Source organism: Mesoplodon mirus (assembly GCF_964341445.2).
Source record: "Mesoplodon mirus genome assembly, chromosome: 1".
Taxonomy (NCBI): domain Eukaryota; kingdom Metazoa; phylum Chordata; class Mammalia; order Artiodactyla; family Ziphiidae; genus Mesoplodon; species Mesoplodon mirus.
The window spans coordinates 211,383,740-211,672,097 of record NC_138976.1 but is presented as its reverse complement, the minus strand read 5'-3'; the positions used below and the strand labels follow the sequence as shown (position 1 = coordinate 211,672,097).

General features: G+C 39.9%; 2 protein-coding genes across 4 annotated transcripts; both read right to left on the bottom strand.

Annotated features, from left to right (window-relative positions):
* Window positions 1-56,242: 56,242 nt before the first annotated feature.
* AUH (AU RNA binding methylglutaconyl-CoA hydratase) lies at window positions 56,243-221,426 on the bottom strand. Of its 2 annotated transcripts, XM_082620280.1 has the most exons (10): window positions 221,097-221,424; window positions 201,539-201,606; window positions 201,336-201,423; window positions 163,928-164,014; window positions 134,859-134,951; window positions 133,124-133,180; window positions 66,151-66,338; window positions 63,038-63,088; window positions 61,437-61,484; window positions 56,246-57,622 (listed from the first exon to the last, which is right to left on the bottom strand). In XM_082620280.1, exons 1-10 carry the CDS (start codon window positions 221,356-221,358, stop codon window positions 57,545-57,547), a joined length of 1,020 nt encoding a protein of 339 aa, XP_082476406.1. In that variant the 5' UTR covers window positions 221,359-221,424; the 3' UTR covers window positions 56,246-57,544. The 2 variants fall into 2 exon arrangements, with proteins under 2 accessions (XP_082476407.1, XP_082476406.1); XM_082620281.1 differs by lacking the exons at window positions 201,336-201,423; window positions 201,539-201,606 and having other exon boundaries at window positions 56,243-57,622; window positions 221,097-221,426.
* Window positions 221,427-272,426: 51,000 nt separating this feature from the next.
* NFIL3 (nuclear factor, interleukin 3 regulated) lies at window positions 272,427-286,510 on the bottom strand. 2 transcript variants are annotated; one of them, XM_082634556.1, is made up of 2 exons: window positions 286,233-286,510; window positions 272,427-274,283 (listed from the first exon to the last, which is right to left on the bottom strand). In XM_082634556.1, the coding sequence occupies exon 2, from the start codon at window positions 274,106-274,108 to the stop codon at window positions 272,720-272,722; it is 1,389 nt and encodes a 462-aa protein (XP_082490682.1). In that variant the 5' UTR covers window positions 274,109-274,283; window positions 286,233-286,510; the 3' UTR covers window positions 272,427-272,719. The 2 variants fall into 2 exon arrangements, with proteins under 2 accessions (XP_082490682.1, XP_082490681.1); XM_082634555.1 differs by lacking the exon at window positions 286,233-286,510 and adding an exon at window positions 285,562-285,808.
* Window positions 286,511-288,358: the final 1,848 nt, after the last annotated feature.

Genomic DNA, 288,358 nt, shown 5'->3' with positions numbered 1-288,358 from the left:
CAGTTTTATTGAGATATAATTGACATACATCACTGTAGAAGTTTAAGATGTACAACATAACGTTTTGGTTTACATATATTGTGAAATGATTAGTATAATAAGTTTATTTAGTATCCATCACCTCATAAAGGTACAAGAAAAAGAAAAAAGAAACAGAAAAAAATATTTTTTCCTTGTGATAGAAACTCTCAGGATCTACTGTCTTAACTACTTTCCTACATATCACATAGCAGTGTCAGCTCTATTCATTATGTTGTGCATTACATCCCTAGTGCTTATCTTTTTTTTATTTTATTTTTTTATTTTTAGTTTTTTGCTTTATAACAAATTTAATCAGTTATACATATACATATGTTCCCATATCCCCTCCCTTTTGCGTCTCCCTCCCACCCTCCCTATCCCACCCCTCCAGGCGGTCCTAGTGCTTATCTTATAAGTAGAAGTTTGTACCTTTTCACCACCTTTCTTCAGTTCTCTCTCCCCCTACCCTCTGCTTCTGGTAACCACAGATCTGATTTCTTTTTCTGAGTTTGGTGTTTTGGGGCTTTTTACTTTTAGATTTCACATATAAGTGAGATCATACAATATTTGTCTTTCTCTGTCTGACTTATTTCACTTAGCATAATGCTTTCAAGGTCCATCCATGTTGTTGCATATGGCAAGGTTTCTTTTTTATGGCTGATTAATATTCCATTGTATATATATATATATATATACCACAACTTCTCTATCCATTCATCCACCGATGGACATTTAGGTTGTTTCCGTGTCTTGGCTATTGTAAATACTGCTGCTGTGAACATGGGGGTGAAGATATCTTCTTAAGTTAGTGTTTTTGTTTCCTTTGGATATATTCCCAGAAGTGGAATTGCTGGATCATATAGTAGTTCTATTTTTAATGTTCTGAGGTGCCTCCATACTCTTTTCCACAGTGGCTGCACCGATTTACAATCCCACCAAGAGTGCACAAGGGTTCCCTTTTCTCCACATCCTCACCAGCATCTATTATATCTTGTCTTGCTAATCATGGCCATTCTAACAAACAAGAGGTGTTATCTCATTGTGGTTTTGATTTGCATTTCTGTAATGACTAGTGAAAATGTCTATTCAGTTCATTGCCCATTTTTTTTAAGTCAATCACAGTCCACAAGTTAATTTCATGACCCATTCGTGGATCCTGTTCCACATTTTGAAAAGCACCACTGTGATAAGTCCCCAGACCATCAGGAAACTTTGTCTCCCTCCTGAAGCTCTCCCATGAACACCACCCTCCCACTTGGGTAAATCTGAAGAAACAGGTGAGTCCTCTGGCTGGGTCAGGTGGGCACAGGGAGGAAAGATGCAGAAAATGAGAGACAGTAAGAGGGTGTGCGCACAGCGGTGGGAGTGCGATCCAGGAAAGGGGATGTGTCCAGGCTGACCCCTAGGTCTCGGGACTCCTTCGTGTTGTTGTTTCACCTGAGATCACCAGTCATCCTATGTCACATTCACCAGCATTCCCCAAGCATGGCAAGCCCCTTCTCCCAGTCACCCTGAGAGCCTGTTCTCACTCCAAGTCCTAGACAGCAGGGACCCTCCCGTCCACTAGAGCTCGACTCCCTTCTCTACCTCCACCTGGCTCAGCCATCTGCCCAAACCTCCTTATATAAAAAGCAAAACAGGAGTTCATGTACTCCCTAACCCTGGGCAAATGGGCCTTCTTACCATACTTTTTAGCTACAAGGAAAGTATAATGGCTCCTTTGCAGGACAAAGGTGATCCTTCTGCCTTTCTGGTTGGTTGGTTGGTTGGTTTTTAAAAAGGCTTGCTGTTGATCTGTAAGAAAGTTTTGGGGAAATTAAGAGCAACATGGAATTTAGATGCTGGCCTGATCTTTAATGCATCACACACACACACACACACACACACACACACACACACTACATGGAAATGACAGCCAGCAACTTGGGAACCACTTCAGAAACACTTCTGTGAGGCACAGAGTGCTCACCAGGCAAGAGATGAATCATTAAGCATCAGAAATGATCACTTAGGATTTTCATTTATACTTTCTTGCATTCCGTGAAGGTAAATGTGTTCTACTAAGTTCATGTGTGAATGTACTCATGGGGCATCCAGGATATGTTTCAGTAAAATACCTAGGATCTGCTTTTCCTTTTTTTCCCTTCTCTTTCTCTCTCTCTCTCTCTTTCTCCTTTGTGCTAGTGTTCTTTCAGGAGGGAGCATTTGATCCAACTAGGAGAACTAGGAAGGACTTCCTGGAGGAAGGGGCATTTAGGTTGGGATTTGGAGAATCACCTGCAAATGTGGGAAGTGACTGGAGGCTTGGACTAAACTTGAGAAAGCAGAAGGGTTCAGTCTCCTTGGGGAATACTGAAGAGTCCAGGGCAGCATCAGCATGCACTGGAAGGGTGGGAAGGCAAGTAAAGTGGGGATACAGAGGGCCTGGAGCACCAACCTCAGACGGAGCCTATGTTCAGGTGGTGAGGAACAGTTAGGGATTTATCCAATAGGGAGCGGCATGATCCAGTATGTTATAAAACCAAGCACATAGATGGCACTGCAGTGGTGGGGGGGGGACAGCTGGAGGCTAGTCAGGTGAGGCTTGTGAAACAGTGCAGGCAAGAGTCAGGGGACTTCCCCACGAGACTAGGGACGCTTAGCCCTCTAACAGCTGCTCCTTGGACACCGGATTATCCACACGCTAGCCTGGGACACTGAGTAACAGAGGTGGAGCAGGAGGAGGCAGAACACAGGCGAGGTCCATCTGGACCCCAACAAAATACGATTGTCAGGGCAGCCCAGACGGCTGCAATCTCTGAGCGTAACTGTCACCTAGGGTTTCTATTTCCCGTATCCAAGTACAAAAGTAATCAGCTAGAGGAAGGGGCAGAGATGACAGCATTCTCACCATGAAACTGGGTGATCTAAGGTTCTTTCACTTGATAGTGCAGCGCTTAACAGTCATCAAGCCCTGGAGTTTTCATTCCAGTAACTCACAGTAAGCAATACACACCACAGGCTTAGAGAATGCTCATTCAACAGGTGAATTCTGTTCCTTGGTTTAAATATGAGGACTGCACATACCAATGTTTCTTTACAATCAGTCACCAAGGGGCACCCTTGCATCTCCCTGCCCCTGGGGAAGTGTGCCCCCAGGGATGCCCAGGGACCCTGCCCCCGGAAGTACCCCCCCCATGAAGGCGGGCTGTGCCAGAGCCCAGCCCAGGCCAAAGAAGGCTCATCAGTGTCTTCTTTCATGTTCTCAGGAGTCCTGGGTGACCATGTAAGAGAGGAGGCAGCAAACTACGGCCCCCGCTAAAACTGCCCCCCCACCTGTTTTTGTAAATAAAGTTTTATTGTAACAAAGTCATGCCCATGCATTTATGCATTGTCTGTAGCTGCTTCTGCTACAGAGTACTGATGACAGAGGCCACGTGGCCACAAGACCTAAACTATTTACTATCTGGCCCTCTACAGAAAATTTGCCAAACGTTGATTTAAGAAGTCCACCTGGGACTTCCCTGGTGGCGCAGTGGTTAAGAATCTGCCTGCCAATGCAGGGGACACAGGTTCAATCCCTGGTCCAGGAAGATCCCACATTCCACGGAGCAACTAAGCCCGTGGACCACAACTACTGAAGTCCACACGCCTAGAGCCCATGTTCCGCAACAAGAGAAGCCACCGCAATAAGAAGCCCATGCGCCGCAACGAAGAGTAGCCCCCGCTCGCTGCAACTAGAGAAAGCCCATGTGCAGCAATGAAGACCCTATACAGCCAAAAATAAATTTAAAAAAAAAGTCCACTTACCCACTGGAGAGACCCCACAGAGGGGCCCTGAGGCCACAAGGAGAAAGAGAGGCCCAGCTGTCACATGTCCCTGTCATGTGATTTGCCAGGTGATTTGGCCAGGACCTGCCAGCACGGAGGTCCCAAGGGAGGTGGCAGGAGGACCTTGTGGCTGGCCCCGGCCAACTCTCAGGGCTAGTTTAATAGAATGGTGGAGTTAAGACATCAAGTTTGGGGTGATTTGTTACACAGCAATAGATAACTGAGATCTGCTCTCCTCCTTTCTCCAAAAATTGTTGTGCTGTGACCATGACGATGGAACAAAAAAACAAGAGTACCACCAAGATCAGACACGAAACCACAGCTGAATTAGTTCCTGAAGCTGCCCAATAGCAAAATGGAACTGACTGCAGAGCTTTTCTGGAGAAATAACATCACTCATCATGAAAACAGCTACCAAACCACAGACTTCTGTTTCCTTCACCTCGGACGTCACCTCTACTTTCGGCAACAGTTTGACCACATTTGAGTTTGTGGGGTTTTGCCTTTTAAATGAATCTTATCCTTACGAAGGCAATGAGCGCTGGAATGGTCCCCCAGGACAGGAACTTCTCATCCCTCTAATGCACCCTGTCCACACATGTGTTCTTTTAGACACAGAGGCTCCTTGTGCTGACTTCTAGTGTCTTTTTAAAGAGGGAAGCCTCTCATTTCAAAATAGCTCGAGCTTTAAAGAGATGAGGCACGCTCTGAATCCAGCCATGATTTTCATGATTTGCTCATCAAAAATCCATCCGTTATATTTGTTTTTCAGGGAAAGTGAACATCAAAACTCATTCTGTTGGTCCCATTTCCTCAACTGCATCTTGAGAGAAGGCTCAGTGCCCTCTTCCCCCTTCTACTGGATTAACTGCAGGGTCGTGGTGGATGGTGCAGGAAGCTCCCCTGTAGAGGCCATAGTCAGTGTGGCTGCCTCCCAGACAAGCAGATGGAGGAGAGAGAGGCAGAAGACCCCCAAAGCTGTCTGCAAATGAGTGAAAAGGACCCTGTAGAGGTGAGCATGGTTATAGGCTTTAAGAAGGATTAGATCAGATAAGAGATTGTCCTGGGTTAGCCAAGCAGGCCCAGTCTAATCACATGCACCCTTAAAAGCAGATAATTCTCTCTGGCTGGAGGCAAGAAGAGACGTGGCTGAAGGTGGCTTCAGAGAGATGGGAAGCATGGAAGGACTTGGTTTGAAGATGCAGGTGACAACATGAAGAAGCAGGCGACCGGCCTTCAGGCACTGAGATAGGTTCCAGCCTGCAGTGGACAAGGAAGACCTGGGCTGGGCTGGGGGCTCCCAGGAGTACTTTCCCCCAAGCAAGGCTCAGTCAGCTTTACTTTGGGGAAGTGAAGTCTCACTACCTCTTCATCAGGCTGAAGAAAACCTTCACTGTTGGAACATCCTCCTCTCCTTCCAAGGAAATCCAACCTATTCCTGTGACTGCAAGCACCATTGCTTCTGGTTCTCATGAACTGGCCTCGAAGGAATGAGTTAGTTCTTTTAAGAAAAAAAAAAAAAGTGCCAAACTTCCCTCTTGCTGCTGCACACCCACCCACTGAAGCCTTTGCTGCCCAGGTTCACCTGCTCACCAAGGTGTTCCCTCTTCTAGAAGTTTCCATCCTACACTGTGTATACATGTCTCAGCTTTCAGTCAGCAGGTGGTGGCCACGCCATCACTTGAGGGAATCAGCCCTTTTCTGTGGCCCAGGGGTGCCGTTACCAGGACAACCAAGAAGGACTCCAGAATGACTCAGGTCCCACCTGTGCTTCTCCAACCACACGGGGGGCATCCAGATCCCTCTACACTTCTCAACCTGTTGCCTTTGTCCTCTTCCACTCTCTGGCTGCCCGCACACCCAGCTGTCCCTACTGGCCCCTTCCAGCCCTGCGCCAGGGCCTCTATCCTTATGATGCCTCTCCATCCCTCCCTCCTCCCCACCGTAGCCCCAGGAACCGAGCAGAGCAGACAGGATTTGGAGTGAAGGCAGCAAGTGGTCCAGGGAGGCAGGCTCGGTGTTTCACCTATCACAGGGGAATCTCCTCTACGATGCTGAGTGCTCTCCCCCCTAACCAGCAGGCACAAAGCTTCCCTAACAGCTGTTCCCCAGTCTTGTGTCTGCAAACATTTACTCAGGCCTCGCCCAGTCCTGAACTGAGCTCCAAGTTGTAGGTGCATTATTTCTAATCTTTACAGTGGCCAAGTAAGGGGTTCCTGAGTCCCCTAGTAGGAAACTGAGGCAGGAGGGGACGAGAGGGATGGAGGAAACAGAGTTCGTTATTTGCTGGAGCCACACAGCTGATGGATGCAGTTAACACTGGGTTTTACTGTGGTAAAAAAATGCTCTTATTTTACTTAAAAGTATGTGCTCATTAAAAAAAAAGTTAATTCCTGTAATAAAGTACTGATGAGAAAGAACAATTCACCACCTAAAATTGTAGTACCTCAAAATGCATCCAGTCCAAGAAGGTCTCTTGGGCAGAGCCCTGCAGGGCTGTGTGCCAGCCAGTGAACTTTGGCTCCGTACCACCCCTGATGCCAGGGCACCTGGCAGACCTGGCTCCGATCCTCCCAGATGCCCCGCTCTTCCCACTGCAGGAGAGCTGGGCAAGGACCACCTGATGCTGCAGCAGCCCAGGGTCCCGGCAGGGAGGGGCCCCGTAGGAACCAGGGGAGGAGGGAAGCCTGGACATCAGAAGGGCCTCCAACCTCCCTGGGTGGCAAGTGTTGTCTGTATGAGAGCTGGGAGAGAACAGAGCCTGGGGTCTGCCCTGTCTTGGGGGTCTCAGCCAGACAAGCCTTGAAAGATGCCAGTTATGTGGAGGCACCCATGTCTGGCTGCAGCATCGCTGCACGCCCAGCAAGGCCCGTCTTCAGGCTGCAGTCATCAAGTTTGCAAGGGCACAAGTGGCCCCAGCCCTGGGACTTGCCCCTCATGGTTATCCACAGACTAAAGGGGACAGAGAGGTCCTCCTGGTACAAGCCCCACAGTCTGAAGCCGAGGGAAGAGAGCAGAGATGTCGTGACCGGCCCCGACAGCTGGAGCCGGGGCCTCCCCTGCCCCACGTCGGGCAGGTCAGCCACATTCCACAGTGCACCTTCCAGAAGTTTCACCAAAAGTGTGGAGAACCCAGAGAGGAGTGGACCTCATACCTCTGGTGGGAGGGGAACCTTGTTGGTTGGGTGAGGAAACCAACAGTGGGCTTCAAGCAGCGTGAGTCTTGAGTCAAGAGCAAATTCCTTGATGACTCCACCTAGGCCATATAGCATGAGTTCTCTTAGCTGTGAAATTCAGAGTGAGAAGGGTCAGTGTAGGCTGGCGTCTTCATCCTCCATTGCACATTCACCCCACACGGGGACCCTAAAATTCTCCATGCCCAGCCCTGGCCCCAGACCATGATGTCAGAAGCTCTGCAGCAGGGACCAGTTTCATAATTTTAAAACGTCTCCTGGTGATTTTAAGATGCGCTGAAGCTGAAGAACAACTTAAGAGTGATGAGTTTCAAATGCTACATGCCTATGCCTCCCTCAGGATCTTGTTAAATGAAGATTCTGAACCCGGGGCCTAGGGGTCACTGAGCTTCTGCATTTCTAATCAGCACCCCAGGCATAGCTGCTGCTGCTGGTCTGTGGACCAGACTTTAAGTAGCAGGAAAACAGAACCATAATTCTCAGTCTCGTCTTGTCTTTTTTTTTTTTTTTTTTTTTTGCGGTACGCGGGCCTCTCACTGTTGTGGCCTCTCCCGTTGCGGAGCACAGGCTCCGGACGTGCAGGCTCAGTGGCCATGGCTCACGAGTCCAGCCGCTCCATGGCATGTGGGATCTTCCCGGACCAGGGCACGAACCCGTGTCCCCTGCATCGGCAGGCAGACTCTCAACCACTGCGCCACCAGGGAAGCCCTAGTCTTCTTTTTTCTTTTTTTTTTCACTCCATGCCTCCCACTGATTAACATAAAAATCTCATGTCTTCCTTTAATAAGATTTAAAACTGGCACAGGATATAAGTGTTACACCCAAACCAAGTCTCAGTACGTGAGGATAAAGCCCTGCTATGTTTGCACATCACACCTCTGTGGCCCGCCAGGGGAGGTCCCCCCACACCCAGGATCTGGGGAAACAGCCTGGTGCAAAAACAACACAGAAGCTCCAGCAGCTGGGTGGCCCAAAGCCCACGTACCCTTGTGGGGCCTTGGTCCACCCTCACCAAACAAGAGAGCAGCCAGGTGACCTTGAAGGGCCTTTCCAACATGACTGGGACTTTTGATCTTAAATCATCTTTTAATATTTTCCATCGATGGTCAAAGGATCTTTGGCCTCCTCTGTGACTTCCAGGAAAGAGGCAGGCCTCCAGGGGTACTTTGTACCAGGGGCACCATGTCAGGGGACTTTCCTGACAAGAACAGGATCAGGTACAGTGGCATCGGGGACCATGCCATAAAGACCAGAAGTATCAATGGCCCAGACCAGGGTCGGAAACTCTACTGTTAAACGCCAGATGGTAAATATTTCAGGCTTTGCCAGCCTTAAGCTTTTCGTGAAAGAGGCAAGGGGGGCTTCCCTGGTGGCGCAGTGGTGAAGAATCTGCCTGCCAATGCAGGAGACGTGGGTTTGAGCCCTGGTCCGGGAAAATCCCACATGCCACGGAGCAACTGAGCCCGTGGGCCACAACTACTGAGCCTGTGCTCTAGAGCCCAAGAGCCACAGCTACTGAGCCCACGTGCCACAACTACTGAAGCCCGTGCGCCTAGAGCCTGTGCTCCGCAACAAGAGAAGCCACCGCAACAAAGAGTAGCCCAGGCTCCCAGGCTCGCCACTAGAGAAAAGCTCACACGCAGAAACGAAGACCCAATGCAGCCAAAAATAGGTAAATTTATTTAAAAAAAAAAAAAGAAAGAAAGAAGCACAGGAAGAGCCATAGACAATGTGTAACAAATGGGTCTGGCCTTGTCCTAATAAAGCTTTATTCAAAAAACTAGCAGTGGGCAGGATTTGGCCCCCAAGCTGTAGTTTGCCAACCCCTGGCCCAGAGCAGTGCTTCTCAAACTTTCATGGCTACAGATCACCCAGGGAGCTTGCTAAAATGAAGATTCTGAGCGTGTAGTGCTGTCCAGTAGAAATACCGTGTGAGTCACATGTGTAATTTAAATTTTCCTGGTGACAATATTTTTTTAAGTCAAAAGAAAAAGGTGAAATTCATATTAACAGGATATTTTATTTACCCTAACATGCCCCAAGTATTATTTTTCCCTTGTGTGGCATGAGCCACATTTCAAGTGCCCACTAGCCAAGTGTGGCTGGCAGCTGGGGTCACGCATGGCAGAGTTCAGTGCAAGGCCTGAGAATCTGCATTTACGACAAGCTCCCAGGTAATGCTTTTGTTGGTTCCTAAGAGCACCATCTTCTACCTGGGCAGCCCTGACACAATTTTCTGCAGAAGATGTGGCAGACTGTGTACCTATTCTAAAATGCTTGAAGTCATATCTTAAGGAATATCCAGCCCCACGTTTATTGATACTATCATTGTATGTTATTATCAAGTAGTGTTTCTCAAATGCTCTCACCTGTTGGTTTTACATAAAGGCCAGTTAAACAGAGGCCCTGGCTCCTCCGCATCCTACAGAGGAGAAGCTGAGTGTTGATAGAGAATGCAGAAAACAAAGATTATGGTCATCTGTGTGGCAGACCCTATACCAGGCCCTTTATATCATGTATTTGTCAGGATTCTCCAGAGAAACAGAACCCACAGGAGACAGGTAGATAGATAGATAGATGATAGATCGATCGATAGATAGATACATAGATAGATAGAGGTAGGCTATGAAGGCTGAGAAGTCCCCCATTCTGCTGTCTGCATTCTGGAGACCCAGGAAAGCCGGTGGTGTTCTTCTGAGAACCCGAGGGCCAGTGTTGTAAGCTCCAGGGTGAAGGCAGGAGACTGATGTCACAGCTCAAGCAGGCAGGCAGAGAGAGGGACAAATTCTCCCTTTCTCCACTTTTTGTTCTAGCCAGGCCTTCAACTGATTAGATGAGGCCCACCACACTGGGGAAGGCAATCGGCTTTACTCCGTCTACCAATTCAAATGCTAATCGCATCTGGAAACCCCCCACAGACACACACAGAATCATATTTACCAAATATCTGGGCACCTGGTGACCCAGTGAAGTTGACACATAAAATTAGCCACCACTCATGGTTATCTCAGTGAGGTTCACAGCTCCGTGAGGGAACGCTATGCATATCATGGAGGAGAAAACTGATGTTCAAGTTTAAGAAGCTGCAGCTCACAACAGGCAAAGCTATGCCTGAGATCTGTTTCCGTTCCGGGGTCATACCCAAGGGGTGGGGTTCACACGCAATTTTTATGTGTGAACACACAGAGGTTGTTATTTCAGCAATTTTAATAATATATCTCCAGCTTGGCTATCTCCATCATATCAAACTTCAGATCTCTCACAGATAGCATAGGAAAAGCTGAGGTTTATTTCAAGAGTTTGTTTAAAAGTTATTTTTCAAAAAAAGGTTAAGTGATGTAACCCTGTGGCAAAGTGTGTAAAAATGACACTCAGAAAAAAGACAGGGAGAGCCAATAGAGGCTGGTGTCTCCAAACAACCAGTGAATGTTCCTTGGTCATTTCAGCCTTTTAGAGCCTTGCTCTAAAGACCGTAGTCAGTCCCCCCAGATTCACATGTCACTGTCTGCCCAGAACCCTCCCTGATTTTCACTCTGGCATTTCAAATGTGCCCATCCCAGAGGAAATGCTAGGAGCCTCTGTTCTCCCGTCTCGAGGAACGATCGCCCACACCCTAACCCTAACCCAGTTTCTCAAACCAGAAGCCAGTGGCCTTCCCGGACCTCACCTTCCTCCCTGCACCCCCGCCTCCAAGTGTCTTCCTCCTGCCTCCGAAAGGAGCCCCCTCCACGGGCCCTCCTCACCCCAGCCACCCTGCCACTCCTGTCCTCATCCAGGTTCTCAGAGAATTCCTTAGGGGAGGAGCTAACTCATATACTGCCTGCCCATCACACCGGCGGGTCAGGGTGTGTCCTGCGTCCTGCCTTCCTCCCTGATGGCACCTAGTCCCACCCCCACTGGGGTCACCTGACTTCCAGGTCACTCCCTGGCATCGCCCTTGCACATTGGTCACCTGTGTGTTTGCCAGTGAACCCCAATTAATGTGCTGTCTTGCCTCCCTCAGGGAGGCTCCCCCACCCCCAGCTGAGCTCGGCACCACCCCTTCCCCCCCATCACTGTTTTCCTGCTGCCCTTTAACCCCTCTCAGAGTCTGTAATCACCCTAATTACAGACTTAATTATTAACGTATGTCCTCTCTTTGTGTCTCCCACCAGAATGTTAGTGTCAGGGGTACAGACCACACTGCATCTCAGTGTCGGCCCAGCCCAGCCTGGGGAGGGGTGAGTGCTCAATGAATATTTGGGGACAAATTCAGGCATCCAGAGTAGGAGTGAACAAACAGAGACCCAAAGCCTGAAGCAACAGTGAAGGGTGGATCCATCCCATCCCAACCCACTCATAAAGGCAGTTATCCTGCTTTGAAAAGCTAGAAAACCATTTGGCAAGGTTTTATCCATAGGGATTTTGACACAAAGAAAAATATCTGACAGTCTCTGGCAGTAGCCAGAGTTCTGCTCGAGGCAAGAGGCCTGAGAAATAGTGAGTATTTCTATCCTGCCCACCCAGTGAATAACCTGTGACATCCCAGGTTCCCTGTGCCTCGGATCTAGAACACCCCTGTCCCCAGCACACACCTTCCTGAGGAGGCCTGTCCCCCAGCGCCTGGCCATGCTCGGCCCATTCTCCTCTCACCGGATTCCTCCCAAACTCAGCCGAGGCCTTACACTACACTGTGTCTGCAGGACCCCAGGGCACATCCTCACACATGAGCCTTTTGCATCCTGCCCTCCCTGGACATGCCCTCTCTGCCCGCTTAAAGCCACTGTTCAGGGCCCTGCTAGGTCTCCCTACAAGGTCAGGAGCAGGGCTGCCCCAGGCTCCCCAGGTTCCTCAGCAGGTCCTGAGATGAGGGTGCATGTAAGAGATTGATGAAGCAGGGCTCCCAGGAGAGACTATGACGGGAAGGCAGAGCATAGCATAGACAAAGAACCAAGCTGGGGGAAATTGGGCCAGTCCCCAGGGAATGGGGGAGTTTTCAGCCTGGCCCTTGGAGACCCAGAGTAGAAGTGGCACCCCACAAGCCAAGGGCATGGGCCAGGGAGGGGTAGAGATGGAGACCACAACTCCTGGGCCCTTCCAACAAAACATCTCCAGCAGCCCAAGGACAATTCAAGAACAGCTCAAGGACAACCTCCCCCAGGAAGTGCTAGCCAGGAAAGCAAAAGCACACAGAAGCCCAGAGCAAGGAGCAGAAACAGTAATGCAGCCCAAGGGACCGTGACTGGAGCATCCACGGTCAAGAATTTCCCAGGACTCTCAGCACAGCAGTAACTCCATCATTTGGGGACCAGAGGAGTCTGGTCATGGCCTCTGCACTCTGACCCACACTCAGATCCCAGGAGCTGGAGGCTCATCCACCTCCATGAATATCTCTCTGTGAGGACCAACAACTAAGCCTGCACCATGCCCCTCATTGCATCACCCCTCTGATGTCGATGTCACGCTCCAGAGAACTCAGTTTCTCATCATCAAATATCTTTATCTCAGCAGAGGAATCAAAACCTCTCCTCCTGGCAAAACGCTCCATAGAAAATATCAGAGTCTTATACTGATGTCACCCAGGGAGATGACCACGTGAGATGTGGTCAGTGCTCGTGGCTGGGCTGCCCCTGCCTGGCTGTCCTTCTGGACAGGGGCGGAAAGGAAAGCCGCCCTCTCCCAGGGTTTGGGGGACCCAGATGCCCCCCAAAACCGGAGGGTGCTGCACTGGGCTGAACCTCCCCATGCCCTCCGCTCTGCCAGGCAGCCTCTCTGTCCCTCCCGTCACTGTTTAACATTGTTCATCTTCTTCTCTGCCCTTGGGGTCTCTTCCTTCCTTATCTGCAGCTGGACTGTGGGTCTCAGGTTGCCAAGGGGAGGCCAGGGCAGGAGGACTGCAGGAGTAGCCGGCAGGGGGACAGGCATGGGCCTCCCACCCGCCTCCCAACAACAGCACACCAACAACTCTGCAATCTGTGAACCCCAGAGTTTCGGGCCCAGACATCTGGGGGCCCCGGTTCTCAGGGCCTGCAATCATTTGGTATTTAAAAAAAAACAAAGGAGACGCTCCAAGCCCTGGGATGGATGTCACACTGTGGTTTCAGGGGAGGAGGTGATGGCAGGCACGTGGGGCCAGGTTCCCACCCTGCAGAGGCACCCAGTGGGCTCCCTGCAGCCTAAGGAGCCTGACGAGGGGTGCGTGCTGGGGACACCGTAACCCTTGAGGGTTGACTGAGGGAATGAACAAGTTTATAAGTGAGAAAAGTGGAGGAAAGGGGACAAAAGGATGGCTCCCTCTGAACGTGACTCGATGATCTGGAAGCCTTTGCCTGTCCCCCACCAACCCAGGATTAGTGGGACCCATGGAGAATGTCACCAGGCACTGGGCTGGTCATCGGGGGCTGCAATGTCCTGCCTGGACAGACTCCTCAAGCTCGGGTGGCTGCCTGAGAGCAAGGCCTACCCCACACACCTCCTCTGTCAGCAGGAATTGGGAAGACACACCCCACCAAAAACCCTTGTTTAAAAGTTGGGTTTCTTGCCATCCTTAATTGTGCTGGTAAACGGCTCTCTGAGAAAGGAAGGGGGGAAGAAACGATTTGATTCCTGGTGTTTGCTGATTTCCTTGGGGGTAAATATTGACACCTTGGCTCATCTGGAGCTCCCCGGTCCCCGGAGCATGAGAACCACAGCTCTGTGCATTAGGAAAGATCTCTATCGTGGGCGTTGCTGATTCATCCTCACCTCACTCAGGACAACTCAAGTTTCACAAACATTTACTGGATGTCACTCTGTTATAAAGCAGAAACTAACACACCATTGTAAAGCAATTATACTCCAATAAAGATGTAAAAAAAAAAAAAAAAAGAATGCTTTGTGGTTGATTTCCTCAAATACAGGAAGCTGACTTTTCTCAGCAGCGAACTTCACTCACCAGCCTGCCAGGGAAATCATCTTGGCAAATGAGAAGTTAATGTCACCCATCACTCTGCACAGCCGGCGGCTTATTCTCTACTCAGGCAAAAAGAAGGTTTCCTTTACTCTCTCTCCCAGTTCCTAATTCTCCATAGACGGTCACTTGGCATCCAAGCTGTGGAGGATTCGGATCAAAGACAACTCCGTGTCTTCGAAACAGTATGGCTCTGGGAAGGACACTGGCGTAGTGCTTACTGACTCTTGGCTGAGAACAGAGATTGCCCTGGGTTTCTTGTCTCTTTGTTCCATCAGAAGGATAGCACATGTACCACCTCTACCTGCTAGAGTCCCTGTGAGATTTTAAACAGCCTAACCTGAGAGAAAGTTAACGTGTTAGCCACGAGCCTCTACACCTCGTACCTACTGATTTTCTACTGTCAGGTGGAAATAGAGGGAAATTCAGAGCTATATGTTGATGCTGTTGGTGACAAAAATCAAAGAATAAAAAATACAAACTGCTATTAATTGAGCAGTTGCCCTATGTCGGGCACCATGCTATGGGCTTTATATATAACATTACACTTTTAACCTGCATAAACCCCTGCAGACCCCCATTTACAGACGTGACCACAGAGGCTCTGTGAGGTGACATGTATTAGCTTGGCTTTTGCCTGTGAGGTCCCACAGCCCTCGTTGACAGAGCAGAGGGGCCAGGAGAGCGTTCTTCTCATTTGAGTCCAGTATTCCGTCTGCTCTAGTGTCTATCCCACCTTCTCCCCTCCCCCACTCCAAATCCCCTTTCCTTCGGGATTCCTGGAGGTTATCCCTGGGGCTGCCCCAGCTCACCAGCAGACCCGGGAGCTGATTTTTTTTTTTTTAAACATCTTTATTGGAGTATAATTGCTTTACAATGGTGTGTTAGTTCCTGCTGTCTAACAAAGTGAATCAGCTATACATATATATATGTTCCCATATCTCTTCCCTCTTGCGTCTCCCTCCCACCCCTCTAGGTGGTCACAAAGCACCGAGTTGATCTCCCTGTGCTATGCGGCTGCTTCCCAGTAACTACCTATTTTACATTTGATAGTGTGTTTATGTCCATGCCACTCTCTCACTTTGTCCCAGATTACCCTTCCCCCTCCCCATATCCTCAAGTCCATTCTCTAGTAGGTCTGTGTCTTTATTCCTGTCTTGCCCCTAGGTTCTTCACGACCTTTTTTTTTTTTTTTAGATTCCATATATGTGTGTGTTAACATATGGTATTTGTTTTTCTCTTTCTGACTTACTTCACTCTGTATGACAGACTCCAGGTCCATCCACCTCACTACAAATAACTCAATTTCATTTCTTTTTATGGCTGAATAATATTCCATTGTATATATGTGCCACATCTTCTTTATCCATTCATCTGTCAATGGACCTAAGTGTCCATCGACCAGGAGCTGACTCTTGTTTCTTCAGCCTTTCCTCCCCTCCCGCCTTCCTACTGCTTAAGGAGAAATAAATGTGTGATCTGTTTCCCTTTCTCTCATGCCCCTCTTACTCTTCTGCCCGGCCCTGTGTTTTTCTTTACAACAGTGATGACAGGGGCCTCACCGGCCACTTCCTGGAGCTCAGGCTCGCCGTCCAGAGCAGCCTGTGGCCTCGGACCTCTGTTTCTGGAAGCTGTGGTGTTTCCAGGGTGGGATTTTCCCTTCTGACTGAATCACCTCCAAGTCCTCCCTTCCGTCGCAGACATCTGGCAGTGCAGATATCTTGGGTGACCCCCAAAACCATCTCAGCCTATAAAAAGGGGAAGAGACTCAGCAAAAGGGCCATGCCTGGCAGTGGGCACCAGACTTCCCGCAAGTCCTCCTCCCCACAGCCAGGTCCCCCAAGAGAGGTCCGTCACACAAAGGCCCATCTCCAGCAGCCCTTGTGTTGTGAGAGGCCTGTGCTGGAGGACAGTCCAGGCTGAGTTCCCACTCACCTCCCATCATGTGTGGGCACCACAGAAGAGAGAACCGGACACAGCCTGCCAGCATTCGGAAGGGAAGGCAGAACCCACGCTCTCAAACCACAGCCCTGTTCTAGGAGCCAGCGGTATATTTAGCAAAGCAGGATGTTTGTGGGTAAATCAACATTTTGCTGTAAATAAAATTCTGCAAACTAGGGAGTTTAAGCTGAGGATGGCAGAAACGTATTTTACCACATTCTCCTAAAACAAGCTCAATGTGACCCTTGTTTCAGAGATGTCCTTCACGCTGAGGGCTTGGGTGAATTTTGGGTACTGTCAGGGGCTTGAACCAGAGCTTGGAGACCTTGGAGAAGCTTCTCCCTGGGTAGACCAGCAGGCCAACACGGTTCCTCCTCGAGTCCGTGTGGGGTGCCCCCACTGGCCCACCTGGACTCCAGTATCCTGGATGAAGTCTTTTTGTGACAGGCTGCCACTCCAGGACCGCCATTAATGGAGTTCACAGGTCCTTGGAATCAAGAGCTCCTATAGATGGCTGACCCCATGCTTTGGAGCTGACCAGTGAGTGACTCTGCATTTACTTCAAGCCTTGTTCCATACACAATAAATTCACATCACATGTAAGGTTCTTCTGTGTGTCTCCCACCGTGCCTTTCCGCCGATTTTGCTAAACTGTATTCTGACTCATTCCATCAGCCAACAAATATGTGTGAGCAGGTGCCGGGCACTGTGTTTGGAGACAGCCCTGAGAGAGATGGCCCACAAGCCAGAGGGGATCCTCAGTGGAGAGACGATTGTGATGACCAGGGCATGTGGTTCCATGTGCGAGAGGAAATGTGGCTGCACGTTCTTTGCTGCTCTCACCACTGAGAGGTGGGGTCCAAGTACCCTCCCGTTGAATCTGGACGGCCTTGTATAACTCGTTTGACTAATAGAAATGAGATACATGTAACCTATGGACATTCTAGACGAGGCAAGACAAAGCTTTGAGGCTTCTGCCTGTGTCTCTCAGAATACTTGTCTCAAGATACCCGCTCCTAGAATCCAAGCACCATGTGTGAGGAAGCTCCAGCCATGGAGAGAGGCCAGCTGTGGGTTCTCCAGTCAAACCCTGGCCTGAATTTCCAGCTGCCAGCCATTAATGTGAGGGTACCCTCGTGGGTGGCTGGCTCGGTTGATTCTTTAGGTGGTTGTAGTCCCAGATGACATCTGCTACATCTCCATGGGAGAAGCCAAGTGAAAGCACCCAGGCCAGCCCTTCCCAAAGTCCTGACCCAAGGAATTGGGAGCAAAATAAAATGGTTGTTTTAAGCCACCCAATTAAGAGTGCTTTTGTGCTGCAACAGATGACCAAAGTACCATGGAAGCAAATATCAGGGGCAACTCACTGGGAGGCTGGGAGGGGAAATTCCAGGAGGGCTTCCTGGAAGAAGTAGTATCTCAGGTGGTGAGATGGGTGGGGTTTCTCAGGAAGAGAAAACAGCGCCAGTGAAGGGTCAGATGTGAAAGGGGGTTCCATTTCCCTAGGGATGTGTAGTCTACGGGAGGAGAGAGGAGAGAAGTTGAAGATATTAGCAGAGATGAGCTTATACCAGAGATGCTCTGACTCACAGCCCTTGGAATTCCCCACTGGGCTGACCACAGCACACATGTGAAAGAGCCACCCGTGCCATCCCCGTGCCCTCTATGAGGACCACTGAAAAAAATATGTGAAGGCCTGGGAGCTGTCACAGTGGGACTGCTTGTCTCTGGCTAGCAGAGACCACAGCTATCAGCAGCAGCAGCTGGTGACATGTCCCACATGCTTTTCTGAGGTGCTCCTCAGATACACACAACTGGGGCTGGGGGACATTGAATTCCCCTGAGAAGGAATTCTCACAGGAGCTGGAACACACAGGTCCCACTCCAGTGGACAGGACACAGCACACAAGGTACAGGTGCTGCTCGGGTGTCATGATTGAGACTTAGATCCTAAAGAAGGTTCAGAAGCCAAGAGGAAAACTAACTAGAATGAAAAGTCTCTTGTATAAGAGCCCAGGGATTCAGACCCAGGTGCCAGAGTAGCACCACCATTGGTGGGGTGTCTAGGTTCCAGACTTGGCCAACAAAGGTGATACTTGGGGGTTTAGAATCCATAAGAGGGCTTCCCTGGTGGCGCAGTGGTTGAGAGTCCACCTGCCGATGCAGGGGACACGGGTTCGTGCCCCGGTCCAGGAAGATCCCACATGCCGCGGAGCAGCTGGGCCCGTGAGCCATGGCCTCTGAGCCTGCGCATCCGGAGCCTGTGTTCCGCAACGGGAGAGGCCACAACAGTGAGAGACCCGCATACTGCAAAAAAAAAAAAAAAAAGAATCCATAAGAGCTACACTCTGCAACTTCAGGGCAACTGCTTCTCAAATTTTAATAAGCACCACCTCACCTAGGGATCCAACTGAAGTGTAGATCCTGCATCCGGAGGCCTGAGATGCAGCCCTGGATTCTGAGCTCCTAACAAGTTCTCAGGTGATGTCTGTCCTGCTGCTGGTCCAGGAGCCACACTTTGAGCAGCAATAATTTAGAAGCACTCTCCCAAGAAGATAGACCATAATTTACCAGCACGCTAGCAACAGCTTAGAAAGTGGACCTTATCCACAACCCCCCCCCAAAAAAATAGAATCACTTTCATTATTCCATGAAACAGCAGTAAAACTGGGAACAAATGTATTTATCAAATGGTTTATTACTGGGATTGGGTTATCATTGCTGTGTATTCAGGTTCTATTACTGCATAACAACTAACCATGAACTTAGCAGCTTCAGACCGCACCCATTTATTATCTCTCAGCTCTGTGGGTCAGAAGTCCAGGTGGGCTGGTGAGCATCTCTGTTATTGCCTCTTGAGGGCAAGGGTGCAGTCAAGGCTCTTACCTGGGGGTGCTGGGAGGAATCACTGCCAGGCTCATTCATTCCTTGCAGCTGCAGGACTGAACACCCTGCTTTCTTGCCGGGTGTCAGCAGAACTGCTCTCAGCAGCTAGAACCCATGCCCAGGTCCTTGTCTCCTGTTGTGTCATCTCAAAGCCCCCAACAGGGAAACTCCCTCGCGTCAAATGTCTTCAACTGCCCCCCCCTCCCCAGTGACCAGCCAGAGAAAACTCTCTGCTCTTAAAGGCTCTCAGGTTAGTTGAGTCCCACCCAGATAATCCATTCTCAGGTAAACAGATGAGTAACTTTAACTATATCTGCAAATTCCCTTTTTCTATGTAAAGGACCATAACCCCAGGAATGACATCAGGAGGCTCAAGTCCTAGAACCGTCCTAGAATTCTGCAGCACAAACTGGAAATGGTGGCTCCAGCAAAAACTACCCGACAGTAATGCAAAAACAAAGGAAAGTGGGCAATGTTTCATCACCTGATCAGAAAAGACCCAGAGACTAATTTCCCACTCAACAAAGAGAAGCCAACAAAAGGTAGGTCCTCTTACTTTAGCGATGCAAACCAAAAGCCCAAGGTCAATTTGCATGATCCTTAGAATGCACTGGCAACTTTCCCTGAGATGCCAACTGAACACTTAAAGAGATGCAGCTTTCATATCCTTTCCTGATTAATTGGTTTGTACCATTCTGAGCAAATCCAAAGGAGGAAACCTAATTCAAAAGAAAATATGTTTTCTTTACAGAAAAAAATAAATCTCTGTTGAAAACTTGTAGGAATTATCCTTGACCTAAAACACTACTCAGTGTAGTTCATTTCTGACAGTTAACAAGGACTTTTTCTTTTTTTATCAAGGTATGAAATTTACATATTAAAGTGAGTGAAATACACTGGTCTCAGGTTCCACCCCTGTGGATCCGTGTATACATAACCATGCCGCCACCACCCAGCTTTTCCAGGGTTCTTGTTCTACGTTCCAGTACTTGGTCACCCCCCAACCTGAGGCGGGGCTGCTTTTTCAAAACTTGATTGAGGGTATGATTTATATCCAATAAACTGCACCCATTTCAAGCTTACAGTCTGAGGAATTTTGACACATACCGTCTCAGAACCATAGCTGCCTTCGGCTACAGGACATTCTCAGCATCCCCAGAGAGTCCTCAGGCTTCTCTGAAGCCCCTCCCTTCACACTTGGCTTCAGGCCACCACTGATCTGAGTTGTGTCACTACAGATTAATTTGCAGATTAAAATCTGTATATCAAAGGAATCATAAAGTATGTACGATCTGGCTTTTCCCACTCAGCAGTAATGAGTTTGAGATTCACCCATGTTGCATCAATAGTTCATTCCTTTCTTTTTTTTTTTTTAACATCTTTATTAGAGTATAATTGCTTTACAATGGTGTGACAGTTTCTGCTTTATAACAAAGTGAATCAGTTATACATATGCATATGTCCCCATATCTCTTCCCTCTTGCATCTCCCTCCCTCCTACCCTCCCTATCCCACCCCTCTAGGTGGTCACAAAGCACTGAGCTGATCTCCCTGTGCTGTGCGGCTGCTTCCCACTAGCTATCTATTTTACGTTTGGTAGTGTATATATGTCCATGCCTCTCTCTCACTTTTTCCCAGCTTACCCTTCCCCCTCCTCATATCTTCAAGTCCATTCTCTAGTAGGTCTGCATCTTTATTCCCGTCTTGCCCCAGGTTCTTCTGACCATTTTCTTTTTTGTTGTTTTAGATTCCATATATATGTGTTAGCATACGGTATTTGTTTTCCTCTTTCTGACTTACTTCACTCTGTATGACAGTCTCTAGGTCCATCCACCTCACTACAAATAACTTAGTTTCGTTCCTTTTTATGGCTGAGTAATATTCCATTGTATATATGTGCCACATCTTCTTTATCCATTCATCTGTTGATGGACAATTAGGTTGCTTCCATGTCCTGGCAATTGTAAACAGAGCCGCAATGAACATTTTGGTACATGACTCTTCCTTTCTATCGCTGAGTAGTTTCCCATTAGATGCATATACACGTGTACCTTGTTGTACAACTCTTCACTTGATTGCACTTCTCAGACGTGTTTCTTACAAATTGAAGATTTGTGGCAACCCTGCATCCAGCAAATCGATCTGCACCGTTTACCCAAAAGTATTTGCTCTCTTCGTGTGTCTCTGCATCACATTTCGATAATTCTCATAATATTTCAAACTTTTTCATTATTACTGTATTTGTTATGGTAACTGTGATCAGTGACCTTTGATGTTACTATTATAACTTTTTTGTTTTATATTTTTTAATTAAGGTATGTACATTGTTTTTTGAGACATAATTCTATTGCATGCTTAATAGACTTCAGTATAGTGTAAACATAACTTTTATATGCACTGGGAAACCAACAAATTCACATGACTCCCTTTATGGTGATAATTGCTTTATCAATCTGGAATCAAACCCACAGTATCTCTGAGGTGGGTCTGTAATACAGAGTGATGATCCGTTCAGCTGTGGATAGGCTATTGTGAATGAAGCTGCTAGGAACATTCACATACAGGTCTTTGTGAGGACAGATGTTTTCATTTACATTGGGCAAATATCTAGAAGTGGAAAAACTGGGTCATCTGACAGGTATATTAAGAAACTGTTAGCAATGTTGGCACCACTTTACATTCCTACTAAGACTGTCTTAATTTTAGCCATCTTAGTGGGAGTGTAGTGGTATCTCACTGTAGTTTTGTTTGCATTTCCCAGACACTTGATGTTGAACATCTTTTCGTGTGTTTATCAGCCTTTTATATGTCATCTTTGAAGAAGTGTCTGCTCAAATCCTTTTCCTACTTATAATTGTATTGTTTTCCCTTTTAGTATTGAGGTTTATATTCTATTTGTAAAATATGTTTACAAGTCATGTATCAGATATAGGCCTTGCTAATATTTTCTCCTATTCTGGGACTAGCATCTTCGTTTTCTTACTGGTGTCTTTCAAAGACCAAAAGTTTTAAATTTTGATAAATCCTGTTTATGATTTTTTTAATGGTTTATGATTTTTTTGTGTTCTATGTAAAATTATTTGCTTACACAAGGTCTCAAAGATTTTCTCCCAGGAGTTTTATGTCTATGATCATTTCAAGTTCATTTCATGTATGGAACAAGGGTAGATGTGGGGTTCTTCCCCCAAAGATATCCAGTTGTTAAAAAAACTGTCTTTTCCCTATTTAATTGAGTGGGCATCTTTGTTAAAAATCAACTGACCCTCTGTGTGTGGGTCCCTGTTATGTCCAGTTTATGGACCAGTCCATCCTGGCTGCAACACTGCACCACTTGCTTATAGCAGCTTTGTAGGAAGTTGAAACTCAGGTACTACCTATCTTCCAACTTTTAAAAAATTGCTTTGACCATTCTAGGTCCTCTGTATTTTCAAGCAAATTTTAGAATTAACTTCTCAATTTCTACACAAAACCCTGTTGCAATGTTGATTGGAATCACATTGAAGCTATAGATCAACTTGAGAAGAACTGATGTCTTGGCACTACTGAGACTTGCAATCCATGAACATGGTACATCTCTCCATGAATTCAGGTCTTTTTAAAAGTCCCTCTCAGCAATGTTCTGTAGCTTTCTGTGAACAGGACCTGTGCATCTTTTGTTAAATGCATTTTAAGTATTCTATTTGGTATTATAAATGGAATTTTTAAACAAATATAATTTCCAGTTGCTCGCTGCTAATATATACATAGGCAATTAATTTTTTATATTAACCTGTATCCTGCAACTAATGTGAGTGGTTTTGTAGATTCCTTGAGACTTTCTATGTAAACAGTCATGCCATGTTCAAATAGAGAGCTTTATTTCTTCCCCACCAATTTATGTCTTTCACATCTTCTTGTTTTACTGCCATAGCTAGGTTCTCAGTGCAACATTGACCACAAGTGATGAGAGAGAACGTACTTCCTTATCTTGTTCCTGATCTTAGAAATTATTCAGTATCTCGACAGTATAGACAGTATTAACTCTAGGTTAACTCTAGGCTTTTCAGAGATTCCCTTTATCAGATGAAAGAAGTCCCTTTCTCTGCTTAGTTTGCTGGAGAAAGAAACAATCATAGTAAGAGATTTTATCATTCCTTTCTCAGCAATTTATTAATCAATTAGAAAAAAACATCAGTAGATACAGAGAGGAGCTGAACATCATCATTTGCCTTAACTTAATTTCTATTTATATATCATTAGATAGTCTTTTCAAGTGACATAGAAAATTACACATAGTGCAAATCTCAAAAAATTTAAAAGACCTGAAAATTTATGGCACAGTTTCTCTGACTGCAAAGAAATTAAATTAGAAATCAATAACTATAAGATAAACAAGGAAAACCCCAATATTTAGAAAGTAAACTACCCACTTCTTAATCATGCATGTTTCAGAAAAAGAAATCAGAAATAATTTAGAAAATGTTTCAAACTGAGTGAGAGTGAAAATACAACATATCAAAATGTCTGGCATACAGTTCAAGCAGTGGTTAGAGGAAAATTTACAGCTTTAAATACTTACCTTAGAGAAGAGGAAATGTCCACCTCAAGAGGCTAATAAAAGAAGAGCAAAGTAAACCCAAAGTAAGTGGAAGGAAAGAAGTAATAAAGAGCAGAAATCAACAAAACAGAAAACAAACAATGCCAAGAAATTGTAAAGCTAAATCCTGGTATTTTAAAAACAACAAAATAGATAAACCCTTAACTAGACCAATTAAAAAATCATAACAGGACATGAATCATTAATATCAAGAATGAAAGACTGGTTATCACTTTAGATATTATAATAGATATTCGAAAGATAAGAAGTCAATTTTGTGAACAACTCTGTGCTAATCACTTTGGCAACTGAATGAAATGGGCAAATTCCTTGAAAAGTACAACTTACCAAAATTTACACAAGATAAAGGAGAAAATGGGAATAGCCCTATATTTACTCATGAAATTGAGTTTCATCATAAACCTTCCCACCAAGGAAACTCCAGACCCACAGTTTCATAAGTGAAGCCAGTCAAATATTCAAAGAATTAACAACATCAATTGTGCACAAACTCTTTCAGGAAATAGAGGGGGAGGGAACACATCCTGACATGTTTTCTGAGACAAGCATGACATCAGCACCAAAACATAACAAAATATTACCCCCCCAAAAAGACCACTTTTTAAAGCACTAAAGTTAATAAGCTAACACTCTCATGAGATCTCAAAGTCGAATCAGCTCCACTGCAGTAGAAATGACTAATTCAAGCCAATGAGAACCAACTTCAACTCCCATCATATATTAAACTACATTCCATGATGTCTTTCAAGAGCTTGCCCTATTTGGTAATAAAACATTGTTTTAAAAGAAAAGAAAAATGAACTCTGGTCAAAGAAACACAGAAAAGCAAATTACTGGTTTAGCAGAAACCCCAGTATAGTAACTAGAACGCTGGAAAAACTATGTGTGTTGGGAAGGGATTTGTAGAAGAATGATATAGAAAAATCCAGGAGGAAAATGGGCTTATGCTCCTTGTTACTGGCGTGTGCTGGAGAACTTTATAAACGTGTAAACGTGAATTCTTTGAAGAAAGCATTGTAGTTTCTATTTTGACAGATGTTCTTGTGGTTTCCACTATGTAGCTAAGTGACCTTCCTGCTCAGAAGATCTGTGATCATGAGAATGAGAACTTCTTTAACTAGTTATTAAGAGCCAGCGTGCTACCTAGAGGATAAAACTCAGTTCAACAAGTGACTGACCAACTGAATATCCTCAGGGACCACAAGATACCCAGGAGTCAACATGGCCAAGCGTCCCTCCACAGAATAATTTCATTAAGAGTCCCCAGAGAGGGAGACACACAACAGCTATAGGAAATCAATGGTATAACCACATTTCCCGATTGAAAATTCAGGGTCTAGGGTCTGACAAAAGACTTTGTGGCTGGCAGCTTGACAGCACCAGTGGTTTATAAGAACAATAGAAAGCTTGTTCACGAACACGCACAGAGAATCTGGGGTGTGGGGCTGCCAGCGCCACCCCAGTGTGGTCTGTGGCCCGAGGTCCATTTGCAAACTGCCCATCCTGCTCGATGACTAGATCCCTGAAAGCAGAGAGTGAGGGTTTAGAACCTTTACAGCAATTTGACACTGCGGCATCATCCAATGTGTGCCCATGTTTTAGTAATTCATGCTCATTGCCTCTTACAAAAGTACTAGTCCAAGAGAGATTGGGGAACAACCAAAAAGATACGGTCCTTCACCCAAGATGGCGTGTGATGCACTGTCCTAGAAGAGCAGCCAGGAAGTGTGATTTTAGCGCCATCAGTTCTGGAGGGAGTTGCAGGTAATTAGCTACCGATGAAGGTAGTTCTGCTGACACTCCAAGTGCCGTACTTCCCAGCTGATGTTTCAAATAGGCATGAATGGGGAATTCCCTGGTAGTCCAGTGGTTAGGACTGGCGTGCATTCACTGCTGAGGGCGTGGGTTCAATCCCTGATCAGGGAGCTAAGATCCAGGGGGCCACACGGTGCAGCCAAGATAAATAAATAAATTTAAAAATAAACTAGACACGAATGAATGCAAGATTGTCTCTCTGCTGATCTGTTCACACCCTTCACCTTCCCCTGTGTTTCCTGAGAGAAAAGTGGGACTGGCGTCTCAGTCTCTGTGCCCAGAAGTGCCAGGTCTGGAACGTGCCTGGCAGCTTGACCTGAGTGTGAGATCATTCCTGGAGTGATGACAAAGTGGGAGAAGGATCCTGGCCCAAGATGAGGAACAGGGGCACTCCCACAATTCCAGGGCTGGGGAATTGTTTGTTTCAGAGCAGAAGCCCTGCTAACCGTTCCTGAGCGTTTGCTGGGCTGGCAGCAGTGTCCTCAGTGGGATGCTGAGAGCACAGAGGCTTGGCTGGCCTCAAATCTTACAAGAGTGCTTGAAACTCCTGTTTTTCTGAGTCAGTCCCAAGCTTCGCTTCCAGAAGCAAACTGGAAATAACGTGGCCCTTTCTTCTTTTGCAACCTCCATGGTGAATGTGTATGAGCCCCGTGTCCTAGAATCCTATCCCCACTGGTGATTCATTTAATTTTCCATGTCCCAGAGGTTTTATGTTACAAAGTTAACAGTCTGCAACCTGCTTACACTGCTCTGAAACATGCCGGCCCCAGTTGCCTTCACATTTTCAAGGACAATGAAAAACCCCAGTGAACTTCAGTGTAATACTTGATTTCATGATAAACCCATCTTCGGGCTCGTCAAGTTTGCCTGCAGAAGGTGTGTTTGCCAGGAAACAAGCCAAGTATTGTTTCTGTGGTTTGGCAGGGGAAATTTCTGAGCTGGGTGAATTTGGGAAACGGGGGAACAGAGTTCAGGCCATGAGTGGGTCCAGCTGCATAAGAAAGGGTGCTGAGCAGAGGTCTGGGGCTCAGAGAGGCAATGCAGCAGCCAGCAGAGGTGTGGGTAGCTGCTGAGCCCTGGCCAGAGACTCTGGACACTACACACATGCTCCTCAGGAAGGCCCTGGCCGCATGGCTCTGGGCCCCATTCCCATCAGCCCTGGGCTAAACACCCCCAGAGGAAGGGAAAGCTGAGCTCTTCAGGGTGTGAAGTGGGCAGAGGGGTAGAGGCGGCCAGCTAACACTGGCCTGTGTCCCTGGGGACGCACACCTGCCTCATGCGCCACCTGACACTTGGGATTTGCTGGTTACCCCTCCCTCACCCCGCTGGGCGTCTCGGGCCTGTCAGGGTTCTCAGGGTGGTGCACGGCCACACCATGGGGCCGTTTCGGCAAAGGCAGCAAGTTCCTCCTGCTTCCCTTGGCAGAAGGCCAGAGGTCAAGTCAGTCCATAGGCGACCTTGTTTGTGACAAACTGGGAGCTACTGGGCGTGGCCCAAGGCTTACCGTTGTCTAACAGCAATCAGGGATTGGACCAGAGCTGCTCAAAATCAACATTATTTGTGTAAAGTTCTGCAGACAAAATGAGCTGCCGTGTGGAGGATGGGCTGTCACTTGCAGTCTCTGGGGGGTCTTGGACCCCCTCACCACTATGCCATCTGAGACCAACTGTGCATTCCCCTGCACAGGGGTGACTCTGTCCCTCGCCGTGACCCCTGGCAGCTGGCCCGCTCACCACGCACCTGGTAAGACTTCAGCAGTGCGGGTGCAGGTCAGGAGGGGGCACTGAGGGAGTGACAGAGACATGGGTTTGTTTAGACGTGGTCCTCAAGGAGTTTAGAAGGGGAAATCCATCACTACCAGTGGTCACAGGATGGGGGGTGGCGTAAGAAGCCTCAAACTAGCGGGTGGGCCTCATGGGCTGTGCCCCGATGGCTTGCCGAGGACCACGTGGGCCAGATTCCCAAGGATCCAGGGTCAGGCTGGTGAGTTTTACCCTCCCAATGTTTATCCCATTTGGTCCCTCTTCCAGTCATACCGCCGCCCCCAAGTTCACTGTCACCTGTTAGGCGTTCCTCCTCCAGTCTCTCTGGCCCTGGACTCCCCACGCCCCACCCCACCCCCGCCATGCTTGCCCACTCTGCACGATCAGGTGGGCACAGTCAAGGTCTACACGTCCCACCACTCTGCGCTGCAGCCAGCCCTGTGTCCCTCACTCCGGCCACCCTGGCTGGTATATAGCTCCCCACAAGGACCCACACCCTCTGCAGAGTGGCCAACAGTGCAGAACTAACCAGTGCAGATCTGGCCAGGTCAGCAGTGGGTCAGCTTGACTCTCAGCAAGGAGTGGGCCGTGGGTGGTGTGTGCTGCCCTCTTGGCCTGGAAGCCCCCTCCCACCGTCCCTGCCCAGAGAATCAGTACATGTCCTTCCAAGGGGTTCCCACCTATGGTCAGCTGAATAGCCCCCAAAGATATCCATGTCCTAAGCCTGGGACCTGTGAATGTCACCTCATATGGCAAAAGGGACTTTGCTGATGTGTTAGGGATGTTGGGGTGGACCCAGTGTAATCACAGGAGTTCTTACCCGGGGGATACTGATGGCAGAAAAGAAGATGGTGTGATGATGGGACCAGAGACTGGAGTGATGTGTTTTGAAAATGGAGGAAGAAGCCAAGAGCCAAGGAACACAGGCAGCTTCTAGAAGCTGAAAAAAAACAAGGAAATCATTCTTCCCCAGAGCCACCAGAAGGAACCAGCCTTACAGATACCTTGGCTTCAGCCCAGTGAAACTGATATCAGACTTCTGGCCTCTAGAGCAGTAAGACGATAAAACTGTGGTGTTTTAAGCACCAAATTAGTAACTATCAGTAACAGTGGCCCCGGAAACTATACACTGCCCATCCCCATCCTCAGAAGGCCTGCCGGCTCCTACAAGCTGGGCATTTCCCCCAGGACCTCCTGGCACCTGTGTGGAGCACGTGTGTGAACCCCCTTCCAGCACAGGCTCTGTGAGAGGAGGGTGAGGCCTTCTGTTACCCACATGTCAGCAGCCCCATGGCTCCCCACAGGCCACAGTGACCACTGCAGTACTGGACTTTGCAGACCCCTGTGACCTGGTTCCCTGTTCAGGGGGAGACCCTGAAGATGTGGAGGATTAAACCTCAACCACACGGTTCAGCGACAGCTGCCACCTGGAAGCACGGACCCACCAGCGACCCACCGGCTGGCTGGGTGACAATTGCCACCCGTTTGGCCATGGCTGCTCTGGTCAGAGGGAAAGGCCTCGGCCAAGGACAAGCCATTGAAGTCCCTTCCTGGGGTATTTCAACTGGGAGCTGTGGGCGCAGAGCAAGCCCTCACAGATACGTGCAGGAGACGGGCCAGGGGCCCGGCCCAGACCCAGGGCTGGTCCCTGCAGGCCTCCAGGTGCCCCTGCAGCCTGGCTTGCCCTCGCCAGACTCAGCAAGTCCCAAGACGCTGGCTTTGTGTGTACAGATTCAAAGCAGCACGCCTGATGAGTAGGTGCAGATCACACACTTCCTCCTTGGAGCTTCTCTCAGAGAAAGGCAGGAGAGGCGGGCCTGCACCCAGGGGCTGGGCTTTGTTCTCTCACCCGGATAAAGAAGGGCTCTGGTGCCTTGAGGAGCCATTGGCCCATCATGTCTTATGGCCTCCAGGGCATCCGGAGGGGAGGCCCATCTGCCCACCAGCCCACCTGCCCTCCCTCACAGCCCAGGGGTGGAGGTCGGGGGCATGAAGCAAGTTGGGGACCCCAACCCAAGGCATCATGGGCTGCAGCCTAGAGCAGCCACCTCCTGCCTTGGGGCCCTGATCTCAGTTCCCACTTGGTCTAGGATCTACTATAAATTACACACAACAGGGTTTTAAAAAAAGTTGTTTACTGATGTAATCTAAAAGCCCCAATACATCATGACCTTCACACAGTTAGGGGCTCAGTAATCAGTTTTTGAATGAATGACTTAATGCATAATGATTTGGTCTGTAGGATGAGCACTTTAAAAGTAGTACAATTGGAAACAATGTTAAGGTTCCAAATTTAGAACTCTTCTTTACCAAAATGTGCTAATTTGGCAAATAACAGGCTTGAGTAAGTTGTGGATTGTCTGTACGTGTTTCTTTTTGTTTCTTTGTAGAAAAAGAGATCAGCTATAAAACAAACTGTGAAGGCCAAAGAATCTATTGACATTGTTCAGAATGGTGTTTTCACATTGCACAAGACAAATGAGAGGCCATCACACAAATAATAATCACAGAAATGCAAATTCAAACAAGGACAGTGCATTTCTCAACGACTGGGCTGGCAGAGTGCAGGGCCGTGTCCACTCCCATCGGGAGGTGGAGAGAGAGGCCCAGAGCCCCCAGCTGTCAGTGGGAATGCAAACTGACACAAATCTTGGTGAGCAGCAGTTAAAATTGTATATCCCCGGGCTTCCCTGGTGGCGCAGTGGTTGAGAGTCCACCTGCCGATGCAGAGGACACAGGTTCGTGCCCCGGTCCGGGAAGATCCCACATGCCACAGAGCGGCTGGGCCCGTGAGCCATGGCCACTGGGCCTGCGTGTCCGGAGCCTGTGCTCCGCAACGGGAGAGGCCACAACAGTGAGAGGCCTGCGTACCTCAAAAATAAAAAATAAAAAAAATTGTATATCCCCAACCCAGGCCAAGCCTTGCAGCAGTACGTGTGTGGCAACAAAACCTCCGAACAACCGCATGTCCACCAGGAGAGGAGTGGCAGCCCCAGAGGAAAGCAGATGTTGCCGACTGGGAAAAATGTTCATGATTATTGTGAGGTGAAAAACAGAGCAAGCTGCAGGCTGGCACAGAGATTATGATGCTATTATTTGTGGGAAAAAGTGTGTGTGTGTGTGTGTGTGTGTGTCCACAGGTATGTATGTGTGTGTCCATGTATGTATGTGTGAGTGTGCATGTGTGTGTGTAATTGTGCACGTGTGTTTGTCACACATGTGTGTGCATGTGTCTGCTTTTTAATCATAGGGTGCAGTCAGGAATAATCATGATGATGATCATAGTTAGCTGAATTCCACCCTGTGCCAGGCACTGTTCTGAACACTTTACACATATTCATGCATTTAATCCTCTAAACAATCCTACAAGGGGGTTACAACTGTTACCTCCACTTTACAGATCAGGAAACTGAGGCAAGGGAATAGCCACATGACCTACCTAAGGTCCCACGGCTCAAAGGTGGCAAATCTGAACCCAGGTGACCCGGTTCCAAAACCCAGACCAGAATCCCTTTGTTCTGCTTCCAAGCCCAAAATATGAAAGGCAGGGCAGATTATCGAACATTTTAAGTAGTGGGATGTTTTTCACTTGTCTTTTTTGTATTTTTAAAGTATTTTAGATATAAAGTTATTCCTTTAAAAAAGGAAAGGAGTGACAAATTTGCCTTCAGGGTAAAACAGTGCTGTGGGATTTCTCCTCCTCTGCCTGAGATGATGTAAGTGAGCTTGATGAAGAAACACAGGTAATATCATGCAGTTATGCAATCAGGTGTACATTTCACATGAATTACAACGCACCTGGAGACACTGATGAAATCCAGGATGCCTAGAGCTGTCAAATGAGTTTTTTTAAAAAAAGGAATACACCAGCCCACACCCTGACTTCACAACCTATAATTAATTAGGGAAAGAAAGAGAGATCTGTCTGGTTTCGTGACTTCAACTTTCCATCTCAAATATAAAGTTCTAAGAATATCATTTGACTTTGCTCCTTGCTGCCTTTTCTTCTCACTCTCTCTAACTTTTTGCTTTCTATTTTCAGTGCTGCTACCAAAATGAGAATGCAAATATATTCTGCATAATTCATAAGCTATACTATGAATGTTCAAGCGCTTGTGTCACAGCCACAAACGTAAGCACAAGTGCGTCCAGACAGCTGGTCTGTCTCTCGTTCCCAAGCCAGCCAATAGTGCCTGGAGTTAAACCCAGAACGTTTGTCTGCAATTCTGGTCTCAAATTCGACGTTTACTTAATTAGCTAGAGAAGGCTAAGCTGTTCATCTCATGTGCTGAAAAATTGTGAAACACTTTTCTAGGGAGCCTGGCTCCTTTGCTGGTGGAAAACACAGGAATTCTCTCACTACGCTGGTACCCGTATCCTGTACCCCTTCCCATTCTCAGTATCAGTACCTTTTTGTCTGCAGTTAGGTTTTTTAAAAATACTCATTGATTGAAATCCCAGCACATGTTCATTCACTAAATCAATGACTGTTATTTGTGGCTGGACCAGGACAACAACTCGCATCCTACCACCAGAGACCCTTGTCTAAGCAGCTTGGGTGGGCTCAGGCATGTGGATTTTAAAAACCTCCCAGGAGACTGCTGTATGCAGTAAGGGTTGAGAGCTTCCACACAAAGGGCTCCGTGAACAAACCCTGTCCTCAGAACCTGGCCTCTGCAAGGCTGTTTCCTCTGCCCTGAGCTCTGGCCTTTCCTCCAGGCAGCCACCGGCCTCTCTGGACTGGGTGGGAGCGCTGGGATGCCCTCCCATAGCATTTGGTCCAGGGGAACAGCTTCTCGTGTTACCAGCAGGCACCCAAGACCCTCAGGGAGGACCTGCCTCTATTCAGGGAAGCCCCTAGATGTACCCAGAGAAAAAGAGGGCACTGCTGGGGAAGGGGTGATGGATAATGCACCTTTAGGCAATAAACAGGCCAAACTACCCTGCCCAGAAAATGAGGAGCCCGTGGGAGGGAGAGTAAAAAGGACAAAGACTCAGTTCCACAGAGACAGAGAGCCCTGGTGGCTGTGTGGTCTCACAACCTTTAAGGACCAGGATGTCCATAGGTCCCTGGTTCTATGACATCAACTGCCACTCCAGATGCTCTGGGGCTGTTGTGCTCTCTGGGTGGCACCCTCGAGTCCAGGAGGATGAGGGATACAGTGTGGGTGGTGCCCCCTGCAGCTGTGCAGAGAGGCAGCCCTGCTACAGCTTCAAGGCACACACCTGAGCAAGGTCACTGTGCACATCTGCGGGGCTGGGGGTGGGCAGGTGTCCTGCTAGGATGTGTGTCCGAAAAGACTGAAACATTTCAGGGGAATCAGGGTCCAGAACGATTTCAGGGATTTGCATAACCTGGGGGGCCAGGATCTGGCCTTCGTCACAGTGTGGGGTGTGGGCTGCGTTGTTTCTCAGTTTCAAGGGAACGAGAGGTACCACGGATGTGTGGCCGTGCCCACCAAGCACACACTGCACGCACCCCACACGCAAGCTCCCTAGGACAGGGTGGACACAGGGGACCACCTTGAATACCAGCTGAGGACCAAAGCGGGTCACGGCAATGAAAATGGCTGCTGTGTAGGGAATACTGACCAATACTGGCACGTGCTGCTCTTTGTCCAAACGTGACCTCATTGCATCCCTGCTCTGGCCCACAGGCCTAGAGCCACTTCCTCTCCCCTTGAAACTGGACCAGCCTGGCTATTGCTTTGATCACAGGCTACAGTAGAAGTGACCTTCTGAGATTTTGCATCCAGTCCTTGAGAGGGTTTGAGCATCTACTTTCTCCCAAGTAGAGACGGGGCACTGTGTTGCCAGGAGGTGCAGACTGGACACATGATTGACCAGAGGCCCCCGAGGAGAGGCTCTGGAGATGGGACACCTTCCAGGACATTCCAGCCGGTGGAGTTCCCAGCTGAACGTAGCCCCACAGGCACCACCCCAGCCGATGCCACCGGAGAAGAGCTGCCCCGCTGAGCCCTGTCCAAACCCTGATCCACAGAATTGCAAGAAATAAAAGTTTGTGCTGTGCTGAGCACCAGATTTGGGGATGGCTTGTTTCCCGGCAATAATTTAACCACACTCAGGCACCTCTGTACTACAGGGGCTCTGCTGACCCCGAGTGTCCAGAACACAGACACACATGTCCCTTGAAGAGGCTTGCAGTGTGGAGGTGTCCTGGGTGACATTCTCGAGAGCCTGGCAGGTGAGAGAGATGGCAGCACAGGGGTGACCTTCAGAGGGAATGTCTGTCTCACCTTCAAGATTAAATGACAGAAAACAGATTTTGACTCTTAATAGGACTGGTTGAAGCTTGAAAAAAAATAAAAATACTGCTAAAGTCCTTTAACTCTGGGGTGGAAAGAGAAAAATCCCAAGTGCTTTATTTTAGATATACTCTTTTTAAAATCCCACAGCAAAAAGCAAGCCCCCAAAAGGGATTCATAAAACCACTTAAAATATGGAATTAGCTGCTCTCCTAAATGTACACAGCAGCCTGGTTTCTAGGAAGCCAGCCTGGGCCACAGCAAAGGGCCTCATCCTGTGACCTCGGGGTTGTTCACCACCTGCCAGGACACAGAGCTCACGTTTCTGTCTTCCAGGCATCCTGGACATTCTCGAAGCCGCTGTCTCAGCACAGTCACCTGGAAGGGCTGAAGGTTTTGGCACCGAGGCTGTCAATGGCTTTGGGCAGGAGGCTACCTTGGGCCACATCACAGGTGGGCTTCTCCACTGACAGAAGGAAGTGGCCTTGTGCTCAGCAAGCCAGGTGGAGGGGTTCCCTGCCCCTTTGCTTCAAGCCTCTGTCTGGTCCAGCAACTATTTTTTTTTTTTTTTTTAAACAGCAAACTTTTTTTTTTTTTTAAAGAAGATGTTGGGGGTAGGAGTTTATTAATTAATTTATTTATTTTGGCTGTGTTGGGTCTTCGTTTCTGTGCGAGAGCCTTCTCTCATTGTGGTAAGCGGGGGACACTCTTCATCGCAGTGCGCGGGCCTCTCACTATTGCGGCCTCTCTTGTTGTGGAGCACAGGCTCCAGACGCGCAGGCTCAGTAGTTGTGGCTCACAGGCCTAGTTGCTCTGCGGCATGTGGGATCCTCCCAGACCAGGGCTCGAACCCGTGTCCCCTGCATTAGCAGGCAGATTCTCAACCACTGCGCCACCAGGGAAGCCCTGGCCCAGCAACTTTATATACATGTATTGAATGTCCGCAAAGCCTGAGTGTCTCCAAAGAAAAGCCATTTCTTCCCTTCAGAGGCAGGGCTTTCTGTTAGTAAGAGTTTGAAATGAATTTAGGAGCAGGCTTGTACCCCCTCCAACAGAGAAATCATACTTAAGGACTAGAGTTCCATCGATGAAGTGAGAAATGAGCAAACACAGCTTCTCTGGTCGAGAAGATGACCCGGGGTCATGGTCAGTGTCCCATCTCGGAAGTGCTAGGTCGAGCCAGATGCTGGGATTTTATTCACGGAATGATCTCCAGCAGCCTGAGGTGATGTGTCCTCCCCCCACCAAGGTGAAGAGCCATTAGGGACCAGGCAGGTATGCCCTGGTCTGGATGTGCACCTGTTCTCTGATTACCTGGACCCCAGACCCATTTTCTGTCCTGCTTTGTGTCCCCAGAGGCTGTCCCATGGGAGTCTTGTGCTTTTGTGCCCCCCGGCAGGGTGCATCAGTAAGTGGCATGTGCAGGAGATTGGAGGGCCAAACACGGCATTCTAAGGGGCCCTTTGACCACAGAAGAGTCACAGCTCTGCTAAACCCTCAGCATCCTCTGCCCTTTCCTCCTCGGGCTAGGAGCTAGGAACCATAGGATTTATGGTTATAGAAACGAAATGAATCTTTAAAACTGGGAGGAAAACTAATACAAAGTGCCCAGAGCCTCCTGCTTTTCTGGGCTCTTCTTGGCTAATTACAGTAAAATACACTTTACTGTGTACTTCTTTTTTTTTTGATACTTTTTATTTTTTTATTTCTATTTTTTTGATGTTGTAAAATCAAAGTAGTACTTTATTAAATGAGTTACTTTATACAATATGAACATCAATATAATTACAATTGTAAAAAAATTTTTTATAACAAGGATGGACTGATTTTTAGATTTCCAAATCAGAGTCAACTGTACATTTACACAGAATTGTCTTTGCATGAAGCCCAAAAGGGAACAGCATAAAAATGAATGTTTCTGTAGCCCCTTTATTTTTGCTGATCAACAGTTTGTTAGAAAAGCAGCTGCAGGTCTGTTACCTAAGGTCTGAGACAGGAGAAGAGTCAAAGGTGTCATGAATTCGCCTGTAAACAACTTTATGCCTGAACATCAGCTAATTCTGGAGGAAGTGGAATCTTCCTCCAGAAATGAATCTTTAAAACTGGGAGGAAAACTAATACAAAGTGCCCAGAGCCTCCTGCTTTTCTGGGCTCTTCTTGGCTAATTACAGTAAAGTACACGTGTTGTGGTGAGCAGAATACCGGCTCACCCGGTATCTGTTCTAATCTCGGGAAGATGTCTGTGCCCTAATCTATGGAACCTGTAAATACATTAGGTTACATGGTAAAGCGGGTAGGGTAGCAGATGAAATGAAGGAAATTAAGATGAAGGATGCTAATCAGCTGACCTTAAAATAGGGAGATTTTCTGGACAGCCTGAGTGTGTCCAACTTGGTCCCAGGTCCCAGCTGTGGGTGAGGAGGACAGGAGAGACCACAGGTGCAGGAAAAGAACTTGACCTGCTGTTGCTACTCTGCAGAGGTGGGTGAGGATCCGAGCCCAGGCGGGCAGGCGGCCGCCAGCAGCTCGAAAGTCATCGAAGACATCCTCCCCTGGAGCCTCCAGACAGAACAGCCATACGGACACCATGATCTCAGCTCCGGGAGACCCATGTCAGCCTTTGGAACCACCGAACTGTAAGATAACAAATGTGTGTTGTCTGAAGCCACCAAGTTTGTGATGATTTGTTACAGCAGCAATAGAAAACTAATACAACTGTAAAAAAATTGGAAAACGTATATGTATCGTTACGTGAAAACTGGATTATACTGTGCCAACTGAATGGTAACTGTTTTTTTCAACGTAACAGCACACAGTAAACATTTTTCCGTGACAATTATATACATACTTCTACAACACGATCTTCAGTACAGGGGGTGCAACTGCTAGAATGTATTTCCCCATCTTCCTATTGTTGAGGGTTGTTTCAGAGGTTAACATTCTATGCGCACATCCTTGATTAGTTTCTCAGGACGAATCCCCAGGACTTCAATTGCTTTGCCAGAGCACAGGAACTTCTTTTCTAAACTGTGGCTTTAGATATCTCACATCATTGCTATGCAACCACTCCCTCAGCCCTGAATCCTCGCTGACATGACCATATACTTACATGACATCTTAGGGGACTCAGCGAGATGCTCTCTTCTGAGAGGTCCTCCTCCCATGCCTCCTCGCTTCATGGCCAGATACTTTCTCTTGGGGATCCCATTGCTGGGGGCACAGCTGGGTGAGCTGGGGTGCAGAGCTCTCTGGACCCCAGGAAGCAGCCCAAGGGTAAGACAGACAGTCATTCTTCCAAGGTTTAAAGGCCATTAAGTTTCATCCGTCTGTTCCACTTAATTTTTGAAGTACTGCATCCTTTCTATTCCCTTTGAAACGTCATTCCCTTTCCAGACAATGCATCTGGGCCCTAGACTTGTCACTAGCACCCTTTCAAATTATTTTGAAATAGTCAAAACCTTTGATTCTCCAATGTGCTTTTGGCCAGAAGAAAGTGCTGTAAGAATTATCATGCAGGGTCAGAAACACACACACAAGTTCACCATGGTCTTTCTTAGAGTCCCCTGCTAAAAGCCGGGGAGTGCACCCTTTAGTGTCCTCGGGAATCTGGAGCCTCTGGTTGGCAAATGGACTGATGCTCCCTTTGAAAAAGTGTGCACACAGTGGAGAGGCGGGGCAGGCGAGAGGGCTTCCGTCCCAGCTCAGCCTTCGGGGAAAGTGCTAGTGGGAGTCTAGCCTCCCCGCTTAGCACACACAGGCTACATTAATTCATGGGCTATTGAGATCGTTTCATCAAACAGAAACAGGCCAGGAAGTTTCCCAGAGCCTCCAACAGTGTCCTGGCCTGACCATCCCCTGCACCCTCTCTGACAGCCTGATGGAGCCGGGCTGGAGGTTCTTAGAGCCCCGGCAGTCCTCTGGCACTGGTCTGCCCAGCCCCTCTCTCTCCATGCCCCCCCGCCCCTGGGGAATCTCGCTCGTCTTCCTTTTGCTCCTCTGATACGTCACCATCCCCATCCCAAGAGAAAGCACTCTTCTCCTCACCACAGTGTGTGTGTGCGTGCGTGTGTGTGTATATGTAGAGCGTGTGTTTGTGGTGCGTGAGTGTTTGGTTTGTGTATGTGTGGTGTTCGTGTATGGGGGGTATGTGTGTGTTTGTGGTGTGTGTGGGGGGGGATTGTGTACCCACGTGTGTACCTGTGTGTCGGGCACGTGTGAGGTGAGAACTGGGAGATGTTTCCCTTATTTCGAGAAAGCATGTGCAGGTTAAAATACAGAGAAGACTGAGCAGAGAATGTTTCAAACAGCAGAATCCCAAATCCTATGGGTGGGTCATCTGGATTTGGGGGGAAACCGTTTAAAAAACTGCTTGGCATTGGGAAGTGTGTGCTCAGTGAGCAGAGGCCGAGAGGGCTTCCTGGAGGAGGTGTCCATTCCCTCCCTGCGCTGGCAGAGCCTGCTCCCCGGCTGGGTACCACTCCCTGGGGACCATGGCGAGTGCTCAGCAGGGATGCACAGCCCCAAGAGCCTGCCCTTGCTTGGGCCTAGACCGAGTCTGGGGACCACCAGCACAATTCTCCACCAGGAGAAGTGCCATTTCCAGCTTCATTTTCTTTCTCAGATTCAAGCCAATCCCTCCCAGGATGAGCAAGGGCTCCATCCACCCCCTGACTTCTCTAGGTTTTACATCACCCTGTTAGCATGGGAGTCATTTTACAGACAGCAATGCTGCACAGGGGCGTGGAGAGCCTCTACAAGCCTGACGCACATCGCCCACCAGGCAAGACGGCACCAGGTACTTTGTGAGGGAGGTTGAGTGCTTGGCCCATCCCCTCAAAGTCCAGGGCTCTGGCTGTTTCTCCCTAAGTCACGACAGGCATCAGGCCTCCCCAGCCGGGACGTCATCGCCACCTCATCTCCAAGCCCAGTGTCTTCACCGAGGGGGCGACTGCTCCCGGCATCAGGCTTCAAGGGTTCTGGCTGACCTCGAGATCCTGCAACCAGCCCCTCCAGGGGCGCAGCACTGGTCCCCATCCTCAGGCCCCATTTCTCAGAGGGGCAAACCCCTGCCCCCAGCTTCAAGTGAGGAGCAGGTCTCATCAGCTTGAAAGTCTCCAGAACAACAGATGGTAATGTGTTGACACTGAGAGATTTAAGGGGACTCAATTGCAGTCCTACTGAAAAAGCTTTCTCTAAAATAAGAAAGCACACAGATTCCTCAATGCACAGAAATTGCTGACAGCTTTGTTTTCAACCCAGCAGGAGTAAAAAGAAGCTGACAACTTATTTTTGCAGGTTATACTCATTCAAGTCTATTTTTAGATCTTTTTCCTAAGTAAGTGCACCAGAATAGCATTCAGTTTGAAAAATCACCATCTGTTCCGAGCAGTAAGCCCCGTCTCGTGGGGTCTGGGGTGGGCATGCCTGGCTGATCAGGGCCGTCCCCGCGGACAAGAACAAAGGGTATTTTTTGTCCCGAGAGCGGTGCGGAGAGAGTGCCCTGTCAAGAGTCACTGGCAGTCGGCATCGTAAATGTCCATCAAACAACCCCTAATCTATTTTATTTATAAATTGAGCACCACAAAAAATGCCCTCGGCTTTTAAAAAGAAGTTCAAATAATCCTTTGTATTTAAATAGATTTCTTATGAAAAGACCAGCCAACCTTATCTTGGTTGTTAAGATAAAAATTAACCTATGGAAAAAGAGCCAACCCTTGATGCTATAAAAGGCCCCTTCCCCGCCTAATTTTCCGGTTTATGAGAGCTGTTCCCTGCCTCTCTAGCCGAGTTCTTTCTCGAAGTCCCACTTGGGAGTGACTCACGCTTTTCTGTGAAAATGCAGCTGGTGAATGCAGTAACATCACGACAGTGGGAATCTGACATATGAGTAACGGGCTCTGGAACCAGTATTGGCATGTGGCGCGTCCAGGGAGGGCCAGGGTGATAGCAGGCAGTCCCCAGGCCCACAGGCCTGACCAGGCCGGCTGGTCTCTGGCTATTTTTAGCCTCCACTGGACTTAGCTCACTCCACCCTCTGGAATAACCTAGATCTAAATGCCATTTTTCTCCTACAAGCCAGAAGACATCTGCAAGAAAGGCTGTAGATGTAGGTGGTCAGTACAGGCGTGGAAGGTGTGACAACAAAGATGATAAACCCATCCCAGCGAGCCCACCCCATGGGTTCGGGGACCCCGTGGTCACCATGCAGTGGCTCTTGCGGTTCCTCAGCAGGACTGCCCATGTGCCCAGCACCGAGGGTGCTGTCTGTCTGCACAGAGACCCCGAGACCTGCACAGAGCACAGCGAGGAAGCCCCCTTGCTGGTCATTATTTTTGGTCTCTCTGAACGTTTTCCAAAATAAATACTGAAAGGAAGTCGTGCTTGCTCACATACACTCCCTTTCTCTCTCTCTCTCTCTCTCCAGATACAGAGTCCTTCTTGGGGAAACCAGTACTCAAAATCCTAAGTGCAGCAGTTATGACATAGGATTTCCTAACCCACAGTGGAGTTCAACTGACACTTAAGGACAAGTTGCCTCTTATCAGCACCTTGTTCCAGGAAGCAGCTCTGTCCTTCTCAGCGACCTCTCCAGAGCCGCCGGGCACGTAGGCAGCATCAGGCAGCCCGGGGACCTGCTTCTTGCACCTTTGCACTGGCTCCGGGATGATTCCTAAGTCAATGTTTACCCACCCTCTTGGCTTTCGATGAAGCCACAGTGTGGGAAGTCGCATGGACTGGAACCTCTCTGAAGCTCGATGGGTGGACAAATGCGTCCCCTTAGCAATGAAGCTAAAACTAGAACATGCCAGGCTCCCCAGCTGAAGTGGAAAGAAAGGGCCATGAGAGTAGGGCTGTAGCCTGAATTTCACACAGCTCGGGTTCCGTCTGCATAAGGACACTTGCCTGCCACCGCCGTCCCGTGAAGCCAAGAGAACAAGGTTATTGTACCATCTGCTCTTCACAGAGAAGGGAATCAGGGCTTTGGAGGAGAGTGTATGGACAGTGGGGAGGCTGCTAGATTCCTGCTTCACCTCCTTTTCCCTTGTCTCATTTTTTCTCATAGGAACAAGTGGCTGCACTGTAGGCTAACGAATCTTACATCCCTTCTAAGTGTCTCATCAAACATGCAGGCACTGTGTAAATTGTTCAGGAGAAAGAAAACCAAGCATTCTCTTCTTTAGAAGTTTTATTTACAGAACAGGACATGTGATTTATTTATTTCTCTCCCTCTCCCTCCCTCTCTCTCTCTCTCTCTCTTTTTAAATTGAAGTATAGTTGATTTACAATGTTGTATTAGTTTCAGGTGAACAGCAAAGTGATTCAGTTATACATTTATATATATCTGTTCTTTTTCAGATTCTTTTCCCTTATAGATTATTACCAGATATTGAGTATAATTCCCTGTGCTATACATTAGGTCCTTGTTGGTTATCTATTTTATATATAGTAGTATGTGTATGTTAGGACGTGTTATTTAGAAAAAGTCCACTGGTGTTGCCTAGTCATCTTGCAGCAGAAAATTGTAGAATTGCTCTAAGTGCAATAAAAAACCAGGGCTCCTTTGTTTCTGAGTGTGGACATCATATTTTGAGGAGCCCTACATGAAAGTAACTGGACATTGATCATCCTCTTAGAAAACAAATAAAATGACGAATAACAAATGTGGATTAAGTGGTGACTGAAGATGAACCAACTTAAGATGAACCAGCACTTTGTTAAACACAACAACTCTTGAAACACTGGGGAAGCATTGGCATATCTGTGCCAAGCATATTTACCCAGTTGGTGGCAACATGGATTTGTAGACCCTTGTAATAACCAAGTGGTTTCCTGGGTGTTTGACCACAGTGCAAGTGCAGAGGTGAACAAAACAAAAATGCATTAATAATTGGAGACATAGTCACAGGGACCTGCCCAATGATACTCCACACGGCCGTCTGCTGTCATTAAAACCAAGTGTGGTGGGGGTCTCCTGCATTGTCTCCCCGACTCCAAGCATGGAGTCCTAATGAGGGCTGTCAATTATAGCACCTCACCCCCGCCCCAGGGCCCAAGTCCTTACCAAAATATCTTCCCAAAATATGGAGGTAAGATCACCCTCCACTTTGGTAGAAAGGCTGGGAAGATGCAAGCTGGGGACCACCAGGGACACGGCCTCTCCTGCATGGAGAACCAGTTGGTATGAGAGAGGGAGAGACCAGAAAAGACTGAGACTACAGATCTAGTTGTCGCAGAAGCTGCCTGGTCAGCAGATTCTCTTTTCCTGTCTAGTTTAGTTCAAGTTGTGTTTGTGTTTCTTGCCACCAAAAGAGTTCTGACACAGACCTGGGTGTCCTATCCCAACTGAGCCCCCTCTGTTACCTGACCCCTTTCCCTGCCAGTGGATTGTGTTCTTTACCTACCTGGCTAATTTAGGCCCTTGCTGACAGGGCCACACGCTGGAGCTCGTTAGTAACCATCACCCTCTCCCAAGCCTTTGATATGCTGTTGGTCTAAAGCAGATGTCGTTAAGCTGAGGTCTAGAGAGAGCAGAATCCCCAAGCACACAGCTTAGGAGGCAAAGTCCTTAGATTCCACCCAGTCCAGGTCCCAAACTAGTCATTTAACCAGGATCATGTTATCAGTTATTGAATAATGGACTGCCTCCCCTGCATTCAATCTATGAAAAGCTAGATGCAGTCTTCAGGGGTCTATCCCCAGCCTATGACAACCTCCAGGACCCTCTACAACAGCACTGGCAAAAGTGAATCAGTGAGGGATAAAGACCCCCACGAAGTTCTCTCCAATCATCCTTCAGGAGAAAAGCCTATCAGCAGGAACCTGGTGGGAAGATTGCCTAAGGGGCTTAATCTACTGTCAGGGAAGGGGGTCAGAAAACGGATGTCTGAGACCTGCCAGCCCTGTTATGTCCCCCCTGTGACATAGATATTGTGGGGATAGAGAGCTCAGTGTGCTTTGTACTCATTTGTAAAAGGGTTCCCTCCCTCACTGGGTACAGTGTGCTGAGGTGGCTGAACAGTATGGAGGCCACAGGCTACCTGGTTCTGTGGAGCCAAACCTGACCTCGAGAGCAATGGACGTGACCTAGTGGTATGAGGTTAGAGCTGGGCGCAGCTGCTGGGCAGAACCTGGGGTTGCTCTTAGCAAGACACCTGCGTTTGTGGACATACAAGGAGGAATGCTTTAATATAAGTTGTAGATGTAAAGGAGAAAATGCTTTAAGGCAAGTTGTGGATTGACAAGGAGGAAATGCTTTAAGGTGATTTGGGGGCATCATGGTGAACGGATGACCAGTTGGATCAAGGTTGGCCCTCGGTGGCTGCTGTGATTTTTGGGGCCAGACAGCAGCCCTCCCTTCTGCTGGAGAGGTCCCCCTCCCCCACTCATAATGCCCACTTCTGTGGCCATAGAGAGGACATGTGATCTGTGAGGCCCAGCAGAGGCCACTCCTGGGAGATTTTGAGTTGGAACTGAGCAAAGAGGGTTTCCCTTCCTCCCTGGTGGTAAGATCAGCAGCCTGGAGCTGAAGTCAGGCCCAGAGGATGAAGCTACATGCCCGAGGACACTTGATGAGAAATGGAGAGTGTCCCTGCAGCTCTGAGACCCTGGCTCCCCTGTCCTGTCCACGCTGAGAGCCATGAAGCTCCCTTGTGCCTAAGCAACTTCGGTTGATTTCCTGCCACTCACATCAAAGAGTCGTAATACACCAAGCATGTCATACTGTACTCAACCGAGATTCGAAAATCTTTAACAAAATGCAAAATTTTAATTTACCATTTTAGTCATATGAAATCAATAACAACCATCACAGTAACACTCCATCATGCATGGGGATATAAGAGGCATAGCTTTGTGGCCCAAAAATGTTGAATAAAAGCAACTGTATATTCATACTACTATATGTAAAATAGATAATCAACAAGGACCTACTGTATAGCACAGGGAACTCTACTCAGTACTCTGTAATAACCTCTATGGGAAAATAATCTGAAAAAGAATAAATATGTGTATATGTATAACTGAATCACTTTGCTGTGCACCTGAAACTAACACAACATTGTAAATCAAATACACTCCAATATAAAAAATAAAGAAAAATAAAAGTAACCTTATGTTCAATATTGAGCTCACAAGATGGAGTACTATAAAATAGATCTTTTTCCACAGCAAACTAGAATACATAAAGTTAAAATTAAAATATGGTAGAAGAGTATTCACACAGGAACCAATCTCATGAAACCCCCAATCCAAACAAAAATCCCAAATAGGTTTCTCTGTTTTACTCAGTGGCTTTAAAGCAGTTGTTAATCACGGACCCATTAAGGAGCCAAAACACATTTGGTTATTTCTGAAGCACATGATCTTGAAGCTCTGTTAGAATCTTCCATAGTTGTATGATGAGAGTTATGTCACAAAGTTAATCATTCCCAGGATGCTTGCATTCGGGGTAATGAAAAACTTCTTGTGCAAGCGACCATGAATCAGTGAGCATCACATTGCATAATGGGCTCTGAATCATGTGTCAGGGGATCCGAGCCCACGGCTGCACAACGCAGGCCAGGGTTTGTGCCTCTTATTGACATTTTCTGAAGCAGAACTGGAACCACGTGATGCAGGCTTCCTGCCAACCGTCACTTATTGCCAATAATTAAGTTGGATGATATGGAGAAATAGCGCTTCAGTTCCTTCAGAGTTCTAAAAAGAAGACTCTTTGAAGCCCCTGGTTTCTAGCACAGTGTTGTGGCTGGCTGGGATGTGTTACACTTGATCATTGTAAAAACTACCCCATAAAATGAAAATCAAATATTTTGCTCAAATAGTTCCTGGCATTTGTGTTAGACACAATAGACATAGCCCCACCATAAAATTATTTTATACATAAGAAAAGTAAAAGGTCGAAGATGCCAGGAGCCAAAGACATACCCGTAATACATCAAATCTCAATCCAACATGCCTGATGTTCTTGAGCAATACTGTTAGCGAGAAACTATTACTTAATCTTGCCAGTATTATCCGAAGAGAACACTTGCGAAATACTCAAGACAAATAAGCTGTAATTACTACATGAATAAAGAGTCTGTGTAGCCTAAACTGTTTTTGTAACATCAACGCAGACTCTAGTGGAGCACACCAGTAATTAGCCACAGTAACAAAATTGGCCACTGTGTTTGAGGAGCTCTGAGAGTTAACAGTGCCAGTGGAGGTGTGAGAACTCCGCAAAACGACCTGTTGTTCTCAAAAACACCATAACTGAAAAATTCTTCTGAAACTTAACCGAGGGCCAATTATGCATTCTAGGAACCAACTAGAATATATTTGGCTCCCTAGCCTATATTAGAAATAGTCAATCATCAAATTTAATCTTGATTATTTTCATTTTTCTTTTTAAGAAAAGAACTCTTGGATTCCATCACTAGCAAACTCTTACTGTGTTTGAAATCCTGCCCAAGATCACTGACAAGTTCAAATTAATAAACTGTTTTGTCATCATAGTCTTCATGTCCAGCAATGGAACATGAACTTAACAGCATGGAAGAAAAGTTTATACTTCTCCTAAAATATAAAACACTTATAAATGCTAGGACTACAATAATTAACTTCTGATTTTCACTCCTTCAATTCTGCATTTATGGATTGATTTGCTTTGATCTATGGCTTTCAGTTTAGCCACTGGTGGTTGAATGAACACAAATCCTCCACAGACCAAGCCAACCTTATGACTAGGCCTCAGCTGGAGCAGCAAATTTCTGTTTCCTGGGTCCATCCTCAGAGAACACATTTAAAAGACAACACAGCAGTAAAGCCTATTCTTTTTGGACTAAAAATAAACTTCACATTTTGACTGAAAATATTTGGGGCTGTAATAATAATAAATTTTATATTAATAATAATTATTAATATATTATTTATATTAACAATTAATGATCTACATATATATTTTTGGCTACACTGTGAAGCTTGTGGGATCTCAGTTCCCCAACCAGGGACTGAACCCAGGCCACAGCAGTGAAAGCTCAGAATCCTAATCACTAGGCCACCAGGGAACTCCCTGGTGGAATAATAATAATAAATATTATATTAATAATAATGATTAATATATTATTAATATTAATAATTAATGATCAATATATTATCATTGTTCTATTATTACTGTTATTCAACAAACATCAGTTTATTCAATAGACATCAATTCTGATGTACCAGAAGTCAGAAAGCTACTCTGAATACCTTATTTATCAATAACATCCCATGATACACATGGTTGCATTAGAATCAGCTGGGTGTGTGTCATCAGTGGGAATGGTGGAAGGAGAATCTCCAAAAATCTGCTTCTCTATGTAAGCAATAATTATCAAAATCAACTTTTACAGAACACTGGAATTCAACCAAAAGCCTGCAACAATCTAAGGAGCATTTATTCAAGAAAAATGACTGAATCTCAATAAGAACATCAAGCTCTGTGGTTTTTTAAATTGCTGTATATCCAGCCTCCTTTCCAAACTCCTTGTACAGCTTGAAATCCAACAGCCTCAAAGTCAGTGTAGCCATGACCAGACTACCACCATGACAGAGCTCCCCACAGCTCTATTCCTAGGAATTTGTCATTATCTGACCTGTCTGGCAGCTCCTTGGAGAATCAACTAGTGGGAAAACCCCATTCAAATCAAAGGTCTTGCCTTTATCTGACCTGACTCAGAGCTCCCTCACTGTGAACAGACTTGTCTGTAGAGTATTTGTGGAAAACAACAATTGACAATTGTTTAGCATCCAAATTGTCTGAGGCAGTGATTACAGTTGGCATAACCAAGAAGCTGACCAAAACACTGAAAAGGAGAAAATGGGGAATGAGATGCCCACAGGGGCTATGAAAAGCTCTAACATATTCCTAGGAATCTAGAAGGCAATATGCATGTGCAGGGCTGTAGGTACACTCAGGAGAGACCTGAGAAGGCCGTAGCTCTTACCTCTGGTTGACCTTGAGGCTCTGAACAAATAGGAAGTGAAGACTAAACCAGGGTTGCCAATTCCCTGACAAAGCATTGATGACATGCCCCAACATGCACACAGAGCCCTTCTGCAAGAGCTGGAGACTTATTGGTTCAAGGAATTTAAAGGAATATCAGTCCAGCTAATAGCTGACCACTGAACTAACCAAGCAGAGATTTCAGTGACCACACATAACAAAGAATACATTATTATTTCAGGCAAATCTATAAATAAACAAATAACAACAATAATGGACAGCAACTATAAATGTGGGAAGGGGATGCAAGGATCTGATTTTCAGCGTTGGACATTATATTATTTTAAATGTCCATAATTCAACAAGATATTATGACATGCAAAGAAATAAGGAAGTGTGACCAATACAAGGAAAATACAAGCAACAAATAGGAACTGTCCCTGAAAAGGCTAAGGCTCTGAACTTACTAGAAAAGATTTTAAATCAGCTCTTTTAAATATGTTCAAAGAACGAAAGTATGAGAACAATGTCTCACCAAACAAGGACACTTAATAAAGAGATATTGTAAAAAGGGAACTAAAGAGCCATTCTAAAGTCAAAAATATAAACTGAAACAAAAAATTCCCTACACAGTCTCAAGAGCAGTTTTGACACAGAAGAGGAATCAGTAAGCTTGAAAACATATCAATAGAAATCATCAAATTTGAAAAGTAGAGAGAAAAAGATCAAAGAAAAATGAACAGACTCTCAAAGACCTGTGGGATATCATCAAATGTACTAATATATATACAATGGGAGTTCCAGAAGGAGAGGACAGAAAGGGATAGAAAGAATATTTAAAGAGATAATGACCAAAAACTTCTCAAATTTGACAAAAGACATGAACTACACATCCAAAAAGCTCAATGAAATCCAGTCAGGATCAACTCAAAGAGATCCACACCAAAACACATTATAATGTGTGCCAAAGCCAGAGTATCCTGAAAGTAGCAAGAGACAAGGAACTTGTCATTTACAAGGGGTTCTCAATAAGATTAACAGCTAATTTCTCATCAGAAATCATAAAGGCCAAAAGGCAGTGGCATGACATATTCAAAGTGCTGAAAAAAAACAGACTGTCAACCAATAACCCTATATCTAACAAAATTACACTTGAAAAATGAAGGAAAAATCAAGATATTCCAAGACAAACAAAAACATAGAGAATTTGTCACTAGCAGAACTTTCTTATAATAAATATTATAAAGGGAGGCCTTCAGGTTGAAATGAAAGGACACTAGAGAGTAATTCAAATCCACATGAAAAAAAATGAGGTATATTGATAAAGTTAATTACATACATAAAAGACAGTAGAAATGTATTTTTCATTTGTAACTTTTTCCCTCCAATTGGAATTCAAAGACAACTGCATAAATTAATCATTATAAAGCTATTCTCACAGAGTTATAATGCATAAAGATTTAATTTCTAAGATAATAATAGCACAGAGGGAGGGAAGGGTACAAAGCTACATTAGAGCAAAGTTTTTATGTACTATTGGAATTAAGCTGGTATCAATCCAAAATAGATTTATAAGTTAAGATGGTAATTGTACTTCCCCAAAAAACCATTAAGAAAACAAGTCCAAAGATATATACAGCAAATGAAATGACCAGGGAATTAAAATGGTACACTAGAAAATATCTGTTAAACACAAAGAAGTAAGAGAGAAAAAAGAGACGTGACATGTAGAAAACAAATAGCAAAATGGCAGATGTAAATACTATCTTATCAATAATTACATTAAATGTAAATGGTTAAACTCCATCAAAAGGCAGAAGGAGCAGAATGAATTAAAATCATATAATCCAACTTTGTGCTGTCTATAAGAGACACGCTTTAGATTCAAAGATATAAGTAGGTTGAAAGCAAAATTATAGGAAAAATATGCCATGCAAAGAACAACCAAAAGAAAGTTGGAGTGTCTACATTAGTATCAGACAAACCAGATTTTAAGATAAAGACAGTTACTATAGATAAAGAAGCACATCTTATTATGATAAAAGTGTTAATCCATCAAGAAGACATAATAATTATAAATATATACGTATAACAGCAGAGTCCAAAATAAATGAAGCAAAACTAACAGAATTGAAGGGAGAAATACACAATTCAACAATAATAGTTGCAGATGTGAATACCTCAGGGGAGCTATTGACATCTGACAGGAGGGGGAGGAAGAGAGGAGGAAGAAGGAAACACTTCCACACTTTCTAAATCATTCTATGAAGCCAGTATTATGCTGACATCCAAAGCAGTCAAAGTCAAAGACATCACAAGAAAAGAAAACTACACAATAATATTCCTTATTAACATAGACCCCAAAATCCTGAACAAAATACTAGCAAGCCACATCCAGCAACATTAAAAAAAAAAAAAAAAAAAAAGGAGTATACACCATGACCAAGCAATTTATCCCAGAAATGCACGGTTGGTTTAACATCTGAAAATAAGTCAATGTAATAACCATATCAATAGAATAAAAAACAGCAACCACATGATCAAATGAATAGATGATGGCATAAGGAGAGACAATGAAATAGAATTGAAAGTTTAGAAATAAACCCTTACATTATGTTTAACTTACTTTTGGCAAGGTTACCAAGATAGTACAATGGAGGAAAGAACAGTCTTTTCAACAAGAGTGTTGGGACAACTGGATATCAATATACAAAAAAGGAAGTTGGGTCTTACATGGTATACAAAAATTAACCAATGTGGATCAAAAACCTAAATGTAAAAGCTAAAACTAAAAAAGTCTTAGACAAAAACTCAGATCGTCACCACCTTGTCTTGGCAATGGTTTCTTAGATATGGATCCACAGGCACAGACAAAAGGAAACATTGATAAACCAAACTTCATCAAAATTTAAAACTTTGAAAGGGTCAAAGGACACCATCAAGAAAGTGAAAAGGCAACCCACAGAAGAAAGACTTACTTACAAATCACATATCCAATAAGGGACTGATATCCAGAATATATAAAGAACACTTACAACTCAATAATAAAATGACTCATAACCCAATTAAATATGGGTAAAGGGTTTGAATGGACTTTTCTCCAAAGATATATAAATGGCCAACAAACACATGAAAAGATGTTCAATATCATTAGTCCCTAGGGAAATGCAAATCAAGAGCACAATGAGATACTACTTCACACCCACTAGGATGGCTATAAACAAAATGGCTGATAACAAGTGTTGGTGGAATGTAGAGAAATTAGAACCCTCATATATGCTGGTAGGATTGTAAAATCGTGCAGCCACTCTGGAAACCAGTTTTGTAGTTCCTCAAAAAGTTAAACATAAAGTTTTTTGGGTTTTTTTTTGCGGTACGCGGGCCTCTCACCACTGTGGCCTCTCCCGTTGCGGAGCACAGGCTCCGGACGCGCAGGCCCAGCGGCCATGGCTCACGTGCCCAGCCCCTCCGTGGCACGTGGGATCCCCCTGGACTGGGACACGAACCCGTGTCCCCTGTATTGGCAGGCGGACTCTCAACCACTGCGCCACCAGGGAAGCCCCATAAAGTTGTTTTATGCCCTAGTTAAACATGAGGTTGTAAACAAAAAGTTAAGCATAGGGGCTTCCCTAGTGGTGCAGTGGTTGGGAGTCCGCCTGCCGATGCAGGGGATGGGGGTTCGTGCCCCGGTCCTGGAGGATCCCACGTGCCACGGAGCGGCTGGGCCCGTGAGCCATGGCCGCTGGGCCTGTGCGTCCGGAGCCTGTGCTCCATGGCGGGAGAGGCCACAGCGGTGAGAGGCCCGCGTACCGCAAAAAAAAGAAAAAAAAGTTAAACATAAAGTTGTTTTATTCCACTTCTAGGTATATAGCCAAGAGAAGTGATAATATATATCCCTACAAATAGTTGTACAGATAGGCTCATAACAGCATTATTTATAATAGCCCAAAAGTGGAAGCAACCCAAATGTTCACCAATTGATGAATGGATAAAAAAAATGTGGTATATACATAGAGTGGAATATTTTCAGCCATAAGGAGAAATGAAGTACTGATACATGTTACACCATGGATATGCCTTGAAAATATTATGCTGAGTGAAGAAAGCAAGACATAAAAGGCTATATCTCGTATAATTCTATTTATACGAAGTATTTAAAGTAGGCAAATCCAGAGACAAAGTAGACTAGTGATTGCTAGGGGCTGGGGGGAGGGGCCATCAGGGTTGACTGGTAATGGGTACAGAGCTTCTTTTGGGCGTGATGAAAATATCTACAATTAGATAGTTGTCATGGTTGTATAACTCTGTGAATATACTAAAACCACTGACTTGTACACTAGAAAGGGCGACTTTTATTGTATGTGAATTATAGCTCAAAAAAAAAAAAATTACTAAGGTGGCTTTTATCTCAATAGCAAGTTTAGGGCTCCAAACACAGAATCAATTCAAAAGTTATGGAATGGAGTCCCAAAATATATCTTGAGTACTTTTTCCAGGTGCCAGCAGCTTTGAGAATCCCTGCCCTCAGGTTAATGAATAGACAAGATGAGGTCTTTTTTTTTCTTATAGATGTGGCCTCCCTCCATTCTGCATCTGCTGACGGTCACAGCCAGGTAGGACTGATCCAGGCCAGGACTTGGCTGACTCCTTTCCCTGGTTCTCTTAAACACCACACTCCTCCTCACATTCACTTTCTAAGACTAGCTTATCCTGGGGTAGATTAAAAATGTCAGGTCTGTCGAGTTTTTCAGGAAATTCAACATATAGTTTCAGATCTACACAGGTGAACTTTTTTGTTTTAATACGCACATAGCGAATGAGAGCTCATGCATTCTACCTGAACTCAGGAGTACCAGGCCTGCGGATGGTCAGCCTTTTTAGAAGAGTGGTTGGACAATCACAAGTCACATACACATTCCCACAAAGACCAGAGCAAAAGAAAGTACCTTTCTTGTTACGTGCAGACCTCTGTTCGTGTTCTGCAAACATCTCATAGTCACTGACAGGTAATACGAATAAATATACCAATCACACCTTTCCAATAATTACAATTTCTTTCCACCAAGTCAGATGTGGGCTGTCATTTCCTGTGTTTTGTGGCACATCACACATTTCTTGTATTTTTAAAGCACTCAAATTAGAGCCACTCATGAGCAAGTTCTAGGCTTCGTAAAACGTCTGTCTGTTTCAGAACAGTGTTAATAGACAACTCAAAAGAAATGTTACTCAGTGTAGGAGAGGCTGAGGAGTTGGAACTTTTCTCGGTTGCCAAACCGCTCTTCACTTTCTGTAAACTGCACAAAGGATTCATTTAACACGCTTCGGAGGCTGAAAGTGAAAGTGACTCAGACTATTTTCAGAAAGGTCAAGAAACACTTGCCCATCTTCCAATTCCTCCGAAACCTTGGTCTGTGAACATCACAAATAAAAGAACACAGTTCCCTCCTGAGCTGTCACTAAGTGCCACGGTGATTTTATTATTTCTCTCAGAACAGTTCAGGCCCCACTCTGTGAAATGGGTTCACGAGAGACTGTGTTTGGAAAACACTGGACAGGCAGTCTTTGGAAATGTATTAGGACCGAAACTTGGCAGTGAGATGTGGGGAGCGGATGGTGCAGGAAGCCCACCTTGTTCCTGGCCTGGTCACGGCTCACCCGCCACAGGGGCTGCATCCTCCAGCATCTCCTCTGTGACAGGGAGGCCACCAGGCAGCCATGTGAAAGCCAGCAGGGTGATGAGAAAATGGGCAATCCTTCCTTCCCAGCCCTCAAAATTGGTACTATAAACATGGCGTTCAGGCCTAAGGATAAGTTTTCTTAAAATATTAAAAGAACTACTGCTTAAACTATGGATTATCCCAAGGACCAGAGTTGTTATTAACCACAGCCCCACTTAAGCAGATTACTGCTTTCTGTGCTTCTTTATGACCCAGCCCAACAAGTGAGCTGCCTCTGCAGCCATGTATTTCCCATCTATTCAGCCCGTGTGGGAGCTGAAGGGGTGCCATCTGGATGACTTCAGGGACAGAGATGAGTTAGAAGAACTGTCCTCTGTCCCACCCCCTTGCCCATTTTCTGCTTCAACCTCAGTGTCAGGGAGCTGCTCCTGGTCCTGGGAGAGTGGAAGCAGCTTCCCCTACTGACCATAGCCCTCATCTCTGTTTGTGGACAGACACAGAGCAGAAGAGGGGTTTTGGGGGTGGGGGGCCTGTGTGGCTTCTTCTGGACCCTGGCAGCCTCGAAGGTTCCAGTTTCACACTGTGGTTCTAAAAAAGACAGCCACCAGGTTTCCCCTGACCTCATCTCCTGAGTGAACGCCCAGGTTCCTGAACATGGCCCCGAACTGGACGTGGTTTTGAGACCCACCTCCCTGTCCCAACAGTTCTCTTCTGAAACATGAAACAAGTAAAACATCACCACCACTTCTGTAGAAGGTGACCTTACTGATTCCAAAGCCCTTTTGCCTGGACACATCCAGTCTGTCTTTGCAGTTATCACAAAGGACTACGATCCCTTTACAGATGAAGAAACAGGCTCAGAGGGAGGAGATGCTTTACCTGGTCTCATCACTGGTTTCGGAAGAGTTGAAACTTGGGCAAAGAATGCCTGTGTGACTGGAGAGAAGCCTGAGCGCTTCAACTAGAGAGAAACCCAAACAGACCCCCAGCTGACCTCGCACTCTAACAAAAAAGGATCCCGCATGCTTCAACAAAGATCCTGCGTGCCGCAATGAAGACCCAACGCAGCCAAAAAATATAACGAAAAAAAAAAAAGAACTCCTGTGTGCTTTCCAGAAAAGCACAGAGGGAATCTACAGCCACCTGAACCTGTGACATTGAGAAGTGAATACAAGACTCTCCGTGAGCCTGACCAGTGTAGAATAGAGCAAGATGCACATTATGTTTCCCCAAAAGAAGCGTGGGGTGCTCTTCACCCACACATGCTTCCTTTCCGATCCCTATCAAACATGAGTCCTCAGACTCACTGCTCATAGCTGCCAAGATTGGCTCTGTATTCTCCAGGTGTCGTGATGAACGTTGGGGCTCTGAATTCAGAATGCCTGACACAAATCCAACTCTGGCCTCAGCTTCCTAAGCTAGAAAATGACAAACCCATTTCCTAAGTTTTCTGAGTACTGGATGTGAACATGCAGGCAAAGGGCTCGGTTTAAAGGAGACGCTAAGCAGGCACCGCTGTAACTGTCACACTGCCTGCCCATCATCAGATCATTCGATACGCACACTATCTCTTGCCAAGTCATGAGAAAACTAGAACCAATCTGGGCAAAGGTTGACATACACATGTATCGGTAGCCTTTGGCTGTGTTGTTCAGCTGTTTCCAGGCTTAAGAGTAATGACAGGTCAACAGCTCCAGGTTCAATTCCTGACTCCACCACCCACCTGTAATCCTGCTCTAGATTCCAGGAATAACCAGTGCCTCTTCTTTCCTGGATGCTATGAAGAGTAAATACAATGGCGCATGGAAACACCTGGAAGTATTCAAGACTTCATAAATGGTAGTCATTATCATCATAACAATACGTGACCCTAATTCTCTCATCGTATTCACATTAGTATCTTCAATGATATTGTCAAAATGTTCCCGTGATTAAAACATATAATACTGTGTTTTCTATACTTTTAAGATGGGATTGACATGCTGGTGGCTATGAGCTCACTTTGCTGGTCCCAGGGAATTGTCAGCTCACTGAGGAAGGGCTATATTCCTACCTTGCCTCCTTTAAGCTGGCGTGTGGACGACTGTCATGAGGGCTGGCCCTGACCACTCGAGAGGTGCATGTCTTGGTCTGTCCTTGGGGTCCTTTATTCTCCCTGTCAGGTGCCCAGCTGGCTCACATTGCCCTGAGGATTGGTTTGAGAAATATGGCACACCAAATTGTTTGAGGATTAGGAGTTATCCCTCTGAGGGGTAACTGAATTTTGGGAGGTTCCCAAAGTCATTTGAAACCGTGAGTTTTTAGGGCTTGAGACCCACAAATATTTTGAGCAGTGTTTGATCCCCCTATCTGCCAAAATACCCCCAACCACAATCTGTAGCGTCTCATCTATGCAGAAGAGTGGCTCTCATTTTACCAAAATATTACCAAGTAACTTTAAACTGCTCTATTTTTTCTTCTGTGACACATGTACACATTCTTTTTAAATGTAAGAAAATTTCTACTGTCTTTTGATAAAGCCCAATAAATGCTGACATACACTATTTAACTAGGTAAGTAGACAAATAATGATGACAGGATTAAACATTTAAGAAGTCTGCCTGCCTGCCAGGAATTTTGGACCCCAAATCAGAGCAAATGTAGGGCCTCACTTAACCAGAAGAGGGAGTTAAGATTAAGTGAGGAAAAGGGTCAATGGGTAGCCAGCTATGAGTCCATAGGAAAATTAAGCATTTTCTGTAAGTATGGTATACACGAAATGACACCCCACTACTCTAGTCTATGTCCAGAGTGCTAAGTATTGTCAGAAAAGTAACACTGTGTGACAAGCCAAATTTCTTGACAGCCAGAGGGGGGGAAAAAAAACAGGAAAACCATGTCTATTTTTTATTGAAAACAACACAAACTTGAAATGATCCTTTAAATCACAGAAAATGAACCACAGGAAATCTGAGTCTTCTTTTGGCTGATTACAAGTCCTCTCGACTCAGAATCTCTGTCACTTGGAGATCTCTTTTTCTGTCAGAGGTAAGTTATAAATTAACCAGCACCACATTACCTCAAGACTAGCAGGTCTCCTGCTCTGAGATAACATGAACTGTTTTCCCCCTGAACTGTGTGTCCGGTTAATCATCCTCCCTCTTGGTCACCTTTAACTCATCTGAACATATGGATACATCCACTGTGTTACCAGCTTGCAGCATGTGGTTTCAGTGTAAGGACTCGAAAACACTCCAAGCCCTGGAGGAAAACAAAAGGAGCTGCTGGCCCACGTGCTGGTGCAGGCACTCCCTCAGGGACGAGCACCGCCCCCGCCCCCCGCCCCCGGCCAGCACCCAGCCACTGGGCTTCGACCCATGGGGAGTGTTAGGTCCACCCCCAGCAAGACTGCCCTGCTGAAGAGAAAACCAAGGGAAAGGCAAACATCTATACAGACAGCTGGGCAGACACGTTGAAGTGACTACAGGATGAGGTCTTTGCTTTCAGATACACTCCATTGACTTAATCACTCCAGGGACTTAATCAGAACTTGTTAGGAAATTAAATGGCGTTCAATCAGCAGCAGACTATGAATCCAAGTTAGGAGAGACAAGTCACTCAGCACACTCGATATTTTTCCCCATGAACATAATTATTTCCTACTCAGAATGGAAGTGGCATTTGCACATGTCACGGACAGAGCCAAGGGGTCCTGAAACGTCTGAAGGATCATGAAAACAAGGACCAGCACTGTATTTGCAAATCATCCTGCAGGAAATGAATGGTACAAGTTTATCAGCAAAGTGTACACACCACCAGATACAATCACCACAGAGCTGAATGTACATTTTAATAAGCTCCTTTCATATGATGGCGATCAGCTGAGCAAACATCATGGTCTGCACAGTGTCAGCAGCAAAGGTGACAAAGAGCACAGCACCTGCTGGAGTCCAAGGACGCGCACAGTACGCAGGCCTGGCCCCTGGCAGGGTGCCCATCAGCTGAGGTTAAGTCCACGCTTACCTCTTTCAAGGATTTTAGAATTGAGACCGAGAGTTCAATTGCTCAAATTCAAAAACAAAAGTTTCGGTGATTTAAAAATTCCAAGTCTATATGCTTTAAAAGAGCAAGGAGGCTGGGGTGTGGAGCATGGGAATGCATGAAACAGGCAGTCACCCATGTGTCGAACTTGACTTCACTGCAATGAAGCGCAGCTGCAGTGTTCGGGGACAGTGGGGGACCCCTGGAGCCGGCAAATGACAGGCGCGGGTCCTGGAAAAGGGGGGGCTTCTCCAGCACTGCCGGACTCAGCCCTGGATGCAGCCTCAAAAGGCAGTGTGGTTTGATCAAATGAACACAAAATAAAGCTAGCCCAAATTCGTTCAGGGAGCTGTACTGTTCGGCTCCCTTTTGCACACTGAATTCTACAGCTATTTCCCACACACTTCCTATCTGTCCCGCAGGCAAAGCTATATAAACTCACACACCCCTGGAGCTCCTCCATTTCTAGTTGCTTACCTGGCCAGGGGTAGAAAAGCATGACGTTTGTTAGAACAGGGAGAGAGGGGTGATGTGTTCACCTCCTTTCCTTACTGAAATCAGCTGCAAATAGCTGGGGAGAAGGAAGCAGAAAACAGGCTTCACTTCACCCTTAATCCAGGATGAAGCCACTTCTAATAGGGGCCAACCTTGGCTGCACCTTTTTTTTTTTTTTTAGCGGTACGCGGGCCTCTCCCGTTGCAGAGCACAGGCTCCGGACGCGCAGGCTCGGCGGCCATGGCTCACGGGCCCAGCCGCTCCGCGGCAATGTGGGGTCCTCCTAGACCGGGGCACGAACCCGCGCCCCCTGCATCGGCAGGCGGACTCCCAACCGCTGCGCCACCAGGGAAGCCCAGCTGCACCATTTTATTTCTGGGTTAGGCCAGGGGGCCAAGCCACTTGCTAGGAGGGCTTAGAGGTACAACAGTTCCGGGCCTCCAGCTGGCCTCCACAAAGCCTTTGGTCCCAGTCTCTGATTGGATTAATTCTTCACCATCCATACTGTATTCTAAGACTGACTACGTAAAGAGGTCACCTGACAGAATCAGCAATGGAAAGGTGGTTTCTTCTAAAATCCAACATGCAATGATTTATTCAATACAAAAAGAATGGGGTAAGAGCAAAATTTCCATGTTTTCTTTTCACTAATTTTACTTATATTTGGTAATTTTCACTCAGGATTCTATCAGCTCCTTTTTCAGTATGAGATGTACATGTGTGGGTGCATGTGTACAATCCCTTGGAAACTTTATTTGGTATAACTTCACGTTTTTGGTACATGGAAATAATTTTATTTTCATACTGTAGCACAGGAGACATACAATCAATATTTTTTCCTAGCATGTGCAATATATAAATTATTCACATTAAAAAAATTAAGAACAGAAAGCCTCATATGCAGGAGGTATTTAAAAATGTATACCTAATTTTGAATTGGCGTTTTTGACAGTATACACTATTAGCTTTATAAATCTGAATGAAAATGATGATGCACATTTGAACAAGTACACATAGGGGTCCACTCCAGATACTTAATTCAGTATATGGATAACTCGCTCTTCACTTTGGTCGCTGGGATTCCAGATGCTGAGGCATACGTGAATCTGAAAGATACTTCCAGAAGTATATTTATTACACTGGCATTTTAAAGATTTCTCTTTCTTCTACTCTCCTTTATAACGAGGGGTCCTTTTCTCTTTAAAAGCAAGAAGACCTTCAAGTCTGTCTTTCGTTGGAATAGTCTAAGAGAAGCAAAACATTGTTATCTATGCCAAAAAATAAAGACAATTGTAAAAGTTTAATAAGCTTTAACTAAGGAAACTAATTAGAAGACAATCTAAAATTTTGAAATCATTTGAACAATTTAAATTATGTGACCAAATTTATCATTCTAACTCTAAGATGCTTTTTTTCCCATTTCAAATATACTTCAATAAAATTGACTTTACTTGTTTTAGACAATTTTAGGTCTACCAAAAAACTGAGCAGAAAGTTCAGAGTTCCCATATACTCCCTCAAGCCCCCCCACTGTCTCCCCTATTATTAACATCCTGCATTAATGTGATACATTTGTTACAACTAATGAGCCAATATTAACACAATATTATGAACTAGTCCATAGTTTACATTAGGGATATTCCATGGGTTTTGACAAATGCATAAGGTCATGTATCCACAATTACAGTATCACAGAGAGTAGTTTCACTACCCTCAACGTCCCTAATGTGCCGCCTAGTCATCCCTTATCCCCCACCCCAGTGTCTTTTCCAGAATGGTATATAGTTGGAATCATATAGTATGCAGGCTTTTAAGACTGAAATCCTTCATTTAGTAATATGTATTTAAGGTTCCTTCCTGTCTCTTCCTGGTAGGATAGCTCATTTCCTTTCATTGTTGAATAACACCCCACTTATACATGTACTACAGTTTATCCACTCACCTACTGAAGGACATCGTGGTTGTTTCCAAGTTTTGCAATTAGGAATAAAGCTGCTATAAACACTGGTGTATAGGCTTTTGCGTGGACATAAGTTTTCAACTCATTTGGGTAAATATGTAACAAAATGATTGCTAGATCATGTAGTAAGACTATGTAAGAAATGGCCAAACTGCGGTATCTTGTTTTTATTTGCATTTCTTAATGACAGATGATGTGGAGCATATTTTTCTATGCTTATTTGCCATCTGTACATCTACTTTGGTGAGGTATCTCTTCAGACCTTATACCCAGTTTTTAATGGATTATTTTCTTACTGTTGAGTTTTAAAAACTCTTTGTATGTCTTGGACACATGTCCTTTATCAGATATATGTTTTGCAAACATATTTTTCCCAGTCTGTGGCTTGTCTTTTCTTTCTCTTCACAGTGTCTCTTGCAGAGTAGAAGTTAATCTTAATAAAGTCAAACATCAATTTTTTCTTTCATGAATTACACTTTTGGTGTTATATCTAAAAAGCCATTGCCAAACTCAAGGTCACCTAGAATTTCTACTATATTATCTTCAAGAAGTTTTATAGTTTTTCATTTTATATGTAGGTCTATGGCCCATTTTGAGTTAATTTTTGTGAAGGGTGTAAGGTCAGTGTCTAGATTCTTTTTTTTTTTTTTCTTGTAGTTGAATGTCCAGATGCTTCAGTACTATTCTTTTTTAAGACTATTTTTTCTTCATTGAATTGCCTTTCCTCTTTTGTCAAAGATCAGTTGATTATATTTGTATGAATCTACTTCTGGGCTCCCTATTCTGTTCTATTGATCTATGTGTCTTTTCTTTTGCTAGTACCACACTATTTTGATTATTGTAGCTTTACTGTAAGTCTTGAAGTCAAGTAGTGTCATTCCTCCAACCTTGTTCTTTAGTAGTGTGTTGGCTAATCTGGGTCTTTGGACTTTCCATATAAACTTTAGAACTGGTTTGCCAATATTAAGAAAATAACTTTCTGGAATTTTTATTGGGATTGCATTGAATCTATGATCAAGTTGGGAAGAAGTGACATCTTAATAATATTGAGTCTTACTATCCATGAATATGGGATATCTATTTGTTTAAATTGTGATTTCTTTCACCAGAGTTCCCTCTTTAGCCTGTTGATGTGATGAATTATATTAACTGATTTTTGAGTGTTGAACAAGCCTTGCATATCTGGGAAAAAATCTCACTTGGTTGTGGCATATAATTCCTTTTATATATTGTTGGAGTCAGCTTGCTAATATTTTGTTGAGGATTTCTATATCTATGTTCATGAGGGATAATGGTTTATAGTTTTCCTTTCTTGTAATGTCTTTAGTTTTGTTATCAGGCTAATACCATCCTCATGGAATGAGTTAAGAAGTATTCCTTCTACTTCTATTTTCTGGAAAAGATTGTAGATAATTGGTGTAATTTCTTCCTTAAATGTTTGGTAGAATACACCAGTGAAACCATCTGCGCCTGGTGCTTCCTATTTCTGAAGTTTGTTAATTATTGATTTAATCTCTACAACAAACATAGGACTATTCACATTATCTGTTTCTCCTTGGATGAATTTTGTTATATTTTGTCTTTCAAGGAATTGGTCCATTTCATCTAGGTTATCAGATTTGTGGGCATATATAGTTCACAGTATTCCTTTATCCTTTCAATGTCCATAGAATCAGTAGTAATAACCTTTCTTGCATTTCTGATATAATTTTTATCTTCCTTTTTCATTGATTATCCTGACTAGAAGTCTGACAATTTTATAGATCTTTACAAAGAACCAACTTTTGGTTTTGTGTTTGGTTTTGTTTGGTTTTTGGTTTTGTTTTGGTTTGGTTTTTTTTTTGTTGTTTTTGGTTTTGTTTCCCCTTTTTCAATTTCACTGATTTCTGCTCTAAAGTATTATTTGTATTATTCTGATTTGGGATTTAATTTTATCTTCTTTTTCCACTTTTGAAAAGTGGAAAGTTATTATTGATTTTAGATCTTTCTTCTTTTCTAATATACATATTTAATGCTATAAATTTCTCTCTAAACATTGTTTTTCATATATTCCCACAAATTTTGATAAGTTGTATTTTCATTTTGATTTAGTTCAAAATACATTTTAATTCCTCCTGAGACTTTCTCTTTGACAAATGTTATTTAGAAGTACACTGCTTAACCTTATTAAAAAGATTACATCTCACCATTAATAGGTGGGGTTCCATCTATCTTTGTTATTGACTTCTCGTTTAATTCCATTGTGGTCTGATGGAATACTTTGTATGGTTCCTGTTACATTTGATAAGATGTGGCCAAATATGGTTTTAAAATTTTTCTTCAGACTCTGAGGTTGTCCATTTGAAAGAGGTTTGTAATTTAGTTCATTCATGGTATGTGCTCATCAATGACAGGTGGTAATTTATATATACAGACCAGGTGCAGAGTAACACTCTAGCTGTTGCTCCTAGTTCATGGTACTTCCATGCTTAACCGGGAGCTGACACAGTTTCCAATTCTCAGAAAAGGTAGAACAAAACTCTTTTGCTACTTTAGATGCCTTAAAACAAGCACCTAAAGTATCTTTCATTTAAAAAAGGATGGAAGAAAGGGAGGAAGGAAGATTTGTTCCTCTATAAAAAGCCCTATTAATTTGTGTACAAAAAAGAAAACTGTATATGTAATCCAACTAGTGAACTTTCAGTGGGTAGGAGGAAAGGCTCAGAACATCAGGAAAAGCCAATGAGTCTCAAATACTGATGTTTCCTGGAGGCATGTGCTCACAGCTGCCTTCCTCACACCTCTCTACCCTGGAGTGAGGGTTCAAGACCACACCCAGAAAACACAACATGAGCCAGAGAGACGACAGCTACAGCACAAATGGTACTAACTTAACTATTCTAAGCATTTTCTAAATTACATAGACAGGAGTCATTAGTATGTGGAACAGAATCAGTCGTAAGAGCTGGTAACAGTCAAACAGCAGAAACAAATAATTTCAACCCATCTGTATGATTTTGTAATAGTGTATATATATCATGGTTCAGTGATATATAATTTAGTTGACTTATACAGAAGGTAAGGGGTATCTGCATTGAATTTTTGTTTGTATTACATACCTGAGCGTAACAAGCTTCTTCTATGGCTAATCCTGTTACTAAATCAACCTGAGGATAAAAATATAATTCATTTCAGCAAGAATTACTTTTTAAAATATGGTATACTCAATATAAATATAAATTCAAATTTAATAACCTTATTCCAAAAGAACAGAATTCTTTGATGCAATACAGTAAATCAGAAGAATGACCAGCCCGAGAAACTCTGGAACCAGGTTGCCTGGGTTCAAATTCTGACTCTACCATGTGGGAGCTGTGTAACCTTGGTTACCCAGGTTATTTAACCTCTCTTGCCTCAGAGAGATGTATCTGAACAAGGAGTTAATTACAGTATCTACCAAATGGGGTTATTGTGAGGATCAAATGAGTTAATCTAGGTGAAGTCTTTATAAAGTACATAAGTTATATATTGGGTTGGCACGTAGTTAGGGTCATATAAGGTTTTTGCTATTAGCATTGTTACTATTTTCTTTTTTAGAGAATTTTTTTAAATTAATTCATTTTATTTATTTTATTTTTGGCTGTGTTGAGTCTTTGTTGCTGTACGTGGGCTTTCTCTAGCTGCGGTGAGCAGGGGCTACTCTTCGTTGTGGTGCACGGGCTTCTCATTGCGATGGCTTCTCTTGTTGCGGAGCACGGGCTCTAGGCGCGTAGGCTTCAGTAGTTGTGGCACGCAGGCTTAGTTGTTGTGGCTCGCGGGCTCTAGAGTGCAGGCTCAGTAGTTGTGGCACACAGGCTTAGTTGCTCCACGGCATGTGGGATCTTCCCGGACCAGGGCTCGAACCCGTGTTCCCTGCACTGGCAGGCGGATTCCTAACCTCTGCACCACCAGGGAAGTCCCAGCATTGTTATTATTATGTAAGAATTTTAAAAAACCAACTACTTTGTAAATTTTAAAAAATGTATTTATTACTAATATATTTAACCTCTTTTTACTGCTGTGAAGGCCAGGAAAATATAGTGGCCTCTGGGTCTGCAAGGAAGAAATATCTTTCTTCAAAATTCCTGTAATTAATTTCTCCAAAATACAACTGCTGTAATGAAAAGCCCAATGTAAATGGGTACCTGCATTGCTCCCTTGCCCTGCTTACTTCTCCCCTGTCCTAGGGCCTCCACTCCTTTGGAGCTATCTCTCCAGAGTAACCCCAGGGCCCCCTGCAGGGTTTATGTGTGTCTCACTGCAGAAAGCACATTAAGAAGTTCAAGATGGTCTCCGTCTTTAGGAGGAGCTTGGAGCCAGGAAGTTCTCCTTAGAACATTTTTTTATAATATGACACTGGTGCTGAGAATACACAGAATGCCCTTTTCTTTTGGTTTTCTATGAACTACTAGCCAATAAATCTATTAACTCAATGGCATAAATAATAAGCATGTCATATGCTTCAGGGCATCAGTGAAATTACTGAATTCTGTGATTATGATGCTGAAGCAACAACAGATATAAGCAGAATGCAATCACTGATGTAGCTAAAAAGAACCTCAGTAGCTTTCGGTAATCATAGCAGTGAAACAGCTATATTTTAGAATATTAAAAAATAATGGTTCATTGAATAAATCTCCACTACCTATTCCAACAGGAAACTCAAACTTAAGGCACTCACCTCCATCCCTTGATTAATTGCTAATTTTGCCACTCTCATTGCAACAGGTCCCTAAAATTCAAATTAAAGAAACATATTTTAATTATTTATGCAAATCATGTTGTACATCTCAGTCAAATTCAGAAATTTCCTTTGCTGGATCCACGGCATAGAGGCAACAATGGCTGTAAGATAGTTGATGGAACATTTATTTTAGGAGCCTTCCAAGGCCTTAATTAAACAGCAATTGTAATAATCTATTGCACCAGCATGTTATGCAGATTTCACAGCATGCTGTGGCACAGCAAACTATATGCTTGGAGGTCAGCAGGTGGTATGTGTCCAGTAGAGGGCTTTTCATTGTTCAGCAAATTTCCCTACAAGTTAAGTAGGAAAGAGAAAAGGAGATAAAGTGTTTGGCACAATAACACACCCATTAGTGGTTCAACAGAACCCTGGGCTTGAAATGAGGCTGACACTATTGATTAACATGGGATTCAGATATCATCTGTTTCAGGCAGTGGAGCTGTAATCTTTCTTCCCTGAGCATCAGGAACTAACCACGATGATGATGTATTAGTAAAGATGCGTCCTCCAGGCAGTGCTCCCACATCACACAAAAGCTCCAAGTCCAAATAAGTCCTTCAGGATCTGTGAGGGTCACAGAGGAAAGAATTGGGAGTCCTCTGCGAGAAGGGACACATAACTTTGTCTTAGAAACCATAATCCTCCAGATGGGATTTGATTATTTGATCACATTTTAAATTCCTGAAAACTGTTTACTGGGTGATGAATTAGAATTCAATGGCATGTTTTAAAGCATCTTTTGAATTAAAATGCAAGAGGCTCTAAATAACAGGCACAACAATGGACTCCAATAAGTGAATGGATAAATGTATGATGGCATGAAAAATGCCATTTTTCGGTTATCTACTTTAACCTATCTAAATTCTCTTCCTAAATCACATGCTGAAAAATCCTTTTCAGAGACTGCAATTTTCCGAGGCTTAGGCGAGTATCTTAGAATCCTTCCAGATGTGATGTGTATGTATGTTACACATACTAGTTTTTTTTTTCTTTCAAGGTCATCAATTCATTTTTTTTTTAACAGGGTGCTCCTCTCAACAAGAAACTTATCCATTCACTTTTATTACCAGTTGACCCAGACAAGTGCTAGTCAAACTTCTATATGCATACAACTCCCCAAGCCCCTGGTTAAAATGGAGATGCAGATTCAGGGGTCTGGCATGGGCCGGGGATTCTGCAAGTCTAACATGTTCCCAGCGGACGCCTGGACCGCTAGTCCACAGACCACACTTTGGGCAGCAAGGTTTAGAAAACTGGAGAAACAGGAAAATGAAAATGCTATTAGGTATAACGCTTAATTCGTTTCTCTTTTAAAATAAAAAAACTAGTGCCTCTGTTTTATATACAAACTTTTTTTCTAAGATAGAAAAATGGAAGTAACATATAATACAGAAATCACCTAGAAATACTAAGTTTACAGAAGCTTTCTAATTATTTAGAAGACTAATCGTTTAGTAACAAGGTCTGTAAAAATGAAGATTATTCCACCTCAAATTCTGTTTTGTAACTTTTGTATACAGTTTCACAGTTATACATTTTCCAAAGTCATTTGACATCTCCCTTCACCTGGGGAAAAATTAATTTCAGCAAGTAATGTTCTCAGAGGCATGTCCTTCAGATGAAAGAGACGATGAGTTCTGCCTGGTTTACCACGTGGTAGGGGGCAGCCAGATGTCAGGTTGGAGGTGGGGAGAAGGGGGCTCTCGGGTGGGGTGAGCTGTGGGCAGTGATGGCATTAACAGCACCGCAGTCACAGGAGAAAGAGCCAGTTCCCAGGAGTGACATAAGGAACCTGAACCACAGAGGTGCCAAGGGGCTAATGAGCCACCTGGGCAGAGCTCTGGAACAGGGAGCTGAATGCTCCCATCCAAGGATCCGGAGAGGCTGTGAATCTCAGAACTCGGGAGCTGTTTTGTTTTCTTAAACTAGTAAAAATCTTTTCTACTTGCTCTCTCTCCATCAATTCAGAGTATAAGACTCTGTGTTATCTCATATGGGGAATAAACTATATAAGGGCCCTGCCCTGAAAGAGCTTATAGCTCGTAACTTAACTGAGAAGGACTGAAGTAGCGTCAACAGCAGGCAGTGTGGTTTCAGAAACCAACTCAAATGAGAGGACCCGTCTGACAGCTCTCAGGGGACAGGTACATCACAGCAGACCTGGGCCCTGTCTTACAACAAAGAACTCCAAGGATGCCTCCCGAAACTGGATGCGAAACTCCAGACAAATGTGGAGGGTGCGTGCATTTTTCTAGAGAGAGATTTCATGAGATTTCCCAAAAGGACCCATGGCCTTTGGTTACAAATACTGAGAGGTAACAAATACTGTTTGAGTTAGAGAGGAAGTAATTTTGACTCCAGAAGTTATGAAACTTTACACGCCATTAGGAATAAAGACAAGTCACTAATGGTTTACATAGCAAAAATCCTTTAATCCATGATTTCAGAAGAAAGGAATATTTGAAAAATACTCCTAAAAGAGTGAGAGAACAAAGAAACCCTCAATACAGGTCCCTTGATGTGCTGTTATTAATATCACTCATGAGGATTACGGTCTGTGAGGAAACGTGCAGTGAGTCCCGGATTTGAAGTGTAATTGTGAGGAAGCAGGCTGTGCACAAAGGAGTTAAAACAATGCCTACATCACCATAAAAACAAACACAGTAAGACACACAACTGGTGCTGTTCAAGCAGGTTATCTCAGGCTATAGGACCTCAATGAAAGCTCACTTGGCATAATCGACTCTGGGCTCCTTACTTGTGTTTCAGTTTGGGGGCGATCCAGTGTGACAGCCCATCCGTCACCGTTTCTCTTCATGAGTACAGTTCAGGTCAGAAGGGCTAGCTGGCGAACAACTTAAATTGCTGGGAAGTTCTGTCCCACGTGATAAACATGCATGTGATACATTATCAACGTGTGGCTACAATAGGGGCCTCAGATTATCTTCAAATCTTAATTTTAATTCTGAAGGCTCTTAATATTAATCTAGTCAATTTGTTATAAAGTTATCTAAAAAGAGTAAAAGAAGGAAATGCAATTAAAATACCTGAGGTAAAAACTCTCTTGCTAGGTCCAAGGCCTTTCTATAGGCAGCGTCCCCCTCCTGGTTCTGTTCCAGAACATGGCTGATCAAGCCCACTGCTTTGGCTTCTTGGCCATCGAGCACACGTGCAGAGAAGATGAGCTCTTTGGCCAGGGACATCCCAATGGCACGTGGCAGTCGCTGCGTGCCCCCTGCACAGGGGATGAGACAGAAAATGCAGGCAATGATTTGACACCCTTTCCTTTTAACATTTCAATGTTTCATTTCTTCTTTTATAAAAACAAACCAGGGCCAGAAGTTTATATGTCAAAATTAGTAACTGGAAAACTACTTCAAGACAGAACCTAATTTCTTAATTAGTTTATAAAATTATTAATACCCCAAAAGCACTTAAGAACCTTATATCATTAAGTGATCCTGACACTGACCATTACTTGCACCATGGCTGGTGTGTTCCTGAATCCAATCCACAATCATTACCAAGTCAGGAACCATAGGGTGCACCGCAGTTGTGGGGGTCAGGGGCTGGTTGGGGAAGGAGTTTTCTCTCCCTCAGCCGGTTCACCAGAGGAATGACAGGTCCATCAAGCTTGGCATTTCCCTTTCAGTTTAGATAAAACATCAAATTCTGAGCAATTCAACTCATGTGCTTTTGAAGACTCATTTACAGTAAATGAACCGTAAACTAATTTTAATTTAATGAAAATAAAAACAGATAATTACTCATGAAAATAGGCTTCGTCCTGGGGTTTTATTTTTCAGTGTAAGTACTAATCATCCCCTGATGCATTAATCCATTAGATCCATCTATCTGCTCACCCCAATATCTTTGAGTGAAGAGACTGAGATCTCATTAAATAGAAAGCTGGACAAAAGCAGGTAATATTCTGACTCGGAGCTTCAATTTCTACCAATAAGAATATGAAAACAGCTGCAAATCCTAAATCTTATCTTATAAGTCTTATCCTTAAAGTGGCAGCTGGACTGCCCAGGAGGCCAAGGAAAGGCTGACTGTGAAGGTTCAGAGGACAAAAAGCAAACTGATGGCCAAACATCTGAACAAGCTCACTGTGTTTCTCTGGCCCATAAAGTTTAAACTTTTTTGTCTGCACTAGTTACCAACATTTATAAACTGGGTGGGTAACTGCATATAAAAGCTAACTTGTACCTGGAAGTTAACTGAGGCTGCACCTTTTAGATGCAATGCACTCGAGTCTGCCACGGCCTCCACCACTTCCTGCTACTCCAGTACTACAGACGGAGAAGTTTTGATTTTCTTTAAGCAACATTAAAAGGCAGGCAAAATATACTCTTATTCGCATCTCAACCAAAAGTGGGGGGGAGACAAGTTTCAAGAAAGCATGTTTCCCTTCAATAATTAAGTACATTCCTACACGTTTAACAAACAAAGCACGCCAGCATTGGAAGAACGTAGCTTATGATGCTATTATTAAGCAACCATGTTGAGAACGATGACCATGTTTTGAAAATATAGGTGATTAAAAGAAAAAAGAAACAAAAATAAACCTCAAAAGGATTTTCAGTAGGCGTTGTTTTTGAACATTAAATGAGTACTGCTTCTGTAAACTGCAGTTACTTACTGCTCACACAGCCCAAGCAGTTATAGATGGTAAGTTTAAAGGTATTTTACACAACGTGGCAATAAACGTGTGTGAAAAAATGAAGCACTGACAAATTTAAATCTAACTGTAAACAATGATGTTGCTCAGTGTAGTAAAGATAGGTCTGAAAACTTACGGAACAAGCTATATGGAACAGACAAGTTATTTACAGTGTTTCCAATGGCAGCTGATTAGAACAGAGATATAAATAATACAACCCAGATAGCTATATTTACTCATGGAGCTGATGAGGATTTTCATGAGACTAAAGTACTTACGGATATAGTATTCATGATAAGTACACGTTAGGAAATGACTCTCTGTTGTGTTCTGTGGAAAGTTTAATGTAGATTTTGGTCAAAATTAACAAATGTGACCCTCCACAGTCATTGTTAGTGCTGCACTTTTTATTCAAGGGAAACTCAATATTTTGCAAGTCCACGTAAGCCCATTCATCATATTATTTTGTGTATGGCATGATTCTCCAGGAATAAAGATTTTATAAATATTTAACAAAGGAACAGTCATGAAACTAACACCATGAAACAGAGCTGAATGGCACTGAACTCTAAGCTTTGATGGATGAAACGGATGCAAACCTAACTGGTTGCTGCAGGGCATGATGTGAGTGTGAGAGGCCTGGTGCTGAAGAGACCTTTCTGTTCTGTTGAAAACACTGCATCATAGGATCCAAGGAAAAATCCTCAACTTGGCTCACCAACTAACACTGCATCCACGATTTGGCTTTTTTGGTTGACATCACAAGCTATCTACTCTAGGAACCTCATGTAAGTGCAATCATACAGTATTTGTCCTTCTGTATGATGGACAGAAGGTATGTGTCAGAACTCCATTCCTTTGTAAGGCTGAATAATACTCCGTTATATGAATATGTTTTGTTTATTCTTTCATTTATTGAGGAACACTTGGGCTGCTTCCATCTTTGGCTATGAGGAATAATACTGCTATGAATACGTGTACACAAATATCTCTTCAAGACCCTGCTTTCAATTCTTTTGAGTAGATACCCAGAAGTGGAATTGCTGGAACATACAGTAAATGCATGTTTAATTTTTTTGAGAAAGAGCCACACTGTTTTCCACAGCAGCTTCACCATTTTATATTCCCACCAATAGGGCACAAGTGTTCTAACTTCTCCATATTCTTACCAACACTTGTTACTTTGTGTTTGTTTTTTGACGGTAGCCATCCTAATGGGTGTGAAGTGGAATCTCATTGTGGTTTTTGATTTGCATTTCCCTAACAACTAGTGATGCTGAGCTTCTTTTCATGTGCTTATTGGCCATTTGTATATCTTCTTTTTAATTGGGTTGTTCTGCTGTGGTTGAGCTGAAGGAGTTCTTTATATATTCTGGATATCAATTCTTTATCAGATACGTGACTTGCAAATATTTTCTCCCAATTCATGGGTTGCTTTTTCACTGTTGACAGTATCCTTTGAGGCATGCAAGTTTTTAATTTTGATGAAATCCAATTTGTCTATTTTTTCTTTTGCTGCCTTTGCTTTTGGTGTCATGGCCAAGAAATAATTGCCAAATCCAACGTCATAAGTTTTTCCACTGTCTTCTTCTAAGTTTTGTACTTTCAACTCTTACATTAAGGTATTTGATCCATTTCGAGGTAATTTTTGTATATAGTATAAGGTAAGGGTCCAACTTCACTCTTTTGAGGGCAGAAATCCAGTTTCCCTAACACTACTTGTCAAAAGAGACATTCTTAAATAGTTACACAAATGTGTGATTTAATTTGCTCATTCTTACCAAAACTTTATCTTTAGGAAACCTGTTTGGTAAGAAATTATCTGGCCCATTTTCATATGCTGCATTCAGTTTGCAGAAATCAAAGACTGATAGTTTGAACTATATTTTTACTTTATGGAATTAAAGGTAACTGACCCTTCACTAGCTCCAGGTATATAATTTCAACCTTTGTAAGAATGATATGACCTGTTCAGTTTGCCTTTGTCAATTAATACTGATAGTGTGAGCAGCGAGCCGTACAAGCGTAAGTTACTGAACTGCAGTGCAATGTGACACAAAACACTAAATATGATTGACGTGGAATCTCAGACTTCTACAACCATCTCAGGAGTAGTTACTCCAAACAGAAAATCTTTTTATGCCAACATTCTAGTCCAGTTTGGAAGTACTTCTGTTTATAAACAGCTATTTTCTATTATGAAATAAAGCAATTAGCTCATTAGGGAAGCAAGGTTCACTATAGCATTGCATCTTGCAACCCGAGAGACAAGATGTGCCACTGAGACCTGGTGTGGAAGAAAAGGCAACAGATATTTTAAGTTCCAAATACAAAAAGAAGTACTAGAGAGAATTTATTTCAATTCATCTTTTATTAATTCTGAATACTAAATTCCAATATTAGCTTAGAGTTAGGTAGAAGTGAAGACAGTGTGTTGTATTTCTTTTGGTTGATTTTCTTACACCAGGCTTGCTTCTATAGATCACACAACCTGCTTAGTTCCAACAGGGATTTGAGTTCAGGATCACTAAAGTGCCATCTCTAGATACAGTCTTGATGACTGGAGAAATTAAACAGTAGAACTAAAAACAGGGTTGTCCCCAGTGGAATTAAAATCATTCCACTCTGAGAGCCACCCTAATGTATTCAAAATCACACAGGTCTGAGACTCTATTCAAACTTACACTACTGTCCATCCCAAGAGCTTCCAGCATGGAGCCCTGACTCCTAGGTGGGCCCTGCTCTGAGACTCACAGAGTTTTAGTAACTTGCCCAAAGTCACGAAGTTAGGTTATAGAAATAGGACCCAAACCTACCTCTGCCTGATTCTTATCTACTATGTGGTAAGACAGTAAAGAGCAACTTATGAACTAAGTTTGTAAGCTGCTTGATAAAAGGTATGGTATATATAAGTAGGTGCATAATATAAGTAGGCATATACATATATCAAATGTATCTAGAAAGCTGTCTCTGTGGGATCAGCTGATAGATAATGATCATTTGTTATTCATTTTGCCTGGTTGTATTTCAAAACTGTTCTGCAACAGTAATATGACACTGTAATAGGAATAAAAGTGCTACACTGTTTTTGAAGAGCACAGTACAAGGAGACAAAGAGCCAACCACTGGGTAAAAGCCTCTCAAGCCACTTCCTGCCTGTGTTCCCAGGAAGTTCTCCAGGATCTGGGAAGCCTCAGCTCTCCTGGGTTGCAATGTTAACACTAAGGGACCATGGTATCAGGAGGTCATACACTCCCATGACACTCCTGCAAGTACCCCACGGTACTACCAAATACGAGAAGTATGAACGGAAGCTGAATCAGCTGTATTTCTGTCAGTTTCCACAATAACTCACAAGGCTCCTGCTAAAATACAAGTAATTTAACCCTTTCCAGGGGCAGTAAATTCAGAGCATGTTTTGCTTCCACAAAAAACAACTACTGTTGAGTCACTTCATCATCTACCAGAAGAAGGTATTCTGTGGTGTCCCATGAATCCTCATGAAGATCCATCAGAGTAGTAAGCAGAAACGGCATGCCAAAGCCACATTGCTATGTTATGAAGAGGAAGCATCTTGGACACTGACCCTTCCCTTTCTAATGTGGGAACGCTCAGAAAATGCCAGTTGTTTTCTAAGGCTTTTTGCTTTGGCTCTGTCATCAAGGAGATTCTGATCCCGTGGGCTCTGCTGACCCACTGCTATAAAACATGAGGTGGGAGATGATTCATTTTTAATGAGGCAACAGAATTTACATAACCAAGTGAATATGCACCATTTCAGAACAGTCACCCCAAATGCTGTGTACTTGTTATTCAGGACCATTTTGGAATTCCTCTTTTGGAACTCATTTCCAAAATGACACATTTATTCACTCATTCAAGTAGTTATTGCAGCTTCCTGTTCTGGGCAGATGGATACAGCTGTGAACTAAACAAACCCCGGCTCCCAGGAACTGACATTCCTGTGGGGAAGCCCACAATAAGCAAATAAATACATACTGTTAGTTGGAGAGTAGAGTGTATCAGGGTGTGGGGTGTACACAGTTTAGACAGGATGGCCAAGGAGGGGCTCGGAGGAGGTGACACTAGAGCCAAGAACAAAAGGAACCAAGGAGTGGATACTGCACAGGTCTTGTGGGGACCATGTCTGACTCACAGAGCAGCACTGGGAGACGAGAATGGCTGGAGCAGGCCCAGATCCCATCGGTTCCCTGGGCCTGGAAGGACCTACGGACTACTGTGAGGATGACAGAAAGTCACAGGGCATCTGAGAGCATCTTCTGAAAACAGTGGTGTAGGAACATCCATCACTAGTGAAGATTTGGGTTTGAGGACAAGCTATGGTCATTATGAGCCAAGAAGATGGAGGAGGTAGGTAGATGTTCATTCTACTTGTGGCAGGGCTCCAACAGGGTCAAAGAGAAATTTCAGAAGAACTACCCACATGCTTTCGATATCTGTCACGTTTCGGCTGCCCAACACCCACTGCCCCCATTAAAATCCTGGTCTTGCTTTTGGAGAACACTCCCCCACATACACCCTGCTGTACTCAACCTGGGACAGTAAAGAATCCCTCCAGTGGAGACCAAGATCCTCCTTCTCTCTGCCCTGGAACAGCAGGGCAGGCACCCAAGTCACGTTTGGTCCACTGGATGTTACTTCTCAGGACTAGGAGTCCTGAATGGGTGACCTTGTAACATGGAGCTTACAGGCAATGCAGGGGCAGCGATGTGCCAACCTGATGATTCTTGTATTGTGTTCTTGCAATGGTGCAGACTGTGTGTTTTCAGGGCTCCTAAGGTCTAGTTTGGGCTCTAAACCTTATTCTCTAGCCAGCTATTGATTCTGGGACCCTTGTAATAAATTTCCTCTTCATGTAGGGTAGCCAAAGTCAATTTCTACTGTGTGCTTTCCAATATCATGAAAGATACAGTGACATACTAGGAGTTTTGTTTTTCTCTCTCTTTCAAAAATAGTTAGATGAAGCTGGATGGGAGTTTATTTGTTCTACTTTTCTCAGAGAAAATCCATTCGTTCAATCTCTTAATTTATTGGTCAGGTGACCTAGTATGTGCCAGACGCTGTCTCAGGTGCTGAACAAACAGCAGTGAACCAGATAGGCCGTCCTCGATCTTACAAAGCTTACATCTTACATAAAGAAAGGGAAGAACAAGAGCAATAAACAAGCACACGGACAAGAGAGAACTGAGGTTGTGGTGAGTGTTATGAAGAGAATCTAAGGCAGGGAAAAAGGTTCTGAGATAAACATAAGATGACTAATTTAGGTTGGGTGGTTGGGGAGGCCCACGTCTGAATGCTAACAGGGCAGAGACATGAAGGTCACACAGAATGCCCAGTGATGAGATCAGCCATGCAAGGGCCCTAAGGGGAAGCCAAGCTTAGCACTGAGGAAGGGGAGGAGGCCACTGCTGCTCTGGGGAGAAGGCTGTGAGGGAAGTGGCAGAAGTGAAGTTGGACAGGCAGGGTTCAGATCACACAGACGCAGTGTAGGTTTACATCTTACTCTATGTGTTATGTAAAAACACCGGAGGGTTTTGAGTGGAGAGTGACATAATTCGATTTGTGTTTTAAAAGATCCTTTGTAAGGCTGGCAGGGAACAGATTGTAGGGGCGAGATCAAAGTGGGGTGCCCAGCTGGAGACTACTGCTGTCCTCCGAGTGAGGTATGATAGCAGCTTGGCCTGAACTAGGACAGCACAGGCAGGGAGAGGGGGAGGGATGTGGGGTGAGTGTCCAAAACCGCCAGTAAAATGGATTTCGGGAGAAAAGGAAATCAATCTAATGCCTACATTTCTGGTTAGAGTGTCATTAGTAAGCAGTGCTGTTTACTGACGCTGGGAAAAAGGAGGCGGCGGGGGTGCACTCTGGCCATGTTCAGTGTGGGGTGCCTTTTACATACCTAAATGGAGCAGTCGAGCATGTGACTGGATAGGCAGTCTAATGTTCATTAATAATCACTATCACACAGACGGCATTCAAAGCCAGGGGCCTGGATGTGGTCACCTAGGGAGACTATTTAAGACAGAAAGGAGCAGAGAAGGAGTCAGCAAGATGCTGAGAAGTGCCCACTGAAGTGAGTGAGGTGGCAGAAATGCAGGAGGAAGGTGGTGCTCAGCTGGACACCTACCCCCACCACTACTCCCCCCCAGCCTTCTTCCAGTGAAGTCAAGTCTGTAGGGCTCTTCTAGGAAAGACTTTCCTCACTGAAATAAAGACTCCCAGGAATGAACAGGCCTTCTCCCAGGATGCTTCCATGTCTACATGTGACACTTGGAGCAGTGACAGCCACCTTGTGACCACAATGGAAGCCAGCAAGGGCAGAATCGTCAAACTAAAGATGGCACAGCAGAAAGACGTCACTAAGCTGCTGAACTTACCAATCCGGAGACTGCCCTATGCTGTGACTTCTTGTGATATTACGCTGTATTTTCATATTGTTTAGGCTTCCTGAAATACGGTTTCCTGTTATCTGTACCAAAAATGTCTGCAAGTGTAGATGGATTAAGGAAAGAGATCTGAACACACATTTTGGAGAGTAGAAAGCAAACACACTAGAGAAGTAATGGCAAGACTGCTGGGCAAAACCAATTACACATTGGAGATTTGTGGCCATGAGATGATTAGCATGGTTTTTTCTAGAAACCCCTAGCCATCTGGGGGCATGCACAGAGCAGGTACGTAAGCTGGAGCTTCACGAGACAAGTACAGGAAAGGACGAGGAGCTAGGCAATAGCAATAGTTGACATGTACTGTGCAGACACTATGGAATAATACCAGGTCAACTGTCCTAAGCACTTCATAGGTATCTAATTAGCTCATTTAGTCCTTATAATTCCCCTATGAGGTGGGTGCAAAGGTAGTTAAGGTCATTTGTAAGTAAGTCATGCCACAAAAGACCATGAAATCTAAACTGGATGAAGAGAGGAAGGACTTGGCTGAGAGTGAAAATGTCCATGGACGTGATGATTCGACGAGATCCAAAAAGAACTGGAAAGTTAAGATGTTGCAGAGTGACATGCAGGGAGCTAGATTCAGAATGGAGCCATTACTGATGACGCTGAAATCTAGGGTACAACCATGAGGGTACTGGGCTAATAAGACAGATGGTAGGAGGTGAGTTAAGAGATAAGTTGGGTCGTGACCGGAGGAATAGCGAGAGTCACTGCTGCCACCTGATGAGCGTGGAAGTCAACAACAGCGTGCTGATGACGAGCAAGCAGACCTGCAAATGCCTGGGGTTTGTTCACATGCAAATCTAATTCTCTTTTTGGCACTCAGATTTGGGAAGCAGGTAGCTCTGAACCACTGTCTGAAGCCACAGACAAACTAACAGGATGAAAACACTCAAAATGGTGTCTGTCATATCTTTTGCATGTGATCTATCAATAATACAAAAATGAGTTTGTAACTACAGTTTTTAAATAGTTGATTCTTTCCCTTTATTTATTAATTTTCAAGATCAAAAGGCGGTTCCCCAGCATCCTCCAAAGGTGACCAAGAAATTTTTAATCTTTGAAACCACCACAAAACTGACAACTCTTAACATAGTTGAAGTATTAGACTCCACTGCAGTTTTTATCTTTATTGATGCTCAAACTACCCCATCTTTGGTCAGTGGGAACTTACTTAGATTGGCTCTAGGGTCCTACTGACATGACCTTAATAGTCTTTGATAACTTGTTACCTGGTATCACAAAAATGTTCTAAGCTCAACTTGAACATCTCCTCCCCAGACCTTGAATCAGTCACTTTCCCAGAGCCCTGATTCCTTTCGGTGGAGCTGCATTTAAAAATTTAACACTTCTACTCGTATCGTGACCAAGCTTACCTAAAATAGCCATGATTTCATATGCATGTTCTGTATATTCTTTTAATGATTTTGCATTGAGTTTCGAGATTCTGCTTCTTCAAACAAATGAGCATCAAGGATGAGCATTAACGAACACGGGAGTGAGTTCTTTGGTAGTCAGGAATTCGCTATGTAATGCTAACAGATCTTTAACATTTTCACTGCCCACTTTACTAAAGCCAGCCTCTTTAAAAAGAGCTTTAATTTTATTACTTTGACCTAACCACTTCCTTGATACCATTAGAAGTCAACCACAAAACCTGGGGGCCAGTTTTCTCAAGGCTGCACTTCTTGCGGAGTGTTTGCCATCGCATAGGGAATAAAACTGGGGCTCTATTATAATGGAAAAATGAAAATGGGTGCTAACTCAAGTGGTAAAATTGTTTTAATCATGTAACAGTGTTTTCAGCTCTAGGTATTATTTAGACAGAATGAAAATATATTTGAAATATTCCTTTTAAAAAAATTTCCATCATTTTAATCTATCATTTTGAGAAGGCATCAAGAACCATCGCTCCCCCCACCCCACCCCGCCCCAGGCAAGGTAATCCTCTCCTGGGATGATAGCACTTTTATTAAAATAAGCTTAAAGTAGCAACCTCTATATCAGCAGTGGCTTAAACACAGAAAGCCTGTCTTTGCAGAGAAGACAAGAAAGGAAAACTATCTGGTCTCCTCCCACCCCTCTGTATTCCCTGCTGGCAACAATCTGCCACCCTTCTCCTCCCAGACCAAAGTCCTAACCTGATTAAGCCAAGTACAGATGCTACTTTCCTTCTGCATATTTACATGTATTTAAATAATTTAAAGCAAGCTTTGATGTTTCACAATCAATTATAATACAGTATGTAAATAACTGAACATAATTTACAGTTTTGGATTATAAATTATGTTTTAGTAATATGTACAAGGTAGAAAATTCCAAGTTTTTTTGGTTTTGTTTCTGGGTTTCCTTTTAGCCTTTTATTTCCCTCCTCTTATGACTCCATGGAGAAAGAAGCCATGCTAATAAAGGGGGATGCTTACAACAAATACTTTAAGTTGAAAAGTTATATAGATACTGCATTCAGGGCATTTTGTTGATACAATTAGAAGTGATCTCTGACTCTTACTTCTTAAGTAAATATCGCTTTTGATTATTTCTAAATCCCCTCTCGTAAACAGGAAGTTCCACTTAAGGTTATATTTTCCTTGAATTGTGGAGGAAACATTACAGTAAAATGTTAACTTTGGATTAAAATGCCTGTTTCAACTGATTACTGTGGAACTCTGTCAGAGGGCTTTAGGCAAGAGCTTTCTTGACAGATCTGGGCTAGATGCTTACAAAACTGACTTCCTCTCACTTTTACAAAGAAAGAGAAGTGTGCTATGTGAACAAACCTGGCATGATTACTGGTCTCATAATAGATCATGTCACAATCATAAAAAAGCATAAAAATATCTATTCTTCAATTTGTGACCAATGCTTAAAGTGTTGTAATACTTTGTTTCCTGAGGCTTTTTACTTTTTACCATGTTGCAAAACAATGAGAGCACACACACACACACACACACACACACACACACACATACTCACACACAGAAACAAACAAGACAGGAATAAATGAGAAGGAAAACCTGACTGGCTAAACCCCAGCAGAACCTACCTAAAATACATCGGTTTGAGCTCTGCTTGGCTTATGCTAAAGGAGCACTTAGCAAAATCTTAAAAACTTTTTAAGAACTGGGGCACAGAAAGAAATATTGTACATCAAACATTTTTTTTTCCAGAGCAAATTAAGCTGACTAGCAACAAATTAAAGCCTTTGTGATATAGCTTTCATTAATATTTATTCTAGAAAGTTTTCTTGACTATTATCCCATTCACTGTTAGAGAGACAGATTAAGAACAAAACTTTACTTTTAAATGCTTACATACACTGTTTTTTTGTGGGGTTTTTTTTTTTGGCGGTACGTGGGCCTCCCACTGCTGTGGCCTCTCCCGTCGCAGAGCACAGGCTCTGGACGCTCAGGCTCAGTGGCCATGGCTCACGGGCCCAGCCGCTCCGCGGCATGTGGGATCTTCCCGGACCGGGGCACGAACCCGTGTCTCCTGCATCGGCAGGCGGACTCTCAACCACTGCGCCACCAGGGAAGCCCTACATATACTTTTTACATCAAGTATCTGGAGGATTATTATCTATTTTTTAACTTCCAAAGAATATATTATACACTGCATGAAACAAAGTACCTTACTTGTTTAGATGACTTGTCCATTTGGGGCCACCCAATGTCCACCAACAGTGCTGCATGCTCCTCTGCCACTCTCTGCAGCTGCGGAGGTTCTGAACTCAGGTCCCCCGGTGGCTCCAAGGGGGTTGCCGGAGGCTTCCTTTACAGGAACCTCTCTCCCACCCCGGCATAGACAAGGGGTAGGCAAATGACTTAAGTCAGGCCAATCAAACTATCTCTTGCAATTTGGATCACAAATGGAGCAATGGAAGAATGGAGGAAATGGTTGGGTACATCAACTCAAGCAAAGGCTTCCAGGCAAGCTTATCTAAAGTTGTGCTGCCAGATATAACTTTCTGTGATGATTCTGGGCTGTCCAACATGGGAGTCACTAGCCACAGGTGGCTACTGAGCACCTGAAACGTGACTAGCTTCAATTTTAAGTTTTAATTTTAGTTCATTTTAATCAATTGAAATTTAAATAGCACGTGTGGTCAGCAGCCATAGTACTGGATAGCCCAAGTATAGAGTTTCCTGCCCTTCAGCTTCTCCTGAGCTCATTTTTGGTTGCAATATTTGTTTCTGTTGCAAAACCAAAGAAACTTTGATACAATGTACGGTTCATTGCAACATGTACAGAGTCTTCGTGAGGCAGCTGAGGTGCAAGGTCTGCAGACTTCCCCACAGCTCACCTTTCCCGCAGGAAGAGAAGAGACAGCATATGGCTAGTGAAAGACGTGTATTCTACAGTCTAGGTAACCTCTGTCATGCCCAAATGAGCCAGAAACCAAATGATTCATCTGTTCTTACAATACTGCTGAGCCATATGCAAGAAAAGTGGGTATCACAAATGAGATTGAAACAGAGATACTGCTAACAGCCTTCAACATAAACCTATCCTAGGCTTGATTAAAGTTAAATATAGTAATTGCTCAGAGAAAATAAAACTAAAAGAAAGAAGGGATCCAATGGACTCTTCCGTATTTTGATTTCCATCTCGTGGCATACATTTATTAGACAACTTACTGTTGCCACAGTAACAGAAATTTCCTAACTGCAGTAAAAATTTTGTGCCATAATATGCCACTTATGCATGACTGTTCTATATGTAATATATTTTCTATTTTATCCCTAGTTATTTATATAAGTATGCTTTATATATTATATATGATACATATATTATATTTGGTTTAGCCCTAATAGTTATTTACAAGTATATCACAAGGATTATGACTAGGCTGGATAGCTCCTCCCTCTTGAGATTACTTAGAAATACATGTATATAATCGTGGTGTCAAATGAATATAAATACATATACATATATGTATATGTATATATGTGACAGCCTTAAAGAAAATTCTTGATTAACTTTCTTTAATACAGTGATATTTACTAAAAATACATTTCACGTTTACCTCAGTGGATGAATCATGTAATATAAATTAAATCAAGTATAAACAAAATCAAATTTAACAGCTTGATATCTCTCAAAAACTGAAAACAAACCAATTACGCAGTAACGTTCCCTAACCCCAATGGATGGTGACTATGGTAAAGCATAAACCAGGTAGTCTGCGTTTAAGAAAGAGTTTCATCATCTCTAATGATTAAATATGGACTGTATTAGTTATTTCATGTGCATTTCAAGTCACCTCAAAACTCAGTGGCTTAAAACAAACATTTACTCTCTCTATGGGCCAGGACTGGCTCTGGGTCCCTCGTGAGGCCGCAGTCCTCTGTTTCCAGGCTCATTCATGTGGTTGTTGGCAGATTCCCTTGGTTCCCTCTACATGAGCTACTCCACATGGCTACCTTTTGACAAGGCAGGTGGCTCCGCCCAAAGTGAGTAATTCAAGAGAGAGAATGCACAAGATAGAAGCCACAGACTTCTAATAACCTACCTGAGAGGTGATTTCCACCTCTTCTGCCATATTCTATTAGACAGAAGTGAGTCGAAATGCCCAGCCTTCGCGAGGAGAGGACTCACACACGGCGTGAACATTTAGAAGCTGCTTACCACAGGGTCTAAGATTGATTAAGCAACACACACTGTCAAAGGGTCATCTTTTCTTCTGCCCATCTTTCCTTTACCAAAAAGCAGTTTTTTTCCCAAAGCACATTCAGACTATTTCCCAAAACTTTAAAATCATCTTTCATTATTTCAAAATCAAGGAGATGAACAGAACATGTTAACCATTATCTTGAAAAAATAATGGGCGGGGGGGGGAATAAGGAGAGTATAAAATGGAAAATGTTCCTTCTGTAAAGCTCACTCCATTAAAAATACAGTCTCTGCCAACAACGATCAGCAAAGAAAGTGACACCTACATATCAAAGGTATTTCTAGACTTTCTAAAATGAACTGATTTAACTGATCAGCAAAAAGAGTGGACACTCTGTCCTTCATAAAAATTGGACCCTGACATTTTCATTAAATGGGGGGGAATCTAATAAATGGCTTAAGATCTTCAATATCCAGATGTTTTCTCTCTGGATAACAGAAAACTTCTGGACAAGTAAAGAAAAGTAGAAACTTATTGATAAAAGAAACAATATGTATAAATATTTGATTAAATGACTAAACAATGGAGTGAACATGAAGATCTGAATACTTTTGATTTTTCTTATCAAAAGTAGGTCACATGGGGCTTCCCTAGTGGCGCAGTGGTTGGGAGTCCGCCTGCCGATGCAGGGGACGTGGGTTTGTGCCCCGGTCCGGGAGGATCCCACGTGCTGCAGAGCGGCTGGGCCCGTGAGCCATGGCCACTGAGCCTGAGCGTCCAGAGCCTGTGCTCCGCAGCAGGAGAGGCCACAGCAGTGAGAAGTCTGCGTACCGCAAAAAAAAAAAAAAGAAAAAGCAGGTCACATGATAAAAATTTGAAGATTCTGGTATAGCAGCACCATTATTTACTGAGAATTTACTATGTACTATGTAATTTAACAAATTATTTCTTATAATTTTTGCAAGAATCCTATGAGGCCACTACTATTACTATTCTTATTTGATACATCAGGAAATCAGGGGATCAGAGAGGTAAAGTAACCAGCTCATGCCCACTAGTAAACCAGTGGGTGTGAGTGAACTAGGTATGTCTGATTCTGCAGCCCACCTGCTTTTCCTAATGGCAAGCTACCTCCCCCTAGAAGAGACCAGATACACAGCTCCTCAAATAGTCATCCTTTGGTAACGCAAGGCCTTGATGGGAGTTAGTCAGCATAACAATATAACTGGATAACTGGAACAAAAGGAAAAATTAACCCACTGGGTCTGGTATCAGAGGCAATGTACAATGGCAGAAAGTTTCAAATCAAAAGCACCGCACAGTGGTCAATTCCCAGTGGGAAAATGTTGCTGAAGAGAAACCAATTACAACACAAGGCCCACAGGAGGGAAGGCACACACATTTCTGCCATCCTTCCATTTGGGTGGCAGATCTTCCTCCCCCTCACTCTCTGCTCTCTGATACTGGCCTCTCTCTACTTTATCCTATGTTTTTTAGGGCTAGTGTTACATAGGAAAAGGCCAGAGGCATAAAAGATGTGGAACTAACCACAAGGCACAAACCCTGAGATGAAGGTGCCTCAGCCAGTGTGGCCGTGCCTCCACCCTGGCCCTTTCTGAGGTCTCCTGTAGGGAACAGCCCACTTTTTTTTTTTTTTTTTTTTTTTGTTAAACTGAACAGAAAAACAGCATAATGAGCAAAATAAATTAAAAAAAAAAGATATTTCACAGTGGCTAAAACTATAAAGATGAACTAACTAGCATTATTCCTCACTGGGAGAACCACGAAACATTTTGTGAAATGACAGTATAAGATTTTATTATTTAGAGAACTAGTCAACTGTTTCATATTAAGAAAGTGGGATGAACCATTCTTCAGAGCATATCCAAGCAAGATGAAGCAACTCTAACTTACTGGAAACAAATTACTTTTACAAAATATTCCAACATCTAGTCAGTTTTTCATAATTCTAAGTCATGTCACAAGAAAAACAGAAAACCTGTAAGAAAATAAATAACCTCCCCACACCTGAAACAAAACAAAACAAACATATGCTATAAAACAACTAAAATCCCTCCCTAAATGAGGGACAGAAACTACCCACAACATTTTGTAATAACAGATATGTATTCACTCACATCTATTGCTTTTTCATGCCCAGTAGGCTAATTTACAATTATCTGATATGTACTTTTTAAATGGTCACTATATAGGATCAATAGAACATCAATTAAAGTAACAAATCTGTCATAATAAAATACTGGGGAAACCCCCAAACATTGGCCACCTGTAGACTTCTTGGTTACCCATCTTGCTCGTAGTTACTCAGCTTTTTCATAAATGAACAAAAACCTCAGCTGCGGTTTTAATGAACATGTTCTTTACATATTAAAAACGTTAAGTTTCATATTTCAAACTACACTAAGGCACCGCTGGGTGTAAAATATATGTGAAATTAACTTGTCTAAAGGCTGACACTCCTTTCCTTCTTACCTGCATCTCACAACTAGCTTCTTATGTGCACTGTTGAGTATGTGGGCAAATGACCTGGATGAGACAGGTTGGCCACTGCCCTTTACTCCCTCTGGCATGTCCTGAATACACGCCCACACATGGGAGGCTCCAGAGGTAACCTGTCCTCTCCCTGTTCCAGGAGAACATTTGAAGGGAACTTTCAGACAAAACAGGTGTAACTGTTGCCATCCCAGCAAGAACAATAAAAGTTCTGTCACAACCACCCTACAATATGTGGCTTATGTCAACAATGGATTGACAAAGGTGTTGTTCTGAAAAACTAAGTTTGAGATACAAATATTAAAATTAAGCCATGCGGTCAGTATTTTAAAAGAAAAACTCTATACTCACTGGAGACATAATATGCACTGATTACAAATTAATATACATTGCAGATTTTTCTAGGGTAGATATTTGGCTAGCTCAGAGCTAATTCCTCAACTGTCTTTAAAAAGCAACAAAAATGGTTGAAAACCAGTGAGGGAGGGAATGAGAAGTGGGAACGGAAAAACCAATGAGAGAGAGGAAGTGGCACAGTCACCGAAAAGCAGAGGCCAGGCAATGCACGCTACAGATTTCAAGTATGGCCGCAGCATGGTGGGACTCTGAACAAATCTCAACATAGAAGCCACGTGGGGCAATGACGGCGAATGGACAAAACCTTGTGTCAATACTACCATAAACCCCTTTCCCATTTGAAGAAAAAGCACCCCAAGAAAAGTTTAAAAATCTAAGAAGCACTTTTTGACGGACAGGGTCCCTCTTCTCATCAGGCTGTCCTACAGAATAGGGAGATGGTCATTTTGGTTTTTATCTGATAAGAGGAAAGCTGGAGAAAGAAGGCAGGAATTATCATGCTCATCTAACCATTAATCACCTTCAACAATTAGCAAGGATTTAGTAAAAAGGAAGGCGAAAGTGAGAATAAGATCAGAGAGATCAGGATAACTGAGTACGGAAAGTGCCGAAGTGAGAAATCTATGAGACATCAATTTCAGGTTTACCGCTATCCACCAGTACAGTGTTCCCATGAGACCTCCATAAGCCAAAATGGCTTCATAAAGCAAAGCAGCAGTTACCTTAGGACACGTTATGCTAACCGATGCACAAAATCAATCAAGATAAAGCACAGATGCTCACAGACACAGCTTTCGAAAGCTATGGCAGCTTGATGCTGAGTGAGGTTCCTGAGGAAGGAACTTGGCGGGGCCACTGTCGCTGCTCAGGGTACACGCCACCTCTGTCACGGCTGCTGCAAAACAAACCCTGAACTCTATTTTCATTTTTCACCTTTTTTCATAAAAGTGAAAACCCTCTTCAGATTTCTTTTGGTGAGCAAAAACAGGTACTAATGTAGGTCTTTCATAAAAGTGAAGTGGCGTAAATGGAACTTTCAAAAAGTGGGGTATACCTGTACTTGGAGTTGACACCTGCTCAGAGCAGCAAACTCTGGTGTTAAGTGGCTTACAGGTATTACCTCATTTAATCCTTCCAACCTCCCTATGAAGCAGGACTATCGTTATCCTCCATGTAGGCAGGATAACAGAGGCCCCAAGTCAGGGCTAGTAAGGCAGGAGTCAGAAAGTAAACCTGGGAAGCTGTTCCACCTACAACCCTCTCACTCCATGTTATCTCAGGAGTCACCCTGGATCTCCAGCCCTGTCCGCCAAACACACACATGTGCACGTGTGGTTTTTACCCATCCTCTCTATCTCAAGCTGGAAAGAGAGTACACACAGTGTCTGGGGGTGGAGAATGGGGACAGGAGCGGAGCTGGTGTACACCAGGGACCTGCTGTCCTAAGATTCCAAGGCCCCTGTCTCTAGCTGGGGAATAAAGGGTGTATCTCATGGGAAACAGTATGGCCCTGAGTAGGTGGAGGGAGCCCTGGGAAAGGACTTTTATAAAGCTGCATAATGGACTGCCTCCAGCCCCTGGTGGGTGATTCCTGCTTCCCTTCATCTTCTCCTTTCATTCTCTGAGATGAAAGGAAAAAACAAGCAATACTCAGCCCTCAACCCACAGTTCACTCACTGTGTAACCGAACAACAATCCTGATAGAGACTCATGATAAAAAAAACAAGTGGAGATGAAAAAGACATGGCATTCTAACAATACAAAAATATACCAGCATCCTCACTGCCCAAAGGAAACCAAACAAGCCACCTGTGGAAGACAGCAAAAGCACACAGCATGCTTAAAGACACAGTCTTTAAGGAAGCCCGATGCAAGAACTAAAGGAAAGTTTAGACAATTTAGAGAAGACATGAAATCAACAGATGAGACTCAAAGAGCGATGCTAAATCAAGAGACTGGAAATGAAAAGTGAGATTGCAGAGCTAAGAAAAATACTGAGGAACAAAATTAACATTATTACAGAACTAACAAATGCATTAAAAATAGCATCATAAAAGAATTAAGGCTAAAGACATACAGCTAAAGGCAAAATACTTGCAAAAAAGGTAGTATATGCACAAGAAGAAGTTAGAAGCTAAACAAATAAACGTAGACAAATAAAATGGTGTCTAAACAAATAGACAGTATTTAACAAAGAAAAATGTTGTTCCTAACACAACATAAGACAACGAGGCTATGGATGAAAAGCCACATGATGGTGGCAAAATAGAAAGCTGAAACAAGTGTGGGAACCTCAAAGTCATCCATAAGCAGCCGAATGATGCCACCAACCGCCTCCCGCAAAGGTCTTACATGAAAACACTAAGCCCTCATTTAAACCAGGTTCTCTACACCTGACTCCTCCTCTCAGCCCTCCCACTCCTTCAGCCTCCTCACACTGCTCTTCCTTTCCATGCGTCTACTCTTCCCACTGCCAGAATCCTTCAGGCACATTCTTGCCAGGATCCTTAATCTTATTGTAAATCTTCTCCTTAATCTTGCCATTCCCTTAATCTTTCATTGTATCCAACTGGCAACTCTCAACTGTGCTCTAAGCCACCCTTTTACCTCCTCTGATTCCCGCATCTGAACAGTACAACACCCTGCACGGAATGATAAGATCTATGGAATGGTACTCAGAGTTCAGTCCCCAGTGCCAGGGAACAACCCTGGTCAAGGGAAGTCCTGGTGAGCAGCTAATTCTCTTGTTCCTGTACAGATGGACCCACATGGCACCACTCCCTTACCCCGCCTTAGCGCAGGCAAGTATCTCTCATCTCTTCTCTCTGGTCACGCACACACCCCGAAGGATCTCCTCCCTCCCTCTTGGTCACACACACACACATGCAGGCAATACCTCAATTCCCGGCTTCTCCATCTCCTGCCGCTTTCCTCATCCACCGACACCACTGGTCTCAGAAGGAGGAAGTACTCCTTCTCCAGTCTAAAAGGAATCCCTCTATTTCCTCCAGGATCGGAGACCTAGGGTCACCATACTGTAATTATTCTCTCTGTATTATCGACCCCTCCTCCTTACTGTGTCTTCTTTCTCTGACGGTAAGCACGGTCCTTTCATTTCCACAGATAAAAGATTCGCTAAAACACTGTCCTTCAGTTACAGGAAACCTGACACTTAAAACATAATGGCACAAATCAACATTTCAAGAAAGATTTTTGCTTGTCTACCTGACAGCAATATCACACATTTTCCTTTAAGTAAGCTAATTTACTAAAAACTAAATTCACGTGTTTTAAATGTTGATTTTAATATATGATCTGTCATGATAACAAGACACATGAAATATCTCAGGTTGAAAAAAAGCACCTGTTTCAGGGACAGGAAAATGTTGGCTAAAAAAAAAAAAAAATTTTTTTTTTTTTTTTTTTTTTTTTTTTTGCGGTACACGGGCCTCTCACTGTTGTGGTCTCTCCCGTTGTGGAGCACAGGCTCCAGACGCACAGGCCCAGCGGCCACGGCTCATGGGCCCAGCCACTCTGCGGCATGTGGGATCTTCCCGGACCGGGGCACGAACCCGCATCCCCTGAATCGGCAGGCGGACTCTCAAACACTGCGCCACCAGGGAAGCCCCTGTTTGTTTGTTTTTTTAATTAGATTTCTCAAATAATTCTGAAAAGTTTTCACTCAAAACAAAGAAGTATACCAACAATTAACTCTGGATTAAAAGCAAGAATGGTGTAAAAGAAATGTTTAATAAGGGGTGTCCAAGTAAAAGAACTAAAGTAAAAGAACTTCAGCTGCTATCCTGAGGGTCTGAGTCCAAGCGCCACACCTTCCCCACCTACCCCCTCTGCCCTCCACCCCAGGCAGGGCCAGTCCTGTGACCTACGTTGGCCAGTGGTGCAGAAAGCAGGGGATTCACGAGCACCTGCAGGTCTCCGCCTACACTCAGAACACGCTAGAACCAGCCAGCCTGCGGAGGATGGAAGATGAAGGATGGAGGGGAAAGACTGAGTCACCCTAGTCATCCCAGGGGGGCCATCCTGGACCAAATAAGTGGGCTAGCTACCAGGCATGTGGGGGGGCCTGCAGGACCAGACATGCCCAAGTCTCCCAACCTAAATCACTCGCGTGCATGGGCACATGAGCTAAATAAATGGTTATTGTTCTGAGCCACTTACTTTCCGAGTGGATTGTTACACAGCATTATTGTGGCAAAAGACAGCTGGAACACAGACAAATCTCTTGGAGGAACGATCGCTAGATATAAAGAGAGGCACAACTGTATTTAATTTTTCTGAAACGTACTGAGAATATAGAGAGTAAATCCACAGTAAGCAAGGGAAGGTTTGATCCATCCTATCAGAAGCCAATAGATGAAGAAGACAAAACACTGGTAAGGACATAGACAGAGTCCTGATCTTTACTGCCACCTGCTTTGAACACTTTAGTCTTACTGGGACACAGTCACCATTAGCAGCTGAGACAGAGACTGCATGGCCTGCAAGGCTTGACAAATATACCACCTGGTCCTTCACAGAAAAAGTCTCTTCACCCGTGATATACATTATGGGAAAAAATACAAATAACAAGTTTGATCCAAAGAACACTGCACCCCATTTATTACTTTCCAATGTATAGGCAATATGTATGAAAACTAACTGTATGCTAGGTCACAGAGAAAATCTTAAAAAATACAAAGTCATTCATACTAGACAGTCTGTATTCTTTCAGAGATCAGATATCGAACAAAAATAGCCTCCAAAGTCATCTACAAAGCATACAGATACATTAAATGGCAGGTAAGTATAATAAATAAGACAGTTAAAAGCCATATAAAACTTCCAAACAACTGACTTACATATGAGAAAGTACCTAATATGGTGATATCTCAATCCTTCTAAAATTTATCTATAAATTTAATAAAAAACAAATTTAAAAAGTATAACAGGTTGACTATAGCTCTGAGATAGGAACTAGGTTATTTGGATCAGACAATTTTCCCAACAAAACACACAAAAATGTTAGGTTTCCGGTTTAAAAAAAAAAAAAAAAAAAAGATTATCAAGTTAAAAGCACTGGAGAGCCAAAAGAATAGCAATGAACTTTCAGGCCATTTTAGGGATGAAAACCAGGAAGCATAGAAGTGAGCAGAATACAGGAGCCCCCAAGTCATGTATGTCTCAGGTAACTTACAGCTATTAAAATTCAGGCTCTGGTTCCAAGGTTCCAGGGCCACAGGGATGGGGAAGAAGAGAAGTCAGGGCTCAGAGCCTGAACAAGGAGGCTAGAGGAGACCCACCCACTACAGAGGTGGGACTTCAGAGGGCGCTGTTCCAAGGGGAAGGTAAACCAGATCTCTATCCTTATAACCACCAAGGACTGCATAAAAGGGTGCCTTGGTGCTGAACAGAGCAAGAGAGGGAGGGGAAAAAGAAAGAGAGAAAAATTCCCTGCCACTGTGTAGTTCTGTATACCAGTGCCACAGAACTTGGATACTTGTGTACCCTGAAGAACTGAATGTGATCTGAGGGATCTAACTGGCATTGTCCTAGGGCAAATGGCAGAACAGATGCAAACCTCTGGGAGGAGGTGGGGACAGGGAGACACACATTCATTCTCCATCAGAGAGCCTATGAGTAATTTTTCAAGGGGAATGGTCAGCAAGCAGTCTAAAATATTCAGACACAGAAAGAGAAAGATATGAATAAAAACCAATAGAAACAATAAACGGAGTAAAAAGACTCACACACACTTCAGAAACTGAATGATCAGATACATACGTTAAAGCAACTACATTTATCATATGTAAATAAATGACAAACTTGAACATGTTCTTAGGGAACAGAAACTAGAAAAAGTGACATGGCAGATTTAAAAATGAACCAAACAGAATTTCTAGAAAGTGAAAATTTAGGAACCAAAATGAAAAACTTGACAGATGTATTTGGCAGCAGACAGACACAGCAAAACAAAGCATAAATAAACTGGAAAATGGATCTGAAGAATTATCCAAAATGCAGCATAAAGAGAAGAAAGAAAAACAGTGATTAGGTCTGACATAAATTTGATCAGAGTATAGGAAGAAAGGAAAGAAGGAATAGGCAGAAACAGTATTTCAAGAGATAATGGCTGGGTATTTCCAAAACACTGAAGGATACCAATTCACAGCAAGAGTGCCAGTGAATTAGAAGCAAGATAAATAAAATGAAAATCCACACCTTAATAAATAAAATAGAACTCCAGGAAGCCAGACATGAAGAAAAAAATTGTTAAAATAGGCAAAAAAAAAAAAAAAAAGGTAGATTATCTTCAAAGGAACAAAAGCTAGACCAGAGCCAACTTCTCTGGTATGGTAGGAGCCAAAAGAGAGTGGGATATCTTCACTGTGCTGAGAGAAAATAAATGCCAACCTAGAAGCCTATACTCCATGAACATATTCTTCAAGAATGAAGGCAAAAACATGAGAAGAAAAGATAAAACTGCATTTATTTCTCTCAACACATACCAGGTTAAATTCCAAACAGATTGAGATCTAGAAGTAAAAAATGAAGCCAACTAAGGGCTAAAAAAATAGGATGAATTATTAATAACCTGAGGCTATATTTCAATATCTATAGGTAATAAAAAACATTACTGTTAAAAAAAAAAGAACTTCATAAGGAAAAACAGAAAAGAGAAAAATCCTAAGGAAAGTTAAGAGACAAATGGCAAAAAGGGAAAAATAATATTAGCAACTGGAAAAAAAATCACAGCTAAAGAGCTAATTCTTAATAAAAATTGAGACTGATAATTTAATAAAGGAAAAAGGCAAAAGTTAGACAATTGAAAATTCAAATGGCCTGAAGGAAACCAGAATATACTACTCCAAAATATGTCTCTTTGACATAAGGATTATTCTGAGCTGAAGGCAACTGAGGAACAGCAGACGTAAGATCTAAAAATAAAGCACACGTTTTTCTTTTGCAAAGGAAATGTACAGTTATAAAGGAAATTTCCATTTGTAAAGATGTCTCCCTCTCCAGTACCAGGAAAAGGAGGACAACCTTTAACAACGCTTATCAGTGGAGAAGGCACAGACTTATATATGCATTATGAACCTGACCAAACAACCCCTGCTTACCATGCATTTCCTGGTCACTTTCCATAACCTACCCCCAGCCCCCACCAGAAACCCCAATCCCCTTTTCCTTTTTCTAGGAAATAAAATGAAAATCCACACCTTAAGAAATAAAATGGAACTCCAGGAAGCCAGACATGAAGAAAAAAATTGTTAAAACAACTAGGCAAAAAAAAAAAAAAAAAAAAAGTACCATCTTTAGGCTAAGATGGTACATATGTCCCCAAATTCTAACTGCCTCCCTGAGGTACTCATCACTGAGTTTCTCCTACATGTATGTGTGCTGCACATGTTAATAAACGGTTTATTATTAATTATTAGAACTGTTTATTATTATTAATCTTTTGTTAATTTCCAGGACCCTAGCCAGAGAACCTAGAGGGTAGAGGAAAAGTGTTTCTCCTCGCCCACAGGCCCTTAAACATGTGAAAACTACCAACCCTGCTTATAAAGAGAAATGCAAGTTACACAGCCTCAAAATGCCCTACCTCACCTGTCTGACTGGCAAATATCCCAAAGACCAACAACTCCGTTAGTGAGGGGGGTTGCTCTCCTGCAAACTGTTATAACCCCTATGACAGGAAGGTTTGGCAATATCTATGAGTAGCTACCTTTAGCCCAGCTACTATCTCACTTCTAGGATTTTACTCAAAGACAGTCTAATAAAAATGTGAAATGGCATGACATATGCATGAGGTTTTTCATTGTGACATTATTTGTAATTACAAAAGAACAAAAACAAGCTAAATGTTTATCAATAAGGCATAGGCTGAATGGATTACAGTACACATACACAATGGGGGGGAAACAGGAAGACATCAATGCAGCTGTAAAAATAACTGTTAGATATACATATATATATATATATATATATATATATATATATATATATATAAACTGCTATCATGTCTTACCATATGGGTCCTATGGTAGGTGTATACTTAACCTTTTAAGAAAATGCCAAACTGTTTTCTAAATTGACTGTACCATTTTTTTACATTCCTATGTGTGGTGTATGAGAGAGTTCCAGATGCTCCTCAACCTTGTCAACACTTGGTATAGTTAGTCTTTTTAATTTTAGCCATTCTACTAGGTATTTAATGGTGTCCCATTATGGTTTTAATTTGCATTTCCCTTATGACTTTGAACATCTCTTCATGTGCTTATTTGCCATTCATACATCTTTGGTGTAGAGCCTTCTCAAATAACTTGACTATTTTTTAATTAGGGTGTTTTGTTTTCTCACTATTGAGTTCTGAGAGTTTTTTACATATTTTAGATACAGGTCCTTTATCAGATATATGATTTGCACATATTTTCTCCCAGTCTGGGACTGGACTATCTATGCTATTAACAGTGTCTTTTGACAACCGATACTCTTAATTTTGATCAAGTCTAATATTTCTTTTTTTTTCTCATATGGATTGTGCTTTTGGTAACTTCCCTAAGAAATCTTAGATATCTAACCAAGAGCATAAACCTTCTTTTCCTAAATTTGTTGTTGAAGTTTTATATGTTTAGTTTTCACATTTTGGTCTATGATCCATTTTGAGTTCATTTTTATATATGGCAAGAGATATGGATTGGAGTTCATTTTTTGCATATGGACAACCAATAGTTGAAAGACCATTCTTTCCCTCAATGAACTGCCTTTATACCAAGCCTTATTTTTAAAGGTTTAAATTTGTATTATTTATTATTTTTGTCTTTAAGGGGCCTACTGAGAAATCTCAAATACATATCTCCTTCTTAAAAATGTACAGAAATACAGTAATATAAGAAAGAAAAACTAAAAGCATAAATTCTTAACAATGTTGGATTTTTGACAAAGGACACCCTAGCCTAAAAGCTATAATACAAAGGACACCTGTGGGAGTTGGGAACTGCTCCAGAGGTAGTAGATATGTAGCCTAGGACACTGTTAGGACTATGGGTTAGGACACAGGAATTTCAAGAGCTGCCAGGTAAGCATTACATTCTGACCGCCTCTCACTTACACAATACTAGTTATTGTCTTCATTGCTTCACATTAAAATGTAGCTAGACACTTGTACACATGTTATAATTAGCAGGCTAGCATGGCATTTTTTTTACTCATGGTCAGTAATGTAACAAACTCTATGTCTGTAGTGGAGAGCTCCATGTAACTGATGAAAGAGAGAAAAATAGAAATAAGTAAAGAACGCAATACTTCTGAACACAGGCCTAGAGTTCTGTAAGAGCTCTGGTGGCTCTGGGAAGACTAAAGCTACAGTGGCTCTGTGACACAACTCAGGAAACAATAGCTCACAAACCATCATGTCAATCCCCCTCTTCCTGTTACCTTACCCCTGAGCCTATTCTTTCAGCTGATTACACAAAAGCTGCTTGTTCAGTAGATTTTTTTTCCCTAGCAGTAACATAAAATCAGCAATGTAACAAATATATTAATATATACTTAATGCTCAAGTATCTTTTATATCTTTGCTCATGATTATGAATGTGACAGATAAAAGTATACTCAATGACCATGTTCAAAACATGTTTATCAACCACTCTTTTTCTTAATTTTAAACAAGAAAGTTATTTAAATTAAAAAAAAAAATCAGGGGTTCCTTGGGAGTTGCAGTCCCCACTAACCTCTTCTTTCAAAAAGTGGGGAAATAAAAATATTGTCTCCCTGAGAAGGTAGGCAATACATGGCCACCCCACCACGCGGTGACCCAGGGCACCCTTCAAAATTCAACCTCCCCAATGTGCCCCACCCCCTCCTCAGGACTGGCCTATCTCAGCCTGTCATCGTGTACAGGTTTTCTCACTCCTCTGCAAAATTGTTTTAATACCACAATCATATCAAAGCATTCTACAAAGGGGCATAAAGGTTACTGTATCACTTAGCGAACATTTATTAAGTTTTTAAAGTTCTTTCTCTGCCAGGTCTGGTGTAAGGATCAGAAACAACAGGAGAACTTTCTCCTCACTGTTTCCACACACAGATGCAGTCGAATCTCCTGATAACCACCCCCCCGCTCTCCCCCACTCCCCTCTCTTCCCCCCGAGCTGCCAGATGCCTGACCCATGCTTAAGGAGTATGTGATTTTAAATCACTAAAAATCTAAAAGAAAATGTTGATAGCATATTCATTATGCTTTTTTTCTCTCTGGAAAACAGTATCTGTAACTTTAATCGCATTAAACAGGATACAATTTCAAGTTTCCAATATCTAATGAATCACTGATTTTCTCCTCGATGGCAGACTGACAGTCACCCCCTAAGACAAGCCTATCAGACTGGACTGACTGTGGACTGAGATGTGCTAACATGCCACCCAAGAGCTCTTTGTTTCCGTCAACTCAGAAAGGGATACAGATTTCAGTTCTAGAGGACTCCTAATATGACACACCAACATGCTCCTCTGGGTGAAGGCCAAGCTGTGTCTCATAAAAAGAGGAAGTCACTAGTAAACAAAATGATGATTTTCCTCAGTATATGGAGAAGCTGTGAGCCCATCAACGTGTCTGCAATGACCTAAGTGAAAGGGCACTGTCCTGGGGTCTGGGGACAGGGGGTTGCAGGGTCCCCGAAGGGATGGCATTTTACTTTAGTGAACCTCAGTTTCATCATCTTTTAGGGGAAGAAGATGGATGACCCTGCTGCTGTAAGTATTTTGCAAGATCAAACACATCGGCTCCTGGCCAGTCACCCTAAGTGTAGCAGTGGTGTTCCAAGGCCCCACAGCAACAGGAAAGGTTTCGCAAAGTTTGGGGTGCACCAACACACGTGTAAGTGCTGGGCTCTCAGCCAAAACATGAAAATGAGTGCTTCTCTTCTAATTCCATCTCCAGTACAGAACTTTCTCCTCCTCTCATAGGTCCTTCTATAATGCAGAGGCTGCCAAGGTGTCATGCTTTTTGGAGTGTGAATACTCATAGATTTACTCATGTTGGATCTTTACTACTTACAAAGTAGCTGGGTTTCTGAGAGGAGTCACTGGAGAATGGGAAATACAAGTCAGTCACTGGCTGATCGTGTATTCACTATAAAAGCCAGAAGCTGTGGTTTCCACTGATATAAGCTCCCAATGAGCCTGTAAAAGAAAAAGGAAAAGGGAGCCAAATGTCGACTGCAGGCCAGGATAGAGTCAACTTTCCCTGTGTTTCTGCTCCTCCTCAACGTTCGACTTCTTCCCTGATAATCCCACAGCCCCCACATACATTCCATTCAGTAAATCTTTTGATAAATTCTTATACTGCTCAAGCAAAGAATATTTCACACTGCCCCGCTAAGTGCCATGATTATGCAACTGTAATTGGTAAGGGGTTATATAAATACTGTCACTATTCCAGTTCCTTCAAAGTCCTCTGTGCTCTTAAATGGTTCTCTGATGGCTAGGGGCTATTTCCCTATCTCTTCTGTGTCTCTGATGGCCACAAAGACTGGGCAGCTGTCCCTGCAGGAGCACAAAGGAAAGAGGACACCTGGGTTACCAAGGAGGTCACATACTGGAAATAAAAAGCAAAAGAATACTTGAAGTCAACATTATCAGGAATAAGATACCACTGGCTATGGATATAATACATGTTTTGACTAAACTGGAAAAAAGGTATCATAAAACCCTAAAGGCAAAGAAATAAAGCCATTAATATTGACCTTTTAATATGGAGGTAGCAAAACAATCTTTTAATTTTCACATTTTTACTACAGGACTATACTTTAATCACATATGGTACAGATGCATATTTAATGAGAACAGTCAAACTTTTTGTTTCTATACCAGTTTTTATTACTAGTGGTTTTTTGTTATTTATTTATTTTTTCCTTTAAATCCACTGTACGATTTATAATTTTTAAAAGTACACCAGGGTCTATTACTCTTCAGAAAATAATTCATCATACAATTCCTTAAACAAGGTCCTTTTCATTGCTTGAAATTATTAAGTTTACAAAGACTACAACAGACCTTCAGAAATACAGAATGAAAAGCAAGCCTGTACTGAATGAACATTTCAACCTCAGATTACACGTAAGTGATTTCTTCTCCAAGAGAAATTTGGAAAAATGAATTTGGCAGGCACCATTCTCATGTTCCACAGAATGCACACATTAGGGCTCTCCACATGGTATCATGTGAAGTGAGCAAACCTCAACTCTCAGAATTTATCAGATATTTTGATTTCAGATATTTATACTTATCAATAAATCATGACTTGTATCTCCTAAAAACTAAGTCTGTAAATAATATCTTCCTCTGTATTATGTTAAGTTTATAAACACATTTCACAGAACATCTGTCAAAGCAGAAATAAATTTTGGGGTATGATCAAAGATGCAGTAAGAAAGAAATCTGTGCGATTATTACTAACGGGATGGAGATGGCCCTGTATGCCTTATCACAGTGCCTCCTCACCCAGACCAGGCATCTCTCTGCTTCAGTTGAACCAGATTCTTGTCAAGTATGGTGAGGAGTTGGCTTTCGGGACTTTGTGGCTCTTCTGTGATCCTAAATCTTGGTGCTGGAGAGCAAAGGAGGACTGCAGGCAGCAGGTAGCTTTGTAAGCTTGCTTACTAAAGCGGTTTCCTTATCCCCATGCGGCTGTGTGTGAATTAACACTCAGAACCTCTTTTCTGACCAGCCCATCAAGGTTGTCTAAATACATCACTATACACTGGATAATCTTTGTATTCCTTAAAGTTAAGTAAGACAATTCTCCTGCGTATACATCACATTTTAATGGTATTAAATAAAGCATAATTCAAAGAAACAAACTATAAAGATGTAAAAAAAATTAGCATAAGAAAGTCAAGAAGCTAAAGGGTCGGGCCTCCCTGGTGGCGCAGTGGTTGAGAGTCCGCCTGCCGATGCAGGGGATACGGGTTCGTGCCCCGGTCTGGGAGGATCCCATATGCCGCGGAGCGGCTGGGCCCGTGAGCCATGGCCGCTGGGCCTGCGCATCCGGAGCCTGTGCTCCGCAACGGGAGAGGCCACAACAGTGAGAGGCCCGCGTACAGCAAAAAAAAAAAAAAAAAGAAGCTAAAGGGTGAAAAGAATTACATTTCAAACGAATTAAAATGGAAGTAAAACTAATGTCCTTTTTGGTATTCTTAAAGGTCCATATACAAATAAATTAGTGGAAAGGAGTTAACAAAAGAAATGTGGTTTGCCTTAAGTGCACAGGCCTATACTAGAAACCAGACAAGAAAAAAGTGCAGAAGTGTGAAGAAGGTAATCTCTGGATGGTGTGCACACACTTATTCTGTTTACCTTAATCTCCTAGATTTTGTGATTTGGAGCTAAAATTATTAGGTACTCTAAGAGGTATAAGCCAAGCGCTATGTCAGGGAGCAGGGAAAATCTTCCAGGAGGAGGGGGCAAAGCGGCTGCACTGAGATGGGGAGCAAGGAGGGAGGTCATCCACCTGTAGCTCAACTCAAGGCCCTCCCAACAACAGGTGAGGTCTCACATGGGGCACAGATATGGGATGCGAAGGGCAAAACTGAGAAGCAAAATTCAAGTCTTCAGTGCCAGGATGAGTTTCTGCTTCCTTTGGTTAAGCAATGTGAGGTACTGAAGGTTTTGGAGTAAAATTAATCTGCCAAACATCATACGGACATAAACATACCGAAGAGAGGCTAGAATCCCAGAGACTAATTACAAAATGCTGGATTAGCTCAGGTGGCAGGTAATGGAAATCTGAATTAACAGAGCAGCAGCAGAAACAAAAATGAATTAAAAGATGGTTAATCTAAAATAGCAAATTGTTCCAGTATCTCTTCAGTGAATACAAAAAGTAAAGACCTGTCTATATTGATGACCATTTATGGGCTGTCAATGCAGTATGTTTCCACTGTGAAGATTATTTCCTGCATATCAGAGAACTTCTCTTAACTAACAACAATCCTAAATGGTGGAGTGAGGTAATCAATACATTTACTAGGATCAAATATCCTTAATTAGCTATGTGACCCTGGAGAAGGTTCTAAGATTCAGTTTCCACATCTATGATATAGGAGTAATTTACCTCTTAGGCTTGATGGAGAAATACAAGACAATGGGATAATGCCTATCCCATTTGTAGATGCCACAAATGGACCTGGAATCTAGCACAAACTCAAAGGTCAACTAAATCTGATGTTTATAGCCTGCAAACAGTAATGTTTCAAACTGTCACACAAAAGTTGCAGCGAGATTTTAAGTTTAGGCTTCTAAAGAGTTTATATATTCCAAAAGTTCCCATTTGGGCCAAAGGTTTGGAATTTTAGACTTCTGACAGTCTTATAAATTCACTAGATGTATAAACTAATATGTATCCATTTCTCAGTATCAGAGCAAACTAATTAAATGTTGGCATGCTATTAACCCTCAGAATAGTAAATACGGTCATAGTTAAACCCAGCATAAGAAGTTTCATGGTGGAAAACACCTAAGCGTGATAATACAAAAAATCCTGAGTATATCTTTTGTTATGATTTAAAAAAAATTAATATCTTCAAGTTAATTGGCCCGAAAGAGTAGTTTTTCCAAGAAGGTATGAATTATACTGACATCATGTATTTCATCTAGTTCTACAGTTTACTTGCCTTTAATTTGCTGCCCAAATGTGTCATATGAGTGATGGCAGCACTACAAAAGAATGTAGTTTTTAAAAGAAAAAGCTTTACACAGCTGCTTGTAATAAAGTAACAAAACCTCCAGCAAGGGCTGATTAGATAAAGATAAATACAGTAACACATGCATAAGTCCGAAATAGATCTGAGAAAAACTGTTACAGAGGACATTTCCATGACTATCCTGACAAGCAGTTTTTAATGATTAAATATGCCTATGCATGTATATGTACATGTTTTGTATCTAAAAGCTATTTATAATGCTCCCTTACAGAATCATAAAGTAGAATTTCTTATTTTAAACTACCAAATGCTAACCTGATACACAGTGAAGTTATCATTTAGAAATAACCTTTATTATTTAAAATCAAAAGTATAATGTGACCACTTAGAAAATGTCCCTTTTTAATTTCCAAAAACAAGCTAACTGCTCATGAATCAAAACACTATAAATTATGCAGCTCTATTTAAAAAATAAATGAAAGACAAGTTCTAAGGTCTGGCATTTTATCTGCGGTTTTACAGAAACTAAATATAATTAAATTTAAGTAATGTCATACAAACATTTTATTTCACTTTCATCTTATTTTAGAAACAATAAGGATTGATCATTTGTAATATATGGAAGTATTTGAAATTGCTTTTGGCTAGTCTATTAAATCAGTTAGTGAGGCTTAAACTGTAAAACAAATATACATCTACCCAGATTGCAGCAATTAAGCTTATGATTTATTTAGTGGCATAAAATAACACTTCATAAAATCCATCCTAAAATAACATTTGCTAATAAAACTAGGACCAAGATTATTCTGAAATTCTACACTTCTTATAGTGAGATGACAAGTGGAACGTCTATCGCTGCCCCTCCCCACTTCTGTTCCCTGACCATGTATGTGTGTCTATTTCTGGAATTTCTATTCTGTATGTCTGTTCTCATACCAGTATCATGCTGTCTTGATTTCTTTATAGTAAGTCTTGAAATCAGGCAGTGTAATACAGCCAACTTTGTTCTTTGCCTTTCCATATAAATTTTAGAATCACCTTGTCATTTTATTAAAAAAAAAAAAAAAGCTGCTAGGATTTTAGCTAAGATTGACCTAAGTCTATAGATCAATTTGGGGAGAAGCGACATCGTAACAATACTGCATCTTCTGATACATGAACATGTTATGTCTATTTACGCCAGTCTTCTTTCATTTCTCTCTACCATGTTTGATAGTTTTGAGTGTACAGATCTTACATATACTTTGTTAAATTTATTCCTAAATACTTCATGTTTTTTGTTTGTTTGTTTTTTGCGGTACACGGGCCTCTCACTGTTGTGGCCTCTCCCCGTCGCGAAGCACAGGCTCTGGACGCGCAGGCTCAGCGGCCATGGCTCACGGGCCCAGCTGCTCCGTGGCATGTGGGATCTTCCCGGACTGGGGCACAAACCCATGTCCCCTGCATCGGCAGGCGGACTCCCAACCACTGCGCCACCAGGGAAGCCCCTTCATGTTTTTTGATGCTACTATAAATGGGAGTGATTCTTAAATTTCATTTCGCAATTGTTCATTGCTAGTATACAGCACAATTGATGTTTATATGTTGATCTTATATTCAGCAACTCTGCTCAATTCGATTACTAGTTCTAATAATGTTTTTGGTAAACTTCCTAGGATTCTCTCTGAACACGATCATACGGCACCTCTGAATAGAGAGTTCTTCTTTCCAATCTGTATGCCTTTTATTTCTTCTTTTCTTACTGTACTGGCTAGAACCTATAAGTACAATGTTGAATAGAAGTGATGAGACTGGACATTCTTGCCTTGTTTTCATTATTTGTGGGAAGGGGTTCAGCTTCTCATCACTGAATATGTTAGCTATAGGTATTTTACAAAGGCCTTTTTTCAGAATGAGGAAGTACCCTGCTATTCTAATTTACTAAGAGTTTTTTTTTTTAAATAATGAATCAATATTGAATTCTAGCAAATGCTTTTTCTGCAAATACTGAGATGATCACAGAATTTTTCTTTTATTCTGTTAATATGAGGAATTGTATTGTTTTATAAATCGGATTAAATTCCACTTAGTTACATTATCTTTTCTAAATTAAAAAAAAATTTAATTAATGTTAATTGACTACTAACTGAGGACTGGATCCATGTACAACAGTCCATGTCACTTAGTTCAATATAATGTTATGCAATTTAATCAGGGTGGGTAAGTGATGGAGCTACAGTTCATACAACAAAAAAGTGGCAGAGCAGGGTGGATAGGAGGTCTTCAAGCTCCTGTAGCATTACATCAGAGTTGCTCAAGTCAGAGTCATATCCCCCTACTCCCGCACCTTTCTCCCAGCCTCTTGGCATTTCAGACACAGGAAAGCAAAAGACAGAACAAACACAATCATAGATTCCTGACTCATAGAAGTCCTTCTTCCCAGCATTCGCATGTAACAGGCAGTTTACCTCCTATACCCAACTTACCTTTTTATATACTATTGGGTTTAATATGCTAAAATTTTGTTAAGAATTTTTAAGTCTGTGTTACTATACATAGAAAAAGATGCCACCAGAAAACTACTAGAGCTAGTCAATGAATTTGGTAAAGTTGCAGGATACAAAATTAATACACAGAAATCTCTTGCATTCCTATACACTAACAATGAAAGATCAGAAAGAGAAATTAAGGAAACAATCCCATTCACCACTGCAACAAAAAGAATAGAATAAACCTACCTAAGGAGGCAAAAGACCTGTATGCATAAAAATATAAGACACTGATGAAAGAAATCAAAGACGACACAAACACATGGAGAGATATACCATGTTCTTGGATTGGAAGAATCAATATTGTGAAAATGACTATACTACCTAAAGCAATCTACAGATTCAATGCAATCCCTATGAAATTACCAATGGCATTTTTCACAGAATTAGAACAAAAAATTTTACTATTTGTATGGAAAAACAAAAGACCCCAAATAACCAAAGCAATCTTAAGAAAGAAAAACGGAGCTGGAGGAATCAGGCTCCCTGACTTCAGACTACACTACAAAGCTACAGTAACCAAGATAGTATGTTACTGGAACAAAAACAGAAATATAGATCAATGCAACAGTACAGAAAGCCCAGAGATAAACCCATGCATCTAAGGTCAGTTAATCTATGACAAAGAAGGCATGAATATACAATGGAGAAATGACAGTCTCTTAATTAAGTGGTGCTGGGAAAACCGGACAGCTACATGTAGAAGAATGAAATTAGAACATTCCCTAACACCATACACAAATATAAACTCAAAATGGATTAAAGACCTAAATGTAAGGCCAGACACTACAAAACTCTTAGAGGAAAACATAGGCAGAACATTCGTTGGCAGAAATCACAGAAAGATCTTTTTTGACACACCTCTTAGAGTAATAAAAATAAAAACAAAAATAAACAAATGGGACCTAATGAAACTTAAAAGCTTTTACACAGCAAAGGAAACCATAAACAAAACGAAAAGACAACCCTAAGAATAGGAGAAAATATTTGCAAATGAAGCAACTGACAAAGGATTAATCTCCAAAATATACAAACAGCTCATGCAGCTCAATATCAAAAAAACAACCCAATCAAAAAATGGGCAGAAGACCTAAATAGACATTTCTCCAAAGAAGACATACAGATGGACAACAAACACATGAAAAGCTGCTCAATATCACTAATTATTAGAGAAATACAAATCAAAACTACAATGAGGTGTCACCTCACACCGGTCAGAATGGCCATCATCCAAAAATCTACAAAAAATAAATGCTGGAAAGGGAGTGGAGAAAAGGGAACCCTCCTACACTGTTGGTGGGAATGTAAATTGATACAGCCACTATGGAGAACAGTATGGAGGTTCCTTAAAAAACTAAAAATAGAACTACCATATGACCCAGCAATCCCACTCCTGGGCATATACCTAGAGAAAACCATAATTCCTAAAGATACATGCACCCCAACGTTCACTGCCGCACTATTTATCATAGCCAGGACATGGAAGCAACCTAAATGTCCATCAACAGAGGAATGGATGAAGAAGATACGGTACATATATACAATGGAATATTATTCAGCCATAAAAAGGAACGAAACTGGGTCATTTGTAGAGACGTGGATGGATCTAGAGACTGTCACACAGAGTGAAGTAAGTCAGAAAAACAAGTATCGTGTAATATCGTTTATATGTGCAATCTAGAAAAATGATACAGATGAACGTATTTGCAAAATAGAAATAGAGACACATAGAGAACAAACGTAGGGATACCAAGGGGAAGGGGGGAGTAGAATGAATTGGGAGATTGGGATTGACATATATACACTACTCTGTATAAAACAGATAACTAATGAGAACCTACTGTATAGCACAGGGAACTCTACTCAGTGCTCTGTGGTGACCTAAGTGGGAAGGAAATCTAAAAAAGAGGGGATAGGGCTTCCCTGGTGGCGCAGTGGTTGAGAATCTGCCTGCTAATGCAGGGGACATGGGTTCGAGCCCTGGTCTGGGAAGATCCCACATGCCGCGGAACAACTGGGCCCGTGAGCCACAGCTACTGAGCCTGCGCATCTGGAGCCTGTGCTCCAGCAACAAAAGAGGCCTCGATAGTGAGAGGCCCGCGCACCGCGATGAAGAGTGACCCCCCGCTTGCCACAACTAGAGAAAGCCCTCGCACAGAAGTGAAGAACCAACATAGCCAAAAATAAATAAATAAACAAATGTGGGTTTAAAAAAAAATAAAAACTGGAAATAATAACGGTCCTTTATGTTAAAAAAAAAAAAAAAAAGAGGGGATACATATATACGTATAGCTGTTTCATTTTGCCGTACAGCAGAAACTAACACAACATTGTAAAGCAACTATACTCCAATAAAAATTAATTAAGAAAAAAAAAGAATTTTATGTCTGTTTTCATGAGGGATACTCGTCTATAGATTCCTTTCAATACATTTGTTGGTCTGGCAGGAAAGTAATGAGGGCCTCATAAAATGAGTTGGGACCTGTTCTCTCCTTCTCTATTTTCTGAAAGAACTTAGGTAGGATTGGTAATCATTCTTGCACAAATGGTCAATAGATTTCACCAGTGAAGCCATCGTGCCCAGAGTTTTCTTTCTGGAAAAAATTTTCATTACAAATTCAATTTCTTTAAAAAAAAAAAAAAAGTAGAGGTATTCAGATTTTCTATTTCTTCTAGTGTTAGTTTTGGTGTGTTTCCTGGTATAAAGTTGTTTATAACTTTCTCTTATAATCCTTTAATATCTGTAGGATTTGTAGGGATAACCTATCTTTTAATCCTGATATTGGTAATTTGTTTCTTCCTTTTGTTGTTTCTTTGTTTCTTGATTATCAGATTAGCTAGCAGTGTTACTGGCTTTTGGTTTTACTGATTTTTCTCTGTTGTTTGTACAAAGTCTTTTTCACTAATTTCCTATCTTTATTAGAAGTAGAAGTTCAGTTCACTGATTCTAGATCTTTCTTTTTGCTTTCTAATATAAGCTTTTAAAACTGTATTTTCTCTCTAAGCATTGCTTTAGTTACATCTCACAAAATTTAATGTTGTTTTCATTTTCTTTAAGTTCAAAATATTTTCTGATTTTCTCTTGTGATTTCTTCTTTGACCCATGGATTTACTTCATATTCTTTTAATTTCCAAGCATCTAGAGGCTTTTCTCATATTTTTCAGTTACTGATTTCTAATTTAATTCTGTTGAGGTCAGAAAACATAGCCTGTATTATTTCAATCCTTTAAAATTTATTTTATGGTCCACCTTTTTGTCTATTTTGATGAATATTCCATGTACAACTTTAAAAAAGGATGTGAATTTTATAATTGTTGGGTGGAATACTCTGAAAAGATCAATTAGGCCAAGCTGTTTCATAGCATAGTCCAAGTTTTCTATATACTCACTGATTTTCTTTCCATTTGCTTCATTAATTATGGAATCTCCAGCAAAAAAAAATAGTGGGTTTCTTTACTCTCCTTTCTGTTTTGAGGATTTCCGCTTCAATTATTTTGAAGTTCTGTTATTATAAAATGTCCCTCTTTGTCACTAGTAAGATTTTTTACTCTGCAAACTATTAATATAGCTATTCCAGCTTTCTTATCTATTGTTAGCATATATCTTCTTCCATTCTTTTAGTTTTAACCTATCTGTATCTTTATAGTTAAAGCATGGTTCTTATAAACAGCATATAATTGAATCTTACTTTTTTAATCAATCTGTTTTTAATGAAAATATAAAGACAATTTTACATTTAATGTAAGTATCAATATGGTTAGGTTTAAATTTACCACCTTGATATTTGCTTTCTATTTTTCTCATCTGACCTTTATTACCTGTTCTTTTCTTATCTTCAAGATTGAGCATTTTAGTATTCCATTCTATCTTCAGTACTAGTTTATTAACATTAAAAAAAATTTTTAAGTGGGTGGTAGCCTTTCTCAAGTAGGGTTTTGTGAGAGAACAAAGCTCACAGGAAGTGACATGAATGAGTGTTTTTAAATGTCCCAATGACAGTACACTGCTCTTAAATGCAGAGGATAGAGGTTAATTCATTATGTACAATACACTTTTCTCTGCCCTTCCACAACTCACCTTGGGTCAGCTATACTTTTTCTTTAACAAAATCAAGACTGTACATTCATATCTTGAAGTAAACAGTAACCAAACCTTCTTTACCACAGACTGGTTCTAAAAGTTGAAAATCAACAACCAGCATCTACATTATGATGTATAAATATTATTTAATGTCAGGCCAAGAGGTCAGCTAAAATTACACTTCATTCTTTATAAATTCAATGTCATGATCTCCTGACCACGCCAAGAAATTTAAAAAATTCTAGTTTTAAAATTAAATAGACCCATTTTTCTCACTGATTGCTTAAAAGCATGGCCTTTCCTCCCATATTTAGGTCACAAGAGGAGCTTTACCTGGGGTTTCTAATTGTTTTCTTTCTGGGAGGGTTGATTTGGTGGGGGCAGGAGGAGGGGGGCAGTGACAGAGGTTATCCCCAAGCTATCAAGCCTTGCTTTCCCTCATGGGTCTTATACTCCTCTAATTTGTAATGGTTGTTGTCTGGACCTATTTTATTGCCATTATTTGTGGATTTGCTTTGTTGCCCAATTAGGTTGATTCCTCTATTTCCTGAAGGTCAAGTTATTTCTTAATAAGGGTACTTGGGAAGCTAATTTTTCTAGACCTTGTACATCTGAAAATGTCTTTATTCTGCTGTTACAACTGAATGGTAGTTTGTCAGGTACAGAATTTGGGGTTAAAAGTGTGTTTGCCTTTGGATTTTGTTGGCAATACTTACAGCATCCAGTGTTGAAACTGATAAAACATTGTTGATGTGATTTTGACACTTCTTCATACTTGGACAATCTGTTTTTCTTCCTCTCTGAAAATTTTTACAATCCTCTCTTAATCCTTGAAGCACTGAAACTTCACAAACATATACCCATGGGTGACTTGTTTTCATTAATTGTGCTGGCTCTCAATGGGTCCTTTTAATTTAAAGACGTGTCTTTTCTGCCTCTGGGATTATCTTCCCTTCCTTTTTTGATAATTTCCTCCCCTCTTTTTCCTTTTTTCTTACTTCTATTAAGCCAAATGTCAAACCTCAAAGATTAATTTCCCATGCATCTCTTCTTACATTTTTTTGGTCTTTGCTCTACATTTTGGAAGATTACTTCAACTTTATTTTCTTAGATTTTCATTTCAGCAATCCTTTTAAAAAATAAATACATAAACCTAATAGCCCTTTCTTGTAGTATCATTGCTTCTGTATTAGCTGCTTCCTTAAGGCTCCATTTTTTTTTCCTTTCAAGTTTTCCTCATAAACCCAATGACCCCTTGGTTGTCTGTTCACTTAAGATGGAAATACAGGAAGATGGGAACTGCTCTCCTCTTCTCTGTCAGTTGGTCTATTTTTTCCTTTAGAAAGGCTTCTTTGCTAATTGGAAATTCTAACTCTATGCTTAACCAGGATAGGCAGGCTTTACTTGATGTGAACAGAAAAGAACCTGACTGCTGAGCAGAAAACGCCCCAAAATACGGAGAGCTTTACTGTGGTAAGATCCTTATCAGAAGTCTTAGTTTTCTGAATTTAGTTTCATATCTGAAGCAGAATCAGTTTTTGCCTCTTTTGCCTAATAGTACATGCCAGCTGTTTTAAGTGTGTGTGTGCACGCGCGTGTGAATGTGAGCATGTGCACTGTACATTGGGAGAGTGGGGCAGGGGACTGATCTGTACTACAATTTAACAAACAGCCCTTCAATTGTATGCTGTTTCTGGAAATCTCATATCTAAGTTACAACCTCTGAAACAGCTGCTGACTCTCAGCCCCTCTGGGATTCCCTTAGAAAGACTGCCTTCCACTTCTTTGGAGGCACCCCTGTAGTACATCTAGGTTAGAGTTTTTCAATCTGTCTCATCTCCTACATTAAAAAAAAGTTGTTAAAATCTCTTGCTTGTTGATGACCCCTCTCTCTTTGCTTTGCTCTTTATTGGTTAATGATTAAACGTTTTTTTTCTCTTTTACAGTCTGTGCTTTCATTTTGATGACGCCTTAAAACGGGCAGATGGCAAATGATAGTGCTCAGTGCCTAGTCTACCTTCTTGACCAGAAGGCTTAAACATTTTTAAGCTTATGTGGAAAGTTACACTCACATACAAAAGTAGAGAGACCAGCATAATGAAATGCCATGCACTGATGACTAACTTTCAAGGATATTTTAAGCAAGCAAAATTTGATCATTTGCAGCTTCTATAATAATAAGTTCTGTTGAGCAAAGTTCTCTGTGACTGGCCTATATGGATAAGAATTACACAATATCTAAAAACCATTTTGAAGAATGAGTTTGTCATATAATTTGATCTTGTAATCAGGGCAAGAGTTCCTTACAATATCTGCTACACGGGATTTCACAGAACAATTGCCTAGAAGGGGACATAGGCCCCACAGAGTCAATCCTCTTCTTTTTCTTCTTTTTTTAAATAAATTTATTTACTTATTTATTTTTGGCTGTGTTGGGTCTTCGTTGCTGCACGCGGGCTTTCTCTAGTTGCGGCAAGTGGGGGCTACTCTGTTGCGGTGTGCGGGCTTCTCACTGCAGTGGCTTCTCTTGTTGCGGAGCATGGGCTCTAGGCGCGCGGGCTTCAGTAGTTGTGGCATGTGGGCTCTAGAGCGCAGGCTCAGTAGTTGTGGCGCACGGGCTTAGTTGCTCCGCAGCATGTGGGATCTTCCCGGACCAGGGCTTGAACCCGTGTCCCCTGCACTGGCAGGAGTATTCTTAACCATTGCGCCACCAGGGAAGTCCCAATCCTCTTCTTTAACAAGTAAGAGGAACCCAAGAGCTGGGTATGTGTGCTATGTCTGGGGACACGCAAGTCACAGGCTGGGGCAACCCCATCTTGCCCACCAATTAATAGAACAGGAAGGACCCCCTCCCTCTTCTTAACATCTTAGTCATAGGTAATTTAAAAGGTATATCTAGTTTCATATATTGTATAGGCTAAACTGCAAACTTTACATAAAACTGTAAAATAAAATGAGATTTTAGAGAAACTATGAGCATGTGACAGACTGTTTGGGAGCCCTGAGTGCATGTGTTCCCTTTTAGGTCCACTTTGGTGGGAAGTTTTAGAAGCACAAAGCTAGTCAGGAGTAAAACCAGCTCTCCAGCATCACAACGCAGGTCTCTTTAGTATCAGTCCAGATAGCAGAAAAGGAAGTGCCCCCCCAACCCACTGCTGTATCACTAAGACCCAGATTTAGCAATGCATGTGCTAGAAAGGTACCCCAGCTTCCAAATGTAAAACTCCATGGAACAACGAGCATTTGCATGGCACTTCGCAGTGTACAAAGCAAAGGTAAAAAGGTAACAAATATAATAAACCTTACAGCACCTTTGTAATATTTATCATCAGTCTCATTCACAAAGAAAGAAAAGTTCAGAGATCTAAGTAACTTGCCATAATTAATAACCTGCCACACAATTAGTAAATGACTTAACCCAGTCTCCTTTAACTCCAAACCTTCATAATGTAGAACATAGCCTCTCTTTCCCTTGACTGTTCACCTGCTCCCTTTTCGTGGTGTCTGGTTCTTGTTTAATGGCTGTAATAGCCAAGTAGAATAATCCGAGGTTTTCAGATGTATATTTTCAGTTGCCTGCATTTTTTATTCCTCTGGCCCTCATCTACTTGCCCCACACAGTCCTCCACAAGTGGAAAGCGTATGTGAAGCTAATGCTAGGAGCACACACCCTCCTCCCTTGGTTGTGGCTTCAACTGAAGTGATCAGCACCTTCAACTGCCATGTCCCATTCCTGCTCTCAGTGGTTCAAGGGGGCCCGAGTCTCACATGGGTGATATTTGGTCACCCCTTCTCTGGTGCAGTGGGTACTCCAGGCAGGCAAGATACAGGAGTGATAAAAGAAATCACATCCCCCTTCCTAGTCTCCTTTCCCTGCTCTATAAATGCTTTCCTCCCCTAAGGCTACTACCACCTTTTCCATACTGGTTCTCAGAAGACAGACAATAGTGTGGTTTGGCTGGTTCTGGCCCTCCACCCACAAATATCACATTCCTGCCTGAACCCCTATTCCTGGACTCACAAGTCTGTCCCACTAACTGCCAGCTTTAGCTACGAAAGCTCTGGTCACCAAACATCAACTCCAGATGACTCTGAGGATGCCCTCCAGGAAGGTAAAATGAAGACTAAAAGTCTATGGAGTCAACCTCCTCTTGACAACCTTACCATTGAAAGTTTACTCACGGAACACTGTTTTCTTTTATACTTGAAAGCACAAAGTACTTCATCCAAACTTTGGATTAAATTAGGCTTTAACACTACACCATGGGCCTCCTCATCCCATGTAACATTTCTACAAAAAGGACATCCTCTGCGTTAAAGTCATTCCAACATAATTCACTCTTGTGTCAGGAAGGGGACAAAATGTAAAGTGTGTGCAAAACCTATGAATATGCAAAGAACTGTACACTTACACTGAGAAAAAAAATGACACTCCATATACATATTTTTTAAAACCCCAAGCTTCTATTTTTATGCTAATATACCAGTTGCAACTATTTCGGTTTTCTTTTGAAAGCTGGGATACCTTTCTAGCATATGCATTGCTAAATCTAGGTCTTTTGAGGTAAATCCATACATACTCAGTTGTGATGAGTCTATATTCAAAGCTATTGTGCATAACACATCTAAGCATAGAGAAAAGAAGAGAAGCATATATTTAATAAACAAGAGTACAAAACAAGATGCTGGTCTGACTACCCTTTCACCAGGTTTATCCTATTAAGGTGATATGATTCAGATAATTAACCCTTTCCAAATGCTGAGAAACTTCCCTCCTAAGAGATGGATTAGCTACAGAAATGCCTGACTGCCCAGAAGGCCGAATGAGAAAGGATGTGACAGAGTCAGAGAGTGATCTAATACAAAAACCATGTAGTGACAGATCTAAATATAAATGTTCAAATCTTCCGTTTCACTAGTTCACAGTGACTGAAAAAAGTTCAATTTCTTTTCAATACATAATTCATCCAGCAATATTTTAATTTTTATAGAAAACAAATGTCTTCAATGATAAAAGTATATTTTATTCTATATGAGTGAATTTGAAAATGTAATGCTTCAAGTTTAGCCATCTTCTAACCCTGAAACTGTAGCTTTAAAATTACAAGAGAGAAAATGAAGTACTTTTTTCGCTTATCTTTTTTAAAAACCTACATTATATAAAAATCAGTTGAGGAAACATTTTATTCCGGCTGCCCTTTTATGACATACACCATCCAGTAACTAACTGGCTTTGAACACTAGGGCACTGGGTAACATTCCTACAATTTTAAATACAATTCAGCAAACAGAAAAATACTGCCAAATACCTTTATAGCCTGCTATCCAGACCTGTGCAAACCATGTCTTCACACACTAACTAAAAAGAGACAAAAAGTGACCACCTGGCAGGGTCTACAGGGCAAGTGTTAGGACTGTCTCTGAGCAATGGAGTCTGAAACTGCCACCAACTGAATAATATGAGAGAACAGGACACGTTTACTAAAATTAAAATATCACTTTAGACTTGAAAAGGATATGCTTCTTTAGCCAATTAAAATTCTGGTGAAGGTGATAGGAACTAAAATTGACTCTGATTAGCATAAGGAAAAGCGGATTTCTGGAAGGCTCTCAAGGGAGGCTCTGAAAGATAACAGGTAGACACCAGTCAAGACCAACTGGCAATGCCACAGTCAGAGTCATGCTGCGGGAGCTCCACCTCCCCCTGGAGGGTCCTGTGGGAGAGAACCCACGCTGCAGGAGCTCAAGGTTCCCTGCCCAAGGGAGAGGAGGGGGGACTCTGGCTCCCTCCCTAGTGGGAACAGGCCCAGTGATCTCCTCATGGAAACTGGAGTGTTTTCACAAAGGAGAATGGATGCTAGGCAGCCAAAAAGCAACAACAGTCTACTTCAGATCATCAACAGTCTAGCAATACTGAAATATTTTTCAGTGATATTTGATGAATTTAAGCCATATTCACATGGTTATGGCTCTTGGAGGACTCACACTAAATGTTCCCTATAGGGCAATAAAGGAATAAACACTTTCTGTTTGGGCTCTACATAGAATTTTTGTTCAATTCAGATTATGATCAATGTAAATAAAGAATCAACCTGTGACAGACCCTAGTGAGGCCTATCTGGTGCCATATATGGTACCTGGCAAATCAAACACTGTAGCTATTCACCAGGAAAATATACTTGCAATTGCCAAATAAATGCACAAACTATTCATCACTTTGATATAGAAAATAGGCGTGCCTCAACACTTTTCAAAAAATCTAAACTTTATGAAGATTAAATGTTAGTATTTATAGAAAACTCAATTGAAGGTTGCTACCTTCCAACTAAAAAGGCTAAAAAAGAAAGTAAAAGTAAACATTCTAACATGATGATCAAACTACCTTAGTAAAAAAATATTAATGTATTGGGCTTCCCTGGTGGCGCAGTGGTTGAGAGTCCGCCTGCCGATGCAGGGGACACGGGTTTGTGCCCCGGTCCGGGAAAATTCCACATGCCGCGGAGCGGCTAGGCCCATGAGCCATGGCCGCTGAGCCTGCGTGTCCGGAGCCTGTGCTCCGCAGCGGGAGAGGCCACGACAGTGAGAGGCCCGCGTACCGCAAAAAAAAAAAAATAATGTATAAATTGGATTTCATATATCTAGAAAAAGTTAAATATTAATAGTTCAAAAAGGGTAGATACATAAATCTTTATGAGAAAAATGTTTCAAAACACTTCTTTAAAATAATAATATTTATAAGTTCCCCTTCTCTAAATACCCAGTATTATGAAATTTGGAAACACCACTTCATAGAGTACTAAGAATTTAACTGAAAGGACTTCTGTTTGTTTGTTTGTTGGAAATGATGCAAAAAATAAATCGGAAGTTACAGCAGCATTCATCCAAACTCAATCATGAAATACTTTACAACAAATTAAATACCGAAAAGGATGCTTCCAAATGGTGGCTGTGTTATGTGCATTTGCTCAGAGACAATTAATGCATGCAGCTGGTGCTAACCTTCAGTAAGTTTCAATCAAAGCTTGACAGCTACCAGTTATATTTCACACAGGGTAATTATAGCAAATGGCATTTAGGCTTAATGTTCTGCCATTTCTTCTTCTTTCCGGAATGTAATCAACAAGATATTAAGATTGCTTCTGCTTAGCTTTTCTTTAATCTTCACACTGACAAAAATAAATATTCAATCGTAAGGCATTTAGTGAAAGTATAGGTGGGGAAAAAGACCTGACATTCAGTAGAATTTTTCCTATGATAATCACTTCAACAAATTATATATTTATAGCTTTTCTGCATAATAAAATATACTAGTCCTTTCATAATGAAATACACCTTCACCATGCTTCTCATTTTCTACAATGCCCAGACTTTTCAACATATATTGTACTAGCATATAAGCATCCGTGTGAAATATTTTTGTATGTTCACTAAGGAAAAACTATAGCAGCTCCTCTGGAGGTTATGCTATTCTAAAACCCCGTGCTCCTACACATTCTTTGTGTGTGGTAGGACAGCTAAAAAGACACTAGGATGATGAGCATATGGTCTAGATTTAATAGAACAGGTGCTTAAATTTTTATAGTAAAGTATTTCAAATGCTAACTCATATCTGAATGTACTTTTAAAACAATATTCTACAAAAAACTGCATATATATATTTAATCTCATTACGCATACACTTGCTGAAATGAATTTAGGCTGCTCTTTTAAAAATTCTGCCTATCTGCTATCTGTGCATCTGCCATAACTGTCCTGGACCAACCAGCACATCTGAAGAATCAAAGTGGTCCAGAAGCTATGAGTGCTCTGAGTGAGCCTTGCTCTTTCCTGGGCCTCCAAATTGTTCCACCAGAAATGGAGCTGGGGTGCCAGCACTCTCCCTACCTCTGTTGGTAAGACCAACCAGGACATCTCATTGCAATGGCCTTTTGGTTCAGAGCTCCTTCTCTCCTCTCTTGCTTAATTTTGTCATCACATTTATCACCATCTACATAACTACATATTTTATTTATTCAACAGTCTCCTCAAATGTAAACTCCATGAAGGCAGGGGTTTGGTCTCTTTTACTTACTGCTATATTTTTTCAGCCACTACAAACACCTGGGACATAATAAGCACTCAATAAAATACTAAAAAGATAAATAAATGAATACATCTCACAGACCTATAAACCAAAAAGAATACTTACTGGAAAAATCAAGTCAGACATACTAGGCATAGAATATATTCTGAAGAAAAAACAGAACAAAATTCTGAGTACATTAACACTTGCACTTGACCATCAACTATACCTCACTGATGTGGAGGTAGATGGATAGAATAAGGGTAAACTGTATCAGTCAGACTTCTTAGCTGGTGGCAATGTAAATGAACTTTGGCTGAGTTGCATACAATAGAAATTTACTGAAAGCTTTCTGGACCACTCCAAGAATTACTAAGAATGCTAAAGAACTATGTTTAATAAACAGAACCAAGAGTCACCGTTAGCCAGGATGGCAGCCCCAGCCCACACCAGAGTGGCTTGCAACTAGTAAGGACACTGTCTCCCAGGACTTGGACAAAGCCCCCACCACTGCCAAAAGGAAACCTCACTGTCCCTACCTCTGAAGGTCAAGTTTCAACTTCAAACTCCTCGGCAGAAACCTCTGCTAGCAGGGACCCACAGACTTGGAAAGAAGTACGCTGGGAAGGCCAAAAAAAACAGATAAAAAGGTACATTAAAATAGTGGTGTAAAACAAACTTCACTTGGTATAAATACCAAAGGAGAACGTTCTTCTCTGGAATGCATGTATCTCCTAGTATCTGCGTTAAAAAGGACTCTACTATACTGGTGGGAACATTTGAGTGAGGTGGCTGTTCATTAACACTGTGTGTGGCAATAGTTTAAAACGAATATGCTAAACTTCACGTATTTGAACAATTTAGATTTCTGCAATATCAACTGGCATTAGAAATGTTACACTTACTTAAAAGTGCACAAAATAAAGGCACCAAACTCAAGTATTTTAAATCCTCTACATCCCTATAACTCAACTGAAATGTTTTTCAAGGCATCAAAAATAACATGCATGTGTGTACGTTCATGAGGCAAATCAGCAAAAAATAATTGCATAGTGACCCAAATAACAGGGATTGGGAGGGGCTGACTGCTCTAGTTACAGAGCAACCACTGACTCATGAAAATTCAGTTGTTTGCATTTTAAAAGGGTCTTAACTCTTTGACTAACACTCTGTTTTTTTTCTGCAGCTTTATTTTGTGCAGCCACAACATTTTAAAAAACTCCTGAATCTTAATCTACTTTCTTTTCTCTCTTCTCAAAGGTGTGAAAGGGCTGGCCAGGTATGCTTGAGTTTTAGAAAGACAATCCGTTCCTTTCTTCAGCCTCCTTAGGCTCAAATGATAGGCATTTGAAGCCCCTCTCACGGTCTGCTATTCAGAGCAGGGAAACAGTTTTTACAAGCTCCCTGGAATCTGAAGAATTTGTCCCCAAAGTGCACTGAAACACGCCTAGTTAAAAACAAACTACAATAAGGAAAGCAACAGAAGCCAAAAACAAATGTACTAAACACACTGTTAACCAGCAGAAACGCATCCAAAAAACATATAAACATAATTTCTGGGTATACTGCCTAGAAATAAAACATTCAAAGAAAACCAATTTATTTCATTCAAGGAATATTTACTAAGCACCTATCATTCCACAAACACTGAGCTAGATAGCTGTTGCTGACACAAGTCAACAAAATCGACCAGTTCCCTCCCTGGTAGCAGTCGGTGCTGAAGATGCATGGAGTACATAATCAAACCAGCAAAGAGATATAATTTGTTAAATTAAGTAAACAAGGAGCCCATTAGACTAGGTGGCTGTAAATGCCTTGGTAGCCTATGTAAGCAAACCAAAATCTAAGCCTGTAAGTGCCTCAAAGTTACAAAATCAAAAGACTAAGAACAACTAATCACAAAAAGCCAACTAGGCTTTCAGCTATATAGCCAATCAATAATTTCCTTCCTTTGCTTCCACTTTTTCTCTATAAAAGTCTCTCCCTAACCTCCTGTTGGTGGACCACTCCTAACCACTTCTGGCTTGGTGCTGCCCAATTCAAATAGATTTCTGCTCAAATAGACTCCTAAAATTTTAATATGCCTCAGTTTATCTTTTAAAAATTACAAACTGGAAGAGGACAGGATATTATAAAGTTCTTATTTCAATACCTAATGATGTGATTGTATACAGGTTATATAAAAACATTCAAATCCTTTCAGATTTTATAACTTATTTTTCACTGAATTCTCAAAGTTGTGAAATTTATGAATAAAAAATTAACAAAACTTTTATAATTGCAAAGTGTATGAAAACGAAGGGAGACTGAAGTAAATATCAGATTGGCAACTCTTCATGTTTCTGAAAAATAAAGAACTTAAACTCATATTAAATAAATCTATGTAAATTAACAATAAGATGAAAGTGGACTTTAAATAATGCAGAGAAGAAAAACATCTACTAAACAAATAATGAAACTGAAGCGCAGAAAATACCCTAAATCTGCAAACTTCCTTACCAAGCTTTACCCTTTAACTCTACAGTTTGGAAAAGCTCCTGCTCAATTAAGCTAGGCTATATAGAAAATCCTACTGGAGTACATTTCCTGAGCAGGTCAAATGATGCTGTTCCCAAGACTTGCCCTCTTGGCAGAATTAAAGTGAAGCAGGTACCCCTCCCTAACCACACGGAACAGAGTGACAATATATCCGGCAAGGAAGGGGCAGGGGTAGCAAGAGAAAAAAGGACATTTATAAACACAAACACATTAAAAGGATACTGATGAAAATGAATGTATTGCATGCTCATTATCTACCAGAACACTTTTAATGCATGTCCATTTACTGCTTTCATCCCCACAATGCCGTTATAAAATACTCATGACTATTATCACACTTTATGCATTAGGAGGTGAAAGCACTGAGAAGCAAGCCATAAACCCACTCCGGAGTCCACAATCAGTGAGGTTTTCCTCAATCTCTTTCTCAAACACCGAACTGATACATAACTGACTTCAAAGTAGCTCATTTTAAATTTTAGAACCTACAGATAAGTAATTTTAGAGGAGTCCTATGGTTACCCCTTATTTTTCAAGTACTTGCTCCTGTCCAGCGAATGGAACAGGGAACTTCCCCAATTGTGTTTAAAGTTGGTCAAAGTAAAACAGACTTCAAAAATACATATATTAGATGAGTTTTCTCAACCCCTGGAGCCAGTAAATCCTACCATGGCATCAGGGAAAAGTTTGTTTAATAAATAGCTCCTTGTTTTTCATAAGATATCAACTACTTCAACAAGCCAAACCTTCAAGCTGAACAGAAACCCCATAATTTATCACCTAACAGGGTGACTATGACCATTTCCAGATACTTCCTCTGCCTCTGAAATGCTCATAACCAAGTGTAACTATAAACAGGTCAAGAAATAAATTAATTCCAGGGCACTGGAAATTATGTTCATGAAATGAAAAGTGGCCTTGCTGACATTGCATCACTATTTCTAGACAGTGCACTTCAACATCAAATAAGTATCACATCATGGAGATGTGCCAAAAGCCAGTGACCTAGTTTCATTAGGGTGGGAAAGGAATAGCAATCTGTCCTTTGAGACTAGAACCAAAATAGCTTCCTTAAAGCACAGCTTCATGCTTTTTAAAAGTTTTAAATAATCTTTTCATGCAAGGGCAAAAATAATAGCCAGAGACAATATCAAATATGAATTTCCTTTACGTACCCCCATAAGTTAATGTTAGCTCTCATAATGTTATCACTATTTTCAAAGCTTAGAAAAAGTTAAGGATCAGAAAAATTAAGTAAGAAATTGTTTCAACATCTAATAATTGCCTAATATAGGCAATCATACCACACCAGTAGGCTAAGATTATTTTTGAGAAACTCCATAAAGATAATTGGCGGACTTTGCTAATGCCACACCCAAAGAAAAATGCAAGTAATAAAACACAGAACTTTTTTTAAAAGAAGTATCTTTGTATTATATGTATTTAAAAATATAAAGAAATACTGAACTTATGCACAGTACCATAGAAACAAAATTTGGCACAATATACACTGGCAAAAATGAAGAACAATTACTTTAAGAAGAGCTGGGCATGAAACAAGTCTGAAAGACACTGGGCCTATGAAACCTATTTACTATGGGATTTTCTTCCTGAAATAAAGAATGAGTTAGGGGTTCACAGTATCACAACCAGGTAAAGCAGAATTCAATATAAAAACATTTAATGGGACAATAGGGGTATGTCATACTGAAGAAGTGGTATCAACCATAATGAAGATACACATGACCTCTTTAGGCACCAAAAAACATGGAACTGAAATATATATAATACAGTTGACCCTTGAATAACACAGGTTTGAATTGTATGGGTCCACTTACATGAGGATTTTTTTTCAATAAATGTGTAATACAGTATTACACGATCCGTGGTTGGTTGAATCTCTGGATACGGAACTGTGGATATGGAGGGCCAACTATAAAGTTATACGCAGATTTCTCACTGCATGGGGGGTTGGCACCCCTAACCCCTGAGGAGTTCAAGGGTCAAGTGTTCAAGAAAATCTGAGAAAAAAACAAGAAACTGACAGAAATACAATAGCAGTGGATACATTAACATACCTCTCTCCAATCTGACAGACAAAATACAGAAAAACTAGAAAAGAATGTAATTAATAAAGATATTACATAAAACTATGTCTAAACCCTACAATCAAAAAGGAGACTTTCTTTTCAAAGGCCATGGAATATATTTACAAATACTGGCCAATGCAATTGTTATATACAAAATGAAACTGCAAGCACTTCCTAAAAGTAGTACTACAGAAAACATTATCTGAATATGTTATAATGAAACTAGAAATTGTTAATAGAAAACACCAAAAACAAATTGGAAACTAAAAAAAAAACATACAAGCAAACAAAAACCCTACTCTTAGGTTAATATTTAATAAGAATAAAATACAAATCTAGAAAATAATATAAGTGCTATATGAAAATGAATGTTAAACAGCTAAAATTAACATTAAAATACAAACTTTTTCATCACTAAAAATGAAGATAAATCAACTAAATTTTTAAGTTAAAAAAGAGCAATGAAAGCACTGAGACAAGGAAAAGGTAGAATTATCACAAAAGCAGGAAGTCATAAATCAGAAAAGAAAAAAACAGTAAAAGGGGGGGAAAAAAAACCCATAAACCTAAAAGCTGGTTCTTTCTGTGGAAAAACAAATCATGAAAAAGAGAACAAAAATACAAATTAAGGAATTAATAAGGGCAAATACCCAAATATGAAAGAAAATTAAAAGAATTATAGGAACACATGATATACAAGTCTGTCAGTATATCTGAAAATCTGGGTAACTATATTTCCCAAGAATTGTCAATTATTAAAAGGGAATTTTAAAATCTCAAAATATATCAGGACACAAAAGTAAAATTAATACAAAATTTCAAGGGTATTATTTAATTCCAGTATTATTTCAAGTATCCCAGAAAGCAGAAAATTAATAAGGCTTCCAAATCATTTTTAAGATGCTAATATTTAACTGCTACCAATATCTCACAAGATAACATATGAAACAAAACTTCAAACTAATCTCTTCTATAAAAATGGATGCAAACAGTACCATTTCAATATAGGTATATAGAATCCAGAAGAATCATTAAGCATGAAAGAATAATATACCATTACCAGAGTAGTTCATTCTAAGAAAACTAGAATCTCTCTATAATAGAAAATCTATCTAAATAATTCAAGTATCAAAAAATTAAATACTATCAATATGTCAAGATATTTCCTTCATAGGATTATGGATACATATATCTCAGTTAAAGCCAGGAGAATGCTTTATAGTGAAACACCAGAAGTTTCTCTGTACTAGTTATAAATAAGACAGGAAGGAGCAATTATCTAAAATATATCATTAAATCAAAAATAGCAAGTCACAGAACAAAATGTATAATATGATCATACTTTTAGGGGAAAAAAATCTATGCAGATCTGTATTAATACATTGGTAGATGCACATTTAAAAGTCTGAAATGACAGGCAACAAACCATTAATAATAATTACTTACTGGGACTAATATTTCCCTATTGTTTTCATCAAAATTATGTGACATGAGACAACATAAGCAATTGCTTTTAAGAAATCTGTCAACTGCTAAAAGATTAATTCAACTTTGAAACTGCCCCAAACTGCTTCCCATTATTACTTTTATTTCTAATCATACATTATTAGTGATTATATGTTTTCCTTTTAAAAAAATAGCAATATTACTTTTGTGTTCAAATGCTCTAGGAGTTAAATTTTAAAGTAATACCATTACTTTCTTATTGACTGAGGTTATACCACCTCTCACAGAAGACTTCCCCAAAGGGACATGGGCTCTGGGGATGGGGTAGTTCAAGATTTCTCCACTGGAGGAGGCATGGTGGAAGGAGTAGGTGATTTTCTAATGGTGAGATATCAGGAAAGAGACAGAAGAAGGTAGAAGGGGAAGAAAGAGTAGAAAAAGAACAAACCTGGCTGCTGGCAATTGGCTACACGTAATAGGATCAACAAAAGGGATACCACTAAAGGTTGCCAAAAATAGTGATCAAAAGGGTCAAATGGGTATATTCACAAAGTGCCGCGGTAAAATGAAAAAAAAGCGCAAAGTGAGACATGTGATTGTAAAAACACATCCTAGTTTAGCAGTGTAAGCCTACATGCAAAAAGCTTATTTAGTAACAGTCAATTTTACAAAGATAAGACATCTGAATGTTAACAGGATGTTTTTCAGTTCAACCACAATCATGACAGATGGTGCACATCTCCGAGTAACAAATAACTATAAACATTGGTGAATCTGTTTCAAAGGAAAGGTGGTCCTTTCAAATACCCATGCCAAAATGCCTTTTAGGACTGGTACTCTTAAGTTTGATTTCATCTTTGTGGGTAATAGATCCTGGAAGTAGTTTGGGGAGATTTCAGTGAATGGAAAAATAACAACAATCATTCTGGGTGTATAGAACTTTCCTGATTATGCTTTCAGTCGTTCGACCAAAATAATGCAACTGAGTTCTAGCTCAAGATGACAACATAGGAGGATACTGAAACCACCCCTTCCCATAGACACACCAAATCTACAGCTAAATAAGGAACAATGCCCTCTTAACAGAAACCCCAAAACTACCTGAGCAATTAATTCCTCCACATTGGGCAAATTAGGAAAAAACCCACATTGAAACAGGTAGAAGAGGCTGAGGCACAATCTCACCATTGACCCCACCCCCAGTGCGGTGACACACAATCCGGAAGGAACTCAAAAATCCAAGCTTCTCCCTGAGGAGCAAAGCGTTAGAATCCCACATCAGGCACACCAACTTTTAAGCCCGCCCTGCACCTGAGAAATTAAACACCAAAATATCTAGCTTTGAACGTCAACAGGCTCATATCAACGAGAGTGACAGCTACAGAAAACTGAGAAACAGTTCTGAGCTCGCACAGAGTCACCCAGCTACCCCCTGCCAAAGCCAGCAGAGAAGCAGCTGCCTGAAAAGTGCCCAGTCTTTCTGTGAAGGAGGACGATTTAAGGAAAAAGCATCTAATTCAATACACATCTAGAGGCCTACTGAAATACTATCCAAAGACAGCTGAGACCACTGGGCGCCATCTTTGCACTCTCCCTCTGTCTCACTCCAAGTCACCAGAATCTCCTAAAAATGAGTTTGTATACACAAATCTGGCACCCTGATTTTTGCTGCCCAGGAGACACCCCTTGATCACTAGGCTCTGAAGGCCAATGAAGCTTATATTCATGGGTCCCACGAGACTATAACAAATGGAGAAAGAGTTTTTAACCAGCTATACACCCCATGGCACAATGGAGAGGTAGCTGAATAAAAGGCCTAGTATTTTTGCGAAAGAAGCCAATTAGCTTACCTTCATAGCTGGGCCCCAAGGGGCAGCTTCTAATTAAACACACATCAAAGGGCCTACTACAATCTTCTCTAGAGACAAGGAAGCTGCATACCTTCCCACCCTCCATCTGCCCTGCCCCAGGTAGCTGTGGTCTCAGAAAGAACCTTGTGCACAGATCCATCACCCCAGCTTTTGTAGCTGCTGCCTAGAGGACACATCCCTTGATAGCCTGGGTGTGCTGACCAGCTGATCTTGTGTTAATGGTTGAAAAGTACAACAGCAAACAAAAAAACATTTCTTAACTGGCTATCACCGAAGGGTCAGTGTAGAGGGAACAAACACAGAAATGCCCATCTCCCAGTCTTCCCCTGAAAGAAATATGTTTGCATACCTTAAAAGCTGCTGTCTAAGGGTCTGGCTTCCAATCAGCCTGAATCCAGATGCTGAGGTCCTCCCCTCTGAGACACAGACAGGTCCTGGCACACCCTCAACTACTGACAGCCACTTAGAATAAAGCAGGGTACTTGCACAAAACCAAAGCTTTGACAGACAATAAAGAGCTAGGGCAGGGCTGAACAGTAAGGTTCGTCTCCAAGACTGGGAGAGTTAGCTGTTTTATCTAATGCATACAAACTAACACGGAGAATCAGGGAAAATAAAGAAACATAGGAATATATTCCCCAAAAAAGGCCAAGATAAAACCTCAGAAAAAGACCTTAACAAAACAAAGACAAGGGATTTATATGAAAAAAAGTTCATAATAACAGTCCTAAGAATGCTCACTGAGGACAGGAAAAGAATGCATGAACAAAAAGGAATCCCCACAAAGAGACAGAACATTTAAGACAGTGCAAACAAAAGTGACAAAATTAAAGAATACAATAACTGGACTGAAAAATACAATAGACGGGTTCAACCACAGGCTAGATGAAGTAGAAAAAAGAATCAGGGAACTCAGAGACAAGACAGTGGAACTCAACCAATCAAAGCAACAACAAAAAAAAAAGAATGGAAAATAGTGAAGCTTAAGAGACTTAGGGGACAACATTAAGTGTACCAATATTACCATTATAGGGGTCCCAGAAGAAGAAGAGAATGAAGAAAGGGCAGAAAACTTGTTTGAAAAAATAATGGCTAAAAATGTCCCTAACCTAGAGGATAAAAAAGACATCAAGATCCAGGAAGCCCAGAGAATTCTGATAAAGATAAACCAAGAAAGACTCACACTAAGACACATTATAATTAAAGTGGCAAAAGTTACGAAGACCTTTTTAGGAGTCTCTTTAGAGAATCTCAAAAGCAGCAAAAGAAAAACAACTTGCTACATACAAGGGAACCCCCATTAAGACCCTGAGCAGATTCTGTAGCATGCAAATAAGGCTATCTTGAGTACAGCTAGACAACAGGAAAGTAACATGCTGCTCACAAAATGAATAATCCGGTTTCTTAAAATACCAAGTTACTAGTTATTAAAAAAAAAAGAAAAAAGAAAACAAAAATGAGAACAATAGACATCAATCTGAGGTCAGTCAAAACCGCTGATTAATTCAATCCCATTACTTATACAATTTGGATATATAAAGCAATAAGGTGAATTTTAATGAAGAAAAGCATGCAGTACAAGTAAACAAAATATTCCTGTAATAGTTAATCTCTAATTACTTTGTGTAACCCATCTTTGAAGTTAATTTCATTCTATCTCCTCCAGGAGCAGTACAACGGGCCCTCCAAATCCACGGATTCATCCAACCTTCTCCAACCAAAAGTATTCAGAAAAAACAAATTCCAGAAAGTTCCAAAGAGCAAGACTTGAATTTGCCTCATGCTGCCAACTATAGTCATCCCTTGGTATGCAGCAGGTATTGGTTCCAGGAGCTCTCACATACACCAAAATCTGCAGATGTTCAAGTTCCTTATATAAAATGGCATAGTACAATGAATACAGTTGGCCCTCTGTATCTGTGGGTTTCACATCCTCGGATTCAACCTACTTCGGGCAGAAACTTCCATACATAGTTGTTGAATCCATGGATGCAAAACCCACGAATACAGAGGGCCAACTGCATATTTATTGAAAAATATCTGCATATAAGTGGACCCGTGCAGTTCAAATCCATGTTATTCAAGGGCCAACTGTCTTTACATAGCCCTTACATTGTATTTATAACTATTTACTCAGCATTTACATTGTATTAGGTATTATAAGTAACCTAGAGACAATTTAAAATATATGGAAGGATGTGCATAGGTTATATGCAAATACTACACCATTTTATAAGGTGTACTATGCCATTTTGAGCATCCATGGATTTTGGTATCCACAGTGGGTTCTGGAACCAATCCCCCTTGATACCAAGGGGCAACTATAATTTACACATTTAGTAATACTCGATGGATGACTACCGGACCTGTGGTCTCAAACTGTGGGAATGAGAGAGACAGTCTGTGGCTTCATGAAGCTTCAAAGATTTGTACCGTTTTATATTTTACATTTAAATTTATGATTTTGAGTTCATTTTGTACAAATCGTGAGATTTAGGTTGAAGTGGGTTTTTTTTCTCTTTTCTTTTGCATATGGATATCCAACTTTTCCACCACCACACTTTCTCCACTGAATTGCTTGTGTGAATTATCAATTATCAACCAGCCATATTTGCACAGGTCTATTTCTGGATTCTGTTGTGTTCCACAGACCAAAGTGTCTATCTTTTCCCCAATACCACACTGGGTCTGCAGGCCATAAATTCTCTTAGTTTTCCTTAATCTGAGAATATCCTTATTTCACCTTCATTCCTAAAAGACACTTCATCTTGATACAGAATTATGGGTTGACAGTTCTTTCCTTTTAGCAATATAGAAATACCATTCCACTTATTTCTGGAATCCACTGTTTCTGATATGGAATCTAATCACTCAAATCATTGTTTTCCTATAAATAATGTTATTTTCCTTTGACTTTAAATATCATTATTATTAGTAGTAGTATTTGGTCTTTAGTTTTAAGCATTTTGATTATGACGTGTCTGGTCCCGGATTTCTCTGGGCTTATCTTGTTTGGGTTCACTCAGTTTCTTAAATCCTTAGTTTATGTCTTTCACCAAATTTGTGAAATCTTCAGCCATTATTTCTTCAAATATTTTTTTTCTGAACCACACTCTTTCTCCTTTCCTTCTGAGACTCTTGTGACACAAATGTTAAACATTTCAGTATTGTCCTATAGGTCCCTGAGGTTCATTTATTCAGGTTTTTTGTTTGTTTGTTTCTCTGTTACTTAGATTGAGTAACTCCTATTCATTAATCGCAAAGTTCACTCACTCTTTCTTCTGTCGTCTCTATTCTGAAACTTTCTATATTTCCATTTGTTCATGTGGGTAAGGCCTAAAATTTTGAAGTCCCAATATCATGTGCTGCCTGACACCTAGGGATATCAGGTGAACTACAAATGGCCTGACTACAAGTTCTCCTCCCAACTCTGCTCCAATGAATTAAGTCCCCTAGACAAACAACCTACCTCTCATCAGGAAGACTAGGCATGGTTCCTACTTATTCCTGGGGACAGGGTTCCAGGTTCCTGCCAGATTGTGAAATTATTCAAACAAAACCAATCACATCCTCCCTAAGGAACGAGGGGGCACACCACCCTCTCATCACTACAAAGCCTGCCTCCCACACACTGTTTTTTCACTGTTCCCAAGCACAACCTCCATGTGGTCCTGTGTGCCATGTGGTGGCTTCTCCTGAGCTGTGAGTACATGTGACTAAGAAACTGCTATCAACCACATCTGTCTAGTGTCAGGCATCATGTCATGTGTTTGGCCATTCCCAGAGTCCCCAGTGATCTTTCCATGTTTGTTTATGACTATATACCCAGTGTCTACACGAGTGCATGGGTCAACAAGTATTTTCAAATTAAGCGAATAAATATACCTGGAACCCAGCGTGTGAGCAAAGGGGGCAGCAATAGGAGAGAAGGTTAGAGAAGTGCTGGGGACCCACGTTGCATGTCTTATAAACTGAGGCTTATAGCTGACAGAATCCACACTATTTTCTCAAACTCACAATTCCCAGTTTCAACTGCTTTATTCGTGTTTGATTCCAACAACTTTATAACAGAGCAGTTATGATACTTGTACACATGTTTAATCTCTCCTACCAGATTTTAGATGGGCATTTTAAAGGAACACTGCTGAGTCATCTATATCTATACCTGTATCTACATCTATTGATATATCTATCTGTTTCCTCTATAACAACTAACAATATGTCCTGTCGACAAATAACTTCCAAAACCCCCTAATTAGAAAAAAGTAAAGTGGTCACTGAATACATTTTAAAAGTACAAAGAAATGAGACTGCATGAGACTGTATGAGGTGTGTTCGTAAATGTACTAGATTTCACGGAGCAAAACGAGTGCTGGTCTTTAGAGGTCACTTAGGAATCAGTCCATTAAATCCAGCAGTGCTATCCATTGCTCACAACACTGGTAAATGTTTGACATTACATAAGCCTCTTAAGAAAAGCAGTCTTATTTTTATTGTTATACTTTTCTTCTTCCGGAAATAGTGTGACCTTATTAATCAGATTTGGCACCGAAGGTCTCTTGCTATTTATGAAAATCAAGTTCACCCTCACAGGATCAAGATGAGTCACTGCTGAAGACAGTCAAAAGAATAAGCTCAGGGGCTTCCCTGGTGGCACAGTGGTTGAGAGTCCGCCTGCCAATGCAGGGGACACGGGTTTGTGCCCCGGTCTGGGAGGATCCCACATGTCACGGAGCGGCTGGGCCCGTAAGACATGGCCACTGAGCCTGAGCATCCGGAGCCTGTGCTCCAGACAGACACTGAGAGGTCTGCATACCGCAAAAAAAAAAAAAAATAAGCTCAGATTCTGATGTATGTTCTAAGAAGATTTCAACAAAAGTTATAAACAAAACTTTCCAAAATGACTACTGTGTTCAGGACAACGCACACGCTGGATTTAAAAATCTGTCATTACTTCATAGACGCACCTTAAAATAGAGTTCCTGGATACCATGCCAAGAGACTGCCTTATTGCTAAACACAGCCTACAGTGAGACATGCAGTGATATCCCAAACCCCTCACCCTGGGGAGGAGAAAAAGACAAGACTGGGGACTCTCATTCTGGTCCTGTGAAAACTGAGTGCTCTCGTTTCCTTCCTTCCTTTTTTTTTTCATAAAAAACTCATTTTTCTTTCTTCCTTTCTTTTTTAATTTGGGAAACAGTCAATACCAATGATAATTATTAAAGATTCTTTTCCTGAAAACTTTCCAAGAAGAGAATACTAGAAGTATACCCACAGTTAGTCACCACCTTAACCAACTGATCAAAGTTATTGTCACCCAAAATGGGACAACCTAACTTTAAGTGCCATCAAATGAAAAGAAAAGAAAATATAGAGCATGGCCCATTTAGTATTCCTGGCAAAAGTTTTTTATCATAAACCTAAATGTGAGGAAATAACTCAGTCAAATCCAGAATGTGCAAACTTCAATAATTTGCTTGACTTCTTTTAAAAAAGATTAGCGTTAAAAAAAAAAAGAGAGATGGAAAACTTACTGAGATTAAAAGAACACACAAAATTGCAATGTGTGACATTTAAATGAATCCTGAATTGGAAAAGCAAAACAAAGAGACCACTACAAACAACATTTTGAACCTGAGGCAATCTGAATATTAATAATAATGTTAATATGTTAGGTGTTATAACAGTGTTGTGGTTATATGAGTCCTTTCTTATTCTTAGGAAAAGCATACTGAAATATTTAAAGGTTCACCTTGCTATTTTGAAATGGTTCAGCAAGAACACAATGGATGTACATATGAGAGAGGGAGGTGGAGAGGGGAATGGGCGGGGACAGATCTTGGCAAAGGTTATAAAGAGTTTCCTTTTACTGCCTTTCACATTTCCTAAAGTTTGAATATTTCCGAAATAAAAAGCTCGAGAGAATGAAAGAGAACCACAGAGCAATGGAAATACTAGACATCTTGTCCACAGTGATGTATACCCAAGCAAGAAGCCTTAACAGTTTTCTTAGATATAATAAGGTTTCTTGACATATACCCCAAATCCTCTAGTAGAAGATGTAAGAAACAGAGGCTAGGAATAAAAGAATCTGCCACCATTTTCTGTGCAAACTTACAGAAATTTCCTAAACTGTCAAATAACAGAATTCTAATCCTCTGAACTTGTTTTATTGCGTTCTTATAAATGTGTTAAAGGGTGGTATTGTTTGGGGAGCTATTTCCAAAAGAGAATTGTATTTTCTAGTACTGGAGCATTCTCTCAGTTGGGAAGAAGATAGGAAGTTTAGCTGCTTTCTTAAAGGTGAAAATAATAAAGAACAGAGTAGGGCTATTTAGTGTATAAATATCCTTAATATAATTTAAGAGTATTACAGGAAGATCCTAGGGTAACAATATTAAGGATTTTTAAACTGGCTTTAAATCATTAAATCATGGTATTTTATATTTTATAATATCTGTCTATACTTAAATATATATATATTACAAATAAAAGTACTGGTTTAAGTATATGACAGTCAATTACATTCCATTTTTATTATATCTGATATAATACAACTTAAAGAAGTTCAATTTGGCTTTAGTATGTTTCCACCTTCCTTCCCATCTTACTATTCATTAACAATGTAATTTTAATGATCAAGTAAAAACTGAAATTTAGAACACTAATCTAAAACTTGCATTATAGTAATTGTCCATTAATACGCTCATTAGGACTATTACTATATCTGCAAAACAATCGCTTTATAATTTAACTTGTTTTATTTTAAGAAAATTTACAAAATATACCTTAAAAATAATCACATTGTTATTCAGACTCAAGTTCAAGTAAAAAAAAAAAAAGAAAAAGAAAGAAAGAAAACTAAATGCCAGGTTTTGATTACAGTTTCCCAGTAAACTGTTATCACAAAAGTGCAGAAGTGATAATATGACAACTAAGAGCATCAGGTTAACTCTTGTGGCTGATCAAACATACAGTAAATCCAAATGGGGAGATAGTTTCACTTGGATTAACATACGGAACCATGAGCCTGTAATAACTTAGAAGAGCATTCTTTGTTAGTCTTATAGACATATGTCTTCTAGACTGGATAGAGTTCACACACTTTCCCCGAAAATATTTATTTCATCCATAGTATTAAAAAGGAAAGCAAAGCATTATTTTTTTCCACAATACTCTCCCTGTATTTGAATTCTCCCCACTTACATTCTACCCATCTTCTATTCGCAACCACCCTTGTCTGAAACAGATGAAAGGCTGGGACCACTGACAGTAAGGAAAGGCTCACTGATGAGGGTCATGAGCACCTGGCTGCTCAATGAGCATCTACAACAGGAAGCAAGTTAGGCACCACCAAGAAGGGAGAAAAAAATTCAGTGTATTCTACTACGTCTATTATAGTAAGCTCTTTGTAACACTTAACAGCAATGTTTACAGTCAAAAAAAAAAAAAGAGGACACCTCAGAGATCATTTTAGACAGAAAATTCACCAATTTAAAAACAGTTTTAAGAAAAAAATAAGCAGTATTTTCATATGAGGATCATCTAAGACAGCAGCCCCCAATCTTTCTGGCGCCAGGGACTGGTTTCGTGGAAGACAATTTTTCCATGGACCGGGAGTGGGGGGGATGATTTCAGGATGATCCAAGCACATTACATCTATTGTGCACTTTATTTTTATTATTATTACATTGTAATATATAATGAAGTAATTATACAACTCACCATAATGCAGAATCAGTGGGAGCCCTGAGCCTGTTTTCCTGCCACTGGATGGTCCCATCTGGGGGTGATGGGAGACAGGGACACCCAAAGTGTGTTGCTTATGCCCAATCTACTCCATAATCTCTTTTTGGTTGCTGTCACTGCAGAAAACCCTGCTTCACAAAGATAGGTTGTTGGAAATGGAAGCAGAGTTTTCAGTGTTTCTGTGGCAATCTCAGGGTATTCCACCTTGACTTTAATCCAGAATGTACGGAGATTTGAAGTTGTCTCAAAAATACTTTTTTTTTTTTTTGTGGTACGCGGGCCTCTTACTGCTGTGGCCTCTCCCGTTGCGGAGCACAGGCTCCAGACGTGCAGGCTCAGCGGCCATGGCTCACAGGCCCAGCTGCTCCGTGGCATGTGGGATCTTCCCGGACCGGGGCACGAACCCGTGTCCCCTGCATCAGCAGGCGGACTCTCAGCCACTGCACCACCAGGGAAGCCCTCAAAAATACTTTTGAGGCCACCCTCATTTGTGACCTCAAGCAGTTGATCCTCTTCTAGCACACACAAAGTCAATTCACCTGGCTTATTCACAAATAGTTCGCGGATCTATTCCTTCCCAGTTCGGGGGTCTTCTGTGGTTGGGAAGTAATGCTCAAACTCTTCTGAAAGGTGAGATAGGTGATCACGCACCAGCTGGGAGAAAGAAGGCCCTGGCTCAGTCTCTTTCAAAATCTCTGCTAATGTATGAAACATGTCAAAAATCCCAATGTGCACTCATTGCCCCCATAATTCCAGTTTGGCTTTGAGTGCAGCCACTTTATCTGCCGACTTGAACACAGTTGTCATTCTCCCCTGAAGTGACAGATTGAGTTTGCTGAGCAGGCTGAATATGTCACACAAGTAAGCAAGTTTTGCGACCCATTCTGTGTCACTGAAATGTGCTGCCAGTGGTGACTGTTTTTCTAAAAGAAATCTCTGGAGCGGCTCTCGTAACTCAGAAACTCTGGCCAGTGATATACCTTCAGAAAGCCATCTCACTTCTGTGTATAAGAGAAGACGTGTGTGCTCTGCGTCCATCTCCTCACAGAGCTGCATGAACGGACGTGAGTTAAGGGCACGTACTTTAATGTGGCTGATAATTTTAATCTCATCCTGCAAAACATTGTTAACTTCAGGTGACATTTTTTGGCTAGCCAGCATTTCTCTATGGATGACACCGTGCGTAGACTTACATTCAGAAGTGACCTCTTTGACCCGAGCAGTAAAACCAGAAAGCCGTCCAGTCATGGCAGCCACTCCGTCCGTGCATATGCCAACACAAAATGACCAATTCAGAGTGCACATAACATATCCTCATGCACATCCTCCTGAAAAATATGTCACATAAAAACAAGCACTGTTGGGCTTCCCTGGTGGCGCAGTGGTTGAGAGTCCGCCTGCCGATGCAGGGGACATGGGTTCATGCCCCGGTCCAGGAGGATCCCACATGCCGCGGAGCGGCTGGGCCCATGAGTCATGGCCGCTGAGCCTGCGCGTCCGGAGCCTGTGCTCTACAACGGGAGAGGCCACAACAGTGAGAGGCCCGCGTACCGCAAAAAAAAAAAAAAAGAAGAAGAAAAAAAAGAAAACAAGCATTGTTGCCTTGTTGTCAACATCAGTAGACTCGTCAACCCGGATTGCATACCACGGTGACTCATTAATCCTCTCTAACTATTGTGCCTCAATATCCTCTGCTATTTCATCAATTCGTCTAGTTATGGTGCTAGCCAAAAGAGGAGGAACATGTGCCACCTTTTGAAATGCAGCCTCTCCTAAAAGTTCACGACAAATGTCCTTAGCAGCAGGCAGGGTCTACTCTTCACCAATAGTAAAGGGCTTCTTAGCTTTAGCAATGTGGTTAGCCACTAAGAATGGTGCTCTCAGAGCAGACACATTTGATGAAGTGGTGGCCTTCAATAATTGCTTCTGTCCTTCGTGTTCACATTATTTTTTCTTTTGAAAAATTCCAAAGGCTTGTCTTGTGATGCAGGGTGCTTGGTCTCCATGTGGCGAAGCAGTTTTGAAGGTTTCATGGCTTTGCTGGCTAGGCAGTCACCACATATTATACAAAGCGGGCTTGGAGAATGTGAATCACCTGTTGCAATGAACCCATAATTTAAGTAAGACTCTTGGTATTTTCTTTTAAATGCAGCTTTCTTTTTGTTGGCAGTCTTAGGGTCTTCTGCTGTCTCATTAGGTATCTCCCCCTTTTCAAAGAAGCTCTCCAGTGACGTTTGTTTTTTACTCATTTTGGCTAGGGTGAGCTTGTGGGCTTACATGTGACTGAGACAAGTGCGCAGTGTGGGAAAGAGGTGCAGACGAAAGTGGTAAATAAAATAATGGGCGGGCCACACACAGACTAAAATAAGTATCGGATTCGACTTCAAGCCTGCCACCAGATACAGCTGAAGTACATCAACTCACTTGCCACTATAAAGCCTGCTACCAGATGCAGCTTGTCACTTGCCACTCACTGATAGGGTTTTGATATGAGTCTGCAAGCAACTGATTTATTATGGTCTCTGTGCAGTCAAACCTCTCCGCTAATGATAATCTGTATTTCCAGCCGCTCCCCAGCGCTAGCATCACCCCTCAGCTCCACCTCAGATCATCAGGCATTAGATTCTCATAAGGAGCGAGCAACCTAGATTCCTCACGTGCACAGTTCACAGAAGGGTTTGCGCTCCTATGAGAATCTAATGCCGTCGCTGAGGCGGTATGTGAGCAATGGGGAGTGGCTGTAAATACAGATGAAGCTTCGCTCGGTTGCCCACCGTTCACCTCCTGCTGTATGGCCTGGTTCCTAACAGGCCATGGACCAGTGACAGTTCATGGCCCAGGGGCTGGGGACCCCTGATCTAAGAGAAAGGGGAGGAGAGAATTGAAATTGGAGAAAATATCTGTGGATTAAAAAAATTCTTCTATGCATAGGACAGAAGAGGATTTTCTCCATAAAATTTTCAGAAATAGCTCCTTTAGATATACTTAAAAAAAATCCTTACTTAAAACAAACTTTTCTGCTATTATTTAAAAAAACAAAAAACAAACAAAAAAAAATAACAGGCTTTACTTGGGGTACTTTAATAGCCATAATGCTAATATAAGACTGAAGCAAAAATTGTGCATGCACCCCTTATTATCTAAATGTGAGTGTGTGGCTTTATACAAAATTAGATTCATTTTCAATAAAAAATTCAGTACTACATAATTACATGCACTATGAGCTGTAAACTTGAAAGGTTCATTATATTAAAGGAGCAACTAAGGATATTCCTTCAGACTCACTTAGAAAAAAAGGGAAGAAAACAAAAAGACAGAAAACTATCCTTTATAAACAAATGGAAAATGTTAAAGCATTCTGAGTTTTATTACAAATAAATTTGTTAAGGACCCCAGAGAACTTAAGTACACTGGGAAGAAAATGCTAATTTCTAGACCTAATATGACACAGGCAGCTCCCAAGGAAAGATGGAAGGAGCTAAAGCTACCACCCTCATTTCTTAGTATAATCAATTAAGCTTTTTGCATCTAATCAAACCCAACTATACTCTCACACAACAGTATTATCTTCTGGTGGTTTTAATACAAAACATTTCATATCCGGGACTTGGTAAATATTCAAATTATCAAGTTCATTTTCCTTCCATCCCCTATCTCTGCCACCTACTAATTCCCTTTCCAAAAAAAATACTTAAACATTAAAAACCACTGTATTAGTTTCCTAGGGCTGCTGTAACAAAATTACCAAACTTGGTGGCTTACAACAACAGAAATTTATTCTCTCATAGTTCTGGAGGCCAGAAGTCCAAAATTAAGATCATGGCAGGGTTGGTTCCTCCTGGAGGCTCTGAGGAAGAATCCCCTAGCTTCTGATGGCTGCCAGCAATCCTTTTTCTTCCTTGACTTGCAAATACATCTCTCCAATCTCTGCTGTCTCTGTCTTCACAAGACCTTCTTCTCTTTGTTTTTTCTCTTTTATGAATCTTCTCCTCTTCTTATAAAGATACTTGTCATTGAATCTGAGGTTCATTCAGATAATCCAGGATGATCTCACCTCAAGATCCTTAAGGTAATTACATCTGCAAAGACCCCTTTTCCAAATAAGGTCACATTCATAGGTTCCAGATTGACATATCTCTTGGGGGGCCCACCATTCAACTACAGTCACTATCTTTCTAGGCTCAGTCATATCCTAATTCTGAATAAATGCTTACTTCTTTAAAAGAATTTCAGAAACATGTCATATCATCCTTTTTCTAAACCTTGTATTATTTCACATATTTTTATCTGATAATTCTTTTCAATTGGGTCTATTTTCTTATAAATCCTTTTAGCGTTTTCATGAGTCACTGTGAAAAAGATTGGCATGGTAAAACAGGTAGACAGTAAATGCTTTTACCTACAAGAATATTATTTTTGCGGATTACCAAAGTAGAAACCTCAGTGAGTCTTATATATTGATCTGGGTAGTCTTCAGTTTCACTGAATTATGCTTTAATCTCTACCTATACACCTTAACCAGGATAAATATTCTTATAATGATAAGGTTAAACATATAATTTTAACTTAGGTACAAAGGAAGTGTTCGAACACTGCCTTTAATTTTTACATTATTACTGTTATTTCATTCATAAACTAATAAGTTACCAATGTGCACATCCTCAGGTGAAGTCAACTTTTTGAAAGAACGACTTCACAGAATGGGAATGTCTCCAAATTCTCTGCATCAGACGAAAGAACAAAAATTTCAGATTTATCTGGTGATGCAGATTTCATTATCAGTGGTGGAAAAGTACTTTCTTAAATGAGTCTTCCAACAGAAGCTGCTCACCTTTTTTGTAGTAACAGAAGAAACAACACCTCCTCAGCTCCAAGTTCAGGCTACCCACCAACCCTAACCTTTGTCCAGCTGCAGAGAAACACAAGTAAGCTGGCATGAAGCCTGGGAAACCCTGCCCCCTCCTCCACTGGGGTCTGACTGTGTGTATAAAACTCTCTGAGGGCGCACACGTTTACATACTCACATAAAAGTTTCAAAATATCAGTGTTATCCTTCAAGAATAATGTGACTGATGCAATAAGTTTAAAGTTCAGAAATCTAACAGAAAAGCACAGGACACAGCACAAAAAGAGAGCAACAGGCAACACGTCTGCAATCTTCACACCTACGGAAGCTAAAGAATGCATTTTGAATAAGGACTCTGCTACAGAAGCAAACAACACAGCATTAGTCTCTTTACCCAAAATGTTGCCTTTTCAACTAACATCTTTTTGCCTTATGCTCTGTTTTGAGGAACAAATCAAGATGGGCGTGAACAATTCATACCTCCACCAGGAATAATTGCCAACTTTGTTTCAACCAGGCCCATTTTTGCAGAAGAAGCTAAAAAGGAAAGAAGAAAGTTAAGTAACATCCACATCATCAAATTCAAATATGACGACCTGAAAAAGTTAGGAAAATAAGCTACAAATATTCTGTTTACTAATTAAATTTGTGCCACAAATCTTTTTAAAAATCACTTCAGAAGGCATTTAGTTATGGAAATAAGTAAACATTCTAAATGATACACATTAAGAGATTCACACAACATTTTCTGTTAAAAACTGCTTGGCAGAGAATTAATTTTTGATGCAGAAAGACCGGGGTTGTGACTACATAATTTGACCTGATACCGCCAAGTCATGTTTGAAGGCTTAGATCTCATTAATTATTCAGGATGAGGAGAGAGGCCGAGTCTGACAAGTATGAATTCTTTAGCTGCCTGAACAGTCCTCCAGATCAAACAGCTTAATATAGCATATCAGATATGGCAACTTTTCAAGACCAAATCTCTAGTTACTTTTGACAAATGGCTTTGCTGTTGACAGCTGGACAGGGTTCCTCTTTCCATGTTTGTTTTCACGGCTACTTTAAAACATCTTAATTATTTCCTTATTTGCATATCCAAATGTACTTGGACTACTTCTCATATCCTGATTCCCAGAACTTGCATTCTTTCAGAAATGGATTGCGTGTAACTTGGCTTTTCAATTTAAAACCCAAAAATCTCAGTCAAGAAAACAAAGATCTAAAATAAAGTGAAAAGGGGGAAAAGTACACATGGATTAGCAAATGCAAATTCCAAGAGCCAGTTACCATAAAATTAGTAAAAACATAATTATATTGACTCTACATTTAACAGGCAGCTCCGTCAGAAGAGACAGTGGGAACCAGGGGAAGAACCGTGACAAATATTTGCTGCCTACCTCGCCCAGTCCTTGATCCCAGAGCCCCTGTATGTCACCCCTATAAGGGACAAGGATACAGACAGCACTGTGACCATACAGAAGATAGTGTTGAGGACAGCACTGGCAGCATGCAGTACGCTGGCAGGATAACAGAAGTGAGAGCTGTGACGCCAGACTGCCTGGGTTCAAATCCAGCTCATCACTGATCTGGGTCTTGTTTCTTCACCTGTCTCTGCACTAGCTTCCTCAAGCACCACAATATGTACCTATCTCACAGGGTTGTTGCTAGGCAGATTAAGTGAGCTAATATGTGTCAAGTATTAGCTGAACACCAAGTCAATACTCAGCACATGGTTAGCACTAATTGTTTCCTTCATTATTTTCATAAACACTTCATCCAGTCTTCAGAAAACCATGCAGGAAGAAAGTGAGCCTCAAAGAGATTAAGCTATTACTACTATAGCTAACAATAATTATGTGCTTAGACTAGGCATACGCTGTACACGAACTCATTTAACCTTCATAACAGTAACCGTCATTTCCCCCATTTCAGAGGAGGAAACTGATCTAAAAAGGGCAGGACCTAAGATCCAAATTCAGTCTGTCTGACCCGATTCCTGTTCTCCTTTCCTCCTGCTAAGACTGAACAAGATACTATAAAAGACTGTTTTCTTAACTGGGAATTTTAAATACTTCATTAAGTCCAACAGGTGATTTTTTTCTACACGTTCTCTTCAACAACAGGAAAAAAATAAAATATTTGGAACGATCTGAAGAGTAAGCACAAACCTCATTTTAAAAAAGTTATGTTTTTATATAGGATTAATTCTCACCTGCTACTCTTATATCACATGCTAAAGCCAGTTCAAGTCCACCACCTAAAGCGAGTCCATCTATTGCTGCAATGGTTGGCACTGGAAGATTAGCTGAAATAGAAAGAAAGATTTTATGCTTCTTCAGTAAGAGTGTTACCTTACTATGCAATTTATTTTACATTTTTTTCTGTGAATATAATTTTAAACGGAATATTGTCTACAGACTTTTGTATCCCTCTTACTTTTAACTAAATAAGCATTTCATTCTTCATTATTCTAGAAAATGTAATGATCGTACAGGGTTTCATCACATACATATGCAGTAATATCTTTAAATCTTACCATATTATTGAAATACATTCATAAATATTTTCTGTTGAATTAAAAGAATCACAGTTCTGATTCTGTAATCTTCAAGCCTGAAGTCTTTTATGAGATGTTCTGGTTCACACAAATCTCAAGTTCAAATGACTTAGGTATAATGCAAAATTCGTGACCCTTTTATAGGTTACCTTGGTGCTCAGAATGATAGAGCCTCATTCAAAGAAGTAATACATCTACTCAAACAAGACAGAAGCAGTCCAAGTGGTTGCTGGGCGCCAACCCGCTAGTTCTACCATTTGGCAATGAGTATGATGAACAGTAGCTAGAAAGTGATCAGGCTCTATCAAATACCACACACTTCAGATGGAAGAGACACTGAGAACCTGCCCAAAAGCATGACTGGGAAGGGGTGAGCCAATCACAAAACTCAAAGCCAGATTTTCTTTAGTCCAGAAACACTATTATTTTAATGAAACTTTTGTAAATATACAGATTTCATTTTTTATAAGTAGTTCAAAAACTAACTGGTTAATTATTCTGTGAAGCAGAATCCTTTCTATAAATTTTATTTTGACTATGGGAATGTGAAGTTAGGCTGAACAACCTTAACATATGAATAAAATGTGGATATTAAAAAGGTACCATCTCGGGGCCTCCCTGGTGGCGCAGTGGTTGAGAGTCCGCCTGCCGATGCAGGGGATACGGGTTCGTGCCCCGGTCTGGGAGGATCCCATATGCCGCGGAGCGGCTGGGCCCGTGAGCCATGGCCGCTGGGCCTGCGCATCCGGAGCCTGTGCTCCGCAACGGGAGAGGCCACAACAGTGAGAGGCCCGCATATCGCAAAAAGAAAAAAAAAAAAAAAAAAAAGGTACCATCTCCTAATTTGTTCTCACCACAAACAAGAAATAATAATTGTGTGACATGATGGAGGTGTTAGCTAATGCTACAGTGGTAATCATATTACAATATGTAAATACATCAAATCAACACATTCACCTTAAACTTACACAAGTTATATTCCAATTATATATCAATTTAAATAAATATATAAAATAAAAATGAATAAATAAAAATAAAATTTAAAAATACCATCCCTAGAAGTCTCTCTTCCAAAGGTATTCTAATATGTGAAATTCCTCAGATAGAGAACTTTATTCAAATTTGTTGAAGTACACTGAGTTTTCTTCACACATGAAGAAATTTATCAAATTTATTCTAAGAGCAAAGCTGAAATGGCTGGGATAGAGCACACATAGATGCTGCCACTTGAAGCAAAAGGACCACCTGATAGAGCAGGGATGAATGGGGCTTGGGAACAGGGCATATTTCACTATTTGCACCTGTCTGAGCATTTGGGGGGAGGTGGAAGCTTGAAAGGACAGGACAAATTCAAAGGTGCTCCACACAATGTGCTTTACAGCACACCTGGTAAAAAAATGAATAGACAGCTATGTCAGTGTTTACAGTCAGGAAATGAGTTTAATGAAAAAATAAAATCTAGTTATTTTATCCGACAAAAAAGAAAAATTAAAAAAGTAATATAATGGCAAATTAATCCGACTGCCTTCCAAGGTCACCTCAAGCCACTACAAGTACAATGGAATTACTGTTACACAGCTCCCAATCCTCCTTCCTTTCTACAAAGCTAGCTATAGAAATTATCATATTTCTAGACTCCTTGAATCTGCTATCTCCCCATTCTCAAGTCTCTCCCATCAAAATCTTTCCCTAGGCCTCACTATGTATGGCCTTGGCTCACCTCCATCTAAGACAAGCGTCTAGAGGGAACAGAGTAAACACGTTTCACCACTCCCACTCATCTCCACCTCACAGCTCTAGTCCCACTCATCTCACCGAGACCATTCTTGCTCCGCTTACCGGTGATGTCTTTTTCCTATCCTTAACTTTTACCATCTGTATACCAATGATATACAAATCACCACTTCAAACCCAAACTTATCTCTAAACTGTATCTCTACAGTTACCTGCCTGTTGGACATCTCTACTTAAATACTTTATCATGTTCAAATCAACTTCCTGTCAATCCTTCTTCTAGATTCTATCTCACATTCACCAAGCATCTCCATTCACCAAGTTACTCAAGACAGACACCCAGGAGTCATCCCAGATGTCCTCTTTTCCAATGATCTCACATCTAATTGTTTTCTAAGTCCCGTCTAACAGGTCACAATTTGGCAAATCTCTCTCCCTTTTATACAGCCAAAGTTCTGGGCCCCCCTCATTTCGCACCAGCAGGAGATCTCTAATTGACCTCCTTCACCTGCAGTGTGCCCCTTCCAATGCATCTTCCATATTTCTTGCAGGATAATCTTTCTAAAGTGCAAACAGGGTCATGCTCTTCCCCTACTTAAAACAGTACAATGATTTATTCCACATTCAGGGTAAAGACTGTGAAAATTTTAGCATGGCACAGGAGGCACCTGATGAACTAAGTCTGCCCACCTGCCCAGCCCCTTCTCCAACCTCGCACACCTACTCTGTGTTCCAGCCCCAAATTACTTAAAGCACCTTCAGAAGTCATTCGCATCCAAACCTGCATACAAGCTGCGCTCTGCCTGGAACGCCTAGCTAGTCCCTAATTATCTTTCAAGGCAATGCTCAAAAGCCCCTTGCTTTACGCTTCCATGGCACTCTGTACACACTTTTCCAGAAGAGCATTCACACCACCTTACTGTCCATTCAGAAGTAAAGATTAACATCATATCAATGCTGGTCAATAACATCCTTCTGACCACTCTGGAACAAACCGCAAGATTTTTCATTGCCTCTTCTAACTCCATTAATTCTGGTATTCTCTCTACTCTTCTTCTTGTTATTAACTTCTTTCATTTAATACTTTAACGGAACAACATGAATATATGCAGCCCTATGGAGCTACAGAAAAGAAAAACTGCAGAGTTCCTAAGATGGAGAGAGCAACAGGAAGAGAGTGGGGTATTCTCTCCTTGCTGTGTAAAAATGCTGGTCAACAGTGAGTGTCTTCAGCACTCACTAAATATCTGCTGGAAGCTGACGTGTCAGAAAACAAATGAACAAAAATGAGTTTAAAGGGCTTCCAAAATCAAACCCAAGCCTGAAATATGTGTACCACCAAGTTCCAGTTTCTGAAAATTTCAACTCATGGTAAATAGGAGTTATTTCATATTCCTTAGGGTTTTTTTTCCCTAAAAATAGGAACAAATTGATGTGATATATATGGAAAGGAATTTTTCTTTACATCAAACTGTGCATTGAAAATGTAGACTAAATAGAAGGGTAAAAGCAATAAAATGACTGTAAATTACGAAAGAAATATCACTTCATAATCTCTAAAGCATAATGGAAAGAACACAGGAAAAATTCCTGGTCATCTGTAATGTTCTTAATACTGCAACACAAAGGCAACGATTGCCTCAAAAAGACATAAAGCTTTGCTCTACATTTTTATTAGTTAATATTCTCAAATAAATATGACACTTAAAAATCACACTTAGCCAATAGAAAGTTAAAAAGCACCATTTTTTCAGAAGTATAAAATGTCACTAGAAGGAAAAAAGTTAAAACACAGATGAAATTGATTAATGAATATATACCCTTTCCCTTCATTGTGAGAAGTCTATAACAAACATTACTTTGATAAAATAAAATGATGGGGGAAGGGGCATGTTCAACAGACAGGTTTCAGGTTCTACATGACTTGAAGTATGAGGATGGGGTTTATATAATGCAGTGGTAGGAAAGGAGAAGAAATAAACAAATGCAAACATGCTGACCTGGGAGATGAGGGCACTGGTGGGAAGGGGCTAAAATGAATCATCTCGTGCTCAAGTTTTTCTTAATTCTGAAGTTAGAAAATATAATACTTTTCTGCTATATGCTTTACTTTCTGGAAGTAAAGAAAATTATTTTTAAATGTGACAGTTAAGAACTTAAGATATTTTCTCAAGGAGATAAAAGCTTTTAACATTGCAACTTATATAAAAATATATAATAAAAATGACAAGAAATGTGGGGTCCTTATATTACAAAGAACACGGAAAATGGGGTATTAATACTCTCAAATCATTAAATAGGTAAACTACTTGGTACTTTTGAATATTAACATAAATTAGCATTCTGTAAAGCTGACTATAAAATTTTTCCTACTAAAAGAATTATTTAAATAGAACTGAATTAGCATTCAATAAGTAATTAAATTTCAATCATTTTACAATATTATAAATCCTGAAGTTCTATATAATCTTAATTTTTCCCTGAAAGATGTTTTTCTTGTAAACTTTTTTCAGGAAAATATGTGACCTCAAAATACATGCTAGTTTTGGGCTTCCCTGGTGGCGCAGTGGTTGAGAGTCCGCCTGCTGATGCAGGGGACACGGGTTCGTGCCCCGATCCCGGAAGATCCCACATGCCGCGGAGCGGCTGGGCCCGCGAGCCATGGCCGCGGAGCCTGTGTGTCCGGAGCCTGTGCTCCGCAACGGGAGAGGCCACAGCAGTGAGAGGCCCGCGTACAGCAAAAAAAAAAAAAAAAAAAAAAAAATACATGCTAGTTTCATAGTTACCTAATATGCTTGTTTTTATACATAGTATTTCTTCTACTTGGGAGCACTTAATAATCTTAGAGAAAACTCAATAAAACAAACATCTGAAAGGCAGATTATTAGTTTCAAAGAACCAAGAAATATCAAATTGGCAGTTGTATCAGAGTGCGACTGAATGAAACGGGAATCGCCACGAGCAGTGGCTATTCCCAACAGCAATAGGAAGAAATGATGACTCAATGTATTATGCAACCAACAGGATTAGATACTATTTTGAGCTTAGCACCAGGAAATGAGCCAGGTATGACAAAGAAGATAATCATCCTTTGAATTCTCCTAAAAATATAATTAAAGCAAACAATTAAAGTGTTGTTATTTTAAGAGAAAATAAATGAGCTACAAAGCAGGCCCTGTCTACTCCAGAGTCTGCAGGACACCCTCTGCGAGCATAACTGGAGTCAGAGGCCACGAACGTGGGGGAAAGACAAGTGAGGGGCTCCTTTCAGCTCTGAGATAAATACAGTACATAATGTAGGTTTTCAGATGTTTCTAGAAAAACATAAACAATGCGATTATTAAGGGACTGCTAGTGTCAGTCATGAGTTTTAAATTTGGTTTTGCTTGAAGAATAGTGTTCTTATAGAAATCACAGAATTAAATATTTCAAAACAAATGCCCATCTAGTAATACCAGAAGTCTGACTTTATTGAAATCGTTCAAGGAGAATAGAAATAAAATCAAGGTTAACTGAAAGTTATAATAAATTCCAAATTATCCCTAATTTCAGCTAAAACTTTATCTTCAGGTTAAGTTGCCATCAAGTTTCAAAGGAACCACAAAAAAACAAAATAAAACCACTCCTGCCCAAAGCCTGCATGCTGGCTGCACGTTGTCTCTCCGGAGGTCCAGCCAGGGCCGCTGAGAAAGGAACAGGCCTGACTAGATGCCAACAAACACAGTCACCTCATCACACCAGGGGCTGGAGGCCCACAAATGGGAGCCACCCTTCCCAGGACTCAGAAAAGTGACCACTGTGCAATCTGAGAAAAGCTGCTTGATTTTTCTAAGCCTACCACTTATGCACATGCCTTCCTATCTTTCTACGTAGCTACCTATGGATCTAGCAAAATAGTAGAAAGTGCTTACTATGTCTGGCCACTCTCCTAAGCACCTCAGAAATATTATTTAAACCTCCTACCAGCCTTATGACATCAGAACTATTACTGGGTTGAGGAGTTGCTGTTAGTTGCCTAGGATAGCCACAACTGGAGCACAGGTGGTCTGGCTCCAGGCTCTCCCCTGTACCCATTATTGCCTATCACCAGTTCTTACAGCCCAGACCCAGAGTCCCTGAGGAAGGACTCAGCAGTGTTAGCCATCCTTTCCAAAGGACATGCAACCATGTACCTGAGGAAAGGGAAATGCTGAGACTCCTAAGAAACTCTGACAAGCACACTGGTTCTGTGCTCTTCTAACTCTTGGAAACCCAGAGCAATACCACAGTTCAGTGGATCCAACTGGGGAAACCTCAGGAGCCAGATAGATGCAAGGCACCAGTCAGTTGACTATAACAGAGCTCTGACTTGAGTTTTCCCTGGGAACCCCCAACCCAGACTGTCCCCAGTATATGACTATATAGGTTATTAAAGTAGGAACAGCCAACACCTGAGCATCCCCTTCCTACCAAAATTCCAAATCAAATAAAGCCCCCCTAGGGGAAATGCAGAGAGGGGATGCTGCTGAGGTTAAATCCCCACATGCTCCCACTCAACAGCCTTGTCTGGGAGATTATAATAAGTGTAACTGAGCAATGACTTCCACTGTCAACTGCTACTTCAGATGGAATAGAGCCCCTGGCACTTCAAATGCTGCTTGACAGGGCAAATGTAGTTATTTTGTTGCTAATAAAAGTATAACACTAGAAGTAGTTTACTTTTTGACCTGTAGGAAAAAACAGCCTTACTGCCTTGCTTCATTAACTCTCAGGGTCTATATCCTTGCTTTTCAAAGTGGGGTTGTGGACCAGCAGCATTAGCATCGCATGGAAGCCTGTTAAAAATGTAGAATTCCAGGTCTCACCCAGACCTACTAAAACCAGGATTTGCATTTAAAAGAAGATTCCCATGCAAAGCTCTGGATACCTCCTCTAACCCCCAGAGAACCTGACAATCTCATCAATCCACAAAACTGACAGAAAGAAGCAGTAAGGGCCTTAATTCTTTGAGTAACAGTAGTAAAGGGAAAGATGGTCAAGATTTACATACAAATATTTTTAGCAGCTTTATGTGTAACTGCCCCAAACTGGACACAACCCAAATGTCAGCATGTGGTACATCCATACAAGGAAACAATACTCAACAATAAAAATGAACCAACTACTGATCCATGATAAACATGGTTGAATCTCAAAAAAAAGTATGCTGACTAAAAGACAACGTACAAAATTAATGCATACTGTGTTCCATTTATAAAACATTCTCAAAAGTGGAAACTAGTCTCTAGTGTTACGAAGCAGTTCAGTAGTTTTCTGGGGACAGGTGCAGGGCAGGGAGGGGAAGAAGAAAAGGATTACCAAGGGCCATAAGGAAACTTCTGGGGGTGATGGATATGTTTACCATCTTGATTATGGTTATGTTTTCACAGGTTGCAGTTACCATACTGTACACTTCAAAGTTGCAATTTACTGTATGTCAATTATACTTCAATAAACCTGTTTTTAAAAAGTATATGACTTGATTAATATAAAAATGATAAACAAAAGAAAGTATACTAGTTCCCTGATCTTTTAAAAACAAGAGAAACAAAAGAAAGTACACTAGTTCCCTGATCTTTTATAAACAAGAGAGATATAATTTAAAATTGATAAATCAAGTAATACAGATATGATTCAATTTAGAATTATAAAGAAAACAGTAAGAAAATATGATGGGATAAGAGAAAGGTGGGAGGAAAGAATTTAAAACTGGAAATATGCCGATTCCATCACCGCTTATAGTAAGAAGTCAACAGAACTTTCTAAAGGAACAGAGGACCAAGTACACTACATAAAGTTCTAATAATAAAGATAACCAGGTGACACAAAAATATAACCCTTTCCCATTATTAGAATAAACCTATAAACAGAACCATGAAAACACACAGCATACTTAAGATTTTTTTTTAATGTAAAATCACCAAAATCAGAAGGCATAGGAAATCATAATGACAGACCTAACACCAAACATTATCAATACAGTTAAGAAGCTATAACCATCAAGTAAGAAAACAACTCCAACTGGATCACAAAACGAAACCCAGCTAACAAGCAGAACAACAGAGAAACATCTAGAACAAAACAGAAAATAATATTTTAAAAATATGAAAGATGTCAAATACACAGTCAAATACAAAGAAAATATCTCATAACCTTAATAAATAAGGGCAACACTGGGGTAAACATTAAATAAACAAACAAACAAAAAAGGTACTTATTAAGGCTTAATAAAGCAAAAATCCACAATAAGGATCTAGCAGTGATAAAATACCTATACACCAACTAACACAGCATCCACAAAGCAAAAGCACAATAAATTCAAAACAGTACAAATGTCACAGCCATTCTCTGACCAATATGCAATAAGTAAACTAGAAAATAACAACAAAACTACTAGCTAATTATAGACAAACACATATGGGTGGCCTGGAGGCACATTTTCTTCCCCATTTTAGTAACCTAGCAGAGAGTTGGCTCAACGTGTGAGGATCAGTTTAGCAGGAGTGCAGGCTCCAGCCACCTGCCTCCAGAGGTACTTTCTAACAAAGCCACTCACTTTCCCAACTGGAAAGTGTCCAGTGTACATGGTCATACAGATGTTCTCTTCTTCCCTGACATACTAAATATATACAGCATTACAGAGGTGGGTTCTACTCTCCTATAACTTTTGCCCCCAAGTTTCTTCTTCCCTAACAAATTATTTTTTATCTAAATGGCTAATTCAAAAATGAATACATGGGCATATTCCTGGCTCAACTATTCCCTCCTTCTTCCTTCTTTTGGAAATGCACCTGGCCTCCAAGAACACAGGTTCTCCTCCATGCCTACATGAAAAGTGCCCTGTGAGTTATACGACGCTGCATCTGGGCCAACTGCTGTGGGAGGTGGCCAGAGCTTCAGTGTAGCTCTGACTGGGGTAAGCTGGTCTAACGCTGGAGATCCAAATGAGCAAATCTCATCAACAGATCTAAAGCCACAACCTTCAACTGAACAGTAATAAAGTAATAAAGATCATATCAGTAATAAAGATAACATTTTGCCTTTTTTTCTACTTTTTATTTTTCAATTTATTCCAAACCTCAGAGAGAAGGATGATTTCTATTTATTAAGGCTCCCTCAGATTCCCTAGTAATACATATAATGATATTTTCTGCATTGTTGTTTATAATAGTAAAAAACTAAAAACTACCTATAAGCCCATCAATAAAGGAATAATTATATACATTATGGTATATCCATAGCAAACAATAATAGGAAGTCATTTTTTAAATTGCAGTGATAAAAATCCACATTGGAGAAAACTAGATTCTAAACTATTCCCAGAAATACTTTTTCAAATACAGTGTCTACCACACAGCCAAAGAATAACCAAGGAAACAAGATACAGTAAGAACCAGTAGAAAAAAACAATTAAGAAGAAAAAGATCCATGTAAAATTGAGATCCAAAATCATCAAACACTGATTGTCAAAGACATAAAGTCAAGCAGGAAACTGTAAACTATAAAAAGTGACAAAACAGATTTTTTAGAGAACGAAAACAAAATAAAATAAAATAACTCAATGTTTATGACAAATCAGGTGCAGCTTACAAGAAAACTAGTGAGCTGGTAGATGGGTGACAAGAAACTATTCACAGAGAGGTAAGGAAAAACAAACAGATGGAAAATACAGAGATAAAGGATATAGTAAGAAGGTCTAATATATGTCTAACTGGCAGAAGATAAGTGAAATAAAGATCCACCTGAATGAGTTTAAAATAAAGCAGTGGTTTATATCTACTAATCCCAAACTCCCAATTTATCCCTCCCCCACCCCCTTTCCCCTTTGGTAACCATAAGTTTGTCTTCTATGTCCGTAAGAATAAGAATACACACACACACACACACAAACACACACACATATGTGTATATATTAATATAAAACTGAATCACTTTGCTGTACACCAAAAACTAACACAACATTGTAAATCAACTATACTTCAATTAAAAACATAAATAAACTAAAATAAAGCAGCAAATTAAACCTGAATAAAAAATAAAGGAATTAACAAAAACCAGAATTGGGATTAATAAAACAGAAACAATAAAGAACAAAGCCCAATACAGATTTTTTTTAATGTATAATGAAACTGAAAAGCGTCTGGAGACTGATCAAAGAAAAAGAGAAGACATGAATTACCAATATCAGGAATGAAAAGGGGACATTATTGTTGGTTCTTCTGGTATATAACAGATTAAAGAATATTATGGATGACTTTAAACCAATGCATTTGAGAATCTAAATGAAATGGATAAATTCCTAGAAAACTAAAAATTTCCAAAAATAAAATTTAAAAACCTGTTTATGTGGTTCTTTTCATATATACATATATGTTTGTACATAATCTATATATCAATGTATGTAAATATATATTCAAGTAAAAGCCAGGAAAAGGCCCCAAAATATACATATTAAATTAGCATATTAGCAGTAATTACTTATGTGGAGAGAAAGGGAATGAGGGAAAGCTACTGAAAAGGCTTTTAAATTTTTACATTAAACACATACTCAGATATTGCCTGTGGAATTAAAAGCTAACAACCATGAAAAAGACAAAAAAAATTTTTAATGATTTTTTGGGGGGGCTTGTCAAATTCTAGAATATTCTAGGGTAATATCTTAGAGTAAGTGACAGAGCTTGGTTGATAAGCCCATTACTCCTGCTATAGTTAGGAAAACATTATAATTTTCACAAAATTACAGTCATAATGTAATTAACAACCAATGAAAGTCAGCAAAGGCAATAAAATTCTAAAAAGAGAAGAAAAACCATCAGTTGCAAACTGTGATGTGTAACTACTCTATTCTAGATTACAGATCAATAAATAGGGGATGTTAACAACTCATAAGGGAAAACAACTGATTCCTAGATACCTGTGTCAGTTTTCCATCATTCTTGGCAAGAGGATAAAGGAAACTAAAATTGAGATCTGTAAGTTACTACTTGGAAAACTAATAAAGGTAGCTAACTAGAGTATTTCATTAATCAATCTTTCACATACTATAATTCAGTACTTCCAATTTCTAATTTGTAATAACATCAAATGGTGGGGGAAGAGTAAAATATAAACTGGATTGCAACCAATCTAACTAAATTAATTACTGATTTTTAAACAGCTCAACCCGCTGACCAACAAACAATTCTGCAAACTTTGAAAATGTTCTTGACTAATCAATTCTTAACACACTACATCTAAAATAAAAATCAAATAATCATTTAGGCAATAGCAAAGAAAATATAACAAGTGCATAATCTCTCAAACTGGATTATAACAGTCACTGTGGTAACAATTAAGTACTTTCAGAATCAGCTTTATTTCAGATAAAGTAAAACAAAAAAGAAATCTGAAAAAGCTTTGAATTCTATAATGGTGAAAACTTAAACTGCAGGAAAAAAAAATAAAAGAAACCCTCTGGATTTTTCATGAATAAGTATCAGATGCCTCTAAATCAAATGGAAAGCTTAAAATGGATATACCTAGAATTTATGAAAGCTCTTTTGTATTCATTACTCAAGAATCTCTAAATCTTGGGAATTCCCTGGTGGTGCAGTAGCTAAGACTCCGCACTCCCAATGCATGGGGCTGGGGTTCGATTCCTGGCCAGGGAGCTGCATCCCACATGCATGCCGCAACTAAGAGTTCACATGCCGCAGCTGAGGAGCCCACCTGCTGCAACTAAGACCTGACACAAATAAATAAATAAATATTCTTTTTAAAAGATCCATCTGCTTTAAAAAAGAATCTCTAAATCCTAAAATGGGATACTAGAAAGAGTTTTAGGTAGATTTATAGCTTTACAAGCACATTTCTTAGTTTAACATTTTATGTAATTAAAAAGAATATAATGACTAAATGCATGAAGTGACAAATACAACACTTTAAACTTTGGCAAAAAATTATTCATACTTTATTCATATTCAAAAACTCTGAATTTACACCAGAGATTATTATTAAACATGATAAATTAGCATCAGAGACTAATATTAAGCCATGATAAATCAGACGTTATGCTTCACAGAAAGGTATATATTTTTATATATATATATATATATATATATATATATGTATTTTTTTGGTGTGTTTTTTTGAGGAAAACTTTTCCAAATACTCTCATTTGTAGTTTACTTACAAGAAATCAAATTATGGGAAGTATTTTCCATAACCAGGAAAAGTTTCAGATAACTAGTTTTTTCTAAACGGATTTACAACCAAAAAGCCCAGCAAGTCAAATTAGGGTGCCTCCCAAAATTGCTTTGGGAGCTTTGCTAAGCGATGGAGCTTTTTCATCATTTGCCAGCCAAATAAGCAGCTGCCCATAGTAGGCTCAACACTTGTTTCCAAAAGGGTACATGGTTAAAGTCACCAGTAACGACCATGTTGCAAAATCCAAGTGAATTCTTTAGCATTCACCTTACCTGACCTATCAGCAGCTTTTGATCAATCAGTCTTCATGAAAGACTTTCTTCCGTTGGGTTTTCAGAATACTGTTTTCTTCCTACCTCCCTACCCTGGCTGATCCTTCTCAGTCTCCTTTATGGTTCTTCTTTTTTCATCCCAGACCTGACACATTATAATGTCTCAGGTTTGGCAGACTTCTTTCCTTCTACAGTAACTTTCTAGGTGCCTCACCCATTATCAAGTCTTCACATAGCACCAACATTCTGATGACTCCAAAATTTACAACTCAAGCCTGGACTACCTGCCTAAACTCCAAACTCCTCTATCTTGTTGCCTCCTTGACATCTGCACTTGGATGTCTACTAAGCATCAACTAAATTCACATTTCAAACTTGAACTCCTAAGTTACACCTCCAACTCCAAACCAGCAAAGGGGCAGCTATCCTAATTTACGAATCACAATAACTAATCAAACGGCTCCATCCATGTTCCTTCTATCATCCTCAGTCACATCCCAGAAACAACATGAACTGGGATGGAAGAGACAGAATCAAACTCAGGCCAGTACAGGCATAATTCCTTGAATTTTAGGTACAGGCAGACAGAAAGGTATTCCAGCAGAGAATCCAATCTGAAGATGAGAGGAAAGCAGTACAGTTTGGGTCACCTGTCTACACCAATGGGATCCCCGTCAATTTACTCTTTCAACTGGGGATCTACCGTGCCAGTTACTATGCTAGATACTAGGTACAGGTGGAGGAAAAAACCCACTATGTTCTCACAAGAGAGAGGAGATAGGAAAAGGAAAAGTACCATACAGTAGAGAGAGGACTAGAATCCACATTTTCTGCCTCCACATCAAGAGGTTTACAAATGGTATGCCTTAATAAACATATATCAAAACAATTCATAGAAACTCACTAGATTTTGGGAATGTACAAAATTTAACTTTTCTACAACAAAATAAACATCTATGGCAATGTCTCTGAGAAAATGTTATGCTGAGCTGATATTCTTACATAAGAAAAACTTTATATTATGAAATAGAATGTAACCTCTAGCTTAAGATAAAGATGACAGAAAGAAAGATAGATCATGTAGTTACCAAAACATTAAAGAATACTCTCTTGTACAAAGCTAGCTAGGCTGGGACAGGCAAAGAGTTTAATTCCAATAATAAACCCCTGCAGAAAGGAAGCAAAGATAAAAGTCTGACAGAAGTGTGTTTCCACTATATCGTGGTGGGTTTTTCTTTATTTTTTAATTACGAGTGACTTGTTTTGTATTGCTTTGAGCCTTTCAATTCTAAACTTCAAAATCATGCCAACAAAAGTAAAATAAATGAGAAGCACTACTTGAGATGAGGTTTATCCCATAAAATTTACATAAGATTTTTCATACAAAATTTTTCTCTTCTGTTGTACAAAAATTTGACCCAGAGAGACAGTTTTTTCTGATAGAAAAATGCATAAGAACAGGAGATTTTTCAATCACATGAAGAAAAGCTAATCAGAGAATTTGAAAACTTTCAAAATTAAATTATTTCCTTTTATAAAACATTACAGTATAACAAAATCTTAAGAAAAAAGATGTTTGTTAGATAGATGAATTTTGTGATCCAGCCTTTTAACATAATTACCTGTATTTCAATGCAAATTCAGCTCTGCATTTACATGGCTAAATTAAAGCTTTTGCAATTTTATTTCATCAGAAAAAAAAGGAAAAGGAAGCCAGAAATGCCTGGCATTTTAAAGAATCACTGTGGAAGATTATTTACAAAAATATCATCCACATCACACTAGATTCTACAATTTAAAATTCTGGTGAAAACCTATTTTAAACATTTCTTTTTTATTAGATAGCAACCCCTTGAGGCCTCAACTTGAGAGAACTGGGCCTGCCCCCTCAGAGTTTCTACTTCACAAAGAATTCTAAAAATGTTTTCCAGCTCTTCATGAAACACCATCTAATTAACAGAACAACTAGTCATAAGTAGATAAACACCTCTGCTCTAGAACAGCATATTCTACACTGCTAATTTGCACAATGGAGGTCCCAGTAGTGAGGTACCCACATCATGCACCTGGAGGAGGGATGGTAAGTTCAGGAACAACAGCCGTTATTAGACTGGGATCATCTCATGTTTGTGCAACCATGCTGACTTGCTGATGCCTAATACTTTAAAATAGTCAGTTAACTGCTTTCAACCTACACATCCCATACCTGAAGGGGGGCAGTGAGGACATCTAACAATGAGAATTTCTTTAGAATAAAACATCTCAAAACAGAGCCATAAGAGTTGGTTTGTTTTTTTTTTTTTTTCCCTTTGAAAAGAGCAAAAGACCTAAATTTTGTTCTAGGATTTTGGAGTTACTTTTTAAGAAGATGCTTTCTAAGAAGCTAGGAAAAGTAAAGTAAGGAATTTAGTGACTCAAAACACAGAACTTCTTTCTGACCTCTATTTTAATAAAATAGCTTTCAAATGAGTCTAGTACCTCTAAGTTCCTTATAGACTCTCTTTTATTAAAAACAAGCACAGCCTAATAGTCACTATGATCAAGAATAAAGTCCATTCACCCTTCAGACCACAGAGAAAGATACTCTAAATGTGGAAAATGACAATATAATGAAACAAAAGGGGAAAGTGGTATCAAACAGGTAGGATATATTCTGATTTGTACTATTACTGATACTGCTACAATGACCAATTTCAATATATGTATGGTTGTTGAAAACCAGCTCATAAAATTCCTGAAAATTTAACAATCCTCGAGTCCATATGAACAGGCGCCAGCACATGTACATATAGAACAGCCCCAAGAGTACAATGCAGGATCCTCCTCCACCAGCATCCACTAACATCCACCAGACAAACCATTTCCTCCCATGGAAAAAATAGCCCCAGGAAGCCCTTCTCTAGGAGAACTATAGCATAAGGACCAAGAAGAAAGCTGGAGGCCTATGTGCAAATCTGGTCCATAAACCAATTTTGTTTGACATTCAAAGGGTTTCTTCTCAAGAAAAACCTTAAAACTAGGAGATATTTTCTAAAAATCTAGAATTCTGGCTTCTCTTGAAAATAAATAAGAAAAAAGAATATAAGAAAAAATGCAGAAAATTATTCAAGAAATAACATAAGAAAGGTTTGCAGAACTCAAGATATATGAAGCTACTAAAAACATGGATCTAATTTGACAAATATAAAGAATATATGTAGCATGCATATATAATGAAGCATAATAATAACAAACTCCCTTAAAATCACCAAAGTAAGAAACAGGTCAGAACTAATACCTTATCTGCCCAGGTGTTCTTCACCTATTCTTCCACCTGCCTTCTCAAACCCAAAGTTAATCACTGAAGTCTGTGTTTATAATTCTCATATTTTTCCTCTATGTGTGCATGTATATGTATGTGATTTCATTGCATTTACACATCTCTAAACTATATACTGTTTTGCATTGCTTTTAGTTTTACAAGACATTATATGTTGTTTTAACTCAACATTTTTCAAAGATTTATCTTTGCTGCTACATGTGTAAGTTATTTATTTGCAAGGCTGCCCATGTCCAACTGTACAAATATACCAAAACGTCTATCCATTCTCCTGTCATTGATATTTGTTTGTTTTTAGCTTTTTAATATGAACAATATTGCTACTATAAACAGTATTTTTCTTATATCCTGGTATAAGTAGTCTCCCTGGACACGTGCAAAATGCCTATAGCATAGTGCTGTTTCAAACTCTAAGTAGCAAACCACTCATTAGAAGACCAAAATCAGGAAGTTTTAAAAATAAAATAGGATAGTATCAAACTGCAATGCACAAAGAAAGGTAATTATTTCATGAATCTTTGATACCCACCCACCCCTATGTGTTTACTGGACCAAATTGTAAGTATATTTGCTACTGTCTAGTAAAAACAGTCTTAAAGTCACCCTTCTAGGTAAATACCCCATAAAAATGTGAACTATTGACTCTTTTGGGATGTGGATGCTCAACTTTGTAAGATAACACCAACAAACTTTTCCTAACCACTTACACCAATTTATACTCCCATTGAAAATGTATAAAACTTCCTGGTGATCCACTTCCCCGCTAACTTTGGTAATGTCAGGCATAAGAATTTTTGGTTAATCTGGTAAATACAAAATAGCATCCCACTGTGGTATTAATTTCCATTTCTGTGATTGCATATGAGGTTGATCATCTTTCCATATGTTTACTTCCTATTTCCCTTTCCTCTTGTGTGAAACATTTTTCTGTCTTATTGATTTCCCGGCTGCACGTATGTATGCATGTGTTGATCCATGTCTGCATGTATATATATATATATGAATCCTTTGGCAGCTATGTGTTTCAAGTCTTTTCTCCCAGTTTGTGGCTTTTCTTTCTCCTTTCTTCACAGTGTCTTTTAATGAACGGATGTTCTTAATTTCATAGAACTTATCAACCTTTCCTTTTGTTTTGTATTTTGTGTTTAAGAAATTTTTCACTCCATCAAGATCATATAAGTTTGTTTTACCTCATAAATGTAGTCAAATCTTTGCCATCCCCCAGTGATCTCAATGCCTTCTCTCTCCTTATCAGTTCCCCTACTTCTATGGGTCTGTTTTGGGTTCTATATTCCACCCCATTGGTCAATTTATCTATCCCAAAGCCAGTAATATACCATCTTAACTTCCATATCTTTAAAATAAGTCTTGAGTACTAATAAGGCAAGGACCCTCATTTTCTTCTTCTTTAGAAACGTTTGGCTATTTTGGGGCCTCTTTATGATCATCAAGTTCCTCACAAAATTAATGTACTTTTAAGTTAAATCTGTACATTGAATCATTTGTGAGAATCATCTTTTAGATACTGAATCTTCCTATTCAAGAAGACAATGTCTCTATTTAATTTTTTAAATGTCTTACAATAATGTTTCATAATTTTTCCATACAGCCTGCATATGTTTCTAGATTCATTTTTGTTCCTACTGTCAATAATATCTCTTTCTGACTGATATCTTTTGTCTGTTGCTGTTGGCAAAAAGGCAATTGATTATTTTTTAATATGGATCTTATATTCAGCCATCTTGCAACACTCGTTATTTCTAATAATTTGTGGATCCTTTTAGATTTTCAATAGAGACAATCACTTGAGAAAGACAGTGTTATATTTCTTCTTTTTCAGTCATTATTTTATTTCTATTTCCTGCCTTTCCACAAATGCCAGGATTTTCAGAACAATGTTGAACAGAGGTGGTGATTGCAGGCCTCCTGTCTTTTTTTTTTTTTTTTTTTTTGCAGTACGTGGGCCTCTCACTGTTGTGGCCTCTCCCGTTGCGGAGCACAGGCTCCAGACGCGCAGGCTCAGCGGCCATGGCTCACGGGCCCAGCCACTCCGCGGCACGTGGCATCTTCCCGGACCGGGGCACGAACCCGCGTCCCCTGCATCGGCAGGCGGACTCTCAACCACTGCGCCACCAGGGAAGCCCGGGCCTCCTGTCTTTTTCCTGATTTTAGGAGACCACTTTTACATTTTACTAAGAAATACCAGGCTAAGAAAACTCCCTTCTATTCCTAGTTTACCTTTAGCTTTATCTGTGATAGATTTGACATCTCTCATTCTTTTTATCAATCTATTGAGAAAAACGTATGACTTTAATGTGATATCTTTGTCTGGTTTTGGTATCAGGGTGATGCTGGCTTCGTAGAATGAGTTCAGAAGCATTCCTTCCTTTGCAAATATTTTGGAATAGTTCACAAAGAGTAGGTGCTAGCGCTTTTCTAAATGTTTGGTAGAATTCACCTGTGAAGTTGTCTAGTCCTAGACTACAGTTTGTTGGGAGTCTTTTTATTATGTATTCAATATCATTACTGGTAACTAGTCTGTTGATATTTTCTATTTCTTCCTGGTTCAATGTTGGGAGATTGTACATTTATAGGAATTCTTCCATTTCTTCTAGGTTGTCCATTTTATTGGTGAAAAATTGTTCATAGTAATCTATTATGATCCTTTGTATCTCTGTGGTGTCAGTTATAAATTCACCTTTTTCATTTCTGACTTTATTGATTTGGCCCCTCTCTCTTTTTCTTGATGAGTCTGGCTAAAGGTTTATCAATTTTGTTTACCTGTATCTTTTGACTTACATGTAAAGTGATTATTGATGGGTAAGTGCTGCCATTTTTAAAATTGTGCTTGGGTTGTTTTTGTAGTTGTTTTTTGTTCTTTTTCTTGCTCTCTTCCCTTGTGATTTGATGATTATCTTTAGTGTTATGCTTGGATTCCTTTCTTGTTTTGTGCGTGTGTATCTATTATAAATTTTTGGTTTGTGGTTACCACGAGGTTTATGTATACCATTATATATGTATTAAGTAATTTATTTTAAGCTGCTCCCCTCTTAAGTTCAAATGCATTTTAACAACACTGCATTTCCATCCACCCCAATATTTACTGTTTTGACATCATACTTTACATCTTTTTGTTTTATGTATCCCTTTACTACTTATTGTGGATATACGTAATTTTACTACTTTCATTTGTTAACTTTCCTATAGTTTTGTATTTGGTTGATTTACTACCTTTACTATACAGTTGCCTTTACCAATGATATTTTTTTCTTTCATAATTTTCATATTTCTAGTTGTGACCTTTTCTTTTTTTAAATTTATTTTGAGGTGTGTTTATTACCCTTTGGACAAGTAAGCAGAACGTCCAGCTGACCAAGATTCAAGGAGGGATGGTCAGAGCTGGCTTTAGAGGAAGACAGCAAGTCATATATGGAAATTTAACAAGGAGCTAAGGAGGCTCCCTGGAGTGACAATGTTCATGGATCAGTGAATATACAGGCCTGCTGGTCAGGTCTATTTTAGAAAAGTAAATTTGCTTTCTTGTAGGTAAATTCCAAAACCAGCTAATGTGGTCTCCAGGATCGAGGGGATTTTATTAGAATCCCCAACAATGCTAAATCAGCAACCCCTTTCCCTTACTAATCTATCTAAAAACAAAAAAAAAGTACTACCCAAAACCCTCTCCTCATGTTTTCATTTTTCCCAGTGTCTTTTCAGGATGAGCCCTGACAGATAGTTGAACAACTGCCCTTTGGACGGTGGCTTCAGAGAGCTGAGCAAAGGGTCTTGGAATTCTGAAATACAGATCAGATGACATTCTTAAAACTTAATTATCTTGATTCTCTAACATTCTTTTACCTGTTGACATTATCATATTAAAATTTTATCATGCCTGAAATGTGTATTCTTGCAGTAAAAAGCACTCCAGGTTACAATTTTTCCCCTTCTCAAAAATACTGCTATTTCTCTAGATGGTTGTTTTTATTCCATCATCCATCATGATAAAAACTAGATAGCTAGTGGGAAGCAGCCACATAGCACAGGGAGATCAGCTCGGTGCTTTGTGTCCACCTAGAGGGGTGGGATAGGGAGGGTGGGAGGGAGACGCAAGAGGGAGGAGATATGGGGATATATGTATACATATAACTGATTCACTTTGTTATACAGCAGAAACTAACACATCCTTGTAATCAATTATACTCCAATAAAGATGTTAAAAAAAATGGCCTTTTCTTTTTTGCTTACAGAAATCCCTTTAACGTTTCTTGTGAAGTTGGTTTGGTAGTGCTAAAAGCTTTTCTTGTCTGTAAAAGTTTTGACCTCTACATCAAATCTGAATGAAAGCCTTGTGGGTATTTTAGGTTGTAGGTTTTTCCCTTGCATCACTTTAAGTATATCATGCCACTACTTTCTGCCCTGCAGGGTTTCTGCTGAAGTCAGCTGAAAATCTTATGGAAGCTCCCTTTTAGGTAACTTGTTACTCTTCCTTGCTGCTTTTAATATTCTCTTTAGCTTTAGTTTTTGCCATTTTAATTATACAATGAATTGTATCTTGGTGTGGTCCTTTTTGGGTTGATGCTGTTTGGGGCTCTCTGTGCTTCCTGGGCCTGGGGATGTCTGTTTCCCTTCCCAGGTTAGGGAGGTTTTCAGCTATTATGTCTTCCAATATGTTCTCTTCCACTTTCTCTCTTCTCCTTCTGGGACCCCTATAATGCAAATGTTAGTATGCTTAATGCTGTCCTACAAGTCTCTTAAACTGTCCTCATTTCTTTTTTTTTTCTTTTTCTTCAGCTTCAATGATTTCCACTACTCCATCTTCTAGATAATTTGTTCCTCTGTATCATCTAATCTACTGTTGATTCCTTCTAGTGTATTTTTTCTTTCAGTTATTGCATTCTTAACCTCTGTTTAGTCATTTTATATTTTATAACTCTTTGTTAAAAACTTCTACCTTTCCACTCTGTTCATCCAATCTTCTCCTGATTTCTTTGCTATGTATCAATATTTGGTAGTTTGGTTACATTTCCTGACCTTGGAGAACTGTCCTTTACTAGGAGATGGCTTATCTGTTCCAGCAGCACACTCCTATCTGGTCACCAGAGCTGTATGCTCCAGGGGTGCCCGTTATGGAGACTGCACGGGCCCTTCTGTTATAGCAAGCTGACCACTATGAATGGTCTAGCAGGCGTGGCTGACCCCCAGTTCAGTTGGTTGCCAGGTCCTGCCTTATGCAGAGTCTGTCGGCTGCTGCTGGGTAGGGCTGGGTCGCAAGGCAGCTGGCTGTGGATCCCCAAGGGGTTCCGAGGCTAGTGTTGGCTCACTGGCGGGCAGAGCCAGGTTTCAGGGTGGGTGGTTATAGGGCTTGGGTTCCTGGATCTAATGTTGATCTGCTGGTGGGTGGCGCCAGCTCTTGACACACCTGGCTACAGGGCCCAGGGTGTCCCAAAGATGGTGTCGTTCTGTTGGTGAGTGGGGCTGGATCCTAGGGAGGCCTGCTGAGGGGTCCAAGGTGTCTTCGAGCTGGTGTTGGCTTGTTAGTGGGCAGGACCAGTACCAGGGCCTAGGGTGGGATGGGGGGTGGGGTGCACCAGAGCAGGTCCTGCAAGCGAGTTGGTGAAGTTGGTCTGGGGCTAGTGCTGGCCCACTGGTGGGCAAAGCCAGATCCCAGAGTCTTTGGCTGCAGGGTCCTGGAGTTGGTGTATCAACTTGCTGGTGGGCAGGGATGGGGCTCAAGGTGACCTGGGCCTGGTGCCTGCCCACTGGCTGGTGATATTGGTCTAGGGTTAGTGCTGGCCAACTGGTGTGTACAGCCAAGTCCTAGGGTCTCTAGCTGCAGGGCCCTCAGGTGGGGGAACTAGTGCCAGTTTACTACTGTGCAGGGCTTGGTCCTGGGCCCTCTGGTGGACAGGGCCAGGTCCCAGGATGGCTGTGGGCTCAGGGAGACTTAAGGCAGCTGGCAGGCTGGTGGGCGGGGCTGTGTCCAGCCCAGCTAGTTGCTTTGCCTGAGGCATCCCAGTACTGGTTGTGAAAGGCTGGTGGGTGGGGCCAGGTCCTGGAGCTAATAAGCTAAAGGGAGAATTCCAAAATGGTGCTTGCCAGCATCAGTGTCCTAACGGTAGAATGAGTTCCCAGAAATGTCTGCCACCAGTGTCTATGTCCCCAGAGTGAGCTGCAGTTGCCTCCTGCCTCTCCAGGAGGCTCTCCAAGATCAGCAGTTGCGTCTGAATCACATTCTTCTCCAACTACTGCATCTGCCTTAGGTCCTGGAGGATGCAAGATTGTGTGTGTACCCTTTAAGAGTGGAGTCTCTATTTCCCACAGCCCTCTGGCTCTCCCAAAAGCAAGCACTGCTGGCCTTCAAAGCCAAACATTCTGGGGGCTTGTCTTCCCAGTGTAGGATGGCTGTACACCAGAAACTAACACAAGATTGTAAATATATATATATATATATATATATATATATATATATATATATATATATATATACTCTTTTTCATATTCTTATCCATTATGGTTTATTACAGGGTATTGAATATAGCTCCCTGTGCTATATAGTAGGGCCTTGTTGTTTATCTATTTTACAAACAATAGTTTGTATCTGCTAATCCCAATCTCCTAATTTATACCTCCCACTCCCTTCCCCTTTGGTAACCATAAGTTTCTCTTCCATGTCTGTGAGTCTGTTTTGTAAGTAAGTTCACTTGCATCATATTTTAGATTCCACATATAAGTGATATCATATGATATTTGTCTTTCACTTTCTGACTTACTTCACTTAATATGATAATACCTAGGTCCATCCATGTTGCTGTAGACTGCATTATGAAATTTAATGAAGATTTTAGGATCCAGCACGATACCTTTTTATAAACGTTTCACATGTTCATGAGAAGTATACATACTCTCTTATTTGGGGTTAAGAGTATATTAAACCAAACTTGATACTCAGGTTGTTCAAATCTTTATTTTTAATCTTTGTCTTTTGACCTCATTGATAAGTTGGGAGAGATAGGTTGCAATTATCCACAATGACAGAGGATTTGACAATTTCTCCTAAATACATCCAATATGGCTTTATTTGTACATTTTGAGATCTTTGTTTTCAGGTGCATACAAGTTCAGTATGACATTTCCTAAAAAATTTAAACTTTTATCATATGTGGTGACTATCTTACTAATAATCCTTTTTATCTCAAAGTATATATCTACATACCTCTTTCCTTTGGTTAGTCATCTCCTGGTATAAAAAGAACTATACCAGATGTGGCTATTATTAACAATACACAGCCTATTTACATTTTTTAATCAGATCTAAACATCTATATCTATCAACAGCAAGTTTAATCAACTGACATTAATGGTAATTACTTTACTTATTTCAACATCTTATGATTTAATTTGTCCTAAGGTTATGCTTCTTTTTATATTTTTTATGGATCTGATGAACTTTCTTCTGGTTTTTGTTTTGTTTTGTTTTTCTTACTACTCCCTTCACCCTCCAACTCCTCTGTAAGCTTTATGCTCCACTTCCATGAAGAATATCTTAGGACCCCTATCAAAGGATACATAGGCCTTAAAACCTTTCATCTCTGAAAAGCAAAAACCAATGAAAAGCCCTGAGCCAAGCGTGAAGCAATGTATCCAAATTAGAACTGAAAGATTTTTTTAAATATATAAATTAAAAAAGTGGAAGACTAGAATTAATTCTAAAAACTAGAAAAAATAAAAAAGATAGAAGACATCTGAGATGGATGGATAGATGGATGGCAGTGAGGGAGGGACAGAGAGAGAGAAAGGGCAGCTGAGATGGAGAAAGGAAAGAAATCAGGCCGTGTGTCTGCTTCAGCACAACCTGTGAGCTAATATGGTTTTTCTATCTTTAAATAGGTAGAAAAAAATCTATTTAAAATACTATTTCATAACCTATAAAAATTACATGGAATTCAAATTTCACTGTGCATGAAATTTTATTGTAACAGAAAAACACACATTTGTTTACATATTGTGGCTGCTTGAGCACTGTATGTCAAAGTTGAGTAGCTGGTACAAGACAAGGATGTCTCCTGTCACTAGTCCTTTACAACATCATACTAGAAGTCCTTACTAATGCAATTACACAAGAAAAGGAAATAAAAGGTAATACAGACTGGGAAGGAAGACATTAAACTGGCTTTGTTTGCAAAAGATATTTTCATGCATGATGTGCAGAAACCTGAAAGAATTAACAAAAACATTCCTGGAACAAATAAGCAATTATACCAAGGTTGCAGGACACAGGGTAAATATACAAAAGTCAATCATTCTTTTATATACCAACAACGAACAAGTGGAATTTGAAATTAAAGACACAATATCACTTACACTAAGACCCCAAATAATGAAATACTTAAGATATAAATCTAACAAAATATGTACAAGATCTATATGAGGAAATTAAACTAATGCTTGAAATCAAGGAAGGACTAAATAGAGAGAAGATATTCTGTGTTCATGGATAGGAAAACTCAATATTGTCAAGATGTAGATTCTTCCCAATTTAATCTATGCAATGCAATTCTCAATCAAAATCACAGCAAGTTATTTTGTGGATATTCACAAACTGATTCTAAAATTTATATGGAGAGGCAAAAGAGCCAGAATAACCAACACAATATTGAAAGAGAACAAAACTGGAGGACTGACAGCAACCAATGTCAAGAGTCACTATAAAGCTACAGTAATTGAAGACAGTACAGTTACTGGCAAAAGAATAGACAAATAAATAAAGGAACAGAACACAGAGCCCAGAAACAGATCGCAAAAATACCGTCAACTGATCTTTGACAAAGGAATAAAGGTAATATAATGGAACACTGATAGTCTTTTCAACAAATAGTGCTGAAACAACTGGACATCCAGAGGCAAAAACATGAATCTAGACACAGACCTACACCCCACAACAATTAACTTAAAATGGATCACAGATCTAACTGTAAAGCACAAAACCATCAAACCCCTATAAGATAACATAGGAGAAAATCTAGAAACCTTGGGTATGACAATGACTCTTTAAATACAACACCAAAGGCACAATCCATGAAAGAAATAATGGATAAGTTTGACCCTAATAAAATAAAAAACTTCTGCACTATGAAAGATAATGTCAAGAGAATGAGAAGACAAGCAACAGATTAGGAAAAAGTATTTGCAAAAGACACACCTGAATAAGGAATATTATCTAAAATATACAAAGAACTCTTAAAACTCAACAATAAGAAAACAATCCAATTAAAAACTGAACCAAAGACCTTAATAAACACCTCACCAAAGAATATATACAGATGGTAAATAAGCCTATGAAAAGACACTCCACATCATATGTCATCACGGAAATGCAAATTTAATCAACTAAGATCTACCACTACACACCTATTAGAATAGCCAAAATCTGGAACACTGACAACACCAAATGCTGGCAAGGATGTAGAGCAACAGAAACTCATTTACTGCCAGTAGGAAGGCAAAATGGTACAGCCACTTAGGAAGACAGTTTGGCAAATTCCTATAAAACTAAAGAGACTCTTACCACATGATCCAGCAAGCGTGCTCCTTGGTAGTTACCCAAAGGAGTTGAAAACACGTCCACTCAAAAATCTGCACACAGATGTATATAGCAGCTTTATTCATAGTCGCCAACACCTTGAAGCAACCAAGGTGTCCTTCAGTAGGTAAATGGAGAAAGTGTGATACATCTACACAGTGGACTATTATTCAGCAATAAAAAGAAATGAGCTATCAAGGCATGAAACGACATGGAGAAAACTTTAATGCATGTTACTAAGTGAAAGAAGCCAATCTGAAAAAGCTACATATTACATGATTCCAACTATATGATGGAAAAATATGGAGACAGTAAAACATGGTTGCCAGAGAGGGCAGAAGGGATGGATAGGCCAAGCACAGAGGATTTTTAGGGCAGTGAAAACACTCTGCACAACACTATAATGATGGGTACATGTCATTTTACATTTGTTCAAACCCATGGAATGTAAAACACCAAGAGTGAACCCTAACATAAACTATGGACTTGGGTAATTATAATGTGTCAACATACGTTCATCAATTGTAACCAATGTGCCTGTAACCAATGTAACCTCTGGTGTGAGATATTAATAATGGGGGAGGGGACTATGCATATTGTGGTGGCAGGGGATATATGAGAAATCTCTTTACCCACCCCTCAATTTTGATGTGAACCTAAAACTGCTCCTGAAAAATAAAGTCTTTAAAAAAAAGAAAAGTTGAGTTACTGCAACAGAGACCATAATACCCCTGCAAAGCCTAAAATATCTGCTATCTGTCCCTTTAAGAAAAAGTTTCCTAGCCCCTGGTTTAATGTACTAAATGAACAGATTTGATCAAGACAGTTTTTACCTGCCCTTCAAAATCTCACTAAGTCACCACCAAAGACATCTTAAAAATTTTATGTCCATTGTAATGCTGTAGTGAAAAGTATCATTACCTAATATTGGGGAACTCATGGAATAGGAAAAACAGTACTGGATCAGGATCCAGAACAGAAATAGTACAGCTTCAACCAGTGAAAAGGAAAATCCACTACAAAGAAAGTAGTTCTTCATTTAAAAAGAGTCAGAAAAATTCCAATTTCAGATTCAATAAAATAGAAAAGAGGCTGGGAACAAACATCAACGTAATGTTTATAACTGAACCAGTCTTAGCCATTCATCCCAGCATATATACAGAGTTACAGACAGCATCAACTTTTACTTCCAAGATCAAGTTCTCTGACCAACATGGAAACCAAACCCATGCTCTGCCTCAGAAGACATCTATCCTCACCATGTGGTTGAAGCTGGAGAGAGAAGCAGAGGAGAGCCTTCAATAACACTGGCAGAGGATAAACAAAAGTCATGAAGGTGACAAGAAACATTCTAGAAATCAAAACACATATATTTTTTAAAAACTTAGCCCTAAACAAAAAAGGAAACAACAATAACAAAACCACACAAGACCCCAAAAGATGCCACATGGTCAAATTCTAATCTTCCAAATAACAGATGATTTCCCTGTATAGTACAGAAAAAGGTGAAAAACTTTTCACTTCATTCTATGAAGGCTGTATAAACATGATACCAAACCAGAAAGGGTAATATAAAAAACAAAATTAGAAGATTCCCATCTCGTTTATATCAAAGTATATAAAATTAAATCCAGCAGTATATATTAAAAACCACGAACCCCATGACCAGGTAGTGTTTATTCTAGTAATACAAGGCCAGTGCAGCATCAGTAAGACTATTAATACAATTCAGTATAATAAAATCTGAGACAAATTTTAATATATACCATCCTGACACATAACAAAAAGGCAGTTGACAAACTTTAACCCTTATTCTCGATTAGAAAAGAGTAGCAAACTCCTAAACAAGTTGAAATAGAAGAAAACTCCCTGAACTTGATATTTACTGGCAAAATATTAAAAGCATTCATTAAACTCAAATAAAGGTAAGGATGAACATGATCTCTTCAACAGCTGAATATTGTACCAAAAACCTTAGCCAATGTGAGAATATATGAAAAATATGTTAAGATTAAAATGCTGGAAAAAGAAGAGATAAAAATTGCATTTTTATATATAATGAACATTTTTTGTTTTCTGGAAAACACAAGAAAATTAATTGAGAAAAAACAATGACTTATACAAGTACAAGCACATAAAATTTACCAAATTTCCTACAGACCTACAACAATAACCAGACTTCAACAGAAACACGGTGAAAAGATCCCATTCAAAGGAATAAATGCTATAAAACAGCTAGGGATAAATCTGAGGGGGGAAAAAGATACAAGACAAAGCCAATGTGAAGAAAACTTTCTTGACAAACATTAAAACATGAATGACCACGCCCCCAAAATGAGAGCCATGCATATCATGGATGGAAAGATTCAGTATCATAAAAATGTCAATTCTTTATAAACAAGATTTATAGAAATTCCAATCGCAGTCTCATGAGAGTATTTTTCTTCTTCACTTTAAAATTAATAATTCTAAACTCATTTGGAAGAATTGATGTGTGAGAATTAGCAAAGAAAATCTTCAAGGAAAAAAGAAAAATAATAATGACGGGGACTTAGTACCCTCTAGATATTAAAGCTTCTAGAATTGAATTAGGGTGGAACATTAAGAGGCAATACCTGTAATACAGTTAACAAAAGATTAATATACAATTGGCTTTAGGTAAATAATTATTAAATAATGCTATAGAAAAGAGGATAAAGAATGTGAAAAGGCCATTTACAGGAGGGGAAAGGCAAGTCTAATCTGAAAAGATATACTAGCATCTGAGAAAGTGAAAATTAAAATGCTAAGATTATGTTTTTCTTTAACTCTGGCAAACTTAAAAAATAGCAACATTAAATGCTACAAGGCTATAAGGAAACAGGTACTGTCATGTGATTGATGGGAATATAAATTATTACCATCTTTTTGCAAAATAATCTGGTAGGATTTATTAAAATGAACACATGATACTTAGAACTGCAATACCATGTTTAGGAATCTATCTTATAAATATACATATTGATGTTCTAAAAGACTTTGTACAAAGATAATCACTGCTTTATTATAAATAACAAAAATAGCAAAAAAAAAACACAAAAACAAAACAACAAAAACATCCTAAGTGTTCATTAATGAAGAAATAGTTTAAAATTTTGGATAAGACTATGCTATGGATTACTATGTAGTAATGTATTAAAAAGTATTAATAATAAATTGATATGTACTGAAATAGAAACATTACACAGAAATTTATAATTCTAAGGAGATAGTATGATCCCATTTATGTAAAAAACAAAAAAATTCCCTATCTATAAATATGTCTGTGTATGCAATTATTTAAGAAATATAAATACTTATGTCAAAGGCTTATACCAAATTATTCTTTGTTATCTAATAATTACCTCTATATGCCATGTCATCATAAATAGGAGGCATCTTTAATTATAAAAACATTTTTCACAACTTTTCAAATTAAATATATTACATGCTGTTTTACAACCAGCTATAGGTCATGATTATCTAACTATATAAATATTTTAGCCAAAGCGTATACATAAAGACAGTGTGCAACTTTTAAAATCTGACACTTAAGGTCACCTTCAGCATGCTAAAAGGAGAATTTAATTGTGCTTACCGATTTCATTAATCACTGCTCTTATTTTGGAGACAAAAGGACCAACTTCACTGGAACTCATTTTGACTCTTTCCTTAAGGTCAGCACCTGCAAAGTATTTTATTTACAAATGTAATCTAGTTATAAACAAAATTTTAAGGCAACAAACTGAACGTTTACTTAAGATTCATATATAACTTGAAGACAGACTAGATTTATCTATCAAAGGAATTACAGTATCTAAGTTTTCCTTCCCAAAGACCAGCACCAGATTGAATATAATATTTGTTTGTTCATGTATCTACCATGTGCTTAATAATGCTTCTCAAACTTCATGGTCTCAGAACCCCTTTATACTCTTAGAGAAGGAGGCATTGTTAAGATTATATATATCTACCAATAGTTATTCTATTAGAAAATGAAACAACAGAATTTTTAGAATATTTATTTATTCATTGAATAATACAAATAAACCCATTCCTGTTAACATAAATGATTACAGACTGATGCCACTTTCTTGGTTCTTGAAAAGATGCTGTCAGTTCTATCCACCACTGCTTCTGTCCCATCAGTGCAAATGCCAACCCAATGAAAAGGGCAAATCACACCTTCCTACTATGAAAATCACTGTGACTTCATGGATGCCCACCTTCGTGACTCCAGATCACATTTGAGAATCACTGGTCTTAAAGCATATGCAAATTGACAATTTCATAATTATGAGTTTATCACAGAACCATAACTTTGGAACAGATAAAAATAAACTTAAGGAATTCCTTAAGGGATTGTTTACTCTGTGGCTCAACAAAGACATTCTTTTTAATAAAATTAAACTCACTGAGAAAAGGTATGTCCCCATTAAAATAAACAAACAAATAAAAAACAAAGTAAAATTACAGCATAGATAGTACATACTCAGCTACTTATTTTCTTATTAGCCCATTATAAATTGATCATGACTAGACGTAACATCAAGCAGCAGCTGATTCTGAGCCCATATACTTCCTGTGGAAGTGAGAACTGCAGTTGACAAAACACATATCCTACAACCCATCAGTTCTTAGGTATATATACCCTAGAAAATCTCTCAACTATATGCCCAAGGAAATACATACAACATTCAATGCCACATGTATAAAAATAGCAAAAAAAATGGAAAAAAACTAAATATCCTAAGGATTAATAATAAAACGGGGACATATTTATACAACAAAATGTTATATGTGCAGCATGAAAATCAAGGAATTAGAGTATAAATATGGATAAATCTAACGATGTTGAAGGATTTATAATTATATAAATAAATACAATATATATTTATCATTATATATAATTACTGAAAGATAAACAGGATAATAACCATTTAAATAAGTTTTTAAAAGAAGAATGCTATGTAGGGATATAAAACATACATGGAAATGATAAATTCCAAATTCAATTGGTGGTGACCTCTGTGGGGGAGGGAGAGAGGTGATTGGCAATAGACACAGAGAAATTTAATCTTATTTGTAATACTGTGTTGCTTAAGTTAAGTGGTGGGTACTCAATATGGTAGGTAGTCATGATTTTTGGATGTCCGATATATGTCTTCATAATTTTTTCCATGAAGAATTAAAATTTAGCATGGAAGAAAAATGTTAGTAGTGTCAAAAGAATTCTAAACTAGTAGGATGTATTTGTTAAAGAAATAATGGTTCAACTCACTGTCATTTAACATTAAGAATATAATTTTAAATTGAGAATATAAAATGTTGCCTAGTGCATGTTAGCTAATACATATTGGTTAATAAAGTAGCTAAATGTAGTGTGGTGTGGGGGAAGGGAATAGACGCAAGAGGAGCCAAAGCAATGAGGAAGTGAAAGCTGATGGGACAGATAGGGACTCTGGATGAGGTGGTCCTGAAGAAGCCCCTGTAACTGCATCATGGGATCCATCACGTCCTCCAGCCTCAGGGCACCATTAGAGTACCCTCTAACACACTAACTAGAGCTCCGATGGGGGGCTTTTACCAACATTCTGCCCCTGTGACCACACAGCAGGCTTTGAAAACCACACTCAGGTTAAAGAGACTAGGCTGCTGGAAGCCATGCCAGGACCTAAAGGGAATCACGGTTTGCTCTTAACACGTGTGGCCCATTAACTGCACACCAGTCCCAGCAGAGAAGTGTAGAAGATGTCTCGTTATGGGATGCAGCTTTATCCACACAATGGTATGAGACAGAAAAGGAGTATCTTTAAAGTGAAGAAAGAAAATAACTGCCAATCTAGAATTCCAAACAAATCAAACCTATCCTTCAAAAATGATGGTGAAATAAAGACATTTTGCACACCCACTCACAGACACACACACCCACAAACAACAATTTGTCACCAGCAGACCCACGTGAAAAGAAACACTACAGGGAATTCTTCAAGCAGATTATGAGAGCAGAGTTTTAAATCTTATTTTATACTCCTTACAAGTGATATGTCTTCAAATATAAGGGCACAGACTGGCTAAAAGGGTAAAAAACTTGCAAACACTAAGCAAAAGAAAACTTGTAAAGTTATCTTCATCTCTGACAAAAGAGAAGTAAGGCAAGAAACATCACTCAAGCTAGAGGGTTATTTTATAATAATAAATATGATGATCCATTAAAAAAGCCATAAGAATTCTAAATTGGCATACATAAAAAAGACAGACCCAAAATACATAAAGCAAAAACTAACAGAACTAAAATGAAAAACTGCCACGTCTACAACCACAGTGGATTTTAACAGACCTTTCACAGTAACTGATAAAGCAAGCAGTCAAATATCCTTTCAAATATTCCTATCAAGAAATAAAAAATTAATCCCAAAGTAGAAACTGGAGCAAAAAAACCTTTTAAATAGAAAACAAATGTGTGAGAGAAAAATCAAAACAGTTGGTTCTTTGAAAAACACTAAAATAAATGATAGACCTTCTAGCAAGACTCATCATAGATAATCGGAGAAGGCACAAGTCCCAATCGAGAATGAAAAGAAGGGTAATACTAAGGATTTTACAGACAATAAAACAATATTATTAAAAACTTTGGCCCAATGGATTTGAAAAACGACAGGAAATGAACAAATTCCTAGGAAAACACAACTTATTAAAACTGACAAAGAAACAGAAAATCTGAAAACACAAATACATATTTAAGAAATTGAATAGGTAATTAAAAACTTTCCTACAAAGAAAACTGCATGCCCATATGGCTCCAATAGTAAATTCTTCCAAACATATAATGAAAAACATTTACCATCAATCTTAAAAATGCTGACATGGAGAACAGCAAAACAAAAACTTGAACAGAACATTGTAAGAAAAAAACATGACAGGCCAATTTTTCTCATAAATAAAGTCTCAAAAAATCCTAAACAAAGTATCAGTGTATCATACCTAGTAGTAACATAAATAAAATATATCAAGACCAATTTATACTCAGTCCAAGATTTACGACTGGACTTAAATTGTTAATATTAAATTTTTTAATTTATGTAACTGAGAAAGGTGAAAATGATATAAATTTTCAGTAGGGTCAGAAAAGTAGTTGATAAAATTCAACACTCATTCTTTAACATCTTCACTGAGGTATAATTTACATAAAATAAAATTCAGTCATTTAAAATACACAATTCAATATTTTTAAAGTAAATTTACAGAGCTGTACAACCATCACCACAACCCAGTTTTAGAACATTTCCATTATCACAAAAAAGATCCCTCACACCCATATGCAGTCACTCCCTGTTCTCACCTCTAGCCCCAAACTAATCTGATATTTTCCTATAACTTTGCCTTTTCTGAACATTTCATATAAATAAACTCATATAATATATGGTCTTCTGTTTCTTTCTTTCACATAGTGTAGTGCTTTTCAGGTTCATCCATGATATAAAGATGAATCAGTACTTTTTATCTTTTTATTACCAAATAGTATTTCATTGTAGGGACAGACATTTTGTTTATCCATTCATCATTGGTTGATGGACATTTGGGTTGTTTCTACTTTTTTGGCTATTATGAAAAATACTACCATGAACGTCTGCATACAAGTCTTTGTGTAGAGAAATTTTTTCACTTGTCTTGGATAGAGTGGAATTGCTGGGCTATATTGTAAATTTCTATTTAACTTAAAAAAGGAAAGAAGAAAAAAAACCTGCCACTGTTTTCCATAGTGGCTGCACCACTTTACATTCCTATCAGCAATGCCTAAGGGTCTCTGTTGTCCTACAAGGTCACCAACACTAGTCTGTCCTTTTATCATAGCCATTTTAGTGGGCATGAAATGGTATTTATTATGGTTTTAAATTTGCATTTCCCTAATGACTAATGAGGTTAGCATCTTTTCAAGGTGTTTATTAGCCATTCATACAGTTTCTTGAGTGAAATGTCTGTTCAAATCTTTTGCTCATTTTTTGGATGGATAATTTATTTTATTCTTACTGGGTTGTAAGAGTTATATCTTGGATACAAGTCCTTTTCAGAAATATGATTCACAATATTTTCTCCCTATCTGTGGCTTATCCTTTGATGATTCTTGATGGTTTTTCGAAGTTTAATTTTAATGAAGTCCAATTTATCAATTTTTCTCTTTTATTACTTGTACTTTTGGTGTCCTCTCTAATTAACACTCATTATTAATTAAAAATTCATAGCAAAGAAAAGAATCTTTTTGATTTTATAAAGAGTAATTACAAAATACCTATAGCTAACACCACCTTTAATGGTCAATTACTTCCTCTCAGAGATTAAGAATGAGACAAGGTATTCTTTATCACTTCTACAGATGGGAACAGATGTACTACTCTGTATAATAAGAAAAATTTTTTAATTATAAGGAACAGAAGGAAAAAAATAAAACTGCCATCATCAGCAAATGACTTAATTATACATGAAGAATATCCAAAAGAATTTACAAATCATAAAAATAAATGAATTTAGTAAGGTTGCTGGATACAGGTTCAATATTAAAAAATCAACTTTCTATGTACTACCAAAAGAAATTTGTGAAATTTTAAAAAGATACCATTTATATTAACATTCAAAAATCAAAGAGCCAAGGAATAAATCTAATAAAAGATGTATAAAATCTTGACACAAAAACCTACAAAATCTAAATTAAAGAAGTCCTAAATAAATGGAGGAATATATCATTTCATGTGTTAGAAGATTCCATACTAAAAGATGTAAATTCTCTACGAATTAATAGATTCGATGTGGTCCCAAACAAAATCCCAATGTTTTTTAGAAATTGACAAAGTGGATATGCAAAAGCCCAATAATAGTCAAGATAATCTTGAAGAAGAAAAAGCTGGAGAATTTATATTAAAATAAGATGTATTATAAAGCTACAGTAAGTAAGAAAATGGGACACTGGCTCAAAGATAGAGAAACAGAGCAATAGAACAGAATAGCAAGTCCAGAAAAGATCTGCTTGATTTATGACAAAGATGGCACTGCTGGAACATTCCAATAAATGGGGCTGGGACCACTGAAGGTTCATATGGGGAAAAACAATTCTTGACCCTTCATATCATATACACAAACAAATCAGTTAATGGTGCATTACAGCCTAAATTTGAAAGGTAAAACAAATAACTTCTAAATGAAAATATCCAAAGATATCTTCAAGATTTTGGTATAGACAAAGATTTTTAAAAGGTTTTTCCAACACTTTTAAAAGGAAAACACTAGAGTTCTTTAAAATTAAAAACTTCTGTTCATCAAAGGACATCATTAAGCAAGTGAATATGCAAGTAAAAGAGTGGGAAATGGTATCTTAAATACATGTGTCCTGTGCGTGTAAAGAACTATAAATCAGGAAGAAAAATATAAATAACCCAACTATAAAACACAGGCAAAAGATTCGTACAGATAATTCACGAAAGAGTATATAACATTGGCTAATAAAGAGATGAAAAGGAATACAACATGACTAATCATAAAGGAAACACCGATTACAAACACAGATAGTTTTATAAGCAGTACAGTGCTAAAGTGTTGGTGAAGGCATAGAGCAATGAGAACTCTGAGTTAATGCTGCTGGGAGTAAAACTGGTAAAAAAAAAAAAATCACCACCCCAAGTATACACACCCAACAGAAACACATGATATGTACACTAAAGGACACGTATAAGCATATTCACAGAAGCATTATTCAGAATAGCTGAAACCAGCAACACCCCAAACATTCATCAACAGCAAAATGAATAAATTGTGAAATATTCCCACAAATACAAATATTCTATTCCTAGATGAACAGTACATACTGAATCCCACAAACGTGTTGAGAAGAAGTCAACCTTAAAAGATATATGCTGGATAATTCCAGTTATATAAAGTTTGAAAACAGGCAAAATTAGTATTTGGTAATAAAAATCAGAAAAACCTCCACTATCTTTTGGGTGAGAGATGTGGTTAATGATAGGAAGAAGCATAAGGGATGAATTATGGTGTGCTGGTAATGGTAGTGTTCATTTCTTAATTTGGGTGGTGATTGCACAGGTGAGTTCATTTTGCAGAAATTTATTACTTACAGTTTGTGCAATTTTCCCTATGTACGTTATAATTCAATTTAAAAATTTACGTTAAAAAAAAATTCCTTCTGCAGCTAATCAGGCCTCTTTCTTTTCTCTGTGGAGGCCTGGTGTACAGTGGCTGCAAAAAGCAGCCACACACACACAAAGCAATTATACTCCAATAAAGATGTTAAAAAACAAAACAAAACATAACTAAGGCACTAAAAAAATAAAAAAGGCAGCTTCCTTGATAGTGCATGCAGCCTGTTGCTTGTATGGGTTGCCCTAAAGGACCTTCGATACAGCCCTTACCAGTGGACATTCATGTCTGACATCATGCTGTGCCCAATCTAGGCCCCAGACAGGTATACAGGGTGCCTTTGGAAAGCGCCAGCACGCAGTGGCCAGAGTCCACACTGGCCAAGTCATCACGTCCATCTGCACCAAACTGCAGAACAAGGAGCAAGTGATTAAGGCCCCACGCAGGGCCAAGTTCAAGTTTCTGGGCCCCAGAAGATCCACATCTCCAAGAAGTGGATGAATCTGAAGACATGGTGGCAGAAAAGTGGATCATCCTGGATGACTACGGGTCAAATACAACCCTAATCGTGGGCCCCCTGGACAAATGGCAGAGCCTGCACTCATGAAAGCCATGGTGCTTTCCCTTCCTTACTCAACGCCCACCAATAAATCCAACTTTCCTGCCTAAAAAACAAATGAAAAAAAATGACCAAAAAAAATCCGAGCTTCCCTGGTGGCGCAGTGGTTGAGAGTCCGCCTGCAGATGCAGGGGACACGGGTTTGTGCCCCGGTCCGGGGAGATCCCACATGTCGCGGAGCGGCTGGGCCCGTGGGCCATGGCCGCTGGGCCTGTGCGTCCGGAGCCTGTGCTCCGCAGCGGGAGAGGCCACAACAGTGAGAGGCCCGTGTACCGAAAAAAAAAAAAAAAATCCTGACTCCATACACATTACCTGCTCCAGCTACCACCAATTTCTCTCCTCTTTTTTTTTTTAAAGCCAAACTCCTCAAAAGGGCTGCTCTTTCTGTCTTCCACCCTCTCCTCTTACACTATGTCTCTAAACAAGGAGGACAAAAAGATACTAAAAAATAAATATAATAAATAACCAAGATAAAAAGTGATAAATGTTTGGGAGTAAAAATAACAGGAAAATGTGAATCTAGAGTGCAGAGGGAAGTAAAGTTATGAACCACGTTACAATATTAAATAGTATGATCACACTGGTCTTACTGAGAAAGTATAATAAAATTCAGTAAGATCTCTGTAGTCCATATATTCCTGATAATTTAATATTTCGTTCTAAGTTACATATTTTTAATTATTTGTATTGCTTTTGCAGTATCTACCGCAAACTCTTTTCAACTAAATATGTAGTCATCAGAAACATAATACCCTAAGTAGACAATGCATGGAGTTAATATATTATTTAACAATTCTGAGAGAATATAGTTCATTTAAATATTGCCCACTAAAATGGTCCTCTCCTAAAATCCTTGGACTTTTTTTAATAAATTCCTTCTTTTGAATATGCTTTAGGATTACTATGTAGTAAATTTCTACCTACTTATCTTTGTCGCAGACCAGTCCAGTGAGTAGAAAAGTTATGTAAAACAATGAAAATATTCTTTGTTGTACATTGCAGGATACCTAGCTTCCTTGGCCCCCAATAACCAAATGACAGTAAAGCCCCTCAGTCATTGTGACAAGCAAAAATGCCCCCCTAAATTCTAATATCTTCCCCAATGAGTGTTACCATCCCCCTTGAAAGCTAATGCTCCAAGTCAGTGGTCTTCAACATTTTTTGTTCCCATTACAGCTGAAAAGAATTTTGAAGAATGATGCACTCCCTTGAACAGTTTTATATTGACACCTACAATTTTTCATAATTTAAATAGTTGCAAGGATTGCAGTGCACTATAAAACACTGGCACCTTAAAATACAACTGATATATACCATTGTCAATGCATCCAGTGGAATCTACATACCACAGTGACTTGGCTCTCAAAATCATTCATGTCTAAAACAAGAAACAAATCCTTGCTTAACGATAAGAAATACTACGTCATTTATTTTCTTTATGAACAACCTTATGAAGTGTTGTATTTCTACAACACTTTGCTGCGATTTTTTTTCTGATGCAATCAGCTTTTATGCTTAAAATTCTTCTTTTGACCACTGTCACATTTCTTTGCAACAAAACATATATATTGTATAAACTGAATTAATTTTTATTAAATTCCCTGTAACCATGAAGCACTAAATTTAGAAGTTTTCCTTGGACTGACTTTTAATTATAAGCATTATTAGCATAAAATTGATTGAAGCATAAATATATTACAAATCTGATAACAACTAGATATTAAAAGTAAACTTTTTGGGAAATGTATCTCAATGAGATAGATAAGACGACCTCCCCTCCTTCCATTATTTCATATATCTATGCATGAAAATCATTTATTGCTAGAATACTTCAGCAATATCACCCAATTCTTTCAACTCCTTTAGAGCCAGCTCTTGAAAAATCACATAGTAATCAAGAAGCATTTAACAATTCCATAAAAACTTTACTGTCCTTAAATTATGCTGAAAGCAATGAATTGGAAACTGCCAGAATAAGAATAGGATCCTAGTTGAAATTCTCAACATTAGTATTTTAAAATACCCCTTTTATAGCAATTCAGAGCTTTCTTCCTCCCTGGGTCAAGGAAGCAAAAAAAGGCAAAATCAGGATTGACTGCTGTAAAGTGCAAGAAGAGCAACTATGAAAGAGAAGATGGAAAAGAGTAACTTAACCTGCAGATCAGCCTGAAAAGTTCTACAAAAAAGTACATATAAGTTATCAGCAAGGTCCCTTTTAAACAATCTGTATCTCCTGAATGCCTAGAGGAGAACTCAACCTCAGTCTGGGGGATAACTGCTTTAAGTCATTTCCCTCGGAGTACAGGTGCTGGGTCGTGTGAACTGCAAATGATCTTTAAAAGTTAATACCAAATTGTTTTTCCAAAGTAATTCCACCTCCATACATTATCACCAGCAGTGCATTGCTCCACATTATTACCAGTGCCTGGTATTGCCACACTTAGTAAGTTCTGCTCATCTAACGGGTGAGAAATGGTAGCTTTAAGATGCATTTTTCTTAGTAGTAAAAGATGAAATGTCTCAATTTTGTATAACATTACTGTGCAGTGAACAAAGTCATCATTTCAGAATTGTTCCAGTTTATGTACATGTATTATCAATCCAAAGCACCCTGGTCTTTTTTGCTCCCGCTCCAAATAGGCTTTCATCTCCTCCATCCAACCAAAACCTCAGGTCAAGATAAGCAAGGATTTCCAGGTGGCTCAATCTACATCTTAACCTCCAAAAAGCACCAGATGGAACAGATGCTCCCTGTGTCCTGGGGAGGTGTCTATCTAAAACCAGAAGATGTGTCTGTTCTCCTCTACTGTACTGCTCTTGTATGGTGGTTGTATCAGGGTTATTCTAGCCTCAGAAAAGCAGCTGAGAAAGGGTCTTTCTTTTTTTAATTTATCAAAGAATATATGTAAGACTGGAATTATCTGTTCCATGAAATGTCTGGATAGAATGTTCCTCTGCAGTCATGGAGACCAAGTGTTTTCACTGTTACGGGAGCAGTCAGGTTTTCTATTTCTTAAGTCAGTTTTGGTTAGGTTTTATTTTCTAATAATTTACCTATTCCACTTAAAATTTCAAATTCACTGACATCAGTTATTCTTAATATTATCTTACCAGATTAATCTCTGTGAAGTCTATACCTATGAGATCCTTCTTCAATCTGAATATTGTTTAATTATTCCCTCACCCTTGATAAATCTTGTCAGAAATTTGGCTATTTGACTTTTGAAGGACCAACTTTGGACTTTATTATCCTATTACTTACTGTGTATTTTTCCAAGTCATAAGTTTATGTTCATCTTCAGTTCTTTCCTTCTACCCTATCTGGGTTTATTCTGTAGTCACTTTTGTCATTTTTAAAAATTGGATTCTTAGTTTATTCATCTTGAGCATTTATTCTTTCTTAAAGTACAATCTAAACTATATTACACAACTTTTAAAGTATTTTGTTAGAATTTAATTCTGAATATGTTCTAATTTCCATTAAGATTCCTTTGTTGAGCTATAACTTATTTAGAAGTTATTTTAAATTCCCCACTGTAGGGGACTTTTTCTAATTACCTTTTGTAAATGACTTGTATCTTAACTGCCTGTAGTCACAGAATTCAGCCTTTGAAATCTGTGCAGGTTTTACAGCCAAGCAGATGGTTAATTTTCATGAATATTCCATGTGTGCTTAAAAGAGATGCACAGTCATCAACTGCTGAGGGCAATGATCCACACAGGTACATGACATTACCCCTCAGTAGGCCAGGAAAAATAGTCAAAACCCGTTATCAGCTGGGCTGATAGACTCTTTGTATTAATATTTTATTTAATATTTAGATCATTTTATAAATAATTTACAGAAAAATAAAAGGACAATAAAAAATCAAATTAGTTGGAAATTTTAGTCAAAATTTAAATACATAAAATCCATATATTTTTATATTTTCCTGGTATGTGCACATATGTGTATTATACATATAACATACCTACAAATGCATAGTGTATGCATATATACACTCACATACTTACATCTATCACACACACATACACACGAAAACATATGAAAAGGGTTATATCATTTGAATGAAACTGGTCATCAACTGACACACATTGAACCTGGGACATATAGTTTTTTAAAATCTGATTCCAGATTTCAAATATAGCTCTACTAAATGATCATTACTTCTTCTTCCTCTTGAACTTGCATTGTAGAAATGCTGGGCTTCTGAAAATCTGGATGGCTCATAAACTTGTTGAGGACAGCCATATTCATTGTTCCCTGATTGTAAACATTCATTTTTAGATTTATAAACATCCATCAGAATGATCAATGATTTGTTTTCTTTTCTATACCATATAGTCCCTTCCTGTCACCTCTATATACACACCTGCCTTCAACACTCTTCAATTACAAGCTGTATCAAGTAAATGTTCATGTACATCATCATATGAAATGCAAGAATATGTCACATATCCTTTTGGAAAAACTGAATAGTCAACTTCTTGTCACAAAATACACAAAATATTGCATGGTGAAGTCCTTCCTACCTAATGATTAACTGGATGCAAATTCCATACTTCCTTTATAGAAACCACAGAAATATACTGCTCACTCATCAATTCTTGAGTTCAAGAAAATTCATCTAGGATATTGTCATGTGAATGACTCACAGTCTAAGATTTCACTCATAAGATCAAGTTCATCATCATGATTAGGGCCTACAGTCTGCTGTCTCTTTTGACCATTATTTTACCCATCTAATAACTGTGAAATGTCTTCCTCTGTCAACTTTTCTACTCTTGTACCATTATGTGTGGAAAATGAAAAATTCTAAATTCTCAACTGTGTTCAGTGATAACTAAAAGAATGACTACAAACATGGTACCTCCAGACTTCAGTTATATTTTCTTAAAATATGTGCAACTCTTCAGGCAATGCAATAAAAAAAAAAAGATAATGCAATAGCAATGATTTGACCTCTTCAACATGTTTCTAGACAATTCCATCTTTCTTCCATTTTCTTATTTTAGTTTTTCTTAGCATAGTTGGGAATAATTAAAAAGTAATGATAAAAATTATTCCTAGGATGATGAAATTAACAATATAAAGATACAGTGATATGAGATAAGAACCCACAGCACCTTAGATTCATAAAAAGTTCCAATGAACCCATACAGTAACTGCAAGAGAAAAGAAGTTTTAATTTTCTTTTTTAAAGTAAATTTGCTGTTCTTCAGAAGATCTCTAAGAAAGAATGAAAGTCATAAAACATCAATCCATACAAGCAAAATTGTTCAAAAAAGAAACTAGTAAATTAAATCTGGGTCTAGGGGACTCTGACGATATAAGGTTTAAGTTTACTAAGTGATGTATTCAAATCTCCTATAGACTTACTTTTTCCTTGTTTAATCTATCATCAACTAAGAAAAGTGCTAAAAATTCCCATTATGGTGGTGGATTTGTCCATTTTTCCTTAGGGTGATATCAATTTTTGCACTGTATATTTTGAGGCTGTTTCTAACAGCAAAAAAAGCTGAGAATCATCATTATCTACAAGGGAAATTGAATCTTTTATGATTATGTAGTGACCTTCTTTAACTCTAATAATTACTGGCTAATAAAAATTTGTTTTAAAGTCTATTTCATTTGATATCAATATAGTTATACCAGCTTTGTTTTAGTCAGTATTAGACTGGTATATCTTTTCCTACTCTTCAACTTTCAATGTCCTTATGCTTTAGGTGTTTCTTATAAGCAGCTTAGTGATAACTTTTCTTAAGCCAGCCATTGCTTGTCTTCTAATTCAAGAATTTAGTACACTTACATTCACTATGATAGGTAATAAATTTGAATTTATTTCTACAATTGCATTTTAGGATATTTAGCCCATTAGTTCTTTTTTTCTCTCTCCATCTCCCTCCCTATTTTTTAACCATCTTCTGGATTGACTGTTTTACTTGTTCTTATTTCATTTACTCAGAAGTTTAAATACCACCTGTATACAAATGATGTCAAAATTTTTACCTCAAGCCCAGACCTCTACCCTGAACTAACTACAGACTCCTAAATTCAGCTGCCTATTAGACATATCCAGTTGAACATCTAATATGCATCTTATAAACACAATAAACCCTCCCCTGCCCCAACTATTAAATTTCCTCCCCAGAATATGCTCCTCTTGCATTCTTCCACTCCTCAGTTAATGCTAACCCCATCCTTCCAATGTTCTGATCAAAACAGAATCAACCTTGATTCTTCTCCCTCATACCCCTTCCTTTTCATCAGTAAATCCATGTCTCCACCTTCAAAATACATGTAGAATCCAACAATTTTTCACCACCTCCTCTACTACACTGGTCCAAGTATGATCTTAACTGCAGGGGATCAAAGACAGAAGTTCTGGAACAGTCTATTCTCAACACACAGCCAGAGCAAGCCTTTTAAAATGTAAGTCTTTTCAGGTCACTCCTTAGCTTAAAACACCCCAGATTCTCTTTTCACTCAAAGTAGAAGTGAAAATTCTATGTCACTTGGACTCCTACTACTTCTGTGACATCACCTCCTAGAACTCATCTGTCCACTGGGCTCCAGAGATACTAACCTTCTTGCTCTCCCATTATCTTGCAAAGTGATGATGCCTCCAGGCTCCATTCTTTTTTTATTTTATTTTATTTATTTATTTATTTTTATTTTTTTAACATATTTATTGGAGTATAATTGCTTTACAATGGTGTGTTAGTTTCTGCTTTATAACAAAGTGAATCAGTTATACATATACATATGTTCCCATATCTCTTCCCTCTTGTGTCTCCCTCCCTCCCACCCTCCCTATCCCACCCCTCTAGGTGGTCACAAACCACCTAGCTGATCTCCCTGTGCTATGCGGCTGCTTCCCACTAGCTATCTATTGTAGTGAGGTGGATAGACCTAGAGTCTGTCATACAGAGTGAAGTAAGTCAGAAGGAGAAAAACAAATACCGTATGCTAACACATATATATGGAATCTAAGGAAAAAAAAGAAGGTCATGAAGAACCTAGGGGTAAGATGGGAATAAAGACACAGATTTACTAGAGCAGGCTCCTTTCTTGCTTACCTCTCTGCCTAAAACACTCTTCCCCAGGTATCCACAAGGGAAGTTCACTTCTTCCAGTGAACTTCTTCAGGACTAGTTCACTTCTTCCAGGACTCTACTTATTTATCTCCTTCTCAGAGAGGTCTTCCCTCTTCATCATATATGGAACAGCAATCCCCCACGCCAGCCACAAGAACTCATTCTTCTTGCCCAGTTTTATTTGTATTCAGAGCATTCATCTGACACAGTACACATTTACGTTAATTTTTTTTTCACTGCCTCCCCTACCCCCATGCCTATGGAGGCTCCACAAGAGCAGGTGATTTCTGTCTTACTTACTGCTGTATTCCCAGATCCTAGAATAGTACCTAGCCCATGACAGGCTCTCCTCCAAGAAATCTGATGAATAAATAAACAAATAAATGAAAGAAATCCATGTGTTTTCTTTATAGCTGGACCCTAATGAAGACAGTTATAGTAGGAATTTTTTTTTTTCGGTACAGGGGCCTCTCACTGTTGTGGTCTCTCCCGTTGCGGAGCACAGGCTCCAGACGCACAGGCTCCGGACGCACAGGCTCAGCGGCCATGGCTCACGGGCCTAGCCGCTCCGCAGCATGTGGGATCTTCCTGGACCAGGGCACGAACCCATGTCCCCTGCATCGGCAGGCGGACTCTCAACCACTGCGCCACCAGGGAAGCCCTATAGTAGGAATTTTAAAACTCATGAATACTGGCTGTCTACTTAGCATCTACCACCCTCCTCCCACTTCCTAAAGGTGGCCTTATTTTTGTTCTGTTGTCTGCCTCTACCGCCCCCTCCCACATTCCATGTACTTTGAAAGAAGTTAAATCCATTCCCATAGCAAATCGGCATAGTTTATTCCCCTGAGAAGTCACATCAAGATCAATGTGAGGGTTCCAGCTTGGATTTGGGCAAAACGGTTCTCTTCTCTTCATTTCAACATGGTCATACATGGACAGGAGGCCCTGAACTACTGAAGCTTCAGGCTACCAAGCTTGATGAAGGTGGCATATAGAAGACAGTGAAGCCAAAGGAATTTCATAACAGCCCAGAATCACTGAATTAGAGCAATCCTAACTACCTTGTAGTTGAAGTCAACTTGAATCAATTTTTCTGTAACCTGAAGCTGAGAGATTCCCATCTGATGCTTATTATCTACTAGATGATATATTACAAATGATAACCAATGGGTCAGATTCACTCTACATCTGTTCTCAAGGAATGGGATTGATTGATGAGGGCACTGGTTAGCCCTAATTATTACAGGGAATTTCTAGCCAAGGTTTAGTGTGGGAGAGAACCAAATAAGTTTCAGGAACATAATCTTCTTGTTATTATTACCTTCATAGCTTCTAAAACTTTAATAGCAACACTCAATTCTCAAGTACTTTTAACTTAGATTTCTTCACCCTGGATCTGAAACCACCTTTTATCCAATTAAACATAAAATTTCCATCTATAAAAAGTTACAGGGACTTAACAGTTTCTGGTTCCACATACAAGGAGCTTGGAAGTTGTCACTCTGTCCTAACAACAAGTAAAAAGCTGAATACACTGAATCAACAACTCTTCTAGGATCTGAAAGAGAGGTGAGGAAGACACAGGACAAACCACTCCTCCCAAGACTGAAGAAACAAACAGACAGATACAGAGAATCACAACATACCAGAGCAGAGACTCAGGAGCAGTGGAAACCAGTGCCAGGGTCAGAAAACCTGAACTGTAATTGATGAACTGCTGGAGGCTCAGTAGGAACAACTCTGAGGGTTAAAAACTCTAAGGGTACCCCACAGTTTTCTGAGATTTACCTCCAAGAGCCTAACCAGCTTCTCAAAATAAATACTGGAGAAAAATCCCCTCCTCCTTCTGACAGAGGAAGGGGCAAAGGAACCATTTTGAAATACCAGAGCACTCTATTCTTAACAAGGCCTGCCTTCAGGGAAAACTGATAAACCAAAGCCTAACTGACCTGGAGGAAGGGAAATACCAAACTCCAGCCCACTCTAGTCATCCAGTCCCACCTAGGAGGGCAAAAAAACCCTGAGAAACACTTGTGAAGTTCACAGTTCAGAGGCATAGCTCACTAGAAGCCTGAGAACTAATCATAGCACAATAGAACACTTCCCCTCCCCCCAGCACCTTACCACATTACTAAAGGCCTATTCACAGCCTTTACCTAATATATCATGTCAGGCTATCAAGAAAATAGTAAAAGGCATACCAAACCACAAAAACACAATTTAAAGAGACAGACCAAGCATCAGAACCAGACGTAGCAGACATGTTGGAATTATAAACCAGGAATTTGAAACAAATTGTTAAGGGCTATAATGAATAAAGCAGACAGCATGCAAGAACAGATGGGCAATGCAAGCAGAGATGGAAACCCTAAGAAAGAAACAAAAAAGAGATGCTAGAGATCAAAAACTTTGCAAAAGAAATGAACACTGGCTTTGATGACCTTCTCAGTAGACAGGACAGAGCTGAGGAAGCAATCTCTGAGCTTGAGGATGTCACAATAGATTCCAAAGCTGAAAAAGGGAACAAAGACTGAAAAACAAAAAACAAAAACAAAAACACCAACATCAAAGGACTGAGGGACAACTACAAAAGGTACAATATGTGCATAATGGGAATAGCAAAAGGAGAAAAAAGGGAAAAAAAAACATAAGAAACATCTGGAACAATAATGACTGAGAATTTCCCCAGATTTATGTCAGACACCAAACCACAGATCCAGAAAGCTCAGCGAAAACCAGGCAGAGAACACCAAGAACACCAATGCAAAAACCAAGCAACCAACAAATTAAAAAAAACTACCTAGGCATATTTTCAAACTACCAAAAGTCAAACATAAATTCTGAAAGAAGCCAGAGGAAAAATGCATCTTACCTATAAAAGAACAAAGATAAGAATTACATCTGGCATCTCCTCAGAAACCATGCAAGCAAGGAGTGGAGTGAAATATTTAAAGTGTTGAGAGAACAAGAATACCAAACCTACAATTCTGTACCTGTGAAATTATCCTTCAAAAGCGAAGGAGAAATAACAACTTAATCAGAGGGGCTTCCCTGGTGGTGCAGTGGTTAAGAATCTGCCTGCCAATGCAGGAGACACAGGTTCGAGCCCTGGTCCAGGAAGATCCCACATGCCGTGGAGCAACTAAGCCCGTGCGCCACAAGTACTAAGCCTGTGCCCCTCTAAAGCCCGTGAGCCACAACTACTGAGCCCGCATGCCTAGAGCCAGTGCTCCACAACAAAAGAAGCCACTGCAGTGAGAAGCCCACGCACCACAATGAAGAGTAGCCCCCACTTGCTGCAACTATAGAAAGCCCACGCACAGCAACGAAGACCCAATGCAGCCACAAATAAAATAAATACATTTATTTAAAAAAACTTTATCAGATAAAAAAAAAAACTGAGGAAATGTGTTGCCAACAGACCTGCCTTGCAAGAAATATTTTTTAAAAACGTTCTTTAGAGGGAAGGAAAATTATATAGTCAGAAACTTGTAACTACATAAAGAAAGTGCATCAAAGAAGAATAAGTGAAGGTAAAATAAAAACTTTTACTTTTCTTATTCTTAATTGACCTAACAGGTCACAATGTGTTCAAAATAATAATAGTATTTGATTATGTTTGCCTATGGATATATCTTACACATATATGTGTATGTGTGCCTATATGTGTATAAACGTATACAAGAGAAACAATTAATAGCTATTACAAAGGATGGAAGGGAAGAATTAGGATTATTTTGTTATTATAATGTATCATACTACCCATAAAGCAGTATTATTTGAAAATGGACTTAGATTAACCATAAATGTATATTGCAAACTCTAGAGCAACAATAAAAAAAGTAAAAAAAGGAAATATAACTGACATGCTAAGAAATGAGAGAAAATGGAGTTACATAAAATGCTCAATGCCTTCTGAAAACCACAAAAGGCAAAAAAGAGAAGAAATAAAAAGGAACAAAGAACAAGGGCAACAAATAGAAAACAGTAACTAATATGGTAGATATTAATTCAGCTATATCAATGATCACTCAATATCAATGTCTAAATGCAGCAATAAAAAGACAGGTTGTCAGAGCTGATAAAAAAAAACACTGAACTACATATGACTACAAGAAATCCACTTTAAATATAAACACACATATAAATTAAAAGTAAATGGATAGAGAAAAACATACCATGCTAACACTAATCGAAAGAAAGCAATAGTTGTATTAATTTCAGACACACATACTTCAAAGCCAAGAAAGCTATCAGCAATAAAGAAGGACATTATGTAATGATAAAGGGGTCAAATCTCCAAGAACACATACCAATCCTTAACACATATAACAACCAAGTATCAAACTACGTGAGGCAAAAACTGATAGAACTGAAAGGAAAAACAGAAGAATCCATTATCATAATTAAAATTTCAATATATCTCTATCAGAAATGGACAGATCCAGTAAGCAGAAAACCAGTACAAATGTAATTGAACTCAACAACACCATCAATCAACTGGATATAACTGACATTTATAGCCTACTTCATCCAACAACAGCAGGATACACATTCTTCTGAAGCTCACATGGAACATTTACCAAGATAGGCCCCATTTGGGGCCATAAAGCACACCTTAACAAATTTTAAAGAAAAGAAATCATACAATGTCTACTCTCAGTCCACAAGAGAATTCAACAACAAATCAAGAACAGAAAAATAACTGGAAAATCCCAAAACACTCAGAGATTAAACAACACTCTTCTAAATAATACGAGTCAAAGAAGAAATCTCAAGCACTATAGAATTTTTAAAAAATTTCATTCAATAAAAATAAATGAATAACTAAATAAAAGAAATCTTAAGAGAAATTTTAAAATATTTTGAAGTAAATGAAAATGAAAACACAATTTATCGAAATCTGTGGTATACAGAAAAAGCAGTGCTTAGAGGAAATTTTATACACCACTGAATGCATATGTTATGAAAGAATATCTAAAATCAATACACTAGAAAAAGTGCAAGTCAAATCCAAAGTAAGCAGAAGAAAGAAATAATAATAAAACAGAAATTAGGAAATTGAAAACAAAAAACAACAGAGAAAATCAACAAAAGAAAAAAAGCTGGTTCCTTAAGATCAATATAATAAATAAGCTTCTAGCCATACTTATGAAGGAAAAAGGAAAGAGGACACAAATGATTTAACAGATGTTAAAAGAATAACAAAAAAAATACTATGAACAATTCTATGCCCACAAATTTGATAAGCTATATGAAATGAACCAATTCCTTAAAGATGCAAACTGCCCAAACTCACACAAGAAGAAACAGATAATCTGAATGTAACTATGTCTATTTAAAAAATTGAATCAATAAATAACCTTCCAAAACAGAAAGCACCAGGTCCACAAGAGTTCAGTGGTAAATTTCTACCAAAAATTTTAGGAAGAAATTACAGTTGACCCTTGAACAACACAGAGGTTCATCTGTGTATAATTTATAGTCAGCCCTCTGGACCCACAGTTCCTATGCATCCATGGATTCAACCAACCACGGACCACATAGGGCTTTACTATTTACTACTGAAAAATATCTGTGTATAAGTGGATCTGTACAGTTCAAAACCGTGTTGTTCAAGGGTTAACTGTATTCCAGTTTTCTACAATCTTTTTCAGAGTACAGAAGCATAAGGAATACTTCCTAACTCATTCTATGAGACCAGCAACACCTTAATACCAAAACCAGAAGGACATTACAAGAAAACTACAAACCCGTATCTCTCACGAACACAGATGCAAACATCCTCAACAAAGTATTAGCAAACTGGGCTTCCCTGGTGGCGCAGTGGTTGAGAGTCCGCCTGCCGATGCAGGGGACACGGGTTCGTGCCCCGATCCCGGAAGATCCCACATGCCGCGGAGCGGCTGGGCCCGCGAGCCATGGCCGCGGAGCCTGTGTGTCCGGAGCCTGTGCTCCGCAACGGGAGAGGCCACAGCAGTGAGAGGCCCGCGTACAGCAAAAAAAAAAAAAAAGTATTAGCAAACTGAAACCAACAGTGTATAAAAAGAATTAAACAACACAACGAAGTGGGATTTATCCCAGGTATACTAGGCTGCTCAGCACTCAAAAATCAATTAAAAGAATCCATTACATCAGCAGGCTTAAAAAAAAATTACATGATCATATTAATAAATGCAAGAAAAGCATCTGACAAAATTTAATACCCATTCATGATACCCAATCTCAATAAACTAGGAATATAAGGGAACTTACTCAACTTGATAAAGAATATTTATTAAACACCTACAGCTAACATCATAATTAAGGATGAGACACTAGAAGTTTCTGCACTACGATCAGGTAAAAGGCACTCCTTTTCAATGTCATACTGGAAGTCCTTATTAATGCAATAAGGCAGGAAAAGGAAATAAAAGGTAATACAGACTGGGAAGGAAGACATAAAACTGTCATTGTTCAGATGATATGATTGTCTACTACACAGAAAATCCAAAATAATCAACAAAAAAATTCCTGGAACTAATAAGCAATTATACCAAGGTTGCAGAATTCAGGCTAAATATATAAAAATCAACTGCTTTTCTATATATCAACAATAAACAGGTGAAATTTGAAATTAAAAATGCTTACATCAGCGTCTCAAAAAATGAAACACTTGGATATAAATCTAACAAAATATGTACAAGATCCACACAAGGAAAACTACAAAACTTATGGAAAAAAATCAAAGAAGAACTAAATAAGCAGAGAGATATTCCATGTTCATGGATAGGACAACTCAGTATGGTTAAGATGTCGGTTCTCCCCAATTTGATCTATAAATTCAATGTACAGATGTGACATCAAAGGCACAATCCTTGAAAGAAATAATGGATAAGCTGGACTTCATTAAAACGAAAAATTTATGCTATGCAAAACACAAAGTCAAGAGAATGAGAAGACAAGCAACAGACTGGGACAAACTATTTGCAAAACACACATCCGACAAAGGAATATTACCTAAAATATACAAAGAACTCTTAAAACTCAACAATAAGAAAAAACAATTCATTTAAAAACTGAGCCCAAAACCTTGACACCTCACCAAAGAAGATATGTACATGGTAAATAAGCCTATGACAAGATGCTCCACATATATGTCATCACAGAAATGCAAATTAAGACAACAGAGATACCACTACACACTCGTTAGAATAGCCAAAATCTGGAACACTGACAACACCAAATGTTGGCAAGGATGTAGAGCAATGGAAATTCTCTTTCATTGCCAGTAGGAAGGCAAAATGGTACAGCCACTTTGGAAGACAGTTTGGCAAATTCTTATAAAACTAAACGGAATCTTACCATACGATCCAGCAATCATGCTCCTTGGCAGTTACCCAAAGGAATTGAAAACTATGTCCACTTAAAAATCTGCACACAGTTGTGTACAGTAGCTTTATTCACAATCACCAACACTTGGAAGCAACCCAGGTGTCCTTCAGTAGGTAAATGGATAAACAAATTGTGATACATCTATACAGTGGAATATTATTCAGCAATAAAAAGAAATGAGCTATCAAGGCATGAGACGACATGAAGAAAATGTCAATGAATAGTACTAAGTGAAAGAAGACAATCTGAAAAAGCTGCATACTGTATGATAACAGCTATATGACACTCTGGGAAAGGTAAAAGCATGAAGACAGTAAAGAGATCAGCGGTTGTGAGGGTGAAGGGGGTGAACAGGCAGAGCACAGAGGACTTTCAGGGCAGTGAAAATACTAAGTATGATACCATAATGGTGGATACATTTCATTTTACATCTGTCTAAGCCCACAGAATGCACAACACCAAGAGTGAACCCTTGTGTAAAGTTACTCACTTGTAACCATGTAGGTTAATCAATTGTAACAAATGTACCACTCAGGTGGAGGATGTTGCTAATGAGAGAGGCTATTCGTAAGTGGAGGCAGGGGGTATATTGGAAATCTCTGTACTTTCCCCTCAATTTTGCTGTGAACCCAAAACTGCTCTAAAAAAATTTAGTTTTTTAAAATCTATATAGCAAATTTTCCTCAAAGTAATTTATAGCAACTCCCCATTTAAAGAAAAGGATTTTATCAGAATTCAAGGCTCTAATAAACAGAGCTTCATTCTTCCCCACAGTGAAGTGTCCTTTCACCAACCAAAACCCAAAACCTCCATTCTGCCCAGCATCCCAGGACCCCTGGCTTGCTTGAAGACTTCTTTCTTCTTTTTCTTTTTTTTTTTTTAAGCTGCACCGCATGGCATGTGGGATCTTAGCTCCCCCACCAGGGATGGAACCCGCGCCCCCTACAATGGAAGCACGGCGTCTTAACCACTGGATGACCAGGGAAGTCCTTGATGGCTTCTCTTCTAAAGTCATGTCATTTCTCCCTCTCAACAGGATCAGGATCAGTTTCATCAGCAAGCAAACTGGGAGAGTATCTCCATCTTCAGAAAGCCTCATTAACCCACTTCTAGCTATCATGACACTTCTACGAACTAATACGGAATGATTTCTAGGATATATTGTTAACTGAAAAAAAGTAAAGTGCAGAAGAGTACGTACAGAATCCTACTTGTACAAGAATGGAAACAGGTAAACAAGTACATCCTTAATTTTGCAAAAGAAACATATGATGGATAAACTAGAAACTAATGAGATTCATTAACACCCTCAAGGGTGGGAATCGGAAGGGATTAGAGGGAGGAAGTGAGTAGTGACACTTCCATGAATAGTTTCGACTTTTGAAATTGTATTGATACTTCACATACTCAAACAAGAGTGAGGAAATCTAATTTTACTTCATATGAATCAAACGTAATTAACTGAAGGGGAAACAACGTAAATAACTTTTTAACACAGTATTTTTACTCTATACCCTCAGTCTAAAGACATAAATACTCTATCAAACTCTAGTTAGAAAGTGTGTTTATCACAGTGGTATGGATCAGCAATTTTGAAACTATTTTCTGCATTACAACAGGACTGAGCAATTGAGTAAATATACTGTATATAATACATATACAGAATAGGAGAGAATGAGAATGAATCCTGTGGTGAACTGGAAATGGAGTTATCAGTATGAACTCATGGCTTTCAATGTATAAATACAGACCTTGACATAAGTATGTGTGTGTGTGTGTGTGTGTGTGTGTGTATATATATATATATATATATATATATATATATATATATATATATATATATTTATATATATAATCTAATTTATTTATCTACATATTGCTTAGCTCTGTCCAGTAAAAGGGCCAAGAAGAAGACACTCAAGGAACAATGAGCATGTTTGGCACCCAGATGTTGGTTCTTAAATACCATTCCCCATTTAAGGAACTGGAGACTTCCATCTCTGACTATGGGGAGTGAGTGGTACTGGACTACTAGCCCTTCTTCATTCAATATATATGAAATATCTTTCAGATGTTGATCAACAGGTAGTGACAGACTGATCTGGGAGCCCACTGACTGTTCCAGCTTTCTTTCTGAAGGCACTTTACAGGCTGGGGTGCAAGGCAGGGAGATCTAAACAGAACAACACTGGTCTTGCTGATACACTGACATGAGAGGGCAGGGGAGGCTGGGTGGCTGGAATTTTCAGGACAGGGAACCAGAGAGGAGAGAGCCTCTAACAGAGAGAGCTCTAATAATCTGCATGGGGTTCCCTTAAGCTTTAAACTGAGGCAATTATCATTTCATAGGTAATTATCAAAGAAAGAACATCAACAGGGAGCTGTGGTCTGAACAACTCCTGATGTTCACGTATGACCAGCAAGAAGCAAGAAAATGTACAGAACACCCCAGGCATTTAGTAAAGACATCAGAAACTTTAAAAACAAGCCTCAAAAGGGTCAAGCAGATCCTCCAGGAGAATAACTGCTTGCTAGAACAAAGCAGCACTTTAAGAAAGACACCCAGTAAGGGCTGTCCTATCTGTAGAAAAACAAAACCAATTTACAGAAGTATTTCATAGAATTCAAAAGGAGAATGACCAGAGGTTTACAGTTAGGAAGAGATAACAAGTCTATAATACTATTACAGATACTAAAATGAATAAATTATATTGTTACTTAATGTGTTAATCATGTTGGCTTTATTTTTATTCTAGAGAATATGAAAATACTGACTACCTCCATCTCTCAAACCTTATTTTGCCCTCCAAAGTCCTAAGTTATTCAATGGAAATTCTAATCAGGAGGTTTCCAGGAACCCTAAACCTCAAAATAATCCTAACTGGTAGTGGCCTTCAAATCTAGCATTCTTCCAAATGATGATATCAGTGAACAAAATATTTGTACAACTGTGACTTGCAGAGTTGTCTGCAGGATCATTCATCAATTGCGCAAGAGAAAAAGGCACTTTTTCTTAAAGTATGTTAAGAGACACAACACAGCTTCCACAGGTCAGGCAGCTTAACATCTTCCTGTGGAGCTCAGCGGAACTCAGCCTGGCTTCTCCAGCTACAGGTGAGGGGCCAGGTCTCAGGAAATGGACTCAGCCAAGCAGAGGAGAAAAAGGAATCAAGTCTGGACCAGGGGTAAGAATAGTACAGCCTGCAGACCACTCTGCACCCAGTTGTTGCTTAGCTCTCAAGCTAAAAACAGTCTACTTTTTTCTAAAGCACTGTAAAAATTTTTTTTTGATTTTTTTTAAATAAAGTATGACAAAGACTGTAAGAGGTCCACAAAGCCTAAAATATCTGGCCTTTTACGAAAAAGTTTCCCTAACCCTAGTCTAGACTAACTCTGGCTCCCAAGGGACCCTCTCAGAAAGCAAACTGTGCTAAATATCAATTGCCAGAAGCAGACTGATACAAATTCAGTTTTCTTTCTAATATTTTCAGCTCTGCCTTTCTAGCTGCTGGTGCTCTACCGAACCTGACCCAGAGTCACGGGCTAATTTTATACTCCCCTGGCCCCTCCCCTGTAGAAGAGGGGCCTTCTACACTGAGGACCTCTTGTGGCCTTCAGTACCTTCCAATGCCCCCTCCCCACCAAAGGCTGCATGACCTAACTGGGCAGGCCTGGAGAGGGGGGCTAAGGGAGAACAGCCAAGGCCAGCTGTCTCTTCATCCTATAAGCCACATGTATATGTACTGGATCCAAAAATAAGCTTGTTTTATTTAATCTTTGCCAACGTTACTTTCTCAACAACCGCAATTTTTCAGTTCTTCATCCCATGAACTATTTGTCAATGGACTAGGCACTCTTCTGATAATGGGCACCTGCCCCAATTCCAGGGAATGAGCTTATCTGCAGAAGAAGCAGATTGATAATAAACAAGTAAAAAATAAATTCAGGAACTAAGAAGTACAAAGACAAGGCTAAAATAGGAAAATGTAACAGAGGGTGAGAAGTAAGGAGGCCTGTTTTGGTTAAAATGGCAAGGTAACAACTCTCTAAGGAGATGACATTTGAGCAGAGACCAAGCAAAGAGAACACTGAGTAGCCTGAGAGGAGAATGAGCGTTGTCTCACAGAGAACAAGGGCTGCAGGACCAAGTGGGATGGACAAGGGCAAGAAAGGTGAGAGATGGAGCAGGAGAAGGTGAGGCAGCCAGAGCAGCAAGACCTTATACATTTGCTATCAGTTTCCCTGCAAATAACTACAACCTTAGTGGAATTATCCTACAGTTCTAGGTCAGAAGTCTAAAATGGGTTGGCAGGGTTGTATTCCTGAGGCTCCAGAGAATGAGTTTCCTTGCCTTTCCCTGCTTCCAGAAGCTGTCCACATTCCTTGGCTCAGGGCCTCTTCCCTGCAAACTTCTTCCCATCCTCATTTCTCTTCTCAAATTCTAATCCTCCTGCCTCTCTCTTAAACAGAACCTTGTCTTTATATTGGCCCCACTATATAATCCAGGATAACCTCTTCATTTCAAGATCTTATATTTATTCATATCTGTGATGTCCCTTTTGCATTGTAAGATCACACATACACAGGTTTCAGGGATTAGGACATGGACGTCTTTGGGAGTCACTATTCAGCCCATCACACTTTATTTCTGAGAATTATTTGAAGTAGGGGAATGAAGTGATTCACACTTTATTTCTGAGAATTATTTGAAGTAGGGGAATGAAGTGATTATTTTTTACATTACTCGGGCTGCACTGTGGGGAATGTACTACATATAGTGGGGCAAGAATGGAAGCAGAGAGATGAGTCAGCAGGTTATTACTAACATATACTTCCTGTTTCTTAAAAAGAAAATAATATCTACAGAACATAAAAGATTATTTCGGTAGTATTTTTTTAAATGGAAATAAGGTCAGAAATGAATTAGCAACAACCAATAATTATTAGTTCCACAAAAAGGCCATGAGTACTCTGAGTCATTTTTAATGGCATCTCTGGCATGCTGAAATGAAGAAATTAAAATTATACTACTAAAAGTTTGTATTAGGAAAGAACTAAAATCAATGATCTAAGATTCCACCTTAAAAAGCTATAAAATGAGGGCCTCCCTGGTGGCGCAAGTGGTTGAGAGTCCGCCTGCCGATGCAGGGGATACGGGTTCGTGCCCCGGTCTGGGAGGATCCCATATGCCGCAGAGCGGCTGGGCCCGTGAGCCATGGCCGCTGGGCCTGCGCATCCGGAGCCTGTGCTCCGCAACGGGGGAGGCCACAACAGTGAGAGGCCCGCATACCGCAAAAAGAAAAAAAAAAAAAAAAAAAAAAAAAAAAAAGCTATAAAATGAGAAGTAAATTTAACCCAAAGAAAATAGAGGAAAGAAAATAATAAAGAAATTAATGAAACAGGAAACAGAAAAGAAAAAAAAAATCAATGAAACCAAAGCCAGTTCTTTGAAAGGATCAAGAAAAATAATAAATGTTCTGACAGAACTTTTAAGAAAAAAGACATGAATTATCAATATCAAAAATGAAAAAGGAACCATCACTATATTTAGATTCAACAGACATTAAAAGGATAATAAGTGAATATTATGAACAACTTCATGCCAATAAATTTGGAAACTTGGATAAAACAGATGATTTCCTTAAAAGACATAATTTATCAAAACTTAAAAAAGAAATGGATCACTTGAATAGTCCTATATCTACTAAAGAAATTAAATTCATAGTTAAAAATCTTCCCACAAAGAAAACTCCTAGACCAGACGGTTTTGTTGGTGCTTTTTACCAAAGAAATAATATCAATTCTACACAAGTTCTTCCAGCAAAATAGAAGAAACAAAATTGCAACATTTTCCAATTCATTTTATGAGACCAGCAATACCTTGACACCAAAAACAGACACAAACATTGCAAGAAAAGAAAGCTACAAACAAATTTCCCTTATGAGCAAAGTTGCAAAATTCCTCAACAAAATTTTGGCAAACCAAATCTGGCAATATATAAAAGCAATAATATATCATGATCAAGAAGGGTGCATTCCAGGAATACAAGGTTGTTTCACATTTGAAGATCAATCAATTCACCATATTAAAAGACTGAAAAACTATATGATCATCTTAATAAAAGCAAAACAAAAAAAGATTTGATAAAATTCAACACCCATTCATGATTTAGAAAACAAACAAAAAACCCTCACAAAATTGGGAATAGAAACTTTTTCACCCTAGTAAAGTACGTAAGTGAAAAAACTACAGCTAAATTATACTTAGTGGTGAAAGACTAAATGCCTTCCCCCTAACATTCTCACCACTTTTATTAAACACTGTAATAAAGGTCCTAACTGATGTAATAAGAATAAAAAAAAAAGGCCAACATAATGGAAAGGAAGAAGTAAAACTGTCTTTTTATTTGCAGATGACTTGAATATCTACATAGAAAATCCCAAGGAATCTACAAAAAAAATTCCTAGAACTAAAAAGTGAGTTTAAGATGGTTGCAGGATACAGTCAACATATAAAAAACAACTGTATTTCCACAGCCTAGCAATAAAAATCAGGAGTCTAAATTAAGAAATGTCACTTTACAGTATCATCAAAAATATGCAATATTTAGGAATAAATTTAGCCAAGCATGTTCAAGACTGTACACAGTAATTGAGACAGTGAAGAGCATAGAGAGCCTGGGTATAATTCAAACATATATGGTCAACTGATTTTTTTAGAAAGGTCCTAAGATAATTCAATGGATGAAAAGTTAGTCTTCAATAAATGGTGCTGAAAGAATTGGATATACTTTATAATATATAATAAAAATATATTTGGTCTTTGTCATGGGATCCTGGCACAGAGCTCTTAAAACCCTTGGAATTTCCTGAGTTATAGAACTATTTTCTATTTTTATTCATACTGAGCCCCTCTCAACCATACCTGAGCTTATGTTAATGAGATAACTGCTAGAGGGCCCCTTAATAGTTTTAGAATGGAGGCTGGTCACCAGAAGGACCAAGCCATGATTAGAGGTTGGAACTTTTATCCCTACCCCTCAGTCTCTGGGGAGGGTAGAGGAACCAGAGATTGAGTTCAATCACTTATGGCCAATGATTTAATCAACTGTGGCTATGTAATGAAACCTACATAAAACCCATTAACAATTGGGTTCAAGAAGCTTCCAGACTGTTGAACACATGTTTGGGAGGGTGTCATGTCCAAGAGGGCATGGAAGCTCCTTAACCCCCTCCAGCCCAATCTTGCCCTATGCATTCTACCATTTTGGCTGTTCCTGAGGTGTAGCCTTTATAATAAACCAGTAATAGTAAATAAAGCACTTCCCTGAGGTCTATGAGTCAGTCTAGCAAATCCTATTCCTGACACTAAATGCTGGGGGGGCGGGGGGGAGGAGTCCCCTACACCAATTCACTAATTCTCTGACACCAACTGGATGTCCAACAATTCAATTCAATTTCGATGCTAACGCCCTAAATTAGCATAGACCCTACAGGTTAAAGGCTCAGTCCCATAAGACTTCTTTCACTTTAGATGCCAGTTATAAGTCCCAGAGATCACCCATACTTCTGACCAACCAGCTATAAATTCAAGAGTTCCCCACAAACCCCTCATCAGATTCAATAATTCATTAGAATAACTCACAAAATTTAAGAAATCACTTTACTTACATTTACCAGTTTATTATTAAAATACAACTCAGGAACAGCCAAATGGAAGAGATATATGGCGCAAGGTACGGGGGAGGAGGGACACAAAGGTTTCACCCTCCCAACACTTCCATGCGTTCACCAACTTGGTAATTCCCCCAAACCCCATTGTTTATAGGTTTCTATGGAGTTTTCACTCTATAGGCACAATTGATTAAATCATTGGACAGTGGTGACTGAACTCAATCTTTGGCCCCTCTACTTTCTCGAAGTTGGAGGACTGGGGCTGAAAGTTCTAACCCTCTAATCCCATGATTGATTTTTCTGTCAACCAGCCCCATCTTAAAGTTATCTAAGACTCCTGCTTTGAACCATCTCATTCACTTGAAAAAGATACTCCTATTATGCCAGAGAAATTCCCAGGATTTTAGGAGCTCTGTGCCAGACACCCAAGGCAAAAATCAAATACATATTATTTTATTATACCGCATTACCTAAATCCACACCTTGCAACAAAAATTAACTAAGAATGCATCATAGATTTAAATATAAAATGTAAATACTAAAAACGTTCTGAAAGAAAACATAGTGTGAGAAAGTCTTTGTGACTTTGGAGTAGGACAAGATTTCTTAGGTCACAAAAGAGAAACAAACCATAAAAGAAAACAAATTGAGTAAATTGGACTTCAACTGAAAAACTTTTGTTCTTCAAAACAAACTGTTAAGAAAAAGACAAGCCAAAGAGTAAAAAAAAAAATACTTAAAAAACATGTATCTGCAAAAGGTCTTGTATTAAGAATATATTAGAAACTCTATAACCAATTCAACTTTTATTTCTATTAAAACATGGGCAAAAGATCTGAATAAACACTCTCCAAAAAAGATATACAGGTGACAAAAAAGCACCAGAAAAGATGCTCAAAATCATTACTCATTAGAGAAATGATATCTAAAACCACAATTATATATTGAATATAACTACATACCCATTAGGTTGTTTAAAATTAAAAACTGACAATATCAAGTGTTGACAAGGATGTGGAACACCTGGGAGGCTCATACATTGCTGGCAGGAATGCAAAATGGCTAGAAAACAGTAGGAGTTTCTTACAAAACAAAAGGTACAGTTATTATAAAACCCAATAATTCCACTCTTAAGTATTTATCCAAGAGAAATGAAAACATGTTCACAAAATGACTTATATGTCACTGTTCATGGAAGCGGTATTTATAAAAGCCAAAATATTGGAAAAATACAGATGACCATTAACTGCTAAACAGGTAAACAAATTGTGGTATATCTATGCAATGGACTACTCAGCATATAAAATGAATACTCAGCAATATAATAAAAATCATACTCAGCAATAAAGTGAAACTACTGAAATATATATCATGGGTAAATCTCAAAGCATTATGCTAAGTGAAGGAAGCCAGATACAAAAGGCCACCTACAGAATGATTCCATATGTGGGACATTCTAGAAGAGGAAAAACTATGGTAAGAGCAATGAGATCAGTGTTTTAAGGGGGTCAGAATAGGGGAAAAGACTGACTACAAATGGGCATAAGAAAGATTTTTTACAGCACCACCTACCAGCAGGCTGGTACGAGCCCCAGGACAACCTGGCCCTGAAACCAGCTGCCCCAGAACCCAACCCCACCCATGAGGCAGAGCCTGGCAGCCAACCAGGCCAGAGGCCAGCACCACCTACCAGCACAGGAGTTAGCCCTGCCACATAGGGAGCATCCCTAGAACATACAGCTCTGGTGACCAGAGGGGAGTGTGCTGCTGGACCCCATAGGACATTGCCTACATAAGGCTACTTATCCAAGATCAGGAAATGTAACCAACCTACCTAATACACAGAAATAAAAATAGAGAACTGAGAAAAATGAGGCAACAAAGGAATACGTTTCAAAGAAACAAATTAAAATGCCAGAAGAATTAAGAAAAGTGGAGATGAGCAAACTATCTGATAAAGAGTTCAAGATAGATCGTAAAGCTGTTCAGTGAACTGAGGAGAATAGATGTAAAGAAATTTACTGTCACTGTTTGCAGATGACATGATACTATATATAGAAAGTCCTAAAGACACCACCAAAAAACTATTAGAACTCATCAGTGAATTCAATAAAGTTGCAGGGTACAAAATGAATATACTGAAATCTGTTACCTTTCTATAAACTAACAACAAACTATCAGAAAGAGAAGTTAAGAAAACAATCCCATGTACAACTGCATCAAAAATATATAGGAATAAATCTAAACAAGGAGGTAAAAGACCTATACTCGGAAAACTGTAAGAAGTTGAAGACAACACCAACAAATGGAAAGATATACTGTGCTAATGGATTTGAAGAATATTGTTAAAATGACCATACTACCGCAGGCAATCTACAGATACAGTGCAATCCCTATCAAAATCCCCATGGCATTTGAACTAGAACAAGTAATTCTAAAATTTGTATGGAAACACAAAAGACCCCAAATAGCCAAAACAACCTTGAGAAAGAAGAACAGAGCTAGAGGTATCATATGCTCTGATTTCAAACTATATTACAAAGCTACAGTAATCAAAACAATATGGTACCTGCACAAAAACACATACACAGGTTAATGGAACAGAAGAGAGAGCCCAGAAATGAACCCACACTTTTATTAGCAATTAATCTACAACAAAGGAGGAAAGAACACAAGATGTAGGAATAAATAGTGTTAGGAAAACTGGATAACTTTGCTAATGCAAAAGTATCAAACTGGACTACATTCTCACACCACATATAAAAATAAACACAAAGTGAATTAAAGACTTAAATATAAGACCTGAAACCATAAAACTAGAAGAAAACATAGGTGGTATGCTCTTTGACATTGGTCTTAGCAATATTTTTTTGGATATGTCTCCTCAGGTAAAGGAAACAAAAGCAAATATAAACAAATGATACTACATCAAACTAAAAAGCTTTTGCACAGTGAAGGAAACAATCAACAAAACGAAAAGAGCACCTACTGAATGGGAAAATATATTTGCAAAGGATATATCTGATAATGGGTTAATATCCAAAATATACAAAGAATTCATACAACTCAGCATCAAGAACACAAACACCCTGATTAAAAAATGGGCAGATAACCTGAATAGACATTTTTCCAAAAAGATATACAGATGGCCAACAGATGCATGAAATCATTAATGATTAAGGAAACATAAATCAAAACCACAGTGAGATATTACCTCACACCTGTCAGAATGGCTATTATTTTAAAAAAAAACAAGAAAACAAATAACAAGTGTTGGTGAGAATGTGGAGAAAAGGGAACCCTTGTGCACTGTTGGTGAGAATATAAATTCATGCAACCACTATGAAAAACAGTACGGACGTTCCTCAAAAAACTAAAAACAGAACTATCATACCATCCAGCAATTTCACTCCTTGGTATCCCTCCAAAGAAATCAAAAATACTAATTCAAAAAGATATATGCACCCATATGTTCATTGCAGTATTATTTACAGCAGCCAAGATATGGAAGCAACCTAAGTGTCCACTGATAAATGAATGGATAAAGAAAATGTGATACATATACCTATATGTTCAGCAGAGTATTACTCAGCCATGAAAAAGAATGAAATCCTGCCATTTGCAAGAACATGGCTAGACCTAGAGGGCATTATGCTAAGTGAAATAAGTTAGATAAAGAAAGACAAATGCTGCATGATTTCACTTATATGTAGAATCTATAAAACAAATAAACATAACCAAACAAAAACAGAGTCATAGATAGAGAACAAACAAGTGGTTGCCAAAGGGGCCGAGGGTAGGGAGATGAATGAAATAGGTGAGGGAGATTAAGAGGTATAAACTTCCAGTTACAAAATAAATGAGTCACAGGGATGAAATGTATACCATGGAGAATACAGTCAATAATATTTAATAACTGTATGGTGACAGATGATAACTAGACTTATCATAGTGATCATTTTGTATATAGATAGAATGAATCACTATGTTGTGCACCTGGACCTAACATAGTATTATAGGTCAATTATACTTCAATTAAAAAAGAAAAAAGAAAGCTTTTTAAGGGATAAACATGTTCTATATCACAACTGTCATCATGGTTTAAACATGTCAAAACTAATCAATTACATATGTACTAAAACTGGTACATTTTACTGCAAGTAATTCATACCTCTGTAACACAGTTTTTTTTAAATTTCCAAGAAAAGAACCCTATGCTAAACTAATACAAATTTGTGGATTATCTATCCTTTCAGTTTACTTAGCAAACTCTCTAAGGGACTAACATTCAAATACACAAGTGTAACTTAACCTAAGATTCTGAAACGATACTGACTAGATAACTTTGTTACTCAGAGGCCTCCATATATCTAACCATGTCATGACATCTACATCCATTTGAACAATACAACATTCAACAAAGCACATTGACAATTTTAGTGAGAAGTTTTTAGTCAGAACATAATTTACTAGAACTCAAAAGCAGAAGCAAAAGTACCTTTACTTTTTAAAAAAACCCACACTAGTATAATTCAGTGACTCAATTTAGAGTTCTACACACAGGAATCAATTACCAAGAATTGTTTATACTCTATTTCAGGAATTTCAAGAGAAAAAATCCTCCATCTCAGAAATTCCTCATAAAATTTTCATGATAAAAACAATACATATCTACTTTGCTACTTAGTGTTAGAACACTGAAAGAACAAAAATAAACAGATGACGAGGATTAAATGTTTATTTACAATGCAATAGCCTAGTCAAAAGGTCTTTTTCATAATTTCATTATAGGTAATATATTAAAATTTTGACTCCAAAGTATTTTGAAATAGCAAAATTATTTCAGTTTTTCTTTGTGTGTGTATGTGTTTGTGTGTATGTAAAAAACAAGATAAAATTTTTAAATGAATAAAAAAATAATTTCTAGAGCATGCAGGGGAGACAGCACATATTCAGGCCAATCTCTAATATAATCTATGTAGCCAGTGCTTCACAATGAGCTTTGACTATCAAAATGATATTTCTCAGCATTCTAAGAGAAGTATAGGTAAGCTATAAACCCAGAAGCAATGTTCAAACCCACGAGAAAGAAAACGTAACATCGATTCCCAACCTGGAGTCATGCCTAGGGTATGGCATGGTATCTGAAAGCACCTATGTATAGTAAAACTTCATCTACAGCCATAATAACTATGATACAAATTTTTCTGTATCTAGATTATCACTGTGGTCAGTAAAAGAAAATTCATTTAAATACATTACTGTAACCAGAGTGGCATTTTGACATTACACATCTTCTCAATCAACATAGGACCACTACAATGTGTAAGTGCATGAAATTTTAAGAACTTAAAAAGGAGACCTCATACCCCAAAAGATTAAAAATCACTGGTATTCATAACCCAGCAATCCCACTATTGGGCATATACCCAGAGAAAATCACAGTTCAAAAAGACACATGCACCCCAATGTTCATTGCAGCACTATTTACAATAGCCAGGTCATGGAAGCAACCTAAATGCCCATCAACAGACGAATGGATAAAGAAGATGTGGTACATATATACAATGGAATATTACTCAGCCATAAAAAAGGAACGAAATTGGGTCATCTGTAGAGATGTGGATCGATCTAGAGACTCTCATACAGAGTGAAGTAAGTCAGAAAGAGAGAAACAAATATCGTATATTAACGCATATATGTGGAACCTAGAAAAATGGTACAGATGAACCAGTTTGCAGGTCAGAAACTGAGACACAGATGTAGAGAACAAACATACGGACACCAAGGGGGGAAAGCAGCGGGGGCGGCAGGGGGTGATGAATTGGATGATTGGGATTGACATGTATATACTGATGTGTATAAAATTGATGACTAATAAGAACCTGCTGTATAAAAAAAGAAACTGACATCTATGTTGATAAAAGAAAAGAAACGTCAAAAGAAAAAAAAATTAGAATTTTATACTACTATTTTTATAGGCTATAATAAGTTTAAATATTCATTTTAAGTATGTAAAGAGATTCTGTGTATCTAAACATACAATACACTTAATGTGTACATATTAATAAAGACAGACATACTAAACTGCCTGTTTCAAATATATGTAAGAAAACCTTTCAGAGAAATTTGAAAGAATGGTTTTATTTATATACTCTAAGTTACTAAAATGATTTGTCCCAATTTTTCTATAATTCACACTTTTATTTTGGACAAAATACGGTAAAAAATCGTATGTTAAAACATAGGAAAAAATTATCCTGATCATGCAAAAGCACACAACAAAGAAAATAGATCTGATAAGCCCTTGGAAAAAAGTATTCAAGGCTAACTTGTTAATCTGATAAAGCATCTGCTATATTACCTAGTATGTCCCCAAAAAGGCAACCTATAAAAGATAGTTGTAAACTGTGCTAAAGCATTAAAGCCTTTTCCAAAGGACATGGGTAATGTGGAGACACAAAACCAATGGGCAGCAAAGGAATAGGTAAAACAAAAAGAATTCTACCAGTCATTATAGTGTTATAATTACAAAACCCATTACCAACAGAAAGACAGTAATGCTAGTTATAATCAACTCTTCTTTCTGAAGCGTCATTCTGCCACTATCACTATCACTCCTCAAACATTCACATAATTGGGCCTTCCTTAAAAGCCCCCAAACTGCTCAATGTCTTCCCAATAAGCCCCTCACCAGCCCTCAGAGGACCTGAGTGCAGTGACCTCAGAGCCATCGGTCACGAAGTTAGACTCAGTCACCCAGTCACCTGATCCTAAGGTCACAGATACAAGAATTCTAATTCTCTCAGTGTAAGTTTTTCATACTGTTTAAGAAAAAATGTTTAAATATATGTAAAGCCCTTATAAAAACTATTAACAGCTATAATTTATTGACTACTGCACTGTGTTTTATGTACATTGTCACATCAAGCCTCCAACAATCCTACAAGGAGGATAGTGTTACTCGAGTTGGACAGATGTAAAAGCAGAAGACTGTACTGCAAATTGTCATCACCCAGGCAGCTGAGCATAATAATCCTACTCTCTTTGACTGCCAAAGAAGTTAAAACTAATCCTTTTACTATGGCACATTATATCATTATATATACTCATTTACACCTAATGTTCCTAAATACCATAAAATTTTTCAATATTTTAAGGTGGAAGCTATGGAGTTGGAAGCTTGGAAAATCTGAGGACCTTTAACAATGAAACTGAAGAACATCAGCCTCAACTAAGACACCTCTAAAAACATTCTGTCTAGAAATGCTCCTCCAAGTCCCAGCATTGCTCTGGGTATACTCTAAAAGCTCAAAAAATACTTGTTGAATGAATAAAATACTGTATGTTGTTCCCTCAAATGTCTGATTATCTCAAATGGATTATCCCATTTATATTTTTACTGAAAAAAAAATTTTTTACGCCTCAGTCAACGTCTGCCTTCATTTACTTATTAGTAAATTGTAATGATGGGGTATATTGTCAGCATTTTTTATCTTTTATCATTTAATCATCTATATTTTTGACTAACTGAAACAGATTCATTCATTCTCATGACTTAGAAATATTTACAAATATGGAAAATGCAAGACAACTTAATCTTTGGCTTTTGGTAACACAGTACAAGCAAAAAAAACATTTCGCTGCTGTAGATACCAATTTAGAAGTACAATTCGTGGACACATACTTGAGTGGGCACTGCTACAAACACAAAAGCATATGTCTATATTTAACATTCCATACTGGGGTAGCTACTGCCAGTCAATTAAAGCATTTTTTAATACAGAGCACACTTGTGAGTAGGAGACGTGATTTTTCCTGCACAGCTCATCTTTCATAAATATTATTCATGTACTACAAACATATATTTTAATAGCTCAAATTATTTTTCAACTTCCAAAACAACTTTTCCACACGCAGCAAAGGTTTCTTTCTAATACTGACAAAGCATTTTTTTTCTTGTAAAACAGTAAAAAAAACAAAAAGGAATTGTTGGTAATGGAATTCAAACCACAGAACACTTTATAATGGAAAACAGGCTACTACTAAGGAAAAATTAGACTCATTTTAAAATTTTAATCTATTTACATACCAGCACAGAATATCCCTGGGACTTCACTTCTGACTATTATGGTCCGTACTTTCTTATCAGATTTTAAAGCATCCACAGCTTTTGAAAGCTAAACAGAAACAGGGAGGGTAAGAAGGAAAAGGGGGAAAAATCATTTTCAGATTGATATCAACTCAACACTGTATCTTAATATTAGAAGCAAATAGTTTAATCTTTACACTCACCATTTTTATAAGATTTGTACTCAATGAATTTTTGGCATAAGCTCTGTTTACTCCAAGCACCACAATTCCTAGTTAAGGGGAAAAAAAAGAAAAAGTCATTTGAGTTAGTGACGTATTCAGGGTACAGACTCCCGTATACACAGCTAGTTGACTTGGGACTTAGGAATCTACCACCACCTTGAGGTTCACTTCAAGAGCTTTACCCTAATTTTCATGTTTACCTTCCTTTTCAAGCATAATTTTGAAGAAGTGGTATATATATTTATAAAATCAATCTGATGCCGAATATTCACCACTTTTCTACAGCCTTTTAGAGAAGAACTTTATAACAGCATGTTCCCTTCAACTCCTCTCTCCTTCAATACCACCAAGGTAATCTGCCACGTTTTACTGAATTTTACATCATTAAATCAGACTAATTAGTTGAAGGCCACGCTTACTGGTGAAAATTCTAAGTTACAGAATACTATTTAAAATACAGTTTTTCATCTTCAATATACACAGAAGTACACAATAGCTAACAATTCCTTCTCACAGGCAAGCATTGTGGGATCAGCTTTTTTGCTAGTACACCAGGTGTTAATACTCTTTTTGTCATACTACATAGCTTTCAGTATTTTCATCCTAGGCTTCTCTCCTGGCTCTGTCCCATGTACGTAACCTGAAGCCACCTCCACTTAGAACTCCAACAGGCAATTCAACCTGAATCTATAGGAAGTTCATTCTTTCTCCTACAAAGCCCAGCTCTCCCTCCTAACTTCCCTAAGCTTATCAGAGAGCATCATCTAAATCCAGCCTCCCATTCCAATTGCTATAGTCGGATCAATTTTCTAAAACCAATTCCATGCATAGAATTCACCCCCTGTTTAAAATCCTTTATTTCTTATTTGCAAAATACCCGAGTTCAAAGACCTTAATTTGATATTGAAAGTCCTCTAAAACCTGTACCCGACCTTCTTGCTCCCCAAGGAAACTCAAATTGTCCTTGTATAACAAAAATGCCTTCCACCAGGTTGGGCGAGGTGGGCGGGGGGGGGTTGAGGTGGGGAGGGAGGGGGGTTGAGGGGGAGAGGGAAAGGGGTAATCCTTATTTGTAATTGGGTTAAACCAAAGACAACAAAATGTGCACATGCCTTCTCTATGCAAGAAACTGCTCAAACCCATTTTTCAACGACCTTAGGCTCACAGCAGAATAAATTTACAAGAATTCCCAATGATCTCAGTAAGGAGAAAATCATGAAGGAGAACTGGTTGCTAGGGCAAGCTCTGCATTAAACAGCTGAATGACCTTGGGTAGGTCCCAATACTAACGACAACAGCTACCACTAATTGAGTCCTTTATTATGTGCTGAACACTGTTCCCAGCGCTTTACATTTATTGACTTACATAATCCCCAAAGCAACCTAAGAGGTAGGTACTGTTTTTATCCTTGTGGAACAGATAAAATAATTGGGAGTTGAGGAGGTTAAATAACTACCTTCAGCTAATAAATAGCAATCTAACTCCACACTTGAAGGAAAAATGAGACTGTGCTACACTGTTCATGCTTTAGTTTCCTCAGAAGAGAACCAAGTGGTTAAGACTAGATATTAATTCATTCAAATGTACTGAGTACACATTATGGCGCTCAGCCCTCAAGGAACTAGTCTAAAAAGGAAAGACAAACATCAATAAAAAAAAATCATAGAAATATACAATTCAAAATGCTTTGCATGCTCTGAACGGTGCTACAGTAAGTTGTAACCAGAACTGATATGGTCTGGGGGCAAACAGGGATAGACAGGGAAAGCTTACCCAAGACAGTGCTATCTGAGTTGAGATTGGGAAGATGAGTATTGGGGGAGAGGGGGGGTGCTGGATTACAGGCAGGAACAACATAGGAGAAATCACAAAATAGTCACGCCAGAAGGAGGAGGAGAGTACCCAATGAGAGGAGAGGTCAGCACCAGCCAGATATTGTCATTACAGGCCCCATTAAAAAATAAGGAGTAACCGTTGAGAGAGGTTTAAGTATTGTAAACACACATATACAGCCAGTGGGGAGGATTCGTTTCTATATTTGGAGACCATGCCGAAGTGTACAGGGCTAGACACTTCCAGGCACAAGCTGCAGTCCAGTCAACAGATAATAGGTTTGGCTGAGGTTAGTTGAGTCAGAAGTAGAAGGAAGTGAAAGGACTCAAGAGGTATTCAAGAGGTAAATGTAAAACGAGTTAATGACTGACTGGATTGAGGACTGAATGCATTGCAAGGAGGTATTAGGAGTGTCTAATAAAGTTTAGGCTTCAGCAATTGGATGAAAAGAAGATGACATTCAATGAGACAGAGAACCATAAAAAACACGGAGGTGAGGGTGCCGGGGGATAAGGTTCATGAGTTCAGTTTTGAATTAAAGTGAATCTGAAGTGCCTTTGAGACACCCAAGCTGGTTATCAACTCTAAGGGGACCGGCTAAGAATGCAGGCTCTGAGGTCAGACTGCTGGTACTGAAATCCCAGTCTGCCACTAGCTATGTGACACTGGACAGTTACTTAACCTCTCTGACCCTCAGTTTCTTACCCTGTTAAGTGAAGATACTAATAGTTCCAAACTCTGTGGGACAGTTGTGAGGATCATATGGTAAGACATATGTAAAGCTTTCAACATCAGCATTTAATTATTATTGTCCCTTCTACAAACATTTTGATGCAATAATTAAAGTGTTACCATAATGAATAGATGCTAGATAGGATACTGTTGACATTATTACTAAATTGTAAAGTGCCATCAAAATGCTTCTACCATAGTTAATTCCAGTGGTTTTGGTCCCATGTTTGAGGCCTGATGTTTTGAGCACTTCTACCTCAAACAGTTGGAAATCAGCTCTGTAATTTAAAACGAATCATCCTGTGCCCAACAACAGTCCCACCAAATGTATCAGTAAGCTACTGATACCCCAAAATGGAATAAAACCTTACTTTATTCTGCAGGGCCTATTGTTTTCGTTTTGTAACTGCCCCACTTTATTTGACAATTAATAGCTTCTCAATAACTCAATTATCATGCATCCTCATCACATAACCTAGCCAAAACAAGTGTGCTAGGTTATTAAGGTTATTAAATTCCTGTTTCAGACTTTTCCTGTCTTTTGACAAAATATCATAAAATTCTTGGTGTATCTTCAACAAGTTCATATTACAGCATCAACCCTGCTCTACAGAGCTCACAAAACTGAAAGTTGAACAAAGTGACTCAGCTGGGACTTAAAATATATATATATATTATATGTGAATACATTTTACTCATACAAAATTGAAGTAATACACCCCAAGTGAAAGTCCTCCTTCCCTGGACCCATTCCATTCTCCTCCCCAGAGGTAGCCATAGCTATCTGCTGATATGTAACCTTCCACAAAATATATTTACATACAGAAAGAGTTGTGACCATAGTTTTGCTCATTGTTGCTATTTTACATAAATGGGACCACAGAGTATTTTCTGTTGGAGCTGTTCTACGTAAATAGGTTCATACATATTTCCTTTATTTATTTAATTTGGCCTTAAAGATCTTTCTACATCAAGACATTCCTTTTAATTCATAATATTCTGTGAAATGAATTTCCATCATTTAGTTTCCTTTTCATGAGCATTTTCCTAAAATACTGCAATGCTGCAGTCAACATTCTTGAAGACTTCTTTTCTGTACAATAAATATCTCTCAGGTATCAAGAAGGGGAATTTCTAGGTCCAACAGAATGTGTATTCTTAAATTTTAACAGGTAACTCTCAAAAATACAGATACTGTCCAGCCAAATCACCAGTACCTATTTATTCACAGTAGCACATCTTAATAGAGCTCCAATTATGTGTATTACCTGCACAAGGACACTTCCTTGCCCACATATTTTAATATTTATATTATTACTAATTCTCAAAAAATATACAAAATCAATCTGAAATTAAGATCACTTCTAATATATTTTTAAACTACCTCTACGTTGTACTAAGACACAACTGTACCAACAAATTAGTCTTACATTATACACATTAACTTATTTATAAAGAAATACAGAAGTTAGGACACTGGAACTCAGCTCCTTCAGGCCATTTAGAACTTTCTGTGGCAATTCTGTGTACCACTTTGTATGGAACCACCAGACTTTGTTAGACAAGATGCATGAGATACACCAGCATAGGATCTGTTACACTGGAATACACAAAACTCATAACTTTACACACAGATACATACACTCTTTTCGAGTACAAGGTTTTGGACCTAAAATTAGAGGAATTCTAATAAATTCTGTTTCACATGGTACCCATCAAACAAAGAAAAAAAAAGTTATGTTAAGTCTAATTACATTCACTGCATTTTCAAGTATATTACTGGTAAGAGAGAACTTCCGTTTGACCTGGTGTCAATGAGAACTGAATCTCACAATTTACTCTGTCACCACCCTCTCCCACATCCCAGTAGAGAATTATTTTGACCCAAAATAAATAAATAAATAAGGCACGGCTCATTTGTGAGAATACCACTTCCGCTCAGTTGAAAATTTACCTTGGCGTGTTATCCTTTCTTCACTTCAGGCTATTATCTCAGTCTCTTATCATATACAAATAAGTTTGGTCTGTTATTACTAACCCAATACTAGGTTTTATTCTAATATCCCCTTATGCCAACTGTTTTTTATTTTCCGCTACTTACTTTGTAGAATGGCTTCTAGTCTTCTTACTTCTCTTAAATCCTAACTTATTTATATTTTAATGATCACAGCAGGAATATCATATATTGAAATAAGTTATTTTGCCATAAATTACCTTTTGTTTTATTAAAGATTTTTTTAATTATGTGTGTGAGCTGCTTACATTATCTATACATTTCATCTCAGGTCAGTAAGGGGACCTCATTAAACATGTTATTGAGAATCACTGGTCTACCGCTCAACACTGAATATTATAAATCTCTGACAATATATGGGAATATAACATCATTATGTATCAAGTTTCACCTAATTTTATGAACCAAAGTTGAGTTAATGAAGTTTAATAATCATTTGTCATTTGTTTTCTGAATTAACTGTTCTATTGTTTGCCTATCTTATCAGAGTTGTCTTTTGCATTTCAATTCATAAATTTTTAGATTACAGACATTAATTCATTATTTATAAAACAGATCTTTTCCCTATCATTCACTTTTAAAATTCAACTTGTTTATGGTATTTTTTTGCACCATCGTTTTAACTTTTTATATAGCATATTATTGCCTTTGCAACTTTCGGGCTTAGTATCTTCCTTAAAAAGGGTTTACAATGAAAACACACATCCACACAAATGCACCAAAATGATCACAGCAGCATTATCCAAAATATTCAAAACGTGGCTACAACCCAAATATCCCTCAGCTGATGAATGGATAAACAAAATGTAGTATATCCACGCAGTGTAATATTTGGCCTAAAAAAAACAACGGGGCCTCCCTGGTGGCACAGTGGTTGAGAGTCCGCCTGCTGATGCAGGGGATACGGGTTCGTGCCCCGGTCTGGGAGGATCCCATATGCCGCGGAGCGGCTGGGCCCATGAGCCATGGCCGCTGAGCCTGCGCGTCCGGAGCCTGTGCTCCGCAACGGGAGAGGCCACAGCAGTGAGAGGCCCGCATACCGCAAAAAGAAAAAAAAAAAAAAAAAAAAAAAACAACGAAGTATCAATACACGTACAACATGGATGAACCCTGAAAACATGTTGAGTGAAGGAAGCCAGTCACAAGGGAGCACATACCTTATAATTCCATTTATATGAAATGTTGAGAGGAGACAAATCAGAAGGGACAAAAAAGGTCGATTAGTGGTTGCCTAGGACTGGTAGAGATGGAGGGATTGAGCAGCGACAGCTAAAAAGTGTGAAGTTTCTTTTTGGGGCAATGAAAATGTTCAATAATTGATTGTGGTGATAGATGCACAACTCTGTAAATATACTAAAAGCCATTAAACTTTACATTTTAATAGGAGAATTTTAAGGTATATGAATTATATCTCAATTAAGCTATTTTCTTAAAAAAATTAAAAAAAAAAAACATGGCAACATTCACTTAGACCTAGAAATAGAGTGAAATTACCAGAGAACCATGGAGTGAGGATGAGGGCAAAAGAGAAGGTACACATTTGTGGTGGCGTGTGAAAGGGAGCCAAACCCTTATCTTCCACTGCAAAAAGTCAATAGATAGGTAATACCTAAATTTGAAAACTCCAGAAGTAGAAACACATGTATGTTATTTCAAATGAAATAACATATGAAATAACATGTACCCCAAAGAATCAGCCAAAGGGTTTTAAATAACTGCTTCTGGAGTATAGGAAATGGGGTGGAGGAAGGCACTGCTAGTTCTCAAAACAAACCATGTTAAATATTGGTCACAATACTAACTGTATAGGTAATTAAGAAAAAGTATAACTAAACCAATTAAAACAAAATAAAGGAGCTCTCTACCCTAATGTTTTGAAACAATTCTCTAATACTTTCTCCTAACATTGATTACTTTCATTTCTGCTGTTCTCAACTACGCAGGTGTCTTATTTTCTCTGAAATGCATAAACATTTTCAGCTAGCACCATTCATAAAATAGTACCCTATTTTCTTTCTGATTTCAAAAATCAAACAACTGTATACTAAATAACTATAAAAATCACTCTCTGGACTCTCTGTTTTACTGTCAATTTCCTGGTCCACTCCTATTCTGATATTCTGCTACTTTAATTATTATAACAATATTGTATGTTTTGTTATCTAATGTACAGTAAGCACCACGTCTACCAGCTATTATTTCTCAAAATGTCTTAAATATTCTTAAACACACCTCTTTTCAATGAAATTTAAAATACACTGTTAGGATATTTGTTGTTTAATATTTAGGAAACTAACATATTTAAAGTATTAAATCTTTCCCTTTATAACGGAGCAATGCTGTAAATTTTCAGGTCTTGTTTTTTTCCTCAATAAAGACTTAAGAGACTTCATCTTGCACATCTTCAAAGGCTATCTGTTGCCCCTTGTGAATGCTTTTATTTCTATATCAGTTATATTTTCTAATCACATATTGAGAGGATGTGGAAAGTTCAGTGCTATTTTATATGAACTTTTTCTGGCAAATTTATGAAATATTAATAGACTTTTAACAAGTGGTTCTCTTCAATTTTCTAAGACAACAAGCAATCATTACCTGGAAATACTGGCAGTTACATGGTCTGCTCCAATGTTAATTTCTCATTTCCTTCTCTCGCTGTTTTACTTTAGCTAGGACTTCAAGTCCAACATAATATTAGCAAAAATAATAAGTTCCCTTATTTTATCAATGCCTTTAATGAAAATGTTTCTAAGTATTTCACCATTTAGTATAATGTTTGCTATGCATTTCTAATAGCTTTTTTTCAAGTTGGGGAAATTTATTTCTACATTCAAACTTGCATTTTTAAAAGATCACTCAGGCCACAGTGAAGAAAACAGATTAGAAGCAAGAATATATTAGAATATACTAGACCAATTTCCCTTATGAATACAAATGTAAAAATCCTCAACAAAATACTAGCAAGCCAAATCTAGCAGCCATGACCAAGAGGGACTTATCCCAGGAATGCAAGGGTGGTTCAGCACAAAAATCAATCAAAGTTACACACCACAGGAACAGAATAAAAGAAAACATTTGAAAGCTACATGATCATCTCAACTGATGCAGAAGAAACACTGGACAAAATCCAACATGCTTTAAATGATTTTTTTTAGTAATTTAAAAACCTCAACAAACTAGTAACAGAAGGAAACTTCCTCAACCTAATAAAGGGCATTTATAGAAAACCCACAACTAACATCATACTTAATGTTAAAAGACTGAAAGTCTTCTCCTTAGGATAAATAACTAGATAATGATGTCTGTTTTCACCACTTCTATTCAATGTTGTACTGGAAATTCCAGCCAGGGTAATTAGGCAAGAAAAAGAAATAAAAGGCATCCAGATAGGGAAAAAAAAGAAGTAAAATAATTTCCATTCACAAATAACATGATCTTATACACAGAAAATCCCAATGAATCCACCAAAAACTATTAGAGCTAATAAATGAACTCAATAAAGTTGCGTGATACAACATCAATATATAAAAATCAGTTAAATTTCTATACACTATCAATAAACACTCCAAAAATGAGATTAGGAAAATGATTCAATTTGTAATAACATCAAAAAAATACAATACTTAGGAATAAACTTAATCAAGAAAGTTCAAGACTGTACACTGAAAACTATAAAACACCATTGAAAGAAATTTTAAAAGACCTAAGTAAATAAAAGTTTATGATCAATTGGTTTTTGACAAGAATACCAAGACCATTCAATGGTGCAAGACTTTTCAACAAATAGTTGTGGGACAACTAGATATTCATCCACAAAGGAATGGAGTTGGACCCTTTCCTCACACCACATACAAAAGTTATCTCAAAATGGATCTAAGAGCTAATACTATAACACTCTTAGAAGGAAGCAAAGGTATAATCTTCATGATCCTGGATTAGGCAACAGTGTCCTAAATATGACAACAAAAGTACAAGCAACAAAAGAAAACACAGATAAACCAGACTTCATCAAAATTACCAAGAAGTGAAAAAACAAGCCACAGAAAATATTTGCAAATCATACATCTGATATGGGGTTTATATTCAGATTATATACAGAATTCTTACTATTCACAACAAAAAGACAACCCAACTGAAAAACAGGCGAAGGAGTTGAACAGGTATTTCTCCAAAGAAGATATATAAATGAAATGAGGCTCAACATAATTTGTTATTAGAGAAATGCAAATCAAAACCACAATTAGGTATCACTTCATACCCAATAAGATGGCTGTAATTTAAAAAAGGAAACAAATAAGCATTGACAACGATGTGAAGACATAGGAACTCTCAACCATACTCTCATATTCTCATACAGTTTGGTGGTTCCTCCAAACACTAAACATAAAATTACCATATGACCCAATGATTCTACTCCTAGATACCTATCCAAAAGAATGAAAACCTATGTTCAAACAAATAATCATACACAAGTATTCAGCAGCATTACTCATAATATCTAAAAAGTAAAAATATAAAATGTGCTATATCCAGTCAATGGAATATTATTCAGCCATAAAAAGGAATGAGGTGCTGATGCATGCTATAACACAGACGAACTCTGAAAACATTAGGCTGAAAGAACCCAGACACAAAAAGCCACATATCGTATGATTCTACTTCTGTGAAATACCTAGTATAGGCAAACCTGCAAAGACAGAAAGGAAATTAGTGGTTTCTGGAAACTGGGGGGAGGGGGAATATGGAGAAACTGACTAAAGAGCATGGGTTTGTTTTGAAAGTAATAAAAGTGTTCTGGAATTAAGACAGTGATGATGGCTGTACAACATGGTGAATAACCTAAAAACTACTGAATGTACACTTTGAAAAATTAAAATGGTAAACTTTGTATTATGTGAATTTCACCTACAGTTACAAAAAAGAAAAAAAAAAGTATACTGGGGGATACCAAACAAGAGGCTACTGCAGAGATCCAGATGAGAGATGGCAGCACACAGGCTTCAGGCTGTGGAGTGGAGATGGAAAGCAGACTGCTTCTAGAGATATACTGAAAGCAGTACCAACGTAACTATTGCCAATAATATTATAAACCCTGTTTATATTCAAGCTATAGATAGAGCAATGGACAACTGTAAGAGAACAAAATGTAACTGTCATAAACTTTGATGATATAAAGTTACAAATGACAGAAATTGTATGGTTAGAAGATGAAGGATATAGAACAGCAAACATTTTCTGAACTTACACCAGAAAAGTCCAGATACTGTCTATAAAAATAATTATAAAGGTAACAAACCAGAAAGTGAATAAAATTATCATTCACAGCAAAGACTCAAAATATAAGTTTAAAGTCTTTACTTTTATGAAACGGTTTGAAAGTGAACAGATGACACCCTTCCATAGTGTTTTTTGTTTGTTTATTTTACCATGAGCATATATTGTTACTTTAGAATTTTGTAGACCTCAATAATTTAACTATTTTTACTAACAAATCACTTGTAATACACAAAGAACTGAAAACCACTGACAGAATAGTTTTGATAAACCATATATAATTCAGTCTCCTTAAAATACTACAAAAGTAGTAAGAACTTACAATAAAAACATAATGAACTAACCCAGAACTCCTTCACATGAACAAAAGGAGATATGCAATTTTTATAATACCCAAATTTTAGAAACAACGTGGAAAATCATTAACAGATGATGACTGTAAACCTAGAAAACCCAAAACAATCAAATAAAAAACTACTGCAACAAAAGAGCATTATTTAGAAGACATGAAATTAAATATCCAGATAAAATAGCCTTCATATAGAAGGAAGGAAGGAGAGAGAGGGAGGGAGGAGGAGGCGGGGGGAGGGAGGAAGAAAGGCAAACACACAGAAGATATATTGAAAGAAATCATCTCATTTTTATGAACAACCAGACAGGAGGCAGGATGACCTGGGGTACACTTAACATAAATGTGCAAACCCTACTGGTGGGCACTTCTAAAACTCCCCTTAAAAAAAAAACAAAATAGAATTGCAAAAATGGAAACACATACCATGTTTTTAGGTAGAAAAGAAAGCAGTATCATAAATATTTCCCTAGTTTTAAATCCAACACAATGTCAATAAAAATACCTTTTTCTTTTTTTTTTTTTTTAATTATTATTTTTAACATGGTCTTGCTATTTCCTTAAGAAGAATGTCCCCCCCCCCTTTTTTTTTTTAAATGTTAGGGGTAGGAGTTTTTTATTAATTTATTTATTTATTTTTGCTGTGTTGGGTCTTTGTTTCTGTGCGAGGACTTTCTCTAGTTGTGGCAAGCGGGGGCCGCTCTTCATCGCGGTGCGCGGGCCTCTCACTGTCGCGGCCTCTCTTACTGTGGAGCACAGGCTCCAGACGCGCAGGCTCAGTAGTTGTGGCTCACGGGCCCAGTCGCTCCGCGGCATGTGGGATCCTCCCAGACCAGGGCTCGAACCCATGTCCCCTGCATTAGCAGGCAGACTCCCAAACACTGCGCCACCAGGGAAACCCAAAAATACCTTTTTCTGAAACTATACATGGAGATTCCAAAACTCATGTGGAAAAATAACCATGCAGGAAGAGCCAAGAAAAAAAAAAAGAAAGAAAGAAAGAGCAAAGGTGAAGGAGGGAATACCTAGCCCTACCATACACTAAAACACAACACAGCTTTAATCATAAAATAATGTAGAAGTGCAACATCTACAGAGACCATAAAACAGAACAGAAAGACCAGGTGGAAATTTAGCTCATGATAAAAATGCCCCTTCAAATCAGTGGGGTAAAGATGAATAAGTGGTGTTGGGACAACTGGATACCCATTTGGAAAAAGATAAAGGGTCTGTATCTCACACTGCCATGATAATTCCTTTATTTTTACATTGGTGGTTTCAAAAGTGGTGATTTTCTATCATTCCTACCATTCTTCTATAAAAACATCTTCTTCCCTACCCCACCATCTTGAGTAATCACCATGGCTTCATGGATTCTTTATTCAAGGTGCTATAATGCATTATCACTGTATTTTTTAATGTTCAAAGCCCTTGTAAGCTTATATCCTGACATGTTCCTTTCAGTATTTAACATGTTTCTATGTCCTTCTGACATGTTCCTTTTAGTATTTGAACACTTCCTTGCTTTTTGACTCACAAAGATATTCCAGGCTCACCTTTCACTTTCCCTGCTCCAGACCTGAAATCAGACATTTCTCCAAAGAGCTCTGGCTTCTTTCAGTGGGGGAACAGTCTTTAGAAACCAAAATCTGGACATTAGATATGTTCACTGCTACTGTGGTATCATTCCTTTTAGACTGTTTCAATGGTCAGAATAGGAAATAAATATAAACATGTACATATACAATATACTTATGGTTTTTGTAAGTTTGTCCTGATAACTCTAATTCAAATCCAAGGCAACAGGTTTCTTCCTCACCTTCCCCCATCCCATATTTGTACTTTCCCTCTCCTACCACAGTGAAAAGTCTGTTTCCCAAGAACAACATTTTTTTCATTTACTCTATCCTATAATAAAAAGGAAACATATTCAGAATTATTAAGCCCAACTACTGCTAACAACAGACTACTAAGTAAATTTCAAGATTCTTTTTGACTCATAACTAATTGATTAAATGGTAACAACTTATTCAAAACAATAATGCCAACCATGCATGGGGTGACTGTACCTGTATGGGGTGACTGTACCTTACAGAAAAGGGTAATAAATGACAGTAATGTTATAAGGAATGGGAGGAAAGAAATAGGAATATGCATTTATACCATTACCACCATGGAACAGTATAGTGTTATTAAAAAGCAGGCGTGGATTAGTTGTAAATATATATCGCGAACAACAGGGTAACCGATAACAGTTACAAATACATAATAATCCAACTATTTAAATAATCACTTTAAGTGTGAATGGTCTAAAATACACTAATTAAAAGACAGATACTGTCAGAGTGGATTAAAAACAAGACCCAACTATATGTTGTGTACAAAAAATCCACTTAAAACATAAAGGTACAGACTGATTAAAAATGAAGAGATGAAGAAAGATAAACCATGCTAACACTAATAAAACCTGGAGTAGCTACATTAATTTCAGAGACAGCAGATCTCAGAACAAGGAATAGTCTCAGGCAGAAAAAGGGGCATTACATAATGCTGGAGGGATCACTTCTGCAACATAATAACCCATGTATATCCACCTAACAATAGAGCATCAAATTGCATGATTTAAAAACGGATAGAATTACAAGGAGAAATAAACAAATCCACTAGCATAGTTGCAAATTTCAACTCACCTCTATCACTTATAGATCCATCAGACAGAAAATCAATTAAGGGTATAGCTGAACTGAACACAAACAAAAAAATCAACTAAATCTAACTGAATATTAGATCTACTTGAATATAGAACACTGCATCCAACAATAGCAGACTACTCATTCTTCTCAAGGTCATACTGATATTCACCATGACAGACCACATTCTGGGCCAAAAACACACCTTAACAAATTTAAAATAGAAATCAGGGCTTCCCTGGTGGCGCAGTGGTTAAGAATCCGCCTACCAATGCAGAGGACAAGGGTTCAAGCCCTGGGCCGGGAAGTTCCCACATGCCGCGAAGCAACGAAGCCCGTGCGCCACAACTACTGAGCCTGTGCTCTAGAGCCCGTGAGCCACAACTACGGATGCCCGCGTGCCTAGAGTCCATGCTCCGCAACAAGAGAAGCCAACGCAACAAGAAGCCCACGCACCGCAACGAAGAGTAGCCCTCACTCTCTGCAACTAGAGAAAGCATGCACACAGCAAGGAAGACCCAACGCAGCAAAAAGTAAATAAAATAAATAAATTTTAAAAAAAAAGAAATCATACTGAAGTATGCTCCTCAATGACAATGGAAATAAACCTAGAAATCAATAACAGAAAAACAGCTGGAAAACCTCAAAATACTTAGAGGTTAAATAAGGTACTTAAGTAAAATATAAATAAATGAAGAAATCTCAAGAGAAATTTAAAATACTTCTAACTATATGAAATTGAAAATACAACTTATCAAAATACATGTGACGCAGCAAAAGCAGTGCTTGGGGAAAACTTACAGCATTGAATGCACATATTAAGAAACGTCTACAATTGGTAATCTAAGCTTCCACCTTGAGAAACTAGAAAACAAACAACAAGTTAAATTAAAATAAGTGGGAAGAAAAGTAAAAATCAGCAGAAATCAATGAAATTGAAAGTAGAAAATTAGTAAAGAAAAATCAATCAAATCAAAAGTTAGCTCTTTATTTAAAAGATCAGTAAATTGATAAGCCTCTAGCCAGGCTACCCATGAAAAAAAAGAGAAAACAAATTAATAATATCAGAAATGAAAGAGAATATCAATTACTAACATCAGAAATTCATCACTACTCAATCCCACTGATACCACAAGCATAATAAAGAAATATTATGAACGACTATATGCCAACAAATTTGCTAACTTACATGAAATAAACCAATTCCTTGAAAGGCACAAGTTAACAGGACAAGAAATAGATAAGCTGGATAGGCTAAATCTATTGATATTAAAGAAACTGAATCAGTAATTAATAAGCTTCTAAATCAGAAAGCATCAGATGCAGATGGTTTCACCAGTGAATTCTACCAAAACATTCCAAGAAAAAAATGATGCAATTTCTCTACAATCTCTTCCAGAAAACAGAAGCAGACAGGGCACTTCCTAGCTCATTTTATGAAGTCAGCGTTACCCGTATACCAAAACCAGACAAAGACATCACAGGAACGGAAAACTAAAGACCACTATTTCTCATAAACATAAATGCAAAAATCCTCAACGAAATGTTAGCAAATTAAATCCAGCAATGTATAAAAATAATTACACCCCAAAATCAAGTGAGATTTATTCCAGGTGTGAAAGACTGGTTCAATATTTGAAAATCAATTAATGTAATACATCATATCAATAGGCTCAACATGAAAAGTCATACAATCATCTCAATAGATGCAGAAAAAGAATTTGACAAAATTCAACCAGATAAAAACACTTGAACTATGAATAAACAGAGGCTTCTTCAACCTGATAAAGGACATCTACCAAAAAACCCATAGCTAACATCATACTTAATGGTGAAAGACTGAATGCCTTCCCCTCAAATCAGGAAAAAGACTAGGATGTTTGTTCTTGATACTTTTAGTCTACACTGTAACAGAGGGTCCAACGGGGGAGATTACAGAAGAGAAAGAAATAAAAGGCATCCAGATTGGAAAAGAATAAGTAAAATTTCTTCTGTGTGCAGATGACATGGATCCTGTATATAGAAAATATTAAGAAACCCACTAAAAACCTATGAGAAAAAATCATCAAGTTCAGGAAAGTTGCATGATACAAGATCAACATACAAAAACAATTGTATTACTGTACGCTAGCAATGAACAATCTGAAAACAAAACTAAGAAAACAATTCCATTTACAATAGTATCTAAAAAGAATGAACTAGCTAGAAATAAATTTAACAAAAATAGTGTAAGACTTATACAATGAAAACTACAAAATACTGCTGAATGAAAAGATATTCCATGTTCATGGAATGTTAAATTTTAAATTGTTAAAAAGGCAATACTCCCCAAATTGATCTACCTATTCAATGAAATTCCTATCAAAATACCAGTTGACTTGACTTCCCCGAAAAAACTGAGAATTCTTTAGAAATTCTGGTATAAATTCTTCAGAAATGGTACTGACATAAAGATAGACATGTAGATAAATGGAATACAGCTGAAAGTACAGAAACAAACTCTATGTTTACAGTCAATTAATTTTCAACAAGGGTGCCAACACAATTCTGTGGTGAACAATAAGTCTCATCAATAGCACTGGTACACTGGATATCCAAAGCAAAAGAATGAAGGTGACCTCTTACCTCATACCATACACAAAAACTAACTCACAGTCCATCACAGACACAAATGTGAAGAGCTAAAACCATAAAACTGTTCGAAGGAAACAGTTATAAATCTTTGTGATCCTGGGTTAGGCAACAATTTCTTAGATATGATCCAAAAGCTCAGCAACAAAAGAAACAAATAAATTGTACTACATCACAACTAAAAACCTAGGGTCTTCGAAATTAACAAGAATAAAAAGAACCCATAGGAGAAAATATATTCAAGTCATGTATCTGATTAGAGACTTGCATCCAGAATATATAAAGAACTCTTACAAATCAACAACAAAAAGACAAACAACCCAATTAAAAAGGATTTGAGAAGACATTTCTCTTAAGAAGAAATATACATGGCCAATAAGCACATGAAAAGATACTCAACATCTTTAACTATTAGGGAAGTCCAAATCAAAGCCACAATGAGACATCACTTCCCAACACACCCGATGGCTATAATCAAAAACCAAACAAGTACTGTTCATGATGTGAAGAAATTAGATCCCTTATACTTTGCTGGTGGGAATGTAAAATGCTGCAGCCACTTTGGAAAACTCTGGCAGTTCCTCAAAATGTTAATCATAGAAGTACAATTACCATATGATCCAGCAATTGCACTCCTAAGTGGAAATAAAAAAGGATATCCATAAAAATTTATACATGAATGTTCTAAGCAGCATTGTTCACAAGATCCAGAAAGTGGAAATGATCCAAATGTACATCAATAATGAACAGACAAAAAAAATCCAAACAATGGAATACTACTCAGTCATAAAAAACAAATGAAGTACTGATACATGCCACAACATAAAAGGATCTTGAAAACCAAATGCTAAGTGAAAGAAGCCATAAATAACCACATATGATTTCTTTATGTGAAATGTCCAAAGTAGAAAAATCTATTGAGACAGAAAGTAGATGATAAATGGGTCTTAGTCTGAGGGGAGAGGGAGTATTGAGAATGGGGAGACACTGCCAAAGAGAACAGGGTTTCTTTCTAGATTGATAAAAATGTTCTAAAATTGGATTGTGGTGATGGTTGCACAACTCTGTAAATATGCTAAAAATAATTGTACATTTTTAATTTTATATGTGAATTAATCTCAATAAAATGTTAATATACATCTATCTAAATATATAGCTTTATTGAGATAGAATTCACATGCCATAAAATATATGGAATTAAAGAATGTATTCTTTAAAACATGAGGAAAATGTGAAAGGAATCAACCTGTTTAAAAAAAAAAAAAGCATGTAGTAGGAAGATGAGCTAGCTGACCCCTGCAACAGGCCACCTGAGACATGATAGAGGCTTGGACAAGAGCAGTGTTGGTAAAGAAGAACATGGATAAAAATGGAAAGACTACAAAGGCACTTGGGAAGACCTGATGATAAGCCAGATGTGAATGATGAGGTAGGAGCAGGCATTAACAATAACGTGAATTATGCATTTGCTTGTTTGCTCTACTTCTACCAGAAGTTGGTATAAGGTTCACAAAAATGATCTTTAAAATGGGTCACAATTATGAGTAGAAGCCTGCAAGACTGGGAGAAGGTTGGTAGGGAGAAGGGAGAGGTCATTCCAGAAGGTGGGTGCAAAAGCACAGACACATAAGAGCAAGAAAAGGTAAAGCTTAGGTGCAGCAGAAGGGAGATGGATGGTCTGTAAAGGCCTGCGGCTGGGAGGGCTTGTAGGCATTAGAGACCACTAGAGGTTTTTAACTGAACAGAGATGTGATTCTTGCTTGGCCTTGAAAAAATAACCCCAGCACCAGTGCAAAGAAAAAACTGGGAAGGAGAATGACTGGAGACGAGTTGACCTATAAAGGCAGCCACTGCAGGAAACCAGGAGAGACCTCTGTAAACCATGACCGGGACTGCTGCTCTGAAACCCTGAGTAGGCTGGACAACAATGCAAGAAATAACGACTAAAGAAACTTGGTTGTCTAACTGTGCTTCCACAACAAATTACAAATATGGAACCCAAACAATGAGTACCGATCGATGTATTCTGCATTTACCCACCTCCACCAGCCTAAAGACGCCTACAGGGCAGAGAGCAGTCTGGGGCTCCTCTGACCCAGTGGAGTTGTCATATTCCCTGCAGGCTGCTAAGAGCACCAAATTTTGGACTCGCCTCTAATAAGCAAAGGCACCAGGGAGATTCCTTCACCTGCACCAGCCTTGAACTCATGTTTTTCTTTGCACTGCTTATTGCTTGTTTGACAGTAAAGCAAAGCAAAGCAAAGCATATATAACGTTAAACAAAACTGAGTTGTCACCTTGCCAATCCTGAAAGGAAGTGGGTCAATTTTCTTAAGAACCCATATTCCCTAATAGCTGATTTTTACATTTCAAGGGACAAAACATTCTGAATTTATCAAATTGACTTATATTGATTTCTTTTCCTTGACCCATTTGAAACCTAACTGAAGGACTTTCCAGACATTTTCTAAAAATTTACTTTCAATGTGCCTTCATTTAGGTCAAAAAAATACAGAATATGGTGCACCTTACTAGCTGTACCTACAATGCGTTTGTATCTAATGTACTGCTGGTTCACCTAATGTAACTGAAATGCTGGCAAACTAAGCTTACCCAAAAGATGGTAGCGTTCATGACTCTAATCACTCCAGTGCCAATCCACTTTCCAGCTGAATTTCTCAATATTCTTTCTGCCTGTCATGCCACTACAACTTGCCACACTTGCCTTATGCCATTTCCCCAAAACACCACACGTGTTCCCATGCCATGCCTTTCACCATGCTCTTGTCTGTATGAAATAATAAACAAATAAAAGAAATAACTCATCATACTCCAGAAGACCCCCTATGAGCTAGATCGATACTCAGTGAGCAATTTATATTACCCTCTCGTCTGATCTCCGCAGTAGGCATACAAAGTTGGTATTATTTTTACACAGAAGAAAATTGAAGCACAGAGAAGTTTGCCTAGGAACCCTCACTAATGTCACATTCCATTGCAAAGAATGCCTTGGACCCCTTTCATCTGGCAAAACCCTAACTTAACCCTCAGAATCCCCTTCTGGAGTCTTCCAATCTCCCCAGATATAGCTATCTTATGAACCTTGGGGGTACTACAGCCCTTTGCTCTCGCCAAGCCTTTAAAGTTAGCATAACCTTTTAATCACCACTATCTTCCTCGCTAGACTGGGTGCTGCTTAAAGACAGCAATCGCGACTTAACTCGTTTTGCACTTCTGCTTAACCGATTATAGGTGCTCAATAACTGCATGTCAAAATTCAATGACTACTCTTCTGGCAAACTGCTATTTCCACCTTTCATGATCCATTTAACTTCTCCCAACAAGGCAAGTGAAAGGAATTGAGCTTTAACAGCAATCCCACCGACTGGCACACATCCTCTATCACAACCCTTCCTCCCACTGTATTGTACTGCTAATGCATCTATCTCCTCCCAAGGAGGTAGCTCAAGGGCAAGATCAACATCATCCACAATTGTGTCTCCCAGGGCTTAGCAAGGGAATTGGAAGACCAAGAAAATGCTCAAAATTGTCTAACTGAACTGAAATAGTCCACAAAACTAACCTTCTAAGATAAAATGGGCAAGGGGAAAAATTGTTCCAGATGCACCGCTTTAAACTGAAGAAGACTCAGAGTAATAAGGTGCATTGTCAAGGCAGCTTCCAAAACTCTCCGCCTGACAGCTGAGTTGACAGAAAGGAATCACAGAGCAAGAACAAAATCTGGAAACAACTATCACACAGCCGGTTTAATGACCTTGGCTCGTCTAGAGAACGTAAGCCGCACTTCTGTCTTCGGCGCCGAGTAGGGCCACTTTTACAGGTAAGCTGCTCCGTAGGACACCTTTAGGCAAGGAGAGCACTACATAGCTGCAATGCTTGGGTGGGGGAGGGGAAGGGCCCCCAAGCCTCTCGGCGGACACTGACGTCAGCCCGGACACTCGACCTTGCAACCCCTTCCTAGGACCGGCGGCCGCCCGCGTCGCGCCCCTCACCTCGGTTCTCCTCCTCCAGATACCGCACCCGCAGCTCGTCCTCCTTCTTCACCTCAGAGCTGTAGCCCCTCCGCCAGGCCGCCCCCCCGGCCGCGGGTGTCCAGCCCCGAGCCCAGGTCGCCGGGCCGACCCGCGGGACCGTCCAGGAGCCGGACAGCCTCCACCCAGGGCCAAGCCGCGCACAGCAAGCGGCCACCAAGCGAGCGCGGCCGGCCTGCAAGGTGCCCAAGGCCCCCGGCGCCGCTGCCGCCGCCGCCGCCATGTTGACTGTTTACGGCGTGAGCCTGCGGCTGCTGCCCCGCCCCCGCCGCGCGCAGGCCAGCCCCCCGCACACCGCAGGGCCTGCCCAGGCCCCGCCCCCAGCTCGCTCCTCCCGGCCACGCCCCTAGAGCCTCCCTCTCGCGCCAGGCTCCGCCCCGAATCCTCGCCCCGCCCAACACCGATGACTGAGCGTTCCAGGTTCCACTTTCTCAGGACTCCCTTGCCTGACAGGAGGTGTAATCGCTTGTACAGCAAAGGCAGGGAGAAAGTAATTCTCCAAGGCTGTGGAATATTTTAGGGGGAACATAGTCTATAAGAACTCCCCGGAAAGAGTCGCCTCCCTACACTCCCTGGGCCATGCCCTGGGGTCATGAGTTAGCAGCAAAGGTGAACTAAAATGTTTGGTCTCAGGTTTGGCTGACAGGGTAGCAGCTCTGCGTGGGACTCCAGTTTACTCATATATATAAGGGCCAAGGGTTATCGGTTAAACATGCCTATAAACATACATGAGGCTTACCATACAGAGTTCAGGAAGGTAGTGAGAACAACCAATAAAAACAAGGGTCCTCAGCCCACCAACGCAAGCAGGTGGCACGGCCCGTCCCGGAGTCTAGTCCTAATCAGGAGCCACCATCTTAACAAAGAGGCTCAGCCAAACCTTATGCTGAGGTGGGATTTAGAGCATAGAGGCCCTTCCCTCAACCAGAAACGCAGAATATCAACTTAGAGTGTAGGTGGCCATCAGGGTGTAGGTGGCCATCAAAGCACACTGTATACAATTTTCTCCTACCTAGCTTTTATCAAATCTCAACGGAGAAAAGGCGTGTTTGGGAATATTGTTTGAAAAACATGCTGCTACGAGAATATTCCCACTGCCACACAAATTTCTGCTGTTGTGCACTGATTACATTTTTGAGTATTAAGCAAAACTTCCTCCAATGTTAGACCCTCAGCTTTATCCAAAATGAAAAGAAAAAGCCAGTTGGGTTCCATTTCTGTGTCTCCTGTGAGAACGTTGTTGAGGGCATCTTTTACTCTATCTTCTGTAAAGTGCCACTTGTGAAATCTCTTGAAGTTGAAGAAAAGGAAAAACTTTGCTTCCTCTTGTATCTTTCCCCTTTTCTTATAATCATGTTCACTTTTTCTGCTAAGAAACTCAGAATTCTATTTACAGTTCAACTACTGCAATAATTGCAATATTTATTTACTGTTTAAATATTTATTAAATATTAATTTAATATTTTTATTATTTAATCAATAGCTATTTAATTAAATATTTAATTACTGTTCCCTTGTATTAGTTGCTAATTGTTTTGGTATCTTTATGTTGGCTCATCAAGAGATTGTAAATTCAAATAAAGGAGTTACAGAACACTTGACACAGTACTATTTGAAATAATATAACCTCAGAAAATACTTGTGATTGATTAGGACAACTGCAGAAAGCTAATCATAGATTGTTTATGTTATATTAGAAATCGGAGTAAGAAGGATGGCCTATGGTTTTGATGAGCACAGAGCCAGTTGAGAAAACACCACTTAGGGACACTTGCTTCTTCCCTAAGTGTTGTGACTCTGATCTTTATTGAAAGGAGTCATGTGGATATGCCCATCTGTGAAGAAAATTGATTCTTGAAAGTTAGTGCAAATAACAAATATCACCATGACTGTGACAGCCTGTCGGGGGTGACAACTAATAGAGAATTGCCAAGTGTCAGGTCGGACATGGCTTTGGATCGTCTCTCCACAATTGCTTTGCTTTGAGACATCCATGAGTTATTTAAACACTCCATGCTTCCATGTCTTCATCTGCAAAATAGCTAGTATGATATCTATTTCACCTCAGAAATTCTTTAACTTCAATTTCTTCATCTATAGAATGGGAAGGATTATGCCCATTTTATAGGGTTGACAGCATAAGTATGTGTGAAAATTAATAAAAGGAAACTGCAACTAAAATAGGAGTCTGGAAGGCCTATGGAGGGAACTCTCACATCCTACGATTCATTGTCAATTACCCCAAGCATGAAGAGGACAATTACCCCAACAGGAAGCTGGTCAGTTACTTACCCCAGGAAGTAACCTGCGCTCCCAAACAGGAAGTACAACTACCTTACTACCACAGGGGAGGAAGGAAAACTTCCTTCTTGCCCAGCAACAAGCCCAGCCAATAGAAAACACCATAGCTCAGCCAATGAGGAGCCAGTGTCACCTGAACTTTTACTTTACTGCAATGAAATTTTATTTTTTCTTTGCTAATAACTTCTTTTCCTTGTCCCACCCTCCTTACTATAAAAGCCTTCTTTGTTGTGTAACCTCTCCAAGTAGCTCTTGGTTTGCTAGATTTCATAAAGCCAATTAGATCTTCAAATTTACTCAGTTAAATTTTGTTTTTTAATACGTTATGCCCATTTTATAGGGTTGATGGCATAAGTATGTAAAGCACTTGACATCAAGAAATGGGAACAGAATAGATAATGTTAATGACCATTTATCAACTTCCTTTTTAATCCATTCCAGACTTTAGATATGTTATTTAATGTCCAGAAAACTTCAAAGTTGGTATTGCTCTCTCAGTTTTGCAGATGAGTACACTGAGATTAAGTTACTTACCAAACCCTACAGCTAATAAGTCATGAAGCTGGAATTTGAACCCTGATATATCTGACCTCAGTCCCCATGTTCTTAATCACTGTTTTGCACAACCTCTCAATAAATCTTAAGGTGTCCAATAAAATTTAATTTCCTTTGGTTCCTTCTACTTTCCAGTAAAAGATGTGATCTGGGAACAATGAGTATCAGTTAGGAGAGGAAGGTAGGGCTGGTGTTTGCGGAATTCTATTACCACTACAATTGCTACCATTCGTTTACAGGATTTGGGATCTTGCCTCCAGCTAGCTCTCAGCTAACAGTCTTTTTATTCTGCCACATCCTGACATTTTTCTAATGCTTACTTCTATGTAATATTAAACGTGTGCAATACAGGATGACCAACACTGAGCTCCCGGAATACAGCCAACCCCCAGTGGCAGGAGCCATTCCTCCTAGAACACAGCTCTGTGCACAGAACACATAGGAGGGCATAGGTGTCACCAGTAAAAGGAAACACTTACCAACATGTGACCAACCACAAGTGGAGAGACAAAAATAGCTTAGCAAACACTATGTGAGGAACAAAGCAAAACTTCTGGGCTTTTTCAAAATGAGGGTATATTTTAAAACTGTCTTACCTGAAACAATCAACGAGAAAGTGGTATATCAGAGTATAGGCTGGACCACCCATGAATATGATGGCTTAAATAAGAGAGAATGTTAACCGTCCAGACATGGTAAAATGGCTCTGCCACCTTCGACATGGGACTTCACTTCTGGCTCTGGGTCTAGAGTAGCTGCTCCCTGCCACCAGCAAGACAGAAAAGATGAAGGGAGCACCCAATTCTATCAAGGCACCTGTTCCTTCTACTCACCTCCTGCAACCACACAGTCTCCACAGCAAAGGGGGCCCAAAAATATAACCTTGTGCTAGGCAGCCATATACCCAACTACAATTCTATTACTATAAAAGAGGGGCATTACAGATATTCTGGAGCACAATCTGCTACAGAGTCTTTTTTCTTTAATTTTTTTTTTTTTTGGCTGCATTGGGTAATCGTTGCTGTGTGTGGGCTTTCTCTAGTTGTGGCAAGCGAGGGCTACTCTTCATTGTGGTGTGCGGGTTTCTCATTGCGGTGGCTTCTCTTGTTTCGGAGCACGGGCTCTAGGCATGCGGGCTTCAGTAGTTGCGGTGCATAGGCTCAGCAATTGTGGCTTGCAGGCTCTAGAGCGCAGGCTCAATAGTTGTGGCACACAGGCTTAGTTGCTCCACGGCATGTGGGATCTTCCCGGACCAGGGATCGAACACTGGTAGGCGGGGATCAAACCCTGAGCCACCAGGGAAGTCCCTGCTACAGAGTCTTTTCATTTTTCACTTTTAAACCAAAACTTTCATGAATCCTAAGATAAAGATTCACAGCCCTAAAGTATGATAGGTTTCACAAGAAAGAGCCGGAACTACAAACTGAACACTGTCTTTCCACATAAGCTATCTCGGAGCAATTGCTAATTATATGTTTCAGAATTGAACGATAATATAAAAGACAAGTGTATGAAATTGTGTATACAGTTACAGTCATGTTAAATCTATGAGGATCTACGTATACAGTGACTCATGGGAACAATTGTAATCTACGTGTTCTATGATATAAAAATATGAGAAATTGTGCACATTGACAATGATCAGAAAATGATAGAAATATATACATATAATTGCATTCATGGTAAGAAATATATACATATAATTGTATTCATGGTAAGATAGTTGTCTGTGTAATTTTCTATAAAGCTTTTTAAGTATTAAATAGGCGTTTTAAATACTTGTAACTTTAATTTAAGGTACAGAGAATGGACAGGGTACATTTCAAGAAGGATACAAAGTTTTACTCATGCTTAGTCCCAAAATAAAAATTAAAACAACAGCCCCCTGAATTTCTTTGGATCTCTTTTTAATCCCCAGACTCTTGGAGGTTTTTGGTGAACCTCTCCCAAGGACATTGTCCCCAGAGAAAAAGTATGGCAGAGGACACCCTCTTTCATTCTGCCCTGAAGAGGTCTCCTTGACCAGACACCACACTCTATCCCCCACCAAGATTATGTAGGTCACATTTATAGGTGCCAAGTACAACCATGTGTACCTGTGAGTTCCTGAGACCTATGAGACAGAGAGTAGGTGTTGCATAGACATGGAAACTGAGGGTTTAAATTACTGAGAGTTACACAGTTATATGTTACACAGCTGAGACTCAAACACTTGACTCCAGAAACTGAGTTCTTAATTATTACCTTGTATTATCTACTTTTCCCAAATAATCATCAGGGCTTTACCCTACCCATCCCTACCCCCACTCCCATCTGTGGGGAATTTGGCCAATCCCTTCTTATCCTCTCATTTGGAAACTTCACGCTCTGCATTAGATCCTGTGTGATCATGATTTCCCAGATATTGCCTCTTCCGCCTGCCAACCCCATAATTGTCAATGGCATATGCACTCATACACACAAACAGACATACACAACAGACTCTGAAGATACATGCCATCATTGTCTAGGGATGGGGACATTGGGGGATGATAGCTAAAGAATATGTATGTGGCTTCTTTTGGAGGTGATGAATATGTTCTAAAATAGTGGTGATGGTAGCACAACTCTGAGAATATACTAAAAACCAATGAATTGTACATTTTGAATGGGTGAATTGTATGTGAATTATAGCTCAGTAAAAGCCGGGGTAGATTAGGACTCCTTAAAGACATGGCTGGTTCTATATCTGAGACAGAGAAAATACAAGGAGAGTCCAGAATATCTTCTTGTGCCAGCAAACAATGAGTTGCTCAAAGATTGGTGGATCTCCATCAGTGAAAGGACACAGCTTGAAAGGAATCCCACTGGCCAAATCTGGGACAACTACAGCATCAAAGGGAATAATGCCAGTAATGATACTAACATTTTGAATTTTTTTTAAGCCAATGAAAAACTAAGTAAATGGATGGCAGATGGTGGCTGCCAGTTTCTCACTCTTGGAGTGGTAGAATATAGATAAGCCAGGGGAGGTGCTAGAAAGATGTATGTGATAAGGGAATAGAGTTGGAGACATCAGTATAAACTCATATTTAGCTTAGTATAGATACAGATGGTTACATATAGAAATATTTAGAAAAGTTTATGTACATGGGTTAGTATACACACATATATTTCCTTGCTTTCTCAGCTGAGTTACTTAGAAGCAATGACATCCCAGTAGCAATGAGCACACTTAGTGCCCAGATCTTGGTTTCTAATACCATTCTTCAGTAAAAGTGGTCCCTGTTGAAATGGCTGATTCTAGGACTGGGATAGCATAGGAAATATACAAGATAAGCCTGAAGGATGTTGCCAATAGCCAAATCTGGATAGAAAGAAAGAAAGAGAGAGAGAGGAAGGAAGGAAGGAAGGAAGAAAGGGGTATAGGATTATAACTCAATATCCATGAATACTCACTGGTATAAATAAATAAATAAGGAGAGAAGAGACATATCACCCAAGCAAAAGAATTTCAAATAATTTATGTACATACTCTGCCCTCAAGGAGGGAGAACATTACTCTCCACTACTTAAGTGTTGGCTGCATGTAGTAACTTCCTTCCAAAAAGTACAGTATGGAAAGGGGAATAGAAAGACTAATTTTACAGTGGAGAAACCTGACAAACACCACCACAGCCAAGTGATCAAGATTAACATCAACAGCGATAAGCCATGTTGATAGTATGCATTCTTGATATGATATGATGAAAATGGCATCTTCCCTCCATGGTCTTCCTCCCAAAACCCATAACCACATTCTAATCATGATAAAAAATATCAGACAAATCCCAATTGAGGGACATTCTAGTAAATACCTAACCAATACTTCTTAAAACTGTCAAGATCGTCAAAAATAAGTCTGAGAAACTGTCACAACCAAGAGGAGCCTAAGGAGACATGACAGCTAAATGTAGTGTGGGATCCTGGCTGGATCCTGCAACAGAAAATGAACATTAGGTTAAAATTAAGGGAATCCAAATAAAGTGTAGACTTTAATTAACAATAACATGTCAATGCAGGTTCATTGGTTGTAACAAATATACCATACTAATGTAGGATGTGAATAATAGGAGAAACTGGGAGTAGGGTATATGGGAACTTTCTGTCCTACGCTCTCGATTTTTCTGTAAGTCTAAAACAGTTACAGAATTTTTTTTAAATTATTAAGACAAAATAAAAGATAGATGCCACAGTCCACCTGGACCCTAATTCAAAGCCAATGAGCCTGTGCTGCCCTGGACTGAGCTGGAAACCTGCCTTGGTCAACCGGTCATTGACGCTTCTGGAAGAACTCCATGCCTCTCAGCCAGCCTTCTCTACTAAGCCACCCGTTTGCCTTACCCTGCCCCTCAGATCCTTTGAAATTCCCTTCCTCCATCAAGGTCTCCCAGACAAACCCAGGGAACGTTTGAATAATAGTGCCTTCCCCACTGAGCCCTACATCTCTGCTTGGCTATGAGCATGTCTAGGATGAGAATTGGCAATAAAATTCTAAGATTTGAAGGCCAACACCATTGCTCTTTACCTCTTTTAGCCCTCAAAGTTATAGTGTCTCTCATTTACCTCTCAGCCAGGTAAAAAGGGTTCCCACTCTGTCAGAGTGTAACTGGAAAGCCGTGATTTAGCCCATCATCTTCAGGTCTTGGGGTTCTTGTGCCTTGTTCCTTATACACTTTTCAAGTAGGTAGGAGTTTATTCTGTCTTCTACATCAGTAAACGAGTCTAAAGAAGGTTTATTAGTCAGCGTGGGCTGCCATAGCAAATACCACAAACTGGGCTCGAAGTCCAAGATCAAGGTGTCAGCAGGTTTGGTCTCTCCTGAGGCCTCATTCCTTGGCTTACAGATGGTCATTTTCTAGCTATGTCCTCATACAGCCTCTCCTTTGTGTGTATGCTTCCTTGGTGTCTCTGCCTCTTCTCCTAAGGACAGCAGTCCTATTGAATTAGGGCCCCACTTTTATTATGTTATTAATCTTAATTACCCCTTTAAAGGCCATATATCCAAGTACAGTTTCATTAGAGGTTAGGGCTTCAACATATGAATTTGGGGAGGCACAATAGAGTCTATAACAGAGACTCTTCTTCCTCAGTTCCCTGTAACCAGCTCTGCTGACCTACGGCCCCTTAACCCAGCTCCATACCAGCCTCCGGATTTTAAGCTGAAGATATTTGAGATTCAACAGATGCAGAAAGAAGCTTTCTAAGAACTTCCTTTATCTGACTAAGCAGGAGCTGCTGAGAAATGAGGCTGTCATAAATCCCCTCTTGGAGGCGGGTCTACTCCCAAGAGAGAGACCAAGATAAACATACTGTAAATCCCTTCCTTGGGAAGTTTCACAGCCATGAAGAAGAAAAGACCACACACACCTGCTTAAACAAACATTATCAAAAATGTTCTTATCTTTGCTTTTGTTCTCCTTAAAACCCATCTGTCTTTCTTTTATTTATTTTAATTTATTTTTTTTTTTGCGGTACGTGGGCCTCTCACTGTTGTGGCCTCTCCCGTTGCGGAGCACAGGCTCCGGATGTGCAGGCTCAGCGGCCATGGCTCACGGGGCCAGCTGCTCCACGGCATGTGGGATCTTCCCAGACCGGGGCATGAACCGGTGTCCCCTGCATCGGCAGGCGGACTCTCAACAACTGCACCACCAGGGAAGCCCCATTTGTCTTTCTTAATGAGACTTTTTTGTTCTTCTCATAGAGGTCCCCTCCTTTTCCCCTTCTAAGTTAGGTCTACAGCCTCTAACTTTAACCATTTGGGGAGCTAGCTACTTCTTTTGTTGGTTCCTGTATGCACACACATAGAAATAAACCTTTTTTCTCCTATTGATATGTCTTTTGCCAGTTTAATTTGCAGGGCCCCAGGCACTGAAGCAAGAGGATAGGGGGCAAGTTTTTCTTCTCAAGCAGTGCCGCCAGCTCTCCCCTCTCATCCTCAGAGCAAGCGCAAGAGGAGGACACTGACACTCTCAGAGGAGTACTCTGGCTTGTAAACCAATTTGTCAAAGGTCAAAAAACTAGTAAGCTGCAGAGTCCTGTGCAAATCAGCACAAGGAATTTTGTCATAATGTCCTACCTCTCTATTCAAGTTCTCTTCTTTCCCCAGGACACCTAGCTATCCTCATTAATGTCCTTGTTATATTTAGGCAGGTGGCAGTGATAGTGGAGGCGCTGATAGCTTAATACTTTCAAAGAATAGGTATTAGCTAAGCTCTGGCCATTAGGGCTTTCAACAGCTTCAGAGGAAAACAACGGATGACAGTGCAGTTCATCTATCTTTTTGATTAGTGGCTATCCAGAAACAAACAAAAATTTAAAAAGCAACCAAACAGATACTACTTCTCAAGACTTTGTGGTACTGCTCTCATTGCACTGTCGTATCAGGGTCATAATGGTTTCTTCGTGGACAGAGAGGCCGTAAGGCAAGTAATATATATTCAGAGCCCTGTGTAGTGCTTCTGGGTGTCCCAACATTTGTGAGGATAGCCATCAAGCTTTTCAGAGGCCAAGTCTCCAGTATGTTAGAAGCAGATTTTTCTACCCTCAGAAAGTGTTTCTGAATCACACTTGTTCTTGTTATTTTCATTATACTAATGATATCTGAATACAAGCTTTCTGTAAGAAGTGATCAAAGCAAACAGAGGTTTGTGGTAATGAACTCACAACTGATATATATGTTTTGTTTTTTTAATCTGTTACTCGCATGACTGAAACCAAGGATCAGTACACCTTATTTTATAACTTTTAAAACATTTATATTTTCTCATCTGCCATACCGGGGTAAGAAGAGCCCACCTTTCCAGGTGACAAAGCATAAATGAGATAACTTACCTGAAAGACCTGCGTCATCGGCATTCAAAGTGCCTTTTCACTTCCCCCACAAAGATGCTGGTTACATGGTCAATACGTAGATAGGGCCGGGGACTACTTAAGCAGTTTTGAAGGATGAAAAGGCTACTTTGCCCCCGTGTCTCTTTTCTCATGCCTGTCATTATGCCAGCACTATTCCTTAGATTTAAGGGACTGGATATTAGAATTGGATACACTGAGTTTAAATCCTGTTTTTAACACTTTAACTGTAAACGTGTAACTCGGTGCGTATGTTGCAGGGGGGACACACCTTATTTTTCCTGATTGGGAAATGTTAACAGTTACAACGTCTGCTTCATAAAGTTCTTGGGGAGGACTAAATGGGATGGCACCCGTGAGGTTCTTAGCACTGAGCATGGTCCTTCTTTAATTACTAAATAAATATTAGTTATTATGATTAAGACACTGGCTGCCCTTGTTATAGCCATGCCATGGAACAGTAATATATTTTTAGTGAATAACACATTAGCTTGAATTATTTGATCAAATTAAGTAATTCACAGACACCTGGACTTCGAGATACTGGAATGGAACAAAGCTACACCCAGCAGAAGCACAGAGCATAGCCTGCTTTAAGTCAGAAGGCAAAACACAGGAAGTGGGCTTTTGGTTGGGTGGGGATTGGGGGAGCACTCAAACAGGGGTGGACAGATGCCACAAGCAAAGCACACTTTTGTCTTAATTTTTAACTATGGCCAGTTCTGCTGGTTGTCAGGATTTTGCTGCAGAGCAAGGAATCTCTAGGGTTTATTATTCTTCTGCCCATGTAAGAAAGTAAATTATACCTTCAAATGTTATAAACAAAAGACAGATACTTAAGGTGTGTCTCTTGTAGACAGCAAATAGTTGAGTTTTGCTTTCTTAAAATCTACTGTAACAATCTCTGACATCAAGTAGAATGTTTGCTCCACTTATATAATTTTTTTAATTAATTTATTTTATTTATTTATTTTTGGCTGTGTTGGGTCTTTGTTGCGGCGTGTGGCCTTTCTCTAGTTGTGGCGAGTGGGGGCTACTCTTCATTGCGATGCATGGGCTTCTCATTGCGGTGGCTTCTCTTATTGCAGAGCATGGGCCCTAGACGCACGGGCTTCAGTAGTTGCAGCACGCAGGCTCAGTAGTTGTGGCACACAGACTTAGTTGCTCCTCAGAATATGGGATCTTCCCATACCAGGGCTTGAAACCATGTCGCTTGCATTGGCAGGTGGATTCTTAACCACTGCGCCACCAGGGAAGCCACTCCATTTATATTTATTCTAACTATTGATATGGTTCGATTTAGGCCTCCCATATTGCTATTTGTTTTCTGTTTGTTGCATCTGATTTTACTCCACTGGTCTTGTTTTCCTGACTTCTTTTGGCTAATTGAATTTCTTAGAATTCCATTTAAATTTCCCTATTGGCTTTTTAACTGTACTTCTTTTTCCCCCTGAACAGTTACCTATGGATTACAATATACTTTCTTCATATAGTCTATTTAGAATTAATTTTGGGGCTTCCCTGGTGGCACAGTGGTTGAGAGTCCGCCTGCCGATGCAGGGGACATAGGTTCGTGCCCTGGTCCGGGAGGATCCCACATGCCGCGGAGCAGTTAGGCCCGTGAGCCATGGCCGCTGAGCCTGCACGTCCAGAGCCTGTGCTCCGCAACGGGAGAGGCCACAACAGTGAGAGGCCCGTGTATCGCCAAAAAAGGAAAAAAATTAAAAAGAATTAATTTTGTACTGTTTCAAATAAAATGTTTTAAAAAATCGCAACTATATAGGTCTCTTTATATCTTTACTCATCTTTTATGCCATAGTTGTCATACATATTACATCTATAACAAACACACAATACTTGTTACAATTTTTGCTTTATACAGCAATATGTATTTTAAAGAAATCAAGAGGAAAATAGTTTTTTATATTTTCCCCCATATTTATTATTTCTGGTACTCTTCATTCCATCCTGCAAATCAGAATTTCTACCTGGTATCATTTCCCTTTGACCTAAAGAACTTATCTGGCAATTCTTAAACTGTACATTTGCTAGTCATGAATACTTTCAGCTTTCCTTTATCTGAAAATGTCTTTATTTAAGCTTCACTTTTCAAGGACATTTTCACTGGATATAAAATTCTGGGTTGAGATTTTTTTTTTCCTTCAGCATTTTAAAAATGTAGTTCTTCTATCTTCTGGTTTTCATGTTTCTGATGAGAAACCCATTTTCTTTTGTTATTGTTCCCTGTACATAGTGTGTTATTCCTCTGACTGCTTTTAAGATTTTCTCTTTATCTTTTGCTTTTAGCAGTTTGACTACCATGCACCTAGGTATGGCTTTCTTTGTATTTATACTTGGGGCTCTCTGAGCAACTTGAATCTATAAATTTATGTCTTTCCATAATCTTTGAATGTTGGGCCATTTTTTACTTATATACTTCTCTCTGCCTCACTCTTTCTCTTTTTCTTGGATTCTAGCTACAAGTTTGTTAAACATTTTGATGTTGTCTCCTAGTTCTAAAGTCTTGTGCCTCTGTTCTTTTCCTTTAATCTTTTTTCTCTGTATTTTAGATTTGATAGTTTCTATGGATTTACCTTCCAGTTATTGACTTTTTCTTCTTTCCTTTCCAATCTGCTATTAAGCCCATCCAGTGAATTTTTTAAATTTCAGAACTGCATTTTTCAGTTCCATAATTTTCCATTTTGTTCTTTTGAGTAGTTTCTATTGCTGAGATTTCTTATTTGATCATTCATTTTGAACATATTTCCATTTAAGAATTTGAGCATTCTTTTGATAGCTGCTTTAAACTCATGGTCTGCTAATCAGAACATCTGGGTGGTCTTGAGGTCAGTCTTCATTGTTTATATTTTCTCTTCTGCAGCAGTTCTCAAAGTAAGGTTAGCAGACTCCTAAGGTTCCTAAGATGCTTTCCAGGGGTTTGAAAGGTCACAACTATTTTCCTAATGATACTAACATGTTATTTGCCTTCTTCAATATGTCAACATTTGCAATGATGGTACAAAAGCAGTTGTCAATAAAACTCCTAACATTTTAGAATGAATCAAGGTAGTGGCCCCAAGCTGTACTAGTGGCTAGTTATTTAAGAATTGCCTTGATGAAGCCAGATATACTATGACTTTCTTCAAATTTCTTCAAATCTCAACCTTTAAATACATGTCTTTTTTTTTTTTTTTTTTTTTTGCAGTACGTGGGCCTCTCACTGTTGTGGCCTCTCCTGTTGCAGAGCACAGGCTCCGGACGTGCAGGCTCAGTGGCCATGGCTCACAGTTCCAGCCGCTCCACGGCATGTGGGATCTTCCTGGAACGGGGTACGAACCCGTGTCCCCTGCATCAGCAGGCGGACCCTCAACCACTGTGCTACCAGGGAAACCCAAATACGTGTCTTTTTAATATTGTCTTTAACAAGATGTGAATCATGCATAAATCACTTTTGCTGCATAATGAAGCAGATCGAAAAAGTACTTGTGTGGTTGGTTGAGTTGTGAACAGAACTAGCTGATTCTTTCATGAAACACCATTTTTAGTTGAAAGGACAATGAGTAGACACACTGGTTATTCAGAATTCAGTATTTTCTAAAAAATGAATGAGAGTTTGTCACTTCAAGAAAATTGACAATATTTATTGCCCACAGTAAAATTTGAAATTTCAAGTGAAAATTGGAATTTTTAAAAACTTGTATCTACCATCATGGGAGTAAGAGTTTCCTGATATTTAAAGACTTGCCTAATGAGATCAGTAATGACGTTAATGACTGTGATTTTTAATATTGAACAATGAAATGAGTCAACATTTGAAAGGTCTGCATAACTTAATGAACCAGGATTTTACAAATGACCAAAGCTAATGTTGTAAAATCATGTGTGGATTAAAGATAAAAAAAAATACAATATAGAACAATGGATTTTAATATAATAGAACATGAAATTTAACAGACAATGATATAGTTTCAGATTCCACATTGCAACAAACCTTTGAGAAACTATCATTTATCAAATTTTAGTATAGTAGTAAAGAATATCCACAATTATCTGTGAAGGCTATTAAAATATTTCTATCTCTCCAACTATGTGAGGCCAGATTATCTTCATAATGTAAACCAAACTATAATATTGCAATAGATTGGATGCAGAAGCAAACATGAGAATCTTGCTATTCTTCTATCATCAGACATTAAAGAGATTTGAAAAAATATAAACAATGCCACTCTTTTCATTAATTGCTTTTATTTTGGAAAACAATTATTTTTCATGAAAATATGTTACTTATGTTGGCATGTATTGGATTTATTAAATAATAAATCCAATTTTTAAATAATTAATAAATTTTATAAATTGTCAACTTTGATTTTTAATGAGGTAATATCAATAGGTATAATATGCATAGTAAAACCCTGTTGAGGTCCTCAATAATTTTAAAAAGCACAAAGAGATCCTCAGACCAAAATGTCTGAGAAGCACTGCTTTTAGTATGGGTCACGTATCTCTGTTTCTTCATATATCTAATAATTCTGGATTATATTCTGGACATTGTGGTGATATATTATAGAGACTCTGGATTCTATCGTTGCTCTGAATAGCACTGATTATTTTGTTTTAGCAGGCGATTAACTTGTCTGAACACAAACTCTGCCTCTCCTGCCATGGACGGTAGCTGAGATCTCCTGTTAGTTCTTTTAGCCTGATCTGTGTTGCTTGGAGTCTGCCAAGCTCATGTACCATCCAGAGGGCAGCCAGAGATTTGGGCAGTGTTTACACAGATAATTTGGGGCATCTGCTCTGTAACTCTCTCCTTTCTGAGATTTCTCCCCTTAACTTTTAGCTTTTGTGGTTGCCCCAAACATTCTCCTCTGCTTCCTCAGCCAGTACATGTGCAGGTTTCTGAGTTTTATCCACCATACAAACTGAGGCTTGCCCTAGGCAGAAACACGTAAAAGCAGAAGAATAACCCAGTACTGTACCTTTCTTCTAAGTGTCAATTCCCCTCCAGTTTCTTTCTATTCTTACCTTTCCAGTGCCTTCAGTTACTTTTCTTCTGTGGGTTTTGTCGTTGTTGTTGTAGTAGTTGTTTGTTTGTTTTTGTCCAGAGGTTACAATTATTATCTGCAAGAAATTTGGTCCAATATGAGCTATTCTGCCATTACCAGAAACAGAATTCCAAACAAGAGGCAAAAAAAGACTCAATTGTACTTCTGAGAAAAAAAATGCTTCCTATGTTTCATATCAGAACACCTAAGATCTTTTAGCAAGTCACTTAGGAAATAGAGTCAGGAGGGAAGGGAAACTTTTCCTGTTCCTTTTGTATATACTCTACCCTTACGGTTTTAAAAAATCGTATTAATTTATTATTTGATAATTTTTAGATGTAAGGGAAGAAAAAAATGAAGTGAAATTTAAAAGACTTTGCAGAAACTAAGGTCACGTTTGCAGGTAGCAGCATGGTGATTGATTAAAAGTATGGTCTCTGGACTCAAACTAGATACGTTTCAGTCTCAGTGATGCCTCTTAGCAGTGTGTCCTTGAGAAATGGCGTTTCATATGTAAAATGAGAGAAATAATATTATTTGCTCTCTACAGTTGTTTGAAGATTAAATGAGATAATATATGTAAAGCACTTAAAGCACATTATAAAAGAGCATATTATAAAAATTCTATAAACCTTAGCTGTTATTATCACTTTTAAGATACAATAACTTTAGCATTGAACAATGATGTCTAAGAGAATATATATTGTGGTAGGAAAAAAAACATTAGGACCTCTGCTTATATTTTTACCTCTTCCTATAACTTTTATTTGTGTATGTTTATATGTATGCATACACACATGTATATATATATGTATGTATGTACATACACACAACAAGTTACACGTTTAAATTTTTTACCCTATTCCTAATGGTATGTGTGATCTTTTAAAAATTAGAGACTATTGGCTCAGAGATTTAACCAAAACACATATATATTTACATGTGTATATTTATAGCATTATATTTACAGCATATATTTACAGCATTTTCATTCGCAAAACGAAGTTTCTTTCATGCAGACCACAAAATATTTTCAAATCATTCGTTAATTATTTAAAGTTTGCCAGCCTGTAGTGTGGGATGAGAATATTCCCATTTTGGACCAAGGCCACAAAAGTCAGCGTGCTACATTTATCTGCAACCCCAACACTCAATGCAAGTTCCTGTTTCTAACCACCACACCAAGGGCAGTGTGTTGCCTGGGATGCTTAGTTTATGTTAAGCAACTGAATTTATCAATAATTCAGAAAATGAGACAGACTTTGTTTTGATCAGCAACTTTATTCTAAATGTGTCCTGTAGAAAAACCATACATGTCATCTCATCTGAAGTCATTTGATAATTATGTATCTCCAATATAGAAAACCCAGTTAAATTAAATTGGGCCTTGGGAGACATGAAAAAAAGAACTCTTGACTTTCAATCCCTGATAATCAGCAACAGTGCGGGACTTTCTGTGTTTGCCCACAAGTTTGTCATGTGTTACATTTGTGAAAGGCTACCACTCAGGAGGCTGGCCCAGAGTACCCACCGTGGTGGAGCCTCTGACTTTTTTCTAAGAAAATGGCAGTGGCTGTTGTTTAGGAGAAAAGGAAGACATCATCAACGTTTTGCTGGAAATAATAAATTAATCACATTGAAAGAGAAGGAGAAAACCCCAAGAATATCATACATATTACACACATTATTTTTTGAGACAATAGAGATGTCCCCTTCAAGTATTAGGTGCTTTGGGGTGTGGATCCTAAGGGAGGGGGTGGAGAGTCTGGAACCCCTTGTGACTGACATCAGTTCTGTGATAGTCAATCTACCAGAACCCAGCAAATACCCTGGAATCTTCTGGCCTTTGGAGTCAAAAGGCATTTTCAGCTCCAAAGAGAAAGCTGACTTGTTTCATAGTAAATATGAGAGTAAGAACATGTGTTTTTAACAAGCACACCACTGAGGTTATGCTACTGGTGCAGAAGTTTAATTACAGAAAATGTAATCCAGAGCCACATGTCAAATTTTGATAGTTGGGGCTGAGCGCTCTTCTTTTTCAAGTGTGTAGGCCAGGACTGAATTCTCAAGTACTTTGAAGACTGTCTGTGTCCTTTATGTATTCTCCCAGGATCAACACCCAATTACTGCTACATGGTAAGATCCAGGAGAACAGCGCCTTGTACATTTTATAGGCCGTGGTATCCCAAGGTTCACTACAATGCCTAATACAAATTAGATTCTTGATAATATTTGTTCTTTCTGTTGAACAAATAAAAATAAGGTCTATGGCTTTCCATGAAGTTACTTAGAGCTAGGATCAAACCCCCCAAAATTACTAATTAATTTTAGAAGTATCTCAAGATTCAGCATTTGATTTTTCAATTAGAATTGTAGAGCAGATAATATTAATCTGTTACTGCTGTACTAATCCTTATAGAATAAATAATTATATCATCATTTCTTCAGTCATATATTTTAAATACTTCATTCTTCAATGGGATCCATGAATTAAATGACAATATTTCAAGTTAAAGAACTTCTCTGAGTCTCATTTAAATAAAGTGAAAACCACCATTTCAAACAGGCAAGCATGGGCAAACTTCTCATTTTAAGATATTTTTAAGTTAAAAAAAATTCAATTTTTTAGTTTTAATATCACAGATTTGTTTACCTATAAGTATGTCTGACAACCTAAATTCTATGGTCAGTATATTCTTCTGAAAGTAATTTAATAATGTGATCTCTTATAATAAAACTGAATTACTCAGAAAGTTCTGCTAAAACTTTGTTGCTAGAAAATGCAACAACTAACCATCTCAACATTATGTATGCAAGCAGATCATGGGGCTCCAGTACCCAGGTACAGATGGGTCCCACATTCAAGAGCTCCAAGCAGATCAGAACACCACTTATTAATATTAAGAATGTCTTTCTACTCTCAATATTGGGTGACTTTGCAAAACTGATGGGCAATTCACACCTTATGTCAGTAGTTCTCAGCCATAGCTGAACATAAGAATTACCTAGGAAGCTTTAAAAGAAAAAAAAAAGCATAAGACACATGACATCTCTTTCTAGATAGAAAGAGTCCTAGAAATCCTAACTGTCCCTTAGGAAGTCTGTTTGTTACCTGGTACCATTTTCTACTGAGTTTTTTTTGTTGTTGTTGCCAGTTGTAGAAAACTCATTTTTTGATTTATAGTTTATGAAACCACCTGTGGGTGATAATACTGAATAGCTCTGATTAGTTGATGGTATTTAGATCAGAATGTAGAAGAGTGGAAGCCTCTATTGGGGTATATCTAGCCAATAATGATCCAGAGAGAAGAAACTTGCAATCAATGAGGATACTGACAAATGTCCAGGACCTTTAATTTTTTCATGAAGTATGTATTATAGTTGTTACCAAATTACAACGGTTTTGTGTCTAAATAAAAGCATCAATTTTTGAACAGTTTTGCCTCAATCATTATACATGAATCCAAGTATGTTCTATTCAACCTGAAAAGTAAACAATTACTAAAACATATTGATAACGTTTTATCACCACATAATTAATCAGACTTCTCTTTTTGGATCTGAGAGTTTTGTCTTAACTGTGGACTTAGATTAAGGAAAGGAAATATCAAAAGAAAGTGGTCAAATATTTAATCACAGTAGGATATGAATACATGTCATATTTTTTAAAGACAGGAAATTATTAAGCCAGAAAACCAAGTTTTAAAATTTAGCTTTTTAGAAATGAGAGATTTTTGTTTAAAAAGATTCAAGAAATTTAGTGCAAAGCTACCAATAGAGAACACTTTCTTGGAAGGTTGACTTTTTGGAAGATAAGAGTTAGCTGTGGGTTTGTGTCCTCCACAGAACACAAAGAACAAAAGTGTTTCCTTTTTCTTTAAAGAGTAGACTGTATCTTCAAAGATCAAAATAATTTTTAATCTGAACTATTTGCTCTTCTCTTTATTATTCATAAGCTTTTTTCAGTTTAAAACATTTTATATGCATTCTTGTTGAAATACACACAAATACATATATGTAGTTACTTAAAAATTTTAAATTTTAACTTCAGCTTTCTAAAATAAATTAACTTTATGAGTGTAGTATAAAAGGTAATATATTTCACATAAATTTACCATCTTAATTGGAGGTTTGCAGAAAGCAAATATGCATTATAGAGTGATTGATCACTTTTATAATCCATCTATATTTATACACTCTAATCACCGAAGATTTGGGGTGGCAATGTTATTCATTAACTTAATTTAATATTACTCAGACATCTTAAAGTCAGTTAAAGATCTCAAAAATTGGGAGAGGTCCTAAGATGGCAGAGTAGAAAGACCCTGAGCTCATCTCTATTCACTGGCACTCCAAAATTACAACTATTTACAGAACAGCTATTGATGAAAAAGACTGTAACATACCTGAAAAATCTACAATTAAAGATATAAAGAAGGAACCATAATGAGACAGGTGAGAGGGCCAGAGACTAAAAAGAAATGAGGACAATTTCAGAGATCACTGGGACAACATCAACTGTACTAACATTCACATTATAGCGATCCTAGAAGGAGAAGAGAGAAAGAGGCAGAGAACCTATTTGAAGACATAATAGCTGAAAACTTCCCTAACCTGGGAAAGGGAACAGACATCCAAGTTCAGGAAGCACAGAGAATTCCAAACAGGATCAATGCAAAAAGGACCACACCAAGACATATTGTAATGAAAATGGCAAAAAATTAAAGATAAAAAGAGAATATTAAAAGCAGCAATGGAAAGCAACAAGTTACAAGCTAAGGAACTCCCATAATGCTATCGCTGACTTTTCAGCAGAAACTCTGCAGGCCAGAAGGGAGTAGCATGATATATTTAAAATGTTGAAAGGGAAAAGCCTAACCAAGACTACTTTACCCAGCAAGGCTCTCATTCAGATTTGATGGAGAGATCAAAAGTTTTACAGGTGAACAGAAGCTAAGAGAGTTCAGCACCACCAATACAAGAAATGTTGAAGGGACTTCTCTAAACAAAAAAGAAAAGGCCACAACCAGAAACATGAAAATTAGGAAAGGAAAAAAGCTCATCAGTAAAGGCATATATACAGTAATGGTAATAAATCAACCACATACAAAGCTAGTAGGAAGGTTAAAATCATCTATATACACAATAAGCAGTTAAGGATTCACAAAACAAATAGATATAAAATGTGATGTCAAAAACAGTAATCATGAAGGCAGGAGAGTGTTAAAACAGGGTTGTTAAAATGTGTTTGAAATTAAGAGATTAGCAACTTAAACTAATCATATATATATATATATATATATATATATATATATAAAGATTACTATATATAAAAACACAAATATGTGGACACTAAAAATTATGCTACTAAACAACCAATGGGTCACTGAAGAAATCAAAGAAGAAATTTAAAAAAAAAAAAAACCTGGAGACGAATGGAAACAAAAACACAATGATCCAAAATCTGTGGGATGCAGCAAAAGCAGTTCTAAGAGGAAAGTTTATAGCTATACAAGCTTACCTGGGGAAACAAGAAAAATCTCAAACAACCTAAGCTTACTCCACATGAATTAGAAAAAGAACAAACAAAGCCCAAAGCTAATAGGAGGAAAAAAATTATAAAGATCTGAGCAGAAATAAATGAAATAAAGACAAAACAAAAATAGAAAAGATCAATGAAATTAAGAGCTAAATTCTTTAAAAAGATAAACAAAATTTATAAAACTTTAGCCAGACTCATCAAGAAAAGAAGAGAGAGGGCCCAAATCAGAAATAAAAAAGTAGAAGTTACAACTAACACCGCAGAAATACAAAGGATCATGAGTGGTTACTACAAACAACTACATGTCAGTAAAATGGACAGCCTACAAGAAGTGGACAAATTCCTAGAAATGTACACTTGCCCAAGACTGAACCAGGAAGAAATAGAAAATATAAATAGACCAATTACCAGTAATGAAATTGTATCAGCAATAAAATAAAAACAAACAAAAAACTCCCAGCAAACAAAAGTCCAAGACCAGATGGCTTTACAGGTGAATTTTACCAAATATTTAGAGAAGAGTTAACACCTGTCCTCATGCTATTCTAAAAAATTTCAGAGGAAGGAACACTTCTGAACTCATTCTATGAAGCCGGCATCACCCTATTACCAAAATCAGACAAAAATAGTACATGAAAAAGGAAATTTCAGGCAAATGTCACTGATAAACACAGATGCCAAAATCCTCAACAAAATATTAGCAAATAGAATCCAACAACACATTAAAAGGATCATGCAGGCTTCCCTGGTGGCGCAGTGGTTAAGAATCTGCCTGCCGATGCAGGGGACACTGGTCTGAGCCCTGGGCCAGGAAGATCCCACATGCCATGGAGCAACTAAGCCCGTGCGTCACAACTACTGAGCCTGCACTCTAGAGGCTGCGAGCCACAACTACTGAAGCCCATGCTCCGTAACAAGAGAAGCCACCACAATGAGAAACCTGCACACCGCAATGAAGACCCAATGCAGCCAAAAATAAATAAATTTTAAAAAAAAGAGCCCTCTTTAAAAGTCATGAGGGATGCAAAATAATTTAAACAAAAAAGGAAAAAGGATCATGCACCATGATCAACTAGGATTTACCCCAGGGATGCAAGAATGATTCAATATCTGCAAATCAATCAATGTGATATACCACATAAACACATTGAAGAATAAAAACCATATGAGCACCTCAATAAAGGCAGAAAAAGCTTTTGATAAAATTCAACATCCATTTATGATAAAAACTCTTCAGTAAGTGGCCATAGAGGGAACAAACCTCAATATAATAAAGGCCATATATGACAAACCCACAGCTAACATCATCCTCAATGGTGAAAAAGCTGAAAGCATTTCCTCTAAGATCAGGAACAAGACAAGGATGCCCACTCTCACCACATTTATTCAACATAGTATTAAAAGTCCTAGCCACAGCAGTCAGACAAGAAAAAGAAATAAAAGGAATCCAAATTGGAAAGGAAGAAGTAAAACTCTCACTGTTTGCAGATGACATGATACTATACATAGTAAATCCTAAAAATGCCACCAAAAACTGTTGGAGTTTATCAATGAATTCAGTGAAGTTGTAAGATACAAAATTAATATGCAGATATCTGTTGTATTTCTGTACACTAACAATGAACTGTCAGAAAGAGAAATTAAGGAAACAATCCTATATACAATCGCATCAAAATACCTGTACTGGGAAAAACCATAAAATACTGATGAAAGAGATTGAAGATGACACAAACAGATGAAAAGATATACCATGTTCATGAATTTGAAGAATTAATATTATTTATTTATTTATTTTTACATCTTTATTGGAGTATAATTGGAGTATAAGATCTTAAAAATTATATCTAAAGTATAAATATAATCGTTGTTGATTTTAAAAATCAAAAAGATGATGTTTAAAAATCATATACAGATAGTGGAAGTGAAATAGCCAAGTTAAAATGATTGGCACTATTATTTGAAGTTTATAAGAACCAATTCTTTTATAAAACAACAATTATTTCTTAATTTAGTTAAATATGTATGTTTATATTTTCATGCCTTAAAATATTTTTTGTAAACAATAATTTATCTGACCCATAAGACCAACAGAGGAAATTTAGAAAGTTTAAAATAATAAGATTAGAGATATGATATACAGCAATTTTTGAACCCAAATTTGCCAAACTAATAAATTTGTCCAAGGACTCATGTAAAATAGGAGTATTATTCATGCAATTTTCAGTACAATTTATAAACTTCTGCATTTACAGATCAAATTTTAGAGTCGATTTAACCTATGTTTAATAGTACTAACTTATAAAAGTTTTTTCTCTGCTTTTTGATTTGTCTAGTTATGGAATGAATTTGTCATTGTTATGGGCTCTCTCTTGGCCACTTTTGTTAGAGAAAGGCTTATCTTGAAACACCAGCACTCTTCAAACCTTGGAAGTTTATTTTGTTACACACCCTATTTTTTATTTTTGTTTTTCATTTTTGTACTCTGACCTATTTTTAATTGGTGCTTCTTAAATCTCTATTGGCCCAAAATACAACAAACTAGTGAATATTAAAAAAAGGAAACAGGCTCACAGACATGGAGAACAAATTAGAGGTTGGGTTCGGAAAGGGAAAGGGGGAGGGGCAACATAGGGGAAGGGGAATAAGAAGTACAAACTATTATGTATAAAATAAGCTACAAGACATATTGTACAACACAGGGGATATACCCAATATTTTATAACGATTAATGGAGTATAACCTTAAAAATTGTGAATCACTATATTATACACCTGTACCTTATATAATATTGTACCTCAACTATACTTCCATTTAAAACCAGCAATTTCTAAGACAAAGAAATCTCTATAGACAAATGAGTCAAAGGAACTTCACGTACCTCTTGCCTGGAAATGAGGGGAGGGAGACGCCTCATCTGAGTGCATGAGCCAAGTCCTTTGTCCCTTCCTGCACTTGACAGCTTAACTGTCCAGTGTGTCTCTGTCATTTTCTGTATGTCAGTGGGTCCCATTACTGGAGAGAGATGGCTGGACACCTGCAGGAGTGGCCTTGACATTGCAGACCTAGTGGGACAGCAATTGCTAACCCTCAGTTTATAACCACCGTGGTGAGACAGTGTTTCTTCACTCTGTAGAGTATCTGTCTGTAATCCATTTGCTGTCTCTGGCTCAGTTTACCTCCTCTGATAATTTCATTTCTGCCTTGACGGATGAAGGGCATACTTCCTTGGAAAGCTGTTAATACAGCTTCCTTGTTTAGACAAGATCGGGTGTGTTCAGGATGGTGTGGCCGTAGACCAGCTTCCTTATTTAAAGAAAGGTGTCTGTGTTCTGCTCTTGTTATCAAAGAATTTGTTCCTGAGTTTCCTAAGGCTTTGGGAATTCAATTTGCTGTTTTCTTGGAGATAATGTGTTCTTGTCTGATTAGAGTACTTACTTTCTGAGTTACTCTGACCATTACTTCCTGTTATATGGCTCCAGATATTTCCTTTAAGGTGTTAATTGGACTACCCGACCATTACTTGGAACTGTTGTGGTTTTTAGTTATACTTCTCTACCCTATTGTCATCAACTTCTCAGTTTATAGTCTGCCAGTTGCAGACCAAATAGTGACAGCGCTTGGTATTGTTTAAGAATAAGTGTAAATATGTTGCCAATTACATCTTCAATTATAGCTTGTAATTAAGCAAACTGGATACATTTCCCCAACCTTTGGTTGACTGTGGTCTCAGTGGTGGGTGGAGAGCAGGCGCCTTCCAAGCAACCCCGTGGGGTATCAGCCCAGCACTTCCGTCAGTAAGCCAGGCCAGAGAGGGCCCAGGTGCCCAGTGGGCCCTCCCCTCTCCCTCTATGAGCTCTGTGAGATGGCAGCAAGGCCCCTTTCAGGGAGGACGTGGCTTCACAGAGGAATGCAGTGGCCCAGGTTCTGGTTTGGCCTGCTCTATGAGGTACCTCTTAATTTTGTATGAGTAAAGAGCCTGGCTCCCGCCAAGTCTGGACTGGGGTACATCTAGCCCATTGCGCTAGCATTTGTCAGTGTTTTGGATAGTTTCAACTTATCGTCTCAGGTTGTTCTAACACCCAATATGTTGTCGGAGCAAATGTGTGCACATGTGAGAAATTGGTGTCTATTTAGATTCAGAGCGGGACAGATGTTTTAGTCCTAAAGCCTATTTGCTGATGTGAAACCGAGACAAGAAAACGTGGTTGTCAAGCATAGTGTCTTCCAACTCAAGGGAAGGGACTGGTGGGGGTGAAGGGCTTGCTTCACTCATTCAAAGGCCATCTTGTTGTGAGGTTCAAGTTTCCTGGATCTTCCCATAACAGAGGGGTGGCCAGAGGTTAGATATATAGCTCCAACTTCTGAATGTACTGTTGGCTTTGTGTGGTCTTCTTGTCAGAGCGGAAGAGCCCTCATTTTTATTTTTATTGTACAACATCTGGTAACAAACCCCTTCTTCTGATGATGTCTGACATTTTTATTGCTGTTTTGGTTGTTTGAATTTTTTTTTTTTTTTTTTTGGGGGGGCTGTGTAGGATCTTAGTTGTGGCACTCAGAATCTTCGTTACAGGGTGCAAGATCTTTCACTGCAGCGCAGGCTCTCTTTGCTCCAGCTCGAGGGCCTCTCTCTAGTTGAGGCCCGCAGGCTCAGTAATTGCGGTGCGCAAACTTATTGCCCCACAGCATGTGGGATCTTAGTTCCCTGATCAGGGATTGAATCTGTGTCCCCTGCATTAGAAGGCAGATTCTTTACCACTGGACCACCAGGTAAGTCCCACTTGTTTGGATTTTTTTCCCTCAGTCCCTTTCCATTCTTTTTCTTCCAGGTATGTAATAAGTGAAAGAGGTTTTTTTTGTTTGTTTGTTTGTTTTTTATGACCAATGGATCTCCAAAGTTTACCAAGAAAGAGAGAAAAAGAATGAGAAGGAACTATTATATACCTATTAGAATGATTGAAATAAAAAATACTGACACTTCTAAGTGCTGGTGAGTATACAGAGCAACTGGAACCCTAAGACATTGCTGGGGATGCAGAATGGTGCCGCTGCTGTGGAAAAGAGTTTGACGGTTTCTCGTATAGTTAAACACACACTTCCCACTCCTGGTTGGCAACTTCATTCCTGGTTTTTTACCCTAGAAAAATAAACACTTCTTTTCACACCAAAACTTGCACAGACCTTTACCTGTAATAGCCCAAAACTGGAAACAACCCAAGTGTCTTTCAGTAAGTGAATGGATAAACAGACTGTGGTACAAACATACCACGGAATTGTGCTCAGCGATGAGAAGAAACACATGACTGATACACACAGGACTGGGATCAATCTCAAAGGCATTACGCTGAGTGAAGGTAGCCTGGCTCAAGAGGTGCAATATGGTGTGATTCCACTTGTAAGACAACCTTGAAAAGACAAAAACTATATTGATGGCTTGACTTGGAGTAGAATTTGTTTCTTTCACTCTGCTAATTCAGTATGTTGCTTAAGATTTGACTACATCCTTTATTCATTTAATTCTGATCTGGTATAAGTTCCTCATTTTTCTGATGAGTGATGGATCATGAGCAGTATTTTCAGATTTGCAGAAGCTATTTTGCTCAATCATAATGTTCCTCCTTGTGTGCTCTGGGGAGTTGGGAGGTCGGGTGTCAGAGTCCTCCAGGGTCGGCTCCCAGGGGTGGGCAGTTGCAGCCTCAGCTTGATTTCTGCCACACACCTCTGCTTATCCACATTAGTCACAGCTCCCACTAACACCGAAACCATCTCCTTTGATTTGGGATTGGGGTTTTTTTGTTTTTTGTATTTTTCCTTACAGATTTGACCAGGCTTCCATTGAGTTTTGACCCGGATTTATTTCTAATCTCTTGTGTAATGCCTTTTCTACACTAGACCACAAGTCAGTTTTTCATAGTCCCCTTAGGTTGGAGGCTTTCCTCTTAAGTATTGCTTTAATTTCAGAGAACATTTCTCCAGTGTGAGCTGGTTAACTTCATGGAGAGTTATCCCATATTCATTGCCAACTGGATACTACCAGCCAAGTGGTCCCAGAGGTCCCACCACAGACAGTGCCAAATGTAACTACGCCAAGCACTCCGTTTATTGAGTCAGTTTAAAACACACAGGGAGAAGCAAGGAGGAAGATAAAGGGGTAGTTAACGGACTCGGGGTGAGGAACAAACAAGTTGGAAAGGCCATACTCTGAATCCTGCTGACACAGTGTTCGTGTTGCCTGTCTGTCTCTGTGGTGTCAGTGTCCCTGTTGTGTTGCTAGAAGACTGGAATCGAGAGTTGAGCAAGGAGGTGCAATCAGAGAAGGTGGCTGTGGCCAGTGGGACAAGGATGTCTGGCCCCATTACTGTTTTCCAGTTAGTTTGCTGAGCAGCTACAGGTTTTAGCTGCATTTCTTAGACTGAGGACACATAGAGCTATAAAGCTATAAAACCTCATGAATCTTTCATGCCTCGGGGCCTCATGGATACTTATAGTCTTGAATTTTAGGTTTCTCTGAGTCTTTCCATTCCTTCTCTATCTGTGTTTAACACACATAGACTCTGCTTGGGAACTTCTTCTCGTTATCTACATATCCTAGGAAGTTTGCCAATATCTTCCACTCTACTTGCTTACTAGCTACTTAACTAGACTTATGTCTTACACCTATACTTACTTGTCTATCTTACATCTTTCCTCCTCTCCATTTGTTTTCTTGTCTTCTATAGTATCATTGAATAGTAACAAACAATACAAAAGTGCACATTGCACTACATTACCCCCAGCCCCACCTGTTGAGACATGGGGCAGCGGGTAGGGAGTCAACGTCCTTGTTCGTGTTATCTCGGGTTTTCCTCTGTTACAGTATTCTGATCACTGTTAGGGCTATTAGCAAATATGGCTTCCATCCGCAACCCAATAGGCTTGCCAGTGCTGGGCTCCAGAATGAGACCTACTTACCTGTCAGTACTGGACAACTGGTTGGCTGTTATAACTATTTGCCTCCCCATCTTTGAGGGGACCTGGTCCCCTATCACTCAAGGAACTGAGAAGCAGAGAAAGCACACTTCTCAGATAGGTAGATCCTAAAGAGAAACAAAAAAGGAAGGGACTAAGCCACAAACCCTTTATTTCTTCTCCCCAAATGACCATCAGATGACTTCCTCCTCTTCCCTGGGGCAAAGGAAAAAGTGGGGAGGTGAGAGAGGCCGGGGGTGTCGTCCCAGGGGGCTCCCTCCACGTAGAGACCAGAGGAGTGATGATGGGAAGTGTTTGCTTCCAACCTCTGGCCCTTAGTCACCACAGAGTCTTATCAAATCATAGTATTCCACTGAGGTATTTTACTGATTGCTATTTCTGTTCAAGTATTTCATTTATTGCCTTAAAATAGCATTCAAGTCCTTATTCTGACATTTAAAATAGCTCCAGCTTTCTTCAGAAGAATAAGAGCTTTCCACATCACTATCATTAGAGAAATGCAAATCAAAACTACAATGAGGTATCACCTCACACCAGTCAGAATGGCCATCACCAAAAAATCTACAAACAATAAATGCTGGAGAGGGTGTGGAGAAAAGGGAACCCTCCTGCACTGTTGGTGGGAATGTAAATTGATACAGCCACCATGGAGAACAGCATGGAGGTTCCTCAGAAAACTAAAAATAGAACTACCATACGACCCAGCAATCCCACTACTGGGCATATACCCTGAGAAAACCATAATTCAAAAAGAGTCATGTGGGCTTCCCTGGTGACGCAGTGGTTGGGAGTCCGCCTGCCGATGCAGGGGACGTGGGTTCGTGCCCCGGTCCGGGAGGATCCCACGTGCCGCGGAGCGGCTGGGCCCGTGGGCCATGGCCGCTGAGCCTGCGCGTCCGAGCCTGTGCTCCGCAACGGGAGAGACCACGGCAGTGAGAGGCCCGCGTACCGCAAAAAAAAAAAAAAAAAAACAAAACAAAACAAAAAGAAGAGTCATGTACTACAGTGTTCATTGCAGTTCTATTTACAATAGACAGGACATGGAAGCAACCTAAGTGTCCATCGACAGATGAATGGATAAAGAAGATGTGGCACATATATACAATGGAATATTACTCAGCCATAAAAAGAAACGAAATTGAGCTATTTGTAATGAGGTGGATAGACCTAGAGTCTGTCATACAGAGTGAAGTAAGTCAGAAAGAGAAAGACAAATACCGTATGTTAACACATATATATGGAATTTAAGAAAAAAAAATGTCATGAAGAACCTAGGGGTAAAACAGGAATAAAGACACAGACCTACTTGAGAATGGACTTGAGGATATGGGGAGGGGGAAGGGTAAGCTGTGACAAAGCGAGAGAGAGGCATGGACATATATACACTACCAAATGTAAGGTAGATAGCTAGTGGGAAGCAGTCGCATAGCACAGGGAGATCAGCTCAGTGCTTTGTGACCACCTGGAGGGGTGGGATGGGGAGGGAGATGTAAGAGGGAAGGGAAATGGGAACAGATTTATATGTATAACTGATTCACTTTGTTATAAAGCAGAAACTAATTTTAAAAAAAAAGAAACAAACAAAATTGGGTTATTTGTAGTGAGGTGGATAGACCTAGAGTCTGTCATACAGAATGAAGTAAGTCAGAAAGAGAAAAACAAATACCGTATGCTAACACATATATATGGAATCTAAAAAAAAAAAAAAAAAAAAAATGGTTCTGAAGAACCTAGGGGCAGGACAGCAATAAAGATGCTGATGTAGAGAAAAGACTTGAGGACCCAGGCAGGGGGAAGGGTAAGCTGGGCCAAAGTGAGAGAGTGGCATGGACATATATACACTACCAAATGTAAAATAGATAGCTAGTGGGAAGCAGCTGCATAGCACAGGGAAATCAGCTCAGTGCTTTGTGACCACCTAGAGGGGTGGGATAGGGAGGGTGGGAGGGAGACACAAGAGGGAGGACATATGGGGATGTGTATATATGTATAGCTGATTCACTTTGGTATAAAGCAGAAACTAACACACCATTGTAAAACAACTATACTCCAATAAAGATGTTAAAAAAAAAAAAGAATAAATAGCCTTATCTCTCTAAGTGTACCATGTACTGAGTTCTCCCCTCTGGCTCTGTGCCTCTTCGAGTGTTTTGTAGGCACTGGTTCTTCATATGGCCTATTATTTCTGGCCAATGTCTTGAGATGGTAAAACAGAATTTACTTGCTCTCCTCCCCCTAAGTTTCTTAAAAATTTGTTCCTTAAGCAGTGCATCTACACAAGAAATAAAGTTAATATGATCAAGAATGAAATTTAAGTTCAAGGAAAAGGAAATAGATTTAAAATCGACTGTGAATAATACATGTATATATGTGTATATTCACTTAAAAATAATTGGTATTAAGTACATAAATTGTTTAGTCATACCATTTTGTAAATGGAAAGTACCTTAGGGACTGTCTTGTCTAAACTCTTCATTCTTTTTTTTTTTTTTTTTTTTTTGCTGTACCTCGCTGCTTGCAGGATCTCAGTTCCCCCGACCAGGGATCGAACCTGTGCCACCTGAAGTGGAAGCACGGAGTCCTAACCGCTGGACCACCAAGGAATTGCCTAAGCCCTTCAGTTTATAAGGAAGGAAACTGAAATCTAAAGAATCTGATTCTTGTCAATCAGAATAAATTTGAGAAGCAGTATGTGGTCCTGACTCTTTTCCAATTTACCAAAATATTTACTCTGACGATATGGAGTCGGCTCCAGCATCACAAAACAAGGTGTGAATAAGCAAAAATCTCAAAAGAATTAATGCCAGTGATAGAGACACTCATTTTCAAAGAAAGTTATTATTTAGACATTTTATTGTAAAAAATTTCAGAAAAGTAGAGAGAGTAATAAAATACACCCATCACTTAGTTTTAAGAGGCTTCTGGGTTTGCTGTGACACAGGCTAAGAGCAGTCTGGAGAGTCAATACAGGTGATTAAATGTTTGCCCCTGAAGTACCTCATTACTTCTGCACACTTTCCATCTGCCAGATCTAATAACTTGGCCACTAATATATTAGCTTCAAGAACGTGGGGGAGTGTAATTCTCCAGGCATTAGAAAGTAGGGGCAACCAGATATTGGTGAACATTAGTGCTTTCTGATTATGCTCTATTTGCTTTACTAATTTGTTGGGAGCAGGTTGGAATATTTTAATGTAAGCTACAGACATAGCATTTACCCCTAAATATTCTACAGAATAAGGACATCTCCCCATTTTTTCTACAGTATTACAATGTGAATTATAGTCATTATGGCAAGTCACCTCTAAATACTTCAGTATGCATTTCTTTAAAATGAAGCTTTCACTTTATAATCGCAAAATTATTATCGTACCTAACAAAATTAATAACTCTCCAGTATCTCCAATATCAATTCATAGTTAAGTTTTCCAATTATCTCAAAACCTGCCTTTTTTTAGGATACAATTAAGGACTGTACATTACATTTTATGTCTAGAATAATCTCTCTTAATAAAACATAGTCCCCTCCTGGGCCCACCCCAACCCCTTTTCATACAAATTTAACTTTTTGAAGGGACAGTTATACTGTGTTCTGTGTACTGAATACAGTTGTACTGTAGAAGGTCCCACCTCCTGATTTCATCTGTTTGTTTCCTGTGGAGCCACTTCCCTTTCTCCTTTACGTGTATTTATCCATAAACCAGATGGTAAGTAGAAAGGCTTCATTAAACTCAGGTTAACCATTTTGGACAAGGACACCTCCCAAGTAATAGCATAAAGTTCATATTGTTCCACCAAAGGAAGAGCCACTGTCTGGCTGCCCACTCAGCGATGCTAACACAGATCACAACCAGCTCCTTCTATTGAGTGTTGCATTGCGCCCTTTCCAAAAAGAAATCTGCACAGTGATGTTTTGGCACCATGTCAGTTCCCCACTAAGCCTCACAGGAAAACATTTTAAGATGCAATGTTCATTTCCATTTCCAACTCTCCCAGGGAGTGACATTTCAAAGAAATACAGAGAAGCTGTATATATTTATTTGCTGAAAATTAGGCAAGTCAAAGAAGAGAACTCGCTGTTTGAAAGTCTCAAGTCAGCAAGGGGAAAGATCTAAATTCTGTTCAAAATGCCTCTCTGTCCAGTGTTCTCATGTGGTTGTGCTCTGGCTTTTGTGACACCCAGGCCTCTTGGCTTTGCTCCTCCCTCTCTGGCCTCTCCTTCTAGTATTATTTACAGACTCCCTGCTGATGCTGAGTGGGCACCTCAGGGTGCTGACCTAGGTGCTGTCTCTTTGTTCCTGACATACCCTCTTGGGAAGATATTATACACATCTGTGGCTTTAACTGCACCCTTTGCACAGCTAAGTCACACATTTCAGTGTTTTAGTCAGGATTCTCTGGAGAAACAGAAACAGAACCAATAGGAAGTATATGTATGTATAGATATACACACATATACACACACATATGGAGGGAGATAGAGATTTATTATAAGAATTGACCCACACAATTATGGAGGCTGAGAAGTCCCAAGATAGGCTGTCGGCAAGTTGGAGACCCAGGAAAGCCAGTGGTAAAATTCCAGTCCGAGTCCAAAGGCCTGAGAATCAGAGAAGCTGATGGTATAATTCCCATTCTGAAGACAGTAGAACACCCCAAGCTCAGGTAGTCAGGCAGAGAGCAGATTCTCCCTTCCTCCACCTTTTTTGTTCTATTCAGGCCCTCAATGGATTAGCTGAGGCCCACCTGCATTGGGGAGGGCAATCTGTTTTACTTAGTCCTCTGATACAAATATTAATCTCATCCAAAAGCACCCTCACAGATACACCCAGAAATAATGTTTAGCCAAATACCTGGGTGCCCTATGATTCAGTCAAGTTGACAATAATATTAACCACCACACTCGGTATACCTGACCACTAGGCTAATACAGTGGCCTCTCCACCTTCAACTTGTTCAAAACAATGTAGCAACACTGAAAAACTGAACTCACTCTGTAACTCAGATCTTTCCAAGAATAGCTCCTTCCAATTGTGTACAACTATTCAGGTGTTTCTCTCAAGCTTCTTTCTACTTATTAGCAGGGAAAAAATGTAACCAAATACCTACTCCATGTTAAATTTAGCCTGATCCACAAAACTATAGAGACAGTAAAAAGATCAGTGGTTTTCAGGGGTTAGGGGATAGGGAGCAATGCATAGGCAGAGCACAGAGGATTTTTAGGGCATTGAAACTATTTTGTATGGTACTATAATGGCGGATACATGTCATTAGACATTAGTTCAAACCCATAGAATGTAATAAAACCAAGAATGAGCCCTAAGGTAAACTATGGACTTTGGGTGTAAATGATGTGTTCGTATAGGTTCACTCATTGTAACAAGTGTACTACTCTGATTGGGAATGTTGATAGTATGGGAACCTGTGTTGTGTGCGGTCAGAGGGTATATGGGAAAACTCTCTGTACTTTCTGCTACATTTTGCTGTGATGTAGCTGCTCTAAAAAAAATGCTCTAAAAAAATAGTCTATTTTTAAAAACTAGAAAAAAAATTAGCCCAATCCAATAATTTGAACAGCCCTTCTTAGCCTCTTGGATTACCATCTCCTCCTTTCTGCCAACATGGCATCCAGTGTGGGGAGAGATCTCCAGAAGTCATGGCAGAGGAAAGCGCTGAGGTTGGCTGTGGTAGTCCTCAGTCCCTTCTGGCGTTTGGAGTGGTGTTCTCCTCCAGAAACTGGCCGGCCTTCTCTACTGTGCTTTATGAGGGTGCCCTTGTTGACCTCCTAAGTTCCTTCTTGGAAAAAAAGAAGGTATTAGGCACAAGACAGAATGTAATCGTGCCATGGAGCAGCCATACTTGGATGACTATGTGTTACCTCACTTCATCTAAAATATAACAAACTGAAGAGAAGGCTAAAAAAAAAACCCCAGGGCTTCCCTGGTGGCGCAGTGGTTGAGAGTCCGCCTGCCGATGCAGGAGACTCGGGTTCCTGCCCCGGTCCGGGAAGATCCCACATGCCGTGGAGCAGCTGGGCCCGTGAGCCATGGCCACTGAGCCTGCGCGTCCGGAGCCTGTGTTCCACAACAGGAGAGGCCACAACAGTGAGAGGCCCGCGTACCGCAAAAAAAAAAATAATAATAATAATAATAAATAAATAAAATTAAAAAAAAAACCCGAACTGAAGAGAAAGGTGATCAGCATGTCAAAGGGATGTGGTAACATGCAGATGCATTTTCTTATCTTCTCAGCATCTTTCCTATCTAAAATCTAATGGAGAGCTGGTCAGTTTTTGTTTTAAATAAAACAATTTTGAGACAGAGGTCATCTACCTTATCTATGTCTTTTCCCCCACAAATAAAACATCTTTGCTGTTTATATATGAAGGTAAAAATTCTTACTTAATTCAGTTCAATCAGTATTTTTAAAACAATATGACATCATGGGGAATGTTTTACACATATTTGTTCAGATTTTAATAAAAGTTGCTACCATTTATTCAGGGCATTCATTATTTTAACTTCTTAGGCACCCCACAAGAAAACCGAGACTTGGAAAGATGAAATAAGTTACCCAAAGACACATAAGTATAAAGTGATGGAGCTAGAATTGTATCCCAGACCTGTTTGATTACCAAGGTTGTACTTTCCTTGAATACCCACCTTTCGATTATGATTTCTCCAGGCTGCCTGTCCCACCAGGTGGGCTATTACCCTCATTTGATATAGCTTACGTGGAGCTGTAACTCCAGAGTACCCATTTCTGCCTAACTTTGTAAAATATATCTGTGATCATAACAGCAGTGACTGTTACACACTTATGATTCAGGGTACTTTGTTAAGTGTTTGATGTACCTCTCTCAGCAACCTATGGATATTTATATTTTAATCCTCATTTTTGATAGAGAAAAGGAAACTGGAAAAATTAAAGGGAAGAAACGTGCCCACAGTTCTGTAGCCAGTGAATCCCAGAGCTGGTGCCTGAGCTCCTGAACTGTGCTGCTTCTGATCACTAAACATTTTCAGTGGTAGTTTTCCAGAGTACAGTACTGTCTCCTTCTCGCTTAGCGTGAGAGCCCTGTGCCTCTGTACATGCATTTGGGATCTGTTCTCACCTTCTCTCCTCCGCCTTTATCCATTTTCTTGCCATCTTGTTCCTTCTCTGGTTTTATACCCCATTTCTCTACATTTTGCTTCATTAACTGATCAGAACGTGGAACTCAGGCATATATTTGGCCCTATGAAATATTTCTCAAATAGGGTGTTATGGCCCATATTGTTTCTAAACCATATTTATTTTTTAAACTAAGTTTTATTTTTGATCATATGGTACTTCGAGATTCTTCTTTCTAATTCTCTTTTGAAAAATTTAAAATCTACAGAAAAGTTGAAAGAAGAGTACAACAAACACCTGAATATACCTTTTACCAGTTTGTTAACTGGTAAAAGTATACCTTTTACCAGTTTGTTAACTGGTAAAAGGTATATTCACCAGTTGTTCGAATTTGTTTTTCAAAGTAAATTATAGACATCATGACACTTCACTGCTAAATGTTTAAACATGCATTCCTTAAGAATGAGGAAATTCTTTTGTCTCCATATATGTATACAATATCACATGTCAAACCTAATAACTATTCCAAAAGATCATATATACTTAGAATTTCTGAGCATGTCATCCATAGCTTTTTCCTATTTAAAATTCACACATTGCACTTGGTGACGCCTCTGTAGTCTCTTTAAATTTAGAACATTGACTTTTTTTAAGGAGTCCAACAGGCCAGTTGTCCTGTAGAATGTCTGGATTTCAGTTTTCACTGGTTATTTCCTGAGGGTGAGGTTCAGGCTGCGTATTTAGGCAAGAATCCTATGGCAGTGCTGTCATCTGGGTACTTGCTTTCGGGTCGCATTAGGAGGCTTATCATTTCACCCTGCCTCACTCTGCTGCTGCTGTTTGATCACTTGACTATGGGAGGTTTATATTTGCTTTTTGTTGTGTTGCTAGATTGGCATTCCTTTGATAGAAACGTAAACATTTCTGGTTATTAAAAAGCTGGGATGTAAAGAGAACAAGAGAATGGTAACATCAAGAATCAAAGACAGCAAATCCAGCTTCACCCAGAGGAGGCTGTGTTTGCCACCTCCTGCCAGGCACAGCATCCTTTTTCTCTTTCCTACAATATTGCTTCTCACGGCTCTCCCTACCAGTCTCTTCCCCTTCACCACCACTCTGGTTTATCCTATGGGTTCTTACGGCCTAATCACATCACTCTTCTGCTGAAAAATCTTTACCAGCTCCTCGTTTCTTACAGGGCAAGTTCAAATATTTTCTTGGGGCACAAACTTTCCCTCCTCTGTTTTTCAGTGTAGTGTCTTCATCAATAAACTTTGTTAGTTGAAGTATAACAAGTGTATAGGAAAGTGCAGAGTAATAAGTGCACAGTCCATCTGTCTTCACAAAGTGAACCTACCCAGGTCAGGAAACAGAGCTTTGCCAACATCCCAGAAGCCCTCCTCATTTCTTCTCCCAGGTGCTACCTCTCCTTCCTCCCCAAAGTCCACCACCACGCTCCTGACTTCTAACACCATAGAGTAGTTTTGCCCCTTTCAAGAAAACTGTATGTAAATGGAAATACACAGTATGTATTTTTTTAAGTCTGGCTTCTTTTGTGCAATATTGTGTTTGTAAGTTTCACCCAGGTTGTTCATGGGTCTTCATTGTATGAATATATTGGGATTAATTGATCTGCTCCACTGTTGAGGGATATTTGGGTTATTTTCAGTTTTTAGGTGTTGTGAGTTGTGTTGCTATGAACATTCATGTACAGGTTTTTTTTTTTGTGGATGATGTCTTCATTTCTATTGGGGATGTATCTAGGAGCACAATTGCTGGTCATAAGGTATGTATATGCCCATCTTTAGCAGCTACTGACAAGTCATTTTCAAAGTGATTGTATCAATTTACGGTCCTACCAACAATGTATGAACGTTTCGCTTGCTCCATATCTTTGTCCATACTTGGTATTTTCAGCTTTAAAATTTTAGCCATTCTGGTGGGTGTATAGTGTGTCCCATTGTGGTTTTAATTTGCATTTCTCAGATAACTAAGAACTTACGCCAATTGGATATCCTCTTTTGTGAAGCCTGTCCTTTTTCTTACAGATTTGTAGAAGTTTTTAATATGTTCCATGACTGTCTTGCTGGTTGTATGTGCTGATAGAAATCTTCCCCCACTGTGGATTGACAAGACATTCACCTGGTATATTTTAATGAACAGACATTCCTAATTTCAACATAGTGCAATTGCTGGGGAACTCTTCTTTTGGATGTCAGAGCATGACTGTGGTTTTCTTGGCCCTCCCTCTGGGCCGGATAGCCTCACAAGACTTTATCTAATGACAGGGAAGAGCATTTGTGGGCACCTTCCCTTTTATCAGGAGGAGAAACAGATCACTCTCAGCAGTATAAGTGACTTCCCTTACATTTCACTGACAAATCGGGTCACATCTCCACCCCTAGCTGCAAGGGAGTCTGGAAAAGTGAGCATCTCTTATGTTACTGACTCTATATTCTGAGGATGGCAAGAGGGAAGGGACTGGAAATAGGCATTGGGAGGCCAATGGGCAAAGTCTACACAAGAAAGGAATTGAGTGTTGGGGCTTCCTGCTGTTACTGGCAAGTGGAAGGCACATTATTTGCCCCTCCCCCCCACACACTGAAAAGTGTTGATTGTAATGTTGAGCCATTAAATGAATTTCACTGAAATTACACCATGAAACTGGGATACTATGATGGGTTACTGATAAAAGTGAAATGGGTGTGAAAATACCTCCATATGGAATCTCCATATGTGCATCTGTTTTAGTGTAAATTTTCATATAGAAGCATTTTTAATATGAAAAAAATACAAACTTAACATTGGTCATCTTAGGAGGATCATATTAGTGGAGGGAAGCCTTAACATTTTCTTTCTATACTTCTATACTATATTTAATTTATATTTTTATAACTTTAAAAACATTGTGAAAACCCATACATTTGAGTCATGTTAAAATCAAATCCCATTTACCAAGGATGAACTGCCTTGGCTCACCATTGTTAATTTAACATTGCCTGCATTTCTGAAATGACCTACTGTTGGAAAAAAATTAGAAACTCCAACAATTGGCTGGATTTGTGGAGAGGATAAACCACATAGGAGATACCTTAGCTTTATTAAAACTCCACCAAGTTCTTACTATGCAAAGTTAAATACGTCACTTATGGGCTGAATGGTCTCAAAATACGTATGTTGAAGTTCTAACTCCCAGTACCTGAGAATGTGACTGTGTTTGGAGATAAGGCCTTTACAGAGGTAATAAAGTTAAAATGAGGTTATTAGCGTGGGTCCTAATCCAATATGACTGGTTTCCTTACCTGAAAAGGAAATTAGGACACAGACATGTACAGAAAGGATCATGTAAAGACACAGGGAGAAGATGCCATCCACAAGTCAAGGAGAAGGGCCTCAGAAGAAACCAACCTTGTCTGCACCTTGACTCAGACTTCCAGCCTCCAAAACTGTGAGAGAATAAATTTCTGTTGTTTAGGCCACTCAGTCTGTGGTATTTGTTGTGCAGCCTGCCCTAGCAAACTAGTACAGTTACTTAATATGCATATGTGGTATATTTCTATTCTTTTTTCCCCAGCTTTATTGAGGTATAATTGATAAATAAAATAATAATATATTTAAAGTATACAATATGATGATTTGATATTCATATACATTGTGAAAGGACTCCCACCATTGAGTTAATTAACACATCCATCACCTTTCATATGTACTTTTTTTTTTCTTTTTGGTGAGAACACTTAAGTTCTACTCTCTTAGCAAATTAAAAAATTATACAATACAGTATTATTAACTATAGTTGCCATATTACGCATTAGATCCTCAGACCTTATTCATCTTATAACTGAAAGTATGTTCCCTTTTCCCAGCCTTTCTCTATTTCTCCCAAACCTCCAGCCCAGGCAACCAGTTTTCTACTCTCTGTTTCTGTGAGTTCAACTTTGGTATGTCTTCATCCTAGTGGGATGATAAAAGAAAGAGTACTGCTTCATACTTACATCTAACTATGTGTTTAATGTTTTAGCTTTTAACTTTTTAAAAAAATTGTTATTGGTGTAGAGTTGTTTTACAATATTATGTTAGTTTCTACTGTACGGCAAAGGGAATCAGCAATATGTATACATATATCCCCTCTTTTTTGGATTTCCTTCCCACTTAATGGTCACCACAGAGCAGTGAGCAGAGCTCCCTGTGCTATACAGTAGGTTCTCATTAGTTATCTATTTTATACATAGTATCAATAGTGTATATATGTCAATCTCAAGATGAATTAGGATGAATTAGCTTTTAACTTTTAAAAATTATTTCATAATTCTTTGCTTTTCCCTGTCAGGATAATTCAGTGAAGCTAGTTATAGCAGGTATTCTTGCCTTACAAATAAGGAAACTGAGGCACAAAGGAATTAAATGATTCAACCAAAGTCACGTAACAAGTGAAGGGCAAACAGAGACCAGATTTGGAGGCTTGTTCTCCTGGACCAGTAGCCTTTCCATTAACCATTTTCTTCCTATCTAATGGAATATTTAATGATAGCTGTCTCAAATGGGACTTATTTCCAAGTACGTCAAAGCCACCCAGCAAATGCATATTGAGCACTTGTGTGTGTCAGTCTTTCTTAGGAGCTGAGGGGACAGTGATGGAGAGAACATGGTGTCTGCTTTTGAGGAGCACGCAGTCTAGATGTGTTGACAGACACCTAAATGAGCAATATTTTACACAGTGTGAAAAGTACTACAATAACAGTGTGAGTAAAGCATTGCAGCAACACCATTGAGGAGGACTTCACAGGTGTGATGGAATTTGTTCTGAGGTTAAAGAAAGTGAAGGAGCTTGTTAGATGGAGGTCAGGTTTCCAGCAGAAACTTCACTTGGGGAGTTGAGAGTTGTGTGACGTGGAGCCCAGAACATGGTGGCTGGAGAATAGACTGGAGGACAGTGGTGAGGGGTTGGGGGGGTCGGGGAGGGGTGACAATTCTAAGAGCCTTCTATGCATGTGAGGGAGTTTGGCTTTCAACCCATATAGCAGATGTTGTCAAGATTGTTGCACGTCTCTTATGAGGTAAAGAGTTAATGGAAATCTGTCATAAGATTGTTGAATTTTTATTTTACTAAGTAAAAACCAAGCTTCTATCATCTGAAATTCAACATCATTTTATACAAGGAGCAACACCAAGAATGTAGGCAAGTCATATTTCTACTAAAAAAAATGTTGAATACATTTAGCTTTATGAAAAACACACTGTATTCTCCATTTTTCACTAATTTCACCAAGACAGAGTTTGGGGGGGCCACCCTACAGATCACACTTCTCAAACTTTAATGGGGATACGTGAATCACCTGAGGATCTTGTTAGAATGCAGATTCTAATTCTGGGTGGGGCCTGAGAGTCTGTGGTTCTAGAAGCTTCTATGTCAGGTCCTTGCTGCTGGAGCCTCGACCACACTTTGAGTAGTAAAGCTTAGTCTACACAGCAAGAAACCAGAATATTGGCTTGATCGCACTTGTATTTTAAGAAGTTAAACCGGAAGTTAAACCGTGTATAAAATTGGTTGCAAATGAATTGCTACTTCAGTTAATCACACAACAAAAGTTCTGCAGATATTTGTCCTGTATGTTATAAAAGATTACTTTACCTTAGATCTCTGGTCCGCTGATTCATTGTGGGAATTCCTCAAGGAGGCAGGATTACTTCAAATAGTCACAAAAAATGCATCCTTTGAATTTACTATATATGTCTACCCTAATTTAATAGTTTAGCCTTACTATAGAAACGGAATTTTGTGGGATTCTTATAAGTTGTATGTTTCAAGAAGAGAATATCTGTAGCCAAAAATAAAGTGACATAAAAATAGTATAAATTGAAGCAGCAGTAGTTGATTTGGTGCCATCTTTTCTCAGGGACTCAAGCAGTGATTGAGTCCCATACATGAAGAACAGATTGTTACATGTGAGGCCTATTAGAAGTTAGCTCCAAAGCAGATGTTCCTGAAGATTCTGTTACCATTATAGACAAGCTGCTCTCATTTTATAGAAAAACAAATATGTAATAATAAATTATCATACTTACCTTAATGGCTTAATAAGGAGTCCTTAGTAAACAGTCACAAATGGGGATAAGAAGTTTAAAAATGTACTATTTAAAGTAACTAGTATTTTTATGACATCAGAAGCCTAACGTATAGTGAACAGTAACAGATGGTGAATCTTACAAATATCTTATAATTATTGGGAAGGCTGCTGAAACCGAAGGCAGAAAATAGCAAAGGAGAATGACTTTGGGGTCAGTTGTCATTTTACAGAAGCTCTAAGTTCAGAGACCAGATGGTATTCTTTAAGAGATTAATTCAGAGATGCTCCCCACAAAAATCTTTAATAGGTGATTATTTTCCCAAAGCCTATTTGAACACCAGCCCTCAGAGGACTTACAGCTTTTAAAGGGGTTCTTATATTCTTTGGCCTTTTATTCCATAATTGGGTGTCCAGCACCTTGAATAAACACGACTCCTGATGAATTCAAAGCCCAACTTTATGTAGTTCCCACTGCCTCATTAAATTTCACTCAGTGATGCAGCCTTTCCCTGACCCCTGGGAGAGACTCAGGCAGGCCCATGACTCTCCTGCTCACTTTAGTAACAGACCAGTCTTAGGCACCTTAGGAAACTCAGCCTCAATTCCAAAATATTGTATAGGCAACCAAAATAGTTCAAACTTTTAAAATATTTATAAGGCTATATTACCTCCTCAAATCCCAGCTAATGAGAAGAAATAGAGGGAAGAATAAATAGGGATGTGTGTATATCTTTAAAATTCAGAACATCGAAGAGTTTGAACTGAGGTCCTAAATATATACATTAAACAAAATTAAAAAGAAACTCCCAATTGGTTCATCAAGTAAATGAAGAGCTATTATTATCCCTCTACCTCTGTGCCCCCTCACGCAGAGCAGTGGTCTTTAAGTGGGGTCATAATGCTCAGGATGTTACAAGATTATCCTCTGTGATGCAGGGAAAATATTGGAATTTCTTTTTACTTTTATTTGTCCAAAATAAGTTACATTAAGCTTCACTATCATTTAATGTTTTCACTGACTCTAGTACATGCATTCTGAGTGTGTGTGTGTGTGTGCATGTGCTTGTGTGTGTCTTGGAATTGGATTGATGGACGGATGGATAGACTGATAGATAAATGGATGGATGGATGTACATTTTTTTTAAAGCTAGGACTGTGAGATAAACAGAAATCTCTGGTCTAAAATATTGGGTTGGCCAAAAAGTTCATTTGGGTTTTTCCTAACATCGTCTGGAAAAACCTGAACGAACCTTTTGGCCAGCCCAGTACTAGAACAGTTTTGTTTTGCATTTTCAGAGCCTGATCAGTTTACTTACTCAAGTTTTCCTTAAGGGGTACAATATCAAAGAATTAATTTTTATCTTTTTTAAAATAAAATTTATTTTTATTGAGATATTGATATAATTGACGTATTATATTAGTTTTAAGTGTACAACATGAGACCTAATTTTTAGATGGAAAAATCAGTAACAGCAGTAATAGTACATCATAGATATGATCTAATTTACAAAGTGATTGTCTTGAAAACTTAGTTCTAATTTTCTTGTATCAGAATTTATTTTAATAATGCTAACCTATAATGAGATCTATTTTACAGCATGAATGGAAACATGTAAGGATATCTGTTTCACAAAACCAGGGCTACATTTATATATATGATGTATTGATGTATTGTTATGTTGTCTATTCCTTCCTTTGAAAAGTAGATTCGTTTCTATTAAATTAATGGTACAATCCATTATGGTTGCAACCCACAGTTTGAAATTCACAGGGCACCTGTGGGACTACTCAGGCCCCATAATTTCATGAGCCAATTCCTCATAATAAATCTCAATCAATCTCTCTTGATAGATAGATAGATACATAATACTAATGGCGTTGTGTGGAAGCCCAGAGCACCCATATCCTTACTCTGGCCAGCCACGTTTCCTGAGGCAAAACAATTCCTGTCAGTAAAGGCAGAAAATGCCTCTGAATGGAGCTTTGGCATCTGCTGTCACTGAATCCTGGTTTCCTCATCACCTTGTTCTCCAGTCTTGGTGGGCGTGGGGAAGGATGAGGTGGGGATGAGAAAGGAGAGTGCGGAGGACATTCTGCTTGTGCTCTTAGCTTGGCACACACCATAATTTTATACGTTTAAAGCACACCCTGAGTTCTTATAAAGGCATACTCAGGAAAATGACCTATTATTAGTTCTCTATTATGCTTTCATCATAAATACATATTACTGTAGTTTTAAGGCAGAGTTCAATTTTGGCATCCTGTTCATGTTACTTAGGCATCAGAGAACTTGGCAAAAATGGTAGGCAGTGACAAACAAAAAGTAGTAGGTTCTAGTAATTGCTTATATTTCCTTCTGCTTAGCCATTGTTTATTGCTTTCATCGGTTATTATATTACATTTTTCTCCATCACAGAACATTCTGGCCTGAGGTTAATTTATTTTCAAACTCAGTGAACACAAGAGTGACACTGTCCTCATTTCTGCTTTATTGCATGACTCTAAGGAGGTGCTAAAATGCTTCTTCCTCCCTGAGGAAAATGAGTTTTCTGTGTGTTTTGCAAGCTTTAGGCCTAATTTGCATATTCATGGCAAGGCAATTATCTTGATTTTTGAAGAAGACATTCATTTACAATAACAAAAATTTCAGAATCCTTTCACTTGAATTACCTAAATAATTATCACAATTTCTCTCAGCAGTGATGTAGATGTGATCCCAGATGCCACTTGGCCTACAATACAAAAGCAACTACAAATCAAAGAAGCAAAACATAATTTATTGTGACATTTATCCTACTTTATAGAAGACCAAGAATAGATTCATTCCAGTCCACCTTCTCAGTAACCCTGGTTGGGTCAATTCATTACTGGTGAAGCATCCAGAAAATGCTGATGATATATGTGGTCATGTCAGAGCTTTTCAGCTAAATTTCTGACTTGTATTTGTCATATCATTTGGTGATGTGATTTTAAGATTGTAGGAGAAAAAAGAAGTGATTTTATGACTGCCTGCTGGAAAAGGCTGGTGGTGTGGCAGCTTAGGAGTTCTGGGTAAGTTCTTTAAAAAAAATTTTTTTTAAATTAGTTATCTATTTTATACATATTAGTGTATAAATGTCAATCCCAGTCCCCCAATTCATCCCACCCCTCCCCCACTTTCTCCCCTTGGTGTCCATACGTTTGTTCTCTACATCTGTGTCTCTATTTCTGCCTTGCAAACCAGTTCATCTGTACCATTTTTCTAGATTCCACATATATGCGTTAATATACGATATTTGTTTTTCTCTTTCTGACTTACTTCACTCTGTATGACAGTCTCTAGGTCCATCCATGTCTCTACAAATGACCCAGTTTCGTTCCTTTATATGGCTGAGTAATATTCCATTGTATATCTGTACCATATCTTCTTTATCCATTCGTCTGTCAGTGGGTATTTAGGTTGCTCCCATGACCTGGTTATTGTAAATAATGCTGCAATGAACATTGGGGTGTTTTTTGAATTATGCTTTTCTCTGAGTATATGCCCAGTAGTGGGATTGCTGGGTCATATGGTAATTCCATTTTTAGTTTTTTAAGCAACCTCCATATTGTTCTCCATAGTGGCTGTACCAATTTACATTCCCACCAACAGTGCAAGAGTGTTCCCTTTTCTCCAAACCCCCTCCAGTATTTATTGTTTGTAAACTTTTTGATGATGGCCATTCGGACCAGTGTGAGGTGATACCTCATTGTAGTTTTGATTTGCATTTTTCTAATGATTAGCGATGTTGAGCATCCTTTCCTGTGTTTGTTGGCAATCTGTATGTCTTCTTTGGAGAAATGTCTGTTTAAGTTTTCTGCCCATTTTTTGATTGGGTTGTTTGTTTTTTTTGATATTGAGCTGCATGAGCTGCTTGTATATTTTGGAGATTACTCCTTTGTCAGTTGCTTCGTTTGCAAATATTTTCTCCCATTCTGAGGGTTGTCTTTTCATCTTGTTTATGGTTTCCTTTGCTGTGCAAAAGCTTTTAAGTTTCATTAAGTCCCATTTGTTTGTTTTTATTTCCATTTCTCTAGGAGATGGGTCAAAAAGGATCTTGCTGTGATTTATGTCAAGGATTGTTCTTTCTATGTTTTCCTCTAGGAGTTTTATAGTGCCCCGTCTTACATTTAGGTCTTTTTTATCCATTTTGAGTTTATTTTTGTGTATGGTGTTAGGGAGCGTTCTAATTTCATTCTTTTACATGTAGCTGTTCTGGATAAGTTCTGAGGAGGAAAACTGCTGTTGCTGACCTCACCGACTCCATCCCTGCTGAGCTGCCTGGTGTCGCAGGCAACTGCCACTACCTCCTGGAGTGCAGGACCATAGCCCCCTTCTTCTACCAGGAGCTGCCTGGTCCATTTCTTCTTGGCAGGTCCGGACCGATTGCCTCACAGAGAACCTCCTGCTTTTCTCGGGTCTCTGTCTGTCCTGCACTACTTTTCCTCCCAGCACTGTTAGGTTTTCTAAACTTTCTCCCATCCTCTTTGTCCAGAGAATTCAGTGCACACCTGGGCAGGACTAGGGGACCTGCAGGGAGAAGCTATGAGTCCATACTTCAAGAGTGAGTGGAAGTTGGAGGCTCCGCAGTGCCCTTAGGACATTTCCAACCCAGTGACACAGATGCGTGAAAATGCTCTGTCACTTTCAATCCCTGCCCAGGCTGGGCACAAGGGCGGCTCAGAGCGGCAGGTGAGGTCAGTGACCTCGGCAACTGCTCAGGAGCAGGGAGGGCTCACACTGTCCACTCTCACCTGCCCAGTGGACCTCTGGGAGCCCGCACCCCAGCTCTGCAGGACTTCAGCCCAGCCCCCAAACTGGGAGCTCAGAGACCTCTGCTCGTGTCTATCCACAGCATCCTTTCCTGTTCACCCTTTACACACCGACTGTGAATCCCTCTCCCAGATTCATCCTGGCCTTCCTCAAATCTTTCCCTTCACTCCCGCCCACCTGCTCTCCTGACCTCACACTTGAATTTGTCTTTCAGTGGGCAGTTAGGAGATTACGTTTTCCTCCAGCCATTCCTAAGTGAATCAGGGGTAATTCCAGGACTGGAACTCAAAGTCCTTAGGCAACTGGTTCTACACTTACTTTTGAATTTTATTTCTTACCAATCTTCTAAATGAATTCACTTTTCCAGGGATGCAGAATACCTGCACCACCACCCCCAATGGTGGTGATGATGATCCCTGCTCTCAGCTTTTTCTGGTGGTCCAAGTTCTAATTCCTCCTTCAGCCTGTTCTTTTCTTGCTGGGATGTCCCTCAGGCCCTCGTGGTGGCTGCAGTCCACCATCCACCTTCTCTCACAGGTATACTCTTTCCCACACATTCTACCTCTTGGTAATGTCTACTGGTTGTTTCCACTTTTAGTGTCTTGGTTTTTCTGTTACAAGCAAATTCAAAACTCTTCAAGAGTATATACTGTCTCTTTTTGCTATGTTTCCTCCATAATACGCAGCAGAAAACTGGGTGTCTAGAGGCAAGTCGTATTTATTGATAATTATCAGGGCCTCCATAACCCCCGAGATCCCAATAAGGTGGTCTCCCAGCCTCAATTACATGGGTGGTCAAGGTCCAAGTCCCCTTCTAGATTCTGCAGGCTCCTGGGGTCATCAACCTTCCCCATCCCCCTACTCCCAGGTGAGCTGCCTTGCTCTGCAGAATGCTGATCCAAAGTCCAGCAAACAAACAAAAATCCATTCACAAAAGCATCTGAGCGCCTAGTAGGACTTACTGACAATTTGAGAAGGAAGTGTTAGAAGTGTTTTTCTAACATTTTTTCTAACACACATATTCATCAGTGGCCTACCTGGGCCTCCTCTCTCCTCCCTCCCTCCTCTTTTCTCTCTACCCCCATCCTTTCAAAAGTAGCTCCTTGAGAAGCGCAAACCACTCCCCACTCCCATCTCCTTTCACTTTCTCTGCAAAGCAACCTACCTCTTTCTCTTGGTGCCCAGTACCTACCGACACCATTGCTTTTAGGGCTTCCCTTGTGACCCCAGTAGTGCATCAAAGCTATTTTCTCAAGAAGAAAGTTCTATCTCTCCTGGGAAATCTGGTACAGCTATTAGAAGAACTTTTAAAAAAAACTTGTTACATTGAAATATCTGCTCACTTCAAGAGTAATTCTTTCTGAGGCTTCTGCTGTTCCTCCTTTCCCTTTTGTTAAATTGCCACGTATTGTTACTGAATGACCTCCTCTCCCCCGCTTTCCTATCTTCAGGATTTCGTTCCTGTGTGCTTTCAAAAGGGCCTTATTCTTGACCTCCAGAACCTTGGACGTTATTCAAGCACTTACCCCAAAGTAACCTTTTCCGTCTCAAGTGGATAAGGCTGACAAAATGGAGATATCAAAGATGGCAGTGATACCTGTCTGGGTTACTTCACTTATTTAGTTTACTTTAGGAAGTACTTCTATTCATCTGCCAGTAACATTATCAATACTCAACAACAGCAATGATGCCTTGGCAATCTCCAACATGATGACTCAGTGGAGATAGCTGCAAGCCCTCCTGACTTTTTAAGTAATGTTCTTTGTCACCTTCTAATGTCACCTGTTCTCCTTGGCCAAGACTGCTACCACTTATCTCCATTAGTTCTTGAATTTGTTTTTTCCTTACATCCACTAGAATCAGTGTAAACTAGCTCTGCAGAAAATGTTGCCAAAGTCTTTAAACTATCTTACCTTCCCATAAGACATCCTGGTTCACGTTTCTAACTCAACTATAGCTCAGAATTCGAAATTGTTTCTTATCTCTCTGTCTTCACTGGAATCTTGAATATCTCATAATTTCACATCCTTGGTAAGTTTTTCTTAAATGTTTCTGATGTGAGTAGTTTGTGGACACCGTACAATGTCACTCCAGTGGTTGTACTACTTCCTAAACAAGCCCCAGATCCTGCCCCTCAAAGTGCGCACACGCGCGCGCACACACACAAAATCAAATGGGTGCTGCAATGATTCTCATTTTTGAAAGATAATTTCTAGTTTTCAAAATGAGTTCAATAGCTACCATTTAAAAAAAAAAATCGAGCATAACTTTTGAGACCTACCCAGATGTTAGCTGTTTTTATTTGGGAATATTTGCCCCTTGAAGATGGAAAAGAGTTATTACACAGCTGTGATGCCAGAAGAGTAGATGCTGACATAGCACTTTCACTAATTTGCAGAGAAAAGGCACTTACAGCTTGGACACCTCCTTAGATTGCCCCCCTCTTTCCAGCAGGCTAGAGAAACTCTCTAGTCTCATCTCCCTTGATTATATCAGGGGAAAAGCTAAAGTGTCAGACAATACTTGGCTAGCCTGCCTCGTCCTGGTCCCACGGGGCCTGGGTTCTGGCCGCTGCGAGAATTTTTGGCAAGTTAACGTCTCAGAGTCTCAGTATTCTCCTTTATAAAGTCGGCACAATAATAAAATAAGAAGAATAACGAGATACTGCTGGACACAGGAGGGATGGGCTGTAGGCGGGCCACAAGGGGACACACAGGTCTGCATTCTACATGTTGGCCCTGGGACACAGCCTGCCTCTCTGGATCTGCCCCACCACAGTCCCTGCTCTTGCTCACCTCGTCCTGGGCTGGTAGAGGGGAGATTCAGCTGTTTCTGCTGCAGCCTCCCCACCAGCCCCACTGCTGACCATTCAGGCTCCCCTCCCTCTGCTTGTGTCCAGTGACTCACGTGGGCCTCTGTGTTTTCCTGGCTGCAGCTTCCTCCCTATCCAAGCCTACCTGATAGCCATCTTTCTGGGAATTCCTACGAAATCATGGTGCTCCAAGGCTTCCATCTCTTACTTTCTTAGTACAGTCATAGATTTACTTGGCTTCAAACACATTTTCTATTATTCTGGGGAACGATGTGAGTGGGAGGGCGACGAGATAGCATTTCCTCGGTTGACACTGTGAAACAGAAGTGTCACAGTATCATTGGACTTTTTCTTTGGTTCCTAGTGAGTTTGGAATTGCTTATGTCATTCTTTATTTTTAAGGAGTAACATCTTAAACATCATCCAAGCTACATCTTACATCCTTGAAATTTTAAGATAAAATGACTAAGGAAGAGGGCATCCAAATGTAATATACTCACCACAATAGCTAACATTAGCAATTAATGGGGGGGGTACTGTGGCCTCATAGGCAGGGTGCTTTGCTCCTGCACTGCTCTGACAGATGCATAATTCTTCCTGAAAGAACTCAAGATTTACCTTTTTTGCTATTATCCACTTGGATCCTTACAGTTAAGTACCACACAGTATAAGGTTTGTCCATTTTCGGGGCAGTTTATCCACAGTTTTGTTAATATTTGCTCCTATTTCATGGCTGTAAAATCTTCCATCTCTGATGGGTTTGGAATGTTTACTATGTTTACTACTGCAACTCTTGGCACGCGTCTGCCCAGGAGAGCAGGACAGTTGTCCACGTTTGGACACTGTATTGACACAATCCAGCATTCCACTGGGCACTGATTCACATTAAGCTGGAGGGAACTAAAGCTTTTTCCCCTCCATATGTAGTTATTGTTTTTTCCCAGTTGTGAACTTAGACAGCTTTTTGTTTTGCAACTTCGCATAGGAACCTGACTTTATCCTCTATCGCTATTATAATTCATTGTGTTAGATTCATTCCATCCATTCTAGACTGTGAAATGCTTTTGGATCTCAACTGTCTCCCATATCTTAGCCCTCTTCTGCTTTATAACATTTGCAAATGAGATAGGTTTCCCTCTGGGCCTCACCCAGTCACTAATAAAAAAGAAAGGTCAAGGGCCAAGACTGGCAACACATTTCTCTGAGTCAGGAGATTTCAGAGAGAAAACTGGTCACTGTGTCCAAAAGGACAAAGTGGATGGCATGTGTGCATGTTCTAGCATTTCCTTTAAGTCAAAGGATCGTTTTTTTTTTTTTTTTTGCTGTATGCGGGCCTCTCACTGCTGTGGCCTCTCCCGTTGCGGAGCACAGGCTCCGGACACACAGGCTCCGCGGCCATGGCTCGCGGGCCCAGCCGCTCCGCGGCATGTGGGATCTTCCGGGATCGGGGCACGAACCCGTGTCCCCTGCATCGGCAGGCGGACTCTCAACCACTGCGCCACCAGGGAAGCCCCCAAAGGATCGTTTTTTAAAATATAAAAGTGCAGGAAGTTTAAGATATCAAAAATCAGGCTTTTATTCAAACCAGGCAGTCAAAAACGCTGGAGACCCCCAAACTGGGATGTTATAACTGGGCCCTTCTTAGGTGCCACCACGAGATACGGGTGACAGAGTGAGTGTTAAGTCATCCTGCACGTTTTAAATTTTATTTATTTATTTATTTTTGGCTGTGTTGGGTCTTTGCTGCTGTGCGCGGGCTTTCTCTAGTTGCGGTGCGCGGGCTTCTCATTGTGGTGGCTTCGCTTGTTGCGAAGCACGGGCTCTAGGTGTGTGGGCTCCAGTAGTTGTGGCACGCGGGCTCTAGAGTGCAGGCTCAGTAGTTGTGGCACACAGGCTTAGTTGCCACGGCATGTGGGATCTTCCCGGACCAGGGCATGAACCCGTGTCCCCTGCATTGGCAGGTGGATTGTTAACAAATGCGCCACCAGGGAAGCCCCCTGCACATGTTTTATGAAGCCTCCAAGTCCTCCCCCTCACTTCTAGGATACAGAAGAGGTCAGTGTGAAAAGAAACAGTTCTGGAGAGGGCTTTGGTGAGAAGAGCTATGGGGAAAGCTGTGCTTGATTAACATCTACCCATTCCTTCCAGCCCAGCCAGAAGCCAGTCCTGCCTTGCAACAGAAGATACACATGGTCTGTATTTGAGGACACTTACTTCTATGGGGCAACTGAGGATCCTGGACAAATGATCAGTCATGATCATACCATCGGTTTACTTAGAATGATGCTTTCTTCTGGACTTCTATATTATAAAGAGTTTCCAAACTGGAGCTATTATTTATATTCATCTTTAACAAATAGTAAAAAAATCCAGTCATTACATAGACTGAATGTGGTGTAATGTGATCATTGATGTGTTCCTTGAAATTTTGGAAACTAAATAAAAACAATATTTCACTAGCTTAATTCCCTAGACTTATATTCGAGAACTGTTAAGATTTACAATAACATAAAAATGACTTCATCCTTAGTCTTTTATCCATTCTTTTAATGAACCTCTAAATAATAAACTGGTCAGTGATTCAACTATCTACATCTATGTGTCATACTTAAAAGAGAGGGGCTTCCCTGGTGGCGCAGTGGTTGGGAGTCCGCCTGCCGATGCAGGGGATGCAGGTTCGTGCCCCGGTCTGGGAGGATCCCACATGCCGCGGAGCGGCTGGGCCCGTGAGCCATGGCCGCTGGGCCTGCGCGTCCGGAGCCTGTGCTCCGCAACGGGAGAGGCCACAGCAGTGGGAGGCCCGCGTACCACAAAAAAAAAAAAAAAAAAAAAAAAAAAAGAGAGAGATGACTAAAGAGACAATGATGCTAAACAATTTGGATTTTTCTACTTAAAAAAAAAAGGATAGAGAAAAGGTAACCTTAAAGAAAAATAGATAATGGGGGGTAATTTAGTAAATTACTGGTCTCAAATACAAGAAAATGCATTCCCCACCCCCTCTTCCCTACTCTCCCTCTTTGGAAGGTTTTCGAATTTATCATAGCCTGGGCCAAATTAGAAAAAGAAATATTATGTGTTGAACTTATGTTTTGGTTTTCCCTATAGATGGGAGAAAACTCCCCCAAATAAGTAAAATGCAGAATATCTTAATACAGTATCTACTTTTGTAACTTAAATTGCTCTTTCTTTCCCATAAAATTAAGTGCAATGGAGCAGAAGTTCTGTGTTTGTCACCAATCCTTTATTGAAACTGGTAACTTACACAGTTTATAATAGAACAACAAAAATAATGTTCAATATATACAGCCTTTGCAATGGACTATTTGACTATACACAAGGCAGGGTGATAACACAGTTTAATCTTCATAATAATTTGTGCACAGAAAGACATCCAACAGTCAACATGTGAACATTACAGTGAAATGACATCACAAGTCCAGTGAAAATTCAGCCTAATACAAAATGTACTATCTATTGCAAATGACATCTCTAAATGCCCAGAGCTTGTTCAGTAGTAATTTTACCCAGAGTCCGAAGCAGAGATTTGTTGTGTGGCTATAAGTCTTTTAAGTGAGACCACCTCTGCAGACAAGTTGGCTATCCCCTGCTTCAAAAACAAATTCTCTGGGTCACAGACTTTGTAACCATTGTCTTTCACTTCGACCACTCCAGTTTTGTAACTATTCTGAGTTTTGCCATTAAGTTCTTTTTGATGCCAGTGTTCGGATTTGAGAGACCAATCTTGAATGTTAGTCACTTGCACTGAAAAGGGAGTGAGAGAAGAATGTACCAGATTGGGGGCATTATGCTTCTCAAGTTCGAAATGTCTCTTAGATGTCATGTCAACAGGCGAAGAAAGTTTTTGCGTGCCATCGAATTCGTGATCGAAGGCTTCCACTTTTATCTGCATGGCTTTGGCTTTAATCCGAAGCTTGTGTGGCAAGGCAGAGGAGTTCACTTCTGGAACTTTAACCACTGTGGCGTGGACACGCTGAAGTTCGACGGGAGAGTGGATTGGGCCCTTGGGAACCTGCTGCTCATCCTCTCCGTCGGATGACTTTCCTACTGCACCTTCATCGGTTTCTGATGTCCTTGGAGAGTTACTGGAGGATCGGTTGACCTGCAGCAGAGGGGGAGAGTGTGAGTAGCCAGGAAAAGAATTCCCCATATAGTTCTGGTACACGGCCGCTCGGTAGGCTCCCGGGTCATCTCTGGGCTCCCTGGCATAGCTCTCCAGTTCCATCGGCTCTTGCTTGATCACCTGGAACTTGCTTTCTGGGCTTCTGCAGCCACTCTGCCCAGGGCCCTCCTGCGAATGTTCTAGCGAAGACACTTCTGAAACATCAGACAGAGAGCTCTGTGGAGAGTGCTTGATGACAGAAATGCAACTGCTGGCCACCATCGAGGGCTCGTGCTCATCCACAAAGGCGCTCACGGTGGATTTGGAAGTCTGGTAGTCTTGAAAATACACAGCTGTAGAATTACTGAGTTTCTGAATCTCCTGGGCATAGGCTGTCGAGCTAATTAAACCAAACTTTAATTTGAGGGAAAGCAGTTCAGCTTTTAAAGTGGCGTTTTCTTCTCCCAGTGCAATGAGCTTGTTCTCCAAAACCAGGTCATTCAGTCGACGCTTCTCCCGAGACCTCTTGGCAGCTTCGTTATTTTTCCGCCTCTTTTCCCAATACATGGCATCTTTCTTCTCGTCGGGAATGAATTCCCGTTTCCTCCGACATGCTGAAGATTTGTTTTTCCCCACGCTTCCTTCATTGAGAAGGAGCTCTTCCCCTGTCGTCAAGTCTTCGGAGACTTCGGATAAGGCAGAATTAAGCACCATCATCTTGTCCACGCTGCTACCAGCATCAAGAGATGCCTGCTCCTTCTTGATGCTCTGCATTTTTCTCAGCTGCATCAGAAACAACCTTAACCTATATATGCGGTGCAGGAGAAGAAGTTATTTTCTCAGTAATCTCAAATGCTTTAAAAACTGCGGTTTAAAATCCATCAATATTCTTCTTTTTGTTCTACCGTCTAGGATAAATCTCTTCAGCTTCTCTCACTGCACAGAGTAGGGTCTTCTAGGTCACCTGCAATACATGAAGAGAAACAGTTATCCATCTGGTAAATATTTATTACCAATTATGTACAAGAAAGTACACGAAGCATTGAGCGTCGATATTTCTGGCCTTCAAAGAGTTTACAATCTTGCAAGGAAAATAAGTACCCAAATACCTATACGGTAAAGTTGTAAAGGACAAGTCCACAGTGAGACCTGTGGTCCAGGACAGTGAGAGAAAAAAACACATCTGCCCCAGGGAAAAACAGAGGAAGACTGTGTTTCAGGAGAAAAAATGGTGGGGTGGGGCATGTGGGGATAGGACATTACAGGAAGGAAATGACAGATCGCATCTGGTTGGTAAGTTTTTAAATAGTACTTGCATCTTGTGGGGCTTCTGAATACTTTTAGATAGCACTTATATCACTGCCAAGCAAACAAGCTCACCTCATAAAAGGAACTTTTCCAAGTAAACCCCTTTAATGTCAGTAAACAAATTCTGTAATTACATGGAATCAAATATAAATGGAGTTAAATTTTTACTGCCACAAAAATAAAAATAAAAGCCACACAAACAACTGAGTTGTAGTTGTTTAATCTCTTATGTGGCTGATGTCACAGTCGTTCTGCCAAGTGACTCAGCACACCTGACAAGGACTCTTTTCAATAAAGCCATCTCTTTTGACGCATTTGTGCTATGAGGTTAGAAATGTTCTTTTTTTTCTGGTTCCTTCAAATTGATTTATCAAACATTCACTTAAAATGGAAGCATCCACAGTGCTTTTTTTGGTCCTGACAATTCTGTCATAATAGATTTCATTGATAAAGTAGCTTCAGACTAAAATAAACGCTTATTATTCAAAGGGATTTTTTTTTAAGTACAGTGCCTTCTTGAAACTTAAAATTATTTTAAACCAAGAGAATGTAATTATGGAAAGAATTTCTTTCCATTTTACTAATTAGTTTCAAACAAAATATAAGAACTCAAAAATAGAACCATCAACTAGCTTCCTTTTCCACTGATGACATATTTATAATCTGAACTTGGCCTGACAGGAGATAATAAATCCATATTAAGTTCCAATAACAATCTTCTCGTGGTCATTTTGGATCTGTCTTCCTGGACAGGGCTTCTCTGCCTAATTTTCCAGTAGGTAATACTTTCATAAAGGAGACATGGTAAGACAACTGTTCATTCGGCACTCTTCCTGCTCTATTAAAAAGATTTAATGTTTTTGTTTCAGGTCTCTCTTTCTTTCTTGTACATAGTTTTATAATGACTAATGACGTTTAATTTTATCAGCTGGAAAAGACTGCCAGCTTCCTGTGTCTTTTCCAGAAGGAACAGAAGGAATGATGTAATAATTTCAGGATCATCAAGAATAAGGTTTAACGCCATGTTTCTGTCCATCAAATTGAGCCAATGGAAACAGTGAGTTGCAACTTAGCAAAACTTGTAATTACAAATACCGAGCTTCCGTTTGTTTTTGAAAATATAGCTTTAATGGGAAATGAAGGCAATGAGTCTGCCACAGCAGGCCGTGATGGTGTAGAAAGGGGAGCTTCCTAGTTATCACTTAGTACACAACACTGCTTCCTATATTTCCAGTTAGGTTTCTTGTTCTGATATGAAAACCCCTTTTCCCTCAATATACTGAATGGATTCTTCCCTCCTGTCAAGAATTTGTATTCCCTAATTCAGTTAAGTCTTCCCCCATGAAATCAAATGAATGTTGAAGCAAAGAGTAAAAATTCCAGTTCCAGGAAGATAATTACATTGAACTTTTCCAAGATGCTTTTTTAAATCTCCACTGTATCCCCAGACACTACTGTTTTTTAAAACATTATGCAGTTCCTTGCACACTATTATTGTGAGTATTTTCTCCACTTGAGACTCTTTCTCTTCCATGCATTTTTTAATTTGTCCCTTCCTTGGAAAAAAAAAAATTACATTCCTTTTACATTTCACCTCACCTATGAGTTTTTACAGTTACGCTTTTGAAATGCACCACAATTCTGTGTTAGTTACTCTTCCTAAACTTTTCATTCTTTCATCATTTCATATCGTTTCATCATTTCAAACCTACATTGAGTGAGTTAGGACTCTTTTCAATCTCCTGGTCCAAAGAATCGTGCTTGAGTCTAGTGTGAGTGAGGGCGGGCAGGCAGCCCTTGTCACACTGCATAGAGAAAATAACACTACTTCCAACAAAAATATCCCACTTGTCCTAAAATCTCTTAACCCATTTCTTCTGGGTGTCTAAGTACTGTATGTCCACTTTGTCATCTCTACAACTTTGTTGGTACATTCAAAACCTGCAGAAAAATCCCATTTCTTTTCAGTTAATCTTCTTCCTATTTGAATTTCACTATGTGTACTAGAATCTGGATTCTTCCTTCATCTGCACATATTAACTGCCTCTATGATTCCACCAGCAAATCACCCCATAACGACATTAGGATATTTTCTGTAATATTATTTATCAAATAACCTTGCAGTGTTGAAAAGAGTTTATCAGCAGTGCGAGATACTGTAGAGAGAGGTGCTGATTTTGTACAATGTGTATCTTCCTACATGTTTGTTTTGTATGTCCAACTAGACTGCAAGTTAGTTCAGGGCGCAAATTAATATATTTGTATCCTAGCAACAAACTGAACCTATTAGGTGCTCAACATCTGATTGACAGTCACTCATTTGCCTTATGTAAGAGAACTTTGTGCCAAAAACACTTTGTTGATACATTCTTTTAAATCTGATTATTACATAAATTCTAAAAAAGATATTTAACTTAGTAACAGAGAGCTTCTCTTATTCATTACTTGATTTATTCAACACATATGGAGCACCTACTGTATACCTGGCACTGAGCCAGACTGGGGGCACATAAAGAGGGAAGGAAGAATCAAACTCCCAAGAGTCAAGGGACCCCTTAGTCTTTGGTGGGAGACAGGCTTGTGAATACAGCGCTCATCCAGGGGTGTGCTAGGAGCACCGCCAACAAAGGGGATTGGTGCACATATCACATTGTTTCTAGCTGCACTGCCTTTTTCTTTGTATGGTGATAATAAAAACAATTATAACAGGTGCCATTTACTCAACACTGACTATGCAACAGGCACTGTGAACCTGGCCTGTCATTATTTCACTGCCCTCATAAGAACCACTTTCAGATGAAAAAACTAAGGCTCAGAGAAGTTAAGCAACTTGCCCAGTGTCGCACAGCTAGTTGAGGGGCACAGCTAAGATTCCAGGACAGCCCTGACCCCAATCCAATTCCTCTAACAGTACCCATTCCTGCACTGCCAGAGGGTTGTTCTGGTGTGTATCCCTGCAATGCATCTCATTTACATATAGTTCCTTTCTGTGTTACCCTCATTTCTGGGTAATATATCCCCACTTACTAAGTGACTTTGGGGGCAGTAAAGCACTATTAGATGCTGCCAGAACTTCTTTAAGACAACAAAGGTACCATCTGGGACTTTTCTCCAGCTTCCACAGAGTTGTATAGCCTGCAAGTATTTCATGAATTGAGAAAACATTCTAAATTTTCATATCTCTGCTAAAATTTTAATCTCCGGGCAAACCTACATGCTAAAATAAATAGAAGGAAAATAATTATAGCTATTAGCATTGTCACCTGTGATTTTTTGGTACACAACCAAAATGTATCCATTTTCAACACGGTGGGAGAGGGCAGTTAAAATACAGAAAGACTGGGTGACTTTCCCAAGATCATGCAGCACTAGAGGGCAGAGATGTTGAGGGCAAAGAATCTATTTGTGCCCTTCAACAATAAATTTAAATTAAAGTGAATCGAAGGTGGTTTACAACGCCTTCTAAAGACATCAGTTTTTATGCTCAACTAACTAATGACTTTATTTCAGACTCCAGTGTTTTCCCTTATGATTAATTTAACAGTCATTTCACCTCTGCCTCATGTTTTCAGATCACCACTAATGCTGTGTTACATCAGTCACCACTAGTTTCCTTTCTGGTGAGTAACTGACACTAAATGACAATTCTATGGTGCTGGGGTGCTCAGCATGATCAGCTTCATTACACGCATTAGATAATATGGGTGCTTCTTAAAAACACAAATAAAAGGAGAAATTTAAGAGCAGGAGTCATCATCACATTCTAATGACATATTTTCCCACACCTAACTCGGATGTACCATTGCTAATTAATGTTTTTTCATAGTACATCACACTATTTCTGCAGGCATGAGTTATGTTTCATAAACCCAGATTTTAAAGTCTATTTAAGTCAGATGACCTAAATATTGTTTTTAATTAAGATAAATTTGGTTTAGAAAATTCTCTAAAAGAATAAAGCTTTACAACACAAATTCTAGCCCAAATTTCTTTTTGAGGAGGGACCTTCTGACTTATGTTTACAATGACAGACCTATATGTTCTCTGGCCGCCAACACATCTCTCAGAGAAATATTGTTGGACAATTCAAACTTCTTACAAAACAAGAATAGAAGAAACATTTTGTTTCAAGCATCTAAAATTTTACTAATAGCTTAGATGTTAAAATCTACTATGAGAGAAATTCATTATTATCTCTTTAAAGAGATTGCAAATTGCTTCTATTTTATACTTTGATTTTAACATTCCGTCAATACAAGATGAAATACTATTTGATGTGCCCAATGATTTGGAAATATTTTGATAGAACTACCTCATTTTCTCTCTACTCTCTGAATGTACTGTTTACACCCTCAGAGGTATAGTATAGATACCATTAAAGAAAAATATTCTTTTATGTTAAACTACAAACCATCTCTCTACTAAGAGGCAGTTGCTTATTTTTGAGATAAGTGCCATTTTAGTGAAAAAATAAAGTTAATGAATCAATTCACAGCTCTTTAAACTAGTAATACTAGAAAATGTTAACCTACATTTTCTTCCTGTGGGTAAAATCCATGACATGATTGTTTCAGTAAAATGCTTTACTTCTTTTCATGGATGAAAATAAAATCTAGTGGGGAGTGGGGGATGAAAACACTAAGGAAACATTGAAGTTGCATGAGGATTTTCTAATCAGGCTGAAAAAATGCTTTTTAAATTAAGAAAACTATGTTAAACCTCTTTAAGTGCCAGTGAAGTGCCTCCCATTAATAATATAATTCTGTGTCTAGTAACACAGACTCTGAAGTCAGAGAGAAATGTATACTTGATCCAGCTATGAACACACACATAAACAGACTTTCACACTTTGCCAAAATCTATCCTATCATAGCAACAAACTGGCCTACTTTTTCTATTCGGGTACTTCTATAAATGAATGTGTCAAAACCAGAGCAATTTTATGATAAATGAAAATATTTCAAGTTTCTTGCCCTTTCATCCTCAACAAAGGACTACTTGAAAATTAGATTTAAACTTAATAAATATGATGACAACACTGTATTTTATTATAGCATTGATATAATTTAAGGGATTGAAATATGAAATAGTATGACCTGACGTTCTTTTATAAAAAGAGACTACTGTTTGTAATCTAACTCTCAATGAAAATATTCTGAAGACTACTCAGGGCAAATGCATAGACGCTAACACATCCAAACAACTTCAAGACTTCAGGGAGGGGAACTGGGAGGATGGGGGTGATGAAATACTAATGCCTTATGAAAAATTCTGCATTCATTTCAAAATGGGGACCATTTGTTTTCTTGAAAGTTCCAAAAAGATAATTTATCAGTCTAGCAACTAATCTGAAATCTTAAGGGACATGGGTAATTATGAAGTTATCCAGTTATAGGAAATTCTGCAACAGGTAGGTAATACTAGACTACATGCAACATGGGATAATGATGGGAAAAATGGGGTGCATGCAGAGTTGGCTGAGGAAATGGTATGGTAGGGCAAGGTTTTGAATTTCCCTAATTATACTGAAGAATCATTCCAATTTTCCTCAGCTTGACTTTTTAATTTCTTGTTCACTTTCCTTCCCAGTGAGCAGACGATTACAAATGTCATTTATTATGTGCCTCATGAATAGAAGAAATTATTTTAAATGTTTATTTTTAGTGTTTATTTGAAGGCTACTTAACTCCAGCTTTAGATCCCTGGAAAGTTAATTAATAAAAGACACCATGTTCTGATAACTAAAAAGCTTATAAACATCATTCTGCTTCCAATGAAAATGAGTCCTCAAACTACAGATTATTACGAAAGGCATCTAGTAAATCCCTACTAAACTTTCTTACCATAAAAACAAGCTAGCATACTCTAATTAAAACCATATGAGAAACAGTAATTTTTTAACTACAAGAAAGGTATTTGTAATGAAATTTGAGAGATAATTGGGGGGGTGGTGGCAATACAAGCTCATTTTGAAACTGGAAAACTCTTATGTAATGTCTGTGATCAAAGGTCAATGTCTTTCGACATTCTTATACAAGTCCAATCTGGATAAAAATCAACTCAAATATAATTTAGAAAAATAACAGGATATCAAACAATGTGTTAACCCTGTGAAATACAGGCATACCTTACAAAAACAAGAAATGAATATTAAAGGAAACTTCAATTACATTGTTTCTGTCATATTTTGAACTGAATCCCAAGTGTGCTCTCATTCCTTAATACAAATTAAAAATAAACAACTTTGAACAGCATTAATGCCATCTGGATTACAATGGAAATAATGAAGTATGTGTGATTTTACTAGGGTAAAAATAAAGCCTCTGCAATATGACTGCACCTTTTCCATTCCATGCTGCAATCACATTCACATCTCAGAACTGACTCTATGGACCAAAGCAAGGTCAACTAGAAATATCCACTCAGCTGGTGAGTCAGGCACATTGCTCAACATGGGAAAGGGCCTGAACAAAGGGTTTTAATTTTCAGCTTGTTGCATCATAGTGATGTTATAATTGCACTTCGCAAAGATAAGTCTTTAACACAGAAAAGGAAATTGTTTCAAAAACTCCAGTGAGCTGGCACTCACACTCAGGGAGGGGACAGAGACAGAGGGCCACCCCCCCCCGCAATCCCCTTTTCAGGCTCCTGGCCTGGGCTGCTAATCAATTTCTCTTAGTCTCCACTTCCTCATGTCTAAAATGGGGACAATAATAAAACAGTCAACACAGTGCCTGGCACAGGCAGGGTACATGTTTAGCAAATATTAGCTCTTCATCTCATTTCTGAAGAATGAGCAGCATCAAGGAAACAATGACGATGATTAGTTCTAGGCCTAATTTTTGCCTCTCGTAATTCATAGTGAAGCACTGCCCTATGTTGCAAGTATAAGGGTAAACCAAACGAAATTTACTTCTGTGTTAGTCAAAAGGGCCAACCATCAGCAGCTGGGGCATGTCCTACCGTTTTAACCATACAGGCTGCACACACTCCCTCCCAACACAGCTCATCTGTGAGGTCTAACCAGCCTCTGATCTCAGACTAGAATTTTAGATAGAGAGATTATCCAGGACTAGGAAAACCATCACAGAGAGGTAAAGGGAACTGAAAAAAGGCAGCTGTTTGGCACTTTTTACACCACTCCTGCAACCATCAACTCACCTCTCCCTGTTCCTTTAAACAGTTCCCCCAAACATTAACCCAATGACTTGGGTACTCTGAGGTTCTGCAATCCTGTCAAGAATTCCCTTCAAAGTAAAATTACCATCAAACGTAATGGCAAATAGTTTTGAGAAAGAAATTAATCATTATTAGAACAAAAAAGTACAGTATTTCAAGAAGAATCTTTTTTTTTAAGATTTTTTTGATATGGACCATTTTTAAAGTCTTCATTGAATTTGTTACAATATTGCTTCTGTTTTATGTTTTGGTTTTTTGGCCCCAGGCATGTGGGATCTTAGCTCCCTGGCCAGGGACGGAACCTGCACCCCATGCATTGGAAGGTGAAGTCTTAACCACTGGACTACCACGGAAGTCCCAAGAAGAATCATTAACTATAGGCTTAGTTCAAACTTTATTCCTTATTGCACAGAGACTTAGGCAGTGAAAAATGAAGGTGAATACCTTTATTAAAAAAATATGTATATATATATATATGTGTGTGTCTATATGTGTGTGTGTATATATATATATATATAGTTCCTGGTCACTTTTACAGGAAGCATTTACTGAGCTCCCCACAACTGCCCAGCTAAACAGGTTTTATTCCCTCAGTTTACCCTGGAGGCCTATGGAAATCAGGGCAGTGCCCAAGATCACAGGCTGGGGCCTGGGACCCAGCTCTTCTGAGCCCACAGCCTGTGTTCTTATTTAGCACTTCACTGTTTCCTAACTACTGACTGGCCTGAAACTCAAGAGAGAAACCATTAGGGATGGGGTGTAGGATTTGATCCCACAGAAGCCAACTTTTCAACAAAGCACTGCGCTGATGCCCTTTCAGAGAACATCTGTGACGCTGCCCTGAATTCACTGCGATTTATTGCATGAGCACAGCCTCGGAAGACTTATTGCCAGGATGAAAGTACTACAGTCTTATATAGCAGGACAGCGGCATCCACACAAGTGTTTTGATTTTTTAAAATTTTGAACTCGGGGGATTTGAGTTCTCTCTACTCTAGCCTTTGACCACATAGACTAAAGGTTCAAAAAAATAAATACATCGACTCGACTGGCTACAGTCAAGATGGGGTTCTCCTCGTCACCACCACCAATAGTGGACCTCCCCTCCCCCCAATTTTTGTGGTCTGCTGACATTTGGAGGTTTTCTTAGGTCTTTTTCACTTCACGAGAATCAGAAGCCCTCGGCTCCGACATACAATGAAGCCTCCCCGAACAAAGGTTCCTGCGGTGCTCAGAAGCTCAGCGCGCAAAAAGCAATAAGGCAGGCCCCTGGAGCTGCGGAGCGGCCTCGCCCTGGGTCCCTCCTGTCCCTCCCGCTCTCCTGGCTCCCCTCCCGCCGCTCCGGCTGCCCTCTCGTCCTCCCCCTCCCTCCTCCTGCCCAAGCGAACCCAGAGCGCATCGCACTCTCGGGTCCCGGGCGGTCCCTCGGCGCCCCGCAACGCGCCTCCCCAGGACCCGCCCCCGCCGGGTGGGCGGCGCAGCGGGGCCTTGGCGCCGCCAGGACCCCCGCGCCAGAACAAAGGAATGTGAGGAGGGGGCGAGGAGGAGCAGCACAGGCCGCCCTGCAGCCCCCGTCCAAGCGCCGCCCAAGGGCGCTCCCTGCTGCTAACCGAGGTCCGCGCCCGCCACCCCCATATCGCCCCCAGACCCCAAGGGCCCGCAGGAGGGAGGGGTGGGCCGGGAGGCGAGGGAGCACCCCTGAGGTCGCGATCGGAAGGTGGCGCTACGCGGCCCCCTGCAGGCCCGGGGCTCCCGGCCTGCGCTCCAAAGTAGGTCGGGGTCTGACATTCGGGGCCTGGAGCAATATTAGCTTCTTGGAAAGCGACTTCAATTACTTGGGGTAATAAATTTGTTCCAGAGGTGAATCTCTGTAATACGTCCCCTCCTCCGACCCCTCCCACCGAAAACCGTCCACAACCCTGCTTTTTAGTTATTTTAATAGTACATTAGGGGAAAACAAATCTGACATACACACACCATCATTTACATATATTCACATACACACTACGTAAGAGTCCAGGACAAATTTAAAATCTGGGTACATTATATATTCATATAATCCTCACACGAATAAAACTAGGACACCCACCAAAAAAATACAATCTACTAACCTATATCTGTTTCCCATAAATCATATCTGGTCTGGAGAAAATAAAAATACGATGTGAAACAAATACTGTGACCCCATTCGCTGTTGTTATTTACAAAAGCCAAGACCAGAAGATGACACTCGGCCATCCTGCTGTTCTCAGGGAACAGCACTTTCCTAAAGTGTCCTTTAAAAAGATAAATGGGAGTCAGCATCCAGCAAGTCACCGGGCTCTGCGAAATGCCTTCCTAAAAATACAATCTTATCAAAGGTCTCCGAAGGCGTGGAGTTAAAACTACAGCAAATGGCCTTGAACTTGTATTTGCACACAGCCCTGAAGAAAACGCCAGAAATAGCGCTGTGAGGCCACAATTGTTAAAATGTGATAGGGCTAAATTTAGAAGAACGCACATTTCATTTAGGGCAAAAGACACACATTCGGCTGCATGAGCAAACTCAATGCTTACCCAGTTGTCTACTTTCCTGTTTAAAATATCCTTAAAAAAAAAAAACTGTTACAGTGACATTTTAAAGACTGAGATCGTCCTACTTTCTTTGTAGCAAGATTATAAAATCACGTAATTAGCTCCCTCTTCCTGTGCTCACTGCCAGCAAATTCGTCCGTTACATAATACAACATTTCCAGGAAACTATTATGTGATCTGTCTTGTGTCTGAAAAAGCAATGACAATAAGGTGAGAAAAAGGGCTGATCGAATGGAATGCATTAAAATTAGGAAGGTGGGGAGGTGAACGTCACAATGGTTCGTCCCAGGTTTAAAAATAATAGCTCAGAACACCTAAGGGACGAGCTCGGGTAGTATCCAAGATCAGAATACAAACCGAGGAATTCTTCCTTTTATGTTTTGTAGGAGTGTTTAAAAATACATCTTTTTTATTGGGGACGTAGTATACAGGTAAGTAATGATCCAGTATCCAACGCGGCGCTAAAATTACCAAATCATTGCACACGTACGCGCACATTCCCACATCAGCCCGTAATCCTTGCCAATATTTCACTGTGGGCAGATTATGCAATGTATGCAAGTACAAATCCCACAACCTCCCCGAGCGCTGGTAAAACACGCTGACGACAAACAGGGTGGAAAACGTCTGTGCAGACTCAGCCCCGGACACAAACAAACGCAGCGCAGGCATTCTCCGAATGCCGTCACCATTCACGCTACCAACGCTCTTTCTCAACGAGAAAATCAAGACTCTTCCCCATTACTCAGCTCCCCTCCTCTCCGCCGCCGCCAGCCCCGCAGAAGGGACGAGAAAGGAAAGAGCGCTGCCCTTCCCCACGAGAAGGCTCAGCCTCGGCTCAGCCTCCCCGGCGCACTTCTCTATCAAAACATCAATTTTCCTGAAATCAGGAGACATTATGCAACAGCAGCGGGGGGAGCGCAAGCCAGCCCGGACTACGTGCCGGAGCGAGGGCGCTGCAATCAAAGCAGCCACCTTAAGGTGGCGAGTCCCCTCCTGACAAGGCAGCAAAAGTTTATGTAATGAATGCCCCGCGCACACTCGCAGCCGCCGGCCAGCCCCGCGCACAGCCCAACCCCGCGCACAGCCTGGCCCGCTCCCCGCGCCAGGCGGCCGCGCGCCCCGGGAGCGGGCGGGGAGCGGGGCACCGGGCCCGGGCCGGCGGTGGGCGGAGCGCTTACCGTGTTCCTGCTCTCAGGGCGGCGAGCTGGGGTGGCGGGGAGAAAGAACGGGGGCCGTGAGCGAAGCCGGTGGCTTTCGGGGATCGGGGTCCGGCTGGGCCTCCGGGGCAGCAGGCGGAGGCGAGGGCGCGGCGCGGGAGGCGGGCGGCGCGCCGGGTCCGCGGGCGCCGTGGCCGCGCCGGGAGATGTGTGTTAGTAGGTCAGTTCCGAGCGCGGCGCTACGTCGCCGACCGCCAGCCCGCCGTGACGGGCGGCCCCGGCCCCAATCGCCGAGCCCGCACCCGCCCCCAGCCCGCCTCCAATGGCCGTGGCCAGCGGAGGCAGGCTCTCCGAGGCCCCGCCCTCGCCCCGCCCCCGCCCACTCCCCCTCCCGGCAGCGCCACCGGCAGCCCGCGTCCTTTCCCGGCCGCGGCCACCGCCGCCGCCCGAGCGCCAGGACGCCCAGCGCCCGGCGCCCCGTGCCCCGCTCCAGGGTTGCGCAACGGCCGGCGCGGTCGTCTCGACCGGAGCGAGCATGGGGAGGGGCCCGAGACCCCTGCCTCACCGTCCCGCTCCTCTCACCGCCTCCTTAGCCCTCTCGGTCACCGAGGTGCCTCTCTGAGCCCAGCGACCCTCGCTCACTCGCAGAGGCGCGCGTTTCGTCTCCCCGAGCGCGCAGCCGACCAAGCTACCTGTTGCCGACCGAGTGCCGGGCTGAGGGCCGCAGGCTGCCGCGGCCCGGGCGTGGCAGGGACCTCCGCCTTCCCCCTCCCCTCACACTCCGGGAGGACCCCTCCTCCTTGGGGTGGGCGAGAGGGGAGGCGGGGGCGCTGGCGAACGGCCAGAAGCCGGGGCGAGCAGCAGAGGGGAGGGGGCCGGGCGGCCGTTCAGAGCCCCGCGGTGCTGCGTAGGCAGAGATTACAAAGCCCGGCGCGTCTCCCCTGAGAGCGCGACTGCCCGGAGAGAGGGGGCGGATGGAGGGAAGAAAGCGCAACGCACGAACACCGCCCCCTCCACTATTAGGACGAAGATGATGGCTGCAAAGTTGTTGCGTAAGACGACTGGCAAACCAAGCTGGCCGAGGTCCATCGGCACCCACCGCCCTCGTCCCTCGGCCACGCCGAGTGTGGCTGCCCGGGGTACGGGTCCGCGGGATTCAACCAGCTGGTACGCCCGCTGGCGTTTGCTACTGGGGTTTGAGACGGCCGCTCAGGATCTCTTTTCTTAATCTCGAAGCTAGGAGCAAGTCTGTCATTTCTGCCTCTAACTGGATGTGCTTGTCTTCTCCCCCAAATTCCCGGGCTACGTAAGAGACCTAAAGAGATGGGAGAAAGGGCACCTCGCGGCGACTTAAGTCACAGGGCTAAAGACTGTAAAGGCACGTGGCACACACATGGCGCATTTACAGATAAAGCGGCAGTGCCTGCCTTTGCTAAGGGAGCCATATTCCTGACAGTGACGCACCGACTTGCCCAAACAGAATGTGGCAGGTGCAGAAGGACCTCCTGTCTGCTTGGACTATGCGGGAGCTGGGCTGAACGCCTTCCATGACTTTCCACTTCTTTTTCCTATGATAAAAATACACTTTTTTAAAAAAGAAAAATTTGAACTAAACACCAAAGTAGAGTGAACACCCCCCTCCCCCAGTTACCATCACCAACGTCCATCATCAATAGAAAATATGCTTGCTAGTTTGTCTCTTTTCTATCTTCCCCATTCTCATATTACAGAATTATAAGTACCCAGAGACTGATGCTTAAACATGCTTATCACGTATCAGGTTTCTGGAAGGCTTCACATTTCAAACTGTTCTCCAAGGACAATGTTGTGGTTCAGAACACACCCATGTTCACAATTTATCTGATAAAGTGTAGATTTATCAACAGGGCTCTGAAAACGTAGACATGCAATATGAGTTTTAGCATCTTTTCAAAATCCACCTTTCCAGATGCTTGCCAATTCAAGAAGCACATCTCTGTATGGCTTTTGAGTCAGTCACCTCTATTAGACATTTATTCCAAAGAGTTGACTCCTTTGATGAAAATGAATCCTGATTTTGGTTTATATTTTCCACTTTTCTCACTTTTACTAATATATTTCCTTTTTTCCAAATCCTCACAATACCCATTATAGCTTTGAAAATCTCTCTTAGATGAAACTAAAACCATATGCATGTCAGTTACCTTTTCAGGGTTAGAAATGCAGCTAGTTCCTAGAAATCCAGAGCCACCCAGAGCATACGCCCCGGAAAGATATTCTCCACATTGTTCTGCTTTTTAAATAATTTCATAGAATTCCAGAGCTGTTGTAGAATGAGTAGTAAATGGCTTTATAGAAAACAACTTAGAAATTCAAGAAAGGTAGGTAACATGCTTGGAGTCACCCCAGCTGGTGATAGCGGAGGAATTCTCTGAACCTGGAAACTGGTTCTTTATGCTGAATTTTGAAACCCGATGCTCCTCTAATTACTTGAGGGTATTCTAGATTGTGCCTCTATCATATTTGTGCATCATTTTAAACTGCCATCTTACTTGGAAATCAGGTGAGGTGTAAAATACATCTGTGATACCAACTTAGAAAATAACTCTTTAGCTCCTCCTGGTGATTAGGAAACCACCAAACAATATGACGATGGATCTGTCTGCATGACTCAAGAGGTGGTGTCCAATGTTATATCCTAGAACATTCACAGACTAGGCAAGCACTTGCAGATTAATATGAGTAAATGGAGCATAAAATCTGAAACATAGGAAACAAATTACTCAGGTTGGGGAGGCTTCCAGTAAGACATCAACATGGGCCTGAGTGTAGAGCAGGG

Coding starts and splice junctions, on each gene's coding strand:
- AUH (XM_082620280.1), bottom strand. CDS start 221,358: ATGGCGGCGGCGGCGGCAGCGGCGCCGGGGGCCTTGGGCACCTTGCAG. Junction 134,952..163,927: donor AGCAGTGATTAATGAAATCG/GTAAGCACAATT, acceptor TTTCTATTTCAG/CTAATCTTCCAGTGCCAACC. Junction 57,623..61,436: donor AAGAAGCTTGTTACGCTCAG/GTATGTAATACA, acceptor TGCTTCTCTTAG/ACTATTCCAACGAAAGACAG.
- NFIL3 (XM_082634556.1), bottom strand. CDS start 274,108: ATGCAGCTGAGAAAAATGCAGAGCATCAAGAAGGAGCAGGCATCTCTT.